Source organism: Ovis canadensis, chromosome 2, assembly GCF_042477335.2.
Source record: "Ovis canadensis isolate MfBH-ARS-UI-01 breed Bighorn chromosome 2, ARS-UI_OviCan_v2, whole genome shotgun sequence".
In the NCBI taxonomy this organism is placed as follows: domain Eukaryota; kingdom Metazoa; phylum Chordata; class Mammalia; order Artiodactyla; family Bovidae; genus Ovis; species Ovis canadensis.
In genome coordinates, this window is record NC_091246.1 from 254,949,519 (window position 1) to 255,228,466 (window position 278,948).

Consider the following 278,948-nt stretch of genomic DNA (forward strand, 5'->3'; position numbering starts at 1 on the left):
TTACATTTGGAAAAAAAGTAAATTCCCACAAAGAAGAGCAGCAGGCCTACAGCTGGCAGTCTGTTTCTCCACCGGCAAGAGGGGATGGATGGTGGTGGTGCTCAGTCATGTGCAGCTCTCTGCGACCCCGTGGACTGTAGCCCCAGGCTCCTCTGTCCATGGGATTTCCCAGGCAAGAACACTACAGTGGGTAGCCATTTCCTCCTCTAGGGGATTTTCCTGACCCAGGGATCAAACCCTCATCTCCTGCTCAGCAGGTGGATTCTTTACCACTGTGCTACCTGGGAAGCTCCCCGAACGGTAGTTTTGTCTTTGTCAGAGCCTGGGTTTTACACCTGAGAAACTACGCTAGGGGCTGCCAATGTGTCCTCTGGGCTCTGATACCTGGGGATGATGCAGGCAAGGCTGCGACCTGGGCCAGGCCTGAGAGCTGTGGTCCAAGATTTGGGTCAATTCCTGGGGTCTGGGATGAGGAGGGCTGTGAGGTTTGCAGAAGGGCACAGATTCCCTGTGGTGTCCCTGGCCCAGCCTGAGGAGGGCTGACCGACCTCTGCCAGAAAGCAGATGGGCCCCCAGCTTCCCCAGCGTGGCTCAGGTCTGTGTCAACCTGTCCAGAATCTCCAGATTTGCTGAATCCCTACCCAGGCCTGGCTCCTTCATGGATCACAGCCTTGTTGTGACAAACCTAGACAGCATACTAAAAAGCAGAGATACACTTTAATGACAAAGGTCCATATAGTCTATAGACTGTGGTTTTTCCAGTAGTCGTGTACAGATGTGAGAGCTGGACCATAAAGAAGGCTGGGTATTGAAGGATTGATGCTTTTGAACTGTGGTGTTGGAGAAGACTCTTGAGAGTCCTTTGGACTGCAAGGAGAACAAACCAGTCAACCCTAAAGGAAATCAACCCTGAATATTCATTGGAAGGTCTGATGCTGAAGCTGAATCTCCAATACTTTGGCTACCTGGTGTGAATAGCCGACTCACTGGAAAAGATTCTGATGATGGGAAGGATTGAAGGCAAAAGGAGAAGGGTGTAGCAGAGATTGAGATGGTTGGATGGCATCACTGACTCAATGGACAGGAATTTGAGCAAGCTCTTGGAGACAATGAAGGACAGGGGAGCCTGACGTGCTGCAGTCCATGGGGTCGCAAAGAGCCAGACATGACTGAGCGACTGAACCCAGGTGCTGACAGGCTCGTGGCCTTCCCAGCCCACTTCTGGTCCTGCCTGTCCCTACAGAGCCCTCACTTCCAGAATGTTGCTCACAGCATTGAGGTCTGCGCTCCGAGCCTGCTCTGAGCTCCAGGGTCTGTGCTCCCCACTTCTTGCCCGTCTCCTCAGTGGACCTGTCCAGGCCCATCTGCACCGGGTCTCCCTTAGGGCTGCCAGTGCCCACACCTCGCAGGCAGCCCACACTGGCGTCCTTCCACACTGCTGGCTGTTAACCTCTCATTTTCTCGTTCCATCCTCCATCCCCTTTGAATTTTTCTGTGAAGGGGAATTGTAGGCTACAGGTTCTAGGGTTATGTCAGCTTTACAGGTAAGGAGACCAAGACGTCGCAAAGGTGCAGTGGCTTGCCCGAGGGCACACAGCGTGAAGTCCAGTGGGTCTCACCCCATGTTCTTTCCTCTCCACCATGGCACTGCCTCCGGAGGTTTTGGGAGGGACAGCAAACACAGCTCCTCTGCTGGACCTTCTTACCCCGGGGCTCCCAGGAGCCCACTGCAGGGAAGCACACACTGGCATCAGCCCTCCCCCGCAGGCTGCACGCCCGCTGCCGTGCTGACCTGGGGCTCTGTTCAGCTCAGCCTGACCTGTGGGCATTTGAAAGCGTAGGGCTGCGAACTGGGTCACTGCCCCATAACCAGGTGGCACCCAGCCCTGCGCCCCAGGTCTGGCCACCAGAAGGGAGTTATGCCTGCTCCACTGTGGAGGGGTCTAAGTCTGCGGCTCCGGTAATGGAAACACGTGACTGGGACTTAGTACCCACATGCTGCTAGGGCCAAGTGCTTGCCAAACCCAGGTGCTAGGCTCGGTTGGACTCTGCACCCCATCGGCAAACCACATTAAGCAGGAGGCTTAGAGGACATGTGTTCTGGTTAACTGGACCTGCTGGATACCTTACGCTTAACTGACAGGGTCTTATAATGCCTGACTTTTTAAAAGACCCTTTTCAAGCCTTACTTATGGCTGTGCTGGCTCTATGCTTCTGTGCCCGCTCTCTCCGGCCGCTAGGGGCGGTAGCGTCTTTGTTCTGGTGCGCAGGCCTCCCACTGCAGCGGCTTCTGCTGTGGAGCACGGGCCTTGTTGCCCCGCAGCATGTGGACTCCTCCTGGACCAGACACCCAACCCGTGCCCTGCAGTGGCAGCATGGGCCTCACCGCTGGACTGCTGGGGCAGTTCCTGAGGCACATTTTACATTAAGGGCACAGACCAGTGCCTTGCAGACGTAAGCAATAGCTGTTGTCACAGAAAGGGAAAGTGAGGCCCCAAGGGGCAGGTTAAGTGACCTACCAAGGCCATCCTGCCCTCAAGTGTGTCCAGAGCCTTCTTTTCCTCTGACTCCCATTCGATGCCCTTCAGTCGCCTTTTGTATTAGTTATCTGTTGCTGCCTAATGACACCTCCGCAAACGTGGCAGCTTCAGACACATTTACTCACTGGGTTTCAGGCTTCAGGGGTCTGGGCACAGCTTGGCTGGGTCTCTGCAAGGCTGCTAAGGCTGGGGCTCATCTGAGGATCCACCGGGGAAGGGTCTGCTCCCCGGCTCAGGTGACTCTGGCAGCATCCAGGTCCTTGTAGACCGCTGACCTGAGCGCTTCAGCTTCTTGTTGGCTGTCGGAGAGGCTGATTTTCCCACCTCGACGCTGTGGCCCTGGGACTAGGGCAAGTCACGCGACGTGGCAGTCGGCTTCTTTAAAGCCAGTGAGACACAAGTTGCGATGTTATAGAATCATGAAGATATCTTGTAGTCTCAAAACCCTCAAACCCAATACCTACCTCCTATCCCCAACCCCAGCGTTTGGAAGCTCCAGGCAGGGATCTAAGTGAGGCAATGCATGGCTCAGCACTGGGGGCTGTCCTGGGGACCCCGGTCCCACAGCTGGGATTTGAGCTGCTGATGCACCAGACTGTCCCCTGCCCTACAGATCCCTCCAGGTGCTTTCCAGGTTGTTTTTCTGACTGTGGTTTCTTCAGCAGCACCATTGTGAGTAACAGTTCTGGATGCAGTACCTGAGTCACAGGATGGGCACCTGCTAGTGGTTTAGATGCCTCGTCCAAGTGACACCTGGCTTAAGGAGACCGTGGCACACATTTTTACCATGAAGACAGTCTAGATCAAAGCCCGGGTCTGTCTCCAAGACCCAAGGGCTCACCTTCAACGGCACATGGTTCCTGTCAAGGGCCTCCTCTAACGCTAAGCTGCTTCTTTCCTAGCCTCGCAGCAGCAGCAGCAGCAGCAGCAAGGCACTTAGAGAAGATGGGGAGTAACAGCAAACAGACAAAAAAGTTGACTCCTCCTGAGAATCCCTCGATGCAATTTCCTTTTCCTTACTTAAAGGGCAAGAGGACGCTCAATTCCAGTTTTCTTTGTTCTTTGCTGTTGTCCAGTTGCTCAGTTGTGTCAGCCTCTCTGTGACCCATGGACGGCAGCACACCTGGCTTCCCTGTCCTCCACCGTCTCCTGGAGTTCACTCAAACTCACGTTCACCATCCAACTAACTTCTCCTCTGTCATCCCTCACGCTGCTTACCAGTCAGAGGGGCCGTTTCTATAGGCAACGGTGGACGCACATCTGTTACAGAGCCCACAGGCATGTAAACGCCACGGCCTTCATCTTGCTTTTAGGTCTCTGCCTGGACACCCTTACTGTTTAGGGGCCTGCTTCCTTGCGGAGGTCTGGGCAGGAGGCAGGGCTTGCCCCCACACTAGAGGGCAAGAAGCCCAGAACGTCCCAGAAGGGCAGAAAGGCTGGACTCTGTAACCAGAGACATCACTGGCTGCCTTAGGGCAACAGGGCCAGATCCCCGCATTCCGGCCAGCCTGTCGCTGTGGCCCCAGTCTTAAGTCTGGACGTGGGTTCAGTGGTAAAAGGCGGCGTGTGTCCTGCAGAGGCATCCTGGAGGAGTCAGCGGCCATGGCGCCAAGAACACTCCCATCTCTGACACACACTGACAGAGTAGAAATATTTATTTTTATCTTAGAAATCTGGTCCCACCAAAAGGCCAACACTTTTTTTCAGTTCATCATCTAGACCTTTCAATTAAAGAGGTAATGGATGTCAACGAAAGCGATTTTAGAGGTGTGCTCAGATAAAATTATTTCCTATAAACCAGGAACACAGGCAAACCTAGACGTCCAGCTGCTTCAGACTCCTTCTGTCTGTCACGTACAGTCCCCGAAGGAGAGAAGGAAGGAAGGAACTGTCTGCAGACAAGGCACTTCAGGAAACACCCGGGAGAGAGCCCAAGTCCGCCAGGAACCACGCAGTGAGCCTGGGAGCCCACACGGCTGCCCGCGACGGCAGGGCCAAAGCCCTCACCTCCATGAGGACAGCAGCCACTCTGGCCCAGATGCAGGCCTAGCTGCCGCCAGCGCCTGCCTCAGCCCCGCCCTGCCCGCCGGGCCTTGCACACACGGAAACCAGGCCACGAGGTTGAGATGAAGCTCAGAGTACCGCTCCTGCAGCTGACAGTGAGGAATGCTTTCAGAGGCTCCTGTGGGGGCAGGCTGCCAGGGCACGCTTTTACAAAGACCGTGAGTTAGTGCAGATCAGCACGTCAGCAAAGCAAACACTAAAAGAATTTTAAAAGCTGGTTAATGCTCTTGGTTTCCCTCCTGATCGTCTGTTCAGGCTGCAGCCTAAAAACCTTTCAGAAATCAGGGAGGAATCCCTCCTCCTGACGGGAATGGCTACAGCCGGCGCATGCAGAAAGGCCCCCTCCAGACAGCGATCATGAGACACCTACAGCCTCCCCAGACAGCTGGTCTGAACCCAGGCAGCACACTCAAGCCCTTCTTTTGCTTTGGGGGCTTGTGTTTAATAAGAGTCATCACGATGGAAGAGTCTCAGAGTCTCTCTCATGTCAAGAGGACAGACGGGGATAGGCATCCAGGAACTCTTCTTCCAAGCTCTGGTTGCAAATTCGAATCCCAGGCAACAGTGTGACACGGGGCCAATGTACCACCCAACATGCCCAGTCTGTCTAGAGAGCCAGGTAAGGAGGAGGAGAGGAGACTCATGTTCCCAACAGAGGCTGGCCAGGGAGCACCGCATTCTCCTTCCTTCAGCCCCGACGAGGCGGCTCCTCTCCAGAAGTCGTATGAGGAAGAGAATCACATCCAGGTCAGAACTGGACCCAGCCTGCACCTGGCTGAGTCTGGCTGGAGGTCGACCTGGAAAGAGAGGGACGGGGTTAGATTTCAAATGTTTGGAAATACGGAGCACAGGAGATGTAACTTCTCCCTAGGCAGAAAGAACTCCGAGAAGCCAGTCCCTGAATGTTCTAGGGCAGGGGTCAGCAGACTACAACCCAGGACTAGACCAAATCTAGTTTTCTGCCTGTTTATGTAAATAAAGTTTCACTGGTACACAGGTACACTCACTCACTCACATACTGTGGCTGTTCTGGGCTGCAAGAGTGGTGACGAGGAGCTGGGATAGAGACCAGCTAGCCTGCAGTTTAAACTCTGGCTTCCTGGTCCTTGAGAAAGTGTGTGCTAACTCCCGGCCTACAGCCCGTCCACATAATGATGCTGTGTGGTTAGCATCTTTTCACCCTGACCCCTAGGAAAGGCTCGAAATTTTAAGGAGGCAGAAAAGGCAGAGGTCCCATGAGGATGGGCCAATGCCAGAACCTTGGTGAACTCGTGGCCCAGTGTCCTGGGGTAGCTAGTGGGGAGGAGGAGATTAGAGGTACTGCTGACAAGCCAGAGTACCTGGTGAGGTGGTTGAAAGGCCAGAAGGAGCTGCAGAGGGCGGCTCCAGGCCATTCAGCAGTGGAAGGCAGCAAAAAGCCTTCCCACAGAGAAGCGTGCCACCTGGAGTGGGCACACTGGGGCTCCATCCCCTCACTGGCCTCAAAGTGTCTGAACCGGTGCTCTTGCTCCCGACGTCAGAAGGCAGGTGCTGCGGCGACCCCAGGTTTGAAGAGTAACAGCCCTGGCCCCAGTCCCAGCACAGAGAACCTGATCCTCCTCACCCTGTGGATTTGGCAAAGTCTCCCCAGATGTCGGCGGTGGCAGTGGTGGCAGGCTTGGGCTGTGGCCAGGACACAGTGGCACCTCCTACAGACGTCCGCAAGTCCGACGGGAAGGAAGAAGAGAGAAGGAGATAGAGGTGTCAGAGACCTCCCCTCTGGCTGCCTCAGTAACCTGGAAATCAGACTCATGATTCCAAGGTGCTGAGAAAGATATGCAGAGATGTGCTTTTTGGCAACAAAACACCCACAGCCATTCACATTTCTGCTATCTTCTGACGAGCCCCTGAGGGGCTCCTGGAGACAGTGCAGAAGGCCACATACCAGGTGGAGGGGAGGGTACCAGTGGGGGCGGGTCACATGCCATCACTCTATCTGAAGGAGGCCTCGCTCCAACCATTTATGCTGGAAATCTGTTTAAAATGTGCTACCTCCTGACTTCTTGGATGAAGAATGCTCATCAAAACTGCAACACTGTCTTTATATAAAGTCCTCAGGCCAGTGTCTGGCTCAACCAGCTGAGAAAGTTATGTGCCAGACATGTACCAAGTCCTAGGAGCCAAACTGTTATGGGGCTGGGGAGTCTTCCAGAAGTACCAAGTGGGCGTCTGTGTGGGTGTGGTCACCGGGTGGAGGGCACGACGGGGCGGCAGGGCCTGCTTTTCCAGCCCCTCCCCCAGTGGTGCCAGCACTCCTTCCTAAGGCCCTGTGCCAGCCACCTGCCTTCCCACCAGCTACGTCTACTGTCTAATGGGCCAGAAAAGCACATAAAGCGAGGGCCCTTCACAGTTCAGCAGTTCAGCAAGTTAAACCCTCAGAGAGCCATAAAACTTGGGCTTCCCCGGTGGCTCAGATGGGAAAGAATCTGAGGTCAAGAATCTGCAGGTAAAATCCGCCTGCAATGTGGGAGACCTGGCTTCTACCCTGGGTGGGGAAGATCCCCTGAAGGAGGGCATGGCAACCCACTCCAGTATTCCTGCCTGGAGAATCCCATAGACAGAGGAGCCTGGTGGGCTACAGTCCATGGGGTCACAGAGTTGGACACGACTCAGCGAATAAGCACGTAAGTATTTAATAGGCATTATCTCGTCTGAACCTCACCACAGCCCCTGGGGGAGGACAGGCTAGTCTGTTTGACTTTATGCAGGTTACTTCAGCCTCAATCTCCGTATCTCTAAAATGGAGACGGCAGTGACGAATACTCTTCATAAGACTGACCGGTCTGAGGATCAAATATATTAAACAAGTGGAGGGCTTCCAACAGGCCCAGCCAACAGTGATGCCGACGGCAATGGTGCAGTGCCACTCAGGCGAGAGCCGCCGCACAGGGAGCGCGGACACTGCTCCAGGTGCCGCTCTGCGAGCGCGATGTGGGCCGGCGCATTTGATCCTCACAAGAAAGCGGTGCTGCAGGCATCATCACTACTCCCTTCCTACAGATAGAAACTGAGGCACGAAGGAGCAGGCAACCTTCTGAACGTCACACAGCGGTAGCTGGACTGTGACCTCACTCAGTCTGGCCTGGGAGCATTTGGCAAGTGATCATGAATGCTGGCCAGTCACAACCCGCAGCTGCCCGTCCGGCACATCACATCATGCGGCCCTGGAAGCAGAGGCCTAGGGCTGCGCCTGGAGTGCCCTCAGACACCACCTGGCGTGACGCAGGGACTCCACGTTCGCACTGGACGTGCATCGGCCACAGACAGAACGCCCGAGACTGTGGCCCTCAGACCTCAGTGAGCCCCCAGCAGTGTGAAGTGTGCAGGTTCCCGCCCCCGGCCCCAGGATGCCAAGCCCAGCGGTCCTGCGACCTCACTGAGAGTGACTCCAGGGGCTGGGCAGGCGCACTCCCTGACTGCTGTTCCTGCCGTTCTCTTGGGGTGAGGGATCCCCCACAGGGCTGAGGTTTGAAGCCTGACCTGCAGGTAGGCCCGACCCTGAAAAGGGAAAGAAAGCAGGCTTCCTGCTGGGACCCTCCCCCAGCCCGATATCCTGGTCAGAGAAAGGGGTCTGGCGACAGCCAGCCAGCCCAACGGAGACGAAGAGCGTCGCGCCGGCCGGGCAGGCGGGGCGGGGACACCGAGGGGCCAGGCTGGCCTCCCGGCACCTCCACGCCTGGCACAAGGCGCTCCTGTCCAGAACCCCGGGTCTCCAGAGGCGCTACTCACGGCCTGGAGCGAGTGCCAGCGCAGCCGCTGGGGGAGCTGCCTCACGGCGTCTAGTGCCCAACAGCCTCGCTGAGGAGCCCGCTTCAAACTCAGTCTCCAGGTATGCTTCCCACCACCTGCCGTGGAACACTCGTGTGGCCTCCATCTCCCTAACACACCAACGTTTAAAAGTCGAAGTCCTGTTCCTGCTCTTCTTCTGTCTGGAGCGCCGGCACCCCTGCCCGGGCCTCTGTCCCTCAAGGCCTGGTTCAGTGTCACCTCTTCCACGACGGCAGCTCTGCAGACCACGCGGCTGGTAGTGAGTCTGGTCCCTGAGCACTTGCTCTCTGCGCTCAGGATCCCTCTCTTCTGCTACAAGCAGACTGAGCGTCCTGTGACCACAGGCCACGTTGCCATCACTCACTCACTCAGCGAGCAGCCTCTGAGAGCCAGGAGCCCACGCGCTGATGGTTTCACAGCCACGAGTGAGCTATAGTCCCTGCCCATCAGGGCGGGACAGACACCCTGAAGCAGAAGTTGTGGGAAGAGAGAGGAAGCCCTTACCCAGTGTGGGCAGGACCAGCTTTGTGGCCCCCACCCTCCAGCTCCTCACAACGGGCACTAAGTGTGACCCATGTGGGCAAAGGAGGGAAAGCTGCAGGGCCTGCTGCCAGGGGAAAGAGGAGCCCAAGCTGTGGGGCCATCACCCTCGCACACTGACCTGAGCTGGGAGAAACTGCTGGCTGGACAACAGAGCCCCCCACAGACAAATGCTCCCCGGAGAGAGGGGCCAGGGCAGTGGTCTTTGCCCCCGGGGGTGGGGGAAGCAGGCTCAGCCCTCCCGTGCTGGTGGGCCGGGCGCGGGGCGTCCCGGCGGCGCCTTCCTTCTTCTTCATGCTCTAAAGAGAGGGGAGGAATGAGCATCGGTCAGCTCTGCTGGACCCCACTGCCATCAGAAAACCTCACAAGGTGACCCCGGGGCCCCAAAAGTCTGCATCACCAGGACGCTCAGCAGCCATCCACGCAGCACTTTCACCTTGAAAAGCTGTTTGTAAGAATCTTTAAAGCTGAACATATGGCCTGATGCTCCTGCCATTCCACTCCTACATGGACCCAACAGAAATACGTACACGTGGGCACCAAAGACACCATCTGCACACTGACAGCAGCACTCCTTTAACAGCCCCAAACTGGAGACCACCCCGACACCCACCACCAGGCCACTGGAGTCCCTCCCATTATGCAGCCCGCTGCCACAGCGAGGATAAACCGCCTACGCTCAGCAACGTGGATGCCCTCACACATGCCAGGCTGAGGAGACGGAAGGAGTCACACACAGAGGAGCCTGAAGGGCGCGAGTCAATCAACAAAACGTCAAAGCAACATCAGGATAGTGCTCCCTCTGTCCTGCAGAAGAGAGCAGCGGAGGGGCTTCCAGAGTGCTGAGAGCCATCCTTCATCTGGGGGCTAGCTTGTGGGAGCAAACTTGTCTTTTCAACATTTATTTCCTCATCTTCAGCTGCACTGGGTCCTCACGGCTGTGCGTGGGCTTTCTCTCAGTGCTACGGCTTCTCCTCTTGCAGAGCATGGGCTCTGCAGCACAGGCTCAGCTGCTCCACAGAATCCGGGATCTTCCCGGACCAGTGACAGAACCCATATCCCCTGCACTGGCAGGCAGATTCTGAACCACTAGACCACCAGGGAAGCCTGCATATTTGTTTTTTAAAAATCCACTGTGTTCTGCATTTATAATGTGTGTACTTTTCTGTATGTATATTAGACCTCAACAAAACATTTACTAAAGAAAAACAGAAACGTCAACACCGAGGTGAACCAGAAGCCAGAGCATCTCAAATATGAAAATGGCATGGTTCCCACCTTGCCAGGAGAGCAATCAAATGCTGAGATCACAGACCAGAGTCAAGTGAACTGAAGTGAAAGTCACTCAGCCGTGTCTGACTGTTTTCAACTATACAGTCCATGGAACTCTCTAGGCCAGAATACTGGAGTGGGTAGCCTTTCCCCTCTCCAGGGAATCTTCCCAACCCAGGGATCGAATCCACGTCTCCCACATTGCAGGTGGATCCTTTACCAGCTGAGCCACCAGGGACGCCGGAGAATACTGGGGTGGGTAGCCTAAGCCTTCCAAGTCCTGGGTATGCGTACAGCTGTGCTGATTATTTCTAGCTCGACGACCCTGCACAAGACCCTCCAGCTCTCTAAACCTCCATTTCCTCTCCTGTAAAAGGGGAGAATGTTTAATCCGCATGAGAAGTGCCCTAAAAACACTACCTGGCAAACAGGTGATGCTCATTAAATGTTAGTTTCCTCCCAGCAAGACAGAGATTCGCATCCCAACCAGTCCACTGGACATGACCTGGATTTTCTCTTAAGAGACAGTTGGCCAACTTCAAGGGTCCCAAATCATCACCAGCAGGAAGCAGAAGAGAGGAGAAAGAGATAGTAAGTGAAGCAGAAGACTGTTATTTCAGGGTTACAAACTGTCTTCAGAAACAAATCCATAGGTCCTCAGGTCCCCCAAATCATTCAGCTCCATCCCTACACCCAGGCAGAGGCCACATCTTGCAGTCCAGCCCAGCTCAACCTCTCCTGAGATGTAGGGCCCCTCAGGACCATGACAAGGGAGCCCGGACACCACCGCCAGCAGAGCTGCCCGTGACCCCCAGTGCCCACCCAACGCTTCCCTGCCAGCAGAGTGCTGTCGATCCTTTTTTCTTTTTTTAATTTGGCTGTGCCAGGTCTTAGCTGTGGTGCGAGGAATCTTTTAGTTGCAGCATGTGGGATCCAATTCCCTGACCGGGGACTGGACTCGTGTCCCCTACCTCGGGAACGTGGAGTCTTAACTAAAGGGCCACCAGGGACGTCCCCAAAACACAACTTGGGATGAGTACATGGTCCCCCCTGCCAACAGCCAACACAGAAACATCAGCTATGTCAGCAAGCGACTGACGTTTCTCAACTCAAGAGGCTTTGCACACGCCAAGCCCTCTGAACCGCCCTCTGACCTCTCTTCCCTTGCTCGTAGGTCGCTTCTTCCAGGAAGGCGTCTCTGGTTCCCCCTAACTCTAGGCTGCAGGACTCCCCACCCTAGGAGTTCACGGCACTGAAGACATCCCGAGGTCACAGAACCTTTCCGCCACATAATCACATCTTGATTCCCTCACCTCAGCTCCACTCTGAGCTCTGTGATAGCAGAACCCTCCTTCTCACCCCCAGCGCAGTACCTGGCATTGGGCTGCTGCTCAATACCCACATGTTGGACTGTGAGAAGAGCAGCGGCTCTGGGCTGGGCTTGGTGCGGTGGCCAAGGCTGCCGAGCAGGGGTAGCACTCACCGCAATGTTGAGCTTGATGGTCTGGCCCTCCTTGAAACTTAGGTCCAATCTGGGACCTTGATCTGGGTTCTGGGCTTGTTTTGCAAATTCACACTGCTGTTTCACCCACCTGAGGAGAGAAGAGGAAGGAAGAAGTGAGGAAGGGGCGAGCTGCCCTGTGTTCATGTCCTTGCTTCAGTCCCACCTGCCATCAGTCCAGCACGAGGCTCTGACTGCAGCCTTGCGGGAGGAACTGAGAGCAGCTTAAGAATTAGGCCTGAACTCAAGTCCTGGCTTTGACACGAAAGCAGCTGCATGTCTGTCAGTTTCCTCATCAGCAAAATGGGATGACGATTCCCTATGCCTTAAAGACTATGAAAATTTCACAAGGTCATTTATATAGAGGGTCCTAACACTGGTCTCCAGGAAATCTGAGAACCTGGTCCTTTCCTCCTCAGCATGTGGCGTGAAGACTAAAACACCGTCCAGGGGCTTAAAAAGTAGATGGTGAGAGGACAGACATCCAGCCGAGTGGAAAGCAACAAAAAGGTCCCCCACCCTCCAGAGAGCAGCGCTTCAGCAGCCACGCAGAGCAGAGGCGCTAGAAGCACTCACGTGAACAGCTGCACACTCCCCACAGCCAGAGGGAGAGGCCTCAGATGGCAGGGAAGCAGGCTTTCCTCCCCTTCTAGCTTCAAAAGGACCAGCAGGGTGTGTGCCGAGTGGCCTGGGAAACCGAGCACTGCTTATCACAGCATGGAGGAACAGGTCTGGAAAGGCCAAGGGAGCCGGGAAAAGACTCCGGCTGCTCAAGGGACTGACGGGGGCAGAGATGTGACACCTCCAAGGCTAGGGCAGCTGACTGGGGATCAGAGATGGGCCTCAGGAAAAGGAGACCTCAGGGTAGAGATGAGGACTTGCAGAGTGCAGAGGGGACCTGTCTTAAAGGAGAAGTGAGTTCCCCTGAGGCTCTGCCAACAGACAGATCACACACAGCCACCTGGGTATCCTAACCTGGCAGATCATGCTGTCCCAGGAAAGAGGGAGGAGGCATGAGTGTGTCTCCCAGAACCACTCACTTGAAATGGTCCTGCAAGGCAACATTGAAGTCAAAGGCATCACCTCGGTCCCCGAAGCCAATTCCAATAAACGCCCGTCGCCCTGGGGGACAACACACAATCAATTCTACTTTCCAAAGGCAGAGAAAACCCTTCTTGGAAGAGGGAGCCCCGAGTCCCGAGCTTACCGTTTCCATCTTCGATGCGGATAACGAAGTACCTGCTGGAATCCGTCACGCTCTCCACAGCTGTGCCAGGAAACTGATCCACTGGGGCCTGAGCAAAGAGCTCCCCTGAAAGCGGAAGTGAGGATGAGCCTTGAGTTCCTCACAGCCTATTTCTATCCCATGACTGGGGCCCTTGCCCTACGAGGAAGATCGGCAAACCTGACTCTGGAATTCAAGTCAAACGCCTTCTGGCTAAAGGAATGTAACAGGAATATAACCGGTGAAAGATTTAAGTCAGAGGTGGCTTACAGGTCAGATTCAGTTCTCAGTTTAGTATTTTCAATTTAACTACCGAACACTTCAAAATCAAATTACATGTAAAATAACCCAGATTTCTGGCTTCTCTTAACATCAAAAGCTCTAGCAACACTGGGCTTCCACTTCCACGTGAGAATGATGGGCTGGAGCTGGTCACCGTTCTGTGTCTCACCCATTCACACCCACTGCCTGTACTGAGGGCCCTGGTTCAGAGGTCACACCTTCCGCATCAGCTAGTACCTGAGGCAGGACTCGAGGGACAGGTGAACCCAGTGAAGAGGGGAGGCTTCTGCACTCTCAGAAGGACCTGAAGCAGGCTGATTTAATCTAATCGCAGGCCAAAAGAGTGACTGCTTTTAAAAACAGCTCTTCCTTGGAGGAGGAAATGGCAACCCACTCCAGTCTTCTTGCCTGGAAAATTCCACGGACAGAAGAACCTGCAAGCTACAGTCCATGGGGTGGCATGACGGAGGGGGTTAGAGGGAGATGGATTGGTAGCAATAAACAGGCAGAACTAAAAATACAACAAAAAACAGCTCTTGTAAAACGCATCCCCTTATCAACTATGGCTCTCTAGGGTGTAGTGCAACACACACCTTCTGTGCGCATTTACAACTGGTGGTGTTTTCGAGTGTGCCGATCTCTGTTGACGAGTCAGGTATTGACCAGTCTCTACTAAATCCTATGGTTCAGAGGTGACGGTGCGATCAAGGCTGAACTGAAGCCAAATCTGTGGACCAAGTTTGTAGCTTCTTGTTAACTCCTCTGCCCTCTCTAGTTTGGTACCTGGGGATCTGGGATTCACCTGGATGTCTTCAGCCTAGAGCAGTGGTTCTCCATCACAGGTGATTTGGACCTCCCTTCTGCCAAGGGACATCTGACAATGTCTGGTGACACTTGTGACTGTCACAACTCGGGGGTGCTACTGGCATCTAGTAGGTATAAGTCAGAGATGTTGCTAAGTATCTTAAATACGACTTAGACCACAAAACTCAGCTGGCCCCAAATGTCACTACTGCCGAAGCTGAGACACCCTGGCCTAGAGTGACTGGGAAGTGAGGGACAAACATGACCCAGAGCGCGGGACCCCAAGCTAAGGGTGTCCTGGGGTGGCTCCTGCAGGTGAGGCTCAGCTCTGAGCAGTGGCTGGTACACCAGGTGTCCCTTAAAGGTAGTTCCCAGGGTCCCCAGAGAGCAGGTGTTGCCATTCCCGTGTGCCGCCACCTGGGACGTCCCAGCTAATCTTGCAGCCAGCGTTCTCTGGGCAGCCCAGGCAGCCGTCCCTTCAAACTCCTCTGCCATCAATGCTCAGTCATGCTTGAAGCAAATCGGCGCTTTGGCTCACCTTGCAGTTCACAAAGCATTTGGATATCTATGTGCTCATTTTGTATTCCAACAACCCCATGAAGCAGGAGCTAATGTGATCCCCACTTCACCATAAAGGAGGCTAAGGTGTCAAAGGTCATGCGGCTTGTCTAAGGCCCCACAGCTCAGACACAAGTGGTGCAGATCTGAGAAGAGGCAGCCAGTTTTGCTCACGAATCCTTGCATTTTATTGCTCCACAAAGGAAAACCTCTATGGTAGAAAAAGAAGACATTACAGAATGCTGGGGCATCTGACTGAGAAGCCCTGCATCTGATTCCAGCTCCAGGGGGTGGCCTGGGACTACTCCAGGCCATGTTACCCTCCACAGCTCACCCAGAGGCGCTGGTGGCACAGGACTGCCAGAGATTCTGCCAAGGGTGACAACTGTCAGCTGACTCCAACACAGCCCAGCTTGGCTTGTCCTCTCACTACAGAAAGAGCTGAGAAGGACAATTTCCAGTTCTTTCAGTTACTGGGTGTGGTCAGTCTGGGAAGTTACCATTTAGCCGATAAGCAGAATTCCTGATTAAGAAACCAAGCTCACAGCAGAGGTCAACGTGTGGCTTATCTTCCAGACAAGCTCCAGGGCTTCCTACTTGGGACCAACCTGTAGGCCTTTTCTCTCTGGGCTCCCAAATTAGTATTTTCTTAAGGACGCCCAAAAGAACACGTGCTTGACAGGAAACACTTTCTTTTAAACTAAAGGCTGGGGAATGGAGTCAATGTACAAGTACACCCGGGCTCTGATCTCCAGGACAGAGCCCCTGATTCCGAGTGGCTTGGCCAGGCCGTGGCCGCCCCTCCATTCACAAAGCGGGAGGCGCAGTCCCTCAGCCCCACACAGGCCTCCCTGGCCTTTACCTGAGGTCCTGTCCTCCAGCTTGATGTAGGCCATCTGGCCTTTTGCAGTGATCCGCAGCCGGCCACTCCAGGATGGCTGGTCCAGCTGCCACTCCGCAGCCCTAAAGGGACAAAAACCGTTGTGTCGCTGCCAGAGGCTCCGCTCCCCTTTTCCAGTGTTGGGGGTGGGGACAGGGGTGGGAAGGGCACGTGGGCTGCTTGCTCTAGACCGGGGGCTGGCAGACGTCTCGGGAAAAGGACCACACGATCTCTGTCTGCACTCCTCACGCTGCAGCTGCAGGGGGAGAGCAGTCATACTGCATCACATGTTGGCGCTTCAGGCGTTCTAACTACATATTTTCTACTGAGCACGGCTGTATGTATTTCAGTGAAACTTTATGGACAATCTGATTTCCATATAATTTTCACATTCTGAAAAATTCTTCTTTAAAATGTTCCCCAACCATTTAAAAACGTAGAAACCATTCTTAGCTTATGAGCCAAACAAAAACACGTGGGTCATAGCTGGCCAACCCCAGTTCCAGATTATAGAGACCTTCTCTGAAGTAGAATTCTAGGTTTTTTTCTGTAGAGAAAGCCAACTACTAGGGCCCATGGTTTGCTGAAGACACTGCTAGGCTGTGGCCGTCACAGCAATCATTTGGGACCACTGAGACCATCTTGGAGGAAAAGGAGAAGGGAAGCAAGCGTTAGCAGATGAGCAAAGAAGAGTAACAGGACATGTGGGAAAAGTGAATGAGTATTCAAGAAAGCTATTCTCAAAGGTAGCCTGAGAAGAAATAAACCCAGGAAACCACAGACCTATCGCAACGGCCTCTTTCAGCTCTTTTAAAGCATTAACTTTACATTTTAGTTCCATCTCAGTAAACCCCCCAAAAGCAAAAACCTTGGGTATTTCCCAGAGGCTTTTCTTAGAAGTCCCTAAGCATATGCCAGGTCTTGGAGAGACATCATGACTGTGGACGCAGGTTGTTTTGAAGGCCACATAAATGCAGACTTTCAATTCACAAGTCAGCTGACTCTTCACAACTTTCAGTTCCTCTTATTGGGACAAGGGGCCTTTAACTCAAGTTAAGCAGAGCTCTGAGGCTGAAGTGCAGGGGCTGGCAGTTTCCTTTTTGCCAACCTAGTCAGCCTTAACGCTTGGTAACCTCGATCTCTGGGGGACCAGACTCATCCTACTGAAGGGATGGAGGCAGATGACCATCCCTGGTTTGGTGGCCCATCCCGTTTGACCGCAGAAAGCAAATGAGTTTTTGTTCTATTGTTGCTTTCATATTATTTTAAAACTATGTTATGGATGTACTAGGTATTCGATAAAGTATTTGTTCACTAGAAAATCAGCTACATGTTAACACAACTGAAAAGTAACAAGAGGCCAGAGACGTTGACACTCCATCATTCTTGTGGTGCAGGCCAACCCTGTATCTCCAAATAACTTGGACTTGAAATATTGCTTTCAAGATCTTGCCCACCCCCACCCCCAACCCCGTGTGGCACAAAATAGCCATACGCTAGGTTATCCATATGAGACATTATCTTCTTTTAATATTTTTCCTCGTTGACAATGACGACAAAATGCAATGGTGACAAAATGCAAACTGTACAAAGACATACGATGAAAAGGAAGCATCCTCCCAGCCCCCCCTTTCCTCTGGCAGGGCAGTTTCCTGTGTTCACTTCCACATAACCTACATTAACAAACACGCCTATTTGTTCGTCTCAGGTGAACATTTCACCAGACAAGTGCGGATGGATGCCTCTCAATAGCCAGAGGAGGTGATCAGGGCCCAGGTTCGTGCCAAGAAAGCTGGGCAAGGAAGGGCCCCTGGGCTTTCAACATCAGCTTAGAACTTCCCAGGACGGGTCCTTTGGACCGGTTCTGGGCTCCCCTTCCTTCCTTCGGGAATTTCTGCCAATGACAGGGCTCAAGTCTTTCCAAGGATCCCGTCAAGGCCGTCAGCTAGCGCTGAAAAAAAGGTCTGTGACAACACCACTCCCGACCATGTTTAGGTTCCCTAAATGCTATATACCGCCTTCAATCTTCCCCGCCGCCGGGACCCCATTCGTCGGACTGAGACAAGAGAAAGGCTGGGTACCCCTCGCGGCTCCGGCCTCGACCTGAGAGACCCGGCATGACCTGCGCCCGCCCCTCGCCCGTCAACTGGCCGCGCCGTCCTCTCCCACAGTGGGCGTGTGGGGAGGGCCGGGGAGGGCTGAGGTCGTGACTAGCCTAGCCTGGCGGCAGGTGGTCACCTGTAACCACGGTTGGTGGCCCGCGGCGGGATGCGGTAGACGTGGACATCTGGCTTCACACAGAGAACCGACTCGTACTCCGCTTCCTCCATCTCGACGCCCGGAGCCCGCCGGACTTCCGGCTCCTTCCCCGCCCGACGGAAGTCGCGACTCTATGACTCACGTCAGGCTAGAGCGGCAGATCGCGGGCGTCAGCCGCTCGTCGCCGCGCGCCGTTTATTGGAGACCCCGCCTTACGACCTGTGGCGGAAGGAACCAGGAGCCACCCAACAAACTGGGAAATTCTTAAAGAGATGGGAATCCCAGACCACCTGACCTGCCTCCTGAGAAATCTGTATCAGGTCAAGAAGTAACAGAACTGGACATGGAACAATGGACTGACTGCAAATCGGGAGAGGAATAGTCAAGACTGTGTGTATATTGTCACCCTGCTTATTTGACTTCTATGCAGAGTACCTCATGCGAAATGCCGGGCTGGAGGAAGCACAAGCTGGAATCAGGATTGCCGGGAGAAATATCAATAACCTCGGATATGTAGATGACACCACCCTTATGGCAGAAACCGAAGAAGAACTAAAGAGCCTCTTGATGAAAGTGAAAGAGGAAAGTGAAAAAGTTGACTTAAAACTCAACATTCAGAAAACAAAGGTCATGGCATCCGGTCCCATCATTTCATGGCAAATAGATGGGGAAACAATGGAAACAGTGAGCTTTATTTTCTTGGGCTCCGAAATCACTGCAGGTGGTGACCTCAGCCATGAAAGTAAAAGATGCTTGCTCCTTGGAAGAAAAGCTATGACAAACCTAGACAGCATATTAGAAAACAGAGACATTACTTTGCCAACAAAGGTCCGTCTAGTCAAAGCTATGTTTTTTCCAGTAGTCATGTATTGATGTGAGAGCTGGACCATAAAGAAAGCTGAGCACTGAAGAATTGATGCTTTTGAAATGTGGTGTTGGAGAAGATGTTTGAGGGTCCCTTGGACAGCACAGAGATCAAATCAATCAATCCTAAAGGAACTCAATCCTGAATATTCATAGAAAGGACTGATGCTGAAGCTGAAGCTCCAGTACTTTGGCCACCTGATTCGAAGAACTGACTCATTAGAAAAGACCTCGATTCTGGGAAAGATTGAAGGTGGGAGGAGAAGGGGACAGCAGAGGATGAGAGAGATAGTTGGATGGCATGACCAACTCAATGGACACGAGTTTGAGCAAGCTCCGGGAGTTGTAATGGACAAGGAAGCCTGGTGTGCTGCAGTCCATGGGGTCTCAAAGAGCTGGACACAACTCAGCAACTGGACTGACTGACTGAGGGTTGTCTGAAGGGCTTCTCAGGTGTCACTAGTGGTAAAGAACCTGCCGGCCAATTCAGGAGACATAAGAGACATGGGTTCTATCCCTATATGGGGAAGATCCCCTGGAGGAGGAAATGGCAACCCATTCTTGTTAGGAGAATCCCGTGGATAGAGGAGCCTGGTGGAGTACACTCCATTGGGTCGGAAAGCATTGGAGATGACTGAAGTGGCTTTAGCATACACTCAGGTTATCTGATGTCTGAAGCTCCAGTACTTTGGCCACCTGATGTGAAGAGCCCATTTATTGGAAAAAGACCCTGATGCTGGGAAAGATAGAAGGCAAAGGGAGAAGAGGGCAGCAGAGGATGAGTCGGTTAGTTAGCATCATTGATTCAATGGACCTGAATCTGAGCAAACTCCAGGAGATAGTGAAGGACAGGGAAGACTGGCGTGCTGCAGTCCATGTGGTCACAAAGAGTCAGACGTGACTTAGTGACAACAACAACAACAAGGGTTTCTGGGCACTTCCCCTTCCACAACATCTCAGGAGCCGCAGAGAAAACTTTAATACACATCACACTGCAATCCATTGTCTGGTTTGTCGTCATCCCTGTTGCGTCGACACTTACACCTGATGTCCAGTTGGCTGAGATTCAAAGCTGTTGCTACCTGGACAGCTCTCTCTGATGCCTCTGTCTCTTCCAGCTTTTGCTTCCTTCTGCTCTTCCTGAAGGTCCTGCCATCAGCCAACTCTAAGATGCAACCGAGCCTTTTCCTTCTAGAGAAAGCTTTACCTTTCCCACCAGCTAAATGAGATTTCCCTACTGTGCCACCCTTATCCTAACTCCACCGTGTGCCCGGGCCCCTGTAGTCTAGATTCAACAAAAGGGTGTATTAAAAGGAACCAAGTTCAATAATATAAGTACTTTTTAAAGTATCCCAGTCTTAACTTGGATTTCTCAGAATGCTATGGAAGTTACAGTGTTTGCATGAAGGCTCAGTTGTGTCCAACTCTTTGTGACCCCATGGACTGTAGCCAGGTTCCTCTGTCCATGGGATTTTCCAGGCAAGAATACTGGAGTGGGTTGCCATTTCCCCCTCCAGGGGATCTTCCTGACCGAGGGATCAAACTCAAGTCACCCAAGTCTCCTGCACTGCAGGCAGATTCTTTACCACTGTGCCACCCTGAGTCAAACTGTCAGAATCCCTTCTCCTTCTCTACCACTCTCTCTCTTTATTCCTTTTTAAAAAATATTAATTTATTTTTGACTGTTCTGAGTCTCCATTGCTGCATGGGCTTTTATCTAGTTGCAGTGAGCAGGGGCTACTGTCTAGTTGCCATGTGTACCTCCTCATTGCTGTGGCTTCTCTTGTTACAGAGCACAAGGAGCCAGTTCCAGAGCTTGGGCTCCACATCTCAGGCTCAACAGTGGTGGCCCGGGGGCTTAGAAGCCCCAAGGCATGAGGGATCTTCCCCGAACCCATGTCTCCTGCATTGGCAGGTGAATTCTTTACCACTGAGCCTCCAGGGAAGCCCTGCTGCTGCTGCTGCCGCCAAGTCGCGTCAGTCGTGTCCGACTCTGTGCGACCCCATAGACAGAAGCCCACCAGGCTCCCCCGTCCCTGGGATTCTCCAGGCAAGAACACTGAAGTGGGTTGCCATTTCCTTCTCCAATGCATGAAAGTGAAAAGTGAAAGTGAAGTCGCTCAGTCATGTCTGACTCTTAGTGACCTCATGGACTGCAGCCTACGAGGCTCCTCTGTCCATGGGATTTCCCAGGCAAGGGTACTGGAGTGGGGTGGCATTGCCTTCTCTGCCAGGGAAGCCCTACCATTCTCTCATTCATTATAGAAACATTTCAGTGCTTATGATGAGCCAGGTCCTCTGTGTGCCGCGGCTGATCCCAAACCTCCGGCTCACTGAACGCATCTAAACTTTCTCCTCCTCCTTCTTCCCTCTCATCTCTCTCCTTTTACTCACTCTGTATAAACTCTTTATTACAGGATTGATCTGCCTTCTTAAATTAAAATACATACAAGGTGGTAAAATATACATAACACAAACTTACCATTTTAACCATTTTAAGTGTACAGTTCAGTGAAATTAAGTACATTCACCAGTGTCTATTTCTAGACATTTTCATCATCCAAAATCCTATACTCATTAAGCAATAACACCCCATTCCCTGCTACCCCCAGCCCCTGGTAATCTTTGTTCTACTGTCTGTATATGAATTTGTCTCTTCCAGGTATCTCATATAAATGGAATCATACAGTACTTGTTTTTGTTTATTTCACTTATTTCATATTTTCAAGGTTCATTCATATCATAGCCTATATCAGAATTTCATTTATTTTAATGAATGAATGATATTTCACTGTATGGTATACAAAATTAATAAACAGAAAGTTTGGTTAAATAAGAGTCAGGAGCCCAAGGTGGGGAGCTCCCAGACCCTGCAATGCTAGCCCAAAAGGAGGAAGCAAGACTCTCTTCTTTCCTGGCAATGACTCAGCCAATGAAAAGTCACAGACTCGGTTTACTGTATCCCTCCTTTCCCCAGGTTCCTTTTCCCCTCAGTAAAAGAGTTCTGCTCCCCTTGCCCTGGGGGAACTTGCACATGGTTGGCCTTGGTTGCAGACCCTGAGTTGCAATTCTCTGCTGATCTCGTGCAAACCCATTTTTGCTGGAGCAGCTCTGGTAACCTCATTACTTCAGGTGAACATTGAATAGAGCACATTTTGTTTATCCATTCGTCTATTGATGGACATTTGGGTTGTTTCCACCTTTTGGCTATTGTGAATAATGCCACCTGAATTATTGGTGAATAATACCTGTTCAAGTCCTTGTTTTCAGTTCTTTTGGGCATACATCTAGAAGTGGGACTTGCTAGCCCATACAGTAATTCTATGTGTAGCTTTTTGAGCTCTAAACTTTTTCACAGAAGCTGCATTTTACATTTCTACCAGCAAAAGTTCCAAATTTCCACATCCTCGCCAATACTTATTTTCCATTTCCTTTGATATTCGCCATCCTGGTGGGTATGAAGCTAACCTCTCTTTATGTGAACTGATTTAGCATTTGATTTCAACTTTACCCTGTTTCTGCACAGCAAAGAGATTGAGAAATGAGATTTCTTTCTCCTAGTTCTATTTCATTTCCCTAAAGTCCAGGAGTGACAAAGACAGAAGTTCCCTTAGAAGCTAGAGGGGAGAGATGCTGAGAGGTGAGGGAGGGCACCTCTCACTCTGACAGTCTTATCCCTCACATTCTTGTCATTCTGTTTCCATGTCCACTCTCCCACTAGACTGCAAGCTTCTTGAACACAGGACCCTGTCCCTGCCTTTCTGGACCCCCATATTCAGCAACACAGGACCTGCTACAGACTAAGTTCTCAGCGAATGAAAGTACATGACTCTGTGTGTGTGTGTGTGTGTGTGTGTGTGTGTGTATTCAACTGGCTACATCCCAAAGCCAAGGAGTGATTTGGGGATGAGCCACTGTGTTTCCTTTTTCACACTCTGACTCTTTGCATCAGTATGTGCTGAACAACACCTGGGGAAAATAGAGTGTCCCAGGAATCTTACACCTGGGAGAGCATCTGGGACTAGCTCTTAAGAGCTAAACTTTGGGATAGCGTCCACCATCAGCACCAAGTTCCATCACTTCATCTCTGGAAGCCAAGCAGTGTGAAGGCGGCTGACAGTGGCCCCTTGTGGCTGCCCCATGTAGGACACCTTCCTCTCTCAATCTCATAGGGAATGCTCACTCTGTGTAGCTAGGTCTTACAACATGTTCAGAGCACTTGCCCTTCAGTTCAGCCTAACAGAGATGGGCACTGAGCTACTATAGGCCAGTTGCTGGGTGCTGGGGCCACAGAGATGAGGCCTAGCCAGCTCCTACCTTCATGGAGCTAACAGAGAGGAGAAGACAGAGAAAAAAATGAATCATTTGCATCGTGGAATGAAAAGTGTTACGACGGAAGAAACTCACAGAGGAGTGTGGGAGCTAAGAAAAGAGACCTCACCCAGCCTGGGGGCAGTCAGGGAAGGCTCCCTGGAAGAGGTTACCTTGACACAATAATCCTTGTGAGGTAGGCGGAGCGAGGATTGTTATCCTCATTGTGTAGTGGAGCCACTGAAGCAGTGACCAGCCCAGGGAAGCTACACTGTCCTCTGGCTGTGGGAGGTCAGACTGTCCTTTGCCTTATTCTCAAACCCCAGTCACATGGCCAGACACGCCTGAAAGGCATTTCTAAGCGTCTGTTGCCAAGAATAAGAGGGCCTACTGGCTACTCCCAGGTTAACTCCGCTATTTAACAAATTCAATTCAACCCAACAGGCAGAGTGCAGGCTCACGCAGAGCCCGTCTCGTATGGGAGGAGGTGACAGCAGTGCACAACCTCGCTGTGATTCATCCAGCAGCTTTCTGGTAGGTCCAGGGCCAAGGTGGTGGCTTGAGGGGAGCAGTGTTCTTATGTGGCTTCCAGAATTATGATAGGTCGCTTATCTTTACCTGCTGTGTTTTTCTGCCATCATAAACATTTCCAAGAGAAATTTCCCTGTTTCTCAGATGGGGAGTGTTAGTCGCTCAGTCGTGTCCAACTCTGCGACCCCATGGACAGACCCTGCCAAACTCCTCTGTCTGCGGGATTCTCCAGGCAAGAATAGTGGAGTCGGTTGCCGTTCCCTTCTCAAGGGGATCTTCCTGACCCAGAGATCAAAGCCGAGTCTCCTGCATTGCAGGCAGATTGTTTACCATCTTAGCCATGGGGAAACTACTTTAAAAGGGCACTTGGTAACAAAACAATTTTATAAAGGAATAAAGTTAGTGACCTCACACTTCCCAATTTCAATACTTAACATGACAGGAATCGAAAAGTATAGTACTGGTATAAGGATAGACCACAGAGCAATGAAATAGAATGGAAAAATCAAAATAAACCCTCACATTTATAGCCACTTGATTTTCCCAAAGGGTGCCAAGACAGTTTGATAAAGAATAATCTTTTCAACAAACAGTGCGGGAATGAGTTATCTACATTGCACACACAAAAGAATGAAGTTGGACCCATATCTCACACCATATACAAAAATTAATTCAAAATGGTGCATAGACCTAAATGTGTGAGTTAAACCATACAACTCTTAGAGGAAAACATAGACAAATCCTTATGATCTTGGATTTATGTTATAATAAAAAGAACCCAACAGATTCTTAGATATGACACCAAGAGCACAGGCAACAAAAGAGAGAAGTGGGTGAATGAGACGTAACAGAATTAAGAATGCTTGTTCTTCAAAGGACAGCAAAAGCGAAAGCACAGTTCACATGATTTGAGGAAACTTTTGCAAGTTACGTATCTGACAAAGGACTTGCACCTAGATTATATACAGAGTTCTTACCATTCAATAATAAAAAGACAAATAACTCAATTTATAAATGGACAACGAACCTGAATAGACATTTTCCCAAAGAATATACACAAATAACCAATAAGCACATGAAAAGGTGACCAACATCATTAGCCATCAGGGGAATGCAAATCAAAACCACAATAAGATACTGCTTTTTACCCGCACCCACTAGAGTGGCCAGAACAAAGCACACGCAGAGCAAGTGTTGACGAAGGTGTGGGAGACTGGAGCCCTCAGACATCTTACACTTTGGGTAATGTAAGATGATGCGACCACTTTGGAAAACAGCATGGCAATTACTCCAGGGGCTAAACAGAGTTACCACATGACCCAGCAATTCCTTTCCTAGGTACACACCCAAGAGAAATGAAAAAATATTTTCACACAAAAAAATTTGTACATAAATGTTCACGGCAGCATTATTCATAATAGCGAAAAAAGGGAAAGAACTCAAATGTCTGCCAACTGATAAATGGAGACATAAAAGGGGAAATTCCTTGGTGGCCTAGTGGTTAGGATTCCCAGCTTTCACTGCTGTGGCCCAGGTCCAATCCCTGGTTGGGGAACTAAGACCCTGCAAGCTGCATGACACGGCCAAAAAAAATGTAGAGTATTGGCCAAAAAAGAGAATGAAGGGCTGATACAACCCACAAATCAGATGAACCCTGGAAACATCTGTTAAGCCAAAGAAACCAGTCACTCAGGACCACATATTATATGTATGTTAGTCGCTCAGTCATGTCCAACTCCTTGCAACCCCATGGACTATAGCCTATCAGGCTTCTCTATCAATGGAAGCCTCCAGGTAAGAATACTGGAGTGGGTTGCCATTCCCTTCTCCATGGGACCCTCACCCAGGGATCAAACCCAGATCTCCTGCATTGCAGGCAGATTCTTTACCTTCTGAACCACCATGGAAATATGATTCCGTTTAAATGAATTGTCCAGAATAGCCAAGCCTATAGAGACAGAAAGTAGATTAGTGATTGTCCAGGGCTGGGGGTGGGTTGGGGGGATTGAGGTGATGACTAAGGGGTGTGGGCTTTCTTTTGGGGGTGATGAACAATGTTCTAAAATTGGAGTGAGGATTGTCCAATTCTGTGAATATACTAAAAGCCATTGAATTGTACACTTTAAGTGGCTGAGTGGTGTGATGTGTGAATTAAATCTCAATAAAAGCGAGCAAGAAAGTGCCCTGAAAGTGGAACAGAGTGTACTGGGCACCCCCCAATTCTATCCTCAGATCCGTGCTCTCCTGCTGGGGGTGGGGGCTTCCCCTTCTCGTCCAGATTCTCAGGGAAGTTGTAAGCCCCAGACAGGGACAAAGAGGGGGCTGGATTCCCTCTGGAGCTGCTGCCCCCTTGAAACCTAGCCTATGGAATATTGGGGCCTGAGGATTCTGAGGCTGAGCCTGTGCTTTCTGAGTGGAGACAGTGGACAATGGGGGGTGTGTGTGAGGGGTGTGGAGGGGGCCAGGTTTCTCCCAGATGGGTCATCTATGTCTGGGGCAGGAGGGCTCAGAGGAAAGGGGACGGCCTAGGGAGCCTAAGGGGAGAGAAGGGAGGGACCCCAGGGGAAGAGAGAGGGGCTCGCCATGGTGCTGACTCCTCTGTGCCCAGTGAGAGTCTAGGTCCTCGGGGAGACTGGAGCTGCTCCCATGGTGGGGTCTCCTGGTGCAGGGGTCTTGTTTGCATTGTGGGATTGGTGGGACTTGGAGGGGAGACGTGGTGGGGAGGGAAGAACAGAAGGGCATTTGGGTCAACTGCTGTGAGGGGCACGTCCCTGGAGCCCCTGGTGAGAGTCACCGGGACCCCCAGTGTGCTCCCAAAGCCTGATGATGCGCCAGGCTTGGGTACATCTGGCACACAATTGATGGCTGTGCGGGTGAGTAAGGGAATGAATTGAGCTTCTTTGGAGGCAAGTGATATGGTAGATAAGCAGTCTTAGAAGTCATATAGGCCTGGGTTTGAAAGCAGTTCCTCTGCAGATTTGCTGTGTAGTATTGGACAAAGGACTGGGCCACCCTGAACCTCAGTTTAAAACAGGGCCGAACCCGCTGACCTTGCGGACGGAGTGGTTAGAATATCGTTGACAAACATGCCCAGCAAACAGAAGGTTCCTCTGTGCGTGCTGGTGGTCTGTCAGGATTTAAAGTGGGAGAAGCACCGTCAAGATCCTCAAGGTGTCACTGGGCGGGTAGGATTTACCCCTAGAAATAAGTGAACAGTGAATAGAGGTTTCCATGACATTTCCATAGACATGGTACTGATGTTGCAGCAAAGGAATTCAAAGGCCAGAGACAGGGCTGAGGTGGTTGGAAGCTTGGAGAAGAGGCAGGAGCTTGAAGGATGGAGTTGGTGGGTCGGGGGTAGGCGGGGGGTTGTTGCAGAGACAGAGAAGTGGGAAATGGGCACAGAGGCTGGCTTGGCAAGGGTTGGGGGAGGGGGAGTCTGTGGGATTAGGAATGCAGGAGATTGCCCAGATCAAAAGAGAATGATTGTGTAGGGGATGGTGGTACAGCCAAACAGAAGGTTGGATGGGAAAGGCAGAAGGGGAGAGACTAAGGAAAGCTGTAGAAGAGGATATGCCCAGGGCAGGGAAGGGGAGATTTGGCATACCCTCTAGTGCCACTGGAGACTTTAGGGCCCCACACAGATGTTCCCCACTCCTTGTTCCTTAGCCCCGGGAAGAACAGATTTTTCCTCTACAGCAGCAGCAGCAGCAACCATGACACTCTCGGGCTCTCTTTAACGTGCACATTTAGTATATTAAAGACTCTGAGAAATCCTTCAAAAAGAGCCTATTTCATTAAAAAGTATCTTTACTTATTTGGCTGCCTGGGGTCTTAGTGGGATCCTCACTGTGGCCCGTGGACTCTCTAGTTGCGGCAAAAGCGGGATCAGTAGTCGTGGTTCGCAGACTTAGTTGCTCTGCGGCACGTGGGATCTTAGTTCATCAGTCAGGGGTCGAACCTGCGTCACTTGCACTGCAAGGTGGATTCTTAACCACTGGACCACCAGGGAAGTCCCAGTCTCTTTCATTTTAACTCAGAATTTTCCAGACACATTTGGCCTCAGAACCTTTTTGTGGTGCCCCTCATGGAGCCAGTATTCTGGAGAACACCTGTTAGGAGATGCTGCTCTAGAGAAAAAGAGTATGGGTTTGGGGACCCAGCAGGCCACGGTTCGATTCCTGCTCTGTGACCCATCTGGTGTTAGACCTCAGGGAAGTCACTTTGTTTCCCGGAGCCTCCTTTTCTCCTAGGGTCATTGTGAGAACTGGGGAAACTATGTGGGTAAAACATGCGGGGAGGTCCCTGGTTGGGCCGTGTGCCCATCCTGTGCCAGGCCTGGCCCTACTTCTTCCCCTAAGCCGTGCTCGCTCCACTACAGGCTCTGCCTTTGCTGAAGAGGCAGTTAGGTAATAGGCTTGGTGGAACTTTGACTGGATTTCTTTTCTGGGAACACAGGGTTTGATGCTCCTCACTTGGTACCCTCATTGGCCCTGGCATGACGGACAGCGGGAACACCCAGATATACTTGGAGGATAGGATCAAGGTGCCAGGGGCCCAGCCAAGCCCTGCCCTGAGGACTGCCGACGACAGGGCTGGCGAGGAGCCCACCACATCAGAAGTTGGCCAGGTAGGGCCTACCTCTCCACCCGCAGCAGGCGCCTTTCCCTTCCCATGCCCAGGCTTTCTCTCCGACTTCTTTAATCAAGCCTCTACAACAACTGGCACAAAACTCAGTTCAGATTAGACTAGGCAGGAACAAGAACACATCAGCTAGGTAACTGACAGACCTGCCTGTAGACGTCAGGTATGGCTGGATAAAGGTGCTAAATGAGTGTCTCAGTTCTGCCTGCCTCTGTGGCATTCCCAGGCCTGCTCTCCCTGCAAAACGGTAAGAATTGCCCTGGCTGCTCCAGGCTTACATCTTCCCATCATACTTCCTCTGGTTTAACATCCCAAACAAGAGGAGAACCCCTTTGCAATAGCTGAAGAAAGTCTCCGGTATCAGCGTCATTGGCCCAGGTTGTAGTCACATATTTGTCCCTGAATCAGTCACCATGGCCAGGCAGAGTGGCCTGGATCTCTTTGCATAATGAAGTCAGTGGGGGTACTCTCGAAAGAAGGCAGGAAGGTTCCCATAAAAGAATGTTGGCCTCTCGTACCAAAAGAGATGCTGGCTGGATGAGGAAAATAAGAATTGTTTACTTACTCTACTAAGTAGAAAGCCTTCCATGGCCCTTACCCTCCCCCTCCCCCATAACTTTTATTCCCCTGACAGCTACTCAGAGTTTCCATCCATGACCTTTGTGCCTTCTTTACTGTGTCCCTGAGCTAAAAATGTCACCATAAAAAAGGCAACATTTCTTTGGATTAAGTATAGCCCTCTAACTGTAGCCTCTGTTATAAATTGCTGCTTCTTGTGGGCCCAGGAAGAGGGCCTGAAACGAGGGGTCTTGGAAGGAGCCTGGGGCAAACGTTCAGGGCCTCTGTTACCTGCGCATTTGCTTTTCCAATGAGCGTAGTCACGGGGTCTCAGTGCCACCACTTAACCAGCTGTATGATCTTGGGGTTGGCACTGCAGCCCTTGAGCTTCGTGGGCTCGTGTGTGTCACGCTGAGGATTACCTGGGTTAAATCAGTGGGGGCACCTGGCCCTGGCCCTGGCCCTTGGTAGACGCCCTTAGTGTTGACTCCTAGAGGAATCTTGTATTATAACTACTATCAGTTGAATGAGCCAAGTTGCCTGGAGTTTGCTGACTAAGGTAAGGCTTGGAGCGCCCTCGGAGTCACTGGCGCAAGGTCACCCAACTAGGGAGTGATAGACATCAAAACCCAGCGGAAACTGAGGAAGCCTCCCTGGGAGGGAGAGACCCTTGCCAGGGTCTCTCTCTCTCTTTTTTTAAAATCTTGGTTGTCCCTTCTATTTTTCCTCTTGGGTGCCCCTTGCGGCTTTTGGGATCTTAGTTCCCTAAGCAGGGATTGAACTCTTGCTGCCGTGGAAGCTCAGAGTCTTAACCACTGGACCGCCGGGGAAGTCCCCCGAGGTGCTCTGTCGCGCTCTCCTTGTGAGGATAGCGGTGGCCAAGGTGCCGCTTGGGCTCCAGGTTCTTGTGGCGCCCTTAGTGCTGGGCCCTCCCCGCCTCTCCTCTCCTCCCCGCGTCTTCTCAGCGCCTCTCCCGTGAGGGACCGGGTCTCCCCTCCCTTGAGGCGCGGGGGTCTCCCCTCTCCTGTGAGGGACGCGGTCTCCCCCATCCTGTGAGGCGCGAGGGGGTCTCCTCCCTCCCGTTAGGCTCGGGATCTCCTCTCCCGTGAGGCGCCGGGTCTCCTCTCCCCTGAGGCGCGGGGGTCTCCCCTCCCCCGTGAGGGACGCGGTCTCCCCCGCTCCGGTGAGGCGCGGGGCGGGGATCTCCCCTCTCCCAGGAGGCGCGGGGTCTCCTCTCCCGTGAGGGACGTGAGGGACGGGGTCTTCCCTCTCCCGTGAGGCGCCGGGTCTCCTCCCTCCCCTAAGGCGCGGGGATCTCCCCTCTCCCCTGAGGCGCGGGGGTCTCTTCTCCCCTGAGGCGCCAGGGGTCTCCCGCATCCCGTGAGGCGCCGGGTCTCCCCTCTCCCCTGAGGCGTGGGGGTCTCCCCCCCTCCCGGGAGGCCTGAGGCGCGGCGTCTCCCCTCCTGTGAGGCGCCGGGTCTCCCCTCCCGTGAGGCGCGGGGTCTCCCCTCTCCCCTGAGGCGCCGGGTCTCCTCTCCCTTGAGGGACCGGGTCTCCCCGCTCCTGTGAGGCGCGGGGGTCTCCCCTCTCCCCTTAGGCGCGGGGGTCTCTTCTCCCCTGAGGCGCCAGGGGTCTCCCGCATCCCGTGAGGCGCCGGGTCTCCCCTCTCCCCTGAGGCGCAGGGTCTCCTCTCCCGGGAGGGACGGGGTCTCCCCTCTCCCGTCTGGCGTGGGGTCTCCTCTCCCCTGAGGCGCCGGGTCTCCCCTCCCGTGAGGCGCCGGCTCTCCTCTCCCGTCAGGCGCGGGGTCTCCTCTCCCGGGAGGGACGGGGTCTCCCCTCTCCCCTGAGGCGTGGGGGTCTCCCCCCCTCCCGGGAGGCCTGAGGCGCGGCGTCTCCCCTCCCCTGAGGCGCCGGGTCTCCTCTCCCTTGAGGGACCGGGTCTCCCCGCTCCTGTGAGGCGCGGGGGTCTCCCCTCTCCCCTTAGGCGCGGGATCTCTTCTCCCCTGAGGCGCGGGGTCTCCTCTCCCGTGAGGCGCGGGGTCTCCCCTCTCCCATGATGCGGGGTGGGGGGGGCGTGTCTCCTCTCCCGTGAGGCGCGGGGTCTCCCCTCCACAATGGCCCATTCCTTGAGCCGGGCCGTGGGCGTCTTTGTTCTAGGCTGTGTTTCCAGATGCTGAAGCGATGGACAGTGGCCCGCAGCCCTCACCAGCCCTGGGAGCCCTGGAGACCCGGCCCGGACGCAGAGACGCGTCAGAGGAGGGCTTTCCGCGGCTCGGTCCCCAGGAGCAGAAGCCTCCGGCAGGACCAGGGTGAGCTGGGGGCTTCCCAGAGAGCAGGTCCAGGAGAGAAGCCCGCTGTGGCCCACCCGGTGGGGAGGGAGAGGGGAGAGAGCCCCGGACCAGAGGTGGGTCTGCCCGCTCACCGCTCCTGGACTTCTTTCCATGGCACGACTCACACTGAATAATCATGTGTGCCGGTCTTTTGTCTTGAGCTCCCCCGCTAGGCCACAAGTTTCTGTGACATGCCGTGTTCAAGGGGCATTTTTGTGTCTTGTTTAACTTCAAAAAAATTCTCAAGGAATACGTATTGCCCCTCTACTACATGCCTCGGACTCTGTTTAAAAAACTGCTTTTAACCTCATGTATTTCTAGAAATATACCCTAAGAAAAGAAGTGAAGATTCAGGCAAAGTTTTATGTGCAAAGATTTCTCCTGGCACCTTATTTCAAAGGCTGAAAAAATTTAAAATGTCAGTGTGCGCTGTTGTTGTTTAGTCACTCATTCCTATCTGACCCTTTGTGACCCCATAGGCTGTAGTTTACCAGGCTCCTTTGTCCATGAAATTCTCCAGGCAAGAATACTGGAGTGGTTTGCCATTGCCTTCTCCAGGGAATCTTCCCAGTCCAGGGATAGAACCTGCACTGGCAGGTGGATTCTACCGCTGAGCCACCAGGGAAGCCCCTCGTGTGTGCTAAATGCCCACAATACGGGGATGGTTAAACAAATTTTGATTATCTGTAAAATAGAGAATTTTATGCTTTCATTAAAAAACATGTTTATGAAAGATTCTGGGCACGGGAAAAATTTAGATTACACTGTTAATTGAAAAAATATTGCAGAATTATATTAGGGTCTTCTCTGTAGCTCAAAAGGTAAAGAATCTGCCTGCAGTGCGGGAGACCTGGGTTCAATCCCTGGGTCAGGAAGATCCTCTGGAGAAGGGAATGGCAGTCCACTCCAGTATTCTTGCCTGGAGAATCCCATGGACAGAGGAGCCTGGCGGGCTATGGTCCGTGGGATCGCAGAGAGTCGGACACGACTGATTTATATATGCAATATAACTGAAAGTATGCAATTATTTGAAGATGATATTTAAACTAATCCCCATTGAAAATATGCATATATGTCCTTAGGAAGAAGCCTGGAGGAAATATTCCATAATATTAAAGTGAGATCAGATAGACCCAGATTCAAATCCAGACCTGTCAACTTTAGCTTAATGATCCAAGGCTCAAGTCTCCCCACCACTATGAATTCCAGTTCTCCTTGATTTTTCTTTTTTTCTAAAAAGCAATAAGTAATAATAAAAATATTAAATCCGAACTCTCTTAAATATTGACATCAAAGTGTTCGTGGTTGGAGGAATTCATGTTAGTCCTTCATTCTTTCTCCCAGGCATTAAGCATGCACCCATGGTGTGCCTAGCCCCGTGTGGGCACCAGAAAGACTCAGAAGAATATAGAACCCTGCCCCAGTTTGGGAGCTGAAGTGTCCCTTTGTCTGTTCTCTCCAGGATGAAGCCGTCATCTTGGGTCCCCCAGGAAAGGCCCAGGGAGCTGCAAGCAGACTGGGATCCGGCCACGCCAGGAAGTGAGCTGGGGGTGCCCCCCAACGGGGTCCCTACAACACAGGAAGGGCTGAAGCAGCAGGGCTCAGGGAAGGAGACTGAGGACCAACAGGAGAGCCAGCGGAACCCAGAGACAATGGAGGGTCAGGGCCCTGAGAGTCGCCAGGTAATGTCCACAGAATCCCAGGCAGGAAGGAATGGAATGGCCAACTCGCAGGGGAGGTGAGGGAGCAGGGAACTGTTAAAGGCAGGGAGGAGATCGGGCTTCTGGGTAAAATTGAAAACGGGACCTGCTGGGTTTAACAAAGCCCAATTTTTTTTTCTTATACTAGAATGTTCTAGCAGCTGTTTCTTAGCTGCTGATCTCTGTGGGACCCTTCAAGAGGTGGTTAGAGTATGGTACCTTCTCCAAACTTATTTGACTATAAAATATCTTTTTTTTTAAGGTTTAGGTGTTTTTTTTTTTTAAAAAGCTTCATAAGGTACAATTGATACACAGTTGTGCATACTTCAAGTGTACAATTTACTGTTTTGGATACATGTGCATACCCACAAAACCATCACTGCAATTAAGAAAATAAACACATCTGTCATCCCCCCCAAAAGTTTTCTGTGCCCCTTTGTCATCGGTTCTCCCATTCATTCCAAGCCCCAGGCAACCGCTGATCTGTGTTCTGCAGCTGTGAATTTGTATTTCCCAGAATTTTCCATAAATGGAAGCATAAGTATCCATTCTTTTTGTCTTGCTTCTTTCAATTAGCATGAATATTTTGAGACTCAGCTATGCTATTGTGTAGACCAATACTTTATTCTTTTTGCTGCTGAGTATTATTCCATTGTATGGATAGGCCACAATTTCTTGTCCTACTCGAAGCACAGGGAACTATGTTCAATACCTTGTGATAAATCGCAATGGAAAAGAATATGAAAAAGAGTGTATATATATATATATATATCATTGAATCACTTTGCTGTTCTGTGGAAATTAACAAACAAAACTTGATTTCTTCATTCTTTCACCTATTGATGGACCCTTGGTTTGTTTCAACTTTTTGACTATTTCAAATAAGACATAGAAACATTCATGTCTGTGTGTACAGATACTTTCTTTTGGGCAAATAAATGCCTAGGAGTAGAATGGATCATATGATATTTGTGTGTTTAATTTATTAAGAAACTGCCAAACTTTTCTCCAAAGTGGTTGTACCATTTTACATCCCCATCAGCAATGCATGATAATTCCACTTCTTCCATATCTTCCCCTAAACTTGGTATGGTCTGTTTTTAATTCTAAGCATTCTAATAAGTGTATAGTGGAATCTCATTATGGTCTTTATTTTCTTTTCCAAATGACTTAAACATGTCAAGCATCTTTTCATGTGTTTATAGGCACATATTATGTATCTTTGGAGAAATGTCTATTCAGATACTTTGCGCATCATTTTAATTGAATAGTCAACTGTCTTTTCCATTCTCTCAATGGTGACTTTCAAAGAACAGAAGTCTTAATTTTCATGAAGTCTGGTTGATCATTTTTTTCTTTATGGCTGTGCTTTTGGTGTTCTTAGAAATCTTTACTTAACCTGAAGTCACATATGATTTTATCCTATAAACATAGGATAAAACTTTTCCAAGAAGTTTTGTTATTTTAGGTTTAACACTTAGGTTCATGATCCAGCTTGAGTTAATTTTTGTATGTGGTCTGAGTGTTGGATTGAGGCTCATTTCTTGCATATGGCTGTCCAGTCATCCCAGTACCATTTGTTGGAGACTCCTTTCTCCGGAGCTTGCCTGGTGGCTCAGATGGTAAAGAATCTGCCTGCAATGCAGGAGACCTGGGTTTGATTCCTGGGTTGGGAAGATCCCCTGGAGAAGGGAAAGGCTATCCAGTATTCTGGCCTGGAGAATTCCACGGATCGTATAGTCCATGGGGATGCAAAAAGTTGGACACGACTGAGCGACTTTCACTTTGACTTCCCCCAACCAGGGATTGAGCCCATGCGCCTTGCAGTGGAAGCATGGAGTCTTAACCCCTGGACCACCAGGGAAGGCCCACACATTGTCTTGACTATAGCAACTTATTAAAGTCTTGAAATCAGTTAATGTAAAAATCTCTTTTGTAGGGAGTACCATGAAGGATTCTTGTTCTTTGAAACATCCCTTGAAAAATCCCATTTAAAGAGGATTGTGTCAGAGACTGCCCTGGTGGTCGGGTGGTTAAGACTCCGTGCTTCTATTGCAGGGGGTATGGGTTAGATTCCTGGTCTGGGAACTAAGATCTCACGTGCCATGCAGTGTGGCAAATAAATAAACAAATAAAATGGAAAGAGGATCGCCTCACTTTCCCCAGGCTCCCATTCTACCTGCACAGAGAAGCGTGGATTACGACTTTGGGTAAGCCATGCCTCTTTTGAACCTCAGTTTCCTCATCCCTCAAAATGGAGTAATTGACCCCTGCTTAGGGAATCTTCTAGGCATGCTGAGAGAGTTCAGTAAGGTAATGCTTGCAGTGCTTGGACCAGAGTAACTGTCAACACTCTCTGGGTGAGTGTTGAGGGTCACCTGAGAGCCAGGATGGGGCTCCCCATCTTGACGTCTTTGTTCTTGGCAGGACCCAGAGGGTCAGCCCATCCCAGGTCGCCTGGCAGCCAATGAGTCAGACACAGTGCAGCCAACAGAGCCTTACTGCACCTTGGACAGCTGTGAACAGCAACTGGAGGACAAGCCCCCCAAGGAGGTGGACACCCCACCCTTCGGGACACCGGGGGCTCTGCCAGAGCCTGGCCCAGGGGGATGTGAGGACAGTTTCCAGGAAGCAGTGTCCCTAATGCCTACAGCAACTCTGGAGGAAAAGACGGTTCACACTGACCCACCACCCATGCCAAGACCCAACACACCCAAAGCAAGGTAAGGCACCCCACCCCTCCCTGACCCCAACAAGACTGCTCTTCTGCTAGTTCCAGAGGAGGTGACTTCTAGTCCTGACAGCTGTTGATGCGATGTAAGACCTTGGTCAAGCCATGCCCCCAGAACCCCTGTTTCCCCATCTGTATAGTAGCTCTAGTACAGAATTCTTTGCCCCATGGGCCCATTCTTCACCGGCCAAGTCCCCACAAGGAATGTGGAAGAATGAGGAGCCCCTCTGAGAGCAGAAGCCCAGGGATGAAACTGCAGCGGTGGATCTGAGTGTCCTGGGGCTGAGAGAAGGCCTTGCAAAGGTGAACCTTGAGCTGCACCCCCCCTCACCTGGGGGTTCTCCCTTGTTTAGAGATGAGGCTGTGGAGATCCAGCCAGCACTGGGGCCTGCTCGTCCACCTGTAAGTAGAACCACAGTGGGGAAGGGAACGGGGCGGGGGGAGATCAGGACAAGGAGGAAAGAGGCAGAAATGGGGCAGTATTCACAGTCAAACTGGGGAAGGTGTGAGTCCGTGCCTGCGTGTTTCCATGGGTGTGCACACGTGTGTGTGTGTTCGCACATGTGCATGTGTGTGCCCACATGTGTGCATTTGGTTGTGAGTCAAGGCTGCTCTTACACTTTGGAGCCCCTGAATTCACCCCAGGCCATGGTGGTTTTTTCCACATTGGCATGGATCTCTGCCGGCCAGCTGCTCAGTCACAGCACACAACCCAAAGCTTCCCTGAATGGCTGGGAGACTCCCATCCCCTCCCAGTCATCCCCACATCCAACAGCTCTCTCACTTCCTAGTTCTCTGATTTGATTGGGCAACCTGTGAACAGTTATCATCTGCCTGGTGGAAAGGCAGGTTGGAGAAAGAGGAATCAAAAGAGCTTTTAGGAAATATAATTTACAAAAATATTGAACCACTATGTTGTACACTTGAAACTAATATCGTAAATCGACTTTGAAAGTGAAAGTGTTAGTCAGTTGTGTATGACTCTTTGCAACACCCTGGACTGTAGGCTACTAGGCTCTTCTGTCCATGGAGTTCCCCAGGGTAGAATCCTGGAATGGGTTGCCATTCCCTTCTTTGGGGGATATTTCTGACCCAGAGATCAAACCTGGGTCTCCTGCATTGCAGGCAGATTCTAAGCCCAGATTTGCTCTAAGCCCAGATAGTTGTTTTTTTTTTTTTAAGAGGCTTTCAGTCTGGGGCCCGAGTGACACTAGTGAAGGAGCAGACAGAAAGAACCTGAGGTTCTGCTTTGGTCATGTTCTGGACGAACAGAAGAAATACCAGGAGGATGTCTGGAGTTAGGAAGGAGAGAGAGGTCAGGATGGGAGATGTAAATACGAGGAAAACGGGGTAACATCTAGGAGACCGTACGGAGCAGGAAGGCATCTGAGGACAGACCACTGGTCTCCACCACATTCAGAAATGCAGGGACTTCTCTCGTGGGCCAGTGGTTAGGACTCTGTGCTTCCGACGCAGGGCACGTGGGTTCAGTCTCTGGCCAGGGAAGTGTTCCGCATGCCGTGTGGCACGGTCCCCAAAAGAAAACAAACAAACAAAACCCACAGACATGGATTGAGAGTGAGGAAGCCTCAGTGAAGGAGGCTGTGGAACACTCAAGGAGGGAGCCAGCCGGGGAGAGAGTGTGGGTCCAGAGAGGAAAGCCCTCCCGGAAGGGCAGAGTGGGCTCGGCTCTGAGGAGGGAGCAGATTGCCGCCCTGCAGGAGTCTGGCTGGGGAGCAGGGCTGGAAGCAAGACTGGAGATGGGAAGACAGGAGAGATGGGTGCAGCCAATCTTGCGAGGCATTCTGCTCATTCTGCTCGAGGCAGGGCGGAGAGCCGGGTGGCCCTGAACGGCTGTGTAGTGCGGGGTTGTCTCTTTCTGGCTGCGCTGGGTCTGTGTCTCTTCGCTGCAGCGCGTGGACTTTGTCTAGGTGCAGAGCACAGACCCGACGGACACAGAGCGCCCTGGGCTGTGCAGCTGTGTCCACGGGCTCAGCTGCCCCAGAGCATGTGGGGTCTCAGTTCCCTAGCCAGGAACTGAACCGTGTGCCCTGTATTGGAACGCAGATTCTTTCCTTATATATATATTTTTTAATGGAAAGCAGATTCCTAACCACTGGACCACCAAGGAAGCCCTGAGAGTTTTTCTTTTAAGGAAGGAAGATAAGAGACTCTCTGGTTCTGTGGTTAAGATGCCACGCTTCTAATGCGGGGGACACAGGTTCAATCCTTGGTTGGGAGCTCAGATCCCGCATGCCACATGGCGCAGCTTAAAAACCTTAAAGTAATAATAATTAAAAATATTTTAATTAAAGAAGGAAAATAATATAGCGTGTTTACATGCTGACAGGAGTAATCTGGCAGAGAGGGCAGTGCTGATACTTTTTTAGGTCGAGCAGGTGTGTGGTAACAGCTCCATCTTTGAACAGGAGAAGGGCCGGGATGGAGCCTGCATGGGGCGGCCTGGGTGGAGGCGGTCAGGGGACAGCTCACCCCTCTCTAGAAGAGACAGACGTAGGAGGTGCTGGATTTGCTGAACACGTAGATGGGAATCTACTGAGCGCCTGCCAAGTGGGAGTAGGCTGCTGTGTTGATAGGATCAAAGAGGCAGGTGCAGTTCTGCCCTCAGGGAGCCTACTTCCAGGGAGGGCAAGCAGCAAGGTGGACAGGCTGCGGTGACTGCAGAGGAGGAAAGAAACAAGGGTGAACTGGGGAGTTGCTCACTCAAGAGCACAGCTTGGAAGGCTGGGACGAGGCCCAGGTCAGGGGTCGAGGAGGACGTGGGGAAGGGGTATAGAGGATGCCGGAGAGATGTGGGCTCCCCGGGACCTGGAGGAGAAGGAGAGGCTGAGGGTGCCCTGGGGCGGGTGGCCGCGAGCAGCTCGTGGGACCGTCTGGCTGGCCGGAGGCCTCCCGCATCGCCTGCCCGTCCCGTCCCCAGGAGGTGGTGAACACGGGAGCGAGGGGGCTGGACCCCACTCAGAAGCAGCCTCAGGGGCCCGTGGCAGCCACGTGCACCCGGGACCCTGGCAGCGCCCGGCCTGGCTTCATGAGGCGCCTGCTGGAGGTGGAGGAGGAGGAGGCCGCGCTTCGGAGAGCTGCGAAGGCCCGCACCCTGCCAGGCCGGAGGTGCCCCCGGGCCCTGGGTCCCGTGCCCACCCCCACCCCCAGCCTGCCTCCGCCCCTGCCTGTGACCCAGGCCCCGGCCTCAGCCTCTGCCCCGGCCTGGGCGCGGCCGCCCGCCCCCGCGGGGACGCCTGGCCCCACTCCAGGGCCCGTTGCCGTCCTGCCGGTGCCCGCGTCGGATCTGGCCTGGAGAAGGACAGAACTTCTGAGCCACAGCGGGGAGAGGAGCCTGAAGGCACGGTAGGAGCCACCCCAGAAAGCGCTAGGATCCGAACGCGGCCCCACGGCACTGAATCCCCTCCAGACTCCCGTCTGCCCCTCCTGTGTGTCCCCTCCACGTCCCCTGCCTCTCCCGGCTCCCTGTCTCTCACACTGTGGTCTTTTCCTCATCACCAACCCTGCTTCTCTTTCTAACCCGTCTAGATGCCCCTCACCTCTGCATCGCTCCCCCAGGTCACTCAAAGACTCCTGTGACCTCTCAAAGCCTCCCCAGGGTCCCTCCTATGACCCTCCTGCCCCGGCTGCCCCCTCGCTCCCCCAGCTTTCGGGGTCCGGGGCGGGGGTGGGCGGCCGGATGTGCCCTGGGCCCGGCTCTGTCCTCTGCAGGCAGGAGCTGGAGGAGCGTTGCCTCCTGAAGGTGTGTCAGACCTGGGAGGAGAGGGCGGAGGAGCACCTCACCATGAAGCAGGAGGAAGGTGAGGGCAGGCCTTCCCAGGAGGTGGGGGGAGGGCCCTCTCAGTGCCGGGGGGCCCTCAGTCTTTGGGCTGGCGGGTCTGGGTAGGGGTACAGGCCGGCCAATCACTCCACAGCCCTGTGTCCATCCCAGCCTGCGCTGGGCTGGCGGCGTGGCGCAGGGCAGAAGGTTGACCCGACGCCTCTTCCCTCTTCTCTTCCCGAGTGGTCTCTGAACGAACGGAGCAAGCCCTGCAAAGCACTCTTGTTTTTGGAGGCGTTTCTGCCTCCTCCAGCACAAGCCCACTCTCTAGGTCCCCTGGAGAGGCCACCAGGGGTGGAGGCAAGACTCCAGCGCCCCCTCCTGTGCTAGACCACCCCTCACCCTTTAACAGGTCCACTTGCCCTGAACACGTTCCTGACCCCCATTAGGTCTGCTCGCCCATGCGCTGGACAGCCCAGCTGCTGATACTGGGCTGCTGTCAAGGAAAGAGCAGCGTTTACTGCAGGCGCCAAGCTAGGAGTCCAGGCAGCTTGAAAGGCCCAAATCCCCACAGCTTTCAGGAAAATTGTTTAAGAGTGAGGGAGTGTGTCACAGGTTCCTCATCAGTTCGTGGGCCTTCTTCTGATTGGCTGCTGGTGAGGTCACTGGGTGTCAACATCATCAACCTTCTCATTCCAACCAGCCTGCCAGTGCTCGCCGTTTGCTGTGCTTGTGGGCAGCTTATGGTTAACTTCTTCCACTTGGTGGGGGTGTCAGTTCAGTTCAGTTCAGTCCAGGCGCTCAGTCGTGTCCAACTCTTTGCGACCCCATGAATCACAGCACACCAGGCCTCCCTGTCCATCACCATCTCCCGGAGTTCACTCAAACTCAGGCCCATCGAGTTGGTGATGCCATCTAGCCATCTCATCCTCGGTCATCCCCTTCTCCTCCTGCCCCAATCCCTCCCAGCATCAGAGTCTTTTCCAATGAGTCAACTCTTCACATGAGGTGGCCAAAGTACTGGAGCTTCAGCTTTAGCATCATTCCTTCCAAAGAACACCCAGGGCTGGTCTCCTTCAGAATGGACTGGTTGGATCTCCTTGCAGCCCAAGGGAGTGGGGGTGTCAGTATCTGCAACATGGCTCAGAGGACAGGGCTCAGATTACCTATAGTCCTTGTAGTGTAGTAGTGTTGGTCACTCAGCCGTGTCTGACTCTTTGTGACCACACGGTCTGTAGCCCACCAGGCTCCTCTGTCCATGGATTCTCCAGGCAAGAATACTGGAGTGGGTTGCCATTCCCTTCTCCAGAAGATCATCTGACCCAGGGATCGAATCTGGGTCTCCTGCAGATTGCAGACAGACCTGCAGGCAGATTCTTTACCGTCTGAGCTACAGGGAAGACCCTTTAGTCCTTGAGGAGGAACTAAAGTTCCTTGACCTTATATGTCTAAACTAGTATTATTTAGTCTTGTTGGACTGTTTTCCCTTTCTGCCTTTTCTCACTTCTCTGACTGAACCCATTCTTTGGGACTCGGGAAGGCCTAAGAGGCTGAAAGTCTACAAACAAGAGGCAGACAAGGGGACACAGTGCAGAGGGGTCTGTCCCAGGAAGAGTCCCTGGAGTCCTGTTACACACAGCCCCCCACCCATCCACCACATCCCACCTCCACCTGGAAAATTAAAAGCCTGAACGCCCACCCGGGGCGAGGCACCCTTTGCTCCCCAGCGTCCTTAGTTCGGCCCGTGACTCCGCCTCCCTGTGCTGTGAGGAAGAGCAACTGCCGCTTCCTCTGGGCTCTGTGAGGGGCCTAAGCTGCTGTGCACACCGGTGACCCAGCAGGCCAGCCCTGGCCTTGGACGGCGGTGGGGGTGCACTCCCTCCTTCCACCCTGCACTCCTCCCCGCAGTCTGAGCCCCAGGCAGGGCCAGGGGGGCCCTTCTGCCTTCCTTGAATACACTCTTTGGCTCCCTAGGGCCGGATCCTTGAAGCTCACTCTTTTTAAAAAAATGTTATTCGTTTGGCTGAGTCGGGTCTTAGTTGCAGCGCACAGGGTTTCTTGAGCCAGGCGGGATCTTTCATTTCGGCACACGGACTCGAGCTGTGGGGCTAGGACTCCGGGATACATGGGCTTGAGTACTTCAGTGTGTGCACTTGGCTGTGCCCTGGCATTTGAAATCTTAGTTCCCTGACCAGGGATCAAACTCACACCTGCTGCATTGCCAGGTGGATTCTTAACCACTGGGCCGCCAGGGAAGTCCCTTGCTCCTTTCAGCTTTAAAGCTCTCTACCCTTTCTGGAGGGCTTTTCTAAGTCCAGCACCCATTGCCCCACCTCCTTGAGCCGAGTTCAGGGACAGCATGACACACTGGCATGCAGACCCAGCATCCTCCCAGGTGGGGAAAGAGACGGTCACCTGCTCTGATGGCCCAACCACCCTGCATTTGAGATGAGCTTAAATGAGGGCTGTTCTGTTTATCTCCTTTTTCAGCCTGCCTGCCTGCTGCAGCTCACCACTTACTCCAGCCCTAAGCCCAGCCCCACATTTCAGTTCTGTGTGTCAGAGAGTTACAAGGCCTGTGATGTCCCAAGTGCTGAGTGAATACAGCCGCTCTGGGAGCGTGTCTTGCTGTTCTCTCCCTCGTGGTGGTGTTCAGTTGCCAAGCCATGTCCAACTCTGCAACCCCATGGACTGCAGCACACCAGGCTTCCCTGTACGTCACTAATTCCTGGAGCTTGCTCAAACTCATGTCCATTGAGTCAGTGATGCAATCCAAATATCTCATCCTCTGTCGTCCCCTTCTCCTTCCGCCTTCAATCTTTCCCAGCATCAGGGTCTTTTCTAATGAGTCAGCTCTTTGCATCAGGTGGCCAAAGTACTGGAGCTTCAGCTTCAGCATCAGTCCTTCCAGTGAATATTCAGGGGTGATTTCCTTTAGGATGGACTGGCTTGATCTTCTTGCAGTCCAACGGACTCTCAAGAGTTTTCTCCACCACCATAGTTGAAAGCCTCAATTCTTTGGCACTCAGCCTTCTTTATGGTTCAGCTATCACATTCATACATGACTACTACAAAAACCATAGCTGTGACTATTACGGACCTTTATTGGCAAAATGACATTTCTGCTTTTTAATATGATGTCTAGGTTTGTAATAGCTTTTCTTCCAAGGAGCAAGCGTCTTTCAATTTCATGGCTGCAGTCACCATCTGCAGTGATTTTAGAGCCCAGAAAAGAAAATCTGCCACTGTTTCCACTTTTCTTCATCTATTTGCCATGAAGTGATGGGACCAGGTGCCACGATCTTAATTTTTTGAATGTTGAGTTTTAAGCCAGCTTTTTCACTCTCCTCTTTCACTCTCATCAAGAGCCTCTTTAGTTCCTCTTCAGTTTCTGCCATTAAAGTTGTATCATCTGCCTATCTGAGGTTGTTAATATTTCTCCCAGCAATCTTGATTCCAGCCCGTGATTCATCCAGCCCAGCATTTCGCGTGATGTACTCTGCCTACAAGTTTACTAAATAGGGTGACAATACACACCTTCACCTTGCACCAGGAATACCACCAATTCAGGGCACCCCTGCTGTGTGCCAGGCAGTATGCTGAGTCCTTCACAGCCAGGTTCTCATATAACTCTCACAGCGGCCTTGACATACTCCTTTCCCAATTTTGAACCAGTCTATTGTTCCATGTTCAACACTATCTACCCACCTTATAGATAAGAAAATTGGGGGTCACAGAAGTGCCGTGACTTGCCCACTGAAACTATATTAGTTTGCTTGGGCTGACATGAGGAAGTACCATCAACTGGGAGGCTTAAAGTCTGCGTTCCCGTAGTTTTGGAGTCCAGAAGTCCCAGATGGGGTGTCAGTACGTTTGGCTCTTCCTCTCCTGTTTTCGGTCGGTTTCTCCCGGAGCCTGCCTCCTGGGTTGCAGCTGGCTGCCTTCTCCTGCGTCCTGCCTTTCCTCTGTGTGTGTGCAGCCCTGATGTCGCTTGTGTGCCCAGATTTCCTCTTCTCTTAAGGACACCCCTTAGGTTGGATTAAGGGACTCATTTAAACATAATCACCTTTTTAAAGGCATTATTTCCAAATACAGTCACATTCTAAGACAAGTGGGGGTGGGCAGTGCCGGTGTCAAGGCTTCAGTATACGAGTGTAGGCAGCGAGCACGATGCAGCGTGTGTAACAGCAACCCTGAGTCTCAGCAATGGCGGAGCCAGTCTCATCAGCAGGCCTATTGATTCTAACCTGGACTGTGCTGTGAGCTGAGAAAGCAGCGCCACCCTTGTTAGGACCAGGATGTAACTTTTCTATCAATTGATGCCATTCTGGGACTTGAGAGAGTCCTGCGACTGAGAAACATCCTTCTGGGTCCTCTGCTCTGATCCTGACAAATGAAGTTATCTTAGAGGCTGCACTTAGTTGCTCAGTCCTGTCTGACTCTTTGTGACTCCATGGACTGTAGCCTGCCTGGCTCCTCTGTCCATGGGGATCCTCTAAGCAAGGATCCTGGAGTGGGTTGCCATGCCCTCCTCCAGGGGATCTTCCCAACCCCGGGATCAAACCCAGGTTTCCCACGTGGCAGAGGATTCTTTACCAGCTGAGCCACCAGGGAAGCCCATCCTAGAAGTTATGTCCATCCAGACAAGTAACGCTAAGCTGTGTCCAACTCTCTGTGACCTCGTGGACTGCAGCCCGCCAGTCTTCCCTGTCCTTCACTATCTCCCAAGGTTTGCTCAGATTCGTGCCCATTGAGTTGGTGATGCCATCTAACCGTCTCATCAGCTGCCACCCTCTTCTTTTGCCTTCAATGTTTCGCGCATCAGGGTCATTTCCAATGAGTCAGCTCTTTGCATCAGGTGGCCCAAGTATCGGAGCTTCAGCTTAGATACGTAACTGCAGAGCCCCAAAGCGAAGGCACAGACTCAGAGTCAAAAAGACCTGTCTGGTGCTCTAACCTCTGAGCCTCAGTTTCCCCATCCATACAAGGAAATATGCATTCTACTCTTAAGAGTCTGTTGTAAGAATTACATGAGAAGCTGGCTGTGAAGAACTTAGCATAGTCCCTGGCACACAGCAGCAGTGCTGAGTGGGCGTGCTCCTGGTGCCGGTGAAGGCGGCCCGCTGCGCCGGTGGCCTGACCTTGCACTAGAGAGCGAGTTGCGTCTACGGACCCTGTTCCTCTGCGTTTCGCGCTTGTGGTTCACTCGTCTCTTCACCCAGCCATGAGATAGAGGAGGCTCGCCAAGGGGTACGTGGAGCGGATGGGATGCATGTTAGAGACAGGAAGTGACCACGCCCCTCCCCACTCCGCCGCCCACCCCAGCCTTCCGCAGCTACTTTGAGATCTTCAACGGTCACGGTGAGGTGGACGCGCAGAGCCTGCGGAACACCCTGCTGCTTGTGGGCATCTCCCTGACAACGGCCCAGGTGGAGGGCGCCCTGAGGAGCGCGGACATCGACGGTGAGTCCGGGGCGGGGGCTTCATCCTGAGCCCTGGCGGGGTCAGGCTCGCCCGCAGCGTGAGGCCTGTGCAGTCACGCCGGCTCAGTGACAGGATCCTGACTTTGGTTCACCGCTTTGCTGTTGCGGTCTAGAAATTCTTGATAATTTTTGAACGAGGGGCCCTGTTCTGCATTTCTTTTTTTTTGGTTGCACTGGACCTTCATTGCAGCACTCAGACTTTCTCTAGTCGCAGAGCTTCTGGGCTTCTCTTGCTGTGGAGCGGTGGGCTTAGTCACCCTGCCACACGTGGGATCCTAGGTCCCTGACCAGGGATGGAACCTGAGGCTCCTGCATTAGAAGGCGGTTTCGTAACCGCTGGGCCACGAGGGAAGTGCTGCATTTTCATCTTGCTCCGGGCAAATGCAAATAATACAGCTGGTTCTGGCTCCCAAAGTAAGTGATTCCTGAGGACCTACGCAGTGCCAGGTTCTGGGGACCCAGAGATGACCAAGACCTAGTTCCTGACCCTAAGACGTAGGTTATCTCTGAGATCACTCCTCCCGGACATTATGTGTGCTCCATCGGACATTCCTCCGTGACCTGGCCACTCGTTTTACCGGCTGTATGGCCTGGGACAGGTCACTGAAGTTCATCACGTCTGTTTCCCCGCCTGTAAAATGGGGCTCACAGCAGTTACCCGTCTCACTGAACTGCAGAAAAGATCGAATGAGGTAACCCAGGCAAAGCACGGAGCACTGCACGCGGCACGCAGACTGCACCCAGGAGACGCTGACCACTGGTCTCGTCCATCCTCTCAATGTTCTTTAGCTGCCTGTGGTGTGCCCATTCCTGTGCTGGGCACTGGCATAAAGGGATGTGTAAGACCTGTGAGATCTGCCCTCGAGATCTTCGCACACTCATGACGCAGAAGGAAGAGTTGCCAAAGGCAGCAGTGCTCCCGGTGGCTTGGATAAGGGGTAAGGGAGGAAGGCTTCCTGGAGGAGGTGATGCCTGAGCCAAATGGCGAAAGAGCAAGCAGGAGTTAGGCAGGACGAGAAGAAGGGCATTCCTGCTGGCAGAAATAACTTGCACACAGGGCACAGGGCACAGAATGAGGAGCGTTGTCCCTTCGTGGTTTGGTTGACTAGATGCAGGGAACACAGCAGAGCGGTGGGGCCTGGGCTCCGGACCCCTGAGTGTGGGTCTGCTTCCTCCATCACTGTCTGAGGGTGAGTCCTCACTCAAGCTAGGCTAGGCATTGGCCTCAGCTTGGTCCTTGGGTGATCCCAGGCCACGGCCTGCTTTGTCTGTGCCTCAGGCCTCATCTGTGACAAGGGGATTAGAGTATCAGCGCCTGCTGCTCCCCACACCCCCCGCCCCAAGGAGGACTTTAAGGATTAGAGACCATTCATTAACTTGTCAAGCGGTTGAGAGGACTGGCATCTGGTCCCATAGCTCCATGGCAAATAGAAGAGGGAAAAGTGGAAGCAGTGACAGATTTTATTTTCTTGGGCTCCAAAATCACTGTGGACAGTGACTGCAGCCGTGAAATTAAAAGATGCTTGCTCCTTTAAAAGAAGGAAAGCTAGGACAAACCTAGGCCGCATATTAAAAAGCAGAGACATCACTTTGCCAACAAAGGTCCATCTAGTCAAAGCTATGGTTTTTCCAGTGGTCATGTACGGATGTCAGAGTTGGACTATAAAGAAGACTGAGTGCCAAAGAACTGACGCTTTCAAACTGTGGTGCTGGAAAAGACTCTTGAGAGTCCCTGGGACTACAGTGAGATCAAACTCGTCCATCCTAAAGGAAATCAACCCTGAATATTCATTGGAAGGACTGAAGCTGAAGCTCCAATACTTTGGCCACCTGATGTGAAGAGCTGGCTCATTGAGAAAGACCCCGATGCTGGGAAAGATCGAAGGGAGGAGAAGCGGACGACAGAGGATGGGATGGTTGGATGGCATCACTGACTCAATGGACCTAAATTTGAGTAAATTTCAGGATATAGTGAAGGACAAAGGAGACTCATGTGCTGCAGTCCATGGGGTTGCAAAGAGCTGGACACAACTTAGCGACTGAACAATAATAACAAAGCTTAGAGAGCATTTCCCAAGCACCTCTTTGTTTTAAGCCCTGAGGACCACAATACAGAATAAAACACCCAGTGCCTGTCTACCAGAGCTTCTGTGAAACCCCAGGTCTTATGAGTGTGAGGCTGAAGTACAAGTGTCTTATGAGAATGTTCAACTGGGACTCTGACCTACACTGGTCTGACTTCCCTCAGGAAGTGGTGGTCAAAGGAAGCATTAAGGGAAAGAGTTGGAGGGAATTCCCTAGTGGTCCAGTGGTGAGGGCTTGGCACTTTTACTTCCGGGGGCAGAGTTCAGTCTGTGGCTGCAGAACTAAGATCCTGCAAGCTGCATCGCATGGCCACAAGAAACAAAAACAAATCAACGAGGAGTTAGCGTGTGGTGGAGAGAATTCTGAGATGAGAGCGCAGCACGCACAAAGGCCCGGAGTGGGGGAGGAGGGCCCCCAGGTGGGAGCAGGTTAGTGCTGGGGGAGCTGGGTACCTGGTGAGGCTGCAGACAGCTGACAGGCAAGTCTAGCAGGACTTTGAAGGCCACAATGGGAACACTGTAGGTAAAGATACGTGCTCATGCAAGACTAACAGACTGTAATAAGAGTTGCTGGCATTTGTTGAGCATGTGCTTGTGAGCATGGTCCTATTCTAAGCACATTGCTTCCATTTCTCTCCCTTGAGAAAGGCGTTATGGTCGTCTTCACCCTATTAGACGAGAAAACTAAGGCTTAGTGGGGCTAAGAGACTTTGGCAGTGTCACAGAGATAGTGAGTGACATGAACTCAGATTGCTGCTTCTAGAACCTTCTGGGAGCCTCTAACCCAGGAGATTTTAATTTTTTTCCTTCTACTTCCCTATGTGTCCCGCACTTTCTACATTGACTATGTGTTACTTTTATAATCAACTCCAACAAGTAAATGCTAATAGCCTTGCCTGGGTTGCAGGGTCCAAGCCTGCTCTGGAAGGCCCCTGCCCACTCTGTATTCTTCTGGCCCCCACAGGAGATGGTCACGTGAACTTCAAAGACTTCCTGACTGTGATGACAGACACCAGGCGCTTCTTCTGCTCCGTAGGTGAGCAGGGGAGAGCCCAGGGCACTCAGAGCTGGGGTGGGGGGGCAGGTGGCTAGTAGGGGGCTTGGGCATCCCGGGGTGTCACATGGTAACGGCAGCCACCATCCCATGTCTCCAGAACAGAATGCCCTGGTGGACATGGCTCCTCCAAACCCCCACACTCTGTTCTTTGAGATCCTGTCCCTGCTGGTGGAGATGCTGGCCTTACCCGAAGGAGCTTTAGAAGAGATCACCAGGTGAGTAGGTCTGGTGGTTGTGGGTGGAGGATTGTAGGCACAGAAATAGCACCTAGCCTTTTGGCAGTGGAGGATTTTGGATAGTTAGGACTCTTAGTTGCAAGCAAAACACACATAAAACTGGCTTATGCAAAAGGGGAATGTATCGGCTCACGTCACTGCTCAGGGCTTCAGGAATGGCTGGATCCAGGAGACCAGCTGATACCATTCAGGCTTTATCTCTCCTGCTCATCTCTGCATTGGCTTCAAGCTCAGCTAGGCTCTTCCCACAGTGAGAAGGATGGCAACTGGCGGCCCTTACTCATTACTCTCCTCCTTTTGCAACCTCAGCAGCAAGAGGAATACCTTCTTGCAGTACACATATAGCAATCCCAGAAAGAAAATGTGACAGAGCCTGTTTGGGCTGGACAACAAGACATGGAAGCCTCCCCACATTTCCAGAGTGGGCTGCTGGATGGTCTTTCTCATCTAAGAAACAGATGGCTCTGTACCAAAAAATGACATGAACATTTGATGGGTAGAAGCAAAGGGTCGCTCTTGCAGCACACAGAGGCTTGGCTCTGTTGTTGAGAAAACTGGATAATTTTTTCCTACCACAGACCAGGCCTTTTCTGCAGGGGACAGAAGAGGGGGGATGATTACATGTGTTTCAGCAACACCAACTTAGCAAACCTGAGACAAGAGATCTGTCTTCTTTCCAGCATCTCTAAATCACTAAACATATACAGCCTGAAGATGGCAAATGTATAATTTGAAAAGCAATAAAACAAATTCCCATGTATCCATTTCTTCAGTTTAAAAATAGGTAATTTCCAATCATCTTGAAGCCCCTGAGTGCCCTACCCTAACCATAGAGTACTTTCTCTCGTAACGAGAACCAACCCTTATTCATTTGCTTTTTGTTTTAAAATCTCACTGCTTATTTTTCCCCATGTCATTCATTGAAAATTTCAAATGTATGGCAAAGTTAAAAGAATTTTACAGTTAACAGTTAGATACCCACAGCCTAGATTCTACTGTTGCCATTTTGCCCTTCTTTTACCTATCCATCCCTCTATTCTTCAATCTGTATTATTTTTATTTCATTTTATAGTAAATTATAGTCATTTCCCTCTAAATACGTCAGTATTTTGGGCTGGGGAAGTTTGCTGGGTTTTTCGTAACATCTTACAGAAAAACTTGAACATACTTTTTGGCCAACCCAATATATATCATCAGCTAATGATCAATATTTGCATAGAGCTTCCCCACCCCTATCTTTTGAGATTCATATAATGTACATTTGGTGAAATGCACAGATCTTAAGTGTATCATTTAGTGAATCTCAACAAATTCCCACACCCCAGCAACCTGAGCCCCTATCAAATTATACAAAATTTTACTATCATTCCAGAAACTGCCCTCATGAGCTTTCCCAGCTGGTCCCTGAAACTACACTTCTTTTAATTTTTTTTCCATCACAGATTGGTTTTGTCTGTCTTACAACTTCATATAAATGGAAACATACAGAGTACAGTCTTTAGTGTCCAGCTCCCTTCACTCAGCATAATGCCTTTCCCCCCAAACTTAAACATTAAAAAAAAAATCTTATTTATTTATTTGGCTGTGTCAGCTCTTAGTTGCAGCAAGTGGGATCTTTTGTTGCAGCGTGCCAGCTCCATAGTTGCAGCACAGCCTGACTGTGCGTGTGTGTGTGCTCAGTTGCTTCAGTCGTGTCCAACTCCCTGTGACCGTATGGACTGTAGCTGCCTGCTCCTCTGCCCCTGGGATTCTCCAGGCAAGAATACTGGAGTGGGGTGCCATGCCCTCCTCCAGGAGATTTCCCAACCCCGAGATCAAACCCATGTCTCCTGTACTGCAGGTGGATTCTTTATACCCACTGAGCAACCTGGGAAGCCCATGACTATATCACGATATAACCTATTTGATCAGCAAATGGACATTAGGTCTATGTTCAGTTTCCAGCCATGGTAGAAACAGTGTGACTGTTTTGTATCTGTCTCCTGGGACACCTGAGCAAGAGTGTCTTCAGAGCTGTAGTTCTGAAACTTTTTGATCTAGGAAATCTGCTGTTATTTTTTATATTTGAATTTAAGACTGAGAGATCTAAAAAATAAATATCTATTCAACAAAGATAAGCTATGTGATATTCTAGAGAAGACAGGGATCAAGACCATCCTTAAGAAAAAGAAATGCACAAAGGGAAACTGGCTGTTTGAGGAGTCCTTACAAATAGCTGTGAAAACAAGAGAAGTGAAAAGGAAAGGAGAAAGGGAAAGATACATCCATTTGAATGCAGAATTCCAAAGAATAGCAAGGAGAGATAAGAAAGCCTTCCTCAGCGATCAATGCAAAGAAATAGAGGAAAAGAACAGAATGGGAAAGTCTAGAGATCTCTTCAAGAAAATTAGAGATACCAAGGGAACATTTCATGCAAAGATGGGCTCGATAAAGGACAGAAATGGTATGGACCTAACAGAAGCAGAAGATATTAAGAAGAGGTGGCAAGAATACACAGAAGAACTATACAAAAAAGATCTTCACGACCCAGATAACCACAATGGTGTGATCACTCACCTAGAGCCAGACATTCTGGAATGTGAAGTCAAGTGGGCCTTAGGAAGCATCACTATGAACAAAGCTAGTGGAGGTGATGGAGTTCCAGTTGAGTTATTTCAATCCTAAAAGATGATGCTATGAAAGTGCTGCACTCAATATGTCAGCAAATTTGGAAAACTCAGCAGTGGCCACAGGACTGGAAAAGGTCAGTTTTCATTCCAATCCCAAAGGAAGGCAATGCCAAAGAATGCTCAAACTACCGCACAGTTGTACTCATCTCACATGCTAGTAAAGTAATGCTCACAATTCTCCAAGCCAGGCTTTAGCAATACGTGACCCGTGAACTTCCAGATGTTCAAGCTGGTTTTAGAAATGGCAGAGGAACCAGAGATCAAATTGTCAACATCTGCTGGATCATTGAAAAAGCAAGAGAGTTCCAGAAAAACATCTATTTCTGCTTTGTTGACTATGCCAAAGCCCTTGACTGTGAGGAATATAATAAACTGTGGAAAATTCTTAAAGAGATGGGACTACCAGACCACCTGACCTGCCTCTTGAGAAACCTGTATGCAGGTCAGAAAGCAACAGTTAGAACTGGACATGGAACAACAGACTGGTTCCAAATAGGACAAGGAGTACATCAAGGCTGTATATTGTCACCCTGCTTATTTAACTTATATGCAGAGTACATCATGAGAAGTGCCGGACTGGATGAAGCACAAGCTGGAATCAAGATTGCTGGGAGAAATATCAATAACCTCAGATATGCAGATGACACCACCCTTATGGCAGAAAGTGAAGAACTAAAAGGCCTCTTGATGAAAGAAGAGAGTGAAAAAGTTGGCTTAAAACTCAACATTCAGAAAACTAAGATCATGGCATCTGGTCCCATCACTTCATGGCAAATAGATGGAGAAACAGTGGCTGACTTTATTTTGGGGGGCTGCAAAATCACTGCAGATGGTGATTGCAGCCATGAAATTAAAAGACGCTTACTCCTTGGAAGAAAAGTTATGACCAACCTAGACAGCATATTAAAAAGCAGAGACATTACTTTGTCAACAAAGGTCCGTCTAGTCAAGGCTATGGTTTTTCCAGTGGTCATGTATGGATGTCAAAGTTGGACTGTGAAGAAAGCTGAGCACCGAAGAATTGATGCTTTTGAACTGTGGTGTTGGAGAAGTCTCTTAGTCCCTTGGACTGCAAGGAGATCCAACCAGTCCATCCTAAAGGAGATTAGTCCTGGGTGTTCATTGGAAGGACTGATGTTGATGCTGAAACTGCAATACTTTGGCCACCTGATGTGAAGAGCTGATTCATTGGAAAAGACCCTGATGCTGGGAAAGATTGAGGGCAGAAGGAGAAGGGGATGACAGAGGATGAGATGGTTGGATGCCATCACTGACACAATGGACATGAGTTTGAGTGAACTCCAGGAGTTGATGATGGACAGGGAGGCCTGGCCTGCTGCGGTTCATGGGGTCGCAAAGAGTCAGACATGACTGAGCGACTGAACTGAACTGAACTGAACCCCATTACATGTTAATCAAAAACATTTTAAATAAAAAATAACAGTACTTTCCAAAACAAACAAAAAAGTTAATGAGAAGAATGTCATTGCTTTACAGTATCGAGAATCTCTTCAGCATCTGGAATAAAAGAAGTTGGCTGGATTTTCTTATCTGCTTCTGCGTTCAATCTGTTGCAATCTGTTTTTTCAGTTGAAGAATATGAAGAAATAAGTCATCACACAAATATGTAATTGGAAAAAGCATTTAATAGTTCTTTCATTTAATAGCCACATATCATGGATTTTTTAACTTTTTGGAGCAAGCATTTAATGAGGAACATTTCTTTGAAAACAAAAGAGAAACAGAGGTTAATGGGAACAAATTGTGAACTCAGTTTTTGAGTCCAGAGGGCAGTTAGTTTCGAGGATTCTTGAGTGAGGGACTTCCCTGGCAGTCCAGTGGCTGAGACTCTGTACTCCACTGCAGCGGGCACGAGTTCAATCCCTGATTGTGGGAACTGGGATCCTGTGAGCCCTGAGGCTCAGCCAAAAAGAAAAGGAGGCTCTCTGGGGGCTCTTAGGAATTTTCTGGCTTGCAGTTCAAATGTCTTTGGTGATGGCACTGGGTGTTCCGGTGAACTAACAGCAGCAGGCATTCAGGTTTTTATACATAATTTGTTGTGAGTTTTTCCTTTTGAAGTTTAAGTTGCTTTATCTTGCAGGGCACTGGGGGAAAGGGCAGTCCTAGTTTTTAGTGATGCCAGCTCAGGAAGGTGGGAGGAAGAGAAGCTTACAGACACGATATGCCAAGTGGCAGGAGGCAGTTTATACAGAGGACAAAAGGCTCAAAGTGAGTGAACTGTCCTGCGACCGACAAGGGTGTGACAGCTTTTGTTGAAACATAGAATGTTTCTCTCCACAATAATGCCAATTTTTTCAAAGAAAATCAAAGTATGACCAATTTGTTTGGGAAAATAAGTCTAGTCTCATTAAGCATGGCTAAATTATTTTAAAATTGATTTATTGTTTTGTTATTTAAGTATAGTTGATTTATAATGTTGTGTTAGTTTCAGCAAAATGGTTCACACATATATATTTTATAATTTATATTATATATAATTATTGGGACTATATATCATCATATATAATACATATATATTAGGTGCTGGGATTGGGTTCTTTTACTGTGGAAGCCCAGGTTCAATCCATGGTCAGCAAAACATCCTGTATGCTGCACAGCACAGCCAAAATACAAAAGTATATATATATATATATATATATATATATTTAAAAAGAAATCACAGAAGCAAAGAACATTCAGTTCAGTTTAGTTGCTCAGTCGTGTCCAACTCTGCCACCCCAGGACTGCAGCACTCCAGGCTTCCCTGTCCATCACGAACTCCTGGAGCTCACTCAATTTCATGTCCATTGAGTCCGAAATGCCATCCAAACATCTTATCTTCTGTCCTTCCGCCTTCAATCTTTCCAAGCATCAGGGTCTTTTCTAGTGAGTCAGTTCTTCGCATCAGGTGGCCAAAGTATTGCAGTTTCAGCTTCAGCATCAGTCCTTCTAATGAATATTCAGGGTTGATTTACTTTAGGATTGACTGGTTGTATCTCCTTGCAGTCCAAGGGACTCTCAAGAGTCTTCTCCAACACCACAGTTCAAAAGCATCACTTCTTCGGTGCTTAGCTTTCTTTATAGTCCAACTCTCACATCCATACAAGACTATTGGAAAAACCATAGCTTTGACTAGATGGACCTTTGTTGGCAAAGTGATGTCTCTGCTTTTTAATATGCTGTCCAGGTTGGTCATAGCTTTTCTTCCAAGGAGCAAACGTCTTAATTTCATGGCTGTGGTCACCATCTGCAGTGATTTTGGAGCCCAAGAAAATAAAATCTCACTGTTTCCACTGTTTCCTCGTCTGTTTGCCATGAAGTGATAGGATCAGATGCCATGATCTTAGTTTTCTGAATATTGAGTTTTAAGCCAACTTTTTCACTTTCCTCTTTCACTTTTATCACGAGGCTCTTTAGTTCTTCACTTTCTGCCATAAGAGTGGTGTTAATCTGCATATCTGAGGTTATTGATATTTCTCCCAGCAATCTTGATTCCAGCTTGTGCTTCATCCAGCCCAGTGTTTCTCATGATGTACTCTACATATAAGTTAAATAAGCAGGGTGACAATATATAGCCTTGACACATTCCTTTCCTGATTTGGAACCAGTCTGTTGTTCCATGTCCAGTTCTAACTGTTGGTTCTTAACATGCATACAGATTTCTCAGGAGGCAGGTGAGGTGGTCTGGTAGTCCCATGTCTTTAAGAATTTTGCACAGTTCGTTGTGATCCATAGTCAAAGGCTTTGGCACAGTCTATAAAGCAGAAGCAGATGTTTTTCTGGAACTATTTTGCTTTTTTGATGATCCTGTGGATGTTGACAATTTGATCTCTGGTTCGTCTGCCTTTTCTAAAATCAGCTTGAACATCTGGAAGTTCACAGTTCATATACTGTTAAAGCCTGGACTGGAGAATTTTGAGCATTACTTTGCTAGCGTGTGAGATGAGTGCAATTGTGCGGTAGTTTGAACATTCTTTGGCATTGTCTTTCTTTGGGATTGGAAGGAAAACTGACTTTTCCAGTCCTGTGGCCACTGCTGAGTTTTCCAAATTTGCTGGCATATTGAGTGTAGCACTTCACAGCATCATCTTTTAGGATTTGAAACAGCTCAACTGGAATTCCATCACCTCCACTAACTAGCTTTGTTCATAGTGATGCTTCCTAAGGCCCACTTGACTTCGCATTCCATGATGTCTGGCTCTAGGTGAGTGATCACACCATCGTGATTATCTGGGTCATGAAGATCTTTTTTGTACAGTTCTGTGTATTCTTGCCACCTCTTAATATCTTCTGCTTCTGTTAGGTCCATACCATTTCTGTCCTTTATTGAGCCCATCTTTGCATGAAATGTTCCCTTGGTATCTCTAATTTTCTTGAAGAGATCTCTAGTCTTTCGCATTCTATTGTTTTCCTCTATTTCTTTGCATGGATCGCTGAGGAAGGCTTTCTTATGGTTCCTTGGTGTGATTCGGAACTCTGCGTTCAGATGGGTATTTCCTTTTCTCCTTTGTCTTTAGCTTCTCTTCTTTTTTCAGCTCTTTGTAAGGCCTGATCAGACAACCATTTTGCCTTTTTGCATTTCTTTTTCTTGGGGATCGTCTTGTTCAATGCCTCCTGTACAGTGTTACGAACCTCTGTCCATAGCTCTTCAGGCACTCCATCAGATCTAACCCCTTGAATCTATTTGTCACTTACACTGTATGATTGTAAGGGATTTGATTTAGGTCTCCCCTGCATGGTCTAGTGGCAAACGCTCTATGGCGAGGAGCATAGGAACTGCAGCGTGTCGCTCTCTTCTGTTTTTCTTTAGACTTACTGTCATGGCTGACATACATCGAGCAATGCACTTTAATTATACATTTTGTTCTTGGATTGAGTTCATACCATCATAATGGTAAACCTCTGGTAGAGGTAACGTGCTTGTTTGACTAATCTCAGCTTTATAGAAGTTTTTTTTTTTTTCTTTCCTTAAGCTAATTAAATACAGCTCTCTTACAAGCTAATTTTTAGCAATACCGTCTGGAGTAGAAAAACATTACATGCATATTATATATATATGTATATATACATGGGGTCGCAAAGAGTCAGACATGCCTGAGCGACCGAACGACGAGGATATATACATATGCATATGTGAACATACAGACAGGTGCCAAGACAGGTCTTAAGGCTTTCATTTAAAGCCTTAGTTATGAGGTAGGTACAGTAATATGAAGTTTACTAGTCTATAAAAAAAATAGTTGGATCCAAATTATATTTCTGGCAGATGGAACAAGTTAACGTCAGTTGCCCAGAAGGCTAAAGCTTGTTACTAATTTTTGTGGAGAAGTGCTTTAAGACTTTTGGTTCCACATGCCCCTCCTAAGTTTTGTTCTCTTTCCAATGTCCTGATCTTTCACAGTGTCTGAAAGTGCCTTGAGACAATAAGGAGATTTTGGGACTGGTAAGACTGGCTTGGAATTACTCCTAGAGGCACATTGGTGTTTTTTTAAAGAGTTACTTTACAAGACAAGGACAGTTTTTTTTAATTCTCAAAGAATTGGGTTGCCGCTTGCATGATATCAAGAAGGGTGACCTACCCATCCAGCACATTATCTTGGATTTGTTTCTTCGTATCAAGGAGGACACTTTTCCTGCCAGTCTCCAGATGGAAACTGCAGGCTCCTCTGTGTTCTAGACTGAGAGCTGTGTGGCTTTGGAATGTTTTAATAAATCATTCCACAAAGGCTTCAGAATTTTTTTTCCCCTCTGAGTACAATAGTTTTATTTTAGCTTAGGAAACAGTCTCTGAATATCAGGCCAACTTCTAACCATATAATCCCTTTAAAAAAATCACTTCAACATCTTATCAGGTTTCAGCTGGTACAAACAGTAAATTGTACTGGCAGTACCAAACTTTTTTGTATTTTTCTTGTAAAACCAAAGGCATACCTGTTTCAAGTGACTCAAAACCAAAACTAATGAGCTTTTTATGACTTAACCACAAATGCAAGAGGCATCTTCAAAGAGGGTGCAAAACATACAGCCCTCCCAAGATCCAGAGTCACCTCCAAGACAGCTAAAAGAAAGCCTGAAATAACCTCCTCATCTCGTGAACTGTCGATGGTCCCTAGGATACTGGCCATAAACGGAGTGTGACCCACATTCTGTGAGGACATCTGCGTATTCTCAGGGCTGCCAGGCTGACAACTGGCCACCTACAGACACAGACCGGCCCGACAACCTGCATGCCCGGGCATGCAGACGGCCAAGAACTCAGGACAGAAAATGAGAAAAAAGGGAAAGCAATAGCTGTCCCTGGGGAGTGTCACTCAGTCGTGACTGACTCTGGTGATCCTATGGACTAACTCCCACTTGACTCCTCTGTCCATGGAATTTCCCAGGGAAGAATACTGACGTGGGTTGTCATCTCCTTCTCCAGGAGCTCTTCCCAACCCAGGGATGGAACCCATGTCTCCTGCACTGCTGCCAGATTCTTTACTGTCTAAGCCACCAGAGAAGGCCATGCCTGGGACGGAAAGGATCAGTGACCGGGGGTACCCAAAACCAAACTCGCAAGAGTCTCATGCCAAATAACTAATTCTTAAATTTTTTCCCCTGCTGATCTGAATTTGGAAAGGAAGGAACAAGAGGGAATTATTACCTTCCTCTCTTGGCCAGCCTTCCCTGGTGGCTCAGTTGGTAAAGAGTCCCCCAGCAAGGAGGACCTCCCCCAAGAGGCCACCTGCAATTGCTGACCCCAGGGTCTGATCCCCGGGTCAGGAAGAAGGAAATGGCAACATGCTCCAGTATTGCCTGGGAAATCCCATGGATAGAGGAGCCTGGCAGGCTGTAGACCACGGGGTCGCAAGAGTTGGACACAACTTAGCGTCTAAGGCAAGCACTTGACCGGGCACTACAGACAGAGACCCAGGAGGCTGATGCGGTAGGAAATGCTAACATCAGCTGGTTTAGTCAGGACCCAGGATCTCTCAGGGGCAGCCCTCCTTTCCCCCCGCCCTGGAGGAGGGTGTCCCAGGCAGTGCTAACTCATCCTTGTTATAAACATATGGGAGCTGAAGTTTTCCCCTGTCCTGTTAGGATTTTCAGCTGGGACTGACATAAGACAGGAGAAAAGCATAAAATGTATTTACATGTACAAAAGAAGAAAAACGCTCACAAGAAAAATGGGGACTCAAAGAAGTGACTAGGCCTAAGTGCCTATATACTAGCTTGAACAAAGAGTAGTCACTGTAGGAAATGTAACTAAGTGACGTGGTGGCGATGGTCTAGTCGCTAAGCCGTGTCCAACTCTTGCGACCTGATGGATGTAGCCTACTAGGCTCCTGTGTGCACCGGACCTCATACGGGCAGGCTGAAGGAAAGCACCGCTTAACCGGACACAGTTCTCTTGGCCTCTGCGCCTCATCTCTTGTGATAAGAATGCTTCTTCCTCCTACCATAGAGAAGGTACCTCTCACATGGCACTTTTATCTCCTGCTTTTAGAAAGAAAAAGGAAGGTCAGTGTACCCCTCTTGCATCTACAGTTTATTGAGTGCCTTTAATTCAAAAGAAGCAGTATGGGAGTTCCCTGGGGGTCCAGTAGTTAGGACTTGGTGTTTTCACTGTAGTGGCCTGGGTTCGATCCCTTGTTAGGGAACTAAGATCCTTCAAGCCTTGTGACAGAGCCAACAAAAAACACCCACAAAACCAAAATAACCAATATCCCCAAGTGGCATATTGTGGGGGTGGCAGGTTCTGAACTTCAAAAGTAAAAACAAATGACCAGTGTAGCCCACACCTCAACGGCACACATGCTTTTCCTCAAGACAATCATAGTATGCAGCAGCGGGGCTTCTAAAGACGCTTACAGGCACCTCCCTGGTGGTCCAGTGGCTGAGATGCCTTGTTTCCAATGCAAGCGGCCTGGGTTCGATCCCTGGTCGATCCACATGCTGCAACTAAGACCTATTGCCCGAATAAATAAATATTTTTTAAAAAAGAATATTTATTTTAAAAAAAAGAATATTTATAGAGGGACTTCCTGGTGGTCCAGTGACTGAAACGCCACACTCCTAACGCAGGAGCCCAGGTTTGACCCCTGGTTGGGGAATTAGATCCCGCATGCAGAAACTAAGAGTCTGCGCGCTGCATTTGTCGCAACTGAAAAGATCCCAAATGCTGCAACTAAGCATCCTGCGTGCGTGTGTGCTGTTACTTCAGTCATCTCTGACTGTGTGGCCCGATGCACGGTAGCCCGCCAGGCTCCTCTGTCCATGGGGTTCTCCAGGAACTCTGGAGTGGGTTGCCATGCCCTCCTCCAGGGGGTCTTCTAGACCCAGGGATCAAACCCACGTCTCTTATGTCTCCTGCAGTGGCAGGCGGGTTCTTCACCACTGGTGTGCTGCAACTAAGACCACCAGTGCAGCCAAGAAAAAAGAATATTTAAGGAATAATAAAGCGTTAAGTACTCAAGAGTCAAGGTGTAATACAATTAATAATTTTCATTTTCACCAAGGGTTTCTCTTTTTTTACTCAATGTATTTTAAATCAGAAATCATTTTTATTTCTTTTTAAAAAATTATTTATTGATTTGGCTATGCCAGATTTTAGTTGCACCATGCAGAATTTTCTGGTTACAGCATGTGAGCTCTGGCCTGGCACCGAAGAATACAGTGACTCTGAGAGGAGTTTGGTGCCGTTTCCTTGATTTATGCTAAGGTGGTTTTACCCCCCATTGTTTTGTAGCGTCAGTGCACATGTCAACACAAAACACCAAATATCAAGAGAGTGAGAAGACAGGACACAGACTGAGAGAAGATATTTTCAAAACATATCTAATAAAAAGTTATCTAAAATTTACAAAGCAGTTTTTAAATGAAATAACAGGGAATCAAAAAACTTGGTTACGAAATAGGCAAAAGATTTGAACAGACACCTCACCAAAGAAGATGCATGGAAGATCAACAAGCGTATGAAACGGTGTTCGACATCATGTGTCATTAGGGAATTCCAAATTAAAACGACGAGATGCTCCTGTACACCTGTGAGAACGGTGGAAGTCCCAGGCACTGACAGTCTTCACGTGCGGGCAAGGATGTGGCGTCAAAGGAAGCCTTGTTTCATTTCCGGTGGGAATGCAGAATGGTACTGCCACTTTGGAAGACAGTTTGGTGGTTTCTTACAAAACTGAACAAACTCTTACATGATCCAGCAATCGTGCCCCTTGGTATTCACAATAAATTGAAAATTCAGTCCACACACAAACTCGCACACAGATGTGTATAGCAGTTGTATTCATAATTGCCAAAACTTGGAGGCAACCGAGGTGTCCTTCAGTAGGTGAATGGATGAATTAGCTGTGCTGCATCTATGCAGTAGAATTTGTTGTTTTTCAGTCACTAAGTTAAGAGGAGAGTGAAAACACTGGCTTAAAACTCAGCATTCAAAAAACTAAGATCATGGCAATCCGGTCCCATCACTTCATGGCAAATAGATGGGGAAACAATGGAAACAGTGACAGACTTTATTTTCTTGGGCTCCAAAATCACTGCAGATGGTGACTGCAGCCATGATATTAAAAGATGCTTGCTCCTTGGAAGAAAAGCTATGACCAACCTAGATAGCATATTGAAAAGCAGAGACATCACTTTGCCAACAGAGGTCTGTCTAGTCAAAGCTATTGTTTTTCCAGTAGTCTTGTATGGATGTGAGAGTTGGTCTATAAAGAAAGCTGAGCACCAAAGAATTAATGCTCTTGAACTGTGATGTTGGAGAAGACTCTTGAGAGTCTCTTGGACTGCAAGGGGATCCAACCAGTCAATTGTAAAGGAAATCAGTCCTGAGTGTTCATTGGAAGGACTGATGCTGAAGCTGAAACTGCAATACTTCGGCCACCTGATGCAAAGAACTGACTCATTAGAAAAGACCCTGATGCTGGGAAAGATTGAAGGCAGGAGGAGAGGTGGGCAACAGAGCATGAGATGGCTGGATGGCATCAGTGACTCGATGCACATGAATTTGAGCAAGCTCCGGGAGTTGGTGACAGACAGGGAAGCCTGGCAGTCCATGGGGTCGCAGAGTTGGACACGACTGAGCGACTGAACTGAAGTGAAAAAAACCGATCTGAAAAAGCTATATACTTTATAATTCCAACTACATGACATTCTGGAAAAGACAAAACAACAACAGTAAAAAGATGAGTGCTGACGGGTGAGGGGAGGTGGGCGAGGTGGAGCACAGACTCTTTAGAGCAGTCTCTCTCTGCTCTGTAAACAAGCTCACTTGTGTCATTCTTTTCTAGACCCCACATGTAAGTGATTCCCATATGGCGTCTGTCTTTCTCTGGCTATACCTCACTGTGACAATCTCTAGGGTCATCAATGTGGCTGCAAAAGGCGTTACTTCATTCTTTTATGATTAATGCTCCACTTTATATTTTATCTTCTGCATCCATTCATCTTTTGATGGACATTTAGGTTGCTTCCATGTCTTGGCCATTGCAAATCTTTTTCAGTTAGTTTTCATCTTTTCCAGATACATGCCCAGGAGTGGGATTGCTAGGTCATACGGCAACTCTGCTTTTCATTTTAAGAACATCCACACTGTTGTTCATGGTGGCTGTGCCAGTACACATCCCCACCAATGGCATAAGCGGACCCTTTTTCTCCACACCCTCTCCAGACTTCCTCTTTCTTCTTGAGTGTTTTTGGCATTTATGTCTATATGGTACAGATGCACTACAATGTATTGGTTATTGATTTTTGTCTACTGACTTCCTGTTATGGTGAGAATTTAGCAGTCTGATACAACTATCCCCTCAGCTCCTCCCTGTTCCAATATATTATCATTTTTTAACTAAATATTTGCAGTTTCTAATATTACGGCTATGCAATTATTCATAGCTGAGCATTTATACTACTGATTTAATTTTCTTTCTTGTTTTATTTTCCCGAAGTCAACAACTGCCTTTCTTAGAAATATTAATTTTGGGGCAGTGCTGGGTCTTCATTGCTGCATGCAGGCTTTCTCCAGTTGTGGCGAGCAGGGCTGAGTGGTGGGGGCAGGAGGCTGCTCTTCGCTGTGGCGCATGAGCCTCGTTCCGGCGGCCTCTCTGGTTGCGGAGCACAGGCTCTAGGCACGTGGGCTTCGGTAGTTGCGGTGCCTGGGCTTAGTTGCCCCGTAGCATGCGGGATCTTCCAGACCAGGGACTGAACTGGTCCTTCACATTGTAAGGCATCATTCCCTGGACAAGCAGGGAAGCCCTGACTTATATTTTTTCCTTTGTGTTCACTGATAATTCTTGCACCTTCCTAAAACTTCTGTTTCTTGGCAGCATTCTCTAAATAACTCCATTCTTCTGAGTTTTGGATTGATTTCCTTTTAGGCCTGTGACAGAGCTGTCGTCTTGGGAGTCTGTAGTCATCCTAGAAATTCTTCCTTCCTTCCTTCTGATGGGAATTCTGGCTACTGGATCATGTCTTACCTTTTCTTGGTTTGCTTACTCTTTCTTGGTTTGATTTGCTTAAAAAAAAATTATGGAAGCATGTTTCACCAGTAGGTTCTGGGGGTTAGAAAGCTACCAGCAGGTATGGGAATGCCAGCCCCTGGTGTTTCTGTAGTTTAAGCTGCAGTGGCCTCATCTAAGCCGGTTGTCCGCCACGGGAGTTGCACTGCCACCGTGGGGTCTGTTCACCATCTTTGTTAGCGTCTGCCTTTCTTCCGTGTTAGGTCTCTTGTCTCCTGTATGTGTATGTTTTCTTTTGTGGTTTCTGCCCTCATTTTGGAAGAACATGCCCTCTAGGAGCTTCCTGAGAAAGGATGCATGGGAGGCAAAAGCTTTAAGATTTTCTGTCTACCAAGTGCTTATTCTGTCACACGTACTGAATAGTTCAGCTGGGTACAGAATTCTAGATTAGTGTATTGGTTAAGGAACAGGCCTGTGCACTGTAAAGAACATGGCTTATTTCTCTCACACGGATGGTCTGGAGGGAGCAGGCAGGGAGGCAGTTGTTCAGGCGCCCGGTTTCTCCCCCACTGACCGCCCACCATTCCCTGGGTCGATCCTAAGCCAATTCACCAAAACACGTCCACCTTTACGCGCGGAAGGCGCGGAAGGGGAGAGCAGGCAGTTCCCTTTGAAGCCGAGACTGAGAAGCCTGCACACCCTCTGATCAGCTCCGTGGGCTCCTGGGGGAGAAGTCATTTTCTAGTCCATCTTTTTACGCAGGATGTTGCCTTCTCAGGTCCTAAGTTTACACAGGGATCTGGACCCAGTCTCCATGTGAGGGCTCTGGAGTTCATTTCCTGTGTGTGACCCTCATGAAACCCCCCAGCTCCAGGCTGTAGGGACAGGCAGAGGCCCAGCTTTGCCAACAGCTGAAGCCCTAAGGGCTGTCCATTGCTCTGAGCAGCCCGGACACCCTTCACCACTGCCTGGAGTCCCTGGCGGGCTGGACCTTCCAGCTTGCTGCCCATCTCCACCCCCTTCTCCCTCACACACCACCTCTCGCCCCCTCTGTTCCCAGAGCTCACCAACTCTTTCCCACCTCCTGGCCTTTCCCAAGCCGTCCTCTCCGCCTGACTCTTCCTGACATCCGTTTAGCTTGCCCCCTCCTCCTGCTCAGATGTCACCACCTTGGAGACTCTCCCTGACTCTGAACAACGGAGTTCATCACTATCCCTTACTCAGCTTCTACTTTCTCTCAAAGCACCCATCACTACTCAGATGAGGACCATGATTTTTACTTGTTCAGGATCTGACTCTTGACTAGATAAGGGCCTAGGAAGCTGATTCAGAAAGTGATACCAGGGAGCAGAATTGAGGGAAGGGGTGTGAACAGAGGAATTGTTGTGAATATGAGGAGGTGCTATTGAGTCAACTACCCAGGATCTTCTGAGGAGGACTATCAGTGGTGGCTCAGAATTCTTAGGGGAAGCACGAGAAGCCTGTATACCCCAGAGCTGGCTCCTCTGTCAGGGGTGCCCCTCACAGCCTTTTAATTCCCCTGCACTTCTGGGCTGCATACGTGTCAGAGAGGTCTGCAGCAAGAAGCAGGAGGTACGGTCTGAGGTGAGACCCCGTCAGGCTGTCCCTGTGCAAAGCTGGCTGAGGCCCACAGAGAAGTGGTTGCTGTGACAATGGCTGGTAAGAGGTGGGGCTGGGAGATGACACAAGGGCCTTAAATAAGCATCGCCTGTGTTGCCCTTCCCCAACCACTTAGATGAGTGACCAGCACACAGCCAACACTTAATACATATTTGAATGGATGAATGTACGTATGGCGCTGCAGTCTAGTGGGGAAAAGGGACGCAGTGATGAGCTAGGAATGTGAAGTGGGCTGTGATGGCGTAAGTACAGGTTGTCAGGGGGGCTATAAGCTGGAGCCCAGCCAGTCTACTGGGAGAGAGAGGGCTTCCTGGAAGAGATGGCCCTTAAGCTGAACTCTGGAAGATGGGCAGGAATTCACTGCATAGCTGGCTTACGAAGCATTTGCACATCTAAGTAAAAATACCAGGGACAGAACTCATGGGAACACTGACCAAGCTCTTTCCGTGGGCCAGTCTGCTGAATGCTTAGTGGGTCTTGTTAGTCTCTTGTTTTTAACCCTGTAAAAACCGTTGACCGACCCACCTGAGAAGTCAGGTGGCTTCCAGTGACTGGGAGAGAGAACCCTTCCCCCTACTTCACATGGGCGGACTGAAGCTCGGGGCAGGGCAGTAAGTTGCCTACAGTCACAGAAGTGAATGGCAGAGCCGGGATGAACACCCAGAGGTCCTGAGCCCCTGCTCCTGAGCTGGCCAGACAGAACAGGGGCTCAGGAAGAGGGAGTGAGGAGGAGGGGAAAGGAGGCGCCACCGTGCTGAGCTGGGTGGCACTGCCTCCCTAGCTATTACCAGCGGAAGCTGAAGGAAGGCGCCTGTAAGGCTCAGGAGACAGAATCGGCCGCAGTGCGGCTGCGGCCCCGGAAGAAGCTTCCCTACAGCCCCCCGCAGGCAGACACCCTGGAAATCCCTGAACGCAGAGTCCTCAGGGTCCTGAGCCGGCTGAAGCAGCAGAACTACGGTGAGGGCCCCGGGCTCCCCCAGTGGCTCCCCGCTTCACCCTGGGCTCCCGCAGCTGGGGCCAAGGCACGGCTCCTTGCTTTAGGCCTAGGTGTGTGCTGACGATCACCCCCCTCAGCTCAGCCGCCCCACTCTTCACTCTTGAGCCTGAGCCCAGGGAGCACAGCTGGTCCCGAGACCCTGGACTGGGAGGGCAGAGGGGCTGAGCAATGCCAGCTCATCATTTCCTGAGCACTCTCGGGGTCACTCACTGTGATAAACCCTTTGCAGATGTGCTAGAATCCAGACATATTAATCGTGTTTGTTAATACCCCACGCATTTACGATGAAAAAATTAAAAGTTTAAGCAACTTGCGTAAGGCCCCACAGCTCACGTGTCAGAGCGGGTAGTTTATACGCAAGCCAGACTCCTGCTGTGTGCCAAGTGGGTGGACAAGGAGCTTTCCGAGTGTCTAGGCATGTGCTCCTTTCTAAGCTGCTATCAGCCCTTACCCTGTGCTCCCTTAAATCCTCCTCATCAGCTCTGAGGTTGACCTCAGGGAGGTCAAGTGAGTGGCCCAAACCCACCCAGCTTGTTGTGGCAGAGCCGGGTTCTCCCAGGGGTCGGCCTGGCTCCCAAGGCTGAGCGTGCTCTGAAACACCCCCCTCCTGCCTCTTCCACCACTGCCAGCTGCCAACCTGCAGAGCCCGTACGCCCAGGTGCCTTGCATCCCGCTCTGCCCGCGGCTGGACAAGAAGGCGGTCCGCCGGAAGCAGGGCGGCCCCTGCGTGCTGGAGCAGCGCCCCTCCAGCGGCCTGGGCCCCGACCCGCACAGCACCCTCCTGCACACCGGCTCTCAGGGAGGCAGGTGGGTATCCCGAGGGCCCGGCAGGCCCCAGAGCAGGCCCGGCAGGCCCCAGCGCAGGCCCGGCCACTGCCGCGTGAGAGGGCCTGGGCCTAACCCGAGGGGCATCCAGCCTTCCGTGGGAGGATGCAGACACTGCTGTTCCAGGGACGAGAGAGGGGAAAGGGCAGAAGAGGGAAGAAACTAGTCTCTGAGAGCCTGTGGGCCGGGCAGATTGTTCCAGAGTCAGTGTATGTCTGCCTTTTGGTGCCCAGGACTCCCTGGCACCTCCTGCCCTTCTCCCGCACAGGTTTAACTCTCAAGTTCTTTGTCTGAGTCTGATTCTGCCTTTGGAGTAGGAAACCGGCTCAGCAGCCGGGTGGATGTGAGCTCTGCCTGCAGCGGCCCTCCCTAGGCCTGCTGGGATGAACTGGAGCAGAGGGTGCTCACCCCGCCCCCCGCCCCCCCCCGACCTTCTCTCCCGCCTCTCCCCCAGGGAACCCGGCCGTCTCAGTTCTGTGCCGGCTCGAACCCACTGACCCTGCCGAGTCCTGACTCTGCCTGCAGACAGACGGGTCATCGGGCAGGTACTGCTGCTGGATTTCCCTTTTGCAGCCTGGTAAGCCAATAAACAAGAACCTCAGCCTCTGTGCCTCTGTGCCACCGGCTCTCAGAGCACAGGGCCTCAGGCTCCCTCAGGCCTCAGAGCCCTGAAGGCAGACTCGCTCTGGAAGCCTGCTGAGGGCCAGGCTTCCTGCTAGAGGTGGCCTGGGTGCAAGCCTTGGCCTTCTGTGCACTCTCCAAGCACAGAACGGGAGTGTCCTCAGATGACTGTCTCCAGGCCTCGGACTAGGAGCCCCACAAGGGCAGGAACTCGTCCCCCTGCTTGAAGGGAATGGTGAACATAAGGGAACGTGCCTGGGAAAGACCGTGGCCTCTCACACAGGAAGACCCCATGGAAAGGCAGCTGGGGGGGTGGTGGTGCGGAGGCCCCTGGGGGCTGAGAGCCAGGGGTCTCCTTCCCTGGGAGTTGACGGGCGTGGGTGCTCGGCCACCCCAGTCCTGTCCCCAGAGCGCCCCCAGCAGTGAAATGCAGCCACAGCGAAAGGTGAGAAGGGCAGAGACCGAAATAAGGACACGGCTTTGACAAGTTTAAAACATGTATTTAAAATACAATTTATAAAATGCCTCATCTGCCGACTCAGGAGCCCGCGGTGCGGGTGGGGTGGGCATGCCCGCCGGACCAGCAGAGCAGGACGGCAGGGGACAGGCTCCCTCCTGGCGCCCCCCCCACCCCCTGTTCAGACGCCCGAGGGGCCCGCATGCATCCCGGGGGCCACATGGCCGAAAACAGGACCCCGGAGGCTTCCAGAGTCTCTGCCTACCGGGGAGGCTGGGGTAGCCCTGCCGGCCCGTCCCTGAGCAGAGCGTCCCCAGGCGGGGCGAGCAGGGGATGGGGGGGCTGGGCGGGGGCCCTGGAAGGGCTGAAGGGAGCAGATCGGGTGTTGCCTCCTGCCTGCAGGTGGGGAGCACCCTGACTGAGTGGGCGGAGAAGGGCGGGTCACCAGGCCCAGACCCCCAGCTCCTTTGGTTATAGGCTGACGTCAGAGTAGTGGCTCATGGGAAGCGGTTAGCTGGGAGGTCTGAGGCCTGGCTTGGGGGTCAGGGAGGAGCTGGGGAAGGGGACAGAACCACGGAGGCAGAAAGGGGCAGCAGCCTCAGGTTTCTGCCCCCCTCACCCTCCCTGGGGTTTTCCAAGCCAAAGCCTGCAGCTTACTTAAAAAAAAAAAAAAAAGCACTTAAGGAAAGTTACAGACAGCTACAAAAAAACCCCACAAACACACACAGAATCCAAACCGTTCTCTGACCTCCCTGCCCACCTCCCCCCAACACAAGAGTTTCCTCTTTCATTTCTTTTCACTTTCGCCTGTCACCTCTCCGTCTGGGGGGCCAAGGTAGACTGCTGGTGGGTGGGGGCAGGCACGCGGCGGGCAGAGCCCATCTTTGGCCGGAGGGAGGCGGGAGCGGCAGTCCCCACTACCTCCTCGATCCAGACACCCACCAGCCGGCCTCCTGGGCCCCCGCCAGGAGAGGGGATCAAGGGCAGCTGGTCCCAACGGCGGGGCCCTCAGCACCTCTGGCCTTCCCACCTGCCGACCCCTGTACCTTCTCCACCTGAAAAGGACAGTCTCATCTCGGGCCAGACACCACTGCCACGTGAGGGATGGACGCTGTCCGTCTCGGACGCGGAAACCTGGTCAGGGCCGCAGGGCCATGGAGACAGCAGCCTCCCCCTGCGCACCCCGGAGAGCCTGGGGCGGCACTCAGCACCCCACAGACTCTCACTGAAGCTGCGTCCAGCTCTGCGCACACACCGCTTCCGGGCTTCACTCAGAGGTAAGCCTGTGCTGTGCACTAGCTGCTGAGGCTGACAGCCAACCTCCGCTCCTAAGGGGCAACGAGCCAAGGCTTGCTGGGCCCCGCTGACATCCCCACGGGGTGAGGTGAGGGCAGACCAACCAAAGGCGGGAGCAAGCCTGTGAGACCTGGCCCACCACCGCGGCCAGCGCAAGCTGCCCCCACCACAGACGTCACAGCATGGCTCCAAAACTCGTCTGCCAAGCAGGCAGGCCGCCTGGCTGGCTGAGGGACGCAAGGCGCAGTGCAGCGGCAGAGACCAGAGAGCCTGAGAGGAGCCAGATGGTGCGCACACAGCTGCTCTGGGCGGAGCACTAAGCCTCTTCCACCTCAAAGAGCCAAAGCCAGTCTCCAGCCTGTAAGGGAACACTGCCTTCATTCCAGGCCCTTGCTCTGGAAAAGGGTGGAGGGTAGCCAAGGGGCAGGGGGAACCAGTCTGTCATCACCAACCTTTGCAATGCACAGCTTGTTTTTCCCCAAACGCACTCAGAATGGTTTGCTCCTAAGGTAGTGATTTCACAAGGGAAATGTCCTGGGTTACAGTTACCACGCCAATGCCATCAACAGTGATGGCAACCCACAGACTCGTGAGAGTTAGTTCTAAGTCTTGCCAGAGCGGGAAGGTCCACCTACGTTCTGCTCACACTCAGCAGGAGGCTCAGCGTCCTGGAGTCAGACTGTCTCTGCGCTTCCCTTGTGCTGAGAGCGAGACACTGAGCAAGTCTCGCAGCCCTTCTCCTAACACCGGGAGCGCGGCCTCACCCCCGCCGCCTTCCGGAAGCAGCCAGCCTGGCGGCAGGGAGCCACCCTGAGGGGTTTTGGAAGGGGAAGTCTGTTCACTTTCTCCATCTCCCAAAATACTAGAGGTGAGGGGCTGGCACCCTCCCCAGGCTCTCTGAGCCTACAGAGCCAGCCCAGTCTGCAGGCAGGGCGCAGAGGCCCTGGGCCGTAGCTGGGGGAGGGAGGTATAGGCATGGGTGCTCATCTGTCCGGGGGGCTGCAGAGCCCGGCCCCATCTGGGCGGCAGTAGGAACACAGAAGCTAAGCTCACCAAAGTCCTATTGGTTAATGTTTCTAGTGAATTTCCCAGAAACACTTTTAAGTAGACTACCAAACTACCCTTTCTCAATTAAAAATTCATTAAACTGCTAAAACCTCTCCCATGCACTTTTTTTTTTTTGCAAATCAAATATTTGTATAAACAAACAAAAATAGGAAGGAAAGAAAAAAAAAAGAAAGGATATTTTCCCATGGAACTTGCTTTTAAGTGATGAAGACACGCACTGGAGGGTGGTGGACGGGAGTTCTCTGCGCTTTGTTATCCCAAATTAACGAGCATGATAAACTGCTATTGCTGGCGCTGGCTTCGCCCCAAGTGGCCAAGGGGCACGGCCTGACTCTCTACTCTGAGTCCCTGGGGGGGCCCCAACCCTCCTCTAACCCCCACCCTTTCCCTTTCCATTGACTGCGGACAGCCCTTGCAGACACGCCAATGCCGTGGGAAGAAGGGGAAGGGAGGTCACAGTGCATGGGGGTCAAGGTCACAGTGGGCGGAGCAAAGGGGATCACAGTGCAAGTCAGTCGGTCGCTCCCTCTGCTCAAGTCCAGCGGTCTGCCCCGGCAGTGCGGCCCGGGGTGGGTGGCGGCATCCTCGGCAGCCCGCGTTTATCTGCGCTGTTTGAAGCCTTGGGACCCATCAGGACCCAGAGGCTGTCTGATCACATTGTTGGGCTGCCGGCTGTCTTCCGGCTGGGAGATCCGGGTTGGCCTGAAGGAAAAAGACCAGAGGGAGGCCTGAGAAAGGGCAAAGGAGAGGCCCCCAGATCTTAAAGTCAACTCCTGCATCTGGGGTGGAGGCCAGTGGCTCCCGGCCGACTCTGGCTCCCTGGGTCTGCTTCTCTCTCGGGCAGACTCGGCGCACCTCCAAGCTGGCACGCCTCCGAGAGCAGGTGGGGCGGAGGGTCCTTGAGCGCTATTGCCCGCAGCACTCTGGAGGCGAGGGGAGTGCCCCAGGGCCCCTGCTGTCCAGGGGCAGCGACAGTGACCACAGAGAGCACGGGTCCCGCAGACCTTCGGGGGCCAGGCTCCCCAGAGGCCGGGCTGAGGCTAAGACCTCTGACCAAGCGTCAGCAGTGACCCCGCCCCGCCGCTCCTCCGCTCCTCTCCAGATCACGGGGCTAATGGCTAACTCGTAGGACTGAAGAACTGGAAGAGAACGGACTTCTCCTGCTTTGCCAAATGAGGGCTTAGAGGAGAGAGAACGGGAGTCCATCAAAATCATGACGGCACGGTACAGATTACTACTCCAAGCCTCAGAATACCCCCTCCCTCCAAAAGAGGCTTCTCGTAAAGGATGTTTTAACAAATACTGCTTTACCGGGAGGTGACAAACTTACATAATGCAACCTCTAGAGCTGCAGAGGCAAAAATGCCATGAATAAAAAAAGAATTCAGGAAATTCGCAAAAGCATCAGAGCGGGCCATATGAGACCCAGAACATCCGCAACTACTTGCCATTTAATTGTACAATAAATGGATGAGGTAGGCGACCACCATCCCGTTTCTCGGATGAGGCGGTGAAGACAGAGGGTGAGGAAGGTCTAAGCTGAGCAGAAGGAAGCGGCAGAGGCGCACTCAAAGCCGGCCAACGTGATTCGAATCCGCGCCGTGCGGGCCCCGCCCCGCAGGCCGCGCTCCTCCCCCAGGGGCGCGGCGGCCACACTCACCGGTCGAGGATGGGCTTCTCCTGCTCCTCCTCGGGGCTGGCGCTGCCCAGGATCCGCTTCCGGGCCTCCGCGTACTCCGCCTCCCGCTGCGCCAGGGACTTGACCGGGAGGGCCGGCCTGCTGGCGGAGTTGGGGCCGCTGACCACACCGTTGCTGGTGGGCCTCTTGAGGATGCGGATCTGTGGAGGGGGCCCCGTGGGAAGGCTATCGTCCTGAATCACAATGGGCACTTTGGGAGGAGATTTGGATTTCCTGCTGACGAAGAGCAAACACAGCCTCAGAAGTCCTGTCCTTAATGAGGAGGCCCCAGCGTGCCCCGCCTCACCCTCCCAAGCCTATGCATCAGTCTCTGGCCTCTGACCAGACACTGAAATTCTCACTCAAGGGTTTCGCCAAAGAGCAAGCTTGCTTATTAAGCTCACACAGCCCCAGGTCTGCTCCCCACACCGAACCCCAGGCGAGGGGGTGGGAACCCCAGCTCACTCTGAGACTTCTCTCCTCGTGTTCATCAGTCACAACCACCACAGTCTGGCCCCTGTGGCAGAACATCTCTTGTCCAGAATCCACTGGCCTCAGTTAGAAACCCCAGCTTCCCTACGCAGACCAGAATGTAACAGGCTGGTAGGTGGGGGAGCCCCTGAGCCTGGGGGTCGGCAAAGCATTCCTTCCCAGTCAAGGTCCCGACATGCGCTCAAACCCGGGCTCCAGGGGGCCGGCCCCGCCGCCCTGACCGGCATCCAGGCAGGACTGGCCACACAGCCCGGCCTTCTGCTGAGGGGCCTGGGCCTCCCGGACGCTGGCCGCCCCTTCGGAAGAGCTCCCGAGCAGAGCCCCTCCCGCCGCCGCAGCAGGGCTCTCCGTCTGCTGGACGCGGCCGGGCTGCGGTCAGGACGATGCAGACGGCGCCTGGCAGCGCTCCAAGGAAAAGCACTGTCCACGGCTGGGGGTGCACGGCGGGCGTGTGCACACGAGGGCGGGGCGGGCAGCAGGGACAGCGGAGAGCGAGGGTCCAGGCGTGAAGGGCCACGAAGACCCTCCCCGAGCAGTCACCTAACTCCTCCTCAGAACCCAGCAGCCCCGGGGGCCTGGTTTCAGGGCCCTGGTCTCAGGAGGGGTCGGGACGGGGGCCTGGAGCGGGTCTGGGGGGACCAGGGCGGGTGGCCAGGGCGCTGCGACCAGGCGCGCAGACAGACGGGGAGCCAGGAAGCCGGTGGGTGGGCAGGGCCCCCGGGCCCCCACAGAGGCCCTCTCTTCCTCCCCGCGGGGCGCTGACAGGCCAGCAGGGCCAAGACCACGCCACTCAGCCTGCACCCGCTCTGCGCACCTACTTCCTGTGCTGCCCGAGCGGGGGAAAGCGACCCTTAGAGGTCCTGAAGACCCCCGAGAACCTCTCCTCCCCGGCCCCCTCGTGACGCCCCGAGCCACCAGTCGTGCAGGGCCCAGGGGACCGCCTGCCCGGCCCCCCTGTGTCACAGAGAGGGAAAGTGGCGCCCAGGAGACAGCGCGCCCACACCTCAGTCAGCCTCCGCGCCCAGCCCTGGCCCGGCACCACCCCCTCTCTGCAGACCGCCTCTCGGGGGCCCACTAACGCAGCACGCAGCGACCACTGCAGCCTCACTCCCACAGCCGCCGCGTCCGACCCTAGAGGAAGCGCTCGCTGCCCGCGAGCCTGACCTGCCACACCTAACGGCCGGCTGGAGACACCGCTGACTGCCCAGCGCTCCCGGCGGAGCCTGAGCCTCAGACCAGACAGCAGCCTTACCTCTCCTTTCGTGTGATCTTCAGTTTTTTTTCCAACCGTCTGTCTATTTCCTAGAGGAAAAAAATGTATATAAAAGGTGGAAAAAATCTCTCTCAAATAAAAACTTACGTCTTTATTTTCAGAGCTAAGGGCAGCGTCCTCTGTGACCAGGGACGACAGTGTGTCCTTAGAAGTTGGGGGTGCAGCCCTCCCTTCATGAGCCTCTGGGGTGTGGGGCCCTGACTCCTTGCAGGTTCGTCCCCCTCCATGCCTGAGGCTGCGTTGAGAGTTCTAGACCTCATCCTTCAGCTGGGGTCTCTGCATCCAGTCTCCTGGATGCCCACCTGCCCTTCAAAGAGCCACTCACATCAACTCTCCACACATGAGCCTGCCTGGGTCCTGTCCCCACTGAAGATGCTTCAACTGATCGCCGGTCCGGTCTAAGCCCTATGCAAGCCTCCCGCACACACACCTCCAGCTCCTGTTCCTGTCACACCAACCACAGCAAAACCAAGCTGGCCCGGCCCGCAGCCCAGTGTGGGGCGCGCCTGCCTCCAGTCTCGGCCCCCCGGAAACTCCCAGGTACCCTGCAAAACACAGCCTGAGCGGCTGCCTCTCCTCTCTCAAGTCTCGGCGCCCACACGGGACACACACTCTCCCTTCACGAGCCGTGGATCACACATTTTACAATCAATTTTCTTTCTTTTTTTTTTTACATGTATGGACTAGAACTCTGAGACTAGCACCTAGCAAGAGGCCTGGAACAGAAGAGAAGCCGAGCGCGTGCACAGCCGGCTGGGAGTCGGAGTCCTCCGAGCCTCAGCAGCAGCAGCTGCAGGCCGCTCCAGAGCCTGGGGTGCAAGCCTGCACGTGCGGGACAGGGCAGTGGCGCCCAGCACAGCCCAGGCTCCGGCTCCTCAGCTGTCTCCTGTGTGTTCTTAAAACATGTCCCATTCACCCATGCTCAGGGAGGGCGAGACCATCTAGCTACCGGAGAGGGGCGCAATCATACGCAAAATTACGTACTGGTTCTCAACCTGGGGTGACTTTGGTACATTTGGCCACGTCTGGAGACATTTTTCAGGTGTCATTACTGGATGGGAGGTGTGCTGGCATCCGGTGGGCTAAAATGCCCACCAGGATCCCACTAAAATCCTACAGTGCACAGAACAGCCTCGCAGCAAAGAATCATCTAGCCCCAAAGGTCAGCAGTGACAAGGCTGAGAAACCCTGGCCTAGTGAGATGGGTGGGTTTTCAAAGGACTCTGGTACGTGCAAAACGTTAAGAACGATGGCCTCAGCGAGAAGTTTCTGAAATATTTTTCTCAAAAACTTCAGAGCCCAGAGCTAGTTTTCACAAATTATATCCTGAAATATAGTTGATGGCTACAGTTCAAGCTGGTTAGCGGTACTGTTCAAGCCTTCTACAATCTTACTGATTTGTTTGATCTATAGACTAAAAGAATAATCATTCCTTTTAGTACATTAAAGCTTACCATTGTAAGTGACAACCTCTACCTTAAAATCTATCATTTCACATCCATAAAGCTATTCCAGTTTTCTTTTGGTTGATATCACCTGGAATATATTTCCCCCCCTTTCACTTCCTTTCATGTCCTTGTTTTTGTCTCCTGTGAACAATGTGAAGCTAGCCTAACGACATGAAGCTGAATCTAAGTTGAATCTGACACTGATATGACTGATGCTGAGTTGTGTTTAACATGCTTTATTTTCATGAAAGACTCGAACTATAAACATTTGCTGCTGCTGCTCAGTCGCCTCAGTCGTGTCCAACTGTGCGACCCCACAGACGGCAGCCCACTGGGCTCCCCGTCCCTGGGACTCTCCAGGCAAGAACGCTGGAGTGGGGTGCCATTTCCTTTTCCAGTGCGTGAAAGTGAAAAGTGAAAGTGAAGTCGCTCAGTCGTGTCCAACTCTTTGCAACCCCATGGACTGCAGCCCACCAGGCTCCTCTGTCCATGGGACTTTCCAGGCAAGAGCACTGGAGTGGGGTGCCACTGCCTGCTCCAAACTATATTTAGGCAAGCATAACAAACTGTATTCTGAGGGCACCTCCAACTCTCTGGAGGGGGTAGGAAGCCACAAAAATCAAACCTCTCACTCAAGCTTGGAACACAAGCTGGTGCCCGATGGCTGTCTAACGCTGAACAGAAATGGTGCATGGAGGGGTGAGAGAATGAGCTAGACGTTTTCTGTGAACACACAGACATGCACTCAAAGAACACCTATGCCCGCTGCACCCTCGGTGATGAAACTCTTCTGAACTTCAGGATTGATGACAGTGTTACTGCCTGAGTCAACAGTATGTTTCGTGTTAGACTAATACCCACCAACTTTTAAGGGCTTTTCACAAATAACTGGTAGTTTTGAAGTTTGCGTCAGTTTGCTACAATCTGAAACTGAGACTTCCTACTCAAGCTCCTCCATCATAAATGCAAGGTTTTACATCCACGGGATTTAGTCTTCAAACGGGTCAGATCCAACGCCTCCAGAGGTGGGCAAGCACCCAAACTCCCTCTGAAGGGAGCACAGTGGCGAGGGGAGGGGGCTCCAGGGGGCCAGGGAGCACGAGTCCCTCAGACAGGCAGCCACGCCCGGGGAACGGAAGCTGCTGCTCCAGCCTGATGCGAAAGCTCTGCATTTGTAAGCTTCATTCCAGGGACGCTCGCCTCTACATTGCTCTGAGGACCAAATACAAGGCAAATGGACCTAATAATGGGTTAGCAGGTTTTTAAAAGCACTATGGGAAATACACAAGACAGTGACTGAATCTGAGCGCGCCCATGCAGGCTTCCTCTCGGGAGGGCGCGGCTCCCTTCTTTCTCCAGGGCCCGAGGGAAGCCGGAGAACAGAGGCTGGTGGAGGAAAGCCCTTCAAGAGGGCGCGCGACGGCCAGTGCCTCGGGGCTGCCCGTGCACCTCCCCAAACCCCCTTTCCGGTCACACCAGCCCTGTGTGAGCCAGAGCGGCTTTTCTCTTTCTCCGTCAGATGAGGGGAAGGTGCTCAGAGAGGCTACAGAGCTCCCCCACGGTCGCAGCGCAGCCCCAGAACTAAGGCCCCTGGAGGCCCGCCGCATGCTGCCGCCCCCCACGCCACTCAAGCCGGCGGGCACTGAGATCCGTTTAGCGGGTTGAGGAGGAACTCGGCCGGCAGTGGGGAGGACGCGTTCTGACGCGGACAGCCCTGGTGGAAAGCGGGTCCCGGCCGCCTCGGCTGGCCGGCTGCAGCCTGGCGCGCCTCCTGCTGGCGTCTGTCCAGGGTCAGGAGTCCATTCTCTCCTCGGACAGGCCCTTGCAATCGACGCACGCTCCGACCCCGGCTCTGAGGAGCTGGGCCCAGCGGACACTCTCCTGCAGGGCACACTACAAGGAGAACGCCGGTCTCCTCAGAGGCAGCAGCAGAGGGACTCCAGCGGTCGCAGAAGGCCTGGGGAAGCGCCTGCTGTGGCCCCAACAAAGCATCCAGCCAGCTAAGGGCACCTGCCTCTTCCACAGGGGTGCACGCAGGCCCGGCCCAAGGTCAAGCCTCCCGTGGGAGAGGCCCAACCGCCATGGCTAGTGAAAGAAACCCAAAGGCTCAGCACTGGAGCTCGACCCTGAGAGAGGAAGGCCCACTGGGGCGCAACAGATCACGGGCGAGGGGAGTTCTAGTTCCCACGACTCCTCCTTCCGGAAAAGCTCTCTATTTCTTCTCGAGTAGCACTGAACAGACTCCAGAAGACGGTGCTGTGTCTCCTCTCTCTGGGTGAAAATCCTCAGCAACAGGTCTGCTGTCACCAAGCGCAGGTGGCGCTTCACCTCTGCAAGAGGAGGGCCACGCTGCCTGGTCTGCGAGAACAAGCGAACCAGAAAGGCAGCAGCCTAGGGCCGGGGAGCAACGAAGAGCCACCGGAGGCAGCAAGGTGCTCCCGGATAGGCTGGCCCTTAGGAGAGACAGAAGGGAGGCCACCGCCGCAAGACGGGCGCAGTGAGACGCCAGGGTCTGCAAGTTCAACGCACCCGAGAGAGACGCACAGCCCCACCGGCTGCTGGGGCCCTTAATCATGCGACGAAGGTGCTCGCGGGAGCCTCCAGCAGAAGCTGGGGGTGGATGCACAGGAGCGGGAGGAGACACTGTGAACAGTCTCAACTGAGACCCAGCCAGAACCTTCCGACGGAATGGAGGGCCAGCACGTGTGTGCACGGCAGGCAGACGACGGGGAGAGCCGCGCTCCGTAACACAGAGGCGCACGAGAGAGAAAAGAGCAACGCGAGGAGGGAAGAGGGGAGGACACAGGCAGACGAGAGAGCCAGCCTCCTCGGGCCGCGGTGCAGGGCGCAGGACAGCACCGGTACAGCCGCACTGGCAAGACGCAGACTTCACCGCTCCACCTAGGGACGGCGAAGCCAACCCAGGCCCTCCGGTCACCAGGCAGCCGACACAACTGCCGAGAATCTCGATACCGAGCGGAGGTCTGAGAGGTCCTGGCTCTGACCAGGAAGCACCGTCTTTCCATCAGCACAGTTACGCTCTAAGGGACTTTTTGAGCACAAACTGTCTCTCTGCCAGTTGCCATTTCAGAAGCTGGTATTTTCTGATTCTCCTCTCAAATTCAAGGTGAAATGACCGATCTTGGGCTCCCTTTGAACCGCTATGCCCCACAGGCTCACGTAGTCCAGCTCTCCCAAATTGGGAACCACATCCTGCAGGGAGACCCTGGGGGATCTGAAGAGACAGTGTTCCTCTGAGAAACAGAGCCTGACCTGTCGTGAGGAAAAGTCGGGAGAAAATGCCATCAAGGAGTGAATGGTGAGCCCACCTCCCAGGGCGCTCTGGCCCCTGGACGCGCAGGGCAGCGGCAGAGCCCACGCCGGGCCAGCCTCTCTAGGCGCCGGCAGGACGACAGCGCACGGCGCCTGGCGAGCAGGCCGCCTCTGCCAGAGCCTCCTGGGGGCAGTCTCCCCAGCAAGGCACCTGTGTCTCCACACCACACACCGGGGGAGTCTGGCTCCTCCCTCGAGGGCCTCAATTGCATTTAGGAATAAAACAAAATAACTCGCAGGTAGCTGCTGTTCAGCTGCTAAGTTGTATCTGACCCCGTGGACTGCAGCACACCAGCCTCTGTGTCTTTCACTGTCTCCCAGACTTTGCTCAAACTCATGTCCATCGAGTCGGTGATGCCAGCCAACCATCTCCTCCTCTGTCATCCCCTTCTCCTCCTGCCTTCAATCTTTCCCAGCACCAGGGTCTTTCCCAAAGAGTCAGCTCTTTGCATCAGGTGGCCAAAGGATTGGAGCTTCAGCATCAGTCCTTCCAATGAATATTCAGGGTTGATTTCCTTTAGGATGGACTGGTTTCATGGGTGGAACCAGCAAACTCTGGTCTAAAGCCAGATAAAAAGGTCTCCTTAACTCTTAAAGCACACCCCTGGCTATTTCAAGTCCAGATGTGCAATTTACAAAAGCTTTTCCCAACAACCTTCATATCAACTTTAGTAACGGCGCTTCATCCCTGCCTTTTCCCTCCACATCACTGGCATGGCGGTGATCCGGTCCTGCCACAGGGGGCTGGCCATCTCCAATGCCTCTGCCTGCCCCACCCCTCGGCTCACTCCAGGAAGGAGGGTACCCACAGTCGCCTCGCCCAGGTCTGATTTTACAGCCATGCTTCAGGATCCCCGTCAGGTTCAATAACTCCTGAGCAAACATGGTTGGGTAAATCAGAGCAAAAGGCAGAATTCAGAAGTTGAGAGACGAGCTGTGGGGCGCAGTGAAGCCGTCAGCTGCCTCTTTAACACAGACTCGGGTTGGTCTGTTTGAAGGTTCCATTTCCCACCACGCATTCCTCCTTCCTGTTACTCCCACAGCAAGGAAAGACACTGCACTTTAATTATGTGGGTCACTGTAGGGCACAGGATAAAGTCTAAAGCTCCCTCCCCAAGGAAATCTATGCTTTGTTGATGTAGCTCAAGGCTATTTTCCTTTTGCTTCACTGTGATTAAAAAAAAAAAAAAAAGCTGAAGACTCGAGTTTGGAAAGCCTAAAACCTGCCAAGCAGGAGACGCGCTAGCAGCGGGAGGCCGGGACTAGTGAGGCAGTCCCGCCGACTGGAGCCCCGCCAGGCAGAGGCAGAGCAGCCCCGCGGCTGCAGCGCGAGGCGTGCACGCACTGCCGGGAGAGAGAGACGAAGCCCGGGGAGAGCTGCGCAAACTCACGGCAGGGAGAGACAGAGCGGCAGGGAGAAGAGAAAGGACAAAAGGGGCCCCAGAGAGACGCTTCTTAAATAGAGACGCTCAAATCTAGAAGGGCATCTGACAATGGACCCATCTCTCTAACCTTAGATTAGGTTTAGAAAGTCATCTGAGATTACTTCAGCTGCACCCAGCCACGGTTCTTATTAGCTGGTATCCATACTCAAAAAGCTACCGCAGAAAATTAGTTATAACTCCTAGGGCCAGCAAGATATGAACTGGAAGAAGTCAGGGGCACCAGAAAGCACAAAGGGCTCTGGGGCGGCAGGCAGTAACCACCCAACGATTTCTACTTGGTTGGAAGGGACACCCACTTCCTGCTTTCTTTCCCCAGTTCAGCAGAGCTTTCCGGATCCCCGTGCGCCTGCCCAGAAGGAGGGAGCCCTTTGGGCATGCTCTCCTCTGCCTCAGATCCAGCTGGGCCACTGTGCGCAGGGGTGCTGCCCTATGCGGCTGGGACACGCTTGACACGTGGCTGGTCCAAGCTGAGAGGCGCTTTAAGTGCCAAAGACACAGCTGACTTCCCAGCCTCAGTTAAGAAAAAAAGTGTAACGTAGCTCATTAATGTATTTTCATATTGTTTATATGTTGATTGGATACTACTTTGTATATATTGAATTAAAAATATTAATTTCATGTGTTTCTTTATACTTTCAAACATGGCTTCCCAAAAATTTTACGTTACCTCCGTGGCCCGCAGGATACTTCTGCTGGGTAACACTGTAAGGTTAGGTTAGACCTAACCTTAGAACGAGAAGCATCCCTCCTGTCCATTTCATCTGCCAGCAACTAGTGACTGAATGCCCGAAGGGCCCCGAGGCAAGCGCGAAGCAGCTAGCACTCACTCAGGGCCCAGTGTCCGGCTCAGGCCCTGCTCTGGGCAACACTCCCCGCCTCGCCTCAATTCAGCTCTCTGCGCTTAACTGTCCCTCCCAAACCGCCCTGCACTGCCGCTGAGCTTACTGGTGAATCCCAAACCTTGCTCAGTGCTCCTTCCCTGCGGCATTTTTACAGCTTAAGTAAACTTTTATCAGTAGAATGGATAAACCATTTTCTTTACTCATCCTCCCAGACACTGCGATCCCGGTGGTTCCCTCTCACGCTTCGAATCTGATTTCTTCTATAAGATAGGTTCCTCTCCCTCTCCCGATCCCTTGAGGTTGGGGAGTTTGCCCCTTCTGTGTCCAGGCTGGCTTATTAAGTGACCTCATCTAGTTTCACAGCTTTAAAATCACTCACATACACAGTCCCACTTGGATTTGAAAAGGTACCTCGGCCTACTGGGTCCAAAACCAACTCTTGGTTTCACCCCGTCGCGCAAACCTGCTCCCCCCACCGCATTTCAGCAAGTGCAGTCTTCCAGGGCTCAGGCCAGACTCTGGACTCGCCTCTGAGGCCTCTTCACTCGCACATCAGCAGATCTCGCTGGTTCTATTTTCAAAGCGTGTGCTGAATTTTCTGAGCGCTTCTGCTGCAGAGACTGTCCTGGTCTCAGTTCCGAGCAGCATCCTGATTATTTTCTGTGCTTCCATTCTTGCCCCTACAGTGTGTCTGCAGAGCACCCAGAATGATCTTTTTACTCTGGGATAACTTTATTTAACTCTTATCACTAGGCAAGGTAGATTTTATTCATCTAGTTTTACACACAAGGAAAACAAAGCTGAAAGGGAGTGATGAAACAAAAATGTTAAGGCAAGATAAAAATGTAAGCAGAAGCGTCCCCTGCCCGTGGGTCTCCCCGCCCCCTCCAGCGTGCACTGCGCATCTGTGTAAGCACGAGCCAGACCCTCTCAGCAGCCGCACGCCTGCTCAGCCAGGGACAGCCCTGTCTCCCCCTGGCATCAGGCATGTGACTCCTCAGAAGACAGTGCTCCTTTCTCGATCGTGGAAGGGGTCAGAGTGACCCACCACTTGCCCCGTAGGTACAGACATCTCCGGGGAACTTTATGTATTACGCCAATATATCGACTCCCAAAGCACAGCGACCAGTGCAGAACAAACAGGTCAGACACCCTGGGGAGACCCTAGGCCACACCTAATGGAAGCTCTCAGCTTAAATACTTACTCACGGCCTTGTTACTTGCACTCTACCTGTTTTATAAGATTATCATTTTTTAAACTACCAAATGCGTGACTGACCCTTCAATACTCTTAGTGACGGTGAGGTCACTTGAACAGCCGACCAAAGGAACCGTTCCGTAAGGACACTGGCTGTGATGGCCGGACCCCGGCCGTACGGAGAAGCAGCTAGAGGGAGCCACTGCCTGGAGCAGAACAGACTAGAAAGCCGGGCAGTCCAGGGGTTCCGGTACTGTTAACCGGGCTGAGGCCAGGAGCACATTACACGACCTGTCCACAAAATCTTCACCTGACCTGGAGACGAGCATTCCAAGCACTCCGGGCAAACTCGTCATAAAATGCCTCCCACACCTTGGCTGAAACTAAGACCAAAAGCAAAAGGGGCTGTTCAGGGAGGAATGTCAGCCACCACCCTGTTCTACAGGAGCCACGCCGCCAGGCACCGTGATCACTGGCCTCCCACACCCTTGGGAAGGAGGCAGGCGGACATCAGGGCGAGGCCCTGTGCTCTGGGGAAACGGGCAGAACTGGTCCTCAGACAGCTACCTATTTTCAGGAGAAAAGTCTACCGAGCCGGCTTCTCACATCTTCCCATGCTTGAGAAAAGCACTAAACCCTAAGACGCCTGCCTGTCCCTCGAGAGTGGCAGGAGCTGATGGAGCCGCGAGCCCGGACCACACGCCCCTCACCACACACACGGCGCCTGGCCCCCCGCCTCTCTGAAACTGCTCTCAGAGTCCTCTGAGGCTCTCTGACCACGGCCTTCAGGTCGGCTAGAACAACACTTTCCATTAGATTATTGATGAATTGATCAATGACAGTAGGTAGTGACGAGCCCCCAAATCATACCTGGCACTTGAACCCTTAGCCTAGTCTCCTGATTTCTGTCCTGCCACAGATGGAGAAAGTGGGTCACTGACCGCCCAGGGCAACCTATCCTTTCTTGTTCCTTTTAATAATGAAGATGGCAAGGCTTCTCTCCCAAAGGAAATATCAGACCTACAGACTTTGGGGGATGGAGCAAAGTCTCTATTGCTCCCCGACACCAGGTTTTATTCAGACACCCAAAGACACCTTCACCACAAGTTAGTCAGAATCATGGGCAGCAGGGGCGGGAAGCACAGTGCTTGGGGGCAGCCAACAGAACAGGCAGGACAGCAGGGGCACGGGGGGGGGGTGGGGCGCGACAGTGGGGGGCCATGGGGAGCAAGCCAGCCCAGGAAAAGGCCTGCAGGTCCAACCTGCAGAGCGCAACGGGCACCCCCAGCAGTCCACAGGCTACAGGTTACCCGAGGCCATCAGCGTGAGCTACGGACAAAGGGGCCCGAGAGGGCAGAGCTGTTCCATTTACCCTCCACATTCTCTCTCTCCGCTTGGCCAGATGTTAAAAAGTTATTCCCCACTTATAATCAAGATTTCAAGGCACTCCCTGGCGGTCTGGTGGTTAGGACTTGATGCTTTCACTGCTGAGGGCCTGGGTTCAATCCCTGGTCGGGGAACTCACAAGCATCGAAGCACAGCTCAAAAAAAGAAAAAAAAAAAAGATTTCGACCAGCATCTCACAGTCACTGTTGTTAGCATTACAACTAACAGCAGCACTGTCTTTCTGGCTCCTGAGCACTGAGTTTCTCAGATACACAGAACGCATGGGCTCATCATCCAGGCTGCAGAAGCAGGCCAGCCCCAGGCGGGGGACACGCAACTGCCAGGACACAGGGACCGGCAACCGAGCACCGGCAAGCACTCCACTGGTCAGCTCTCTGCCAAGCAGCAACGGTGAACAGACCGTCCAGAAAGGCCCTGAAGCGCAGGCGCAGGGTGCCAGCAGCCTCAGCCCGGCCGCCTGCGGGCGCTCCTGTCCCGCACACGCCACTGGCTCACGGAGACAGAGGGGACGCGAGCTGCACTCCGCCTGCCCCGTGACGCGCCCTCAGGAGGCTGCCGAAGGAGCCCTGCCAGGAACGGCCGGTGGATGTGGGAGTCCCCAGGTTTACAGGCTCTGCTCACTCACCAGTGAGACATGCAACTCAGCAGCAGGAACAGAACGGGCGGCTGGAGGGTCACAGATGCGCTTATAGTCAAAGAAGGCCAGAGCACAGGGCTGGACATGCGGCTCTCAAGGTCTATGAAGAGCAGGGCCAGCCCCGACCTTTCCAGACACAGGTCCTGACGGTCCTGCAGAGCCTCGCCGAAGGACCACACCCTGAAGAATGCCATCTTAACTGCATTTTAACGAGACTTACCATTCCTTTTAGAAAGGAGAGACTGTTTCCCGTATTCATTTTGTAAGGGAAAGTTTTGGGTGTGGAGGAGAGGATGACTTACAGTGAGGGACCTTTTTAAATGCCTTACCCTCAGGGGTAAGATCCTTTATGTACATAGAGACCACTGTTAGGATCTGTTGCTAACTTCTGTGGCTGCTGGCTTTAACCTTTATCCTGCATAGAGCTTAGCTGGGTGGTAAGGAGAAGGATGCTTGGTGGAGGCGAGAAGAGTTTGGAAACCAGTTGGGAAGAGCAATCTCTATAGTAACCACTTAAGAAAAACCAATTTCATTCTGTATTTTGGCCACAGATAAAAAGTAGCTAAACTTGATCTCCTAGGAAACCAACAAGTCCGCAGCTATTGTGACAGGAAAACAATTTCTGTGTCCGTGGAAAGTGCGCAGGAAAGGACCCGCTCCGCTTGTGAAGGCGGCCACGGGACATGGCCTTAAACAGACAACGAACCGTGGGGCCGCTGCAGCACAGAGGGGACAGTGGGAGAGAGGGCTGGCTCCAAGCAGACCAGAGCCACCAGGTCCAGACGACAGTGCGTCTTCTCTGGAAGGACTTTACCAAAGCTTTAGAAAGACACACGGCTCTGACCTGTTGCAGAAGGAAAAGCAACTTTCCAAATTCCAACCCACAGCAACCATGGCAGCTCTCTTGTACACCCAGAGCAAGCTGGGAACAAGACCCCCATGCAGCCCCCAAGAGGAGCGCTGAGCGGTTACGAGTGAAAAGCTCACTATTCTTTCTCTGAAATCACAGTGAAACATCTTTTTTCCAGAGTCCCAGACACAGACTGCTCAGCACAATCACGTCTCAACTAGCCAACCGCTTTATAGAAAGCCCCTCTGAAGACGTCAGTCCCGCGAGCTCAGTCTTTCCGTAAGGAGCAGAGACAGCTCAGCAACGGCTCCTGCGGCCGCGCTACGCCTGGGTCTTGCTCTCTGACACCGCAAATCGTAAATGCCTCCTCTACTGTAACACAGACAGAAGGAAATCGGCACCAGGTAGCCCCCAAATAACTGCATTTGCCCCCATCCACACCCAGTGCACACCCTCTGCGATGGCAGCGACTGCAGGAGGCACTGAAGACCCCAAAGCGAGGCAGGCAGCCCTGCTTCCCGGAGAGCGGCCTCTCCTCTGAAGACAGCCAAGCAAATCAAAGCTCCCATCTTTTAAATTAAAATCTAACCTTGGGGACTTTCCTGGTGGCCCAGTGTTGAAGAAGACATCTTCCAGTGCAGGGGACGTGGGTTTGATCCCTGGTCAGGGAACTAAGATCCCACACGCCGCGGGGCAACTAAGCCCCCACGGCGTGACTAGCGAGGCCAGTGCGCAGCAGCCGCTGGGCCCGCACTCCAGGACAAGAGAGGCCCTTGCTCCACAACAGGAAAGAAGCCCCTGCACGCGCAGCTAGAGAAAGCACGCGCTCGGCCGAAACAAGCACAAAACTCTCTCCTCTCCTAAAAAAGAGAGCGCCTCCAACACTCTGCTTTGCTTTCGGACAAAGCCCAAGCTCTCCAGAGCCGTGTAGAGGAGGCTCTTCCAGACCGGCCCCTGCAGACCTCTTGGGCCTCAGCTCTTGCCAGTCTGCCCTGCCAAGGACGCCCCCTCCAGCCAGAGGAGATCCTCGCAGCTCTGCCAACGCTGGGCGTTCTTCTCTCACCACCTCCTGGCCCGAGTGCACTGGCCCCACTCTCTGTCCTCCCAGACTTGCCACTGCTTAACTCAACTGGGCCTTGGAATCTTACTTTGGGCGTCACCTTCCCTACAAGACTGTCTCTGATCCCAGCCCCGGGACCCCCGTCTATACTTCTTCCAAAGAAAGTGCTGCCTCCTCGCCTCCTCACTGGACTGTGCCTGGGACCTGGAGCACAGCAAGGACCCCATGCTCACTGACACTTTACCAAGACTCACAGACCACATGACGTCGCTGAAGGGCTAATGTTCAGATGACTGGCTCAATGAGAGCAGAAAGTAACCCCAAATTCTTAGTCCCGAAGACCACTATCCTTGAACTCAAGATTACACTTTCTTCCAACTAGCTACATGACTTCAGAAGGCAACTTCTGAGAGGCAACGAAATGAGAAAGGTTGCCAAAGCTCGATGTTAACTACCAGTTCAATCCCATTTATGCACCATCGTCCTTCCCCCAGGACTGGGCTAGCTCATTGCCAATAAGATGGAGTGGACTGTGTCTTTTTTGAGTGTCTAAACAAGTGAACATAAAGCTTCAGTCAAACAATCAGAAATCTGAACCTGCGACCATCAACTAGCTTTTAGAAATGTTTTGATTTTTAAACTTTTTCCCTTCTCCCTTTTCTTTCTCTAACTTCGATCCCATGCTTGCACAGTAATAATTAATCAGTACCAGATGTTTTAAGAATGTAATGTCTTAAAAATGCAACCTCTGATAATATCACTGATGCACAAGTCTAAGTTATTTTCAAAACAAGACGACCTCTGCAGGCTCCGCATCCGGACCACCAGGTCACAGACCACTGGGTATGCGGCACAGACGGCCTGGCTCCTGGAATGATGATTAAGAAATACCACAACAGAATGATTAACCACCAGCTTCCCCTCTCTTTCCCCTTTAGAAACTCCTCACTAGGGAATTCCCTGGCAGTCCAGGGGCTGGGACTCTGCCCTCTCACCATGGAGGGCTGGGGTTCAATCCCTGCTTGGGGAACCAAGACCCCACAGGCCATGAGGCGCTGCCAAAACAAAACAAAAAATCCTATCTAAAAAAACCAAGCTGGTGTGGATCTGAGGCTTGTCTCCGACTTCCGTGCAGCCAAGTCCTAATTCTGCTGCAAACACCTTGCTTTGCTACAGCCCGGGAACGCGAGCTCTTTTCACACTGAGCAAACTGTTAGCCTGATTTGGGGGGAAACATGAAGATTACAAAATGGGTATTTGCCCTCAAAATGTGCTTGAGATAAGGACACAACTTAGGGTCTGAATCAACATTAACTCAATTCTACATTTTCATTTCTCCCAAACGCAGTGTATTTTTAAAGTATCATTTCCCTGACGGAATATAAGTCATATTTTTTAACTTGTCTTTTCTCTTTTCTTAGGCTGTAACTCGTTGGGAGAGTAGGTAAAGGGACAGTTTTATACCAGGTAAGAGTTCACTATACTAACTAAAAGCAAAAAGCAGTCTCTTTACAGAACATTTGAGATGTTTCTCAGTCAGTCTTCCCCCAAAGGACACAACAGAACTTGATACTGAATGTTTTGAAAATAAACCGGAAACAGTGACCTCAGATGTCCTGACAAATAAGAAAGAAATTCCAGCAGGATGGCAAAATTCTCTCTGGTGTTGGAGAACAGGAAATCACCAAAAACCTCTACTTCCAAGGATTAGAACTCTAGATTACATAAAGTTCAAAGGCTCACGTTTAGAATGAGTCACACCCCATTCGCTAGCCTCGCCATCCCAGTTCTTTTATTTTGGCAAGGGGAGGTGTGTGTGTGTGTGTGATTCAACTCTCATTACCTATCGCAGTTGAGAGACAGGGTAACCTGAAGCTAAGACTTCTACATACTCAGCTGGCTACATCTGAGAAACACTGCATAGTCAGTTTCCCTATGATACAGACATCAGGTCTCATCCCCTCCTTCAAAAGTACACATTTACAAGACGGAATCAGATTCAAGGGAGCCTTCAAGTATAAACCCAAAGCAAACATATTAAAAGTAAAAGTCGACGCCCAACTCCCAAACTGTCCACAGATCTCCAGGTGGGAGGCAGCAGAGTGCGAGAGAAAGAGTCCAGATTTGGAGTCAGACAGGCCACATCCCAGCTTCCGGATTACCATCTGCGTGACCTTGCACCAGATAGGGTTCCCTACATCTCAGTTTCCTTCCTTATTATCCTACAGAGGACGATGCCTCCACAGGGTGTTCCAATTAAGTAAAAGCTACATAAAGGAACTTGCACCCGGGCCGCGCTGCTCACGGCCGTGTGGCAAGGCTGGGCTCCGCCTCTCTACCTGGCACTTATGAACGGTTTAGCACAAAGAACCCTGGATGAGCACCAGAAAGACCCAAGCTAGATCTAACATCTCTGGGGTCTGTTCAGCTACAGAACTGAGAGCGGGCTAGCTTATCTCCAAGCCCTCTACAGCTTCTCAAAGACTAAGGCAATCCTCAATTTCTGGACCCTACATTCATTTTTTGTTCATTTTCTTCTTTAACATGAGAAACTCATGTACCTTTGAAACAGGTGAGGAAAAAACAAAGAAAGGACAGGATTCTCAAGAAACTTATCATTTGAGTCACATTCAAATTGTAGGCCAAGCTCTTTCGCAGGGAGCAGCAGGAGGGGTTCTGAATGATTCACTCACATTCGTAGGCAGTAAACGCCTCTACCGGGAGACTGTGAATTCTCTGGCACAAACTCGCTGCTGAGCACGCTGTCTAGCACAGAGCAGACACTCCAAACCGCGTGTTGAACGAACAAAATACCCGGCCGGCTGACACCTGCTGCTCCTCACAAAGATCTTTTCATTGCTCTCCTTACTCAAGTCAAAATTCAAGAAAGATGGTCTAAGAATTGTACTCAGTACCTTCTGAACGAGTTGATTCTTCAAATCCTCAATCATGCTGAGAAACAAACAGCCTGAGAGATGCTGAGCCACCACTGGGAAAAACTTCAAGGCCAAAGGTCCAACAGTAAGGGAGTGCTACGGGAGAGGTCCGTTCTCGGCCTCCTCAAGCGCTGACAAGCGCCTTCAAAGCTTGGGGGGAGGGGGAACCCAGCTCCTGTCGTTCTACCCCGACTTCCCTCCTAGCTCAGTCGGTAAAGAATCTGCCTGCAACACAGGAGACCCGGGTTCGATCCCTGGGTCGGGAAGATCCCCTGGAGAGGAAATGGCAACCCACTCCAGTGTCCTTGCCTGGAGAATCCGATGGACAGAGGAGCCTGGGGTCGCAAGAGTCGGACAACTGAGCCACACTCGGCTCTCCACGCCCTACTCCCGATACACAGAGCTCCAGGGGGATGAACAGATACGAACACGCGAGCCCCCAAAGACCTCCACACCTTCAGCAGGGTCACCACGGACTCACACACTCTGAAAACGCCAAATTAAACACGAACCAAGTCGAACTGGCTGCTCCAGCTTGGGATAAACTATCTTCGCACAGCTTGTGGAGGCAAACAAAAGCCCCCAAAGCGAAGAGCCGAACGGTCCATCCCCGCTGCCCGCCGGGGCAGCGGCTGCCTCACGCAGCGCGCCCCTGCCCCCGGCGGCCACTCTTCGAGGTCCTCCCGGGGCTCGCGCCCGCGGGAGAGGGGCTGCCGCCGGGGCTTTCGGCGGTTCTGCCGGGGCCCTCCCAGTAAAACTGAAAGAGGAAAACAGCCCGGACTCGCCCACCGAGGCGGACGGCAGGAAGCAGCGGGCACTCCGGCGGAGCCGAGGGGCCAGAGGTGACTCCGTGTCCTCCCGCTCTCCTCCGGGCCCCGCCTGCCGCCCCGCAGCGCGCACTCCTCCCCACACGGTGCGTCGCTGCCCATCAGAGCGCAGGAACTTTAAAATGGAGCTCGGGGCCGGGGCGGGGGTGGGGGTCCGACAGGGCGAGGAAGGGCCGTAGGAGCCCGGGGCGGGCCGGCGGGCGCCCGGCAGGGAGGCCCCGGGCGGCGGGGGGGGGCGCCCCGGCGGCGCGCACGGCGGCCCGCGGGCAGCGGGGGAAGGAGGCGCACCGGGCCGAGGCGGAGAGAGAAATGGAACGCGGCCCCTTTAAGAGGCCTTCGCGGCGCCCGGGGGCCAGGGGCCTCTCCTCCATCCCTGGCCCGGCGTGTGGGGCACTTCCTCGGGGAGAACCATCCCCAGACCCGCTCCCCGGAGGCTTCCCTCACGCCAGGTCCCGCCCGGCCCAGCCCCGGGGCGGCGGCTCCTCCTTACCCCGCTGTCGGCCGCCTCCTCCCAGCTTTCAGCGACCTCCTCATCTTCCATCTTACTCGCCGCTTTCCCTCCTCCCCCACCCCTCCGTGCGCCTGCGCCCTGAAGCGCGTCTCCGTCGCGGGCGCCTGCACGCAGGGCTTTGCTCAATGAACCCCGCCCCCTGCCAAGGCCGGAAGAGGCTCCGGTCCAAGGCCCACGAGCCTCGGGGAAGCCATCTTGAAAGAGGGCAGAGAAATCAGAAGGTGGCCATTTTTCTTAAGGGCGACGTGTACCGAATGGGAGTCCCTGTGAAGTCATCGTCTTGAGTATGGGAAGTGTGTTCTTTGGAACCATCTTTTCTAAGGGCAAACAATTTACTTTTTTTAAGTTGTAGTTTTCATAACCTGCAGATTATGTTTTTTCAAAATTCTCAAAACACGTTTACACCTCAAAGAATGAAGCAGGAAGTAAAACACTGACCAGTTTAAACTGGTTTTGACTCTTTAAATAGGCTATTTATTAATCAAACCTTGGAGAAGGAAATGGCAATCCACTCCAGTATTCTTGCTTGGAAAATCCCATGGACGGAGGAGCCTGGTGGGCTACAGTCCATGGGATCGCAAAGAGTCGGACACGACTGAGCGACTTCACTTAAGCAAACCTTGAGGGCTTACAGAGACAGCACTGCGCATGTGCAAGACGGGAACCCGTGTTTCCAGGATGCCCACGGAGCCAAGCATCTTCAGTCTAGGGAACCGCAGCAGAAGTGGTTGCCATCGGATCCCCCAACCAGGTGAAGCAAGAAGTCCTTCAGTAAGGAAACTCCGGCTTCCGTCTGCCGTGGCACCTTGTTAACCATATATGGACTGCTTTGAAAACTAGCCAATCAGCTTGTGCCAAGTTTGAATTTTCCCTAACTCCTTCAATTTTGCCCCAAACCGCGGCGCGGGGAGACAGGTTTCAGCCCAGTTTCCTGTCTCCTTGCTGGTCGACCTCGCAACAAAGCTCTTTCTTTTCTCGAAAGACGACCGTGTGGTCGTCTGGCTGAGGCCCTGTGGCCCCGGGCTGGGTGTAGGTCCTCGGCACAGGCCCTGGGTGGACACCTAGACGCGGTTTGTCTGGGGGCTGCTGTCGGGTTCCTGCTTCCAGCCGCAGAGGCGCTCCAGGCTCCTCCGCGCTCCTTTCATTTTGGGGGAAAGAAACAGCTCCTGGATCTTTGGGGTGAGTAGCCTCGTAAAAACGCGCTTGTGTATAAATTGTCCATTGACTGCATCACGGTTATGGGTTAGAGTCCCACTCTAAGGGAGACTGTATAAAAGGTTACAGCGCCTGCGGAGAGCGGAGATTCAGTTCCTCGTCTTGGAACTAAGATCCCAGGAGCCGGCCAAAAAAATGAAAACGCTTACAGTCGCTGAGGTACTCAAAAACTCGGATTAGAGTCCCAGGCCCTTAACTTTCTTTGTCAGGGTCTGATTGTTTCATTTGTTAGGAATTGGTTAGTAGGGTTAAATTGGATGGTCACAGAAAAACTTTATTGAATCTGTATTCTGCCATTTTGCTGTGGTCATCCTGAAGAAAAAAACCCTTCTAAAATGGGGAATGGGAACAGCGTACCTGACAACACTCCCTTGAAACGTGTTCTTCAACGTTGGTCGAGGGTTAGCTCTAAGCCGATGAAAAAGAAGCAAATGCTTTACTTGTGTAACACTGTCTGGCCCACATATCAGCTGGAGTCAGGGGAAAAGTGGCCCCAGAATGGGTCTTTGAACTATAATACTATTTTACAACTAGACTTGTTTTGTAAGAGACAGAAAAAATGGGAAGAAATCCAGTATGTACAATCATTTATGACTTTATATCAGAGGAGAAATTGGTATAAGGAAATTAATGAGAACACGATCACGATGGGTCAGAGGGAAGACCGTCAGGAAAGGTCTCTTTTACCGGAGTCAAGGTCAGATGGTGATCTGGTCCCTTCATCGCCACCTGTTGCAGTAGCCCTATGGCCTGCCGCTGCTTCGGCGCCTCCTCCAGTAGCCTGTCCCCCAGCGCCTCGTCCCCCAGCGCCTCCTCCAGTAGCCCGACGGTCTGCCCCTGCCTCAGCGCCTTGTCCCTCAGCGCCTGCTTCAGTAGCCCCTCCCTCGGTACCCCCTCCCTCGCCAGCTCTTGTGTTAGCCCTCTCGTCCACACCTCTGGTGGCTCCCTCGACTTGTGAAGCGGGCCTTCCTGCAGGCAGTGCCAAGGGGCCTACCAGTCTTCCTCAGGCTGCTGGCCCGGCTCTGTGCTCACTCTTAGCAGATGGGCACGAAGGCACAGTCTCCCTTCTCTGTCCCCATCAGGGTACTCAGTTTGGCCCAGGGAACACTCTACCTCAGGCAAAGCGGTCTCTGTTCAGGCAGGTCCCAGCTGGCTTAGATGACCAAGGCCAATCCGGAGCACATGGAGTGATCCATTATGGTTTATCAGGAATAGATTTATTTAATTATAAAGCTAAAATGCCATCTTATCAGGATGATCCCAGGAAGATGGAGCGTCTCTTTAAAGGCATTTTTGCTGTTTATCATCCTAACTGGGCTGCGATACAGGTCCTCTTGAATAGTCTCCTCAGTCCAGGGGAGCGCAGCATGGTATTAGAGAAGGCCCGTGAGGAGGCTGAAAGGCTCCGTGAGATACACCCAGAGGGTCCAATCAGAACTTCAGCAGAGCAGGCTCTTCCTGGAGCTGAACCAGGATGGGATCCCAGTGATCCAGGAGATCAAGCAAGGCTGGATCATTATAAAGATTGTTTAATGATTGGACTACAAAAGGGGGCCAACAACTTCAAGAGGGTCCAGAATGTAAGGCAAGGGCAGGAGGAGGGCCCATATCCCTTTTTTGAAAGGCTTCATGAGGCTTTCCGAAAATATACTGATATTGATCCAGAACACCCAAATAACATGGGACTGGTCAATTTAACCTTTATCAGTCAGAGTGCCCCAGATATAAGAAGCAAACTACAGCAGCTAGAAGAGGGACCATGGTTGCCAACGGCTCAGTTGCTTGCGATTGCTCTTTTTTTTTTTTTTTTCAGAGTTGTAAGCAGCTTTGTTTATTTGAGTAAATAGCTTGTAAATAAATCATTGGTAAACATTACAAAATTAAATACATTTTCAAAGCTTGCCAGTGTACATAAAATTCACAAACATAGTTCTTTTAAAAAATAAAATATGTTCAGAGCACCCTTGATATAAAATGCCTGACCCCTGTCCTCTGACAGGGCCACCTAGAGACACCTTACAGTAGGGAGGGGGTTTCTATGGGAGGCAGTGGGGGCTTCCTGGAGGACGCCAAGAGTTTCTACTCTGACCTTTGACCCCACCCACATCCAACTGCATTTTGATCCTTCTCCAAGGAGCTGGTATAAAACTGAGAGGGGCTCAGCAGGTGCCCCAGGCTCAGCTCCAAGCAAAGGGATCAGATCAGGGTGCACAATTAGGGCCAGAGTCCTCACCATAAGCCACTGAGAGAAGCCAGAAAGGAAATCTCTACCACACTTCCAAACCAGCCAATGCTCCTGCATCGACTTTCTCCAGAAGAGCGGAGGTTTTCTCAGTTGTACACCCACTCATCGCTCAGCTCACCCACTCTGGTCTGATGCCCCCCAGGCACAGAAGTGCCCAGATCTACTTCTAAGGAGGAAGATATTGAATCTGCTCACTTCCTTATGACCTGCTTTCATGGAGAGAGAATAATATATGGTATTTGGTAGAAAGCACAGAATGAATTGCTACACGGCGCTTCCTGGTTCCACCGCCAAACACCCCTCAGATAGTGTGAACGTTTCTCGAGAAATTCGAATAGCCATTCAAAGAAAGGGTTCAGAAAACTTTAAAATACCACAAATGAGGCAATAAGTACATGACCTGGCGAAGCATCCCGATTAACAGAATAATACAAAGTCCATAAATTAAGCTCTTGACCAACTCCACATTGTCGTAGTGTAGCTCATTAAAATAACGGATACGCTGAGTTCTTTTCACTTTGGTGCAGAAAGTGAACATTGGCGGTCTCCAGCACTCACATGAGAAGACCTAGCGGCCTTTTGAAAACACACATGTCGTGACCTCCAATTAAAGGATGACCACAAGTTTATTCCATCCATGTGAAATAAAACTCACATCCACATTTTAACTTAGTTGCCTGTAGATATATACAAGTACAAGAAATTTGACCTTTGTGTCAAATGTACAACTCAAGAAAAAAGTATTACCAAACTAGCTGTAAGAAAACCATCATCCCTGTATCATTAGGTCCTTAATATCTGGTTTCTCCAAGAAGATGCTGCCTGGTCCAGCCCCTCCTTGCATGTCTGCCTGATTTGATGCTCTCTGGTTGGGCTGAAGCCAGAGTCTGTGATATCTTTACTATTAAAATATTACACCAACCAAACCTTTAAAAACCAAAAAAGGAACACTCTTGAATAAATGTCTAATAGATATCACCCCTCCCCACCCCCAAAAAAGTTGCTCATAAGGACAACAGTTCTTTAAGAAAAGTCTTCGTGAAGTCCAAATTCCTCCCTGCATCTCCAGCAGAGTTCCACCTGGGCTGGAATTATACAGCCTTCTTCTGTGGGGGGCTCAATTTCCTCATGCCTCTTATCCGAGAGAGCAGCTCCTTAATGAACTCCTCTGTTGGTTTGTAGCAGTCTACAAGAGCTTCTCGTAATTTTAAAGCCCTCTCTTCTTCACTGTCTGCATCAAGAAGATCATCAATGTCAATTTCCACATCGGGCATTTCTTCTTCCTCGCAGCCATACAGCTGTCCCAGCTGCTCCACGATCCACTCCTCCAGCACGAGCCGTTTCCGAAGCTCCTTGCGATCGTATTTTACCGTCACTTTTCCCTGCTGGTGGCGCCGCTGCTGCTGCTGCTGCTGCTGAACGTGCCCGGCGGGAGCCGCGGTGGCCACGGGCGCCGAGTCCTCCCGGGAGGAGCCCGAGCCGCTGCTCGAGCCCGGGCTGCCGCCGGCACCGCCCCGGGGACTCTGGAAGAAAACCCGCGCACCGCTGCCCGCGGCCCCGCCGGCCGCCTCGCTGCTGCCCGTCGCCACCGACATGTCCCCGCGCGCGTAGGAGCCGAAGTGCGTCCGGGAGGAGGGCAGGCGGAGCGCCGGGCGCCGCTACCACCTCGGGCCGGGCAGCGGCATGCGAAGGCTTCAACGGCACCTGCTCCTCGCCGCCGCCAGCTCCAGGGACTTGCGATTGCTCTTGAAGTGTTCAGAGACCGACTCAAGGTTCGAGAAAAGCAGGAGGAATGCATCTTGAGGAAGGCTGCTCTGCTCGGCCGTAACCAGTCAAGGCCCAGCAGGACATCTGCAAGAAAGAACAAACGGCCACTGCCAAGACCCCGGGGACCTCCAAAACGCAACCGAAAAGGTCATCCATTTGTTGGGCCACAACAATGCGCCTTTTGTAAACAGGAAGGACATTGGAAACGGGAGTGTCCCAAAAACAGATGGGGCCCCCTCTTCCCCAAGACAACATCCATCAATGGTGTATCTGGGGAAGTTGCTCAGAAACCTTTTCTACAGAGGCTCCAATGTCACATAGAGAAAACATCTATAAAGTACAGCTTTATGTATGAGCCTGAATGTCATAGTCCCTCATCAGGACAAGAGGTGCTAAAAAATTTAAATGACCAAGTGGGTTTCTCAGCAGAAAAAGTAGACGCCAGAGTACTCCCAGGTCAAGATTTCACCCTCCAAGCTGCACCATTACAATTGGGAAACAAGACTCCATCAGATGTCCCTGAAGAAATTTTACAAAAGATAAGAGCAGATGTTTGGGCTAATGGGACACCAGGAAGAGCCAAGACAGCTGACCCAGTAGTAGTAAAACTCCGTCCAGGTGCCCAGGTTCCAAAGTTAAAGCAGCCTCCTTTGAAAAGGGATGTAAAGGAAGGCATAAAGCCTCTGATAAACACCTTTCTTAAATACCAATTAATTCAACCATGTCAATCCCCATATAACACTCCTATTTTGCCAGTACAAAAACCTGGGACTGGAGAGTATCTTTTTGTGCAGAATTTGCGAGCTATCAACCAAATTGTAGAAGATATACCTTCAGTGATGCCAAATCCTTATACTTTGTTTACAGATTTATCTGGAGACTTTTGCTGGTTTACAGTTCTGAACTTAAAAGATGCCTTTTATTGCATACCCCTCAGTCCTGAATCCCAGAAACTGTTTGCATTCGAGTGGGATGATCCAGAGACAAACGTAAAGCAGCAGTATTGCTGGACAGTCCTTCCACTAGGGTTTAAAAATGCCACCACCATCTTTGTGGAGGCCTTTTTGAAGGACTTGAAGGATCTCCAATTAAATGAAGGAATCTTACTCCAGTATGTGGGTAATATACTAATTGCTAGTAAAACTAAGGAAGCTTCAGACCAAAATACAGTCCTCACTTTAAACTTTTTGGCAGACCGGGGATATAAAGTCTCCAAAGAAAAGGCACAAATTTCTCAACCAACTGTACAGTATCTAGGAGTCGAGTTGTCAAAAGGACAGAGAAATCTGTTGCCAGATCGAAGGGAGGCAATAGCTGGGGTGAACGTGCCCACCACCAGAAAGCAACTGAAAAGGTTCTTGGGAAAGGCTGGGTTTTGTCGTATTTGGATTCCTAACTTTGGACTCATAGTCAAACCTCTCTATGAGGCTCTCAAAAGAAGTGTCAATGAGCCGTTAAACTGGACTGCTGAATGCCTTGAGTCATTCCATACTATCAAGGAGAAAATTTCAACAGCCCCAGCCCTTGGTCTCCTGGACATTAGAAAGCCATTTGACCTTTTTGTGCATGAAAGACAGGGTGTGAGTCTTGGAGTGCTAACTCAAAATTTAGATACTGTCAGAAGGCCAGTAGCTTACTTTTCCAAACAATTGGATATTGTAAGTCAAGGATGGCCAGTTTGCTTCCGGGCTGTGGCTGCGACCTGTGACCTTTTACAGGAAGCTGAAAAGTTCACCAAGGGCGGTCCTACCAGTGTGCACACCCCGCACCGTGTGCAGCCTTTACTTGAGCGAAAGGGCGGATGTGTGCTTCCTGCAAAGAGGCTAGGAAAATGCCGAGCCATCCTGTGTAACAGCCCGAACGTGACATTAAAGGAGGTGTCTGCTTTAAACCCAGCCACTCTGCTCCCTGGGGCAACAGAAGGACCTGCTCACGACTGTATGCAAGTAACTGAAGAACAGTGTCCTCGGCCTGACCTGACCGATCAGTTTTCAGAAGTGGATCTAGAGAGAGATGATGAATGGGGATTTTATGTTGACTTTTGAGACTTGGATGATGATGAGTAACAAACGAAGAGGCTGGATATATAATGAACAGGAACTAGTGCTTAGATTGCAGCATTTAATGGGAAGAATTATACTCAACTACATCAAGGAACCCATTATAGGAAGGATACGACCTATCATTGTCTACAAAAGTTTATTGTTAGTCCATAAATGCAAAGGACCATTCAAAAGATAATACAAAACCGCCTGATTTGCACCAGAAACAACCCTAAAACTGGGCCACCTCCAGCAGAACCAGGAGGTGATTGGCAAATAGACTTTACTGTTGTGCCAAGAGCCATGGGACATTATAGGTATTTGCTGGTATTTGTGGACACCCTCACAGAATGGGTTGAAGATTTTCCACACCAGAGAGAGAGCTTCCTAGGTAAAAAGGCCTTACTGAAAGAAACTAGCCCTCGTTTGGGGTTGCCTCTTTCAATTCAAAGTGACAGCAGAGGAGATTTCATAGCTGGGGTAACTCAAGGGGTCTCCGGGGCCCTTGGGCTACAATAGAAGTTACATGCTTGATGGAGCCCTCAAAGTATGTCAGGAAGCCAACTTCACTTGAGATGCGGTCTTAACAGTTGCCCTTTTGGGGAGGGTAAGAATGGCCCCTAGAAGCAAAGGCCGCTTGAGCGCCTATGGACTGTTACATGGGAGACGCTGCCTTAAGGCTGAGTAGCACTGCAGTCTTGAAAGTGACCCCACTGTAACATGATTAGATAGTGTAGAATGTGCAGAGTCTCTCGGCGCTGTCTTATTCTGTAGCTGGCTAATGTTTCCCACAGACATTCCTTTCAATGCAGAAGCCCAGGGAAGTGGGTCCTCCTGAAACTCGGAAACAGTGCATCGCTGAAGAGCAGCTGCGGCCCAGGTGGATAGACCCTGTGAAGTTCTTCTGTTTACACAGAGTTAAACCCTGGGTATACCACTCCTGAGTAAAAATAGTACCCATTTCTAACCAGCAGCTCCCTGTCCCCTTTACAGTTCTCAAACAGGGCACACTCTTTATGGACAGGAGAAAGTAAGCATACCAGCCGCCTTAATACTGGTGGGGCCTGGAAACCCCTTACTGATTTCTTGACCCCTGATTACACTTGTGAACCCTTAACTGACCTTCAGTTACTTTTCATCTAGAAACAGGACAGCTAAGACTCCACCTGGCTGGGAAGAGATGAGGACATCTTCAAAGTAGACAGCTTCTGTCCAGAAGTCTGGTCCAGGCCTATATAAATAAATACTCAATCACTAAAAATGTTTGAAATAACATGGTTTCAGTTAAGTTCAGTTGCTCAGTCGTATCTGACTTTGCGACTCCGTGAACCGCAGCATGCCAGGCCTCCCTGTCCATCACCAACTCCCGGAGTCCACCCAAACCCATGTCCATTGAGTTGGTGATGCCATCCAACCATCTAATCCTCTGTTGTCCCCTTCTCCTCCTGCCCTCAATCTTTCCCAGCATCAGGGTCTTTTCAAATGAGTCAGCTCTTCACATCAGGTGGACAAAGGATTGGAGTTTCAGCTTCAGCATCAGTCCTTCTAGTGAACACTCAGGACTGCTCTCCTTTAGGATGGACTGGTTGGATCTCCTTGCAGTCCAAGGGACTCTCAAGAGTCTTCTCCACACCACAGTTCAAAAGCATCAATTCTTCGGCACTCAGCTTTCTTTATGGTCCAACTCTCACATCCATACATGACCACTGGAAAAACCATAACCTCGACTAGACAGACCTTTGTTGGCAAAGTAATGTCTCTGCTTTTTAATATGTTGTCTAGGTTGGTCATAACTTTTCTTCCAAGGAGTAAGCGTCTTTTAATTTCTTGGCTGCAATCACCATCTGCAGTGATTTTGGAGCCCCAGAAATAAAGTCTGCCATTGTTTCCACTGTCTCCCCATCTATTTCCCATGAAGTGATGGGACTGGATGCCATGATCTTCGTTTTCTGAATGTTGAGCTTTAAGCCAACTTTTTCACTCTCTTTCACGTTCATCAAGAGGTTTTTAGTTCCTCTTCACTTTCTGCCATAAGGGTGGTGTCATTGGCATATCTGAGGTTATTGATATTTTTCCTGGCAATCTTGATTCCAGCTTGTGCTTCCTCCAGCCCAGTGTTTCTCATGATATACTCTGCATATAAGTTAAATAAGCAGGTGACAATATACAGCCTTGATGTACTCCTTTTCCTATTTGGAACCAGTCTGTTGTTCCATGTCCAGTTCTAACTGTTGCTTCCTGACCTGCATACAGGGGAGCAGGTTTCTCAAGAAACCAGGTCTGGTGGTCTGGTATTCCCATCTCTCAGAATTTTCCACAGTTTACTGTGATCCACACAGTCAAAGGCTTTGGCATATTCAATAAAGCAGAAATAGATGTTTTTCTGGAGCTCTCTTGCTTTTTCAATGATCCAGCAGATATTGGCAATTTGATCTCTGGTTCCTCTGCCTTTTCTAAAACCAGCTTGAACATCTGGAAGTTCATAGGTCACGTATTGCTGAAGCCTGGGTTGGAGAATTTTGAGCATTACTTTACTAGCATGTGAGATGAGTGCAATTGTGCGGTAGTCTGAGCATTCTTTGGCATTGCCTTTCTTTGGGATTGGAATGAAAACTGATCTTTTCCAGTCCTGTGGTCACTGCTGAGTTTTCCAAATTTGCTGACATATTCAGTGCAGCACTTTGACAGCATCATCTTTCAGGATTTGAAATAGCTCTACTGGAATTCCATCACCTCCACTAGCTTTGTTCATAGCGATGCTTCCTAAGGCCCACTTGACTTCACATTCCAGGATGTCTGGCTCTTGGTGAGTGTGAGTGATCACACCATCATGATTATCTGGGTCGTGAAGATCTTTTTTGTCTAGTTCTGTGTATTCTTGCCACCTCTTCTTAATATTTTCTGCTTCTGTTAGGTCCATACCATTTCTGTTTTTTATTGTGCCCATCTTTGCATGAAATGTTCCCTTGTAATTTTCTTGAAGAGATCTCTAGTCTTTCCCATTCTATTGTTTTCCTCTATTTCTTTGCATTGATCGCTGAGGAAGGCTTTCTTATCTCTCCTTGCTGTTTGGAACTCTGCATTCAAATGGGTATATCTTTCTTTTTCTCCTTTGGTTTTCACTTCTCTTCTTTTCACAGCTATTTGTAAGGCCTCCTCAGACAGCCATTTTGCTTTCTTGCATTTCTGTTTCTTGGTTTCATGGACTCCTAAAGAATAAGGTATGTTTTTGGAGGACTGTTAAAATTAGGAGTCATAGTTCTGTGTGTCATAGGGTTAATCTTTTTACCCACCAATTTTTTTTCTTATTATCTGTCTCGTATATTTAAAAAGACCTCCCCCACTCTCATGATGATTGCCTGAGACTTTAGAATTCAAAGCAGGAACTTGTGAATGTTTACAATCGAGTGCAAAAACAATTTGATTCCTGTTATAATAATCTGCTATAATAATCTGTTATAATAATGCTGCTACTCAGCAAGAAGCAGCTATGTAAGAAAACTATGGTCTTTTTGAGTGAATAAACTTCAAAAAAATGTAAATGAGATATGAGCTTTTAGATAAACTATTAAGAATAATTATGCTTTAGGAATGTCTGTCTGAAATAGTCTGTCCAAATTGGGGTAACTTGAATTGGGTTGTGCTAAACTAAGTGATGGAAGTTCACTGAGTAGCTAGCTCATTTCCAAATAGAGTAAGATTTTGAAACATTTATTACTGAACATTAGTTTCCCCTTACAAAGAAGCTAAAGAAATTTGGGACTGTTAATGACTAAAAATAAGCTGGCGCAAAAACTTGAATTTGGCTTTTCTCTCTGTTAAAAGGACACACTTTCTTCAGATGTTGAACTGCATTTGACAGTAGATTTAAGTTTATTTGCCTCTTACATGGTCTGTTCTGTATTTGCCTCTGAAATGCCATGTTGTTACTTTGGCTGAGTGAATAGCTATTGTTTCACAGTGACCTATAGTCCCATCTGACTGAGTGCTCGAAACCGTTCTGATATTTGTTGACAAAACTTCCTAAATCATTCTATGAAGCACTTTTGGCTTCTAGCTAACTTTGGGAAGCTTCAGAGGGCCCCTGAAACATCCCAAAGGGAGATATTACATTAATTGGGTTCAACTTCCGTGTTGAATTACGTGGGAAGTATTGTCAGGTGAACAATAAGTCTCGGGTCTATTGTATGGTGAATGTTACTAATACAGATATCCTAGAAACAATTTATATGTAAATTCTGATATATTCAGGTAAAATGTTGCCATACTCTAATTACTATCTTAAAGTGTTGTCACAGCACTAACCGAGTTTCTTATGAAAATGCTTTCTCTTCAAGAAGATTTATAGAAAGGACTTTTGGATAAATACAAGTTTCTGAACTGGGTAAGAAATTAAAGGATTCTAGCTGGAAACCTGATGACTGTACAAAGATTAACAAAAGGCCTGAATGAATTGGCAAATATGCTTATCACTTTTATGGTTTCTGAAAAATTACTCGTTTGAATCTGTTTTCCAGATCTTAGGAAACCTTCCCCTCAAACTAATTATGACTTAACAGAAATTTGGTAAAATGATATTTAATAAACAAATTGAAACATTTACCTTTTTTCTCTATCTGAGCCCTTCAGAAATGGGAAACTCTTAGGGTTCCAGTAACTTTATCAGATAGATTAGGAAGGTTATCTCACTAATAGGTACAGAAATCTCAGTTTTGGAGACCTTGAGAAAGGGAGGAGTTCACTTAGATCTGTTAGTCAAAATGTGTGATAAGCCTTTGGGATGACTTTCCTACCCCTGAAAGGTTTTATTTTAAAGTTAAGTTTGAGACTCCATAAAAGTTTCAGCAAAGCAAAAAAAAAACACAAAAGTTTATGATCAATTATGGTTATATAAATAATCAGGTCAAGTTTATTGAGAACAGACCTACTTTGTAAACAAGTCTTAATTTGGTTATATTTGGTAAAAATGAGGGTGATTTTAGGGAGAAAAGGATGTTTCAATGAGTGTTAAATCCCAGTCTGTATCTACTAAGACTCATTTCCTGAATAGATCTCTGCTGTTAGGATATATTAATGTAAAATTTAATTGAATTATTAAAGGATACTCTCAGTTTGTTTCTGAAGCTTAGCTCAATAATCTGTCTTTGGATAAAGATCAGATGCCTCGCGACCTGCAACCAAGACTGGAAAAAGACATAATTTAAGGAACTGTCCCCAACCTGGCTGGAAGGACCTTTTATCAGCTACTCTTAACTGGCTCATGCCCACTGAAATTGAAGGAAAATTGACTCTTGGACTAACTCCCACTTCCAAAGGCCCCTCCACTGGACTGGTCTATAAAGAGGAGTGGCTGACCTCAAACTCACCTTAAAACGATGCTCAGACAGAGGAAACTGCAGGAGGATGGGAAGACGATGACGTCAGAAGTAGACTGCTTGCCCAAGATGCCCGACCTGATTCTAGGGTCATTTACAACGCTTTCTTGATTCCTTGGACCTTTGCACATCAATCGAACGTTTTCTGTCATAGACACGATTCTGTGCTAATTTAAAGCTCAATCCAGTTGTCGGGTTGCGGCCTAGTACTTCCGGGTTACCTTGGTGGATTTCTCCTCTCCAGGGCTCTGATTGGATAGACCCTAGAAAGTTTATTTTAAAAGAGAGTTCAGCCCTGTTCTCTCTATTCATGATATTACTAGATGGGATCCTCTCACTTGGTCAGCTAATTCCTGCTCTGACCCTGGCTCATAGATTTAAGTGTTTTCTTAGGGTCATTTAAACTCAGTAACAAGCTAAGTCTCAATCAAAGAAAATGTGACCTCTTGACTACTAAAAGGAAAATTCCCACAATTATGGGATGGGTCTATATATGCTTAACACCAGGCTATGGTTAAGTTTAAAAGCTCTTTATGTTGGGAACAATTAAATCATACTAAGAATGATCAACCTAGTATTATTATAAAACTAGGCTGAGTACTTTGTGAACTATGCCTATTATTACCGTTACAGAGAATGATTGATATGAAACTCAATGGATTTGTGGTAGTAACTTATAGCCCTGGCACCTACCAGGATGGATAGGAAGGTATAGCCTGGGATTACCATGAACTCAAGTCATACACATAATAAATTAGAGGTCAAAGATTTACAACAGACCGTAGAAATTGAGACAGGCTATGAGGAGACAAATGCCTGGCTGGAATGGATTGAATATTCTGTGCGCACTTGAAATAAGAGCAACTGTTACGCTTGCGCAACAGGTAGGCCGGAGTCTCAGTGGTGCCATTGCCGCTCGGATGGACCTCAGATGCTATGGGCATAGAACGCGTGATACTCCTCTTTCAGGACAATATGGCCCGGGGTAACAAATCCTGCAGGACCTTGTCACTAACGTTCGTGACTGTGAAGGGTCCGAGGCATAACCCCCAAAGACTGTCAAACCCTCATTCCGTAATGCAAACTATACCTCGCGCCTCTCTAGGTGGGGGGAACAGTTAGCATTCTTGGGGAATGTGTCTGGGTGCAGTGAAGGCCGGTCCTTTGAGGGGATGAACAATGATTCTGCATGAACTATGGCCTGGGAAGACATCTGGTGTTGTGGAGGACCATTGCTTGCGACTCTGCCGGCCAGCTGGAGTGGAATCTGCACTCTCGTTCAACTGGCTGTCCTTTCCACCCTGGCATTTCGACCCTCGGATCCACCTCTTAAGCAGACTAACCACAGAGCCAGAAGGAACACCCTTGCCCCAGGTGGGTCATCTGATCCCTATGTATTTATTCTGCTGGGGTCCCTAGAGGTATTCCTAATGACTCCAAGGCTAGAAACCAAATAGCAGCGAGGTTTGAGTCAGTATCATTCTGGTGGTCCACCATTAACAAAAATGTTGATTGGATAAACTATATTTACTACAACCAACAGAGGTTTGTTAACTATACCAGAGATGCTCTAAGGGGAATAGCAAAACAGATGCTGCCAGCAAAATGGCCTGGGGAAAATTGACTGGCCTTAGACACGCTTCTGGGCTTCCCTTGTGGCTCAGCTGGTAAAGAATCTGTCTGCAATGCAGGAGACCTGGGTTTGATCCTTGGGTTGGGAAGATGCCCTGGAGAAGGGAAAGGCTACCCACTTAGGCATACTGGCGTAGAGAATTCCACGGACTGTATAGTCCATGGGGTCGCAAAGAGTCGGACACGGCTGAATGAGTTTCACTTTCACTTTCAGACATGATTCTGGCAGAAAAGGGAGGAGTATGTGTTACGGTATGGTGTTAATGTCGTACTTTCATACCCAACAACACGGCCCCTGATGGCACAATAACAAGGGCCTTACAAGGTCTGACCCCCTTGGGTAATGAGTCGGCCGAAAACTCGGATAGATGACCCATTGTCCAGTTTGATGGGACAGTGGTTTGGGAGATGGAGAGGCATCATGTTGTCTATCTTGACTACCCTTATTATCACACTTGAAATACCCCGCTAGGGTGTTGCCTCATTCCTTGTGTCAGGAGCCTAATACAAAGATGAATAGAAACAGCTCTCACCAAGCAGTCGGCTGCAGCCTGTCATAGCAACCTTCTATTCCTGGAGGAGTCTGAACGTGAAAGTCATTCCATGCTGAGTTCGAAGAAAAGAATCACTGACCATCATAAACATGGGGTGGGACTTGTAAGAAACATATGGTCTTTTCTACCAAAGAAGAGAGACTGAAGAAATGGATTCATATTGATTTTTTTAGAATAGCTAAATAGGAAGGTATCTCTATCTGTGTGTTTATGTATGCATCTGGCTTGTGAATAAGAGTCCTGGGAGGGTGACTCGTCGGTCTTCTGTTTTCTTGCCTTCCTGGTTTCTCTTCCTCATAACAACAACTTGGCAGGCCGGTTTTGTGGGCTCTACCCTGGACACAGGCAAAGAACCAAAGGGCTGGAGAAAATGTTTAATATAAATCCTCGACTCAGCAGCTTACAAGTATCACGCATGACCCCCAGCGACCAATAAAATCTTAGGCGCCGTTCGGGGAAGATTGTGACCCTGTGGTCCTCAGCCTGTGAGGGACCAGGGGAGGGAACCTGCGTTTTAGGGATGAAAACCGGGAGCGCTTCCCACTCGCTGCGCCCGCTCCCGCAACTTTGTCTGCGGAAGTAGAGACTGCCTTGTGAGCCGCTTCCGTCTGCGTTATTCCTGTGACTCTGAGAGCATTTCCTACAGCTAGAGCGGACGTTGCTCTGTTTCCCTTAAGACTGAGGAATGTACCAAAAAAAGGGGGGAAATAGCACATAAAGCACTGACCTGTTTACCCTGGTTTGCCTCCTGCAATAGGCTGTTGATTAACCAAGCCTTGAGTTATTTTACAGACAGCGCTGCACATGTGGAAGACGGGAACCCATGTCTCCAGGATGACGCCGGGACCTAGAATCTTCAGTTTACAGAACTCATGAAACAGACTGTTGCCACTGCAGCCTTTTACCAGCAAGAAGTTCTTCAACAAGAAAAACCCAGCTTCCGGTTGTCCAAGTAGCTTGCTTCCAATCGGCTTTCTGACCTTCGAGACTAGCCAATAAGACTGCCAAGTTTGAAATTCCCCTAACCCCTTACATTTCACCCTGAACACTGGACGGGGAGACAGATCTGAGCCCTGCCTCCTGTTGACTGAACTCACAATAAAAGTTATTCTTTTTTTAAAAGCTGGTGCCATAGTGTTGGCTTCTGTGTGTTGCAGACAGTGAGCCCTTGCTTGGTAACAAAAGGATGAAAAATATCCACTGATGCATACGAATTTTGGTATTTCTATCTGATAGAGTGAAAATGGTGGCAGTATTTCCTCCTCGTAAAGCAGTATTCCAAGCATCAATTAACACTATATCCTCCACTGTGAGGTGAAAACATTAGTTGTTTTATCAACATGAGTTGATAGAATTGCACCTGAGCTGGATGGCCAGAATATTGACGTTCTCCTGAGTCTTTAATGACGGACATATACATTAACAACACCTTAGAAACTCACTTTATGTGTCTTCCTAAAGTGTTCTCTGTTTTGTTTTTGGACACTTGCAACTTTAACGTGCTGTGTGATCTTTGGAAGGTACTTAGGGTTTCTGGGCCTCAATTTCCCCCAGTTAAGAAAGGATAATAATAACAACTCCTTCAAAGGTAAACTGTAAGGATTAAATGAGTTACTGTGCTGAAAACCTTAGGAAAATGCTTAACCTACAGTACAAGTTCTAAGGATTAGCTGTTATCATTATGGCGGTGTCTGGCCAGCCTTAATTCAGTGGTGCTCACTTGTGTCTAACTCTGTGATCCATGGACTGTAGCCCACGAGGCTCTCTGTCCATGGGCTTCTCCAGGCAAGAATACTGTAGTGGCTTGCCATTTCCTTCTCCAGGGGATCTTCCTGACCCAGGGATCGAACCCGGGTCTGCTGCATTGCAGGCGGACTCTTTACCCATTGAGCCGCTGGGGAAGCCCCTGCCTGCCTTAAGAAGATTTATAATTCTCACTTCTCTAATCCTTTTTTTTTTTTTGCCAAAACATGAAAGCAGAAGAGGCAGACAACTTGTGTTTTATTCTCTCTGACGTGTTCCGGTAGGCCTCTCAGTATTGAAAACATATCATTTAGTGGTGTTGCTTTTGGCTGCTACAATCAAGTTATCTTAGAATGCCTTCTCAGAGTAGGTTTCTTCTCATATTTTTAGCATGCTATTTAATCTTTCTAAAGTGAGTTTCCTGTTGAGAAATGTTGCATTTGTATGCCTAATGATTATTATAAATTACAGTCATGAGTTAACTGTTACTAGTCTTTATTTAGAAGTTACAGTAACATGCTTACTAGCTTTCTGGGTTCATGACTTCCTGTGTCTGGAATTTCAATCCTCTCTTGGTCTGTCCTCAGTCCATTGTTTTTACCAAGATGCCTCTGGTGTAAGTCACCCGCAGTTGGTGACTCCAAAAGTTCATCTCCAACCCTGAACTGACCTAATGTTTCCAATTCATATAGCTAGGTTTCTTCCTGGCACTTCACATATACATTCCACTAGCAGTTCAAACGACTTCCCTGGTGGCTCAGACGGTAAAGTGTCTGCCTACAATGCAGGAGACCTGGGTTCGATCCCTGGGTTGGATCGATCCTCTGGAGAAGGAAATGGCAACCGACTGCAGTACCCTTGCCTGGAAAATCCCATGGACGGACGAGTATGGTAGACTACAGTCCATGGGGCCGCAAAGAGTTGGGCACGACTGAGCGACTTCACTTGCACTTTTCAGCAGTTCAAATACTCTGCTCTAAAATACTACTAATACCATTAAAGTCTGGACCAACTTGAAAGATCAAAGATTTTGTTTTGTTCACTCTCTGGAACTATACTTTAAATACATCCTCCTGTGAACTCAATTCTTAAAAAAAAGATTAATTTACTTATGGCTGCGGTGGGTCTTCATTGCTGCATGGGCTTTCAGTTCAGTTCAGTCGCTCAGTCGTGTCCAACTCTTTGCGACCCCGTGAATCGCAGCACGCCAGGCCTCACTGTCCATCACCAACTCCTGGAGTTCATTCAAACTCAGGTGCATCGAGTTGGTGATGCCATCCAGCCATCTCGTTCTCTGTCGTCCCCTTCTCCTGCCCCGAATCCCTCCCGGCATCAGGCCTTAGGGCTACTATATTGCTCGATGTGTGGACTTCCCCTTGCAGGGGCTTTTGTTGCGGAGTATAGGCTATAGGTATGTGGGCTCAGTAGTTTCAGTTCATGGGCTCTACAGCACAGATTTCAGTCAAGTTGTGGTGCACAGGCTTAGCTGCCCTGCAGCATGTGGAGCCTTTGCTGGCCAGGGATTGACCCATGTACCCTGCACTGGCGGGTGGATTCTTAACCACTTAGCCACCAGGGCAGCCCTGAGCTTATTCTTTTAAGTAAATTGTTCTAACCGCCTTGGCAGCAACATGGTCGATGAGACCATCAGTCAGGCATCACCTAAGCCTCACTTTTTGAGATGTGATTAGTTTTTCCTGCTGCTAAGTCACTTCAGTCGTGTCCGACTCTGTGCGGCCCCACAGACGGCAGCCCACCAGGCTCCCCCGTCCCTGGGATTCTCCAGGCAAGAACGCTGGAGTGGGTTGCCATTTCCTTCTCCAGTGTGTGAAAGTAAAAAGCGAAAGTGAAGTTGCTCAGTCGTATCCGACTCTTCGTGACCCCATGGACTGCAGCCCACCAGGCTCCTCCATCCATGGGATTTTCCAGGCAAGAGCACTGGAGTGGGGTGCCACTGCCTTCTCCATAGTTTTTCCTAGTTGCAGTTAAGGCTTTGTAAGTTTCTGCATGTTACCAGCAGAGGGCGATAGTTTCTCACAATTGTGTTACGTTTGGCAAGGAGCTTTAACAAAGGAGTTTGATGAGCATTCCTGACTGAATCTTCCAGGAGACCAGAAAGATATCTTGGAGATCATTTGAGGATGCCGCAAAGGAAACAGCTTTTGTTCCACCAAATAGGTAATCAACAGCCCAGCCCTAATTAATCATGTAGGCCTGTGATCTTGGGCAAGTCCCTTCCTCATCTCTAAAATGAAGGGATGGAACCAAGTGAAGTCTAAAGTTGAGGAAGTGGGGGACTTCCTTGGTGGTCCATTGGTTAAAACTCCGTGCTTCTGATGCAGGGGGTATTGGTTCAGTCCTTGGTGGGGGAACCAAGATCCCACATGCTGTGGCATGGCCAAAAATGACTAAATTGAGGAAGTGGTGGCAGTTTCTTCCTCCAGGGGGAAAGCCCCCAAAGTTGGTGCAGTGGCATAAGCAAGCACGGGCAGAGACCCTAGAGGACAAGCTTCTCTTTCTTATGAGATATGTTCGTTATACCATGGTCGGGGCTTAGTGATTTGCACTCAGAACTTAGGTACGTTTGAGCTACGACATGGAACAGTCTGGCATGTGATAGAAATAGGAGGAAAGCCCATAGTGAGAGCATTCTCCATCTGACTTCCAAGCTGAGGGCATGTAGGCAGTTAAGAAATAAATGGCCACTTCTTGTTCAGTTGCTCAGTCCTGTCCGACTCTTTGGGACTCCGTGGACTGTAGCATGCCAGGCTTCCCTGTCCTTCACTATCTCCAGTTTGCTCGAAACTCACGTTCATTGAGTCAATGATCCCACCCAACCAATGCATCCTCTGTTGCTCCCTTCTCTTGCCTTCAATCTTTCCCAGCTTCAGCTTTAGCATCTGTCTTTCCAATGAATATTCAGGGTTGATTTCCTTTAGGATGGACTGCTTTGATCTCCTTGCTGTCCAAGGGACTCTCAAGAGTCCTCTCCCAACACCACAGTTCAAAAGCATCAAGTTTTCAGTGCTCAGCTTTCTTTATAGTCCAACTCTGACATCCATACATGACCACTGGAAAAACTATAGCTTTGACTAGATGGGCCTTTGTTGGCAAGGGAATGTCTCTGCTTTTTAATATGCTGTCTAGGTTTGTCATAACTTTTCTTCCAAGGAGCAAACATCTTTTAATTTCATGGCTTGTAGTCACCATCCGCAGGGACTTTGGGGCCCAAGAAAATAAACTATTACTGTTTCCATTGTTTCCCCATCTATTTGCCATGAAGTGATGGGATTCAATGCCATGATCTTAGTTTTTTGAACGTTGAGTTTTAAGCCACCTTTTTCACTCTGCTCTTTCACTTTCCTCAAGAGACTCTTTAGTTCCTCTCCACTTTCTGCTATTAGGGTGGTGTCATCTGCATAGCTGAGGTTATTTCTTCCAGCAATCTTGATTCTGGTTTGAGCTTCATCTAGCCCGGCATGTCTCATGATGTACTCTGTATATAAGTTAAATAAACAGGGTGACAAGATACAGCCTTGACATATTCCTTTTCCAGTTTCCCTACAGTTCCGACTGTTGCTTCTTGACCTGCATACAGGTTTCTCAGGAGGCAGGTAAGGTGGTCTGGTATTCCCATCTCTTTCAGAATTTTCCAGTTTGTTGTACTCCATACACGACAAAGGCTTTAGCATAGTCAATGGAGCAGAAGTTGATGTTTTTTGGAATTCCCTTGATTTTTCTATGAACCCCCTGTGCTGCGCTTTGTCTCTCAGTCATATCTGTTTGTGACCCCATGCAGCCCGCCAGGCTCCTCTGTCCCTGGGGATTCTCCAGGCAAGAATACTGGAGTGGGTTGCCATGCCCTCCTCTAGGGGATGGTCCCAACCCAGGGATTGAACTCAGGTCTCCCACATTGCAGGTAAATTATTTTTAATTTCTGAGCCACCAGGGAAGACCAAGAATACTGGAGTGGGTAGCCTATCCCTTCACCAGGGGATCTTCCCAGCTCAGGGATCGAACTGGAGTCTCCTGCATTGCAGGTGGATTCTTTACCAGCTGAGCTGCCTGGAAAGCCCATGAACCCCCTCCCAGTATTTAAAATGTGCATGTCTGTTAACCCAGCAATTCCATTTTTTAAAATATTTTCTTTATGTGGACGATTTTATAAATTCTACTGCATATGTTACAATATTATTTCTGTTTTATGTTTTGGTTTTTTGGTCAGGAGGCATGTAGGCGCCTACTTACCAGGGGCGGAACCCACACCCTCTGCGTTGGAAGGTGAAGTTGTAACCACTGGACTGCCTCAGTCCTTGCCCAGGGAAGTCCCCCAGCAACTGCATTTCTAGGAAATTTCCCTACAGATGCATTTACTCATATGCAAATAAATGTATAAGGATATTCATTGCTGTTTATTTATAATCACAGAAGACTGGAAACAAATTCCTATCACTAGAGGATTTGTTTTAAAAATATATGGACCAGCCATGCAAAGGAATAGAATGAACTAGTAACAAAACGTAGGAGGTTCTAAATAAACTGACTTCAAAAGGTCTCAAAGAATCATAGTTATTAGAAAAACAAGGTACAGAGCAGTGTATATAGTTTGCTTTTTGCAGGTTTTTAAATTTATATGTGTATTTGTGTATGCATCCCTAGAAAGATAAAAGGAACTCGTGACGGTGGTCACCTTGGTGGAGAGGCGAAGCCTACCAGGAAGCTGGGAGACGGCAGGATGGACCTCATTTTTATTATATGCCCTTTGGTACCCTTTGAAATTTGTTTTATGTGCGTATATTATTTATTCTAAGTAAGTAAATACATAGGAAATTCATTTCAGTAATTGTTGTGATGGCCTCTGGATGACACTGGAGGGATGGGGTCACGGCCACTCCTCTCATCCTGGCTTTCTTTTGTCCCCTCATCTCCAGTCACGTCCCAGTCTGTCTTCACCGTGCAGAGAGACTGTTCTATCTAAAACACGATTTCATCATCTATCCTCCCTGCCCCCAAACCTCCATGACCTAGGAGGTAATATCCAGTTTTTCTCCTGATATTCCAGGCCATAGATTAACTGCCCTTAACCTTATGTTCCTTTTGTTTGTCAGAAGCTACACTGTACCGAGTTCAGTAGCAAAGTCTTTGAAGAGAGACCACCTGGGTTCAAACCCACTGTGACTTTAGGTTAAGCCCCTTAATCCCAGCGTGCTTCAGGGTCATCATCTGCAAAATAAGCTCAACAAAGGCACGCACTTAGCGGTGTTTAGAAGTTGTACAACATAGAAGAGTTAGTCGCTTGTCCAACTCTTTGCAACCCATGGACTGGAGTTCACCAGGCTCTTCTGTCCATGGGATTCTCCAGGCAAGAATACTGAAGCAGGTTGCCAATTCCTTCTCCAGGACATCTTCCCAACCCAGGGACAGCACCCAGGTCTCCTGCATTTCAGGCAGACTCTGCCTACTGTCTGAGCTGCGGGGAAGCTGAAGTAGCAGTGTTTGGTGCATAAGAAAAGTAGACACTATACATTGACTGTCATCGCTCTAAGAATACGACTGCTTTGGGGCTTATCATCAATGATAATTTTTATTGGCCTTTTTACACAGTATTTTCTGTCTCTCCCAGTAAACTGTGGGGCCTCCATGAGGTCAAGGACTTTGTTGTTTTATTTAAAAGTATATTACTAGACTTCTTAAAAAGTACATTACTATGGCTTGGCACATTGTTCTTGTTTAGTCACAAAGCCATGCCCAACTTTTTTGTGACCCATGGACTGTAGCCTGCCAGGCTCCTCTGGCAGTGAAATTTTCCAGGCGAGAACAGTGGAGTGGGCTGCCGTGGGTACTCACTAATATTTGACTGGATGCCTTGCTTTCAGATTCCCAGTTCATTTAGTCGTTCAACACTTAGTGAGTCTCTAATGTGTGCCAGTCTCTATTTGGTGATAAAGCAGTGTGCAAAAAGTCCCTGCTATCTTTGAGCTAGGAGATTCACGGTGGAGTGGTTCTGTATTTGAACCTGTTCTATCATGATCTAGGAGTTCCAAACCCAACTGGCCATCAGAATCCCTGGGGAGCTTTAGAAGAAGTCTGAGGCAGTGTCTACACTGGGCCCTGGAACCTACAGTTTTTTACACAAGATTTTTATCATCGTTAAAAGTCTGGATTTTAATAAGATTCTTGGACACATGGCCCACATCTGTTGGCTCATTCAACTTTAGTACCTGTCTCATCCCCAGTAGCTTTTCCAGAATCACCACCTCACTATACAACTCCAAGTGTTTTCCCAACTCAAACTTGAACTTCTTCAGCATTTTATTATTTATTCATTTATATTAAAAAGTTTAAGTGAAATGCAGTTGATTCACAATGTTGTGTTAGTTTCAGGTGTACCGCAAAGGGATTCAATTATGTGACCCGGGGATCAAACCCTGATGTCCTGCACTGGCAGGCGGATGCTTTACCATTGAGCCGCCATGGATGCCCCAGCTGTGTGTGTGTGTGTGTGTGTGTGTTTTCTAACAGACGGCATGGAGTGGGTAACTAGACTGATAAACTGTCTGGGTCTTTTCCAGTGCTGTCTGAAGTCAGCTTCTTGGCTACTTCTGTCTAGTCATCTGTCTGCATCTCTCGGGTCACGATGTCCATCATCTTTTGGGTTTGGTGGGCCTGTTGGTGCTGAGCATAAGAGTGCTTCTGAATCTGATTGTTTCATTTTCTTTTTTTTAGTAAAGTCAAGAGAAAACAGACAAGCAAATAACCGTCAGTAATCTTGACATCAACATGAGCTTCATTCACAGTCTGCCATCTTTGGCCATGGAGCATGTTTTGTCAGAGGTATCATGGCCACGGAAACTAGGCAGTTTTTGCTCTGAACATCCTCAGTAATTAGCTTGAAGTTTTAAAATGCCACTTCATCTTTCTGCACATCAGCAAAGCTCACTTCAAAAACAACAACCCCAGAGGCCATCAGATGGGATTTTGGTTCCCAGAGATTTTATGACTAGTGTTTTTCCAATATTTCTTATATTGAACATAGCTGATGCTTTCACATTATACCAATCTTTCTTAGAAAACAGACCAACCACTTCCTTCTTGGTTCCCTTTTTGCTGCCTTTCATGAGGTGCTTGTTGTTGCTGACCTCCAGAGAGCCAAAAGGTAGAACCTGCATTTTTAAAAGGAAGCACTTACAAGCTGGCCCAGTGTTTCTAACACTGAGCTCCACCGAGTATTTGGGGGTGGGGAATTGTTCACACGTTCCATGACAGTTTTTAAGCTTGAGATTTAAAAAGTTTACTATTTGACGCCGGGGTCTTCCCTGCTGCAAGCGCTTTTCTCCCGCGGTGGGCGGGGCTCCTCTGGGTGCCGCGCGTGGGCCTCTCGTCGCAGCCTCGTCGCAGCCTGAGTCTTGTAAGCACTCAGGCTTCAGCAGCTGTGGCACGTGGGCTCGGTATTTGGGCTCTCCAGCCCTAGAGCACAAGCTCAGTAGTTGGGGGACACAGGCTTAGTCGTCTCGAGGCATGTACAGTCTTTCTGGACTAGGGACCAAACCTGTGTCTCCTGCATTGGCAGACAGTCTTTGCCACTGAGCCAGCCAGGAAGCCAAGCTTGGGATTTTTAATGATATGATTTTAATATTCATTTTTAGATATAACTGCCGTTTCTCTTTTGCAGCGACATTTCCTAACTGAAAGGCTTTTTTTTCCCCCCTAAGATTTATTTACTTATTGGCTGTGGAGGGTCTTCGGTGGTTTTGAGCAGGCTTTCTCTGCTTGCGGTGGGCAGGGGCTACTCTTCCTTGGTGTACGGGCTGCTCTTGGTGTGGAGCACCTGCTCCAGGACCCACTGGTTCAGTAACTGCCATGCAGAGGCGTAGTTGCGCCCCCGCCCCCCCCCCCCGGGAAAGTGGGATCTTCCAGCATGAGCGATTGAATTGGTGTCCCCTTCATTGCAAGGCAGATTTCTAACGACAGGACCACCAGAAAACTCCCTCCATGAGTGTTTAACTAGGGGTCTTTGCATTATTCAAGTGTGTAGCATAGATCTAGTGCTTTTCAGAGTGAGGTTGACCCAGATCTGTTCAATAGCGTCTTGCCTTCCCAACTTGAGAGCAAACTTGGTTCTGACCCAGCCCCATATCCTATGAGATGTCCCAGTGTCCACTTTATCCCAGGGTGGTGGGCTGGCAGTTCAAGGGTGCTTCATTGTTAGGTGCCTGGGGTGAAGACTGAAGTCCTTGGGCTCTGTATCTCTGGCATTTCCTTAGACCACATGCTGTGCAGATACTTAAGGAAGGTTCGCATCTACACACCAGATTGCTCCCTTGGAAGGGCGACTTTGCTGGAACCCATCCCATCGCAATAATGATGGAAAGCACAAAGCTTGCGAGCCAGTTACGCCTAAATTCAAATCCTACCTCCGCACCCCAACTACCCTGCAATGTGGCTTTGGGAAAATGATACATCCTGTGCGTTAGTTTCCTCACCTGAAAAATGGAGTCAGTAACAAGTCACACAGTGGTTGTTACAGTTACGGGAGGCTTCGCTTGCATAACCAAGGCACTGAGCTGCTCTCCATCAGTTGGCATCAAGCGCGCTTGAGCTCATCGAACCCTGAGAAGTACAGGTGAACTAACTGACATCTATTACAGGCTCAAGCCGTTGGTAAACCTGCTCGGTCGTCCCAAGCAGTGCGGGTGAGAGGTTCGGAGGCCGGCCGTGTGTCGGCACCGGAGCAAGGGCGGGCGCAGAAGCGCGGCGCTTCCCCCCTCGCTCCAGCCCGGCTGCCCAGGCGGCGTTCCGACCTTGGAGAGCCTCCCGGGGCCTGCAGGGGGTGCGGGGCAGGGGCGGCGCGCGACGGCGGGCTGAGGCTGCAGGCTGAGGCGGCGGCGGGCTGAGGCTGCAGGCTGGGGCGGCGGGCTGAGGCGGCGGCGGCGGGCGAGGCGGCCTGAGGCGGCGGCACGCACCTTCCCACCTGGCCCCGCCCACAGGCCGCGCCGCGCTGACAAGTGCGCGCGCGCGTCCTCCGCGCCGGCCCGTGGCGCATGCGCGCTCCGCGCTGTCTTCTCAGCCAGAGCGGCGGCGGCGGCGGCGGCGTTTGAGTGGAGGAAGATGGCGGCTCCGGGCGGCTCGGTGTCCCGCCAGCTGTGAGGAGTCCCGAGCGCGGCGGGCGCGGCCTGGGGCGCAGCGCCTCTGCTCGCGTCCTGTCCCGGGTTCCCTCGCCGCCTTCGCCAGCGGAGCGTACCCGAGAGCGTGGCGCGGGCTAGGCCAGGTGAGGCCTCTTCCTCTCCCGGGGCCGCGGCTGGGAGCCGGCGCCTTCTGCCCTTTATGTGCTGCGTCCGGCCCAGGCCGTGGACCCCGCGCGGGGGGCGCTGCTGGCTGGCCTGGGGGCCTCGCCGTGGTCTTCCTCGGCCTCCCCGGGGGGGGGGGGGGGCAGGGAGGAGAGCCCTTTGCCAGGCAGCCTCTGGGATAGGCGGACCCGGCCTCTGCCCTCTAGCAGGGCGGTTTTCGTCCCCCTTCCGGGGCCACGAAGGGTGTGTGACCTGGGTAAGGACGGCGTTGAGGTGTCAGATCACCTTCCACCCCGCCCCCAAATCTTTAACGCCTTTCGGGAGGCGCCGGAGTCCGGTGCTCTCCAGAATTAGGGCTGCGGCGAGGACCAGCATCTCTGAAGCTGCAGCTGCAAAAGGAAGATTTTGGGATTGGCTTTAAAAAATGAAACACAAGCAACCTTTCCTACCCTTTTAGCTTTTTGAGTGTTCCCCCAGCGAAGTAGGAACTGCGGATCTCCTTGATTAAGACAGCAGCCCACGTTGTGACAGTGGAAGGCTTCTGGCGAGAATTGTTTGTGCAAAGGGAACCTTGGAGGGTGGGAACCAATTTGCAAACGAAGAAAAAGCAGTTGTAAGATCTTGATAGTCTACGCAGAGTAACTTCGGTGCTAATGAAGCCCTCGTTCCTTTGAAACCTTTGGATTGTTAAGATTTCGATACCCAATTGCTTTTGTCTACTGATCTCTGAATTATGTTAGGAGAATAAAAGCTTTATTTCTTAATTGCCATAGTCTTTGGACTTTTCTGTGGTGGGATTCCAGTTGCTCAGAACACATTACCCGTTCTCAGTTGCTGGCAGGGACATTGTACTATAGTTAGCCTTTTTGAGAACAGCTTTTGTCGCTGTTGTTCAGATGCTAATCTGGAGGCTTGGGTTCTGTTTCTCTAGTAGAGAAGCCAGTTTGAAGCCTCGCGGTCTCTTCCTTGCGGAATGATGGCTTCAGTTGCAGCTGTGCTATGGGAAATTGTTGAGGCCATAGCCTTGGCTTGGACACACCAGATACCTTTTGTGACTTATATTTGTTCAACTGGTGCTTAAGAAGGATGACATCATGGGTTTAAAGGGACAAGAAAATCTGAGAGGAAATAGCATCGTTTAGAGTTGAGCATTTAAGATTTAGTCTGTAGCTTTTACTGGGAATAGTGATGCTCTGTTTCAGATCCCTCATTTTGAGCATATGTGTGTATATAAACTGGTTTCCTTTCTGTTGTATGATGTCATTTTATATCCTATGACTGTTAGCTTTTGACAAGCCTGGTATAAGTATTACTGTTATCTATATTGATCCACGGGTTTTCAGTCTGTTTCAGAAGCTTTTAATCGTTAGAGGAACAACTGTTTAGTGTTAGCTAACTTGGGGGCCTTTTTTTTTTTCTCTCTCTCTCTCTGTTAAAGCCTCTTCCATAGGGATTTGTAGATTTTCTCAATGCCTTTGCTAAGGACATAAACCTAAACCAGCAACTTCTCTGTTTAGAAAGTTGGAGAGCCAGCCACTCTGCGTATCAGTTTGCTAATAAAGAGTCATGAGATTAATGCAGAGAACATCCTGGTGGTTTGACATCACACTCCTTGGCAGGCTGTGTTGCGTTGTTGTGCTAAATCATCATCAAGTGTTGAAGCAACTTGGTGACATCCATGACGTCAGTCACTGTCCAGCATTTAGCCTTTTGCAGTTTCTTCTCAGAGTCACAGAACAACAGGATCAGGAAAAATCGCTGAGGATGCTTCTCAAGTGTCTGATTTCTGGAAGAGCCTTCTCTAAAACCGCTTCAAATAGTTACAACCCTCCTGTGAGACTCAGAGCTGTGTGGCTGCTGCACATCGTAAAAATGCTAGCAGAACCTCTAGGTTTTACAAGAATGCTGAAGTCCCAAGAAGTTACTCCAAAGATGAACAAAAACACAGGATTGTTTTTGTGATTTCAGGTTTGTTTTAGTCAGTCTATAAAACCAGAAGCCATTTGTTTAAATTACGCCCTTCCCGCTTCACAAGATTGTTATGTGAAATAACAGTGTTTGTGAAAATGCTTTGTAAAATAGACGATGAATGTAAAATTGATTATTCAGTGATCAGTTTTGTGAAGATGCCTATTGAGGGCCTTCTCAGTGCTGGACAATCTCGGAAGTAGGTCCTGATGATTCTAAGACAAGACAGCTTTAGGTCTGAAGTTGCTCGCAATATGGTCTGGGAGCCAGTCTAAGAAATTAGTTAAATACATTGCAGTGTAAAAAATGCACTGACTCCAACCAAGGGAGTGAGAAAGTCTTCTTAGAGCCAGGGTGGGTTTCCCCAGCCTTTCCTATTATTCTGCAGAAAAATACCCCTTTTGTGAGCAACTGCTTTTTATAAAAACTTAGAAAAAAATTCTGTCATGAGTTCTTTTCCTCTCTTATTCATTCACTGTTAATGACACTTCCCACACAGTGTGCCCCAGTTGCGGTTTCTGCGTTCTCAAAACCCACCAGTCTTGGGAGAGCCTTTCTGAGAGTGGACATGTGCACACGAAATACACACAAACATTGCAGCTGCAATCAAAGTATCTCAGATTACTAAGCGGCGACAGCTTTAGAGTGGTGACACTTTTGTTTTTGCTTTGTAAACGGGCACAAGCAGTACTGTATGATTTCAATTTGATCACACTTAATCAATGTTGAGTTGTCTGTCCCTTAGCATGTTGACTATTCGTGATTATTAATACTGTCTCTTTTCCCAGTAATAAATAAAGCAAGAACGTCCTTCTTTGGAGGTGAAGCTGACAGCTTAAGCCAGAACTATGCTAAACTGTTTTGTAAAATCTATTTATATAGATTGAGGCTGCGTAGCATCTCTGATCTTGAACTTCTGTCCAATACAGTTTTCTCATCTTCATGCTGTGGCGCTTTATAACCGGTGCAGCATGCTGGTACCCACACTGCAGAAGTTTCGCGGGAGTCTGACTTGAGCGGCATCCGTGAGTGGCGCAGTACTGGCCATGCGCCGTCTGCATCTTCACTGAGAACGGGGGCTTTCAGGTAGCGGCTGGCAGAAGAGTGAGGGTGGTGCGTCCCTGTTTCTGGCTTATGTGTGGAGAGGTAGAACCTACAGACAGGCCGTCTTAGAACTGCCCAGTGTTAGGCTCATGACACTGTGGCTTATTTTAAAGTAGTTTCTTGTGACATTCTTCCAAATGTCTTGTGAAATTATGACTTAGTGGTACTCTTGTAAAGCTTAATTCCGTGTTTCCTTACTCATGTATGTATCAGAAGGCAAATTTGCTTTGAGTTCTGATTCTTCCTGTATTGTTTCTACTTTTTAATTTCTAAAGTTTTCTCCTAGGCATTTAATTTTTTCCCAATGCTTCTGTTGTGTTTTGCTTCAAAAGTGGAAGTATCTTATACTTTAATGCTTGTTTATATTCATAAATCTGATAAGTGTACAGATATTATATAAAACAATAGTTATTTGTAAAATTTTACTACTCTGGACAGTATCTTGGCTTAGACAGTAACGTGTTTTCTCTTATCTCCTAGTAATACTGAATACATAGATTTCAGGTAGTTCATACAATTTCTTTAAAGGCAAACAAGCTTTAGTTTTCGCGACAGATATTCTCTTAGAATATTTAATATTTAGGATAATTTTATTTCAGCTGTTTTAAGGAATTCCCTAGTATGGCATACTCTCCCAAATCTGTTTCCTTTATTATTCTCATCTTAAATGTTTGCTTCATGTTACTATATAGAGAACAAGAAATTTTTTTTTTTTCCAGAATGAACCTCTTGGTGCATTGTTTGGAGAAAGGTTGATGTTAATTATAAGTTGATCAGTACAGTTTTACTAAGTGTCTGCTCTCCCATCTGCTGGCTAGATCAAGGGGAAATGGGAGTTGACCCTTCTATTTCAGTGTTTATTTTGAAGCTTTTCACTAGTGTTCTTGCTTTCTCTTGCCAAAAAGCAACAGTGTCTTGTCTTCCCTTGGTTGATCCAGCAGTGTTGTTTGCGGTCTGTTCTAAGGACTGCTTTCTTACCTTTTGCTTTGAGACGTCTTTCCAAGTAGACCCTTTGTTCTAGTCAGAATCAAGCGCACTGCCCTCTTCCTTACTTTCCTGTGGGTCCTTCACATTTTGACTTGTCTGTCTTCCTTACCTCTCCCCACCTTTTTTCTTCCCCAGTAAATGTAGTTCTCTTCCAAGCGTGTTTCATAAACCATAATGGAATTTTGGAATATAATTCCCTGTAGAGATACATAATAGTGTCTGGGTTAGAATTTCACATTTTATTTAACTTAAAAGTAACTTAATGGTAATGAATCTTGGATGTTGCATTAGGTGAAATAAGCCACAAAAGAACAAATGCTGCATGATTACACTTGTGTGAGTTCCCCGGAATAGTCTCAATTCATCGCGAGAGAAGGTAGAATGGCAGTTGCTGGGGCAGAGGAGAGGGAAAGGAGAATTGCTATTTAATTTTAGTTTGGGATCAAAGTTCTGGAGGTAGAACAGCGTACTTGATGCCGCTGAACTACATATTTGAAGATTAAAATGAGAGTTTTTATGTGATGTATAAACACACAGAGGACGCTTCCTGGTGTGCCTGTGCCCTGTGGGCTGGACTGATAGCTACTCATTTCAGTACAGTGATCAGGATCGTAGGCTTTGGCCCCGGGGAGACCCAGGCTCGAGTCCTGCTGAGTTCTGCCACTTTCCTTGGGTATGGGCCTTAGGTTCTTTAACCCTCAGTTTTTTCATCTATAAAATGAGGGTAATGCCCGTGTTTGGGGACAATTAAGTTTCAGAGCGCAAATGAACTTCCAACGTATTGCCTAGCACATAGTAAACACTCAGGTCTTAGACATTATTACTACACTGTCTTACGAGACGTCAAAACTGGAACAAGGGAGCTTGGCTGCTGGCCTCCTGCTGGCGCCGTCCCAGGCCATGCCTGTCCGTGTGCGGACGTCCCCGCAGCAGGAGTGCACGTTCTCCCGCTTGCCCTGTGCTCCTCTTTCTGTCTTTGGAGAACTGGGCTCATTCGTGTCTTCATTTGACACCACTCCCCGGATGTTTCTCAAATCCATCTAGTTGTGGTCTGTCTTTTGTGCCTCTTAATTTTCCAGGGACTTTATACAGCATATTCTCTAAATCAGCTGCCCATGTGTTCACAACTAAGTCCGTTATTTCACCTCGCACCTCTCTGAAGATAAAAAAAACCTTTACTAACCGGGTTCCCATCTCAATATTCCCATTTCTCTAGATAGAATAATTTTATTCTAATCTGGTAAAACTGGGAGTCATTTGTTAGTACTACTAAAAAATCTGTGTGTGCGTCCTGTGCAGATCTGTGTTATCCTCCTCAGTATTCCTCGGGTTCCCCTGCTTCTCGCTGCATTTGCTGACGTGACTCTAGGCCAGGCTTCCGTGAGCTGAAGGCAGGCTGAGGTACTGATAGAGTGGTTGAATGAACTAGTCTTGTTGCCGGGGCTGTGCTGTTTATTAGTTGTGTGATCTCAGGCTCCCTCATCTTCAGGAAGGGAGTTACAGTTCCTGCCTCATAAAATATTTAATGCCTAACACATGATAAATACCCCATGAAAAGTCATTGCTGTTGATGGAGTTTTTCTTCTTGGCAGTTTCTGGGAATGATTAAGACTGAAGTGACAGTATTATGACAGGCCAGTCTTAAAGAACTGCTCTCTGAATGCTCCTCCTCTGATTGGGGCCCTGGGTGGCTCATTATTGCCTGGGCCTCTTATCTGTAAGGTAAGCAGATAACACTTCCTCAGGTCTCAGTGGTGCTTTATTGCGACTGTGCTGCTAAGTACGGTTGTCATCTTGATTCTACACACTTTCATCAGCCTTTTTGGAGAAGGAAATGGCAACCCACTCCAGTATTCTTCCCTGGAGAATCCCATGGACAAAGGAGCCTGGTGGGCTCCTGTCCATGGGGTTGCAAAGAGTCGGACACTCGGACTGTGTGACTAACACACACATGCTTATCTGTGAAGCTCTCCGTTTGGCCTTCTTTGTACCTTTCCAGCCTTATTTTCCACCCCACCTGTCATGCAGTCTGTTAAAGCCAGACTTGTCTCACTGCCTCTCATGTAAATCATGTTCATTTTTATAACTGAAAGATTCAGTTTCCTAAGTAGAAACCGTTTTTTTTTCCCATGTAACTACTCTGTCCAGCTCTACAGAGTAACTCCTGTGTGCTCCACCTGCCTGTCCTCGCACGAATAGGTTCTGAAAGGAAATGGCTGTGCTGACTCCTGCCAGGTCTCTTAAGGGGCCGTATGCGGTACAGTCCGCGTGGAATGTGCTTAGTGTCACAGGCACATTCAGGCCTCCCGTGTCGCACATACTCCCTCAGTGTGCGCATCTGGTCTTGTGGCTGATGTTCTTCACGATCTTTCTGAAGCATCGCGTAATCGCAGGTGTCTGTTGAGTCTTTCTTGCCTTTTTGTTTGTTGGTCCATCCACTGAACAAACATTTATTGAATGCTGCTATGTGCTAGGCATGGTTCAAGATATTAGGGTCACAGTGGACAGAATAGGCAAGGGCTCTGCTTTCCAGGACCTTGTATTTGAGAATGAAGAAAGGAATTAATGAATGGACAAAATTTCACCCAAGTGCTTCAAAGAAAATGAAAGAGAGCTAGCTGGGAGGGGAAGCTGACTGAAACTGGTTTAGAGAAGGCCTCAGTGAGAAGGTGGTGTTCCGGCTGAGAGATACGAGGCGGGACGTTTAACGGTAAGTTTCGGGGCATAAGGAACAGCTGTGTAAAGGTCTGGGATAGGAACCAGGATCCAGGCAGCGTGACCTGAGTGCATTTGGCTGCTACTTAGTTTTTGCTTCATAACCTAAAAATGGCCTCCCCCGTTTTCTTTCCCTCAGTGGCATTAACTGTTTTTTTTCTTACTGCATGTGGCGTGTGGAACTTCCCTGACCAGGGATCGAACCCATGCTCCCTGCGTGGGACGTGAGTCTCAACCACTGGACCGCCAAGGAAGCCCAGACGCTGACCTTTGAAGAGGCCGGTCTGGTTCTTCGCTAGACTCTTCCACAGTCGCGATTTGTCCTGCTGTTTACTTGTGTCACCTAGGCCCTTCCTCTGTCCCCTTTTAAGACAAGTCTGCAGGCTTGACAGTGTTCCTGTTTGCAGTCCTGTGTGACACTGTGTATTCATATTGTATCACACTTGATGCCAGCTTTTGCCGTTTTGATACTGAGTTTGATCACTTGCTTAGCCTGAGAGTCCTCGATCTTTCCTGTGTAAAGGTTTCCCTTTACGTGGATCCGGTAATCTGTTGGGTAGCCATTTAACACAGTGACTCTATTCTCTTTCACCTATTGGTTTTAATGTCCTTCAGTGATCCTTGCCTGAGTCAGTTTCATTGGAGGTTGTGAAAGGGTGATTGTTTTCACAATTATCAGCTGGCAAGATACCATCAACCAGGAATTGTAAGTGTGGCTCCTAGTTAGGCGAGTGTTCTGGTTGATCCTTGGCTTTTCGTTACAAGTTTTGTTGGTGAAGACTTGGGGCTCTCCAGGTGGCCCATTGGTGAGGAGCCCGCCGGGCAAACGAGGAGACGCAGTTTCGATCCCTGAGTTGGGGAGACCCCCCGCAGAGGGACATGGCACCCCACTCCAGTATTCTTGCCTGGAGAATCGTATGAACAGAGGAGCCTGGTGGGCTACAGTCTGTGGGGTCACAAAAAGTCAGATGAGACTTAGCAACTGAGCATACACAAGCACTGGGCACCTCAGTGGTAGCAGATGCGTTTCTCTGCCACTTTCTGTATCACTGTGGGCCCAGAATTCGTGTTGATTCATCATTCCACGCTGTGGCCATGAGCTCTGTGCTGCTGGCCTGTGGCCGGGGTAAGCGTTGCGTCCTTTCCATGTGCCATCAGCTTTGGGTGCTTTTCTGCCACAAGATACCCCAGGTGCGCCTTGCGCTCTCTCTGTTCTTGACCCCAAATCAGTCATTTTTCCAGGAAGACCTGGCTTCCTTTACAGAGAATGCCATTAGAAACCAGGTTCTGAGTGCTAGGAATGCTCACTGCCACTGGGTCTTCATTATTTCCAGGCTCTTTCACTGCGCAGAGACAGAAAATATGGTTTTTAGAAATCAAAACTTTGTGTTGACATTCCAGTTTGATTTGAACATATTACAGGGCTCTTTAGGTTTTTATTGTCTCTCTTAAACTGACAGTCTTACTTTCTAGAATTGTTCATGTCTGTTTGCTTTATCCTACTGTGCACGTCACTTTTAAAAGCATAGTATTCATATTGTTACTGACCAAATTACTAAGGTAAATTTAAATTTTGTTTGTGATTCTTCCTATCTTTAGAATATTCTGTCCAGATCCAGTCAAGAAAATGAAAAACATACTAGATATTTCAAATAGAGGATATTTAATATAGGTGGCAAGACTCAGCAAAATAGAGTAGGGCAGGGTTACAGAGGTTAAGAACTAGGGTGACACTGTTGCCTCAACTGTTGGGAGCAAAAGGGAGAGATGGTAGTGGCAGCGGTTTTGAAGAATATCGAGGGGAGGGGCACCCACCACCTCAAGCACTGCTGCCACTCTCAGACCTGCGACCAAGAGGGGAAATTGCCAAGGTACGCCACACGGCTGGTGCTTGGATCATGTCTTCCTCGGTCAGTTCAGTTTAGTCCCTCAGTCGTGTCTAACTCTTTGCGACCCCATGGACTGCAACACACCAGGCCTCCTTGTCCATCACCAACTCCCGGAGTTCAGTCAAACTCATGTCCATTGAGTCGGTGATGCCATCCAGCCATCTCATCCTCTGTTGTCCCCTTCTCCTCCTGCCCCCAATCCCTCCCAGCATCAGAGTCTTTTCCAGTGAGTCAACTCTTCGCATGAGGTGGCCAAAGTACTGGAGCTTCAGCTTTAGCATCATTCCTTCCAAAGAAATCCCAGGGTTGATCTCCTTCAGAATGGACTGGTTGGATCTCCTTGCAGTCCAAGGGACTCTCAAGAGTCTTCCCCAACACCACAGTTCAAAAGCATCAGTTCTTCAGTGCTCAGCTTTATAGTCCAACTCTCACATCCATACATGACCACTGGAAAAACCATAGCCTTGACTAGATGGAACTTTGTTGACAAAGTAATGTCCCTGCTTTCTAATATGCTGTCCAGGTTGGTCATAGCTTTCCTTCCAAGGAGCAGGCGTCTTTTAGTTTCACGGCGGCGTCACCATCTGCAGGGGTTGGAGCCCGAGAAGAGAGTCTGCCATGGTTTGCATTGTCTCCCCATCTATTTGCCAGGAAGTGATGGGACCGGGTGCCATGATGTTCACTGTCTGAATGTTGAGCTTTAAGCCAGCTTTTTCACTCTCCTCTTTCACTTTCATCAAGAGGCCCTTTTGTTCTTCTTCACTTTCTGCCATAAGGGTGGTGCCATCTGCATACCTGAGGTTATTAATATTTCTCCCGGCAGTCTTGATTCCAGCTTGTGCTTCACTCAGCCCAGCGTTTCTCATGACGTACTCTGCATAGAAGTTAAATAAGCAGGGTGGCAATATACAGCCTTGACGTGCTCCTTTCCCAGTCGAACCAGTCCGTTGTTCCATGTCCTGTTCTGTTGCTTCCTGACCTGCAAACAGGTTTCTCAGGAGGCGGGTGAGGTGGTCTGGTATTCCCATCTGTTTCAGAATTTTCCAGTTTGTTGTGATCCACACAGTCATGGCTTTAGCATAGTCCATGGAGCAGAAGTAGATGTTTTTCTGGAATTCTCTTGCTTTTTCTGTGATCTCATGGATGTTGGCAATTTGATCTCTGGTTCCTCTGCCTTTTCTAAATCCAGCTTGAACATCTGGAAGTTCTTGGCTCATGTATTGTTGAAGCCTGGCTTGGAGAATTTTGAGCATTACTTTGCTAGCGTGTGAGATGAGTGCAATTGTGCAGCAGTTGGAACATTCTTTGGCATTGCCTTTCTTTGGGATTGGATGAAAACTGGCCTTTACCAGCTCTGTGGCCACTGCTGAGTTTTCCAAATTTGCTGGCATATTGAGTGTAGCACTTTGCCAGCCTCATCTTTCAGGATTTGAAATAGCTCAACTGGAATTCCATCACCTCCACTAGCTTTGTTCATAGTGATGCTTCCTAAGGCCCACTTGACCTTGCATTCCAGATGTCTGGCTCTAGGTGAGTGATCACACCATCGTGCTTATCTGGGTCGTGAAGATCTTTTTTGTATAGTTCTCTGTGTATTCTTGCCACCTCTTAATATCTTCTGCTGGGTCCCTACCATTTCTGTCCTTTATTGTGCCAATCTGCATGAAATGTTCCCTTGTATCTCTGATTTTCTTGAAGAGATCTCTAGGCTTTCCCATTCTACTATTTTCGTCTATTTCTTTGCTTTGATCACTGAGGAAGGCTTTCTTATCTCTCCTTGCTATTCTTTGAAACTCTGCATTCAGATGGATATGTTTTTCCTTTTCTCCTTTGTTTTTAGCTTATCTTCTTTTTTCAGCTATTTGTAAGGCCTCCTCAGACAACCATTTTGCCTTTTTGTATTTCTTCTTGGGGATGGTTTTGGTCACCGCCTCCTGTACAATGTCACGAACCTCCGTCCATAGTTCTTCAGGCGCTCTGTCTGTCAGGCACTCTATCTACCTTGAATCCATTTCTCACTTCCACTGTATAGTTGTAAGGGATTTGATGTAGGTCATACCTGAATGGTCTAGTGGTTTTCCCTACTTTCTTCAATTTAAGTATGAATTTGGCGATAAGGAGTTGATCTGAGCCACAGTCAGCTCCTGGTCTTGTTTTTGCTGACTGTATAGAGCTTCTCCATCATTGGCTGCAAAGAATATAATCAGTCTGATTTCGGTGTTGCCCATCTGGTGATGTCCATGCGTAGAGTCTCCTCTTGTGTTGCTGGAAGAGGGTGTTCGCCATGACCAGTGTGTTGTCTTGGCAAAACTCTGTTAGCCTTTGCCCTGCTTCATTTTGTACTCCAAGGCCAAATTTGCCCGTTACTCCAGGTGTCTCTTGAGTGCTTACTTTTGCATGTCTTCCTAATTTTTGTTAATTTCCAGTTTATTCTTCCAGTATTTCTTTTTGCAAAAATAAATACGTGTAGTCTTTTTCTGTCCTTTCTCACATAGAAGGTCGCCGTATTATGTGCACTGTTCAGTTCTTTTCACTTAACATATCTTGGAGATCACGCTTGGAACAGAGGTAATGCCTAATTATTTCCACAGCTTCTTTTTGCGAATGTGCCAGATTTGTTCAACTGGTTACTTAAAAATATATATATTTATTTGTTTTGGTTGTGCTGGATCTTAGTTGTGGCTTCCAGAATCTTTAGTTTCTGCCTGCAGAATGGTTCGTTGCGGTGTGCAACCTCTTAGTTGGGGCATGTTGAATCTAGTTCCCTAGCCAGGGATCGAACCCAGGCCCCCTAAACTGGGAGTGCAGAGTCTTAACCATTGGACCACCGGGGAGGTCCCAACTAGTCACTTTCTGATGGTCGTCAGTAAGTAATGCTTTACTGCTGATCTTTTAAAAATAAATTTTGGTGGGAATTCACTGGTGGTCCAGTGGTTAGAACTCAGTGCTTTCACTGCTGAGGGCCTAGATTCAGTCCCTGGTCGAGGTAAAGATCCCACTGGCCACGTGGCATGGGGAAAAAAAAAAGACCACCTCACTACTTAAAATTGATGTTGGTATGTGCGTATGTGTGTTAGAAGGAGCTTTCAGCCGATACAGGTTCTGTTTTGCCACTATATGTATGACTTGGTTTCAGACTTCAAGTTTCCTCATATGTAAAATAAAGGTTAAGTTGCTCCATAATCTGTAAGGTTGCCTGCTGTAGTTACATTTTTCTGAAAGTTTTATTAGCCATATTTTTAAACCTGTTACTCAGTCAGGTATATAAGGCACAGGAAAAGTGTGAATGAGAGCACCAGGTTAAGTTTTAGAAGTACTGCTGAGGGTTTTCTGGACTTGAATCTGCTCGGGTGCTTGTTAAATTAAGATTCCTGGACCCATCCCTGTCTTCTGAAACCGTCTCTAGGACATGTGCCTGCTAGGTGATTTTTTTTTATGGTCAAGCAAGCTTGTGAAGCGAGAGTTTCTGCATGTACAGATGCTGTTGTCCTTTAGTTTCCTGAGGACAGGGAGTAGTCGGGACACTATTTGCCCTTCAGGAATTCCTTTGCTCTGACCACCACCAGAAAAAATATAAGTGGAAATGAAAATTTCCTTCTCTCACAGCATCTTGTCAAAATGCATTATGTTCTCTGCAGAATATTTTTGTGTCAGTGAGGAAGCCGGCTCTGTATGCAAACTGAGAGACTTGATAGGAATACCGTGGATTGTGTGGTGCTTTGAATTCTGCTTCCTGAAACACTTTTCACCATGCTTCTCCTTTACTCACATTTAGTAAATTCTTTCCTAGAGACTTCAGAACATACTGGGTTCCAATTCTGGTTCCTTTATTTTTCTTTTTGAACAGAGCTGGCTAATTGTGGGCAGATTAATTTATCTGGGCCTCATTATCCTCATCTATAAAACATAACTGATAATATGCCCCTTACAGAATTGAGGTAGGGTTAAATGAGATAGCTTCCCTAATAGCTCAGTTGGTAAAGAATCTGCCTGCAGTGCAGGAGACCCTGGCACGATCCCTGGGTTGGGAAGATCCCCTGGAAAAGGGAAAGGCTACCCACTCCAGGATTGTGGCCTGCAGAATTCCGTGGACTGTGCAGTCCATGGGGTCACAAAGAGTTGGACACGACTGAGCGACTGACTTTAAATGAGACATGATGCTTGGCACATACTCCCAGTACCTTCTGATTCCCTTTCCTCTTAGCCGATCTTCACATCAGCTACATTGTAATGATTTCGTGAGTGCTGGCACTCAGTGTCCATGGACTGGCAACACTGGCGTCACCAGCGTTAGTGTGCGGAACGCCAGGCCCCACTCCAGGCCTGCTGAGCCTCTATCTGTAGCTTGAGATTCACGTTAAAATTTGAAAGGCATTGGAACCGTAAGAGACTTCCAGAGAGGTTTCTTCTTTCTTTCTGTCTGAGTTCCCACTGACTCCATTCTTCGTATCTTTGGCAGTTTGGTTTTGCTGTACACTATTAACTGAGACTGGTTTAGATCAGTATGTGAGCACACACTCAGAATAAAACTCTACCTGCAGAATTAGTCACATTATTATTGTTCAATAGTTTTTTTTTATAGTGTGAGAAATTCAGTAGACTGCATAAAGTAAGTGCAGTTTAAAGAATAATTATAAGCAGACGTGTGTAACCACCGTCCCGGTCAAGTGATAGAATATTGTCAGTGCTTCAGGGTTCTTCAGGGCGCCCTTCTTGATTACAGCCATTTCCTCTCTTAGGAGTGACTGCTGCTTTGTCTTGTGACAATTTCCCTGCTTTTCCTGATAGCTTTACCACCTGGGTGTGCGTCTCTAAACAGTAGTTCACTTTTGCCTGTGTGTCAGCTTTGCATAAATGGAGCCCTGCTCTGTGTATTCTTTTGTTGCATTTGCTCCGTGTTAGAGATGTATCCATTTATTGTGTAGATTCTCTTTTAAAGTAGTAAAGCCCTCCAAAATTCTAGCAGGTTTTGAATAATTTTATCTGTAGTGTAGTCTTGATTTTTTTAAAAAAGAAAATGAAACCATTAATTTAAAAAGACATAGGTCTCTTAATGTTCAGCAAGATATGGAAGCAACCTGTGTCCATCAACGGATGAATGGATAAAGAAAATGCAGTTTCCGTACATACACGCACAATGGAATACTACTCAGACATAAAAAAGGACATTTTGCCATTTGCAACAGCATCAATGGAATTGGAGAGTTTTATGTTAGTAAAATAAGTTAGAGAAGGACAGACACTGTATGATATCATATGTGGAATCTGAAAATATAACAATCTAGTGAATTTAATAAAAAAGAAACAGACTCATAGAGAAGAAGCTAGTGGTTACCTGTGAGGGGAGGGACAAGATTGAGGTAGGAAAGTAAGAAGTACGGATATACAATATACAGATTATGTACACTATTGTATACAATATACAGATATACAATATACCTTGTATAAAATAAATCAGTTGCAAGGATATATTTCCATTTTGTGACTCACAGAAGAGTTGGACCCGACTTAGTGACTAAACAACAACAAGGATCTGTTCTAAAACACAGATAACATAGCCAATATTTTATAATAACCATAGATGGAGCGTCAAAGTGTGAATCCCTGTGCTGCACACCTGACACTTAGATACAATTGGAGACACCCAGGGGGTGTTTCATGCAAAGAGGGGCCCTAAGGACAGAAACGGTAGGGACCTGACTAACAGGAAGACACACAGACGAGGTGGCGAGAGGACACAGAAGAGCTGGACGAAGAAGGGCTTCATGATCTGGATAACCACGGTGGTGTGGTCACTCACCAAGAGCCAGACATCCTGGGGTGTGAAGTCACGTGGGCCTTGGGAAGCATCACTGTGAGCAAAGCTAGTGGAGGAGGCAGAATTCCAGCTGAGCTGTTTACAAATCCTAAAAGATGATGCTGTTAAAGTGCTGCGCACTCAGTATGTCAGCAAATGTTGAACATTCAGCGGAGGCCGCAGGGTTGGGAAAGGTCAGTTTTCGTTCCAGTCTCAAAGAGGGGTGGTGTCGCTGAATGTTCAGGCGACTGCTCAGTTGCACTCATTTCACATGCTAGCAAGGTTATGCTCAAAATCCTTCAAGCCAGGCTTCAGCAGTACATGAACTGGGAACTTCGAGATGTACACGTTGGGTTTCAAGGAGGCAGAGGAACCAGAGGTCAAATTGCCAACTTTGGTTGGATCATGGAGAAAAAAGCAAGAGAAAAACATCTGCTTCATTGACTACGCCAAAGCCTTTGACTGTGTGGATCACAGCAAACTGTGGAAAATTCTTAGACAGATGGGGATACCAGACCACCTTCCCTGTCTTCTGAGAAACTTGTATGCAGGTCAAGTAGCAACAGTTAGAACCAGACAGGGAACAACAGACTGATTCAAAATTGGGAAAGAAGTACTCAAGGCTGTATATTGTCATCCTGCTTATTTAACGTATGCAGAGTACATCGAGAGAGAGGCTGGCCTGGATGGGTCACAAGCTGGAATCAAGATTGCAGGGAGAAACATCAACAACCTCAGGTGTGAAGATGATACCACTCTAATGGAAGAGCCTCTTGATGTGGGTGAAAGAGGAGAGTGAAAAAACTGGCTTAAAACTCAATGTTCAAAAAACTAAGATCATGACACCCAGTCCCATCACTTCATGGCAAATAGAAGGGGGAAAAGTGGAAGCAGTGACAGATTTTATTTTCTTGGGCTCCAGAATTGCTGTGGGCAGTGACTGCAGCCATGACATTAAAAGACACTTGCTCCTTGGAAGAAAAGCTATGACCAACCTAGGCAGCAGATTAAAAAGCAAAAACATCACTTTGCCAAGAGAGGTCTGTATACTGAAAGCTGTGATTTTTCCAGTAGTCATGTATGGATGTGAGAGTTGGACTGTAAAGAAAGCTGAGCGCTAAAGAATTGATGCTTTTGAACGGTGTGTTGGAGAAGACTCTTGAGAGTCCCTTGGACTGCAAGGAGATCCAGCCAGTCCATCCTAAAGGAGACCAGTCCTGGGTGTTCATTGGAAGGACTGATAGTGAAGCTGAAGCTCCAATACTTTGGCCACCTGCTGCGAAGGGCCGGCTCACTGGAAGAGACCCTGATGCTGGGAAAGATTGAAGCTGAAAGGAGGAGGGGACAACAGAGGATGAGTTGGTGAGATAGCATCACCAACTCAGTGGTCATGAATTTGAGGAAACTCTGGGAGTTAGTGGAGGACAGAGGAGCCTGGCATGCTGCAATTCATGGGGTCGCAAAGAGTCAGACGTGACTTAATGCCTGAACTACAACAGCTGTGTGCTGGAGTTAGTATTGTTAGCACATGTGAGCCCACCTTTTACCAGGTGCTGCTTGAGAATATGTTCTGTGATTTGTGTGCTTCCTATGAATGGACATTTTATTTTTAACATTTGCTGTTGAAACAGTGCTGCACAGAACATCTTTTTTGCAGCTGTGCCAGGGTTTACTTCAGACATATTTCTGGAATTAGAATGTCTGGGTCATCTGGCATATGCTTTTAAAATGTTGACAGATGATACTCTAAAAAAGATTTTAACAAGTATGGTTAGTTTTCCGTGACAGTCTTCAACTTGATTGGAAACTTTAAATTATTCTTATCTTAAAATTTATCTTTATTCCTCTGTCATTGATGCATTCTATTCATTTACCCATTGTTTCCTACTTGCTAGTTACTGAGGGCAGTGTATGCATAGATTAGACATAGTTGCTGAGAAAGATGTGTACCTGATCATTCTATATGGTAGAAAGTGAGCAAGAAATATAAAGAGAATTAAAAAAAGAGATTCCTTCTAATGGCAGAGATTAGGGAATGTTTTCCGAAGTAGGTGGTGCTTGAGCTACCCTCACAGGATGGGTAGGTTTGCATGTAGAAAATTATGTCCCAAACAAAGACCAGCAGGGACAAAGGCCTTTAGAGGCAGGAAGGCAGAGGCTCTGTTGCGGTTCCGCGTGGCTGAGTGATGGAGGACTAGGCTCACTGGAGACGGGCGCACAGAGAAGGCGGGTAGGCGCAGCTCGTGGCGACGCCAGTCGTCGGGGGTCTTTGCTGTACACTGGCTCCGGCTGCCGCCGGCGGTCTAGGGCAGCGGGGCCCCAGGTGCCCCAGCTTGGCAGTGCCGACGCAGAGGCTCAGTTGCTCCGCGGCATCCCGTCTGCTGCGTTAACAGGCGCATTCTTCACCTTTGCACACCAGGAAAGTCCTCTGGTGACTTTAAAATGATAACGCTAGCTATGAAGACAGTGCTTCAAAAAGTAAAGAGTTACCACATGATCTGCCGCTCCACCTCCAGATGTCTGTACAGAAGAATTAAGAGCAAGAATTCAGGCATTTACCTATCAGTGTTCATAGCAGCATATTCACAGCAGCCAAACGGTGACAACAGCAAACGTCCATCAACAGGTGGATGGATTAACCAAGGTTTGGTGTACACATACGCCGGCGAGTTATTCAGCCTTCAGAAGGAATGGAATTCTGAGCTTCCCTGTTGGCTCAGTGAATAGGAATCCATTCGCCAGTGCAGGGGACACAGGTTTGATCCGTGGTCTGCGAAGGTTCCATGTGCCATAGAGCAGCTAACCTGTGCGCCACAACCGCTGAAACCCACACGCTCTAGGGCCCACGAGCCGCAGCTGCTGAGCCTGTGAGCTGCCACCGCTGAAGCCTGAAAGCCTGGAACCTGCGCTCTGCAACAGGAGAGTCTCCTTAATGAGAAGCCCGCGCAGCGCCGCTGGAGGAGGCAGGAGCACGGCCACAGAGACCCGCACAGCCAGGAAGGAAAGACTTCATAAAAACGAGGAAGGACGTTCTGGCCTCATGCAGCGCGGATGAAGCTAGAAAATGTTGCGTTAACTAGTAAAATAAACCGGCGCAGAAGGACAAGTGTTACGATTTCACTTCTGTGAGATACCTAGAGAGCAGTTCATAGAGAAAGTAGAACAGCGGGAGTACGGTGGAGTAGGGAGTTAGTATTCACTGGGTGTGGAGCTCACCTAGGGTGATGAGAAGTTCTGGGCGTGGACGGCGGTGGTGGTGGCGCAGAGTGAATGCACGTAATGCCGTGAAATGTGCGCTGTAAATCCGTCGGCATGTTTTATGTGTGTTTCACTACAGTAAAAGTGCACACAGAAAACGCCATGCTGAATGTAAACACTAAAGGATTGGTGCTGAGGAATCAATGAGGGTTTTTGATCTACATTTGCGTTGTGAAGATTAATCCTGAAGTGAAATGAAAGTAGATGGGAGAAGGAAGGAGCAAGCAGTGGGAGAATCAGCTAATTCTCTTCATTGCGGTCCTTTAGTTAAGAGAGGGTTTTGCCGTTAGGGCAACAGCAAGGTAATTGGAAGGAAGGGGTAATATGAGGGAAATCTGTTAATTAGATGTGAGAGGAAAGAGGAAAGGAAAAATAAAAGGTGACTCCTAAGTTTGAGTCAGGTAAACGGAAGGAAAGGAAGATAAGTGGATGCCTAGGAAAAGGAGCTTGGTGCCAGTTGTCTAGAAGGCAGTTGGGAATAACCAGAATGTGGAGAGGACGTTCAGGAAGATTAGGCCTAGCGCTGGAGGGGTTAATTAGCCTATCCCTCTGTCCACCTCCCCGCCCACCTGCGCATCTTCTCCAGCAGATACTTTATGGCGTCTGCCTGTGCCAGGCGTAGAAGGTGAACGCGTTTAGTCTAACCTCAGGGATCTCACAGTCCAGCGAGTCGCCCTTAGCGGTCATGTGTGAGACCATGTCAGCCCCTAAGGAGAAGATGCAGCAAGGGCAAGGAAGGCAAAAATGGGATTTTCTGGGTTACCTCAAAATTTAGAGTATGAGAGGAGAAAGGAACTTCAAATTGAGGGCTGAGAGAGGTAGCAGAGACCAGTGCAGTCCGGTTCAGGCGTGCAGTCATGGCCGACTCTTTGCGACCCCGTGGACTGCAGCACACCAGGCCTCCCTGTCCATCACCAGCTCCCGGAGCCTGCTCAAACTCATGTCCATCGGTGATGCCATCCAGCCATCTCATCCTCTGTCGTCCCCTTCTCCTCCGGCCTTCTGTCTTTCCCAGCTTCAGGGTCTTTTCCAATGAGTTAGTTCTTCACATCAGGTGGCCAAAGTATTGGAGCTTCAGCTTCAGCATCAGTCCTTCCAACGAATATTCAGGACTGATTTCCTTTAGGATGGACTGGCTGGAACTCCTTGCAGTCCAAGGGACTCTCAAGAGTCTTCTCCAACACACAGTTCAAAAGCATTAATTCTTTGGCGCTCAGCTTTCTTTATAGTCCAACTCTCACATCCGTGCGTGACCATTGGGAAAACCATGCTGCTGCTGCTGCTAAGTTGCTTCAGTCATGACCGATTCTGTGCGACCCCATAGACGGCAGCCCACCAGGCTCCCCCTTCCCTGAGATTCTCCAGGCAAGAACACTGGAGTGGGTTGCCATTTCCTTCTCCAGTGCATGAAAGTGAAAAGTGAAAGTGAAGTCGCTCAGTCGTGTCCGACTCTTAGCGACCCCGTGGACTGCAGCCTATCAGGCTCCTCTGTCCGTGGGATTTTCCAGGCAAGAGTACTGGAGTGGGTGCCATTGCCTTCTCCGGGAAAACCATAGCTTTCACTATATAGCTGCTTTCCTCAGTAGAGACCAAGGGGAATATACAGCTATCCGGAAGTAGATTGGGTCGGAGCATGAGCGAGACTGTGGTCGCTCGACGTGTCTGGCTCTCTGCCGCCGCATGGGCATGGCTTGATACGCTCCTCAGTTCACTGGGTTCTCCAGGCAAGAGTGCTGCAGCACGTTGCTGTTTCCTTCTCCAGGGCATCTTCCCAACCCAGGGATCGAACTTGAGTCTCCTGCATTGCAGGCAGACTGTTTACTCTGAGCCACGAGGGAAGCCCAATTTGAAAATCAAAATAGTGCTAAGATGAAGTTGGAAAATTTCAGAAATTTCTCTGAAATGAATTTGAAGTTTTGCTGTTTACTTTCTGTCCACAGCAGTGATGACAGTGCAATCTTGTTTCCTTTTTCTTTGCGATTCTTCGTATTTTTCGAGCTATAACTGATTGAGATAGTTACGTTAGTGTGCCCGTGAACTGTGCTTCCAACTTTGGATTTCTGCTGTTACCAACAGAAGTTCCTCCTTGGACCTTTAGTCCTTAGTTTTTAACCTTTAAAATATTATCTTCCTTTAATCTAAACTGGCCTAGCTCACAATGCACATCTTTACTGTGGTAAAATATACAGAACATGAAATTAACCATTTTAGCCGTTTTTACAGGCATAGCGGCATTACGTGTGTTCACATTTTTAGTGTAAGAATCGCCTCCCTTTATTCTTACTGCTTTCACAGCCTTATTTTCGGCCGTGCTGGGTCTTCCTTGCCGCGTGCAGACTTGCGGTCGCTGTGGCGCTCAGGCGTCTCGTGGCGGCGGCTTCTGGTTGCCGTGCTCGCTCTCGCCTCCCGGGCGTCGGCAGTTGCGCGTGCGGGCTCGCCAGCTCGGGCTCACGGGCTCTGGAGCTCGGGCTCGCGGGCTCTGGAGCTCGGGCTCGCGGGCTCTGGAGCTCGGGCTCGCGGGCTCTGGAGCTCGGGCTCGCGGGCTCTGGAGCTCGGGCTCGCGGGCTCGCCAGCTCGGGCTCGCGGGCTCTGGAGCTCGGGCTCGCGGGCTCTGGAGCTCGGGCTCGCGGGCTCTGGAGCTCGGGCTCGCGGGCTCGCCAGCTCGGGCTCGCGGGCTCTGGAGCTCGGGCTCGCGGGCTCTGGAGCTCGGGCTCGCGGGCTCTGGAGCTCGGGCTCGCGGGCTCTGGAGCTCGGACTCGCGGGCTCTGGAGCTCGGGCTCGCGGGCTCTGGAGCTCGGGCTCGCGGGCTCTGGAGCTCAGGCGCAGGGGCTGTGGCGCACGGGCTTAGTTGCTCTGAGGTGCATGGACTCTTCCCAGACCAGGCGTCAAACCCGCGTGCCCTGCACTGGCAGGTGGGTTCTTATCCACTGCACCACCAGGGAAATTGCTTAGTGCTTTTAAAATCAAACCTTCTGCCCAATAATTTTTCAGCTTTCCCACATAGAAAATTGATTCTCTTTACTTAATTTCACTATAATGTTTAACCCTTTAAATTTGAAGTGCCTGGTAGATTGGTTCAGGAATGATATGTGGTATATGTACACACACTGGACTCCTACTCAGTCCTAAAAAAAAAAGAATGGAATGTTGCCACTGGTGCCAACATGGATGGCCTTGGAGGGTATTATGCTTAGGGAAATAAGTAAGTGAAAGGCAGATACTCAGTGATATCACTTATATGTAGAACCTAAAAACTAAAGTAAACTAATGAATCTAACAAAAGACCAAGCTCATGGGTATTGGGAACACGCGGCGCTGGCCAGGGGGTGGAGCGGGAGGGGCCGTGACACAGGGAGGCGGTAAGCAGTGCAGACGGCTGGGCGTAAAATAGAAGACGGAAGATACGCTAAAGGGGCATATTGTGCAGCACATGAAATATTGCCAGCATTTTATAGTTGTAAATGGAGTGTAGCCTTCAAATTGGATTGTACATCTGAAACTTACATATTATACATCTATATACCTCAATAAAATTTTTTGAAGTACTTTTTTCCTTGTTGATTTTTTTAAAAAGAAAGAGAATGTTTTATATTTTATACAACATTGTACAGAAAAATAGTTTTGGGGCAGTAATTATTTAGTTATTTAGCTTTATCAAGTTTCCTTTCTCCATGTTTGCCTGAGAAATTTCTTTTAAAAGAAAATATAAGACACAGATAATAGCTGACACCCTGTGTGTTCCCCTTCCAATCCCAATTGTCTTTATCTCTCTCTAAAATAACCATAGAAAAGGCAAGAGAGTTCCAGAAAATCATCTATTTCTGCTTTATTGACTGTGCCAAAGCCTTTGACTGTGTGGATCACAATAAACTGGAAAATTCTGAAAGAGATGGGAATACCAGACCACCTAACCTGCCTCTTGAGAAATCTGTATGAAGGTCAGGAAGCAACAGTTAGAACTGGGCATGGAAAAACAGACTGGTTCCAAATAGGAAAAGCAGTACGTCAAGGCTGTATATTGTCACCCTGCTTATTTAACTAATATGCAGAGTACATCATGAGAAACGCTGGACTGGAGGAAGCACAAGCTGGAATCAAGATTGCCGGGAGAGAATATCAATCACCTCAGATATGCAGATGACACCACCCTTATGGCAGAGAGTGAAGAGGAACTAAAAAGCCTCTTGATGAAAGTGAACGAGGAGAGTGAAAAAGTTGGCTTAAAGCTCAACATTCAGAAAACTAAGATCGTGACATCTGGTCCCATCACTTCATGGGAAATAGATGGGGAAACAGTGGAAACAGTGTCATAGTTCATTGATTTTGGCTCCAAAATCACTGCAGATGGTGACTGCAGCCATGAAATTAAAAGACGCTTACTCCTTGGAAGGAAAGTTATGACCAACCTAGATAGCATATTGAAAAGCAGAGACATTACTTTGCTGACAAAGGTCCGTCTAGTCAAGGCTATGGTTTTTCCAGTGGTCATGTATGGATGTGAGAGTTGGCCTGTGAAGAAAGCTGAGCGCCGAAGAACTGATGCTTTTGAACTGTGGTGTTGGAGAAGACTCTTGAGAGTCCCTTGGACTGCAAGGAGATCCAACCAGTCCATCCTAAAGGAGATCAGTCCTGGGTGTTCGTTGGAAGAACTGATGTTGAAGCTGAAACTCCAATAGTTTGGCCACCTCATGTGAAGAGTTGACTCATTGGAAAAGACTCTGATGCTGGGAGGGATTGGGGGCAGGAGGAGAAGGGGACGACCGAGGATGAGATGGCTGGATGGCATCACCGACTCATTGGACATGAGTTTGGGTAAGCTCTGTGAGTGGGTGATGGACAGGGAGGCCTGGTGTGCTGCGATTCTTGGGGTCACAAAGAGCTGGATGCGACTGAACTGAACTGAACTGAAAATAACCATAATGAATTGAGTGTTTATCATTCCTATGCAGGGCTGATTACATTATTATATATTCATGTATAGTGAGTTTATTTTATGTAGGTATTAATATAAATGACCGTTTTAATTTCAGATTTTCAAATTTATTAATTTTTGGCCATGCAGTGTGGGTATGCAGGATTTTAATTCCCTGAGCAGGGATCGAACCTGCACCCCCGGCAGTGAAATTGTAGAATCCCAACCACTGGACCTCCAAGGGAGCCCAGTTTTAACTTCAAGATGAGCAATCTTGCACAAAATCTGTGCTGTTTGATTAAGTATTATAATTTTTGTGAGTGTGAAAAATGAATTGGTGAAGCATGTCTTTCTTTACTAACATATATAACTTTTTTTTATTAATGATTTCCCTCACATTTGAGGTGTAAGGTTAATGTAACTTGCATTAACCTGACAGTATGTGTTTTATGAAATGTACATTTAGTGAATATTGGCCACCTGATGAGAAGAGCATACTCATTGGGAAAGACCTGGATGCTGGGAAAGATAGGAGGCAAGGGAGAAGGAGCAGCAGAAGATGAAGTGGTTAGACGGCATCCATGACTTCCGTGGTCACGAATTTGAGCAAATTCCGGGAGATGCTGGAGGATGGAGGAGCCTGGCACGCTGTAGTCCGTGAGGTCACAAAGAGTCGGACGCGACTCAGTGGCTGAACAGCAGCAACGAATATTTAATGACTATATGTATTTCAGTGTATTAACTTAACTAGTTTAATGAAAAAGTGTATTCATTATTACTTCAGCTAATTTTTGGATAACCACTGCTGCCAAATCAATAGAGGGGTCTCGGCAGTGTACAGACTGCTGGTGTCTACTCTGATGGGGAAGGTTCTGAAGATGTATAGGAGCAGGATAAACAGAAGAGTCTTGCTGATCCCATGTCTGCGAATAAATGACCACACCTCAGTTATTGCAAATTGGATATCAGTGTCACTGCAAGTGAATGTTACTAAAATTCTTTCGCACCATCTAAATCTTCAGTGTTCTTTCTCTTCCATCCACACCCCCTCACCTGTGTATATGTGTGTGATTTTTGCAATTCTCTCTGAACTAGATTCTAACAGGCAGCAAACGTTTGCGGAATTGGTGCAGTTGTGTTATTCAAATTTTGAAAATCAATTTTTCCTTCCGTTCTTTTCCGTTCTCAGATAACTTCTTGTTCTGGCCATAACACTATGTAAATAGAAAGAGATAAAGAAGGTAACTAATTATAGTGATCTGCTGTTTTAGTTAAGGCTTTTCTTTGTAAAATTAAAATGAACAGCTAGAAATACAACCCTGGGCTTCCCTTAAGTAATGCTACATTTTTAAAAACTGGTATAAACAGCTTTTGGTTAAGCTGATTTTAAAAGAAAGTTCAAGAGAAAAATAAATTGTATAGGTTAGTTACTTTATCAGTAAATATAGTTTCTATACTAATTCTTTGTAGAAGATCATTATTAGAAAATTGAAATGTGAAAGATAATATATTTTTTAATTTATATACAAAGTATTCTATTCCGCTCAGAAGGCAGAACTAGTGATATTATTTGTACGGTTTGGTTCAGTTCAGTCGCTCAGTCGTCTCCGACTCTTTTTGACCCCATGACTGCAGCACTCCAGCCTCCCTGTCCATCACCAACTCCCGGAGTTCACTCAGACTCATGCCCATTGAGTCAGTGATGCCATCCAACCATCTCATCATCTGTCGCCCCCTTCTCCTCCCGCCTGCAATCTTTCCCAGCATCAGGGTCTTTTTCTAGTGAGTCAGTTCCTCGCATCAGGTGGCCAAAGTATTGAAGCTTCAGCTTCAGCATCAGTCCTTCCCATGAACACCCAGGACTGATCTCCTTTAGGATGGACTGGTTTGCAGTCCAAGGGACTCTCAAGAGTCTTCAACACCACGGTTCAAAAGCATCAGTTCTTCGGCATGCAGCTTTCTTTATGGTCCAATTCTCACATCCATACATGACCACTGGAAAAACCATATCTTTGACTAGACGGACCTTTGTTGACAAAGTAATGTCTCTGCTTTTTAACGTGCTGCCTAGGTTGGTCATAGCTTTTCTTCCAAGGAGCAAGTGTCTTAATTTCATGGCTGCAGTCACCATCTGCAGTGATTTTGGAGCCCAAGAAAAGAAGGCCTGTCACTGCTTCCACCGTCTCCCCATCTGTTTCCCATGTGGTGATGGGACCAGATGGCATGATCTTCGTTTTCTGAATGTTGAGCTTTAAGTCAACCTTTTCACTCTCCTCTTCCACATTCATCAAGAGGCTCTTTAGTTCTTTGCTTTCTGCCAAAAGGGTGGTGTCATCGTATCTGAGGTTACTGATGTTTCTCCCGGCAGTCTTGACTCCAGCTTGTGCTTCATCCAGCCCAGCATTTCTCGTGACATACTCTGCATAGAAGTTCAATAAGCAGGGTGACAATATACAGCCTTGACGTACTCCTTTCCTGGAGTACATCAGCAACAACCAGTCTGCTGCTCCTTGTCCGGTTCTAATTGTTGCTTCTTGACCTGCATACAGATTTCTCAGGAGGCAGGAGGGGTGGTCTGGTATTCCCATCTCTTTCAGAATTTTCCACAGTTTGTTGTGATCCACACAGTCAAGGGCTTTGGCATAGTCAGTAAAGCAGTAGGGGTTTTTCTTGAACTCTGTTGTTTTTTTGATGATCCAGTGGAGGTTGGCAATTTGATCTCTGGTCCCTCTGCCTTTTCTAAATGCAGCTTGAGCATATGGAATTTCATGCTTTACATATGGCTGGAGCCTGGCTTGGGGAATTTTGAGCATTGCTTTGCTAGCGTGTGAGATGAGGGCAATTGTGCGATAGTTTGAACTCTCTTTAGCGTTACCTTTTCCAGTCCTGTGGGCACTGCTGAGTTTTCCAGATTTGCTGTGATTGAAGCTGATCAAACTAATCAAACTGATCACATGGACCACATCCTTGTCTAACTCAATGAAACTAAGGCATGATGTGTGGGGCCACCCAAGACAGACGGGTCACGGTGGAGATTTCAGACAAAATGTGGTCCACCGGAGAAGGGAATGGCAAACCAGTACTCTTGCCTTGAGAACCCCATGAACAGTATGAAAAGGCAAAAAGATATGGCACTGAAAACTCCCCAGGCTAGTAGGTGCCCAGTATGCTCCTGGAGATCAGTGGAGAAATAACTCCAGAAAGAATGAAGGGATGGAGACAAAGTGAAAACAGCACCCAGCTGTGGGTGTGACTGGTGATAGAAGCAAGGTCCGATGCTGTAAAGAGCAATATGCATACGAACCTGGAATGTCAGGTCCATGGATCAAGGCAAATTGGAAGTGGTCAAACGAGATGGCGAGAGTGAATGTCGACATTCTAGGAATTAGTGAACTGAAATGGACTGGAATGAGTGAATTTAACTCAGATGACCATTATATCCACTAGTGCTGGCAGAAATCCCTTAGAAGAAATGGAGTAGCCATCATAGTCAACAAGAGTCCGAAATGCAGCAGTTGGGCGCAGCCTCAAAAATGACGGACGACCTCTCCGTTTCCAAGGCAGGCCGCTCACTATCACGGTAACCCAAGCCTGTGCCGCGCCCAGGAGTGACGGAGAAGCTGAAGTCGAAGGGCTCTGTGAGCACGTGCAAGGCCTTCCAGAACTAACGCCCCCAACAGCTGTCCTTCTCATTTATCTTCTTGGAATTAGAATGTGAGAGTAGGAAATCAGCAGACACCTGGAGTGACAGGCCTTGGAGTACAGAATGAAGCAGGGCAAAGGAGTCTTGCCAAGAGAACGCACTGGTCATCGCAAACACCCTCTTCCAGCAACACAAGAGAAGACTCTACACATGGACATCACCAGATGGTCAACACCGAAATCAGACTGATTATATTCTTTGCAGCCAAAGGTGTAACAGCCCTATACAGTCAGCAAAAACAAGACCGGGAGCTGACTGTGGCTCAGATCATGAACTCCTTATTGCCAAATTTAGGCTTCAATTGAAGAAAGCAAGGAAAACCACTAGACCATTCAGGTAAGACCTAAATCAAATCTCTTACAATTATACAGTGGAAGTGACTAATAGATTCAAGGGATTAGATCTGATAGACAGAGTGCCTGAAGAACTATGGAAGGAGGTTTGTGACATTGTACAGGAGGCAGGGATCAAGACCATCCCCAACAGAAAGAAATGCAAAAAAGCAAAATGGTTGAGGAGGCTTACAAACAGCTGAGTAAAGAAGAGAAGCTAAAGGCAGAGGAGAGAAGGAGAGATATACCCATCTGAATGCAGAGCTCCAAAGAATAGCAAGGAAAGATAAGAAAGCCTTCCTCAGTGATCAATGCAAAGAAATAGAAGAAAACAGTAGAATGGGAAAGACTAGAGATCTCTTCAAGAAAATTACAGATACCAAGGGAACATTTCATGCAAAGATGGGCTCGATAAAGGACAGAAATGGTCTGGACCTAACAGAAGCAGAAGATAATAAGAAGTGGCAAGAATACACAGAAGAACTATACAAAAAAGGTCTTCACGACCCAGATAAGCACGATGGTGTGATCACTCACCTAGAGCCAGACATCTGGAATGCAAGGTCAAGTGGGCCTTAGGAAGCCTCATTACAAACAAAGCTAGTGGAGGTGATGGAATTCCAGTTGAGCTATTTCAGATCCTAAAGAAGGTACGTTTTCAGTTCAGTTCAGTTCAGTCGCTCAGTCGTGTCCCGACTGTTTGCGACCCCATGAATTGCAGCACACCAGGCCTCCCTGACCATCACCAACTCCCGGAGTTCACTCAAACTCAAATCCATCAAGTCGGTGATGCCATCCAGCCATCTCATCCTCTGTAATCCCCTTTTCCACCTGTCCCCAATCCCTCCCAGCATCAGAGTCTTTTCCAATGAGTCAACTCTTCACATGAGGTGGCTAAAGTGCTGGAGTTTCAGCTTTAGCATCAGTCCTTCCAAAGAAATCCCAGGGCTGATCTCCTTTAGGATGGACTGGTTGGATCGCCTTGAAGTCCAAGGGACTCTCAAGAGTCTTCTCCAACACCACAGTTCAAAAGCATCAATTCTTCGGCGCTCAGCTTTCTTCACAGGCCAACTCTCACATCCATACATGACCACTGGAAAAACCATAGCCTTGACTAGACGGACCTTTGTCAGCAAAGCAATGTCTCTGCTTTTCAACATGCTATCTAGGTTTGTCATAACTTTCCTTCCAAGGAGTAAGCGTCTTTTAATTTCATGGCTGCAGTCACCATCTGCAGTGATTTTGGAGCCCAAAAAAATGAACTCTGAGAGTTTCCACTGTTTCCCCATCTATTTCTCATGAAGTGATGGGACCAGATGCCATGATCTTCGTTTTCTGAACATTGAGCTTTAAGCCAACTTTTTCACTCTCCACTTTCACTTTCATCAAGAGGCTCTTTAGTTCCTCTTCACTTTCTGCCATAAGGGTGGTGTCATCTGCATATCTGAGGTGATTGATATTTCTCCTGGCAATCTTGATTCCAGCTTGTGTTTCTTCCAGTCCAGCGTTTCTCATGATGTACTCTGCATATAAGTTAAATAAGCAGGATGACAATATACAGTCTTGACGTACTCTTTTCCTATTTGGAACCAGTCTGTTGTTCCATGTCCAGTTCTAACTGTTGCTTCCTGACCTGCATACAGATTTCTCAAGAGGCAGGTCAGGTGGTCTGGTATTTCCATCTCTTTCAGAATTTTCCACAGTTTATTGTGATCCACACAATCAAAGGCTTTGGCATAGTCAAGAAAGCAGAGATAGATGTTTTTCTGGAACTCTCTTGCTTTTTCAATGATCCAGCGGATATTGGCAATTTGATCTGTTTCCTCTGCCTTTTGTAAAACCGGCTTGAACATCTGGAAGTTCATGGTTCATGTATTGCTGAAGCCTGGGTTGGAGAATTTTGAGCATTACTTTACTAGTGTGTGGTTTTACATGATGAAAAATAGTTTCAGGAAATTCTAATTATAACAGCATGAGATTCGTAATTATGGGATGATTACTTGACATTAGAAAGATGCATATACCTATATATCATTATTTCTCTGTGGATGCCTCGTGTTTATAAGACATCTCCAGTGTTCTCTGGCTAAAGGATTTTACTCACTGGAAGCCCAAATCAAGTGAAACCGACCCCATAAGACTGTTCTATCTCCCTTTGGACCTCTTAATGTGGTGCTGCTTTTTATGGAAATTTCTTTCCTAGGCTTCTATTATAAAGTAGTTGTAAAATGCATATTTTTATTTTAGTAATTTTTGCCTCATTGTGTGACAGAATTTACAGTTTGAAATAAAACTAAATATGTTTACATTTTTGTGCTTGTTAAAAGCATTGATTCATCTCATTTATTGTTTCAGAGTATACAACTGCTTTTCCTGAAGGTAGCTTCATTAAGCATGTCTTCTGGTATAAAATTCGTATATATGGTAAAGCAAATTTATTTTCACTACTAACTTGTTTAAAATGTTCTACTTTAACCATTATCTTTGGCAAATAGAATGTAAAGCAAAATACAAGGAATATTTGAGTATTTACTATATGCCTTGTATTTTTCCAAGAGTTTACATATACTAAAGCATTTAATTTTCACAAAGGCTTATGAGATAGGTACTATTGGTACCCACAATTTAGAGATGGGAAAACTAACTAAGGCATTTTAAAGAACCTTGAAAATACCACTGTTTTTTTTTTCTTGGTCACACCTCGAAGCATGGAAAACGTCCCTGACTAGAGATGGAACTTGTGCCGTCTGCAGCGGAAGCACAGAGTCCTAGCCACTGGGCCGCTGGGGAAGCCCAAAGAACCTCTGAAGTGTGGTTTAACTGTAATTTCTTCAGGCAGTTGTGATTCTAGTCTGTTTTTACTCATATTTATACAAAAGTACTGCTTACTGGAATGGTCCCGTTGAGGGTTCTCGTGGTAGACTCAGCTTTGCCACGGTTTTCAGCAGCTGCACATCATTCTGTTACAACCTCGTAGTATTCCGGGTTTTTTTCAAATTTTTGGTCCCACTGTGTGGCTTGTCGGATCTTAGTTCCCTGCCCAGAGATAAACCCGTGCCCCCTGCAGTGGAAGCGCAGAGCCCAAACCCTTAGACTGCCAGCGAATTCCCAGGAGCATCTTTGGTTTTGTCTCTGGGATCAGCAGACTTGGGGTTGAACTCAGTTCTGCCTCCTTTTTATTCGTTTATTTCTGTTGGTGTATAATTGCTTTACAATGTTGGGTTCGTTTCTGCTCTATAATAAAGTGAGTCAGCTATATGTATACCTATAACCAGCTTGAAGCAAAGGGCCAGCTCATTGGAAAAGACCCTGATGCTGGGAAAGACTGAAGGTGGGAGGAGAAGGGGACGACAGAGGATGAGATGGGTGGGTGGCACCACCGACTCGATGGACATGGGTTTGAGCAAGCTCGGGGAGACAGTGAAGGACGGGGAGGCCTGGCGTGCTGCCTCCACGGGGTTGCGAAGAGTCAGACACGACTGAGCACCTGAACAATGAACACATCTATCCCCTCCCTGCTGGGCCTCCCTCCCTCTCCCCGCAGCCACGCTCTGCCCCTCTCGGCCCTTACGGAGCGCAGGCAGAGCCCCTGTTCCGCGCAGCAGCGCCCCGCCGGCCGGCTGCTTCACCCTGGGTCCATGTGGTTTGCAGTTTGCCCCGCCCGCCGCCGCCTGCTCTCTGCAAGCCCATCCTCTGCGCCCGCGGCTCTGTGCCTGCCCTGCCGCCGGGCTCATCTGCACTCCTGCTGCTGCGCCTGTAATTAGTGCTTGGTGGTTCCGTAAGCTCTTTTTTCTTTCTTCATTTAACTATATAATGGAAAATTTCAAATACTTGCGTAAATAGAGAAGATGATACGGGGAATCTCCGTGTACTTATCCCTTAGCTTCAGAAATTACGAACGTTTTAACTGTCTTATCTATCTCCCCACTTTTGGACAGAGGAGTGGTGGAGTATTTTAAAGCAAAGTCAAGATATCCTGCTGTGTCACTAATGTCCATATGCTGTCTTTAAGTTTTGTATCTTGAAGGTATTTCGTTCTTGAGTTTTGCAGTTCTTATCCAGGAAGTACACATTTAGGATTGCTGTTTCTTCTTGATAAGTTGACTCCTTAATTGTTATGAAATGTCCTATTTTTTTTTTCCTAGTAATGTTCCATGTTTTGAAGTCTGTAGTGTTGTGTTCGGAGAGGGCAATGGCACCCCACTCCAGTGCTCTTGCCTGGAAAATCCCATGGACGGAGGAGCCTGGTGGGCTGCAGTCCATGGGGTTTCAAAGAGTCAGACACGACTGAGCGACTTGAGTTTCCCTTCCCACTTCCATGCACTGGAGAAGGAAATGGCACCCCACTCCAGTGTTCTTGCCTGGAGAATCTCAGGGACAGGGGAGCCTGGTGGGCTGCCGTCTACGGGGTCGCATAGAGTCGGACACGACTGAAGCGACTTAGCAGCAGCAGCAGCAGTGTTGTGTTAACACAGACATTGCAGCTTTCGAATGCTTCAGTTTCCCTTATGTCTTTCCCATCCTTTGACATTTAGCCTCTCTGCACCTTTATGTTTAAAGTGTATTTTCTCTCTCTTGTTGGCTTATTAGCTGTACTTTTGGGTGTGTTTGTGGTTCTAGGGTTCACAATATAGATGGCAACCGCGTCATAGTCTAGAGGACGCACTCTCAGTTTATCAGCTGTTTGTTAGTCAAGGTATGAGGCCATACCTCTTCACAGGTAAGAGCCAGTACTCTTCTTGTTCCCCATTCTTTGTGCCATTGTTGTCTTGCATTTTATTTGTATGTGTTGTAAACCTCACAATATATTATGTGCTCTCTAAACAGGTAACTTTCAGGGAAATTTCTAAAGCGAGGAAGCAGAAGTCTCATGCTTACCCATGTGTCTGTTGTTCCCTGTGTCCTCGGCTATTAGCGTCTGTGTACTCAGATTTCTAACGGGTGTCTCACTTCCTCTAGCAGTTCTTGTCCTGCAGGCGTGCTAGCGTTACACTGTTCCCGCCTTGCCTGTTGGGACGTGTCTCTGTTTCACATCCAGGGTATCGCCATGCGTATAGAATCCCACCTTGGTTCTCTCTCTCAGCGCTTAGAAGATGCCACTCCGTTGACCCCCGGCTTTTGTAGTTGCTGATGGTCATTCCCAGCCACTGGTTTTCAGCACTCTGATTATGATGTGCTTTTTAGTCTGGTTCTATCATTGTGTGTGTGTTTTATTCTACCTGGTTTGTTTAGATTCTTGGAACCCTGGGTTTATAGTTTTCATCAAATTTGGAAAAATTCTCACCATTTAAAAAGGATCTCCACCTGGCTCAGTCTCCATTTTCCACCAGGACTCCAATCACAACCGTGTTAGGCGGCCTGATATTGTTGCAAATGTCAGTGAGGCTGTTAGCTGTTTTCTGTTTCATTTTGGATCGCTTGTGTTGCCCATGTCTTAAGTTTCACCTGTGCTTTGCTATAAAGTTTCACCTATCCTGTCCTTCCGCCTTCTCCGATCTGCTGTTAATTATCTGCCCTGACATTTTCTTGTTATATATTTTCATTTCTGAAAGTTTTTGTTTTCACTTTAAATATCTCTTCTCTCTATTACGGTCACGCTTCCCTTTAGCTGCGCGAGCGTAACAGCGTATTCTCTCTCTCTCTGGCTGTGCGGGGCCCCTCCTCTAGCTGCGGAGCGCGGCTCCGGCGCGCCGGCGTCAGTGCCGGCAGCGTGCAGTCTCACTGGTTGTCGCGCTCGAGCTCAGTCGCTCCCTCGCACGTGGGCTCCTCCCAGGCCAGGGGTCAAACCCTTGTGCCCCGAATTGGCAGGGGGATTCTTATCCACTGCGCCACCAAGGAAGTCTGACTTCTTTGTTAAAAAAGTATTCATCAGTTTTAACTTTGGCTGCACTGGGTCTTCGTTGCTGCGTGCTGGCTTTCTCTAGTTGCATGAATGGAGTGTAAGCTTCTCACTGCGGCGGCTTCTCTTGTTGCAGGACACGGGCTCTGAGGCCCGTGGGCTTCAGTAGTTGTGGCTCGTGGGCTTAGTTGATCCCACAGCACGTGGCATCTTCCTGAACTGGGGATGGAACCGGTGCTCCTTGCATTACGTGACAGATTCTTAACCAGTGGGACACCGGGGAAGCCCTAGATTTTTTTTTTTAAATGTGGACCATTTTTAAAGCCTTTATTGAATTTGTTACAATACTGCTTGTCTTTTTTTTCGCGGGGTTGAGGGTGTCTGCGAGGCATGTGGGCTGTTAGCTTCCCAGTTAGGGACAGAGCCTGCACCTCCTGCGTTGGAAGCCCCTATACTGCTTATCGCTGTTTTAAGGTCCTTGTCGTCGTCTTCCATGAGCCATTTCAGGGTTTTTCCTATCGACTGGATTTTCTCTTAGTGTGGGTCTTTTCGGTGGGTGGGGGAGTTCTCTTGGCACATCTAGTCATTTTTGGTTGGGTGTTGGATAAGTGTTTGGCTTTGCTGTCTTTCTTTAAAGAGTGTTTTGGTAGGCAGTTAAGTTGCCAACTGATCAGTTTCATCTTTTTGAGGCCTGTTTTTAGGTCTTGGAAAGGAAAATTATGACCAACCTAGATAGCATATTGAAAAGCAGAGACATTACTTTGTCAACAAACGTCCGTCTAGTCAAGGCTATGGTTTTGCCAGTAGTCATGTACAGATGTGAGAGTTGGACTGTGATGAAAGCTGAGCGCCGAAGAATTGATGCTTTTGAACTGTGGTGTTGGAGAAGACTCTTGAGAGTCCCTTGGACTGCAAGGAGATCCAACCAGTCCATTCTAAAGATCAGTCCTGGGTGTTCTTTGGAAGGACTGATGCTGAAGCTGAAACTCCAGTACTTTGGCCACCTCATGCGAAGAATTGACTCATTGGAAAAGACTCTGATGCTGGGAGGGGTTGGGGGCAGGAGGAGAAGGGGACGACAGAGGATGAGATGGCTGGATGGCATCACTGACTCGATGGACGTGAATGTGAGTGAACTCCAGGAGTTGGTGATGGACAGGGAGGCCTGGCGTGCTGCGATTCATGGGGTCACAAAGAGTCGGACATGACTGAGCGACTGAACTGAACTGAAGGTGGATATAGTCCTCAATTCAGGGACAGTTTAGCCCTGTCCCTGGGGTGAGCTCTCTGGGGTCTCCACTGCGTATTCCAGATGGTCACCAAGGACTATGCAGTCTGACTTGGTGGAACTTGAGTGTCTTCTGCTTCTGAGCTGTGGGAACTGGTCAGATTACAACTTCCTTGTAATTCTTTTCCTGATTTTGTGGAGTTTCACCATGTATGTGAAAGATTTAGGAGGACATGAGACATTTCTGGAATTCTTTTTTTGTGTGACTTCTTTCCTTTCTGGAATTCTGCCCCACGTGGTCCAGCCTCTTCAGCATCCTTGAACTCTGCTGTCTGTCTCAACTCAGAAACCGCTGGCTCTTTCCGCTTTCCCTCATTTTTACTGAGGTCCAAAAATTGCCTTCAGGCAGAAGGCTGCAGCAGTTAGTCTTTTTAGTGTGATTTAGAGCCATGATTCAATTAAAATTTTAGAACAAGCACGCTTCACAGTCAGTTCTGCGTACTTCCCATATCACTCATGAGGCGTGATTTCGGGTGGGCTCACAGATGGAGCTCTAGGTTCAGATGGCATTTATTGCCTGATCTCTCTCATTAGAATGTTTTCCATCAGTCTTTCATATAATAGCTTATGTAACAATCACCCTTCATTGATTACAAATTATCAGAGTTTACAGAATGGTGACTTTCTGTCATCCCTTCTCCATCTAGGTAGAATTTCTCCCAAAGTTCGTTCTTGTATTAACTATTTGGTTATGGTTAGTACAGGAAAGACAGGAAAAGAACTTGGTTCTTTCCCTTTGTTAAGCTTAAGTAATCATGAGTTAATCCATTAGCAGCCTCTCCTGATGACCAGTGAGTTTTCTTTGCTGTCATTTTAACTGACAAATGTTAATATATTTGATACATTTAAATGCATAATAGTTTCCTTAGGGTTTGTGTTTTTATGCTCAGGTTGTTTCTCTTAGGGGTGTGGGGTGCCTTCAGGTTGGGCCCTGTGCCTTCTGGTATGACTGCTTCTGTCCTCAATAGCCGCTTTGCTCTGGGGCTGAAGATGATTTCCCAGGCTCTTCTTGTGCGTTTCCTACCCCGCTTGGCGAAACAGCCATTCTTGAAGGAGACCTTCTTCATTCTAGTGGAAAGATGCTATATAGAGACCACAGTCCAGGTGGCCGGGTGCTCATTGCTCCTGAGACGCCATTGTTTGTGTTCTGAATCTTTTTCAATGAACCAGGCTAGGAAATACTTTCTTTTAAGAGAGGAAAAAGTGAGTTCCTACTGATACTTTTGACTTGTGTTCATCACTGTAGGAGTCGTATTTTATCTCTTTAATTCTATACTTGGATCTGTTTTTGTCTTTTGTTTTGGTTTCAGCTTTTAATGGAGTGAACATTATTATTTATTTGCTTTTCACTGAACCTGTAGAATTAAAAAAAAAGGATAATGGCAGTATTTTTACTATAAGTAAGACTACTGAATGCAGCTTTTTTATGGATTTTTTTGTGCTTAAAATATAACACACAAATGATGGGTAGTAAGAAATACCGCTTTTTAAAGCTGCTTGAACTAATTTCCATCTCTGTGGTGTTATGCCACCTGTTTGCTGTACAGCTACGTATGACAGTGTTTTTCCAATATTTTTTCCTTGATAATTTCTCAAGATCACTGTTTCCCACCCTGAAACTCTCTGTAATATATTTACTTTCTTCCGGAGAAGTTTAATGTTAATGCATGCCTGTTTGTCTATTTAGCTCATCTTTATGTGCTCTCCATTTAACATACCTCCTTTTTGAAGTATTGATTATGGTTTGCAGTTTAAAAGAAGTAACAGAAGTATATAACTCCTAACAAACTAGGTTTTATCTTTCTTTTGTATGATACTTTTATTGTGTGGCTGGGAACTCTGTTAGTGTATGTCAGTTTGATTTTAAAATGAGTAAACTGATCTGAAGTAGTAATGTGAAGCAATTAAATTGCGGGTATTCAGTTTTATAGTATGTTCTTACTTATGGATTTCTTTGAAGGAGTATTTAGAAACGAATACAGCATTGGAAATAAACTATATTTGAATAAAATTTTTTTAAAAAGAGTATTTCAAAGTCAGCTGTTGTTCCTAGTGGCTCAGTGGTAAAGAATCCCCCTGCCAATGCAGGAGACATAGGTTAGGTACATGGTCCAGGAAGATCCCACATCCCTCAGAGCAGCTAAGCCCGTGCACCACAGCTCTCGAGCCTGAAGCCTGCAAGGCCTCGAGCCTCTGCGCCCCGAGAAGAGGAGCCCCCCCCTGCAGGGAGGAGCCCGCCGCCTGGAGCTGAGGCACCTGCTCGCGGCGCCTGGAGAGAAGCTCGTGCAGAAACAGCCAGACACGCGTGCGGATAAGTGGACGAGATTCTGCCTAGAACGCCATCCGTTCAGAACAGGCCATGCAGTTGACCTTTGGCTCCAAGTACAGAATCTCACCGTCGCATATTTCTTTCTGCCTGGAATTTAATATTACAGTCTTTTTTTGAATACATTTTTATTTTGCACAGTCTGCTTATTTTTATAAAAGTGGTACAAAGTACCATGTTTTGACATTTCTTGTTTTTTTTTTTTTTAAACCAGATAATTGATAGAGTATGCAGAATCAGTTTCCCTGAGATTATAGCAAATTTAAAGAAAGTCAGAGATAGAAATTAATTTCCTTCACTCCATCCTTTTAAATGTGGACTCTTAAATCAGGGTGTTAAAGAATTTTAGCCGTCACGCTCTCCATCTGGACACGGTATGACAGGACACATAGAGAAGGCGGTTGGCGTTGGCAGCTCTCACTCACTCCCGGACGCTCTGCCTCAAGGCGTGTCTCCCACCTAAGCCAGCCCTGGTCGGCTCTCGTGCTCTTGCCTCTGTCTGCGCTCTTCTGGAAGTCCTGGAAATAAGACGTGAGATACGAGTTTTAATTTAGAATTAAGACGTGAGATACAAGTTTTAATTAGGCGAGTTATTAATGAGGAGAGTTGTGACTTGTGAAGTGGTGGAAAGTAGTAGCTATCTGTGCTATTTATCTAATGTTGGCTTGGGTCTTGGTGGCCACCTAACTCAACAAATATTTATAAACTCTCAGATAATCAAGATACTGTGCAAAATGAATAGAAGGCCAGATGCATACTTGATTTTTTTTCTTAAATGAAGCCGCAGTTGCCGCTGTTTATTTTTGTGGTTTTCGCTTGTTCTTGGCTTCGCTGGGGCTCTCTTGCTGCCCACAAGCTCTCCTCAGTTGGGGCGGGCAGGGCTGCGCCCGCTCGCCGTGCGGGGGCTCCTCACTGCGGTGGCATCTCTGGTTGCCGAGCGCGGACCGGGGGCCCTGGCTCGGGAGGTGCGGGGCACAGGCTCAGCTGCCCTGAGGCCTGTGGGGTCTTGTGGACCAGGGATCGGACTGTGCCCCCTGCATTGGCAGGCAGATTCTCAACCACTGGACCACCTGGGAAGCCCCTGATAAGCTTTTAAAGCCCATTTTATGATTTTAAAATCAAATTAAAATTAACAGCTGTATACACGGCAGGTGGGAGTGTAAATTGGAACACTCACTTTAAAAGACAGTTTGGCATCATCTAGTAAATATGTATAACCCACACCCAGCAACTTCACACCCGAATATGTACTCTAGAGAACTGGTTTTCACCCTGGGCTTGTAGCCCATTAGAATGAAGACAGGTCAGTGGCATTTGACCAACAGTCTTCTTAAACGATAAATGCTATAGAAAATACCAGTGTGCTTTACTGTGACGGTATTATTCTGTGAAACCTTTTCCTCGTTATGTATCTGTATATATGTGGGTGGGCTGTGAGGTAAAATATATGTTCTTATTGTGGTTGCTGTCAAGAAAATTTGAAAGCCACTATTCTAGAGAAGCTATAAGTGCTTGTTATTTCATAAGAAGTAACTGATTTCATTCAACAAAGATAAATTATGACTGATTCATACAAGATTTTACACTGCAGTGAGCTGCAGCTTGTCCAACACCTAAGCAGTGTATTTTTCGTGTGCCATCCTTACGGGGTGAAGCTGTAAAGAAAAGCAAGAGATTGATAAACACGACAGCATGGTGACTACTTCTGGTTGGAAGTGAGAGTGTCAGTCGCTCAGCCGTGTCTGACTCTTTGCGACCCTGTGGGCCACAGCCTGCCGGGCCCCTCTGTCCATGGGCTTCTCCAGGCAGGAGCACTGGCGTGGGTTGCGGTCTCCTTCTCCAGGGGCCCTTCCTGGCCCGGGCATCAGGACCCCGTCTCCCGCACTGCAGGCGGATTCTTCACCATCTGAGCCGCCAGGGAAGTGGCGCTTCTGGATGCGTCAGGGCGAAGGTTGAGAGGAGGCAAAGCTAAAGAGGCGAGTGAGAAGCTGGCTCAAAACTCAGCCTTCAGAAAACTAAGATCACGGTGTCCAGTCCCGTCACCGGTGGCAAATAGACGGGGAAACAGTGGAGACAGTGACAGACTGTTTTCCTGGGCTCCAGAATCACTGTGGATGGTGACTGCAGCCATGAAATTAAAAGATGCTTGCTTCTTGGAAAAAAAGCTACGCCAAACCTAGACAGCATATTAAAAAGCAAAGACATCGCCAACAAAGGTCTGTATACTCAAAGCTATGGTTTTTCTAGTCGTCATGTATGGATGTGGGAGTTGGACCATAAAGAAGACTCAGTGTCAAAGAATTGATGCTTGTGAACATTGGAGAAGACTCTTGAGAGTCCCTTGGACTGCTCGGAGATCCGACCAGTCCATCCTAAAGGAGATTAGCCCTGAATATTCCCTGGAAGGACTGATGGTGAGAAGCTGAAACTCCAGTACTTTGGCCACCTGATGTGAAGAGCTGACTCATTAGCAAAGACCCTGATGCTGGGAGGGACTGGGGGCAGAGGAGAAGGGGACGACAGAGGGCGAGATGGTTGGATGGCATCACCGACTCGATGGACATGAGTTTGCGTGAGCTCCGGGAGATGGTGAAGGACAGAGAAGCCTGGCGTGCTGCAGTCCATGGCGTTGCAAAGAGTCGGACACGACTGAGCAGCTGAACCACAGCAACACAAGGCTGAGCAGGGCCTCAGAGGCTCTTAAAGGCCCTGGTGGTGGTCTGTTTTCTGACTTAGATGTGGCTACACAGTGATTAACTTTTAAAAAAACTGTGCATCTGTGTTCTGTGCAGTTTTTTAATTGTAAATGTATGTAACAAAGCTTAACATTTAATAATCTTTACCTATAGTCAAGTGACATTGAGCAATCTACATTGTTGGGTTATTCATCCCAGCATGTTTTGTCCTCCTCTGAAACTCCGTGCGCGTTGAGCAGTAGCTCCCTGTCTCCACGGCCCCTGTCTCTCCGGCCTCTGTCTGTCTCCCCGGCCTATGTCTGTCTCCCCTGCCTCTGTCTGTCTCCCCGGCCCTTGTCTGTCTTTCTCCCCGGCCCCTGTCTGTCTGCCCGGCCCCTGTCTGTCTGCCCGGCCCCTGTCTGTCTGCCCGGCCCCTGTCTGTCTGCCCGGCCTGTCTGTCTCCCCGGCCCCTGTCTGTCTGCCCGGCCCCTGTCTGTCTGTCTGCCCGGCCCCTGTCTGTCTCCCCGGCCTCTGCCTCCCCTGGCGGCTGCCGCTCTCTAGCTGTATGACCTGAGTGCTCTGGGTGCCGCGTGGAGTCAGTGGTGTGCCTGGCTTGCTTCGCTTGGCGTGGTGTCTTCCGGCGTCTCCTTGTGGCGCGTGTCAGCATCCCTTCCTGTGCCAGGTGGCTCGTATTCCTTTGTTGCGTGTCTGCTGCCTTTTATTTGTCCATGAGCCACTGACAGGCACTTGTGTTGCTTCCACCTTTTTGCTGTTGTGAACGGTGCTGCTCTGAACATGAGTATACAGATATCATTCAGTTCTTCTGTGAAACAGTTATTCCTTCTGGAAATTTCCTACTGGTCCAGGGGTTAGGACTCAGCGCTTCCACTGCAGGGGCCAGGTCAGGGGACTAAGATCTTGTAAGCTGTATGGCACAGCCAAAAATGATAATAAATCTTTAAAAATGTGTTTCTTCCAATGAAATAGCTGTGTAGTGGATGAGTGAACTAGAAAGGTGTTAGCCCTTCTTAAAACTGAAGCTGTGAAGTGGTGATTGCTCTAGCCATCCTTACCCCGGGGGAGAGTTTTGTTTTCTTTATTATTTTGTAGACTTTCCTCTGGATCCTGAAGAGTTTTCCAACTTCAGTCATTTTGGAATGAGGTTTGGACTTGTTCCTTTTTATTCTTTTCTTTCTTTTTCTTTTTTTTAAATGTAGCATAAAATAGCATCTTATGTTTTAAGGTTTGGCTTCTGTGGAAAGTTTGAAATTGTAAGTTTCACTGCAACACCCCTACATAACAGTAATAAGAATTGATATGTTTCATTGTAGTTTAAAGAAGAAAAGTGCTACAGTTATGTCTTGCTAAAAATATAGACCTTAAGAATTTAGTAGGGGAAATACATGAGTAAAAAGCGTTATAACTTTACCAGCCAATGAAACAAAAGATCAGCTAAGCTATTTCTAGAAGGAATTAGGTCACGTTCATCTTGCATGCATTCTTCCCAGTAGCCGTCATTGTCTCTTTTTCTAGCGTTAGGAAATGGTTTCCCAGCATGCTGGGAGTTTTAATTTAAATTAGCCTTTTAATAAGTTCAGACTATATAACTTGTTTAAATTGTGGACTTTTTTCACAAACGAAATAAGTAGTGAACTGAAATGTTAAGATCGTGGCGAGTAGTGAGACCGCAGTTCCGAGAGTACGGGTCCAGGCTCGCGCTGCCCTGAGGGTCTCGGCGTGCGTGCGTGCGTTTGTGAGGCCTCTCCTCTCTGACTGCGCTGGGTCTGCGTTGCTGCGCGCAGGCTTTCTCTGGCTGCGGCCGGCGGAAGGCTGCTCTCTGGCCACGTGCGAGGGCGTCTCTCTCACTTTTGAGAGGTCCTGTGGCTCACAGGCCCTGGGGCGCGTGTGCACTGCGTGGGCTCAGCTGTGGTGTGTGAGCTTAGTTGCCCTGTGGCATCTGGACTCTTCCCAGAGGGGGGATCAAACCTGTGTCCCCTGCATCGGCGGCTGGGTTTTTAACCACTGTACCACCAGGGAAATCCAGGTTTCCTTTCTTGAAAGTAAAAGCTGTTATTCAGAGATTATGATTTTCCAGCTTGAATCTTTAAACACCTTTCTATGAAACTGATGATCAGGTGGTAGGACGTGTGTGTGTGTGAAGTTTTTTTTGTTTTTGCGTTTTGCAGGGTTGTTTTTTGTTTGTTTTTTTTTTTTGCCGTATTCAGGAAAATAAAAATTCGTTGGCCCTATATGAGTCCAAAACGCTTGCTGATCTGTGAGATTCAGAGGTCTGAGAACTGCTGCAGTAGAGCCTTTCCCCAAAAGGCTAAGAGAGCCCAGGCAGCGGGCTTCCCTTGCTCCTCCCTTGCTGCCAGAGTGAGGGCGTAGGACGGCAGGAAAAATCAGAGCCTTTTAACTATAGCAATGACTTTTAGGAACTGTACATTCTATCTTTTATTTATTTATTTATTTTTTAAATTTCCTTGGCAGCACCAAGCAACTTATAAGATTTTAGTTCCCCAGCCAGGGATGGAACCCACGCCTTCTGCAGGGAAAGTGCAGAGTCTTCAGCACTGGGCCACCGGGGAAGTCCTTAGGCCCCATTTTTACTCTCTAGTTGCTTTTAGCTGTCTGAAGTCTCTGATTTTATTAGTTTTACTTAAGTTTTTGATAGGAAGTTTCTGTTTTTTATCACAGTATCTAGAAGTGAACATTTAGGTTTTGTTGTTGACTCTGAAATGAATTCCTGAGACTTGTCTGCTTATTCATTCGGCAGTCTTTTGCTGAGTGTGTATATGGATACAAGAAATGAATTGTTTCCTGTTGTGCCCCAGGAAGGAGGAGGCGGCGGCAGGCAGTGGTACAGTAAGCGCTGGTGTGAAGGCAGGTCTTCAGTGCTGCGGAAGGCAGAAGGAGAGGTGCCTGCGTGAGCTTCGCTGCAGCCTGGTGTGGTCCGCTCCGGGCTGATGCAGTTCACTGCTGTTGCAGTGTGGCTATCTGCCTCTTCTGCATTGTCTTTCATAAATGATTATTTTCGAGAGGAAAATAATTTCTAAGCCTAGAGGACCACACCTTTTAATGCACCTACTCTCTCACCTCTGATTCATACTGAACTTCCGATGAAAGCCTTTTGTCTCACATCAGTGCTATAGTTAAATTATACAATTAGATTGTTCTGTCCTTTGTATGTTACTACTTAAAATCTAAAAATTCAAGCTCTCACAAAATACAAATTTGGGTATTAAAGTTCTGTTACACTTATTCAGTTTATACCACATGAAACATTTTGCTGAACCTAGAATATATGGAATTTTCAGAACCTAGAATATCTTCATTGATTGAAACCAGTACATTCTCCTCAGCTATTTGTACGCAGTGAAATCTGCTGGCTGCATATGAATACGGGGCGTGGGCCTGAGAACTGGCGCATCTCTGCTCTCTGATAGTCATGAACCGCTTTCATTTAACATCAGCCATTGCAAAGAGTGATAAGAAAGTATCCTGATGGGTACTTGGGGGAAACACTTCATTTTTCTATTTCATTAAAAGGACTCTTAGATAACACAGAGAGATGAGTTAACCATTAGAAAAGAACCTCACTGTAGCTGATATCTGTTATTAAACTTGGAATGCTTTTTAGAAACAGCTCTCTGAATTTCCTTGTCAAAATAGCTTACAGTTTGCTAATAGCAACAGTAGTTATGCCAAATTTCTCTATTTCTAGACTTTTTTGGTGAAAATATCGACTGTCAGGAGTTAAGGAGTCTGCAGATTATGAACCTCTGTTAATGTATGTAAGATATTAAGTCATTTGCACTTGTGATAAAGTGCCCATCACATAAAAAATAGCTTTTGCGCTTTTGTCCTGAAAGTAATTCTGTAAGTGACAAAGAATGTTGGTACAGGAGACAGTAACTCAAAACTCTTTCATCTTCCCACCTTCCCCCATTTCACGCTCTGGGATGACTAACTCTAAGCCTATTCTTCAAGCCCAAAGGCTTCCTTCTGTGTAACTCCCTTCTCAAGCCATCCTTTCCTTCCCTGAGCTGCTGGAACTTCTTGTTTGGTGCCACAGTCTGTCTCGTGTTGGCGTTCTCCATGTGTCTCTGGCTCTTACTGGGTTAATCTCTCTGAGAGGAATTGGCATATCTTCTTTTTGTGACTCCCATGGGATCTAGTCAAGGCTATGGTTTTTCCAATGGTCATGTATGGATGTGAGTTGGACTATAAAGAAAGCTGAGCACTGAAGAATCAATGCTTTTGAACTGTGGTGTTGGAGAGGACACTTGAGAGTCCTTTGAACTGCAAGGAGATCCAACCAGTCCATCCTAAAGGAAATCAGTCCTGGGTGTTCATTGGAAGGACTGATGTTGAAGCTGAGACTCCAGTACTTTGGCCACCTGATGCGAAGAGCTGACTCATTCGAAAAGACCCTGATGCTGGGAAAGATCGAGGGCAGATGGAGAAGGGGACAACAGAGGATGAGAAGGTTGGATGGCATCACCAACTCAATGGACTTGAGTTTGAGTAAGCTCGGGGAGTTGGTGATGGGCAGGGAGGCCTGGCGTGCTGCAGTCTTTGGGGTTGCAAAGAGTCGGACATGACTGAGCGACTGAACTGAATGTTCCATTGGTATTTTCTGAGTGCGTGAAGTAAGATACATTTTATCTTTTGCCAGTTTTTCTTTTGTAACTTTTTCATTTGATCTAGTACAGTGATGATAATAATGGTGGAAAATAGGAAGACATTATCATCTTAGATTGGATCGTATTGTGGTCTGCAAATCTTCATTCAGCAGTATTTTATATTTGCAAGAATAGTATTTAACCCTTAGCTCACCTTAGTGTGACAGTGGTGGGTAACTTCGCAGGTTTCCTGATGCTGTCTGTTGGGGTTGCTTCTTCGTCCTCGCAGCTTCGTCCTCATGCTGACCGATGATCGTCCTCATGCTGACCGATGACTGTCCTCATGCTGACCGATGACTGTGGGTGTTTTCCGTTCAGTCCGGAATGCCTCAGTGCTTAAAGCCTTGGTGCTTGATTTTACCATCATCATCAAGTTTCTTCCTTAATTGCATTGGTTTCACCTTTTGAAATGGTAAAGAATAAACTTGATTACATTTTAAATGTTCAGCTTTCTTTTAGGTAAGTGAAGTATATTCTGATTTTCCTAAGAAAAGAAAGTGTGTTAACTCCAAGAGGATTGTCACATGTCTAGTTCTGTAGAAACCAAAAGTACAATTGGTCACATACTGTTTTGGGCAGTGATTGTTACATGGATGACCAAGTAATCTCATTCCCATCTTGAATTTCTTTGAATCGATTTTAACTCTTCACAAGTTAATCTGTTTCCTCCAATAAGTTCAGATTAGTTTGTTGTCATCTGCTGTCTTTATAGAATCTTTATGAAGTAGGTGGAAAACTTTCATTTTTTAGAGGTAGAGAGATTTTTCCTGTCTTAACTCTGTGTGACTTACCTTGGGTCACACAGCATTATAGCTAGAAACAGCAACCACATCTCCCAGACTCAGAGACTTCAGTGCAGTTCAGTCGCTCAGTCGTGAACCGCAGCACGCCAGGCCTCCCTGTCCATCACCAACTCCTGGAGCTTGCTCAAACTCATGTCCATCGAGTCAGTGATGCCATCCAACCATCTCATCCTCCTTTCTCATCGTCCCTTTCTTCTCCTGCCTTCAATCTTTCCCAGCATCAGTAGGGTCTTTTCCAATGAGTCAGCTCTTCGCATCAGGTGGCCAAAGTATTGGAACTTCAGCATCAGTCCTTCCAATGAGTATTCAGGGTTGATTTCCTTTAGGATTAACTGGTTGGATCTCCTTGCAGTCCAGGGGACTCTCAAGAGTCTTCTCCAATACCACTGTTGAAAAGCATCAATTCTTTGCCACTCACCCTTCTTTATGGTCCAACTCTCACATCCATACATGACTATTCGAAAAACCGTAGCTTTGACTATGTAGACCTTTGTTGACAGTGATGTCTTTGCTTTTTAAAGGGCAAAATTCCTGGAACCAGAGGGGTATATTCTCTCTGACCAGTAAGCTATCTTGACAGCATCCAGTGGCATATAATAAGGGTAGGATCTGCTGTTTCCTGAATGTGTTGATATTTTTCATGTAATTTCTATTATAAAATGATGCAAAGCATGTTGTGAGTAGAAATGTCAATGAGCTTCACCCTTATTTGAATGTCTAGTGCGGGGAAGACAAGATGCCTCGGCAATGATCTCTGCTCTCAAGGAGCTCAGATTTTAGTGAGTTAGCTTCAGTTTGTGGTTTCTCCCAAAGACTTGGTCACTTTGGGAAAACTAAGAAGGCCTAACACAAATGTGAAGAGCGAGGAAGATTTCTTTTAAAGACTTCCGTGAAAACTGCAGTCATTGAGTTAATACAGTTCATGTGGCGTGTTTTGCGGGGCATCCTTTGGCATGGAAAATGAAGCACCGTCTCAGAATGGCTCTGCTTCCTCTGGGAGTATGAGTGGCGGGCCCAGCACCTAGCAGGGGCTGTGGCCGGCTGCAGGCTGGTGCTGGGCCCGCGCCTGTGTGCTCTCCTCAGCACCTGTGCTGAAGACCCAGCTGGCAGGCTCGCCCTCGGGGGCGTCGGGTTTGATACTGTGATGGACAGTGGAATGGTTGGATGATGAGAAATTTCAGTTGAACTGAAAATTCAGTTGAGAAAATTCAATTCATTCAGGTTGAATGCTTAAAACTGGGGATTAAACAAAAATGTGAGTCCGTTTATTTAGGCTTGCTGATTGTACTTTGAGAAGATTTGGAAAGAGAGTCAGAAGTTTTTTTATTGAGCCAAACAGATTTATTTTGCTTGGGGAACAAATAGTAATAGAAAGAACCTTTTGCAGCCTTCATTGATTGGGTTTGTTCAGAAGCAGACCCTCAGCACACAGTCTGTCAAGATGCGTTAGGGGGCAGTTGTGTTTCAGATGCTGTGTTTAATTCAAACGTGAGAGATGCGGCCAAACTCAAGGGGTCTGTTTCTCTGGACTCTTTTCCTTGGTGAATTTCAGAGCTGACTGAGGGTTAAAAATATGAGACAGTCCATAAATGAGGGAATATAGTTAATGGGAGATAAAAAATGACAACTTGCAAGGAAAAGAGTAAGAGGGATTATGAAAAGTGATTTTTTTCTTTCCCAGTAGAAAAAAAGGCACTTTTTGAGGGGAGAAAAGTTTGGGGGCCAGGAAATTCTGAGTTCTTTTTTCTGCAGCTGTACTGGTTTTAAATCAGTTGATTAACGGGGGGCTGCACTGGACTTTTGTTGCTGAACACGGGCTTTGTCTGGTTGCGGCAAGTGGGGGATATTCTTTCTTGTGGTTCGTGGGCTTCTCATTGCAGCGGCTTCTCCTGTGGAGGAGTGTGGGCTCAGCACTCGTGGTGCAGGGACTTAGCTGCCCCAGGGCGTGTGGGATCGGCCCCAGCCAGGGGTCCAACCCACGTCGCCTGCATGGGCAGCTGGGTTCCTGTCCGCTGTGCCACCAAGGCGCAGTCCCCGCGCTCTTGTTAAACTTTTCTGGAGTTCACATTGGAGTGTGTTTGATTAACGGTGTTGTGTCGGTTTCCTGTACACAGCAAAGTGGCTCATTAATAAATATTTGTCTTCTTTTTCACATTCTTTCCCCAGTTCGGTTAGCGCAGAACGTTGAGCAGTTTCCCGTGCTGCCCAGGAGGGCCTTGTTGGCTATCTCGCTTAAATGCAGCAGTTTGTGCAGGTCAGATCCAGGGCCCCAGTGCACCCTTCCTCCCCACCGTCTCCTCCCTGGCACCCGTGCGTTTGCTCTCTAGATCACCGTCTCCTCCCTGGCACCCGTGCGCTTGTTCTCTAGATCACCGTCTCCTCCCTGGCACCCGTGCGCTTGTTCTCTAGATCACCGTCTCCTCCCTGGCACCCGTGCGCTTGTTCTCTAGATCACCGTCTCCTCCCTGGCACCCGTGCGCTTGTTCTCTAGATCACCGTCTCCTCCCTGGCACCCGTGCGCTTGTTCTCTAGATCACCGTCTCCTCCCTGGCACCCGTGCGCTTGTTCTCTAGATCACCGTCTCCTCCCTGGCACCCGTGCGCTTGTTCTCTAGATCACCGTCTCCTCCCTGGCACCCGTGCGCTTGTTCTCTAGATCACCGTCTCCTCCCTGGCACCCGTGCGCTTGTTCTCTAGATCACCCTCTCCTCCCTGGCACCCGTGCGCTTGCTCTCTAGATCACCGTCTCCTCCCTGGCACCCGTGCGCTTGCTCTCTAGATCACCGTCTCCTCCCTGGCACCCGTGCGCTTGCTCTCTAGATCACCGTCTCCTCCCTGGCACCCGTGCGCTTGATCTCTAGATCACCGTCTCCTCCCTGGCACCCGTGCGCTTGCTCTCTAGATCACCGTCTCCTCCCTGGCACCCGTGCGCTTGCTCTCTAGATCACCGTCTCCTCCCTGGCACCCGTGCGCTTGCTCTCTAGATCACCGTCTCCTCCCTGGCACCCGTGCGCTTGCTCTCTAGATCACCGTCTCCTCCCTGGCACCCGTGCGCTTGCTCTCTAGATCACCGTCTCCTCCCTGGCACCCGTGCGCTTGCTCTCTAGATCACCGTCTCCTCCCTGGCACCCGTGCGCTTGCTCTCTAGATCACCGTCTCCTCCCTGGCACCCGTGCGCTTGATCTCTAGATCACCGTCTCCTCCCTGGCACCCGTGCGCTTGCTCTCTAGATCACCGTCTCCTCCCTGGCACCCGTGCGCTTGCTCTCTAGATCACCGTCTCCTCCCTGGCACCCGTGCGCTTGCTCTCTAGATCACCGTCTCCTCCCTGGCACCCGTGCGCTTGCTCTCTAGATCACCGTCTCCTCCCTGGCACCCGTGCGCTTGCTCTCTAGATCACCGTCTCCTCCCTGGCACCCGTGCGCTTGCTCTCTAGATCACCGTCTCCTCCCTGGCACCCGTGCGCTTGCTCTCTAGATCACCGTCTCCTCCCTGGCACCCGTGCGCTTGCTCTCTAGATCTGTGACTGTTTTGTGCATGCGTCCATTTGTATCATTTTTCTTGGAGATCCTGCATGTTAGCAGCATCATGTGGCGTTTGTCTTTCCCTGGCTGGCTTGGGAAGGCCCGTCAGGTTGCTATGAATGGATTGTTTCATTCTTTTTCATGGCTGAGTAGCAGTCCACGGCAGGTGTGTGCCCCGTCTTTTCATGCATCCGTCTGTTGAGTGACACTTAGCTTGCGTCCGTGTTTTGGCTGTTGAGAACAGTGCTGCCGGGAACACTGGAGTGAACACTGTGTTTTCTGCGGGTGCATGCCCGGGAGCGGGATTGCTGGAGCGCGCGGTAGCTCTGTTTTTAGTTTGTAACGAGCCTCCCTGCTGTTGTGCTTCGTGGCTGCACCAGTGACGCTGCCACCAGCAGTGTAGGCGGGCTTCCTCGTCTCCAGCCCTCGCCACCGTTCACCGTCTGTAGATGTCTTTGTTTGTCTGACCGTGCCGCAGGAACTTAGTTTCCTGGCCGGGGACTGAGCCCAGGGCCACAGCAGCGAAAGCACAGAGCTCTGACCATGGGGCCACCAGGGAGTTCCCTGCGGATTCTTTCCCTTGATGACGGCTGTTCTGAGTGGTGTGAGATCATGTCTTGTTGTAGTTTTGATTTGCTTTTCTTTAATAATTAGCAGTGCTGAGCATCTTTTCATGTGCCTTTTGACTGTCTCTATGTGTTCTTTGGAGAAATGTCTGTTTAGCTCTTTTGCCCTTTGTTCACTTGGGTTTTTGTTTTTTTTTTTTTGAGCCACATGAGCTGTGAATTTTAGAGACCAATCCTTTGTCAGGCTTCAGCAGTACGTGAACTGTGAAGTTCCAGATGTTCAAGCTGGCTTTACAAAAGGTAGAGGAACCAGAGATCAAATTGCCAGCATCCATTGGATTATCGAAAAAGCAAGAGAGTTCCAGAAAAACATCTATTTCTGCTTTATTGACTATGCCAAAGCCTTTGACTGTGTTGTTGTTAAGTCGCTCAATCGTGTCTGACTCTTTGCGACCCCATGGATGGGGGCACGACAGGCTTCCCCGTCCTTCACTATCTCCTAGAGTTCGTTCAGATTTGTGTCCACTGAATCGGTGATGTTGTCTAACCATCTCATTCCCTGCTGCCCCCTTCTCCTTTTGCCTTCAATCTTTCCCAGCATCAGGGTCTTTTCTAATGAGTCAGCTCTTCACATCACGTGGCCAAAGTATTAAAGCTTTCAGCCTCAGCATCAGTCCTTCCAGTGAATATTCAGGGTTGATTTTCTCGAGGGTTGACTGGTTTGATCTCCTTGCAGTCCAACGGCTTCTCAAGAGTCTTCTCCAGCATCACAGTTTGACTGTATGGATCACCACAAATTGTGGAAAATTCTGAAAGAGATGGGAATACCAGACCACCTGACCTGCCTCTTGAGAAACCTATATGCAGGTCAGGAAGCAACAGTTAGAACTGGATATGGAACAACAGACTGGTTCCAAATAGGAAAAGGAGTATGTCAAGGCTCTATATTGTCACCCTGCTTATTTAACTTATATGCAGAGTACATCATGAGAAACGCTGGGCTGGAGGAAGGACAAGCTGGAATCAAGATTGCCAGGAGAAATATCAATCACCTCAGATATGCAGATGACACCACCCTTATGGCAGAAAGTGAAGAGGAGCTAAAAAGCCTCTTGATGAAAGTGAAAGTGGAGAGTGAAAAAGTTGGCTTAAAGCTCAACATTCAGAAAACGAAGATCATGGCATCCAGTCCCATCACTTCATGGGAAATAGATGGGGAAACAGTGGAAACAGTGTCAGACTTTATTTTTGTGGGCTCCAAAATCACTGCAGATGGTGACTGCAGCCATGAAATTAAAAGACGCTTACTCCTTGGAAGGAAAGTGATGACCTACCTAGACAGCATATTCAAAAGCAGAGACTTTACTTTGTCAACAAAGGTCCGTCTAGTCAAGGCTATGGTTTTTCCAGTGGTCATGTATGGATGTGAGAGTTGGACTGTGAAGAAAGCTGAGCGCTGAAGAATTGATGCTTTTGAACTGTGGTGTTGGAGAAGACTCTTGAGAGTTCCTTGGACTGCAAGGAGATCCAACCCGTCCATCATAGAGGAAATCAATCCTGAATATTCATTGGAAAGACTGATGTTGAAGCTGAAACTCCAATACTTTGTCCACCTGATGTAAGAACTGACTCATTTGAAAAGACCCTGATGCTGGGAGGGTTTGAATGAGGGAGAAGAAGGGGACGACAGAGGATGAGATGGCTGGATGGCATCACCAATTCAATGCCCATGAGTTTCAGTAAACTCCTGGAATTGGTGATGGACAGGGAAGCCTGGCGTGGTGCAGTCTCTGGGGTCGCAAAGTTGGACGTGACTGAGTGACTGAACTGAACTGAACCCTTTGTCAGTCACATCATTTGCAAACATTTCCTTCTGTTCTCTGGGTTGTCTTTTCATTTTGTTTATGATTTCCTTTGCTGTGCAAAAGTTACTGAATTTAATTAAATCCCATTTGTTTACTTTTGTTTTTATTTTCCTTACTCTGGGAGATGGCTTGAAAAATATATTGCTATGATTCATGTCAAAAGGTGGTCTGACCGTGTTTTCCTTCTGGTCTTCCATTTATCTTTGATCCATTTTGAGTCTGTTTTTCTGCGTGGTGGTGAAGAGTTTTCTCGTCTGATCTCTTTACATATAGCTGTCCAGTTTTCCCAGCGCCACTCTGCCCTAGATGCAGTGGCCGGAGGGGCGTGGGTTTGCTTCTGAGCTTCCTGTCCCCTCCATTGACCTGCGTGTTTCTGGGTTGTGCCAGCTCTGCACTGTTTTGATTGCTGTAGCTTCGTAGCGTGGAGAGTAGTCAGGAGCCTGTTTCTTCCAGCTCCGTTTTCCTTTCTCAAGATTGCTTTGGCTGTTCATTTATGTCTTTTAGGATCTTTTATGTCGCTATACAAAGTTTAAGAAATTCTGTTCTAGTTCTGTGAAAATGCCATTGGTGACTTGATAGGGATTCCATCGAGTGTGTAGATTGCCTTGGGTAGCACAGTCACTTTGATATGTGACTGTACTCTTCAGCCTAGGAGTTAGGGCTGAAAATGGAAAGGCCTTCCTCTAGCAAGTTAAGCACGTGGAACGGAGTTCACTCACAGTAGAGCAGAGGTGGCTGTCTAAGGTCTTTTATTTAACACAGTTTATTGTAAACCCGTCCCAGTTCCTGCCTGCTTCCGAGGAATGGCGGGGATTGCTGCTGCCCGTCCTCTGCCACCGCTCCCCTCTCCCGACCGTGAGCATTTAGGCCGCTCCCCTGCTTGTCAGTAGCCCCCAGTTGTCCATCACCATCGGTTCGCCAGCAGCCACTCGGTTAGGACGCGTTGCAGTATCGTAGCTAATTTGGCAGATGCATTGTGTCAGGAGCAACTTCGTGAGTTTTGACTCGTGTTCTTCTTGCTGCGGTCACTCTTCCCAGTTTTTAAGACATTGTACGTCAGTGGCTTTTGCCTCATGTTCAGGTTGGACATGTAGTATGTGCTACTCTGCCTCTCGCTCCGCGTCAGGATTTGCCCCCGAGTGTCTGTGGCCCCTCCCCCACAGGGCTCTCTCGCATGGACGTAGCACGGTCTATCTGTTCTCTTGTTGACGGGTATTTAGAGTGTTTTCAGCTTTTAGCTCCTCAGATCTGTTTCGATGTTTCCTATTTTAAATATTGCCTTGTATTTGGTATTACACTAGTTAAGCTTGTTATTAGAACATTTATTATCCTCTTAAGTGAACTGTCTTGTATCAAAGCTAAAAGAAACACCCTATCATTTCTTATCCGCACATCCTCAGTGTTCCTTTACTCTCCTAGGGTGCACCGTTAGTTTCTTCTCCTAAGTTTGGGTCCTGAATCATATTTCGGGCTAAGGGAACTAGCTGCTGCGCCCTTTGCTATTGCGGACCGTGCCCTTGAGTTAGAGGAGTTGTTGAGAACAAGTCTTTTGGTTTTATGGTTGTACCGGAACTTGGCTGACACTCTAGGTTTTCAGTGAAGAGGGAAAAAAGCACTATCAGAAGCCTCTAGAGATTTATTAGATATTTGGGATGGGCTTGGCATTTGAGGTGTGCCTGACAAATTAAGGTCGCTCGCGGCTAGTGTGGGGAAGTGCTAAAGGACAGGTTTCATTCTGAGCATCTGAAAGAGGTCGTGCCCAGCGTGGCTGCAAGCGCTGAGCTAGTTCAGAACTTGAGAAAGTGTGCCCTGGCATGTGCTTCTCTCCCGCTGCAGCTGTCACGTGGGATGTCATGGCCAGCTCCTCGGACAGCGAAGACGACAGCTTCATGGCTGTGGACCAAGAGGAGAGCGTGCTGGAAGGGGCCATGGAGCAAGATGCGGAGCTCCGCGCGGCGCTGGAGGCCGAGGAGACTCGGCATAACAGGTCCATGTCTGAGCTGCCAGAAGAGGTTTTGGAGTATATCCTGTCCTTCCTCTCCCCATACCAGGAGCACAAAACTGCAGCCCTCGTCTGCAAGCAGTGGTATCGACTGATTAAAGGTACTTTGGAAAGGGCACAGGTTTATTTACCCATTTAAGATTTCTTTGAATGATTTTTAATCTCTGTTTGATTGTTTCCTCCCTTCCGTTCACCGTGGTTCTGAAACAGCGGTAGACAGTTCGCCCTGGACATTTTCCTTTCTCTTTATCCTGCCTAGTTTTATGAACAACTTGAATGCTGTAGTTTTTAATCCAGCTTGAAGTTTTAAAATGAGGATTCTTTCCTGCATATTCCTGGAGTTGATCCGGTAAACTGCATTATTCTGGAATAGGCAGAGTAGGGATGAGCGTGGATTGACGGTAAGAGCTAACCTCCATACAACTCTCACATTGCCAAGACTGTCGTGACCGCTTTGCAGTTGACCTAGCAACCTGTGAATAGCTTAAAGTAGCTGTTTATGGTAGATGTGGAGTTATGAAAGCATTTGATGCTTGATTTTATGTCTAAACAGCCCAGGTCCTATGTGTGTATTTTACTTTTTAAAATGTATTTCTCCCTTTTTCCCCCTCCATTTTCTAATCAAGATTTCAGCTTTAACTAAATGTTGAAGTTACTAATTATATATATTTTTTCAAAAACTTTTTTGTGTGGACCATTTTTAAAGTCTTTATTGAATCTGTTACAATATTGCTTCTGTTTTTGGTTTTTTGACCGTGAGGCATGTGGGGTCTTCGCTCCCTGACCGGGGATCAGACCTGCACCCCTGTGCTAGAGAGTGGTCTTAACCACTGAACCATCAGTGCAGTCCCCTGTATTTTGAATTAATAACAGTCATTTTTGTTTTAGGTAGAAAGGGCCTTTTTTTTTTTTTTTAATGAAGATGGCCAAGCCAGTTGAATAGTCTTTGATCAAAGCAAGGGTTGTATTGACTTTTTCTTTGCTGATGTGAGCAAGGCAGCCAGAGAGAAGAGAGAGGGAAAAGGTTTAGATCAGCATCAGTCTTAAAATCTTTCCTAGAACCAGAGAGGTTCTCTGAGGAGTAGGGTCTTTATCAGTTGTCCGGAGTGCAGCCTCAATGGCTAATAAGGGCCGGCTGAGTTGAAGCTGCCCCGGGCCCTCCGGCTGTGCGGAAGCTGCCCCGGGCCTGCGCGCATCTGCTCACACCTGGTGTCGTCGGCGTGCGCAGCCTGCTTCTGCTGCAGAGCTAGTGGACTCTGCAGGAGAGGCTGGCTCCCTGCACTACGGAGGTGGATGGTGTCACCTCGAAAATAGAGGAGGAAGAGTCATACATGGGGGTGGCGATCTAATCAAAGATGCTTATTTATTCTTGGCATTCTTATCGTTTCTCTTTTCTTTTTCAAGAGAAAAGAACCTTGACGTAGTGTTCAGTCTTGGATCTTCTGGGGGAGTCACTGCCAGCACAGGGTTTTCTCCCCTCGATCATTATGTCTCTGTCTTTTATTCACTACGGCCTCACCTCAATCCAGGACTTGAAAATTTGTGTTACTTCACCAGTGTATAGTCGGCAGTATGGTCACCCATTGAAAATGGTCATGTCTTTTTAATATTCCAGTTCTTATCTGTGAGTTCAGCCAAGGGAGAATGGTCATCACCGGAAAACATGTTCTGTGATCCTACTTAAGGATCCACAAGGTGGCATAAATTCGAGAATGACATTCTCTCAAAGTGTAAATAATTGATTGTACACTTCATTCAAAACGCTTCTCTTTGAAATAAGATAGTAATTTCATGTGTTGGAAAAACAGATTGTTCCAGAAGTATGAAGCTCTCACTTTTTAAAAATATGAACTTTATTTTTTTTTAAGTGGTTTTTGGGTTCACGGCAAAATTGCGCGGGTCATAGATTTCCCGTATACCCTCTGCCCCGAGACGCGCACAGCCTCTCCCGCTTTCAGCATCCTCACCAGAGTGGTACGTTTTACAATTGATGATCCTGCATTGATAACACTGATGTATCATTGTCACTCAAAATCTGCAGTTTACCTTAGGGGGTACATCCTGTGACTTTGGACATGTATATAATGACATGTATCCAGCATTATAGTAAAAACTCTGATTTTTTTTTTAAACAGCTTTCCTCAGTTATAAATTCATCATTTCATAATCCACTGTCAGCTAGTTATTATCTCCTTGTTTTACAGAGAATCCGTGGTCTAACCATAGGTATTTACTAAACAGCAGTTATATTTCAGAGATTGTTTTACTGTATTTTTTCTCACAAAACTAAATTATCTCCCAAGTCTCTTTGTTTTGGAGTAAGTGGCACCAATTATTTTGATATGTTTCCTTAAGATGTGGCATAAGTGGAGCAGAGTTAAAGTGTGAGCTGATTTTGTCACCTTGAGGGAGTCATTTAACCTTGGTAAAATCTAAAGATTAGATCTTCCAGTTTTGAGCTTATGTGATTTTGTTTTCTGTCTTTGAATGAAAGAAAATCAAAGAAATCTGGAGTTCCCCAAAGAAACTTACATCTTAAAAAAGTGATAAGACAATAGATTCAGTTTTAATAGTTTGGTTTATAAGTGAAGAGTCCAGGCTGAGGCATTGGTTATTTTTGTCTTTAGGTGTAGCTCACCAGTGTTACCATGGTTTCATAAAGGCTGTTCAGGAAGGAAACATCCAGTGGGAGAGTCGGACATACCCTTATCCCGGGACCCCCATCACCCAGCGGTTCTCACACAGTAAGTATTTATCCTGAAAGCAGGTCCCGTCTTGCCAGCGGTCATGTTTGCAAAAACTATTTTTGAGGCTTGTGTTTTGTCTGACGTTTTTAATGAAGGGAATATAAATGAGGATTCATATTAATTTTACAGCCAGAGTAGGGAAGAGCGTGAGCCTAACAGTACTGTAGGCTCTGTGGTGCAATTTTATGCTCTGCTTTTCCGCTGGGTTTTCCCAGTGTCTGTACTCCAGAGGTCGAGGGCCTGGGCTTCCAAACACTTGACATCGGGTGAGAGAGGGTGGAGGGAAGGTGCGCGTGAGGGCGCTTCTGTGACCCTGCTTCGGGAGCAGCCTCAGTTTAGCAAGAGCTCTCTATTTTAACATGGTGTGTGTTCGGCAAACACGGAATTTGACTGGGGTCACACACAAATTCTGAACATGAAGGATATTGATTATAAAATACAAATTTAAGTAATAAAATTATAAATAAAATGTTCTGGCAAATAGACATAATTTAGAGCTCCGACTTATTCTGGAATTAACTCTCCATTGTAGCTGATTTTTATAGATGCCACTTTACGTATGTTTTCCTTTGACTCGGGCCCCACACCTTGTGGGGTCTTAGTTCCCTGACCAGCGATGAAACCCAGGCCCCAGCAACGAGAGCACTGGGTCCTAACCACGACCGCCAGGGACTTCCCAGTATCATTTCATTCCGGAGGCGACTGCTTTGCCATGAGGCACCAGGGGAAGCCCATTGTTGGTTCCTGTCCACCGTGGAAGTGAGCCTGAGCTGTGTTGCGCTGGAGGCCAGTAAAGGTGTTCACATATTCGGTTTTACAAAAGTTCATTGAGAAGAGAGGGAAGCCTTTCAGAAAGTTCTCGGAATTACTGCTTTAGTTATATTACTTGCCTATTCAGAAACCTTGAGTGTCTGTCCAGTGGTAAAAGCTAAACTTAGTCATATTTAAAACCGTCTTTAAGCCGACTTATTTCTACATTTACTTCTTCATCTCGTGACTTTTCCCAAGAGCTCACCTCATTTTAAGGTGTCCTTTTGCTGTGCTCATTTCTTCCTCCCTGGAGTATTCTCGTCCGCTTAGCTGAAGCCTGCTTCTTCTTGAAAGCTCAGTTTAAGCTCTAGCTCTTTGGGGAAAGCTTTTCTCAACTCTCTGGGCCACAGAAAAAATTTTCCTGATCTGAACTTCTGTCTGGAATACTGATTTGGCACCTAACTCATATTGTCTTTCACTGTTAACTTTTATATTTGTGTCTCTTTTTTTAAGCCATATTTTGAAATTTGAGGGGAAGGAGAGTTATTGGTTATCAGTGTTACGTAAGAATTACTCGCAAAGTTACCAACTTAAAACAAGGTTTATTATCTCACAGTTCCTCAGGGTCAAGAATTTGGGAGTAGCTCAGCTTGGAAGCTCTGAGTCAGGGTCTCTCATGAGGTTACAGCCAGTCTGTTAGCCAGGGCTCCCGGCCCCTGAGCGCTCCAGCGACGCCTGGGGCGTCTGTCTCCAGGCTCACTTAGTAACTGTTGAGAGAAGACTCGGCTCCTTACCGCGTGGACTTCTGCACAGAGCTGCTCACGACTTGGCAGCGGGCTTCCTGCGAAATGACTGATCCGAGCGAGACACAGAGACGCTGAGCTGGCAGCCGTGCTGTTTCCTACAACCTGACCTCTGAAGCGAGCCCCGTCCTTTCTGCTCTGTCCTGTGGGTCACACCGGGGCTCACCGAGGGTGCAGTGCCAGGCGGTGGGGACCCGTGGCAGTCTCTTGGAGGTTGGCTGCCGCAGACCATACGCCGCGCCCTCACGTCCAGAGGTGTTCAGTGAAACGTGAGGGCTCGTTGCCGTCTGTGAACTGAGTCTGAGCAGATCAGAGGAATGAGTCGAGGTGTTGGCTGCTGTCAGTTCTCTTGGGGAGCTGTTTCTACTCTTGCTGTTGTAAACCCCCTGAGCAGTAGATCTCAAAAGTACGCTGCTCGGACTTCGGGGGAGGGAGGTGTCTGTGAGACGCGTTGGGGGGTCTGTGCGGTCAGGACTGGCTTCCGCTGGTCTCCGCCTGTGAGCGTGGCCGTGCCGTGCATGCCCTTGCCCTGAGCGTCAGCTGTAGCAGTCCCCCGGTGCCACTTGGGCACCGTGTGCACAGCTGGCAGCGCAGCGAAAAGACAAGGACTGCTTCTTCAGCTGCTGCTACTTGTTATGATGCTAAAAATAGTTTTGAAAGAGTCTCAAATGTTTTCAGGAGTTCATAGATGTATACTTTGCAGTAAAATTTAGATGAATCCTTGCTGAAAACAATGAAATGATGGGAGGATCCATATTAGGTCCAGTATTTATTGTTGGAGGAGGGGTGGCTTCAGTTATCTGCAGGTGCTTGGAGTGAGGAGCGGAGACGAGGTTCATTTGTTCCTGCCTGTGGTGGCCTTTGTTGCCGCAGGAAGAGGGCTCGCTCTGGAGGTGGTGCCCGGGCTCCATTGCTTGGAGCAGCTCTAAGTGCCGTGGCATAGTAGGTGGGGCTCGAGTGGTCCAGAATGCAGGCTGAGTGGTGGTGTGCACGGGCTTAGGAGCTCTGAGGCACGTGGGATCTTCCTGAACCAGGGGTCGAACTGGTGTCCCTTGCATTGCCAGGTGGCTTCTTAAATATTAACTACCAACGGAAGCCTGAGGATGGTGTTTTGAAACAAGTAGTGTTGGAACCCTTTGTTGTTTAATTGCTCAGTTGTATCCAGCTCTTTGCCTCCCCGTGGAATGCAGCACGCCAGGCCTCTCTGTCCTTTACCATCTCCCAGAACTTGCTCAAACCCATGGCCATTGAGTTGCTGGTGCCATCCAACCATCTTGTCCTCTGTCTTCCCCTTCTCCTCCTGCCTTCACTCTTTCCCAGCATCGGAGTCTTTTCTAGTGAGTCAGGTTTTTGCATCAGTGGCCAAAGTATTCAGCTTCAGCATCAGTCCTTCCAGGACTAATTTCCTTTAGGATTGACTGGTTTGATCTTGCAGTCCAAGGGACCTTCAAGAGGCTTCTCCAACACCACAGTTCAAAAGCATCAATTCTTCGGCACTCAGCTTTCTTCACAGGCCAACTCTTACATCCATTCATGACCACTGGAAAAACCATAGCCTTGACTAGACGGACCTTTGTTGACAAAGCAATGTCTCTGCCTTTCAATATGCTATCTAGGTTGGTCATAACTTTCCTTCCAAGGAGTAAGCGTCTTTTAATTTCATGGCTGCAGTCACCATCTGCAGTGATTTTGAAGTCCCCCGAAATAAAGTCTGCCACTGTTTCCACTGTTTCACCATCTATTTCCCATGAAGTGATGGGACCAGATGCCATGATCTTCGTTTTCTGAATGTTGAGTTTCAAGCCAGCTTTTTCACTCTCTACTTTCACCATTATCAAGAAACTCTAGTTTCTCTTCACTCTCTGCCATTTGAGCCGTACCATCGTGTATCTGAGGTTGTTGATGTTTCTCCCGGCAGTCTTGATTCTACCTTGTGCTTCCTCCAGCCCAGCGTGTCACGTGATGCACTCTGCATGTAAGTTAATAAGCAGGGTGACAATATAGAGCCTTGTTGAACTCCTTTCCCAATTGTGAACCTGTCATCTGTTCCATGTCTGATTCTAACTGTTGCTTCTTGACTCACACGGAGGTTTCTCAAGAGACATGTAAGGTAGTCTGTCTCTTAATGTTTATTACCATCTGCCTTTTACCATAATTATCTGTGTAGGAGAGGCTGCATGCTAAAGAAAAACTTTTGATTTGGGAATTAAGTTCCTTGGCTGCTCTGATCGACACTTTCCTCATCCGTAAAATGTATATACGCCCATATGTTTAGGAGTTTTCCACAGTTTGTTGTGATCCACAGAGTCAAAGGCTTGTGTAGTCAATGAAGCAGAAGTAGTTGTTTTTCTGGAATTCCCTTGCTTTCTCCATGATCCAGTGAATGTTGGCAATTTGATCTCTGGATCGTCTGCTTTTTCTAAACCCAGCTTGTACACCTGGAAGTTCTCAGTTCACATACTGCCGAAGCCTAGCTTGAAGGATTTTGAGCAGAACCTAGAATTCAGTTCAGTTCAGTCGCTCAGTTGTGTCCGACTGTTTGCAAACCTGTGGAGTGCAGCATGCCAGGCTTCCCTGCCCATCACCAAATTGCATAGTTTCCCCCCAAATTCTCTTCTCTCCTTAAGTTATGAACGGCACTATCATTCTCTCTGTTGTACAAACTTGAAAGCTTGGTTTCACGCTCAGTTCCTCTCCTTCCCTCAGCAACAGAAGTCGAACCTTGCTGACCCTGTTCTGTCTCTGCAGTCTGTCTCAGATCTTTCATTACTCACGCTTATGACTTAATCATCCCATCTTTGCTAAGTCTTTTCTTCCTCCTTTCCTCCCTCACCTCTCTCCCTCCCGCATTGCAGCATCTTACTTCCCCGGCCAGAGATCACGCCTGTATCTCCTGCAGAAGCGTGGAGTCTTAACCACAGGATCGAGAGGGCTGCTGCTGCTGCTAAGTCACTTCAGTCCTGTCCGACTCTGTGCAACCCCATAGATGGCAGCCCACCAGGCTCCTCCATCCCTGGGATTCTCCAGGCAAGAACACTGGAGTGGGTTGCCATTGCCTTCTCCAGTGCAGGAAAGTGAAAAGTAAAAGTGAAGTCGCTCAGTCGTGTCTGACCCTCAGCGACACCATGGACTGCAGCCCACCAGGCTCCTCCGCCCATGGGATTCTCCAGGCAGGAGCACTGGAGTGGGTGCCACTGCCTGCTCCGAGGATCGAGAGGGAAGTCCCCCTAAGTCTTTTCTAAACAGTCTTCTTACCTTGTCTCTTCATCTGAACCTGGTCTAGACACTGTTGGCAGCCGTCCCTGAAACCTGGGACAGTGCCACCTCCTAGGGCATTTGGAAATATGCAAGGTCATTGCTTACTGTCTTGACTGGACAGTACCACAGGCAGTAGGCAAGGACCAGGGTTGCTGAATGTCCTGTAGTGAATGGGATGATCCCGCACTCAAAGAACTGACCTGTTCAGAGTGACAGGCACCCCGTGCTGGGAAGCACTGCAAATCTAAGACGTAAAGCCAGCCGTATAACTCCTCTACCAAAAGGCCTCAGCCTTTCTGCACTGCATGTGGAAGCTTCCCCTCCGGTGGCCTTCGAGGCCCCAGCCTGCCTTTTCAGCCTGACTCACTGCGGCATCCTTACGCAGTTAGGCTCCACCCACACAAGATTCTGTGTTTGTCTGAAATTCCCTACTTGGTGGCTTTGCTTAGATGCTCTGATTTCATTTCCCTTCCCCTCCCTTTCCTTTTTAGCCCCTAGATATGTTCCCCCTTTCTTAATTGACAGAAAATGCCCTGACCTCTAAAACCCATCTAGGAGACAAAGCCGAAAGCCACCTTCTTTCACGCTATTTTCAAGTTGCCCCGTGTGGAGATTAAGCTCTTCCCTTTCTCTGCTTGTGCTGCCTGAGTACGCTCTCCATACCTTCCTCTTAATGCTTATGACCGTCTGCCTTTTACAGTAATTCTTTGTGCAAGGAGACCACATGGCAAAGAAGAGCTTTAGACTTGGGAAGCGGGTTCCTCGGCTTCTCTGATCCACATTTCCAGAAAATGCGTATAACGGATTCTGTTTGTGCACAGGTTACGAGGAGATTTAATTGAGGAAACATTGTAGAAATATTTAACCTGCAGAGCGATAACGACAATGATGGTGTTTCCTCCACAAGGTACTTGTCTCCTTGGGGACACTCTGGTCCCATGTCTTAGACATCTTGTGCCCCTTTCAGAACACCCGGTTCATAGTTGACATCTGTCAATTCTGTGGAATTGTGTAACAAAGATATGAGCAATAGAGCTTCTTTCTTATGTAAAAGTCAAGACAGAAAATGCAGGGGAAGTAAATGGAGCCAGCTCCCCTAGTCACTCGATGAGTGTTTGTGTGGCCAGAGCTGCAGCTCTTGGCTAAGGTAGAATGTCCCTTCAGACGGACATAGGGGTCTGTTGAGTCCCCAGCACTATGTTTTGAAAAGCCTTTTGGTGTTCAGGCTGCATATATGGTCGAGTCATTCCATACACATGCTAATCTCGCTCCTGCAACACCAGCAGGCCCAGACTGGGTAACCAACCCGTCTTACTCCATAGCTATGCAATTACAGGCCTTACCCGTATGTCCTGGCGTGTAGATGCTAGACATGGGACAGCCTAAGCGTGGGATAAATGCCTCAGGACCTTTCCCTGGAGACGAGAGAGGATACAAGGGAACTTCACCTCTGAAAGTGCAAAAGTCGGAGTTCCGTGCGCATTCAGTGACTACCAGGCGCCATGGAAAGTATGAAACAACTGGGCGACCTTGAACTTCAGGGAATGAGAGTGTAGCAGGAAACTACTCAGAACACTGAAAACTGTGCTTACTGTGTGTGTGATTGTGAGTGCTGGATTTGTCTTCAAATAGGAATTCCTAGATTTTAACTTGAGGCGTGTGACTTTAGGAGTTGTTCATGGAGCAGTCAAGCACATTTCAGAAAATCTGAAGAGATTTAGCAGTTGGAATGATCACATTCTCAATGTTACTAATATTTTTTTAGCAGGGAAATCATACCGTACAGTGGACAGTAACTTCTGTATAGCACATTCCAATGGTCTGCGTGTTCTGAAAGGAAAATGTTCTGTTTGGGTGGAGAACTTTGGTGAAAGGAAATATCTGCTTGAGCGCTGGTATTTGCTTAAATCCTTAGTTTTTTCTAAAAGGCCCATTGAATTTGTTGGGTCCCCAACCCCCACTCAGGCCAACACGTCAGCGTCTTAAATAAAAATAGACAAACATGGTTCAATAGGATGCTTAAAATATTTGAGTGTATTATTGATGGCTGTTTTCTCATTCTCATTATGTCTGAGTTCTAAACATAGCTGCCTAAATTGACTCTCTTCCTCTCCAAGCTTTGTTGATAACGCCTGCTGGATGTTGAAAATACAGTGTGTGAAACTTGTCGTTTCAGTCCCATCAGCTTAGCATAGAGTTTGGGCTGTGTCTTCCTCTTCCAGGAGCCTTTGTTTGCTCAAAGAGACCAGGAAAATGCCATTTGCCTTAGTTTAGTATAGGGTTGGAATACACGTGGCGAAGGCCTCACGGGGCCAGCTGCTGGCTAGGTTTTCAATCCAAACAGAGCAGAAGAATGTTTGCTGCCTCTGAAAAATAAAGGCGCCGTGTTCTTTAAGCAGCTGCCAAGAGCTGGTCTTTGAGAAATAGTGGGACATAAATGAGCCCCTGACTGGTTTAGTTATGAAATCATGGATCTGTCTTATCAAATGTTGTTATAATGGACCTCAGTTAGAGTTTCAGAAGACAAGGGGCGTGGCTAATTTCTGTTCTGGGGTTCTGGATTATCCAGAGGAATAGAATGTTCTCTTATGCTGGGCACCAGTCAGGTCAGTTTAAAATTGCCCTGATTTGTTGGAGTAGCTAGTTCAAAAAAGGTATAAAAAGACCAAGATACTGGAAGCTTAATGGCTCTAGTGGAGATTAAAGCGTGGCTTCAGTGATTATCCTTTTTGTTTGTTGAATGTCATCTAACTCGATCCATTGTTATTTGCAGTGGTTAACAACTCTGAAACATGAGCAATGGAATTACATAGAATTTTCCCTTTTGGGGGGCCACACAGTTTAGGGGGCAGTGGAAGCATGAGGTCCTAACCACTGAACTGCCAAGGAATTCCCAGGATTACACTCTTCAGTAGCCTTTCTTATTGGGGTGTTAATGTAAAAGCTGGTTTAGTTATGGATTGCAAGTTGTTTTCAAGGCAAAGAAAGTCAGAGGGGAAATTCCCTGGTGGGGGGCCTAGGTTCAGTCCCTAGTCAAGGAACTGAGATCCCTCAAGCTGCATGAAACCATCAGAAAATAAAAAAGAAAGAGAGTAGTGGGAAGCGTGCAATCATGTCATCCTTCGTATTCCATCGCAGCATGTTTGAGTTCTGGGAGTAATTAAGTGTTCTGCAGATGTGAGCCTGTTGACGATTAAACGGCATTTCATTTCCTAATATCTCTAGTTTCTTTAATTTCTTTGTTAATTTGAAAAGTCTGTAGCTCTGTTATTGTGCATTGTTAGAGGTCAGATCGGAGAAGGCAATGGTACCCACTCCAGCACTCTTGCCTGGAAAATCCCACGGACGGAGGAGCCTGGTGGGCTGTAGTCCGTGGGGTCGCTGAAGGTCGGACACGACTGAGCGACTTCACTTTCACTTTTCACTTTCTTGCATTGGAGAAGGCAATGGCAACCCACTCCAGTGTTCTTGCCTGGAGAATCCCAGGGACGGGGGTGCCTGGTGGGCTGCCATCTATGGGGTCGCACAGAGTCGGACACAACTGAAGTGACTTAGCAGCAGCAGCAGCAGAGGTCAGATGTTTCGGATTCACTCCTTCCACTGGCTGAGGCTACAGGGTATAAGTGACCGAACACATTGCTTTTATTATCTCTTAACTCATCCAATTTTCAGATGTGGCTTTCCTAGTGTGGAGAGTCCTTAAAGGCCTATCAAGTGGGCTGAGTTTAGAAAAAATAGGAAAGGAGGGTTATTCCCAGAACGTTTGTGTATCACAAGAGGTAATTATGGCAGCAGCACTTCCCTTTTTCTGAGCTTGAGTAATGGTGCCAGAGTTCAGAAGAGATCTTAAGAACAGTGGTGGACGGAACTGAGCTGGACCTACCGATGGGCTGGGTGATCACCAAAGCCATGCCGCCCTAGTGGGCCGAACCTCTGAGTTTCTTTTCCCTTTCCTCTTCCTTTTCCGTGATGCTTAATGCTTTAGCCTAGTTTCCCTTGGGGAGGTCTGGTTTTCCCACTGATGTGCATGGAATGGATGAATAGTTTTGCTCCGCTCTTTTCCCTAAAACCCAGGATGGTGAATGCAGAGCTGTGAGGAGCATGGCCATCTCTCCCACAGGATAGAGGCTGCGTGCGCCCTCTGGGAAGCGTGGTGGAGCTGAGCTTCCATGTGTCTTGTCCAGGCCCTGGCTCTGGTCTTCCTGGTGTTAGGGGAACAGCCCCTCTCACAGCCCGCCTTTTGCCTTCAGAATAGTGTCTGCTGGTGAGGTGTATATGATCACCTGGTTAAAAAGGCGTTTCTTAGAGACCTCGGTGCTCTTTGTTGACTTATTTACAGTGTGTGTGTGCTTCTGGCGTGCTGGGTCTCTGCTGCTGTGCGCCGGCTTCTCTTGTGGAGCGGGGCTCCGAGCGCGTGGGCTCAGCAGCTGGGGCTCCAGCACTCGTGGTGCGGGACTGTCGTCGCCCAAGGCATGTGGAGTCTTCCCGGGCCAGGGGTGACCCCGTGTCCCCTGTACTGGCAAGCGGTTCCTATCCGCTGCACCACCAGGCAAGGCCGACGCTGGTGCTTTTCACGTGGTACTTACTTATGCGTTGGTTTTCTGTTCAGCACCGAACAGTCAGCTTTGGTGGCTTCTGGACACACCTAGGAGCTTAATGACTTTCACGCTTTTCCCTCTTGGTGGTTTCGGGACCACACGACCTCCGAGATCCCCAAGCTACTCTGGCTCCGTATGTGTGGTTACCTTGTGGCATTGATTAAAATTATTTTCTGTGATTCTCTTTCATAGAAAGTCGTGTTTATTGTTTTGTTTCTTCACATCTCATTTGAAAGCAACAGCAGTGAGAGGAGTGGCGGGGAGCGGTGGGAGGACCCAGAGCCCGCCGTTGGCAGTGCCACTCCCCTCTGGCCCGCGAGGATGGCGGTATAGGCTCAGGCTGGTCATGGAGCTGTGCTGGCCCTCCACTCATTGAGCAGTCTGAATCCACGTTCTCGTGTGCTCTTGCTAGAATAATGCTCTTATGTAATATCATCGGCAGCCTGCTTAGTGTGCTCAGAAATAACATTTCCATAGCTTCTCTCTGGTCCTTAAAGGTTAATGTAGTGTTGATGAAGCTGAAGACACGAGGCTGGTTATAGGAAGGTTGGCACCTGGTAACAGCTACGACATGCGTGAAATGATTGGTCTTTGAAAGATACAGACTGCAGTTACCGTGTTAGAGCACCTTCCAAATCCGACACCAGTTGCTCATTGCCTGTTTTCTTTCTAGGTGCGTGCTATTATGATGCTAATCAGTCTATGTATGTGTTTGGAGGCTGTACCCAGAGCAGTTGCAATGCTGCCTTCAATGACCTCTGGCGACTTGACCTAAATAGCAAAGAGTGGATCCGACCTTTGGCTTCAGGTGAGAGAGAACATGCTGCTCTTTGCCCCCTCACCAGGTAACTCGCTTTGCACGGACACTCATGATCGTTTTGGTGTTGGTCTCAAGAACAGATTGCTGGGGCCCCAGGTCCTCTGCCAGATCTGCTTGTAAACACTAAAGAGTGACATGCTTGTGTACGGCCTTTGTACTCGTTCTGAGTTTTACTGTTTCGCTAGTGTTGGCGCCCGGCCGGAACTGCTGCACTGCTGTGTGAGTTCATTTGTGCGGCTTTCGCGAGTCCTTGCACAGGTGTGATCTGCTCTTTGGTATGCAGCTGAAGTAAGACAGCAGCCCGTGGTGAGAACTGTGGCTGGCTGACAGAAGCGACTGTCCCAGGGCTGAGGTCTCTGAACGTCGCCTGTTGTTGCCAGCTCAGGTGTCTGGGGAGTGTGTGGACACGCCTCTGCTGGCCCCTCCTAACTGCGCAGGAGTGTGGGGAGATTCCACAGCTGGTGCAGCCCCACATTGCCCCACTGTGCCAGAGTCCGTGCAGGGAGCTGCCGGGACACTTTCTCTTTTGACCTCGCCTTTCTTGGGGAAGAAAGACGCGCGCGCACACACAGTTGTTTCTGCACGCGAAGCGGAGTGGCTGGAAAATGCAGTTACAGGCTTGGAGGGCTCGGGTGACGGGCGAATGGCGTCCACTGAGTGTGAAGCGCCCTGCTCAGCTTGTTGGCAAGCTTTTCCCAAACAGTCTTCTTTTGGCCTTGCAGGGTTGCGATTCATCGTACTTATTTAGGTCTTGTTTGCTTTGATTACTAAATGGAAGGCAACATGGTATATTAGAAAGGGCACTGGACTAAGAGTGAGGCGACGTCAGTTTCATTTCCTGGCAAAAATCACCAATTCTGCATGTAACGATGACCAAGTGACCGTATCTCTCTGGGCGAAGTGTGCAGCGGATCAGAAGATCCTGATTTTAAGCGAGCTGAGCGAGCTGCTCTGTGTTTCCCCGTGTTCCTGTGATGACTGCTCTGAATGTCTCAGCCAGGCGCGTAGAATCTTTTTATGAGAGGACGCTGCGCGCTGCTTCCCCAGCGCGGTAGCCCCTGCTGCTTCCTCTGCGGCAGGCGGCGGGGAGGGGAGCACAGAGTGGCAGCAGGCGCGCAGAGCGGGGGCTGGGCGTGAGCACGTGGGACCCTGGGAAGTTATCGGAAAGATGAGAGGGTGCTAAGCTTTAAAATGCTTTGAATGTTAAGACGGTTTTAGAGCCTTCAGAACTTTGTACTTTGGAGCATTTCTCTTTCTTTCTAGCACTTTGTAACCCCTGTTGCACTTAACACAGCGTTGATGAATACTTAGAATCATGGATTCTAAAATGCAGAGGGTCTTTTTAGCTTAAGCATCTTATTGCCATTGTACTTATTGTCCAGGCCCCATTTCACAGCTTTGATGTCCCAGTAACAAAATGCCAATACCGCCTTTCTCTGTTTCGTGACCAAGCTCATGCCTTTGGGGCTTCCCTGGTGCCTGTGGTGCAGGAGACCTGGGTCAGGAAGAGTCCCTGGAGAAGGGACTGGCTTACCCAATCTAGTAGTCTTGCCTGGAGAACCCCGTGGACAGAGGAGCCTGGCGGGCCCCAGTCCATGGGGTCGCAAAGAGTCGAATGCCACTTGAGCAATGAACACTTTTATGCCTTCGACAATTTGGTGTGGGTCTTGCTCTTTCTTGTACATGTGGACTTGTGGACCTTCATAGCCTGTTGGCATCTACTTTGCTTATTTTTCCTTATTTTTCTTTACAAGATAAACATGGCATTTTTGTTGTTGTTAACTACTAAGTTTAAAGACTATACTTTGAATCCCCTAGGTAGAAGTATCAGAGAAATAACTGTCTTTGTAATGCAGATTTTATAACTGATCTGAATTTTAAAAAGAAACACAGTGTTGGACTGTTCCCTTTTCTAAAACATATTGGCTCCTAGAAGTTTAAAAGTAATTTTCTAACAGAATATCTCAAAGAATCTAGTTTCTGGATCACTCTGATCTACAGTTAGAGGCTAGTTTTTTGTGGGGTGGTGGGGGGAGTGGGGACTGAGCTCTTTGAAATGTCTAGTTTAAGTTTAAGAAAGAAGCCAGCAGCTTAATTAGGAGTCCTGTGAGACTGCTGGCTTCCCAGGTGGCACACTGCCAGTGCAGGAGGCGCAAGAGGTGTGGGTTCAGTCCCTGGACTGGGAAGAGCCCTCAAGGAGGAAATCACACCCCACTCCAGCAGTCTTGTCTGGAGAACCCCACGGACAGAGGAGCCTGGCGGGCTACCGTCCACAGGGTCACAGAGAGTCAGACACGACTGAGCACGTTCACACAGAAACACATGGGAGCCTCACTGAGGCGGAGAGCCCGTGGGAAGGTTGCCTGGGATGCTCCTCTATGCTGTCACGAGTCCCAGTCAAACGTCAGTGATTCTTTCTGAATAAAACACAGTTGCTGGTACGTCTTGGTGTGCCTGACTCGCCCATTTGAGCGCTTGGAGGTGGGTGAGTTGGATGGTGCCCGAGGGGAGGGTGCTGCCTACTGCCCTTTGGTACCAGATGCGACGTCTTCCAGCATTTGAGTGTCTGCAGATGAAGCGCGTCCAGAGTGACAGCTGTCCCCGTGCTCAGTCTTCAGGTGTAGCTCTTTGGAAGAGAGCATCACACAGACAGCGGAGCAGTTCGCACTGGGAGCCGAGTCTCGGTGCAGAGCGCTGCTGTGTCAGGCGCCTTTCACCTGTGTGCTTGGCTGTATTGCGCAGGAGCCTGGAGCATCTCATTCGGCTTGGTGTCTTAGCACAGGCTGCCATAACACAGTACGGCAGTCTGGGGGCCTTCAGCCCCAGAAACTTACTTCTCACAGTTCTGGAGGCCAGGAGTCTGAGGTCCGGGGGCTGGGGAAAGCTCTTTTCCTGGCTCTCAGAGAACCAGGCAGCTTGTTCTGTGTCCACGTAGCCGAGAGTGAGTTCTGATGTCTCCTCCTCTTTTTGTAAACCAGATTATCTCCCTGAGATTCAGACTCAGCATGTGGGTTTGGGAAGGATGCAGCCCGGTCCATAGCAGTTGGAAATAATGTGTTTTGTCAACAAAAGCTTGTCCTGCGTTTCTTTGGAAATGAGAGGAGGAGGAGCCTCTGCAGGGAGGCGGGTGGTGATGAGTGTTGCGATGACGGCTCTTCCGGTGGACCTGTGGCGCTTCTCCGACACTTCCGCTGAGGCACCGCCTCCTCCCTTATACACGAGGGTAGGTGAGTCCTGCCTTCGTGGAGCTTATACTGTAATGGGGAAGAAACGGTAAACACATAAAGGAAGCGAGGAGTGAGACGTAAAATGAGCAAGGGAGACAGCCTCTTCTGCCGCGACATGACGGGTGCAGGGTGCAGGGTGCAGGGCGGGGAAGGTGGCGCCTGCGGAGGGCAGGACGTGTTGCAGGAGCGGGAAGCGGTCCTGTGGGCGCAGCGTAACGAGCAGGGTGGCGGCAGAGGCGGGGCTGGGGTGCAGATGGGCGCCAAGGGCGCTGCGGCCCTGCAGACAGTGTAAGTAAGGAACGCTGCTGCTGCTATTTAAGAGGTGGATTAAAGGAGGGCAAGAAGATGGAGCAGAGAGAACAGACAGGCGGCTGTTGGAATAGCGGCGGTGGGAGCATGGGATGCCTTGGACCAGGGTCGCAGCAGTGGAGATAGAAGAGAGTGAATCTGCGCTGAGTTTTTCTGTTAAAATTGATGGGACTTCTTGATGGATTAGATATGGGAGGGTGAGAAGGGCAATCAAGGCTGACTTAGGTACACTTAGGTAGATAGTGGGGCCATTTGCTAAAACAGGAGATATATTTGGAAGAGTTTTGTTTTTTTGATCTCTTTAAACATTGAAGTGGTGGCATCAAATAATTGGTTGCTCTGGGGAGGCTGGTGTGTGAGGTGGAAGCTTGGCTCCCCGCGGTGGCGGGGGGGAGGCGGCGCAGCCCTTCTGCTCAGGTAGTTCTGCGGTCACTCTTCATTTTGTTTTTTTTTGGTTTGTTTGTTTTGAATAGATTTTTGAGTTTTATTGAAATCTTACATGAACAAGAAATTGGAAATACAATCACATCAAAGAACAAATTGTCACGGCTTTGACGTTTAAGCCAAACAAATTTTGTAGGGCAGGTTTCAAAAAGGTGTGAAGTTATAACAGTTTAAAAACACAGTTGACCTACTTCTACGAATGCAAAACATACAATCATAGGTTATTTTTAATACAAGAAAACTTAAATTTGTTTGCTTTTAATTTCTTCCAACTACTAAGACAAAGCACTAGCTTGTATTTTTATTTACAGCATACTCCATACCTCTGTGTAAGCTGTCCCAAATCCAAAAAATGAAACTGTCCAAAACCAAAGGTTCTGCAAAATCATGATTTTAACAGTGTGCTCAGCTTGTTTTGAAGCTAAAATGAAGCCTGAAACGATAAAAGCATTGTAACTCCCAGAATAAGGGAACTCTGCAAGCCCAATAATGTCCAAGAGCATTTATGAAAAGAGGAAAAAATAAAAAGACTTGCGTATATACACAATAGTGATTTCTTCAGCCAAATACAAATGGCAGCAAACTGCTACTTAGAGATGAACCAGATGAGCCAGTTTCTTGAAGGGTGTAGATCTAGGGCCAGCCGTATCTTGTCAGTATCACTTTCAAGCCCTCACTTGTCTGTTTCCACTGTGGCCCATAAGTGTCCTGAAAAAACCCCTGGTTGTCATCATTGTAACCATAGTTACCAGAATAGTCACCACCTTGCTGAAGCGGCTGTTGAGCGATGGGTTGGGAACCCCAGTTCTGTTGGTTGCTGGTCTGACGGCGCTTGGAGTCAGCTTGGTTGCACCTGTCTGCCTTTCTCTCGCCTCCTTCATTGCCCCCACGGTTGCCCCGAGATCCACGGGAACCACGGCCTCTCTGCTGTTGTGCAGGACCCCCTCTGCCACCCCTAGAGCCTCTTGGTGGTCCCAAAGGTGCCCCCCTCTGTGAGTAGCCAGCTCTCCCTCTTGGAGGTGGTGCTCCCCACCCCCTTGGTGGTGGTGGAGCACCTCGCCCTCCCCTTCCTCCTCCTCTTCCTCTTACTGCATAGCCATCATCATAGCCGTAGTCGGGATCTTCATCGCCTCCACGATAGTCGTGAAATCATAACCATAGTAATCATCATAGTGATCTTCATACCATAGTAATCTGGAGGGTAGCCGTATCCACCTCTCCCCCGACCACGACCCCGACCTCTGATTGGAGGTGGCGTGCGCAGGGAGGGCGACAGTGCTCGCCTCCATGCGCAGCGCTCCTGGGGGCCTGCCTCGCAGCTGGGCGCGCTTCCCTTTTCTTGTCTGGTGGCTTGGCTGAGACTGTCTCCGTCTCTTCTCCTTCTGTTTCTTTCTTTGCCATTCATTTCACCCGTGGCCTTAACAGCTGCTCCTCTGTCTTCGGAATGAACAAATGCATAATCTTTCAACTTCGTCGCTCTTTCAAGGTTTCCAAATTCAGAAAATGACTTTTCCGGTATTTCTCCTGTCGCTGCAGTAGCCGAGTTTCTCACAGATGAAACTCTCACCTTAGCCGTGACTTCTGGATCTGGCTCCTGCGCAGGGTCAGCCCATCCAGCCGAGACTGCATTTCCCCACACTTCCACTTTCCACTCATCAGCCGGCGTCTGGCTGGTGCTGCTGACTCGTGGTCCTCATACTCAAGGAAGCGGAGCCCCCGACTCTCCTTTTTGTCATCGGGTTGATGATGGAGAATAACATCCACCAAACCCTCTGTGACTTTACTGAGTTCTTCCAGAATGTTTTCTTTAGTTTTATTCTTTGGAATTGATCCAACAAAAAGCCTGTTGTTTGCCGCAGAAATGCACACTCCGAGGTGTTCGCCAGGCGAATTCCATAGCTGCCGCACGGCTCACCGGCTTCCTGTGCGGCTTCCTTTCCGCAGAAGGTGATGAATGCAGACCCTCTGCTCTGACCAGACAGTGGATCTGTCATAAACGCAGAGCCCAAATGGGACCAGCCTTTTCAGAAAGGGGCACCAGTTCATCCTCGTATAAATCTCTTGGTATTTTACCTACAAAGACTTCTGTTCCAAGTCCAGGTTGCACACCAGAGCACACACTGTCTGGGGGAGCACCACCATACTTCCTCTGTCCTGTGGTTACAGCCAAGGCATAACCGGTCCTTTCAAGCAACGCCGTGACCTTTGCTTCGTCAGGTCCCTTCGTGGACTCTTGCGCCTTGCTCCCCTGTTTCTCCCTTTGCCTGTGGGTCTTCAGAAGCCCACATAAAGGTGCCCTTTTGTTCTGAACATGTGATAAGTCACTTTCCTTGAACTGCTGTAGTACAGACAGAGCTCCTTCCCCATTAAATCCCTGAGAGCATCAATTGCCCTTCATCAAGATCGACGTAAACTGCCAACCCTGTCTGAAATATTCCATCAGGCCTTTCTGCCGCCTTCTGAGGGAGGCCTGCCTCTACCAGTGTCTTGGAGTGTTCTGTGTGGTTTACACTGGGAGTATCCATTGGTTCCTCCTCTGCTTTTAACTGTACCGCACTACCGTTCACCCGGTTAGCCATTTTATTATGCTGCGGGGCAGAGCTGCGGCCGGTGGCCGGCCCGTGAGAGCCAGCGCGAGGCGCTTTGAAAACGACTAGAAATGGCGTGCGCACCACCCCCTCCCTCGTTCTTCATTTTGTTCATGCAGCAGATAATCAGGGATTGCTTACTCTCTGCCCAGTATTCCTTCAGATGCTGGAGATTCCTGAGTGAATAAAAAGACAAAAATCGTGCCCCTAACGGAGATTAAACTCAAATGGAGGAAAGTGACAGTCGCCCGGTCTTCTCCGACTCTTTGCAACCCCCTGAACTGTGCGTGGAGTTCTCTAGGCCAGGACACTGAAGTGGGCAGCTGTTCCCTTCTCCAGGGGATCTTCCCAACCCAGGGATCAAGCCCAGGTCTCCCGCATTGCAGGCGGGTTCTTTACCGGCTGAGCCACAAATAAGGGAAGGCAATTTAAAATGACAAGTACATAACATAAGAGAAGATGAGTAATGCTCTTGAAACAACGCTCGAGCATAGCAGGGGGATGAGGAACAGGGAAGACCACAACTAGGGGTCGGGGCAGACTCGCAGAGACGGCGGCAGCACAGCACAGACAGGAGGGCACGGGGCGAGCCGCGTGGGCATCTGGAACCTTCCAGAGAGCGAGCAGCATGGGGCTTCTGGGGCGGACGTGTGCCTGGGACAGTCCGGGGATAATGAGGGGTCCTCTGTGGCTGGAGTGGAGTGCACAAAGGAGGCTGCGCTCGGAGAGCTTGATGCAGGAGAGGCTGCCGCACACCAAGGCTTCTGGCTGTTTCAGGGCTCTGTGGGCTTCGTCACAGTCTTTGAGTGAAATGGCTAGTCTCTTAGGCTGCTGAGAAGACTGTAAGACGGCAGGTGTGGAGATGAGGTCAGTTAAGAAATGGTAGCAGTAATCTCGGAGGAGGCGATGGCACCCCACCCCAGTGCTCTCACCTGGACAGTCCCAGGGATGGAGGAGCCTGGTGCGCTGCCCTCCATGGGGTCACGCAGAGTCAGACACAACTGGCTTCACTTTCACTTTTCACTTTCATGCATTGGAGAAGGAAATGGCAACCCACTCCAGTGCTCTTGACTGGAGAATCCCAGGGACAGAGGAGCCTGGTGGGCTGCCGTCCATGGGGTCACGCAGAGTCAGACACGACTGGCTTCACTTTCACTTTTCACTTTCATGCATTGGAGAAGGAAATGGCAACCCACTACAGTGTTCTTGCCTGGAGATTCCCAGTGACGGGGGAGCCTGGTGGGCTGCCGTCCATGGGGTTGCACAGAGTCGGACACGACTGAAGCGACTTAGCAGCAGCAGCAATAATCTAGGCAAGAAATGATGGTGATTTGGGTGAGGATATTAACAGAAAGATACAAGTTGGCTGCAGTGGATCGAGTCCACAGTTTGGATGTGGAGTGTGACAGAGAAGGAGCCAGGACGAGAAAATCAGGGGAGTGCGGCGTCTTGGCAGCTACCCTACGGGCACGTGCTTCCTCTCCACGGGAGGGGGACGTCACCGACCGCGTCCTCTGCAGCTAAGCGGTCAAGTCTACAGTGACTGAGACTTGGCTTTGAATGTAGCCAAGAGTCTTCAGTGGGAGGTAGGGATGAAGGCCTGCTCGGAATGGTTTTATGAGAAGGGGAAGGGAGGAGCTGAAGGCAATGTGAACAGCCCATTAGTTTCTTTAAGAATGTTGCTATAAAAGAGAGCAGGAGAGTGCGATGCTGAGTGGAGATTAATGTGGAATCGAGAGGATTTTTCTTTAAGATGGCAGTTTACAGCACGTTTATGCGCTGATGGGAATCTAGAGAGAGGAGCTGATTTGGACAGACAGGAAGAAGTAATTGCTGGGACAGTGTCTTTGAATAGTGACAAGACAGAATCTGCTTTGCGGGTGGAAGGGTTGACTGGACAGGAGCGTTGACCCTTTATCCGTGGGGCAGGGAGTCTGTGATAACAGATGCTGGCGGGTGGATAGTTCTCTCCTGACCGCTTTATCACTCAGGTAACATAATGAAGGTGGAAGAGAACAGAGCCGTTGGGCCTCCTGGCCAGCGATTCTCAGTGTACAGTGGTATTCACTGTAGTCTTTGCCGGGTGGCTCTGGGAAGCTGAATGCCTTGCCTTCTAGTATTATGTTAAGGTAACACCTTCCTTCTTAATCGGTTTTGTTTGACTCGGCCTGTGTTCACTTCCCAAAGCAAACAAGCAGTTCTTAGGACAGGTACTTCAAAAGACTAATGTCTAAACCACTCTTTCTGAAATACCCTTTATTCATACTGAGGCTAATTTTGGCATCTGTTTAATATATGATATGATATAGAAAGTGAAAGTATTAGTTGCTCAGTTGTGTCTACTTTTTGCAACCCCATGGACTGTAAACTTGCCCGGCTCCTCTGTCCATGGGGTTCTCCAGGCAAGAATACTGGAGTGGGCTGCCATTCCCTCCTCCAGGGGTCTTCCTCACCCAGGGATCGAACCTGGGCAAGGTTCCACATTGCAAGCGGATTCTCTACCATCTGAGCCAGAGGGAAGCCCTATGATGTCGTAAACCACAGCCTGTCAACTCCAGGCCTGGGCACAGTTGATTTTCCTATTGCCTTCTCCCCACGCTCCCCCTCCAGCTCCTTCCCTTTCAGCCACACATGAAATCCCAAATGATGGCCTGTGGTTCAGACCTTTGTTTTAGAGAAAGGCATCGTGGTCTGCTCCTCCATCGGTGTGCACAGACCCGAGGCCTGCTCTGGTCTTGTGCTTGCTGCTCTGGAGCTGCAAGCCTTTGACGTTAGTCCCATCTGCATTCTCTGGGCCTCAATTTCCTTTCCTGTGTAAAGAGGAAAAGATAAGACCACTGTTTGTAAAACCACACAGCAGATCACCTAGGAAATTTACTAAAATTCTAGATTCCTCAGCCTCATAACAGTCACCTAAACTCAAGGGACTGGGGATAGAGTGGTAGATTTGCATTAAAAAAAAAAAAATGTCCCACTTGATTCCAGACCTAGCTGAATTTGGAAATCCTGGATCGCTGTGAAGTCTCTTGGTTTCTTACTGGGCAAACTGTGATCTCACTTTGTTACCACAGTCTGTTGGGTGGGTGTGTGCCAAACTGGGCTCCCTAACTGTTCTTAAGAGTGGCCACTCCCTGCTGTCCGAGCCATTGCTTTCTAGAAACAGCTGCCTGTGAGCCTGGTCAAGGGGAGGAGGGATGGCTGCCACTCCAGTTCTCTTCCCTGGAGAATCTCATGGACAGAGGAGCCTGGCAGGCTGTATATAGTTCACAGGGTCGCAGGGTCGGACATGACTGAAGCGACTTAGCACGCACACAAGCGCCCTAGTCAAGAGTCGCTGACCTTCCAAGGAAATGACTATGGAGAAGGGTGTGGAGGCAGAGTACGTGTTGCCAGACTCTTCGTATGTACTATCTAACTCTCAAACCAGCCCAGCTAGGTTGGCTCTACTGTCATCCCCATCTTGCAGATGAGAAAACAGGAGCTCAGAGACTCAGCTGGCAATCTGCCTCAGATGACACCGTCAGCAAGTGGCGGAGCCGCGATTGGAACACAAGGCTCTGTCTTTAAAGGCTGTGCTTTCTCATGCTGTGACAGGCTGTGAGTGTTGGTTTTTCCTGCCGTTTCTAGTTCCACATTATCAAGTTTGCTTTTGTTTTTATTTACTTTAATTGAGGGATATTCGATTTATGGTATTGAGTTGGTGTCTGCCATACATCAGCGTGAGTCACAGGTATACACACCCCCCCTTCCCCTTGAGCATCCCTCCCACCTCCCACCCCATTCAGTTTTGCTTCTTAAATGGACTTTGCGTTTCAGGTTAGAACAGAGTTCTCACACCCGGTTTTCCTGTTGACATCTAGTACATTCATGACAGCTAATGAACCAGTGCTGACATTTTATTAGCTGAAATCTGTGCTTTACTCAGATTTCCTTAGTGGTTTTATTCTAATGTCCTTTTTCTGTTCCAGGATACTTTACGTGCAGGATACATCACATTCAGTCTCCATGTCTCCTTAGGCTCCTCTCGGCTGTGACAGGTTCCCCAGACTTCCTTCTGTGTTGATCCTGACAGTGTTGGAGATGCTGCCAGATACCCTGAGGCCTGTCACTCAGCCATGGCCTACCTGGTGTTTGTCCTGCGGGTGGGCTGGAGCTGCGGGCTGCGGAGAGCAGGGCTGCGGTGCCTCGTCTCCCAGCACGGGCACACACGGGCAACACGATCTAGCACTGCCGGTGCTGAGCCGGTCGCTCGGCTTGAGGGAGTGTTTATTAGAGGCTGCTGCTGCTGCTGCTGAGTCACTTCAGCCGTGTCCAACTCTGGGCGATCCCACAGACGGCAGCCCACCAGGCTCCCCCGCCCCTGGGATTCTCCAGGAAAGAGCACTGGAGTGGGTTGCCATTTCCTTCTCCAATGCATGAAAGTGAAGTCACTGAGTCATGTCCAACTCTCAGCGACCCCATGGACGGCAGCCCACCAGGCTCCCCCGTCCCTGGGAGTCTCCAGGCAAGAGCACTGGAGTGGGTGCCATCGCCTTCTCCTGTTTGTTAGAGCTACTGCCATGGTAATAATAACTTTCTGGCCATTATGTCTCTCATCAGAGTCAGGGAAGGATGAGGAGCAGAGGGCGTGTCAGTGCAGACACCGTTTCATAGCATAGAGAAGTTTAAAATCTCAACATGATTTGCCTTTTTAAGTTTTTTGGTGGCAGGCTGGAGTTTGCTGAAGACGGAATCTCTGCTTTATATTATGACCTTATAAAATGACCTTATATTATGATCGTATAAAATCAAGATCCTTCCAACTATCCAGAATCAGAAGCTCTGCAGGGAATAATTTTGTTTCTTTAGGACCATTCCCCAAGAGGAAAAAATCACATCTTACAAAATCACCGAGTAGTCTCACAGAACAGCCAGTTTACTTTTGGAGTCAGGGGCAGGAAAAAGAGAAAGAAACGGTCATATCAGACGTCTTTAGGAAGGCCAGAACCCCCTCAGAAGCTGGAGAGTGCTGGAGCTGCCCAGAGACAAGTGCCCACACTGCCACGGCTTCTCTTCTGTGTGATGCCTTAGAAGGGAGGCACGCAGGGCTCTTGCGCCCTGTGAGGAAGCTTTCTGCTCTGTGTCTGGTGTTTACTGCCCTTCGCTGAGCCTGTGGTAATGTCACCAAGACAGAAAGGCCTCTGGGGTGCCCAGCACCAGGCAACCGAAACAGCTGACAGAGCGCCTGCTCTGGCAAAGACCGCCCCGCGCCTCCCCGCCTCAGGCCCAGATGTCAGTGCTGACACTGGCACAGTGAGGTGTGGAATGTTGTTAGAATAGAGCGCGTGCGTGTGCCCACAGGCGTGTGCCCACAGGCGTGTGCCCACAGGCGTGTGCCCACAGGCGTTGGGCCCACAGGCGTGTGCCCACAGGCGTTGGGCCCACAGGCGTTGGCTTCTGCTTTTCAGCAGTATTTTGCATCTGAACACTTGATACATTTTTCTAAAATCAACATGATGTGCAGATGCGTCCTAAGAATGCCCGTCTGTGGAGATAGGGGAGGAGAGGATGCTTACCAACTGGCACATATCGTAGCAAGAGGATGCTGCTTCATGCCTTTCAAACACACCTCAAGCCTCTATTTTCTGTCTTAAAAACAAATCACTGACTTCACTGCTTAAATATTTCTTTTGTGAAGAATCCCAATTAGTACTTCCCTGCAAATCTTTTCTTGATTATCAAAATATATTAAAATCTGTCCCTAGTTTACATCTTCCACGTTGGAAATTCTACATCCTTCAGCGTTACTCATTTGGCCCAATCCATGAGCCTTTTCTGTTCTTTCTTAAAACCGTCTAGTTTTTTTCCCCCTTATTTTAGATAGAAGTTCACAGTGTCATTAAGAATAAGCAGGGACTTCCCTTAGACTCCTGAGCTCCCGTGGATCGTGGGGGCTATCTTGACGAGCAGGTTTTGGTTGCTCTTGGATTCCTTGTGCAGTAAGCCTTTCAGACCTTCCGGTGTTTCTGTTACTGTCAGATGTCCACATAACCCCCTGCCCCGCCCCCTTCACCTCCCACGACAGCATTTCATGCTTTAGGACTGCAGTAAACTTCATTTTGTATGACTTATTAACGTTATGTCCTGAATGGAATCTTAGAGAGCTAGTCCGATATGGGGGAACACAGAAGGTGTTAACTTCTCACTGCTTCCCCGTGAACGACGCTGTGGCTCTCCAGGGCGCTCGGCGGTGCTGTGCAGCAGCTTGTGGCCCATGCACGCTGGCTTGGCTGTTTGCTCTCTGTGCAGTCCAGGATCAGGCCAGTTTCTCAATTTTTCCAAGTGTTACTACCTCGAGATTTTGTAAAGAATCTACAGGGTGCTCTTCCGAGGCAGGTGAGAGCAGTATTTGGTCATTTATCAACTTAAAAATATCAGCCTGATTTCTGGGAAACTGTCCTTTCAAAGCTGAGAAGCTACCTCTCGTCTTTTCTTTGGGAGATGCACTCTTGAGCTGTAATTGATTCTGCTCATTAAAGAAGCAGTGAGACAGGCCGGGACCTGGTTCGCTTTGCTGTGGTGCTTGCACCGAGACAGACCTCTCCTCCAGCAACGAAGAACGAAGGAACTGTGTGGGACTAACTGAAAATAACTGCATGCTCAGCTGGGGCAAACTGGACAAAAGCTGCAGAAAAACTAAAATAAAAAGCCAACCAAGCGCCACTTCTGAAGAGCCAGGAGCACGATAGGGTGTGGGAGCGCTGGCAGGGCGCTGAGTATGCCACCTGCCAGGGGGCGCGCCGCCAGGGGGCGCGCCGCCAGAGGGAGCAGTGCCAGGGGGCGCGCCGCCAGGGGGCGGGCAGAGCGCCGGGGCCAGCCCCCGGCCGGAGCCCAGACGCCCCCTGCAGCACCCCGCGCCAGGAGCAGGCCCCCTGACGCCCCAGCCCACCTGCCGCGTCAGGGCCCAGCAAAGGCTGTCCTGAATTTCTCGGCTGGTCTCCAGTCACTTCCTGTTGATTGGGGAAGGCCAAGAACCCTGGTTGGCAGCAGTATCCCTGCCGACTCTCTTCCGTAGCTCTCGTGAAAGTGGCTATGGGCTATAGATTCTGTATGTGGTTTGTTGACTTTTACGCTGTGTTCCTGTTTTGCTTCCTCTTCCAGTTTTAGTGAGCTTTCTGAAACCCCGTTGCCCAGTCCTAAAACGTGTCTTGCTGTTTTATACATAGATATATAAATATCTAATCGCTCTGTGTGTTACAGAGCGGTTAGACATAGAGTGTGGAGTGTGCTGTCAGGCGCCTCACGTAATGAGTTCTGGCTCTGGCAGTGGGTGGCTGGCGTGTCTGTTGGTGGCAGTAGTGGGTGACGCCAGGGGCAGTAGTGTGGCAGTAGCTCCGACGTCAGCCGTTCCCTCCTCCCTAACGTGTTGAGACAGGTACATGAAGGAGAAGGAGCGGATCGTAAGTGCCCAGCACGTGTGCAGCCGTGAGATGGTCGCCGGGGGCAGATGCAAAGTGTCTCTGTCACCTCATGAGACTCCACTGTGTCCCTTTACCTGTCGGTGCTGCTCCCCACAGAGGCGACCACCATTCTGACCTCTGAGAGAGCTTGCTTGAGCTTCACCTTGATTTTTTTTAGATTCATGCGTAGGCTGGATCTGTCCATGGTTTGTTCCTTTTCGTGGCTCTGAGTGCTCCATAACATGAATATAGCACCTTTTTCTGAACCCGTTCTCCTATTGATGGCTACTTGGGTTATTTCCACTTTGAATGTACCTGGAGTCAACATTCTTGTAAGTTTGTGGACACATGCGCTCATTGCTTACGTAAGATCTCCTTGTCAGCCTGTAGGAATATCATCGATGCAGTCAGTACCCAGAGAGTTCTCTATTCACTTAGTCCTGCCCTAAGTAGGAAGATATGATGAGCTCTGAGGAGGGAAGACCATTCAGCTGGTGTAAAGGTATATGAGTTATTAGGGCCTCACGATGTGAGAGCTGGGCCATAGAGAAGGCTGAGTGCCAAAGAGTGGATGCTTCTGAACTGTGTGCTGGAGAAGACTCTTGAGAGCCCCTTAGACTGCAGGGAGATCCAACCAGTCCATTGTAAAGGAAATCAGTCTTGAAAATTCACTGGAAGGACTGATGCTGAAGCTGAAGCTCCAATACTTTGGCCACCTGATGCGAAGAGCTGAGTCATTAGAAAAGACCCTGATGCTGGGAAAGATTGAAGGCAGGAGGAGAAGGGGACAACAGAGGATGAGATGTTTGGATGGCATCCCCAACTCAGTGGACATGGGTTTGGGTGGACTCTGGGAGTCGGTGATGGACAAAGAGGCCTGGCGTGCTGCGGTTCATGGGGTCGCAAAGAGTCGGACACGCCTGAGCGCCTGAACTGAGCATGGCCTAAAGTAACGGAAGGAGCGTGTTGCTGAGGGAGGGAGGTTTGTTGGCAGTCCTGTTAAGAGTACGGCTTTTGTGCCAAGCAAACAGGTTTGCATCCGATCTCCTCACACTAAGGTTGGTTAGTAGCTGGGTGACCTTAGGCTGCTTAACATTCCGCGTGCCTCACCTTTAAGGCAGACATGGCACTGCGCCTCTCAGAGTTTTGTTCAGATTCTGTACAACACAACACACAGGTGCAGCGGGGATGTGCACGCTGGTTGAGCAGACACCTTTATGCATGCTTACAGAAGTACTAAGTAAGAAGTAGAGTGGTCGGTCATGAGTTATCCTTGAGTTCCCAAAGCTTGAAAACCGACTGCATTCGTGTCTTTGTTTGTTCATTTTCGTGCCTTTATTAATTGAGTGAAAGCAAAAGTGAAGTCGCTCAGTCGTGTCCGACTCTTTGCAACCCTATGGACTATAGCCTACCAGGCTCCTCTGTCCATGGAATTTTCTAGGCAAGAGTACTGGAGTGGGTTGCCATTTCCTTCTCCAGGGGATCTTCCTGACCCAGGGATTGAAGCTGGGTCTCCCGCATTGCAGGCAGGCAGACGCTTTACCGTCTGAGCCGCCAGGGAAGCCCATTAGGTGAGTCTCTATGCCCAGCTCTGTTCTGAGCACTGCAGCTGTAGGTGTGAGCAGCAGCAAGGTCTAGAAGACAACAAACAAATCAATACAAAGAGACTGTAAAGAACTACAGGAAAGTAGGTGGAGGTGTTTAAGGCATGAACTGGCTGCAGGGCCAGGACTTCTGTGGATGGATGGGTTTTTAAAGGAAATATGGTTTATGAGGAGAAGAGTAGTAAACTAATGGGATTCTGGTCGCAGTTTTGTTTGTCCACACTGTGTGGCTTGCAGAATCTTAGTTCCCCGACCAGGAATCGAACCCCGGCCCTGGCAGTGAAAGCACCGACCCCTAACCACCTGACCGAGGCAGAATTCCCTATTATGATTTTTTTTAAGACCAGTTGTTTTTATTAAGGTTATATGCTTTTGCTTAAGATGACTCTGAAATATTTGAATCTCCAGCTCCAGTTTTTTGTTTTCATAGGAGGAAGGCATCCAGGGCCCAGATATCGCTTAGACGTGCCAGTTGTTATGAAGAAGGCGTAGGGTGTTACCCAAGTGACTACCTTAAATTCTTTGTTATATTAGCTCCTTCCCGACTCATGGGCCCGTTACTGGTTAATCTTCTTTGAGCCGGTGATTTCTCCTTGTCTCCTCTAGCCCTACGCAGTCCTGAGCAGCCTGGATCTGTGGTGGTCCCGGGAGATGTGAACGCGAACAGAGCCAGTGGGTTCCCCTAGGAAAGGAAGGCATCCTTTCTGTTTATTTATAAAGTTCAGATCCTGGGATTTTTCCAGAACAAAGAGAAGAGTGGAGACATTTATGTAGCACAGACCTGGGTAGGCTCTGGTCCTCCAAGGGAGAGAAGAAACACGTCCAGACCATATCTTAGTTTAGCTCTCTCCTGCCTGACTTAAGATTTTCCTGTTTTGATACCAGGCCAGAAACTTTATGACTAGCCGCATTGTTTTCATTTCTAAACAAAGCCACTTAAAAGGGCACACACTCCCACCATCAGAACTGCAGTTAACAAGTTATCAGATTAAATTCAGATTCTGGACCTTGTCTCCTTCCCCAGAAATTGAATCGAAAGACTACTTGAAATAGAAACAAGGGACTGTTACTGGTTTGCATGCTAGTTTTTAGCTGAGAAGTGCTGCCCTTTTATCAAGTGGTCTTTCACGTGGGTTTGTTTAGAAGTGAAAACAGTGCCAACTGGGAATGTCTTTTTATTCATGCCTGTGGCATATATAGTTATGAGCGAGTGAGGGAAAGTCACTCAGTCATGTCCGACCCTGCGACCCCGTGGACTACACGGTCCATGGACTTCTCCAGGCCAGAATCCTGGAGCGGGTGGCCTCTCCCTTTGCAGGGGCTCTTCCCAACGCAGGGACTGAAGCCGGGTCCCCCGCATTGCGGGCGGACTCTTCCGCAGCTGAGCCCCCGGGGAAGCCACAGCGTGTACAGGTGCACGGCGTCTAAGGTCTTCTCGTGCTCGTTACGAAAGTCCCTCTTGCTTTGGACGTTCTCTGGATGACCAGCAGGTGATGTTGTTAAAGATGTGGGTATAATTGCAGTAATGAAAATGTGTGCCCTGAAGCTTGAGATCCAGACAAGGTTTAGCTTTGTCTAATATTAGTGAGTTATTTTGATATCAATTAGTAACTTTCTGACCATGCTACAATTGAAGAATAAAATAGTAAAAGCAAACAAACAAAAAGAAAGAGTGAGAGGGGAACACCCGAAGAAGCGTTTGGCCTTTCCCCTAGTGAAAGGCCTCCCGGGAGGCTGTGACTGACTGGAGCTAGGTCTCATCCCAGCCCCTGAGGGGTCCACAGCCATTCGGCTTCCGTGAGTGGGTTTAGCTCCACAAGCATTTTCATAAGAAATAGTTCCTGTCTTCTAGGCTAAGTGTAATAACACTTAGTTACTGGGGGGCTCTAAATGGATCATTTCCAGAGAAGGTGCTGGCACCCCACTCCAGTACTCCTGCCTGGAAAATCCCACGGACAGAGGAGCCTGGTGGGCTACGGTCCATGGGGTCGCTGAGTCGGACACGGCTGAGCAACTTCACTTTCACTTTTCACTTTCATGCATTGGAGAAGGAAATGGCAACCCACTCCAGTGTTCTTGCCTGGAGAATCCCAGAGACGGGAGCCTGGTGGGCTGCTGTCTGTGGGGTCGCACAGAGTCGGACACGACTGAAGTGACTTAGCAGCAGCAGCAGCAAATGGATCATTTCAGCACTAAACTAAATGTAGCAAATACTGAGATTGAGGCTGTGGATGTAGGACATCCCTTCCCATCCACCCCTTCCTCCTCTAGGAGGGTCTCTAGCCCAGCATGGGAAGGGGTGTGCTGGCAGAGGTCCTGAAGAAAGCCACGTCTAGAAGAGTTCAGTTCCTTTGTATCCAGTACCATGTCCTTGGTGACCAGTTTAAATCCCTACTTTAGACTGAATTAAGGAGCACAATTGGCTGGAACCAAGTCTTGGAAAGCAGGAGGTCAGGGGTTTTGTAGTGACTTTGCCAAAGAGTAAATTTATATTTAAAGTTTTGTTCTTTAAAATGAGCATTATAGTTTTGTATCTTCCCTGGACATCTAAATATTAAGTAATTTCAGCATTATTATTATTGGCCGCGTTGAAGTTTAATTGGAAACATTTTCATCAGCTGAAGAGAAACTGATCTGTCTGTTCCAAACAGAACTTCTGTAGTCCTGGCTTTATACTGGAGACCATTCTGAATAGTTGTTTGTCTTCAAGGTGTTCATACCCTACAGCAGACTTTATATTCATAAATTGTGTTCTTCTCAATTTTCTTTTTTCCTCCCTTTTCCTCAAACCGTAAAACCATGAAACATACGTTTCTTGTTCTACTCACAAAGTTTTACCTATAAAATCAAACCAGTTTAGAGATACACACAGTTAAATCATAACTCCAGTAGTTTTCCTTTACAGAGATTCCTGCCTCCTAAGCTATAAATGCCAGCTTAGCTTCTTGTGCCCTGTAGGTTTTCTGGTTCAGATGCTAATATGACGTTCTGGGAAGCGGCTCTCCAAATTACTCTCCTGACCTCTGACTCTTGCTATCAAGGTCAGCCACGTCACATACTACCATAGTCACAGCTCTGTTCACCAAACTCTTGGTCTGATTCCCAAGACCCAGCGTGGGTCTTATCAGCAAAATCCATTTCTCCCACCCCCACACGCAGCAACTCAGGCTTCTCGCTACCAAGAGAAGCGCCCACACGAGAAGCCATGAGGCAGCGTTGTTGGTTAGTCTGGCCTGTCTGGTCTCGTTTTGCCCTCGAGGCCAGTTTTGGGTGGGAAGGACGAGTGAACCTCATTGGGAGTTGCGGGCGAGTGCCTTTCGTTGGCCCCACCCTGAGAGAGTGAGTGCGAGTGAAGAGTTGTTAGTGTGAGATGGAGGGGTGACCTCTGACCTGAGCCCCGTCAGTCATTCTGTGGATGTCCCCTTTGGCCTCATTACTGAGAAACAGAATTGTTTGAAAGCATCTGGGGAAAAGGTTTTGACTGCCAATTAGAAACTGATGATGCGGGTTAGACCATGTCCCCCTTTTTAAAAAAGCAAGCCATACCCCGAAGCACCCCACGAGCAGGTTCTTTGGTCCAGTTCTTTTCTCCTGGACTCACTGGCATGCCAGTGGGTCTCTCACAGTGAAACTTTGCACACTCACAGTTTTCTTGTTTTCAAACTTTACCTCTTATAAGTACGCAACTCTTAGTACTGGATCTATAGTCGTGGAGAGCTATTAGCAAGTCATTTATTCCTGTAGATGAGTCTGACAGTGATTTGTCTGAAAGCAGCAAGTGGAATAATTGTTTCCATTTTTTGCAGTGTAGGTTCAGTAGCATGCAGATGAGAATGACCAGGGAAATGCTTATATATTGAAAATGCCAAAGTAGTTCCTTTCAGCCCCTTTAATCAGAGCGCTTGTCAGGGAAAACCTACTTTGGACCCTTGTTCGTGTAGTCACACACAGAGCACGTAGACAGAACAAAGCCTGGCTACATTCAGTGTTAGAGCAAGTCATCTAAACTGGGGAAAAGGGCAAAAGGAGGACCAGGTGGCCTTTCAGTGTCACATTGGAGCATCGTGCGACTACAGGAGTGCCCGGGTCCCGAGGGCTGGCGCCTGACGGCCTGAGGTGGAGCTGGTGTGATGATAACAGAAATGAAGTGCACAGTAAGTGGCGACGTTTGAATCACCCCACACCCCAGTCCTTGAGGAAACTGTCTTTTTCTTTTCCCCACGAAACCAGTCCCTGGTGCCGAGAAAGGTGGGCACCACTGGTCTAACAGGCTCACATGAAGGCTATTTAACTCTCTGCAAAGTGGTTCTCAAAGTCTAGTCATCAAACAGCAGTGTCGCCGGGGAGCTTGTTAGAAATGCAGCCTCACGGCCGTGCCCCTGCCTACTGGACAGGAAACTCAGAAGTGGGTCCCAGCGAGCCCTTCAGCTGCTCTGACACAACTGAAATTTGAAGGCTGCAGCTGTAGGGGAATGGTAACTTTAGCATTTGGAATCAAACCCCTTACCCGCCAGAAACACTCAGAGGGCTCAAACATACCTTGTGCGCACCAGGACTCAGAGGCCCCACAGAGACTGAGCCAGAGCTGAGTGTGAGTGTCTCCTGAGGAGGTGCGGGTCGGCAGTGGCCTGCCGCAGGGGCAGGGGCCCTGGGCGCAGCAGACCTGGGCGTGGCATAAGGCCTCTTGGAGGAGGTCTCCAGTAACCCCACCATAGAGCCGCCAGAACATACCCAGGACTGGGACACAGACTCTTGGAGGGCACAAACAGAACCCTGTGTGCACCAGGACCCAGGAGAAAGGAGCAGTGACCCCGCAAGGGACTGACCCAGGCTTGCCCAGGAGTGCGTGGGTGACGGTGGCTGCTGCAGGGTTGGGGCACTGAGCGCAGCAGTGCATCATGGGACCTTTTGAAGGAGTCACCAGTGTCTTCATTATCTCCACCATAGTTTGGCCTTGGATCAAACAACAGGGAGGAGAAACAGCCCCGCCCATCAACAGAAAATTGGATTAAAGATTTACTAAGCATGGCCCCTTGAGAGTTCCTTGGACTGCAAGGAGATCCAACCAGTCCATCCTGAAGAAAATCAGTCCTGAATATTCATCGGAAGGAATGATGTTGAAGCTGAGACTCCAATACTTTGGCCACCTGATGCGAAGAGCTGACTCATTGGAAAAGACCCTGATGCTGGGAAAGACTGAAGACAGAAGGAGAAGGGGACGACAGAGGATGAGACGGTTGGACGGCATCACCGACTCAGTGTACAGGAGTTTGAGTAAACTCCAGGAGTTGGTGGTGAACAGGGGAGGCCTGGCGTGCTGCAGTCCATGGGGTCACAAAGAGTTGGACACGACTGAGTCACTGAACTGAGCTGAAGCACGGCCCCGCCCAGCAGAACAAGACCCAGTTTCCCCCTCAGTCAGTCTCTCCCATCAGGAAGCTTCCATAAGGTTCTTGTCCTGCTCCATCAGAGGGTAGACAGACTGAAAATCCAATCACAGAAAGCTAACCAGTCTGATCACTTGGACCACAGCCCTGTCTAACTCAGTGGAACTATGAGCCATGCTGTACAGGGCCACCCAAGACAGGCGGGTCATGGTGGAGAGGTCTGACAGAATGTGGTCCACTGGAGGAGGGAATGGCAAACCACTCCAGTATTCTTGCCTTGAGAACCCCATGAACAGTATGAAAAGGCAAAATGATAGGACACTGAAAGAGGAACTCCCCAGGTCGGTAGGTGCCCAATATGCTACTGGAGATCACTGGAGAAATAACTCCAGAAAGAATGAAGGGATGAAGCCAAAGCAAAAACAATACCCAGCTGTGGACGTGACTGGTGATAGAAGCAAGGTCTGATGCTGTAAAGAGCAATATTCCACAGGAACCTGGAATGTTGTGTCTGTGAATCAAAGCAAATTGGAAGTGGTCAAACAGGAGATGGTAAGAGTGAACATCGACATTTTAGGAATCAGTGAACTAAAATGGACTGGAATGGGTGAATTTAACTCAGATGACCGTTATATCTACTACTGTGGGCAAGAAGCCCTTAGAAGAAATGGAGTAGCCATCATGGTCAACAAAAGAGTCCGAAATGCAGTACTTGGACGCAATCTCAAGAACGATGGAATGATCTCTGTTCGTTTCCAAGGCAAACCATTCAGTATCACAGTAATCCAAGTCTATGCCCTAACCAGTCACGCTGAAGAAGCTGAAGTTGAATGGTTCTATGAAGACCTACAGGACCTAGAACTATCACCCAAAAAAGATGTCCTTTTCATCATAGGGGACTGGAATGCAAAAGTAGGAAGTCAAGAGCTACCTGGAGTAATGGGCAAATTTGGCCTTGGAGTACAGAATGAAGCAGGGCAGAGGCTAATAGAGTTCTGCCAAGAGAACCCACTGGTCATAACAATGTAGGTATGACCTACATCACATCCCTTATGATTATACAGTGGTAGTGAGAAATAGATTTAAGGGTCTAGATCTGATAGACAGAGTGCCTGAAGAACTATGGATGGAGATTCACAGGAGGCAGTGATCAAGACCATCCCCAAGAAAAAGAAATGCAAAAAGGCAAAATGGTTGTCTGAGGAGGCCTTATAAATAGCTGTGAAAAGAAGAGAGGCAAAAAGGAAAGATACATCCATCTGAATGCAGGAGCTGCAAAGAATAGCAAGGAGAGATAAGAAAGCCTTCTCAGTGATCAGTGCAAAGAAATAGAGGAAAACAGTAGAATGGGAAAGACTAGAGATCTCCTCAAGAAAATTAGAGATGCCAAGGGAACATTTTATGCAAAGATGGGCTCAATAAAGGACAGAAATGGTATGGACCTAACAGAAGCAGAAGATATTAAGAAGAGGTGGCAAGAATACACAGAAGAACTATATAAAAATGATCTTCACGACCCAGGTAACCTTGACAGCATGATCACTCATCTAGAGCCAGACATCCTGGAATGTGAAGTCAAGTGGGCCTTAGGAAGCATCACTATGAACAAAGCTAGTGGAGGTGATGGAATTCCAGTGGAGCTATTTCAGATCCTAAAAGATGATGCTGTGAAAGTGCTGCACTCAATATGCCAGCAAATTTGGAAAACTCAGCAGTGACCACAGGACTGGAAAAGGTCAATTTTTATTCCAGTCCCAAAGAAAGACAATGCCAAAGAAGGCTCAAATTACTGCACAATTGCATTCATCTCACATGCTAGCAAAGTGATGCTCAAAATTCTGCAAGCCAAGCTTCAACAGTATGTGAACCATGAACTTCCAGATGTTCAAGCTGGTTTTAGAAAAGACAGAGGAACCAGATATCAAATTGCCAACATCCACTAAATCATCAAAAAAGCACGAGAGTTCCAGAAAAACCTCTACTTCTGCTTTATTGACTATGCCAAATTCTTCAACTGTGTGGATCACAACAAACTGTGGAAAATTCTTAAAGAGATGGGAATACCAGACCACTTCATCTGCCTCCTGAGAAATCTGTACACAGGTCAAGAAACAAGAGTTAGAACTGAACATGGAACAACAGACTGGCTCCAAATCGGGAAACGAGTACGTCAAGGCTATATATTGTCACCCTGCTTATTTAACTTACCTGCAGAGTACATCATGCAAAATGCCAGGCGGGATGAAGCACAAGCTGGAATCAAGATTGCCAGGAGAAATATCAATAACCTTAGATAGGCAGATGATACCACCCGTATGGCAGAGGGCAAAGAAGAACCAAAGAACCTCTTGATAAAAGTGAAAGAGGAGAGTGAAAAAGTTGGTTTAAAGCTCAACATTCAGAAAACGAAGATCATGGCATCTGGTCCCATCACTTCATGGCCAATAGATGGGAAACAGTGGCTGACTTTATTTTTGGGGGCTCCAAAATCACTGCAGATGGTGGCTGCAGCCATGAAATTAAAAGTCACTTGCTCCTTGGAAGGAAAGTTATGACCAACCTAGATAGCATATTAAAAAGCAGAGATATTACTTTGGAAACAAAGGTCCAACTAGTCAAAGCTATGGTTTTTCCAGTAATCACATATGGATGTGAGAGTTGGACTATAACGAAAGCTGAGCACCAAAGAATTGATGCTTTTGAACTGTGGTGTTGGAGAAGACTCTTTTGAGAGTCCTTTGGAGTACAGTGAGATCAATCCAGTCCATCCTGAAGCAAATCAGTCCTGAATATTCATTGGAAGGACTGATGCTGAAGCTGAGACTCCAATACTTTGTCCACCTGATGTGAAGTACTGACTCATTTGAAAGGATCCTGATGCTGTGAAAGATTGAAGGTGGGAGAAAGAGACTACAGAGGATGAGATGGTTGGATGGCATCACCAACTCAATGGACATGAGTTTGAATAAACCCCAGGAGTTGGTGATGGACAGGGAGGCCTGGTGTGCTGCAGTCCATGGGGTCTCAAAGAGTCGGAGATGACTGAGCGACTGAACTGAACTTTAACGTCTTAATAATAAACTGGTAATATCAAGAAATAATGGTCTTAGTGTGGAGGGGTAAAATAACTGTTCAGTCACACACGAAATGCAGACACCCCAGTTAAACCAAGTGCTTGCTCTGTGTTGTATCAAACAGCTGAGCTTCTCGTCTGGTGCTGGGTTCTACATGAGTGGAAGCTACAGCTGTGGGAAAATGGCGTAGAAACCAAACCAGAATTTGGCGTTGTTTCACTGCTTTCCCATCCTCTTTGCAAAAGTAAATGAGAGGGCCTTGTAATTCTACCACTGTCTCTCATATGTGAAGATTTCTTCTGATTTCATGGGAGCCTTGGGAAACGTCTGAGCCAGTTAGTGATTTTAGGGAATGTCAGCTCTGTGTGTAGGGTGCCTATCTGATTATCCGGTTTCCCACAAATGCGTTTTTGGCTTGTTTTGAAATGTGCTCCATCGATCGTATCTGCTGTGTGATTAGAGGCTTTTGGTATTTGGGAAAAGAAGTCTATGAGGATAACCATCGCCTCTGGGAGGAATAGGCTTAAGTACTGTTTTCTCTAAGTTTGATGTGGGCATATTTGGTCCTGTGGTGGTGCTCCAGGAAAACCTACTTGGAGTGACACCCTTTTTTCCTCCACTTTTGTGATACAGTAATATTTGGACTATCTAGAGGCCCAGTGGCCTCATGTTTTAAAGACAGGCCGAGGAGTGTCCTAAAGAGTGGAAGCCCTTCATTTATGAGTTTGGTGAGGAGCCTTTCACCCATGGGAGGCCTCCTGCTGTCAGACACCCTGTCCTGTGCAGGTTTGCCGCGACGCATTCCATCTCGTGTCCCGAGTGTGTTTTCATGGAAACACGTTAAGCACCGTGACGCCATTCTAGCTGCTGTATGGAATGGATTGCTTGCTCGTAGGTGCAGTTCTGGAAAGTTCGGGACCTGATGTCTTACTGAGGGCTGGTCTACGTGAACGTTCCTTTCCTTGTCTAATGATGTGCGGTCGTGTGTTGTCTTGTTGTTGTTGTCGTTTTTTAGTTAAGTTTGTAAATACTCCTCTTTAAATTGCTTGCTTTTCTTGGGACTTTAAAGCAACAAATAAAGGTATGTAATTTGAAAATAAGTTTTGTTGTTTTTCTAAGAATTTTGGTAAAGATATTATTTGCTTCTCAGAAGTCAGTTAAAGCGTGTTTATTCTTTAAGATAAAGAAATTGCTAAAATTCGTTAACCTCTGCAGTCTCTGATCTCACCATAAATTTGATTCGTTTCATTTGTGGACCTTGCATGAAGATAATTGGCAGGGGAGTTGAAGACCGTTTGCTTTAAACAAATTCAAAACAGGAAATAAATAAATTTCGAACGTGATAAAATTAGGGGCTCTTGGCAAAGTCACAACACTGAACTCTTCAAGTAATAAGGATCTTAAAGTGCCCCGTTGGCACAGATCGTGTGACCGTCACAGGCACGGCTGGCTCACAGAGAACGCGGCGCAGCGCTGTCTGGCCGCGTGCTGCTGAGCTGACTGTGTGGAGGTTGTGTCGCTGAACTCTGTGCCCTCCCGTCTCCCCTTCGTTTGCTCTTGTAGGGTAACCCACCCCCCCCCCCCTTTATAAACTGAGGTGGAGAAGCGCAGTTCAACTTCTTAGTGTGACCCTGTACAGATGCTGACATTAAAGCTTCCGTTTGTGACAGAAGGCAGACCTTGGACTTTCTTAAAGGTCATATTTGAGAAGTCATTTCAGGGTTTGATTTTACTTATCATTGTTTTACAAACACTCTTTTCAGCTCTATGACTAGTTTGTCCCTCAAAGAGGTCTGTTCTTACACTACACTTGTAAGGTCTTTGAAGCCAGCCTTGGTGAACGTCGGTCTGCCTCGCCTCATAAAGTATTGGTGCTTTATTTCAAAAAGTATTAGAGGAAATGCATAGCGCATGTGAGGGCGCAGACCCCGACTAGTGTAATCGTGTGACCTGTTGTTTCCAAACCGTAATTCAGTGTGTTCACTCCCTGGGCCTTGGGGTGAGCTCCCGGTCCTGCCACTGAAGCGTCAGTTGCTCCTGTTGTGCTCTCTCGAGCTCCGCCGTTCCTCGGCCAGGAATACTCCACCTGTTCTGTGATGGTGAAGCGTGTGTGTGGCTCAGCTCCGTGCTCATGAGCTTTGTGCCGCGTGGAAAGCGGTCCTGTTGGATGTCTCTGGCCAGTTGGCCTGGTGTGAACTCCGTATTGATTTGCTCTAGCAGTGATGACAGCAGGCACTGCTCGACCGCCTAACTCTCACACGCGCTCTCTCTGTGGCTACCCCCGCTCTGTGTAAACACTGCAAACACGCACTCTCTCTGTGGCTGCCCCCGCTCTGTGTAAACACTGCAAACGCGCATCCTTGTCTGTTTCCTGGTTTCATTGGCCTGGCTTTCTCATGAGGTTCATCCCTAGAAATGGAATTTAGGATTCAAAGCATATGTACTTAAGCATCTTTAATACCAACTGCTTAAAAATACCTTAAGAATTCTGTTTCTGTGTGTTTCCATGTTTTGCTCTTTGAGGGAACTTTGGTTTGCTGCCTGACTTTTTGACCTGGGCGTGAACCTGGGCCCTCGGCAGTGGAAGCGCATGGTCCTAACCACTAGACCACCAGGGACTTCCTTCAGTTAAGTTGCTACTCTGAAGTTGGGTCCCAGGGAAGACAGTCCCCATCTCCAGCTTCTCAACCCGAGAGCTGTGTAATCGCGAGCAGTCAAGCAGTCTGAGCAGGGCTTTCCCAACCTCGCTCCCATGAGCCCACGCTGCAGGGACAGGCCAAGCTGACCGTGTGGATCGGGGCACCTCACCTGCTGTCAGCGCGACATGCTGCTGGGACTCTTTCTGCCTAAGATTCCCTTTGAAAAATAGATCCTTTAGCTTTAACAACAACCAAAGTACTTTTTAATATCCCAGTCTTAGCTGATAGCTGGGTGGGACAGATCGCTTTGTCGTAAGGAAACTGCAGGTGGCAGAGAGTAAGGGGTTGGGGAAGTTAGCAGTTGTTTCAAGGACAGAACGCTCAGAAAAGTGGTGCTTCCATGGGACATGTGTTATCCCTAAAGTTTTCCAGTATAAGCCGGATTTCTGTTGCTTTGAAATTCTGTCAGAATAGCTCAGAGGTGCAGCCTGGAGGCCTTAGGAGCCACGCTTGGCTGCAGTGTCCTTGGAACACTTTCACATCGAGCCTTGAAAATCCGCTTCCGTTGGTGCTGGTGAGGCCCGTAGCTAGGGGCCCAGAGGTCACTTGTTACCGTTTGACTCACAGGACAAAGAAGAGCTGCATTCTGCCTTCTCTCGTACTGTGGTTGGCAGCGGCAGTTCTGTGTGAGTGGGCACTCCTGCGTGGGTGTGCACTCCTGCGTGAGCGTGCTCTCCTGCGTGGGCGTGCACTCCTGCGTGAGTGTGCACTCCTGCGTGAGCGTGCTCTCCTGCGTGGGCGTGCTCTCCTGCGTGAGTGTGCACTCCTGCGTGAGCGTGCTCTCCTGCGTGGGTGTGCACTCCTGTGTGAGTGTGCACTCCTGCGTGGGTGTGCGTGCTCTCCTGCGTGAGCGTGCTCTCCTGCGTGGGCGTGCACTCCTGCGTGGGTGAGCGTGCACTCCTGCGTGGCTCCTGTGCCGCTCTCCTCTGTGCTCTCTGTTAAGGTGACAGGGGAGTCGGCATTCACTGAGTGCCAGCTGTGTGCCCAGCACTGCGCTCGGTGCTTTGCGTACACTGTTTAGTGACCCAGAGCGCCCTTATGAGATAGACACTCTGGTCCTGATTTCAGGTGAGCACACGAAGTGACTGAGTCTGAGAGCGGCTAGGCAGCTTTTCGCTCTCTCAGGTTCCCCAGCTTCGCTTATGACGGAAGTGTGCATTGGTGGTGGCTTTCTCTCAGTCCTGCAGACCCAGCTCTGGGGCCCCGCTCCCCGCTGCCTTGTAGTATTGGTTCCTCTTCTGTCCTGTTAGGAAACGGGGATCTGGAGACCGCCTGCGGGCGGCTTGTCGCGAGGCGCTGATGCTAACCATGCTGCTCTGGCTTCTCCCAGGGTCCTATCCTTCCCCCAAAGCTGGAGCGACCCTGGTCGTGTACAAGGATCTGCTGGTGCTGTTTGGCGGCTGGACACGGCCGAGCCCTTACCCCCTACACCAACCAGAGAGGTTCTTTGATGAGATACACACTTACTCACCCTCTAAAAACTGGTAAGCTACAAAGACAAGATCCTTTTAATCTAGAATAGGAAGGTTTAACATGACTGGATTCCTTATCTTTTTGTGTGTGTCCAGAAATCTCTTTGAGAGTCTGTTGAAAGTTTTGGACTCTTCCCAGAAAAATAAAACTTTTATGCACAAATTTTGCCTACAGTTTCAGAGGGTTTACAGGACCCTCTCTAGAACTTGAAGTTAAGCATGCGTATTCCAAAGAGAAAAGGTAGAAGACACGTATTCCTCTCCCAAGAAAAATGAAGGAGCCAGTTGAAGAACAGAGAGCTCTTCAGCTCTGGCTGCCAGCCCCAGGAGTGCTTGGATCCAGAGGACACTGCCTGCTCTCTCCCCAGGCTGACTCCCAGCTGTTGTACAGACTTGTCTTTTAAAAATGACAGCCACCTCTGTTTCCTTGTGACGGACTGCACAGCTACTCAGTACAGGGCTCTTGGCAGCTGCTGATGATCAATAAATCAGGCCTGTGGAAAGAAACAGCAGGCGGTGCTCCTTCAGCGAACTCGGCTGAAGCGGCTCAGGGACGGGGTGGAGTCCCTGCCCTTCTCTCCTCGTCTCTCCACTCCATGTCTGAGCCTTGCCCATTGGGGTGCTGAGTGAGTAGAACTTCAGCAGATCCGTAGAAAAGGCATAAGGACCTTGTGCCATCCTGCATTTATCGTCTAACAGTTTCTCTACTGAAGGTGATAGGATTGTCATGTTAGATGGGTGCCTGCTTCCTGTCTTCCGTCTTAAACACAGAAGGCCAGAAGCAGAGGCGCTGACCTCCTGACTTCCCCCGTCTCTCTGCATTAGGTGGAACTGCATTGTGACCACCCACGGCCCACCCCCCATGGCCGGGCACTCCTCTTGTGTGATAGACGATAAAATGATCGTCTTCGGTGGCTCCCTAGGATCGCGGCAGATGTGAGTACGTTTGGTTAGCTCGCTGTCACCCTGAAGATAAATACTCCTGGAAAGGTCAGCTAGGGCAGAAAAGTAAACTAGTCAGGGTCAAGATTCCTGAGCATGGTTCTGATTAGTCCAGTTAGTTATCTCACCCTGGTGTTCTGTTTTTTGGTTCTAGTCACAGACCAATAAATTGAGAAACGTGCTGCATAAAATCTGGTCTACGGGCATCTTATATTCAATTAAATGTTTTTGTGTGTGTGTGTGCTTTCTGAGGTGAGGTGCACCTCTATATAGACAGCCTTTTAATCAAGCCCCTCAGCATAATTCATATGTATTTTAATAACTGCCTTGCTGGTATAAACGTCTGTATTTGAAAAAGTTGTATGAGAGTATTCCTGAAAGACTCGCTTGACCTTATAAAGCTGGATCATAGTCACTGAATTTTAGCAAGGATTGATGGTTAAGCTGATAGGACATATTAGATTTGTCAACCCCGTATTGGCTGGCACCAAGATGTATTCTATGAATGTCATTACTTTGAATTAAGAATTAATGCTCAGCACTCCTAAATTATGTCTTAAGTGTTTGATATAAATTGTAAAAAGTATTTGTTTTCAGTGTGTCTTTAATTTTAAAATAAAGCTCATTTTTCAAATGTCAAAAAAAATCAGGGCTACATAGAGTCTCTGTGTGGTTCGGTATGTGGTTTAGTTCAGCGGGATCAGGTTCTGACGGGCCTCCACCTTGCCTGTTTCTGCCTGTGCCCTCAGAAGGCCACCTTCCAAGAAGCAGAGAACTTCTCCTTGCTCTCCTTAGGGCCCAGCTCGTGCCCCTTGGAGCTTCAGAGGAGGAGAGAGGTAGATTGGCATGAGCTGGGAGAATGGGTAGGAGCGGGAAGGCTGCCCGACCTGACCCTCCGTGAGGCTGTCTCCTCCCTGCGGCCCTGCAGCTCTGCCCAGAGCAGTCTGCCTGAAGGACTTCGTCTGCTTGGCGTCAGCAGCAGGAGTGGTCCTGCCGTCAGCAGTAAAACCATCCCAGACCCGACCCTCTTCTCCCGCAGGGTCCTCTGCATCTCCTTAGTTTAGAACACTCGTGGAGCGCGGTGTGTGTGAGGGTGAGGGCTTAAGGTGCTGGGCTTTCACTCCTGTGCCCCCGTGGGTGAATAAATGGCCTTAGAGAGGCCCATAGAGCAGAGACTGCCGTGGAGGAGTCTGTCCTTGCCATACCGGTCCCCTGAGCACTGGAGATGCCGACTTGTCCTTGACACAAAAGCGGCAGCTCCCATTAACCAGGGTGAAATTACCTTTTGTAGCCAAAGTCGATAAATCTTCATCTCCTAGACAGTAATAGAACTGCCTTTTGAATAATTTTGCTCTCTTCCTGTGGGTTTTGCCTTTGAAAGACTGTATCACAGCTGGTAGCTATCTCCTGCTATCACCAATTAAGTAACTCTTACTTTAGTTGCTGTTCGGCTACAGACATGACTCCGATGCGGCCTTGTGGGTTAGTGGAAAGAGCCAGGTGTGAAAGTCTCCCTTCCTGTGGCGCAGTGCTGAATGCGGGCGTGGCGTTGCGGGAGAACCCTGAAGAGCGTCCCGTCCGCCGGGCCGGCGCCTGTGCCCCCGGGCGCGCCCGGCTCCCTCACCCTCGTGTCCTTGTCTTACAGGAGCAGCGACGTCTGGGTCCTGGACCTCGAGCAGTGGGCGTGGTCCAAGCCCAGCATCTCCGGGCCCAGCCCTCATCCTCGTGGCGGCCAGTCTCAGGTGCTCAGGAGTTAAGATAGCTATTCAGCAAGCCCTGTAGCGTCTGTCAGTTAGGACAGGAGAGGGAGGAGGGGGTCAGGTAAGGGCCAGCACACGCAGGCCACGGAGAGTTCACCACTCTCTTCTGCTGGCATTTATTCTTCAACTTCTAGTGGGTTATAATTATTTTTGTTGGCTTTATATTGTGCCTCTCCCCAAAGCATTTTATTTTTTTAGAGAACCCTGCATTTTCTGTGGTTGGCACTCTTGTGTTAATAGTATTTAATCAACAAAGAATTCATTCCAGTGAATCATCAGTAGTTTGTTTACAAGGATCAGAACTGACGTGGTTTGGGGGACCAGGGAGCCTGTGGTGAACAGAATGCTGTCATTTGGGAGCCGAGTGGACTATTTCCATTCGCCACTGAGGTAGCGGAGGTCGGACGCCTGTGTCTTTGTGGGTTTATTTTAAATTTCTTCCTCTCCCAGATCGTCATAGATGATGCGACCATTCTAATCCTTGGAGGCTGTGGCGGCCCCAACGCTGTGAGTACGGCCGGTGTGGCGTCCCCACGCACACGCCACTGAGCTTCAGAACCTGCTTCCCGTGTCTCACCTTGCGAAACTGCAAGGCCGTTTCTGTAGCGTTTTCATTTAGAAAATACCTTTCCCACATAGCCTCTGTATTTTCTGGCCCTTTTCTCCACTCTTTTGGGGAGAAGGGGGGAAGCTTTTCATTACAGACATTTATCTCTTAAATATTCATGTCTATGGTCTTCCTTCTCCCACGGAGCCTTTAGGGTACAAGGTTTGCTGCTATCTTTTTTCACAAAGAGGAGTGAGAGAGAGAAGTGAGTTGACTGTGGCCAGAATTCGCATGAAGCTTGCTTAGGAATGCAGGTTCAGACACTGTGGGTTTGTCTTGTCTACGACCCTCCCTGTCAGTGCTCACACACACAGAACCGCAGGCAAATTTAAAACCACGCCAAGTTGACTCCTGGGGTCCTGGGTGCGGTCTCGTGTGCCCGGCCAGCGGCCGCACACGGATCACTGCACGGCCAGAGAGCTTGCCCTGCCTCCTGAAGTGCACGCACACTCTGTGGCTGACTGCAGCTTGGCGGTCGCGGCCCTGCGCGCGCGCCTGTGGTTTGTAACCTGCACCGCCCCTGAGCCCTGCTGTGGGTGCCTCTCTTGCAGCTGTTCAAGGATGCCTGGTTGCTGCACATGCACTCGGGTCCCTGGGCCTGGCAGCCGCTCAAGGTGGAGAATGAAGACCATGGAGCCCCAGAACTGTGGTGCCATCCAGCTTGCCGGGTGAGTGGGAAGCCGGCGGGCCAGCAGAGGGGGAGGCCCTGAACCTCGAGCCCGATTAACTCGTCAGATTGCTAAGCAGCTTTGTGTGGAAACTGAAAACACCCTGATGTCCCCAAAGAGGTGGACCCTGAGCGCAGCTCTCAGGCGTTTCTCACACACGTGAGCCACTGGACAGAGAAGCTCTGTGGGGCCCACCCGCCTTTAAGCACCGCTGTCTAGGAAACTTGCCCCAGGCCCCCACACATACACTCTGTTCTTCCCTTTACCCCGACTCTGTAGACATAATTCAAATGATAGCACGTCTCCCTATACCAACTTTATATATAGAATCCCTTTATATATGTGAAGTATCCCATCTGTCTTGGAGGGAAGGCTGTATTATTCTCATCTTGGTAGGGATCTCAGATACCTGCAGAATGCCTGGCCCGCCCCCAATGCCCCTGGTGAGATGTTGCAGGGTCGAATAAATGACCAGAGCTGAGCGCAGGTCTTCTGTCTTCCAGGTCGGGCAGTGTGTGGTGGTCTTCAGCCAGGCGCCTAGTGGGCGAGCACCGCTTAGCCCCAGCTTGAACTCCCGCCCATCACCTATCAGTGCCACCCCTCCAGCCCTGGTTCCCGAAACCCGAGAATACCGCTCGCAGTCTCCCGTAAGGAGTATGGATGAAGCGCCCTGTGTTAACGGCCGCTGGGGAACACTGAGGCCCAGAGCGCAAAGGCAGACCCCCTCAAGTTCCCGAGAAGGAAGCCTTTCCCCAGCCAGGGGCGATGGCTCGCCCGTCCTGAATGGTGGGAGTTTATCTCCGGGATCGGCAACTGTAAGCGGCTCCTCCTTGGACAGCCCCGTGCAGGCTGTGTCTCCGAGCACCCCGTCCACCACTGAAGGGTGTGACCTGAAAATGGGGCTCTCCCTGGCCCCTCGACGAGGATCACTCCCCGATCAGAAAGATCTGAGGCTAGGATCAGTAGATCTGAGTTGGGACCTGAAAACTGCTTCCAGTGGCAATCACATGGATGGCGTGGGCAGCAGGACAGCGGGGGGCGGCTTGCGACACCCGCCCGAGCAGACGAACGGTGTGCACACCCCGCCACACGTGGCCAGCGCCCTCGCGGGAGCCGTTTCCCCCAGCGCCCTGCGCCGCAGCCTGGAAGCCATCAAAGCGATGTCATCCAAAGGTCCCCCCGCCTCCGCAGCACTGAGCCCTCCCCTGGGGTCTTCTCCAGGCTCCCCCGGGAGCCAGAACCTGGGCAGCGGAGAGGCAGTGCCCGTCCCCCGCCCCGGGCCCGCGCAGGGAGACGGACACGCGCTGCCCCCCATCGCCCGCCGCCTGGGCCACCACCCTCCGCAGTCCCTGAACGTGGGCAAGCCCTTGTACCAGAGCATGAACTGCAAGCCCATGCAGATGTACGTGCTGGACGTCAAGGACACCAAGGAGAAGGGGCGCGTCAAGTGGAAAGTGTTCAGCAGCAGCTCTGTGGTCGGGCCTCCCGAGACCAGCCTGCACACGGTGGTGCAGGGCAGGGGCGAGCTCATCATATTCGGAGGGCTCATGGACAAGAAGCAGAATGTGAAGTACTATCCAAAGACAAACGCCTTGTACTTTGTGCGGGCAAAGAGATAATGTGTTCCAAACCCTTTCCCCTTTCTGTGGCTTTTAATTTGGAATTTTCCAGCGTGCAAGCATTTGGACTGAGAATCGAGAAAACAACGGACAAAATTACTCTCATAAACCAAACCCCAATTCCCAGCCTCACTCACGCCAGGCTGGGATCAAATCTCCATTAAGAAAAAAAGTTATATGAATCTATAGAGAAATATTATATAGCCAACTCTGTTCACAAAGAGGGAGAGCGCTCCATCCTGGTTCAGATAAAATTGTTGCTGTGTTTTAGCAGAGGCTCTGCCGCCTTTTTCTACTTCATTGGTAACTAGACCAAGAATTTAGGGAACAGATACCTACCAGAACCTTCCTACAGAAACTGAAGAGCCACCTGTAAATCTTATTTGGCCTCTCAGAGTTAGATAAAGAAAGGGCAGGCGTAAAATGCACGAGCAGAGGCTTCCGATTCACAGGCTGTCGGTGCTGGCAGGTACAGTGACGTGTAGCGATCTGCTCTCCGCCCGCAGAGGGCCTGTGACCGCTGCTCTCTGCAGTGATGCCCTCTGCCCGGTCCTCTTCTGCCCGTTGGGAATGAGGAAAGTTACCCAGCAGGGACCTGCTCCACGTGTGTGCCAGGGTCAACGTGAAACAACGTTCACGCAGAAGCACCTGTTTGCGTGCTCCCTCCATGTCTTAGGAAACACTCTGGGGTCTGATTCTGGAATTTTCTAATAATCGTATTTCATCGCAGTTTCCAAAGTCTGTGTTTGTTCTCTTTTTCTTTCCCCTGAAACCTGGCGCCCGGAGGCCGCCTCTCCTGTTTATGGCTGCTGTTCTCCCCTCCTCCCTCCCCCGCCCTCTTTTTCTTTGATATGTGAAATTTTTTTAAGCTCTAAAACCTTTCTCACTTTCTTTTACTAAGTTTGGGTGTCCAGAGAAATCTCTTAGAAATATTTCTGGAACCCTTTTTCTCGAGTCACCAGGGGACCAGCAGGGAGTTCTGAGATGCCAGTATCGTGAGAAATCCTTGACGCGTCAGAAAGTACTGTGGGCGTCTTTTTATTTCCAAAGCACGTTGGACACACCCATCCATGTTTACAGAGCTGATCTTGGAAGAGCAGTTCCTTCTAGAACGGTTTTCGCCCTTGTTGTGGCATGCATTCCTCTGCCTGGCTGTGGACTGGCGCTTGGGTTCCCTGAAGCATGGCTGACCTCGGGGGCAGCTCTTTCTTTGTCTTGTTCACCTGTCGCCCAAACAAGGCTTGGGTTTTCACTTTCATGTCATTTCTGAGATAACATTTCCAGCCAGAGCAGTGTTGGTGGGGTGGGAGCCGGCCGGGGGGGGGGGGGGGGGCAGACACAGGAAATTGTAAGTTGCCAGTCTCTAAACCATGACGCGGACAGACCTGCCTCGGCACCACTTAAGTGCGGGTCATTTTGGAGATTTCTCATCAGGAGAAGAGGGTGTTTTTCCTGCGGGTTTGCATTCGTTTCTCAGCCCCGCTCTCCCCGATGTCTTGGCATTTCCCAAGCCGAAGCGTGCTGCAGCTGGCCCTGGGTCCTGGCGCCCAGCCAGCTCTCCGGCAGCCTGTCTGATAAGTGTGCTTTCTGCTGTTACGTCATGTTCAATCCTTTCCCCTAGCCGTTAGCTTCTACAGTGTGGTCTTGGTGGGAAAGTGCCCTTGGTGCCAAGCCCGGGAAAGGGCCAGCTCACAGGGAGGGGCGTGTGCTCCCTCGGGCGAGGAAACTGCCCTGCGCCTGCTGGCCGTGGTGTCCAGCTGCTCACCGCTCAGCCCTTAGTTTCCCAGACTCTCTACCCTGGGCCCGTTGCCAGGCCTTCTTTGGCAGAGACCGTTAGATGGTGCGGGGTCCTCATTCACAAGAGAAGGCTAGCCTAGAAGGTTAGCAATTTCGGCCTTGCTGCTGTTGCTGAACCTTGTTTATTACATTGCACCTGTGCATGGACAGTGCCTCCAAACTTACTCAGTTCCTACTTAAATATAAAGTATTTGGAAGCCTGAAAGTTCTGAGTCTCAACTTGGTGATCTTTCCCTTTGTCCCGTGGCCTTCCTAAGCCGCTGTTAACCTGTCGATTCCTTCCAGTGTCCCCAAGTAGGCAGGCGGCAGAGCTGATGATCCTTGTAGAAAGGAGCCTGGCTCCTTGGAACTCCGTGGCTTCCCAGGATCACCCACACCGCTTGGAACCAGACTGTTGACAGCTCCTTTAAGAAAGCGCTGCGTCTGCCGCCCCGCGGCGTTGCTCCCACTGGCTCTTGGGCACTGTGGGGGTGCGTCCAGGGAGAGTGAGGCGGCACGTCCCAGGTGGCCGCCGCCGCAGGTGCAGCGGGGCTCCGGGGGTCCCGGCCGAGGGGGCCGTTTCCGCGCCGCCGCGGACGCTTCAGTCAGATCCGGCTGATCACCGCCCTGCTTTTGACGTGATGCCAATTTTGTCTTAAGATTCACTGAGGAAACTGAGACGAAATATTTTTTTTTAAGCCTCAGGAGCACCTAAAGTAAATATTTATCAGTATTTAAGTATTTAAGATACATTTGTCTCTACTTGAAGCTTTAACCCCTTCCGTTCCTGCAAGTGTGCCTTGATAGCCCCCACCGTCACGCTGACGTCACCGGCCGCCACGTCGACTTCGTGAGAAGTTCAGTCTCTTCCTTTTCTTCTGAACAGAGCTTCCTGTTTCCTCATTTTGCAGGCTGCGCAGCAGGGCTCGGTATTTTTGCTCATATTTCTGCCCTACTATGCTTCGGTGGTGGGTTCCAAAAACCACCCCCTCCACACTGCACCCACCCCACTCTTTGGGGAGCACAAATTTGATGTCAGAACAAGCTTAACTTTCAGTTGCAAAGCAGTCCTGGGTTTACTTTCCTCCCAGCCCTCTACAGATTGATTTGGTTTTAACACTTGAGTTTAATATCAAGAGCTGAACCATGCACCACGCTAGGAGCCATGCTGACCCGCTTTAAGAGAAGCAGCGGAGGAAGGAAGGGAAGCAGCTCAAGTCTGGACTTCCGGGGACAGAAAGCCGCCAGCTGCGGAGGACGCGGGGACGCCTCCCTCCCGCTTCGCTTGGTCTTTCTGGGTTTCCTCCTGTTTCGCTTCTTTCCTTCCCCTTCAGAGTGGCTTCCCTGGCTGGCTGGTGGCTTGTCTGCCCTTGTCCTTGTGGTGGTCCTGGCGTGGTGACATGCTCTGCTTTGCATTATCTGTGATCTCTTAGCAGCGCACAGGTCAGTGGGGGGGGGGGATCTGAACACACCCAAGGGCAAGGCAGCCGGACTTGCAGGCCTGCACCCCAGGCGGCCTCCCCGTGAACTGCAGAAGGCGTGTTCCGCACGGCCACCAGTAAGCGGTGGCACCCTCCACCGTGTTGGTTGCCAGAGCAAAGCGCCCCTTAGGCGCTGGCGCTGCTGTGCTCTCTGCTCGCTCTCTCCCCTCCCACAGCCAGGGTTCTCGTCACCGCACGGCGTGCTGTGCCCTGACGAAGCTGGTGCTGTGGGGGACGTTTCCCACGCGACTCGGGTCCTGGGTGGCTTACGCTGAGATGATCACTGCAGGCACATCACAGTGTAGGAATGAAAAGTGGATTTGATTTCATTGATATTTAAATCTCTTGTCGATTTTTTTTTGTTAATGTTTTCCCCCGATAACTTTTTAGCGATTTAACAAATAAAACAAAATGGACCGACTGTCTAACTGTTTCATTAGTATAAAAGAAAGAAAGCAAGCCGCGATGAAAACCAGTTGCAGACTGGAGGTGGAAGCAAAGTAGTGGGAAGGATGCTCTTCCTCCAGGAGGGTGGCCCGCCCCCGGGGACGTCATGCAATGATGCAGCAGCTCTGTCCAGCGTGCTTGAAGGACACAGTTTCACACGCGCAGTGCCACCCTGCAGTGGGGCCCCAGAGAGGTGACGAGCCTGGAGCGCACACCCAGGGACCTGGGCAACATTGGGCTCTTGAAACAGCAGATCGGGTTTGGAGGCACGGGCCTGAAGCCCTGTGGTCCATCCTGCCGTCCCCTATTCACTGCTCAACCTTGGATACCAGTTTCCTCATTCATAAATCTAGCTGTTTCTCTTTTTATAGGATCATGAGGATTAACTGGAAGTTGCATAAGAGAAGCGCTAGCCCAGTGCTGGACTGGCACGTAATGATTGGTGGCTATTGTTTATGATCAGCCCTTGAAGAAAAGATGTGATCTTGAAGGAAAGTGCTGACCACAGTGTGTGAATTGTTAGGATCATGCCCCTGACTAAGGGGCATGCACGCCGCAGCTGTCTCAGTCGTCTCCTAACCTGTCCCCATGAGAACCTCTGAGGCGTTTTGCCTTGAGCAGAGCGTGGCAGCTGCTGCCATCAGACAGGTCAGAATGGCCTCGGCAGTCGCGTCTCCCTCTGGACCTTATTCTTCGGGCTGCCGGTTGCTTCTTACACTCCTGGGTCTCTGCGCCCAGCGCCATCGTCCTTTCATGCAGCTCAGACTGAGGATCAGCCTTGTCTCAGATTAAGGTGCTGTGAGCCTGCAGCTCCCATCCTGCCTGCCCACGTTTCCCAAGCTGCAGGATGAAACTTTTCCACGTCTAACAACGTGGTCTGATGCTGTCTGCTCTGTTTTCCGTTCCTCGAGGCATCTGGCGGACGAGACCGTGGTGTACAGAAGGGTCTCAGGTCACTGATTTGCTGGTGGTAGCAGTAGAGTGGCTGTTCTGGATGCTTCCACACTTGCCCTTATGGAAGGGCAGACTTGCTCCTTGTGGCTGTGGCTCCTTATAGCTCCTTGTTGGGCTCCACAGGGTCAGTAGGTAGAAGCTCTAGAGAGGGGTCACTGGGAAGAACTTTATGCAGCGAGGGCTCCGTGTAAGGCCTGGAACCAGTGTGGCATCACTGGAGGGATTCTAGCATTGCTGGATACTCAGACTGGGGGATGTAGAGGAGATGATGTTTGGCGGGTAGGGTGCCCGTGGTGATTGGTGGTCCTGGGGAAGACCTGGCTTTCAGGGCAGGCCAGTCCCATAAGGCCTCCCGCCAGCTTCCTAACGCCGTCCACCCAGGCCAAGGGCCGCAGTAATGGCGGGGGGGAGCAGGCCCCAGCTCAGGAGGGTCAGAGCCTGCAGACGGCAGCGTGAGCGACCCCAGATCAGAGGCTGTGGGGCAGAGGAGGGCACGCGCCAGTCTGGGGAGAAATCCTCAGTGAGAGCTCAGCTCAGTGCAGAGCGCGGCTCCCCCAGGCCTGTGGGGGTCCCAGCACAACCCCCGCCCCGCCCCTGGGTGCTCAAGGGCCGGAGGCCTGTGCCCGTCTGGGTCTGAAGCGCAGCACCCAGTCCGCAGAAGGGTGATACCAGATGTCCTTCCTGCTCCCTGGGCTCCACAGGCCGTCCCGCGGGAGGGAGGGTGTGCCCGAATGCCCGACTCGAGACCACGGCCTTGCACGTGTTGTCTGCACCCTGCGCTCACGCCCCAGGTTGCCGTCACCTGGGGAACCTGGGAAAGGCCCCGAGATCCTGAGGCCGGCCAGCTGGGGGCGGTGCCAGAGGGGCTGTGGCTTGTCCCCTCCCCTCCCTACAGGGAGAAGGGCAGTCCAGCAGGCCTGGGGGTTCTTTGTGATGTGATTTCAGTATCTTTAAAATTTATTTGATATCGAAGATAATTGCTTTTCAGAATTTTTCCGTCCTCTGTTGATTTCACTGCTGATGCAAGTATTCAGCCAGAGATTGATAAAGCCCATGGGAGGAGACGATGGAGCTGCTTTACGGGTCAAATCAAGAGTGAGCCCACAGGACCTCTGTTGGACCTTTTAGCCCTTGAGATGTGGTCCTGTGGGCTCAGAAGGGAGTTCCCCGAGAGACTACAGATGAGAGACAGGCACGGACTTCGGACTGGGGGAGCATCGGCTCAAAAGCTGTCCTGCCTCCCCGAGCCTCAGCTGAAAGGGCAGAAATGGCCGTCCAGCGTCTGGTCTCAGGGGTTACCGGTTTGGCCGGAACCACGGGTGTGATTCCTCAAGAGACCCCCGGGGGGCGCCCTGGGAAAGGCTTTGGGTCCCAGACGCCGTCCGACGCCTCCGAAGACGGAAGCGGGACCGCGGAGAAAAGGCCCGCCTCTCCCGCCGAGCGCCGCCCCCGCCGGCCCGCAGGCCCGCCTGCTGTCTGCCCCCGCCCGGCTGTGGGGAAGCCGGTGCTTCTCCCCGTGGGCTGGGCTCCGGCCCGACCCTGTCAGACGCCTGAGAGGCCTGCGGGTGCCAGGGAGCCCGTCTGCCCACCCACTGCAGGGACGGAAGGAGGGCGGGGGCAGGCCCTAACCAGGCAGAAGCCTCGGGGAAAAGAAAGTCCTGCGCGGGGGCCTGGGCTGCTGCCTTGGCCTGCGACGAGGCCAGGGAGGCCGGGCGCTGCCCTGGGGGTCACTCTCAGTGCGTGTCCCCTGAGTGTGGACTCACGCCTAAGGCTCTGCGCTCAGACCCTGCGGGCAGCTCAGAGGCTCATCACTCACCAGGGAGTGTCACTCGGCGGAACAAAGAGGACGAGTCCTGCGCTTCCAGGGCCAAAAGTGTCCAATCATGTCACTAAATCGCAAGAAGAGGGTGGATGGGGAGCCAGAGGGCTGGGAAGGCGCTCTCCTTGTCCTCACCTCACCCTGCTACACTGAGGCAGGGGCAGACAGCCTTCCCTGGGAGACCCCAGGTCGGTGGGGTCCAGGCCTGGCCTCTGGCAGTCAGGAGCACAGAACGTACAGGCCTCTGGGCCTCAGACGGGGAAGACAGACCCCTGTGTCCCAGGAAGGGTGCAGAAGAGCTGTGAGGGGTCTGCCCTGTCCAGAAGAGCCGGCGTTCAGGGCCGAGGACCATGCAGAGTGAGCAGAGGCCATCCTCTTGGATGCAGCAGGGACAGAAGCTCGTGACCAGGACCCACGGTGGAGGAGAGCACACCCCTGACAGGGCCAGCATGGGTGGGGCCATGCAGACGGCCACAAAGGCCCAGAGAGGACGCCCCACCGCGCTTCCTTGCTGTCGGGTAAACGCCTCCCGCCACCCCGCTGAACGTGAACCCCAGCGCCAGAGGAGGCGGAGATGACAGCTTTGAGGAGACTTGAGTGTTTAAGCTGTAGGAATGAAGATCACTGAATTTAACTTTACCAGGAAATTGCTGAACTATGGCATCTGCAGAGCAGAGACAGATTATATTGAGTCAGAGGAAACAAAGCCCTGCTTCTGAAATGGGTGAATCAGCGGAGGCAAAAACTCAAACTTGCTCCACCTGCAGAGGAGCAGATGAGTGCCTGGGGTCCACGAGAACCAGGACGAGAGGGGGCCTGGCGAGCGCTGCAGAGCGGGAAGGAGGGGGCTTCCCTCCATGGAGGGAGGAGCCTGTGGGGAGGCACAGAGGCCTGGTGTGACCGGAGGGGATGAGGCGGAACCCGAGGATGAGCCCCAGAAACGGGGCCTCAACCCAGGCGGGCAGCGAAGAGAGGCCATGGGAAACGCAGAAAAACGGGCCTCGCGGTTGACACCTGTAGGGCGGGGGCCTGGCCAGCACAGATCCCCGCATTAGGCACATCTGTAGCCCCGTCTTGGGCTTCCCAGGCGGCGCTAGTGGTAAAGAACCCGCTGGGCAACGCAGGAGACGTCAGAGACCTGGGCTTGACCCCTGGGTCAGGAAGACCCCCAGGAGGAGGGCATGGCAACCCACTCAAGTCTTCTTGCCCAGAGAACCCCACGGACAGAGGAGCCTGGCGGGCTGCAGTCCATGGGGTCGCAGAGTCGTCACTGAAGCGACTTGGCACTCACGCCCGCGTAGTTCCCACTATCAGGGGCACTGCCAGGCCCTGTCCTGCCCTGGGGGATTCATGTTTCGGTGGAGGGCGGGAGGAAGAGACAGACAAATACGTAAACAACTAAGCAGGATGACTCCAGTGAATAATCCGATGAAGAAAGTTAAGATGGGTTGTGACAAAGTGTGATGGTGTTGGGCTCATCCGCATGGCCTTTCTGAGGAGGCGACATTTCAGCTGAGACCTGAAAGTAAAAAAACAACAGCCACGGGGAGATGGGCGGAGAGCGTTCCACGCAGAGAGGAGAGCAGGCAGACAGACCTGAGGTGGGTGTGACGTTGACGAGTCCAAGGAGCAGCAGGAAGGCCTGTGTGGCTGGTGTGCCGAGCCAGGGCAGGGTGCGCAGGCGGCCTTGCCAATCGGGCGCAGTGTGGACGGCAGGCCCGCGGGAGGCCGGCAGAGGGTTTGCAGCCGGGGAGCGGCAGGTTTTCCAGGGGAAGGACACAAGCCTTGGCTCCCAGCCCATCATGTCTCAGCCGATAAAGAAGTTCTGGGGAGCGTTTCCTGGTGGTCCATGGTTAGGACTGTCTGCTGTCACTGCCGAGGCCCGGGTAGGATCCCCGATCAGGGAACTAAGATCGCGCGGTGGGGAAAAAAGATCCCAACTCTTGGGGATGATTCGGCCAAATTCAGTGTTTAAAGGGGATCTGGGGACTTCCTGGTCACCCAGTGGTTAGGGATCTGCTTGCCAATACAGGGGACACAGTGTCGATCCCTGGTCCGGAGACTAAGATCCCACAGCCTGCCAGGCAACTCAGCCCACTCGCCACGTCTACCGAGCCAACAAGCCACGGCCACTGACGCCCTCGTGCCTAGAACCCCCGCTGCAGTGAAGGAAGCCCCCGCAGTGAGAAGCCTGCACCGCAGCAGACGGCAGCCCCCGCGCGCCGAAACCAGAGAGAGCCCAGGTGTGCAGCGGCGACGCCCCAGCTCAGCCAAAATGGGAGCGTTAGGGGAATCTGGACACTAGACCTACCAAGCAGAGCTCTGTCCGGCCTGCCGCCCTGCTCACCAGGCTCCAGCAGAGCGTGGCCCCGCAAGGGCAGGGGTCGCACCGCTCTGTCTCTCGTCCCCCGCTCTTGGCTCATAAATATTTGACAAACGCGCATCCTCTACTCGACCCTAGAATGTTCGCCTGCTTCCTAACGGTCCTTCTAGGCTTGCCCTCCGCAGGCCGTTCTCCATGCTGTAGCTGTAGGCAGGCAGTCAGCACATTTTCATTAAGTTTTTACTCCATTGCAGACATGTTGTAGGTTCTAGGGACGATGATGCACTGAGTTATGTCTCCCCTACCCTGGAAAAACTTCACGCATTGCTGCTAACTCGCTTCAGTTGTGTCCAACTCTGTGCGACCCCATAGACGGGAGCCCACCAGGCTCCCCTGTCCCTGGGATTCTCCAGGCAAGAGAATCTCCAGTGGTTACGAATCCATCTGGTCTGGGAGGATCCCACGTGCGGCGGGGCAACGAAGCCTGTGCCCCGAGAGCCGGCGCTCAGACAAGCAAAGCCTCGTAAACGCATGTGGAGAGTAGCCCCCACTCGCTGCAACTAGGGGAAGTCTGTGCACAGCAGCAAAGAGCCAGCACAGCCAAAAATAAGTGAGTAACTAAGGAAAATGTCAGGGTCGAGAATGATGTGAGAGTGAGCTGGGATGTGCGGGCAAGTCCCTGAGTGGCAGAGGGGGCTTCTGTGCAGGTGGCGTCCACCCGAGACCTGGGCAGGGGCTCCCCTGAGTCAGCCTCATGAGGCCCTGGGCTGGTGGAGGGAGTTCCGGGGGGTGGGAAATGCGGCCCAGAGCCCCTCAGTGGGAGCAGAAAAAGGCCAGGGTCGCTGAGTGCAGCAAGCTGGGGAAGAAGGTGGTGGCTGGAGGGAAAGGAAGAGGTGGTCAGGTCAGTCACAGAAGGCCTCAAAAACACGGAGGTTGGAGTTTACTCTGAGAGCAGTGAAAACCTCTGGAGACTGCAGTCATTGGTGGGACAGTAGTGATTTATGCGCAAAAAGGTCACTCAGGGGCCCGGGTCCCAGCAGGGAAGCCCCAAAGGAAGCAACGGCCTCGGCCAGCGCGACCGGCCCTCCCGCCCTCCCGCCCTGCAGGTGCTCTGGTCTGGGTGCTGCCCACGTGGGCCCCCCCGAGTCCCTGCCGTGACAAGCTTTCCTCGTGAGCTCTTCGGGAGCCTTGTCCAGGAGGTGCTCAGTCTGGGGAGAAGTCCAAACCAGGAAGAAACGAGTGGATTAATCAGAAGGCTCTACACTGGAAGGGCCTTTAAGTGGGTAGTGTCTCCCTGTTTCACCTGAGACTCAAAGAGGAGACCCTCATGGGACACGTAGTTTAGGGGTCAGAGGAGCACAGGAAAGAGGAACCCCCAGACCGTGCGCACAGCGTCCTTCTGAAAGGCCAGGCGCCAACCGTGACTGGTTCCCGTCTGGAGCTGAGCTGAGTGGCGATTGTGTAAGTGAGGTCCTCGGCCTTGTTTCAGGCTGAAACGTGTCACCCCCATCATAGGTCAAAGCCTTAACCCCTCAAGCAGACTTATTTGGAGATTGGGCCTTTGGGGAGGCAATTAAGGTTAAATGGGGTCATAAGGGTGGGGCCTTAATCCGATATTACTAACGTCCTTACTAAAAGGAGGAGACACCAAGGGTGTGTGTGAACACGAAAGAGGGCTCGTGAGGACGCAGGAAGGAGGCAGCTGCCTGCAAACCAGGAGGAACGTCCTCACCAGACAGCCCTGCTGGCGCCTTGGTTCTGGACTGCGAGCTGCTAGAGCCTGGAGACAGTTTGTGCTGTGCGTGCCCCCCAGCCTGCAGTGCCCAAGCAGACTGATGCAGAGCCTGGCTTCTAACCGCCCAGCGCTCTTGTTAAAGGTGCGGGCTCACAGACCCGCCCAACCCCCCGAAGCAGACTCTCTGGGGGTCAGGGCCCGAAAATCTGCATTTTGAACAGGCTCCTGATTCAGCTTGCTGCAGTGTCCTCTCCACAAGCTCCTGAGGCCGTGAAGACTGATCCCCCCAACCCTCTGGCCACGAGCCCCGCCGACCTCCAGCCTCCCTGTCTGAGCCCAGGATGACTGCACATCTTATCTGGCCTCCAGGTTAACTAGCCAGCTCACACGGCTAAGATGTTACCTCACTCTCCCTGAGCCCTCCACAAGCCAAGCCAGGGCAGGGCTGGCTGCGAAGTCTGGAAACCTAGACATACATCAGGTCTGAGTCTCGTGACTGAGGCTATCCTGGTCCACTGTGAAGACGCCACACAGACGCGCTAGGACCTGCGGGATGGGGAACTGAGCGACCCGGGGGCACAGACAGTGGTTTCCAGCTGCAGAGCCCTGCAGGGGTGGTTACGAGCACGTATTTCTAATGCGCTGTAAGCAAGTTGAAGGCAAGTGCCCCGGCTTACACATCCTGACCCCACTACCCCCGGGGGCCTGAGAACTGGCCTCAATGATTTGTGGGCTCACGGCCCTCTGGCTGTGTTCAGCTTTGCTAGAAATGTCCCTCCTAGGGACTGGGGTCAAAGTTTTAAACACACAAGACCCAGGGCCTTCCCTGGTGGCCCAGTGGCTAAGACTCTGTCCCAGTGCAGGGGCCCTGGGTTCGATCCCTGGTCAGGGAACTAGGTCCACATGTTTCAACGAAGACCTGGTGCAGCCGAATAAATAAGTAAATGATGAAACACACACACACACAAGACCCAGTGCGGCAGACCAGAGACGTCCTTCAGAGTCCAGCCACCCTGGATTCTGAGTCTAGTTTTCCCACTGACCACCTATGTGGTGTAACTTCAGATAATCCCATTGCCTCTGAGTTTCCTCACCTGTAAAATAAAAGAAGGGTAACAGTATTTCCTACACAAGTTCGTTTATGGAGTAACTAACCTCTCTAAAGCACCCACCGTCTGGCACTTAGTCGGCCTTCAATGAAGGTTAATCATAGCGCGAGTGCTCTTTGCGGCCCCAAGGAACGTGGTCCACCAGACTCCTCTGTGCACGGGATTTTCCAGGCAAGAACACTGGAGTGGGTTGCCATTTCCTTCTCCGGGGATCTTCCTGACCCAGGGATTGAAACGGATTCTCTTGCATTGCAGGCAGGTGGAGTCTTTACTGCTGAGCCACCTGGGGAGGCTAATTCATAGACTTTACACACCAGTGATCTGCCCTCCTTGAAGGCATGGCAAGAAGGTACTGGTAAAAAGTGTAGTGGACAACTTTTCAGTAATGAGCTATTTTGCATACTGTCCAGCTAAGGGGCGTTTACTGAGCACCCCTCTCGGTGACAGGCCTGGTGCCCCGTGTGGGGTCGCTGGGGAGGGGCTCACAGCCCATGAATGGAATGGAATGTCACCTCCAGGAGGGCAGGGACTTCTTGTGGCCATTGCATTCCCAGCAGCTAGAACAAACCGGGCATATAACAGGCGCTCAGTAATTATTTGCTGAATAAGTGGCATCAGTCAATCAATCAAGAAATGAGTGACTGGAAAGCCTCAGACTCATTGTCAAGGCCTTGAGCACTCTCGGCAGCTGTTTCCCCGTCGGCGTAGCCACAGGGGTTCAGTTCATGTCTAGTTCCTGCCGAGCAAGATCAATAATAATGATACTATTATTACAACAATAATAAGTAAACGTACTGAACACTGCTAAGGACTTGTCACTGTTGTAAAGAATCCTAGGAGGTAAAAGCATTTTACCTCCACTTTATAGAAGAGGACACTGAGGCGCAAAGAGGCAGAAGCGGGATTTGGTCAAATTTTGGAAGGAAGACCAGGGCTGGAACAGAGCAATGGAGAAGGCCAGACCCGGCCCGGGAGCTCGCGCGGCCGCAGAGACAGACGGACAGACAGACCTGCGCGGCCCCGCGGCCCACCCCGCCCCGCGTCTCCATGACGACAGCCTCCGCGCATGCGCCTCGAGTCCCGGCCCTGGGCGGCAGGACGCGGGGCGGGCCTCCAAAGCGGGTTACACCGGGTCCCCTTGTGCGCTGGGGCCGCCGATGTGAGCGCTAGTGGCCCCCGGAGTTGAGATCGAGGAGGCGGAGAAGAAGCAAGGCCGCATGACCTCCCCGGAGGTGACAAGCGGCTCGGAGGCCGTGCGAACACCGCCTGGGGCGGCGATGGGGTGACCGTCTTGCGCGATCGGCGCGATGAGAGGGAGCCGGGGTATTGCAAGGGGGCTTGGAGGCCAGAAGCCTCAATCGGAACAGTAAGAAGCTGGGGCTCGACGATCGGCCCATCCTCCGAGGGGCGGGGCGCTCCAGGGAGGAACCCGGGTGCAGGCGAAGGCCACAGACCCAGCTTCCCTCTCCGTCCCCCGTGCCCAGCCATGGCCAGGCCGGCCGCCCCGGGCTCGGTGATTGTCCCAGACTGGCACGAGAGCGCCCAGGGCAAGGAGTACCTGGCCTGCGTCCTGCGCAAGAGCCGCCGGCGGGTGTTTGGTGAGCGCCCCCTCCGCTGCCTGTCCCGGGTCGGTGGGGCTCACCTGGGGGAGGGGGCGGAGGAGGGGAGGGGGCGAGGGGACCCTCCCCTGCCTGTTCCGGGTCGGGGGGGTCACCTGGGGGAGGGGCGGGGGGCATAGACAGGGCACTGAGGGACGGCTCCACTGCTCTCCCCATCCTCAGGAACCTTAGAAGCCCCATCCTGGGGCCCCCACCCCCAAATCTCCCTAGATCTAATTCCATCATCAGAGCCAGGAACATGGAAACAGACAAAACACTGCCAGGAGCACAGCAGAGAGGCTGTTGAGTGAGCCCTCAGCCCGAGCCAGGCCCTCTGCTGGCCACTGTGTACCCTGGACCCAATTCAACCTTCTCAATAGGACTGCAGACTTGTCCAAGCTCCCCTAGTGAGTAAACACAAGCCTCTTCCATATCCTGCTGTCTCCAGGATAAGATACCCCTGTTCCCCAGGAAGAGGCTAATTCATCCAGCTGACAGGCCCGCTGAGGGCCCTGGCGCGGACTGCACTAACCCTAACCCTGAGTCCAGGTTTGGCCAGGAAACACAAACCGCCAGCACGCTTGAGACGGGAGAGTGTGAGGGCAGCCCACACTTTAAGGCTTCCAGGTCCTACACTATGATGTCTCATAGTTTATACTTTTTTTGTTGTTGCAAGTTTTAGATTAAAAACACTGAGGGCTGCCAGTGGTTAGAGCTCAGTGCTTTCACTGCTGTAGGCACAGGTTCAATCCCTGGTGAGGGAACTAAGATCTTGCAAATTACACGGCTTGGCAAAAAGAAAGAAACACTAAATTCATTAAATTAATTAGCTAATTTAAAACATTCATAAAGTTCTGAGAGTATTGATTCTAAGGAGCTTATTTGTAATACTTAAGAATACTTTTGCTATTTCTCCATTGAGGAAAGAATTAGGAAAAACCTTGCTTTCACCTGTATGTGATATGTGCGATTTGTGATACTATTAATGAAAACCATCTCAGGGAATTCCCTGGTGGTCCAGTGCTTAGGACTCAGTTCTTTCACTGCGGGGGCCCGCTTTTAACCCCTGGTAAGGGAATTAATGGAGAAGGCAATGGCACCCCACTCCAGTACTCTTGCCTGGAAAATCCCGTGGACGAAGGAGCCTGGTAGGCTGCAGTCCATGGGGTCGCTAAGAGTCGGGCACGACTGAGCGACTTCACTTTCACTTTTCACTTTCACGCATTGGAGAAGGAAATGGCAACACACTCCAGTGTGCTTGCCTGGAGAATCCCAGGGACGGCAGAGCCTGGTGGGCTGCCGTGTATGGGGTTGCACAGAGTCAGACACGACTGAAGCGACTTAGCAGCAGCAGCAGGGGAATTAAGATCCCACAAGCCTTGTGGTGTAGCAAAAAATAACAAAAAGCACCTCATGCATCAAACTTAAAAAAAAAATAAAAGTGTTATTTGGAGTAGGCACTGGCCTGGTTCAGGGAGCACTGGGGTTCCAGCAGAGCTTCTCCTCCGGGGATGCTGCTTGTATGGTAGGCCTCTGTCACGGGTACTGTATAGAGAAGGGCTGGTTGGCCCCCTGACCCCACCCGGCTCTCGCCTTGCCTCAGGGCTGCTCGAGCGGCCGGTGTTTCCCCCGCCTGTGGCCATCGACACTGCCAGCTACAAGATCTTCGTGTCTGGGAAGAGTGGCGTGGGCAAGACAGCACTGGTGGCCAAGCTGGCTGGCCTGGAGGTGCCCGTGGTGCACCACGAGACCACTGGTGAGTTCCTCCTAGGAGGCCATCCCTGGGGAAGAGAAAAGACTCACCCTGGACCACATGAGCCGGAACCTGTAACCAGCCCCACCCGTTACTCTGCAACCCCGGAAAGCCTCTGCACCTCTCTGAGCCTACACGAGCGCCTCTGTCTGACCCCTTGGGACTGTAGTGGGGTCAGTACTAGAGCGGGCTTCCCCTGTAGCTCAGACGGTAAAGAGTCTGCCTGCAATGCGGGAGACCTGGTTCGATCCCTAGGGTGGGAAGATCCCCTGGAGGAGGGCATGCCAGCCCACTCCACTATTCTTGCCTGGAGAATCCCATAGACAGAGGAGCTTGGCAGGCTACAGTTCGTAGGGTTGTAGAGTCCGGCATGACCGCAGCGACTTAGCATGCTCGTGCATAAGAGGGGAACTATTGGGTTGGCCACAAAGTTCATTTGAATTTTTCTGCACCTCCTTATGGCAAATGAAAGTTGCTCAGTCATGTCCTACTCTTTACGACCCCATGGACTATACAGTCCATGGATTCTCCAGGCCAGAATACTGGAGTGGGTACTCATTCCCTTCTCCAGGGGATCTTCCCAAACCAGGGATCGAACCCAGCTCTCCCACATTGCATGCAGATTCTTCACTAGCCACAAGGGAAGCCCAAGAATATAGGAGTGGGCAGCCTATCCCTTCTCCAGGGGATCTTCCCAACCGAGGAATCGAACCAGGGTCTCCTGCATTGCAGGCGGATTTTTTTTTTACCAGCTGAGCTACCCGGGAAGCCCCGAAACGAACTTTTTGGCCGATGCAGTGCTTCGTCATGGTTATGGCTAGGGCTGCATCTCCCTGGTAGCCTGGAGGCTCCTGGGGCAGGAATTCTCCCGTCAGGGACTGTGCCTTCCCCATCAGACTGAGGACTTTCTTCTCGGCCCCCTCCTCCCCTCCACCGCCGCCTCTCCCGTGCCGCTGTACCCACCCGGCTCCCCAGGCATCCAGACCACCGTGGTGTTTTGGCCCGCCAAGCTGCAGGCCAGCGACCGCGTCGTCATGTTCCGCTTCGAGTTCTGGGACTGCGGGGAGTCTGCGCTCAAAAAGTTCGAGCACATGCTGCCGGTGAGCGGGCCGGGGGGGGCCTGGGGGCCTGGGGGCCGGGGCATCTGAGCCGGGCCTGCGTGGTCTGCAGGCGCCAGGGGCGGGCGCGAGGGCCTGAGGACGCTGGCCCAGCCCGGGGAGCAGCAGCTGCCGCGCCGGGCCTCATTCTCCCCGGCTGTGAACGGACGGGCGGTGGGAAGACTTCCTGGGGCCGACAGCTTCTGGTCCCAAGGTGACGACCTCGCAGCAGCCTCTCACCGGCCTCCCTCTCCCCAGGCTTGCAAGGAGAACGCAGACGCGTTCCTCTTCCTCTTCTCCTTCACTGACCGGGCCTCCTTTGAAGACCTCCCTGGACAGCTGGCGCGAGTAGCCGGCGAGGCCCCTGGAGTGGTCAAGATGGTCATCGGCTCCAAGTATCCTCTGGGGGCCCCAGGACTTTTGAGAGGCCACGTTTGGCGAGGCGCGGAGCGGGGTTCCGGCAGCCTGCCCGTGCCACGCGGTGGGGTCGGGCCCCGCCGGCTCCCTAGAGGCCGCACCAGGGCCTCCCGCAGACCGGGGTGCGGGGCACGAGGGACGGGGAGGAGGCTGGCTTTGACGGGGAGGCCGAGGCGCGCAGACAGGCTCCTTGACCCGCCTCCAGATTCGACCAGTACGTGCACACGGACGTGCCCGAGCGGGACCTCGCGGCCTTCCGGCAGGCCTGGCCGCTGCCCCTGCTGCGGGTGAAGAGTGTGCCGGGGCGGCGGCTGGCGGACGGACGCACGCTGGACGGCCGGGCCGGGCTGGCCGACGTCGCCCACGTGCTCAACGGCCTGGCGGAGCAGCTGTGGCACCAGGACCAGGTGGCAGCTGGCCTGCTCCCCGCCCCAGAGGCCTGCCCCAGCCCAGGGGTGGTGGGCTCGTGAGCGGGCACTCCCTACCCGCGGGGGACCCGGAGCAGGACCGGGGCCCCGGGCTGGGGCAGAAATGCGGACCTTCCCCCAGGACGGGCCAGGGGGCTGCCAGGGAGGGTGGAGGCCCGGGACTGCCCTTTCTTCGTGGAGCTCAGCGCAGGGAGGCGGGCACACGGCCCTTCAGGGCAGCGGTCTGAGGGCCCCTGGGCGCCCCCCGGCCTCCTCTCTCGCCCCGGGCGCCGGACTTCTGGAAACTGAGGCCCTGTACGCGCAGGGCCCGAGGGCGCAAGTGTCTCCGCCCGCCCCGCCGGCAGCGTCTCCGGGTGACGGCAGCGGGTGCCTCAGCTGGGCCCCGGATCTCCAGCGCCTCCAGCCAGGAGCCGGGCTTGGGTGAGGTGACGCCGTCTGCGGCCCCAGATAAGCCCTGCGCTCTCGGTGGCTTCGCTTCACAGATGTTTCTCCTTCCCGTGTCTCACCTCCCGTGGAGGTGGAGGTGCGTGTGGGGCCCGCTCCGAACACGCGTTCAGAGACCCGGGCCTGAGATCCTCGCTGAGCTTCCTCCCGGTTTGTCCCGCGCCATCGACACCTCGTCAGCAGAAGGCGCACGCGCAGTGGCAGGCGGCCCGCAGGCCTCTGTGCCCGGCCGAGGGCTGGCGCAGCCGCGGGCCTCATTCCTGCCCGCCGTTCATTGGCTGAGGCCTAGTCACATGGCCTCGGGGAGACGCGGGGGCGGCTGGGAAATGGAGTCCACCCGTGCGTCCTCGCTCTGCACTCGCCTTTTCGTTCTGGCTGCCCTGGGCCTTCGCTGTGGCTTGCGGACTTCCTGGCTGCGGGGTGCGGGTTGGCTGCCCTGCGGCACGTGGGGTCTCGGTTCCCTGACCCGAGATCAAACCTGAGTCCCCTGCGCTAGCCAGAGACGAGAATGCAGGCTCAAGTTCGCGGTAGGGGGGTAGGGAGCAGGTGCCTACAAGCGGCCTTTAGAATTTCTCTCCCTAATTGGTCCATAGATGGGCCCCTGGGCACAGGGCTGGCCTGAGTCTGACCCAGCTGGAAGGGTGCTGGATGGCCAGGCAGCCCGCGGCCCCTCCGAGGTCCCTCTCAAGAGGGCCGCTCGGCACACTGCACACTCACAGGCGTGGCCACCCGGACCACGTGGACTCTCAGGCCCACACACACCTCACTAGATGCTGCCCGCTCCGCCCTGGCGCACAGCAGGCCCCTAAGCACTGCTTGCCAGTCTGTCCACCCTGGGCACTGCCTGCAGGCTTGTCAACACTTCCCAGGCCCTAACGCGTTGATTTTAGCACCTTCTTACCCCTGACTCAGCTTCAGAGCTGAGACTGGAGCTTATCCCGCGCCCCAGGGAGGGATGTCCCTGGGCGGACCCAAGCCTTGCAGCCTGCACAGCCCACAGGCCAGCACCGGCTCCTGGGTCATAGCGTGTCCCACTGTGGCCTTCAGCCCTGCTATGGCCCATTTCTCTATGTTCTTGGTTCCAGTAGACTTTACCCACCAAGCAGTATAAGGTAGGACCCCGCGAAGGTGGCCTCTGGAGATGAATGTGACCTTGCAGCCACAGATACCCATGGTGGGGGCAGCAGCTACCCTGCATCCCAGCCGGTTATCTCTTCAGCATCCTTCTTGGGCGCCAGCTCAGCCAAGAGCAGAGGCTGCTCTGGAGAAGTAACACTTATCCTCCCCACCGCGGGGCAGGGCGCTGGCTAGCACTGGTCCAGTCAGGGAGTTGACAGTTCCCATCTCTCTGGGTAAGAACAAAGCGGAGACCACAGCAGGGCTGGGACTTGAGCAGGCCACCTGCCGTCCCAGCTGCTCTCTCAGCTCCTCCAAGCCCAGGCCCCGAGCCGCTGTCGCATCTGTGAATCCGCCTGCCAGTGCAGGAGATGCAAGAGACGCAGGTTTGATCCCTGGGTCGGGAAGATTCCCCTGGACTAGGAAATGGCAACCCACCTCAGGTGACTTCCCCATTTTGGTGCCAGAAATTCCAACATTAGGTTAAACCTCACAACAGCGCAAAGCCAGATATCCTGTTGCTCCTTCTGTGGGCCCTGCGGCAGCCTGAGGGAAGGGTGGCGCCCCAGGCTAGCTCAGGGCTGAGCCCTGACTGCAGGGCACCTCGGGAAGAGCGTGGCCGTGTCTGCCCCTCGGGGCCCTGAGCCCAGACACACGAGGGCGCTGGCGGGCAGCTGGCGGGAGGAGGCACTGCTCTCTCCAGGGCTGGGGTGGGGGCGTCTGTGTGCTGCGGCCCACCCTGGCGCTGTTTGTCAAGACCCCCAGGTGGCTCCTCCTCCCTCCCCAGCCCCCTTCCCTGGAGATGGGGAATGCTCTGAACTGAACGGTTTGTTGTTCAGTTACTCAGGCGTGTCCAACTCTGTGCGACCTCAAAGCGTCGCCAGGCTCCCCTGTCCTTCACCATCTCCCGCAGTTGCTCAAGCTCATGCCCATTGACTCGAGGATGCCATCACGACTGGCATGAGTGGTTATGTCCCCCCAAATTTATACACTTAAGTCCTAATCCACAGTGTGATGGCGTTAGGGGCTTTGGGGAGGGGATTTGGTCATGAGAGGTCTTTCCTGGTGGGCAGGCGGTAAAGAATCCGCCTGCAATGCAGGAGACCCAGGTTCGATCCCCTGGTCGGGAAGATCCCCTGGAGAAGGGTGGCTACCCACTCCAGTGTTCAAGCCTGGAGAATCCCGTGGACAGAGGACACGTGTGTCCATGGGGTCACAAAGAGGCAGACACAACTGACTCACTTCACTTTCACTTTCTCATTGTAAGGACGGAGCCTCACGAATGGGATTAGTGCTCTTATGAAAGAGACCGCAGAGAGCCCCTGGACTCTTCCAGCATCTAAGGACGCAGGGAAAGAGTGCTGACTGGACGAGGCTCAGGGCCCTCTTCAGAGCTGGATGGTGGTGATGCCGTGCTCTTGGACTCCCAGCCTCCAGTGCGAAATACATGTCTGTTGTTTATAAGCCACCTAGTTTGTGGGTTTGTTACAGAAGTCCAATGGACTAAGGCGGGATGCTGAGTCCGGCGTTCCTCCGAGGCTGCGGAGCCGCCCTGATGCTCTTAGCTGTGCCCCTTCCCCCCGGACTGTCCCCCCACCCTCCAGTGGTGTCTACTGGGTCCTGCCCCTCAGGATCCCACCTGGTCCTGCCCTTCCAGCCAGAAGCCTGGGGCTGCCTGCAGGAGGGAGGATGCAACACTGCCTCCCTGGCTGCCAGCCAAGCCTGGCCTTGTAGACAACGTGGAGCCCCCGGCAAGGTGCCTGGTCCTGCGGTGAGGAAGGGGAGGAGGGGGCCAGACCTGCAGAGAGTCACGGGTGAGTCCACACGGGCGGCTTCTGGGTCCTGCCTGGGTCTCCTTACCCCCTAGGCACCCTGGTGGCAGCTGTGACCCCACCCCACCCCATCCTCCTCCCCTTGCCATGGAACAGACTGGGGGACGCAGTGCCCAGAGGGAGGCATGGCGTTCAAAGCCCAGGACAAGTTAGAGTTGTACCCGGAGGCAAATCACCAGAGTCCACACTGGGCGTAGGGGGGTGCTAGTGGTGCCTGCCTGCCAACGCAGGAGACCCAGGAGATGCGGGCTCGATCCCTGGGCGGGGAAGAGTCCCTGGAGGAGGGCACGGCACCCCCTGCAGTACTCTTGCCTGGAGAATCCCATGGACAGAGGAGCCTGGCGGGCTGCAGTCTGCGGGATCACAAAGAGTCAGATACGACTGAAGGGACTTGGCAGGCGTGCATGCAAGGGGGTGTTAGGGGGACCCCCCGCTCCCTGTGACCTCGCACCCAGAGGCTGGGACAGTGGGGGCCAAGTGAAGGCGAGAGCTGGTGTTCAGTTCTCTTCTAGATGGAAGCAAAGAAGGCTGACAGAGGCTCGGGATGGTGACCCAGAAGGAAGGTGAAATCGGTGACTTTGAATCCTTCACTTCTGTGTTCATGTGTAAAATGGAGACAACAATAGCGCCCCCTCACTTAACCTCTGAGTTGCAACAAGTAAATGTGGGTGAAACGCGGGGCCCGGCCCTGAACAAAGGGCCCAGCAGATGCTTGCTGCCCTTCGTCAGCGTGTTCCTTATGTAGTGGTGACGTTTCTGGGGAGGGACAGCAAGTGCAGGAGACGCAGAAGGGGCCCCGAAGGCGCTTCGCCTTCAGCTGGGAGCAGGGGCGGAGGGGGCCCAGCTGGGCTGTGGGGGAGCTTCCAGCCCTGCTCCTGTCCCGGGGTCCTCTCCCCCCAGTCCTGTTGCACCGGGGACGGTGACACAGCAGAGGACGAGAACCCGGGGAACCCGGAGTGCTGAGCCTCCCCGGCACCATTTGCGCCGGACTCCAGCGGCAGCTTTTTATCCAGGACTGGACGATCAAACTCCGTGAGGCTGGGGCCAGGCAGGACTCTTAGCTGCTTCCCCCGAGCGGCGGGAGTAGCCAAGAGGTAAGAGAGGTCTTACCTCCTCCAGGAATCCTGCCCTTTTCTTGCAATGAGTTCCTCCTTCTAACTAGCCCCCGTCACTGTGGTGGGTGCAAACCGTGTCCTTTAATTTGGGCCCTGATCGTGCTTAGTCGTGTGGTCGTGTCTGACTCTTCGCAGCCCTATGGATTGTAGCCTACCAGGCTCCTCTGTCCATGGAATTTTCCAGGCAAAAGTACTGGAGTTGGTCGCCATTTCCTTCTCCAGAAGATCTTCCTGACATAGGAATCAAACTCGTGTCTCCTGCGTCTCCTGCCCTGCAGGCGGATTCTTTACCTGCTGACCCATCGTCATGCTTAATTTGGGCCTTCAGTTCAGTTCAGTCACTCAGTCGTGTCCGACTCTTTGTGACCCCATGAATCACAGCACGCCAGGCCTCCCTGTCCATCACCAACTCCCGGAGTTCACTCAGACTCACGTCCATTGAGTCAGTGGCGCCATCCAGCCATCTCATCCTCTATCATCCCCTTCTCCTCCTGCCCCCAATCCCTCCCAGCATCAAAGTCCTTTCCAGTGAGTCAATTCTTCCCATGAGGTGGCCAAAGTATTGGAGTTTCAGCTTTCGCATCATTCCTTCCAAAGAAATTCCAGGGCTGATCTCCTTCAGAATGGACTGGTTGGATCTCCTTGCAGTCCAAGGGACTCTCAAGAGTCTTCTCCAACACCACAGTTCAAACGCATCAATTCTTCGGTGCTCAGCCTTCTTCACAGTCCAACTCCTACATCCATACATGACTACTGGAAAAACCATAGCCTTGACTAGACGGACCTTGCCGGGGTCCAGCCCCGGTGGATCCAGGGTGATTTGAAGGTGGGGACGGAATCGGCGTCTTTGGAAAAATACATATTTAATCACAGACATAGAGAGATTAGAAATGGATAGTGTAGTAGGAAGATTAGTGGAGAAAAGAGGCTGAATAGCTTGGATTACATGGAATAGCATCCATGCTCCAGACAGGAATTCAGCCAGAAAAATGAGGGCAAGAAAGAAGCGACATGGGGGAATCAGTCTTTCCGGAAACTGATCCGATTTCTTTATTTTGGGGTTTGCTTATATACCTTTTGTTACACATAGGGATGAGTACAGAGTCACGCAGGGGTCAGCAGTCCTGACCTTTATCAAAATCAGGTGCTTCACATAAATGTATAAAAAAGGTACATCATCTTCTGGCCATGAGTGAGACCTGCTGACATTTTACGACCCTTTCTTTCTGATAACCAAAAAACTTATTTCTTCCAAGGGTGTTTTTTCTTAAACCAGGCACCATCCTCCAAATAAAGTTACATTCCTATAGGGTGAGGGTGTAGTGAGTTACAATCAAGAAAGGAATTTATTTAACCCAAGGTTCACATGATTAGTCTTAAAGGTTAGTACTTATTTCTCCTATATGCTTAAAGGTTAATACTTATGTCTCCTATATGTTAGTTATATTCATTATAAGGGCAGGGAATATGGAGATTTAGCAGCAAACATCAGCCCAACAAATGAAAATCCTTTCACCAATGCTCCCCTTAAGATCTATTTAGTCTTAAGATAGTGATAAAGTTACATTTTTACATAGCAAGGACACAGTGATTTATAACAAAGTACAGTGATCTATTACAAAAGAGAAAATCCATTAACTCAAAAAGTCTAGTATTGCTAACCTTAAAAACTACTATATTTCCTTTGCTATATTCCAAATACATTGATTAATATATTCCCAGGTGCCTAAGGATATGGAGGCCTGGTGGCAATCATTGACTCCACAAGAAGAAAAAGCCCTATGCTAATTAAGACTCTCAAAATACTCCAAAACTCTCTGTGCTGTTTATGGTTGAGAGGTAGTAAACAATCATGTGGCAGGAGTATGGATAATTCTGTCACACAAGCTATTCTGTCAGCAGAGAGGTTTGACCTGAGACATCCTTGTCCCACCCAGAGCAGGGAATTAGCAGCAATTATTGATACAACAAATGAAAAACCCTTCACCAATATAATTCCTAACCAACCCATTATACTAATAATTTCTAACTCCCCAAAAGAATTTGCCTTTAGTAAGTCTAAAACATCTCGTGCCTCTCAGGTTGGGAGGCTGCAAACAATCACACGTGGCCGGACAAACCTATACAGGTGGGCTAGATAACCTTCAGAGGAGTCCGTAAGCTGAAACACTCTTGTCACGCCCAGGAATTTTTATTGCCTTGGAGCTGCACGTTTACTCCTTCTCCGAGAGAAACGGTTATGGGGGAGAGCCCCCCGTAAAGTCAGAGGTGTAGGTGAGAGCATAAAACAGACTCTGGTTTGGGGGTTAGATGCTCGGGAACAGGGGGTTTCCTGAGGCTTGATCACACCTTTGCGTATGCCAAGCCTCCTTCCTCATGACCTTTGCCATGGGCGGAGTTCCTCACGCTGGCCCCCAGCAGGACCTTAGTCGGCAAAGTAATGTCTCTGCTTTTGAATATACTATCTAGGTTGGTCATAACTTTTCTTCCAAGGAGTAAGCATCTTTTAATTTCATGGCTGCAATCACCATGTGCAGTGATTTTGGAACCCCCAAAATAAAGTCTGACACTGTTTCCACTGTTTCCCCATCTATTTCCCATGAAGTGATAGGACCGGATGCCATGATCTTCGTTTTCTGAATGGTGAGCTTTAAGCCAACTTCTTCACTCTCCTCGTCCACTTTCATAAAGAAGCTCTTTAGTTCCTCTTCACTCTCTGCCATAAGGGTGGTGTCATCTGCATATCTGAGGTGATTGATATTTCTCCCGGCAATCTTGATTCCAGCTTGTGTTTCTTCCAGTCCAGTGTTTCTCATGATGTACTCTGCATATAAGTCAAATAAGCAGGGTGACAATGTACAGCCTTGACGTACTGCTTTTCCTACTTGGAACCAGTCTGTTGTTCCATGTTCAGTTCTGACTGTTGCTTCCTGACCTGCATACAGATTTCTCAAGAGGCAGGTCAGGTGGTCTGGTAGTCCCATCTCTTTCAGAATTTTCCACAGTTTCTTGTGATCCACACAGTCAAAGGGTTTGGCATAGTCAATAAAGCAGAAATAGATGTTTTTCTGGAACTCTTTTGCTTTTTCCATGATCCAGCGGATGTTGGCAATTTGATCTCTGGTTCCTCTGCCTTTTCTAAAACCAGCTTGAACATCAGGGAGTTCACGGTTCACGTATTGCTGAAGCCTGGCTTGGAGAATTTTGAGCATTACTTTACTAGCGTGTGAGATGAGTGCAATTGTGCGGTAGTTTGAGCATTCTTTGGCATTGCCTTTCTTTGGGTTGGAATGAAAACTGACCTTTTCCAGTCCTGTGGCCACTGCTGAGTTTTCCAAATTTGCTGGCATATTGAGTGCAGCACTTTGACAGCATCATCTTTCAGGATTTGAAATAGCTCCACTGGAATTCCATCACCTCCACTAGCTTTGTTCATAGTGATGCTTTCTAAGGCCCACTTGACTTCACATTCCAGGATGTCTGGCTCTAGGTGAGTGATCACACCATCGTGAATATCCAGGTCGTGAAGATCTTTTTTGTACAGTTCTTCTGTGTATTCTTGCCACCTCTTCTTAATATCTTCTGCTTCTGTTAGGTCCAGACCGTTTCTGTCCTTTATCGAGCCCATCTTTGCATGAAATGTTCCCTTGATATCTCTAATTTTCTTGAAGAGATCTCTAGACTTTCCCATTCTGTTCTTTTCCTCTATTTCTTTGCATTGATCGCTGAGGAAGGCTTTCTTATCTCTCCTTGCTATTCTTTGGAACTCTGCATTCAGATGCTTATATCTTTCCTTTTCTCCTTGGCTTTTCGCCTCTCTTCTTTCACAGCTATTTGTAAGGCTTCCCCAGACAGCCATTTTGCTGTTTTGCATTTCTTTTCCATGGGGATGGTCTTATCCCTGTCTCCTGCACAATGTCATGAGCCTCCGCCCATAGTTCATCAGGCACTCTTATCTATCAGATCTAGGCCCTTAAATCTATTTCTCACTTCTACTGTATAACCATAAGGGATTTGATTTAGGTCATACCTGAATGGTCTAGCAGTTTTCCCTACTTTCTTCAATTTGAGTCTGAATTTGGCAATAAGGAGTTCATGATCTGAGCCACAGTCAGCTCCCGGTCTTGTTTTTGTTGACTGTATATAGCTTCTCCATCTTTGGCTGCAAAGAATATAATCAATCTGATTTCGGTGTTGACCATCTGGTGATGTCCATGTGTAGAGTCTTGTCTTGTGTTGTTGGAAGAGGGTGTTTGGTATGACCAGTGCATTTTCTTGGCAGAATTCTATTAACCTTTGCCCTGCTTCATTCCGCATTCCAAGGCCAAATTTGCCTGTGACTCCAGGTGTTTCTTGACTTCCTACTTTTGCATTCCAGTCCCCTATAATGGAAAGGACATCTTTTTTGTTGCAAGAGGTTGCAAGAGGGCATCAGAGGGCAGACACACTGAAACCATACTCACAGAAAACTAGCCATTCTAATCACACTAGGACCACAGCCTTGTCTAACTCAATGAAACTAAGCCAGGCCCGAAGAGGCCACCCAAGACGGGCGGGTCATAGTGGAGAGGTCTGACAAAATGTGGTCCACTGGAGAAGGGAATGGCAAACCACTTCAGTGTTCTTGCCTTGAGAACCCCATGAACAGTATGAAAAGGCAAAATGATAGCATACTGAAAGAGGAACTCCCCAGGTCGGTAGGTGCCCAATATGCTACTGGAGATCAGTGGAGAAATAACTCCAGAAAGAATGAAGGGATGGAGCCAAAGCAAAAACAATACCCAGCTGTGGATGTGACTGGTGATAGAAGCAAGGTCTGATGCTGTAAAGAGCAATATTGCATAGGAACCTGGAATGTCAGGTCCATGGATCAAGGCAAATTGGTAGTGGTCAAACAGGAGATGGCAAGAGTGAATGTCGACATTATAGGAATCAGCGAACTAAAATGGACTGGAATGGGTGAATTTAACTCAGATGACCATTATATCTACTACTGCGGGCAGGAATCCCTCAGAAGAAATGGAGTAGCCATCGTGATCAACAAAAGAGTCTGAAATGCAGTACTTGGATGCAATCTCAAAAACGACAGAATGATCTCTGTTCGTCTCCAAAGCAAACCATTCAATATCACAGTTATCCAAGTCTATGCCCCAACCAGTAATGCTGAAGAAGCTGAAGTTGAACGGTTCTATGAAGACCTACAAGACCTTTTAGAACTAACACCCAAAAAAGATATCCTTTTCATTATAGGGGACTGGAATTTGGGCCTTAGGAGGACTGATAAACGCAGCCCCCAGCTCTCCGCCCAGGGTGGAGTGAGGATAGGGTGGGGCACCACGTCCCTAACCGCCCTCCTGCCGCCGTGATGGGAGGGACTGCGCACTCGTGTGGTAGAAGCCGCGATACCGGCGGCCCGCCGAGTGGCAGCGACTCCTGCAGTGGCGCTGGTAAGTTCCAGCACAAACTGCACGCGGCCAGGCTCCTGGAGGAGGTGGGCGCCGCAGGGACGGGTGCGTGGACTCACCTAACCAGCCCTCTGACATGTGCAAGGGAGTTAAGCACCTCATCTATAAAATGGGCTTTACTGTAGTGTCAGCCCCATAGAGAGGCTGTGGTGGTTAAACGGGTGTGTGTGTAAAGCGTTCCGGCCTGGCGGGCACACCGGAGGAGCCCAAAGAACGGAACAGGCAGTCACTGCTGCATGACGGCGGCCTGCTCAGCGGTCATATCCACGTTCGTGAGGGTGCTAGTTCCCCCTTGTTTGAATTTCAAACGAGGATATGCAAGTCAAAGCGATTTTTGAAGGCGCCTTGGGCTCCAAAATCACTGCGGACGGTGACCACAGCCATGAAATTAGATGATGCTTGCTCCTTGGAAGAAAAGCTTTGACCAATCTAGACAGCATATTAAATAGCAGAGACATTGCTTTGCCAACAAAGGTCCGTCTAGTCAAAGCTATGGTTTTCCCAGTAGTCATGTATGGATGTGAGAGTTGGACCTTAAAGAAAGTTGAGCACGGAAGAATGGATGCTTCTGAACTGTGTTGCAGAAGATTCTTGAGAGTCCCTTGGACTGCAAGGAGATTAAACCAGTCAATCCTAAAGGAAATCAGTTCTGAATATTCATTGGAAGGACTGATGCTGAAGCTGAAGCTCCAATACTTTGGCCACCTGATGCAAAGAGCTGACTCATTAGAAAAGACCCTGATGCTGGGAAAGATTGAAGGCTGGAGGAGAAGAGGACGACAGAGGATGAGATGGTTGGATGGCGTCGCTGACTCAGTGGACATGAGTCTGAGTGAACTCAGGGAGACAGTGACGGACCGGGAGGACTGGCATGCTGCATGCAGTCCTTGGGTCGCAAAGAGCCGGACACGAGTGAGCAACTGAACAAGGGGCCTCGGGCAGGAGGCGATCTGTCCACCCCAGGAGGGATTGTGACAGGTGGGGCTCCGGGCCCTGGGCCATCCGGAGATGCTGGCCCCTCAAGGAGCGCAGTCCAGTGGAGCACAGCGCGCGCCGAGCGAGCAGCTGGCGGTCTATGCAGTGGAACGGAGCCTGCGCGAGTGGTGGAGTTGGGAGCGGTGGGCCAGGGCGGGGTCCCCTCTGGTAGTGGAGTCCCTGCCGGCGCCCCTCAGGACCCCCAGCCGGACCCAGACGAGTCTGCAGAGCGACAGCGGTGCCTGCGCCCGAGCCACCTCAGCAGCAGCGCGTGCCCGTCAGCCCCGCCGGCGCGTGCCCATCCTGTTCCGCGCTCTCTGGGTGCGCAGGCGGGCGGCCCTGGGTTGGCGGGAGGCAGCGGCACCAAGTAGTGAGTCAACTGCCTGGGGAGGGTCCACCTGGGACCATGAGGGGGCGGAGTTGATGGCAGAATTGTTTCTGGCAGGTGGCAGAGATCCTGGCAGAGGTGGGCACTGCCTGTCTGCGGGCCCAGGCAGTTTGTACTGCTGCCCACCCACTGCGCAATGTGGCACAAACTCAGCTTTCTTCCGCTGCAGGGGCATCAGGAGAGAATTCTGGAACTTCCCTGCAGGCTGGAACTTTCTGGAACTTTCCTCCCTCTGGGCCTCAGCGATTTGCTGGGTACCAGGTGCCTGGTACAGAGCTCAACCCTCGACAGTTGCTGTACTCATCCTGGGTCGCTGGGGATGGTGGCGCAGATGGGGAGAAGGTGACTGTCTGCTCTGCCTGGCCAGGGGCATCTGTGTGGGGGCAGCAGCTGGGGCTGGGACTGCACACAGAGACAGAGGCTCACCCGCTGACTGTCACCCCCGCAGCTTCCTGCACAGCTGCGCTGCTGCCCGCTGTCCTGCTGGGCACCCTGGTCTTCAGCTCTCGCCTAGTCGCCACGGTACCAATGTACTAGGTGACTGGGAGTGCTCAGGGGTGGGGTGGGGATGGGCTTTGTGGGCTGGGAGCGCTGGCTGGTTGAGGACAGACCCCCCCAGGGTGGGTGTCCTTTGCTCACAGGGAGGACACCCGTGCTGCCGGGGTCCCTTCCCCATATGCCCACTCTGTGAGATTGTGCCACATGGAATATTTCCAAGGTCTGCCCCATGGCCAAGGTGAGTCAGGGAAGAGAGGAAGGGAAGGGGTTTGGGGCCCAGCACCGGGCTCGGCCGCGCCCTGCAGCATGCCCTCTCTCCCTTCTTTGCAGTGGGGCTCTTTGTCCATCTGGAACTGTGTTCTTAGCACTTCCTGCCTTTCTGGGCCATGGCTTTCCTGGTGCACTGGAAGCGCAAAAGCACCACACTGCCCGCCCTGCCCCGGGAGACTGCAGTGACTTCCAGGGAGACGAGATGACGCCCAGCTCCGCCCTGCAGGCCCGGAAGTCTGCTCCCTGCTGCACTCAGAGGCCACAAGCCATGCTGGGAACAGCTCCGACTTTGGAGTCAAAGGATACAAAGCTGGCTCTTCCCGACAGTTTGCCTGGGTCACTTTTCTGCCCTCCCCTGACATCAGGAGGATGTAAGGGTTGGTAAGGTTAGGCACTGGAGGCCAGCCAATGCAGAAGGACACGGGTTTGACCCCTGGCCCAGGAAGACCCCACGTGCCACGGAGAAGCGAAGCCCACGCGCCCCAGCTGTTGAGCCTGCGCTCTAGAGCCCGGGAGGCGCGACTGCCGATTCCAGCGCCACAGCCGCAGCCGGGTGCCCGGAGCCGCGCTCCACAACAGGAGGAGCCGCCGCGACGAGCCGCCCGCCCGCTGCGGCGGAGCGCAGCCCCCAGCCGCAGCAGCCGGAGAGGCTCACGCATAGCCGTGAAGGACAGTGGGGCCAAAAGCAAAGCACGTGAATGAAGCCCGTCTTTCAGAGACAGTTATCGGAGAAGCAGACATGTTATCTACCCACCCACCCGGCTGCTCATCTACCCACACCCTGCACACCCACTCACAGAGGTGTGCCAGCCGCTTGCCTGTCTAGGTTGCCTGCCCGCCTGTCCACCTGCTGCCCACCCACCTTCAGACTAGCCAGCGTCTCCCACACGCGAGGCCATTTGTTGCTTACTTCCTGTCTCCATGGGATCGCAAAGAGTCGGACACGACTGAGCGACTTCACTTTCACTTTCTCTGTCTTCTCACCCATCTATCCATCCAGGCTCCTAACCAGACCCTAGGGGGAAAAGGCCCTGCAGAAACAAAAAGGAGTGAGACATCTTTCCCACACTCCCAGAGACTCCTGTGCAAACGGGAAGTGGCAGGAAGCATGGGCGTGACACCCGGACGCTTGGGCCATGGAATGCACATTTCTGCTGCCCCGTTTGGCGGGAGAGCCTGCACCCGGAGTTTGCCAGCTTTCCCCGCAGATGGCCCAGAACCCCACGACGGGCCTGAAGGGGCCCTGCTCCCCATCCTGCACCCATCTTCCCGGCCAGCTCACCGGCTCCGCATCCATCGTCCTCATGATGAGGGGAGATTGGGTCCTTGCTCTGGAAGGATCGTCCTCTCCAGGGTGGGCTGGGGCCCTGGTGGACCTGCCTTCCAGCTCTGACGGTGCTCCCTGCTGGCCCTAGTTCTGTGTGGTGATGATTTTCCTAGTGTCTGTCACCGTGTACCGTGAGATCATCGGTACAGAAATGTTCCACATGGGCAACGCTCTGCTCATGGCCCAAGTGAGTGCCTCTTGGAGAAATGGGGTGTGGGCCACTGTCCCAGACTCCAGGCACAAGGTGGGCATCTTCAGATTCTTTCTGCCCCTCCACATGGCCTGGCTCAGGGTGATGGCCATCACTCTGCCTGGGCCGGCAGCATTGCCAACATCAGCAGCTGAGCTCAGCCTGGTCCTTCTCCTCCTCCTGGGCCAGGTCTACCTCTCTGGCTAAGCAGCTCACCAGGCGGGGTGAGTAAGGGCCGGGTGTCACAGGGGTGTCCTGGCATCAGTTGGGATGCAGGAGTCCCCGCGTCTCAGACCCTGCAGCCTGCTCAGTCATCCTCAAACGAAGTGGCCAAGGGGCATGGCTGGCCTTAGGGGAAGGTGGATTGTGGACAGAAGCAAATGAGCTGACCCAATGGGCTGGGCCTGCCCCCTTACACAATAGAACTCTGACCAGCTCTGCCCTTTGCCCAGAGATGCATAGAACCCAGACCCATCATGAAGAGTCCTCACTTCCAAAGTCTTCATCTTCCAGCTCGTCAGTTTCTTCTCCGCTCCCTTCTCTGTAGCATTCTTCAAAGCAGGTGAGGACCCCTGACCGAGGCTGTGGACCCCCGGTGAAGTCCCAGCGGGCGGCAGTGTCCGTGAGGCTCTAGATTTGTCTCTACTAACATCTTGCTGTTGACTTTGACGTTGGCCCTTGACTTCCCTGGACTTCAGCTTTCTCAGCTGCAATATACCAACACATCACTGGGTACATGAGTAACTAACACCTGCGTCCACTCACTCACTCAACGGCCGCCGAGTGGCGCAGGCCTGGCACCCCACCTCCCATTCCTGACACTTGGGTTCATCACCATCTTTGTGGGGGCCTTTCCACTGAGCAGCCTGGACTGGATGCTGAGGGCGCAGAAATAAACCAGACCTGGGCCTTCTCTCTAGGAGCTTCAAGTTTTAATAAAGACAGGTCAAGAGTTTTCAAGGGCTAGATGCCCAGGAGGAGGTGTTCCCGTGTAACTGCCATTGTCGTTTGGCAGGAGTGGGAGAGAGAGTCACTAAAAGAACCCACACCTCCCCCCTCAGGAGCATGACTCCCTCTTCCTGGCCCAGAAATACTCAATTGGCTTCTCATGGGTTGAGCAGTAGGTGGGGCCATGGTCCCAACCGGTCTTGGGAACATGGCCTAACTGGGGGCAGTGGGACAAGATGTCCCAGCAGCCCCGTCACCAGAGTTATCTCTCAGTGGGTGGGAGGCCAAAAGCCCAGGAGCACAGCAGGGAGACGGGTCCGCCTTAGCATGGAGTTTAGCTGTGGCCTGGATCCAGAGGGGGAGGGCACTTTGCCAACTGATCCAGTGGGCCCGAGGGTTTGTGGGATGCCCTGGTGAGTACAGCGGGCTGCTCAGCATATGGATTGGGGACGCAAGTATCCTCACCCAGAGAGCCGGCTCTTGAGGGGTGGGGGCATCGCCCTTCAGGTATGGCAGGGCAGGATCTGCCTCTGAGGCCAGCCCCCAAGCTCTGAGTAAGGTGCCACATGTCTGCCCATTGCAGTGTGGCTCGGAGGCTGCCTTCCTAAGCTCAGTGGCTCTTCATCACTGTGGCGGGCAGACAGCTGGCCAGCAAAGTGGGGTAGTTCATTAGGCTGTGGATGCAGGGGGCGACCTGGGGGTTGGGCCTAGTCAGGCTGGGGCAGGGGGCCTTTATGAGAGCCAAGCAGAAAAACCCCTAGTTGGGGTCGGGACACGGGAACACAAGTCCTAGCTCTGCATTCTGTGAGCTCTGACCTTGCTTACAGGACACCTCTCCAAGAGAGCTGAGTGGATTAATGATATGATGAACGGGAAAGAAGGGCACTCTCTTTTCGTGTTTTAGAGAGGGGAAGGGCTTCCAGAGACCAAGAATGGCCATATAGGAAGTGCAGATTTTAAGAGCCCTGGACTCTGGAGTCCAGCAAACAAGGACTTGAGCCCTGGCTCCACCATTCACAACTGGGGCAGCCCTGGGCAAGGTCTCTGAGTCTCCATGTCTTCATCTGTAAAGTGGGCATGACCGTGGTGCCTGTCTCCAAGGGACTGGGAGCATAGAAGTGGCTTTGTCTGTCCCAGGAAGCTGAAGGCCTGGCAGCAGAAGAGATAGGTGGCGGGGCCTGGGGACATCCAGATGGACCAGGCAGGAGCAGGGGTGTTGGAAGGACTCAGCTCGTCCACTGCAGGGCCTCTTTGAGGAATACCTGGAGATGGACAAGCAGTGGTGCGGCAGGGCCCCTTGCGGGGGCGGGGTGGGTGGGCGGGCTGACCCGGCAGGAGAGGTGACCCAGACCTGGCACGCCCCAACCCTCAGTGCTGCAGCTTGGATTCGTCACCATATTCATGGAGGACTTACCACTTGCTCCCCTGTTTGCTCTGCTGAGCAGCTGAGTGAAGATCTGATTGTATGCCCACAAATTCCTACTGGTGGCTAGTGACTGAATGGACTCAGTTCATTTCAGTCGCTCAGTCGTGTCCGACTCTTTGCGACCCCATGAATTGCAGCACGCCAGGCCTCCCTGTCCATCACGATCTCCCGGAGTTCACCCACACTCAGGCCCATCGAGTTGGTGATGCCATCCAGCCATCTCATCCTCTGTCGTCCCCTTCTCCCCCTGCCCCCAATCCCTCCCAGCATCAGAGTCTTGTCCAATGAGTCAACTCTTTGCATGAGGTGGCCAAAGTACTGGAGCTTCAGCTTTAGCGTCATTGCTTCCAAAGAAATCCCAGGGTTGATCTCCTTCAGAATGGACTGACTGGATCTCCTTGCAGTCCAAGGGACTCTCAAGAGTCTTCTCCAACACCGCAGTTCAAAAGCATCAATTCTTCAGCCCTCAGGTTTCTTCACAGTCCAACTCTCACATCCATACATGACCACAGGAAAAACCATAGCCTTGACTAGATGGACCTTAGTTGGCAAAGTAATGTCTCTGCTTTTGAATATACTATCTAGGTTGGTCATAACTTTTCTTCCAAGGAGTAAGTGTCTTTTAATTTCATGGCTGCAGTCACCATGTGCAGTGATTTTGGAGCCCCCAAAAAAAGTCTGACACTGTTTCCACTGTTTCCCCATCTATTTCCCATGAAGTGATGGGACCGGATGCCATGATCTTTGTTTTCTGAATGGTGAGCTTTAAGCCAACTTTTTCACTCTCCTCGTTCACTTTCCTCAAGAGGCTTTTTAGCTCCTCTTCACTCTCTGCCATAAGGGTGGTGTCATCTGCATATCTGAGGTTATTGATATTTCTCCCGGCAATCTTGATTCCAGCTTGTGTTTCTTCCAGTCCAGTGTTTCTCATGATGTACTCTGCATATAAGTTAAATAAGCAGGGTGACAATATACAGCCTTGACGTACTGCTTTTCCTATTTGGAATCAGTCTGTTGTTCCATGTTCAGTTCTGACTGTTGCTTCCTGACCTGCATACAGATTTCTCAAGAGGCAGGTTAGGTGGTCTGGTATTCCCATCTCTTTCAGAATTTTCCACAGTTTCTTGTGATCCACACAGTCAAAGGGTTTGGCATAGTCAATAAAGCAGAAATAGATGTTTTTCTGGAACTCTCTTGCTTTTTCCATGATCCAGCGGATGTTGGCAATTTGATCTCTGGTTCCTCTGCCTTTTCTAAAACCAGCTTGAACATCAGGGAGTTCACGGTTCACGTATTGCTGAAGCCTGGCTTGGAGAATTTTGAGCATTACTTTACTAGCATGTGAGATGAGTGCAATTGTGCGGTAGTTTGAGCATTCTTTGGCATTGCCTTTCTTTGGGATTGGAATGAAAACTGACCTTTTCCAGTCCTGTGGCCACTGCTGAGTTTTCCAAATTTGCTGCCATATTGAGTGCAGCACTTCGACAGCATCATCTTCCAGGATTTGAAACAGCTCCACTGGAATTCCATCACCTCCACTAGCTTTGTTCATAGTGATGCTTTCTAAGGCCCACTTGACTTCACATTCCAAAATGTCTGGCTCTAGATTAGTGATCACATCATCATGATTATCTGGGTGGTGAAGATCTTTTTTGTACAGTTCTTCTGTGTATTCTTGCCACCTCTTCTTAATATCTTCTGCTTCTGTTAGGTCCATACCATTTCTGTCCTTTATTGGGCCCATCTTTGCATGAAATGTTCCCTTGGTATCTCTAATTTTCTTGAAGAGATCTCTAGTCTTTCCCATTCTGTTGTTTTCCTCGATTTCTTTGCATTGATCGCTGAAGAAGGCTTCCTTATCTCTTCTTGCTATTCTTTGGAACTCTGCATTCAGATGCTTATATCTTTCCTTTTCTCCTTGGCTTTTCGCCTCTCTTCTTTCACAGCTATTTGTAAGGCTTCCCCAGACAGCCATTTTGCTTTTTTGCATTTCTTTTCCATGGGGATGGTCTTGATTCTTGTCTCCTGTACAATGTCATGAGCCTCCGCCCATAGTTCATCAGGCACTCTTATCTATCAGATCTAGGCCCTTAAATCTATTTCTCACTTCTACTGTATAATCATAAGGGATTTGATTTAGGTCATACCTGAATGGTCTAGCGGTTTTCCCTGCTTTCTTAAATTTGAGTCTGAATCTGGCAATAATGAGTTCATGATCTGAGCCACAGTCAGCTCCTGGGCTTGTTTTGTTGACCGTATAGAGCTTCTCCATCTTTGGCTGCAAAGAATATAATCAATCTGATTTCGGTGTTGACCATCTGGTGATGTCCATGTGTAGAGTCTTGTGTTGTTGGAAGAGGGTGTTTGCTATGACCAGTGCATTTTCTTGGCAAAACCCTATTAGTCTTTGCCTGCTTCATTCCGCATTCCAAGGCCAAATTTGCCTGTGACTCCAGGTGTTTCTTGACTTCCTACTTTTGCATTCCAGTCCCCTATAATGAAAAGGACATCTTTTTTGAGTGTTAGTTCTAAAAGGTCTTGTAGGTCTTCATAAAACCGTTCAACTTCAGTTTCTTCAGCGTTACTGGTTGGGGCATAGACTTGGATAACTGTGATATTGAATGGTTTGCCTTGGAGAGGAACAGAGATCATTCTGTCGTTTTTGACACTGCGTCCAAGTACTGCATTTCGGACTCTTGTTGACCATGATGGCTACTCATGAACGGACTCAGGGCACCGGGATCTGAATGCTCCTACTTGAAACCATGGCCCTTTCATCATCGTGAACGTGAGGGGAGGAAGGGAGGGGGGTGAAGATCAGACTGGGAGCAGGCTCGAGAACCGAGAAATGGGGGCAGAGGCTAGAGATCAGGGCGAGAGATTGGGAAATCGGGGCAGAGGGCTAGCGCCCTTGGGCACAGGCTCATCCTGCCCCTGAGAGTGGAACCAGACCCGTTTGGGCCCGGAAAAAGGCGGGAGGGCCTTCCCGCCTGGAGCCCCTGCAGTTTTCGTCACCGCCTTCCCCTCGGACTTCCTGCCACGTCTCCCGTATCGGTAGGAACACCGCAGCCGGCTGCGCGGCCCTGGCAGCTTCACGCGGGAGTCCGCGCCTGAGGCTTACCTCACCCGGGGCGGGGCCCGGAGGGGCGGAGCGCCGAGGGGGCGGGGCCCGCTGGGAGGGGCGGAGCGCGGAGGGGCGGGGCGGAGGGGAAGGGGCCCACGGGGAGGGGCGGGGCCGTGATTCTGTGGCCCCTCCGGCTTGGCCTGGGGGCGGGGCAGTGAGCGCGTGGGCGGGGAGGGGCGGGGCCTAACTGGGAGCTCAAGAAGCTGAGTCCGGGGGGCGGGCTAGAGGGCAGAGCCGGCTGAGGGTACGGCTAAGCTGGCAGGGCCAGGCTCTAGGGTGGCGAAGGGTGAAAGTGCCTATCGTGGGGCCGACGGCCTCGCGGGACCGCGTGCCCTCCGCCACCCAGGTACAAGGGCTTTCGCGACGCGAAGAGGAATCTCACCTTCGTCTGTGGGAAGCCGCTGGCTGGGCGTTTGGGCTTCATCATCGCCTTCGAGGTAGGCTAAGCCCTCTGGGCGCCAGACAGCCCAGAGTCCAAGTTAAGGCTGTGCCGCCGACTGGCTGTAAATGAGATATATTTCAGAACAGGATCTACTCCACGGGGTCGCTATGAAGACTGAGTGGCCCACGTGCGCAGCATAGTCGGTGCTCAGGGAATTAATTAATGTCACGACTAATACTAATGCCTCTTGGCCACAGTCCTGGAACTCCTGCTAGCTTTGCTCAAGAGCCTCTTTCCCTAGCTCTGATTCTAACAGGTTCTTCGTGTAGCAGTTGGGATTGTACCTCTCTGTCTTTGGGCAAATGACAACCTCTTTACGTTTTGGCTTCCTTACAGGTGAAACAGAAGTTATTTACTCCCTAGAGTTGTTGTGAGGATTAATTGAATGAATCCCGGAACCCCTCAGAATATTGCCTGGCACCACCGACTCAATGGACAGGAGTCTGAGTAAACTCCGGGAGCTGGTGACGGACAGGGAAGCCTGGCGTGCTGCAGTCCATGAGGTCGCAAAGAGTGGGACAGGACTGAGCGACGGAACAACGAAGTGCCTTGCACTTAGTAAGCGCTTGGCAGAGTAAGATTGCTAAAGCCATCGTTCTTTTTCACCGCTCCCTTCTCCCCAGCCTCTCATCGTCTGGCTCGTGCTCGACCTGCCAGCCGCCCTGGCTACCTAGGTAAGGCGCGGCCTGGCAGAGCAGGCTCTGGCGAACAACGCGGAGGCGCTGCTTGGGTCAGTGCGGTCGGCGGGCCCCGGCCCCGCCCCTGACCACGCCCTTCTGCCCACCCCGGTCCCAAGGTCTGCGTTCTGGCCCCGCCCCCTAGTTTGGCCTAGAGGGAGGATTGGCCGCTGGCTCGCTCATCTCCTCCGGGCCCCGCCCATCACCCAGTCCCGCCCCTCTTTTTATGTTCACCCGAGAGGGTCCTCCGCTTCGGCCTGACCCATCCTTGCTTTCCGTACGCTGCAGCAGGAGGCGCTGTCCCTGGAGCCCAGGACGCAGGGTCCAGATACGTGAGACTTCCTTTCCAGGACCCTGATTCCCCCGGGATCCTCCCTCCTTTGGGGGCCTCTGCTTCCAGCTAGGAGTCAAGGCTATGGTACCTTGGCCAGCGGCCCCAAGGTCGGCCCAGGAGTTGGGGTGAGAGGGCTGGGGTTCTCTGAAAACATTAGCCCTGCATAGCTTCCCTCTGCGCGTTCCCAGTCTCCTGCCCCTTGAGCAACGCTGACAATAAATCTCTCTACGCCCCACAGTGCCGCCGCCCCACGGACACCTCGTCCCCACCCACTCTGCGCAGTGTCTCCTCATTACGTGCCGATGTTTTGGGGGCCAAGGTGGCTATGAAGGAGTGAAGGGACCTATCCTCTCCAGCTGAATGGTTACCAGTTGGCGAGGGAAAATTCACAGGATCTAGGAGCGGACTGAAAAAGGCCCTGCGTTCATCAGGGCTTTCAGTACACCAACGATAATAAAAAGGGGTTGAGTTGGGTCAGCTGAGACACCTCCCAGTGGATTTCTACACACTCTTCACCAGACCCTCCCCAAAGCCTGGTAAGGCAGTACCAGGCAGTTGCTGAGGGCACGGGCTGGTCGTGGAGCCACAGACCTGGGTTTGAACATTAATTCTGACTTTTATTTGCTGCGCGACCGTTGGCAGGTTTCATTTCATCATCTGTAAGGCAGGGACTTTATAAAGCTGATGAGAGACTTAAGCAGGATAATGTGCTTAACCAGCACGCGTCTCATGCCCTCAGCTTGTAAGTGGGAGCAGTGACCGCGTCTATCTCACAGGGTTGTGGTGGCGATTAAGTGGATATTTAGCGTGTGAAGTGCTCAGAACGGTGCCTGGCACATTAGTGTATAATGAGAGTTCCTAGCAACAGGAGCCCTAGTACCTGTATACACTCATTAGATGAAGTGAAGTGAAAGTTACCCAGTCATGTCAGACCCTTTGCGACCCCATGGACTATACAGTCCATGGAATTCTCCAGGCCAGAATACTGGAGTGGGTAGCTGTTCCCTTCTCCAGGGGATCTGCCCAAATCAGAGATCAAACCCAGGTCTCCCGCATTGCAGGCAGATTCTTTACCAGCTGAGCCACAGGGAAGCCCAAGAATACTGGAGTGGGCAGCCTGTCCCTTCTCTAGGGGATCTTCCCAACCCAGGAATCAGGTGAATTCTTTACCACCTGAGCTGCCAGAAAACCCCGTTATAGATGCTGTGGCCTGGCTCAGCAGTGAGGACCAGCACCCTGCAGAGTCTTCAGGGTCCCTGACCCAAGGCTCATCATTCTCTGGGATGCTCCCCAGCCCCACGAAGTCCCCTGAGCACGTCTCACACTTTGGAAGCTGCAGCAGAAGGGTGACCTGCCCCCTGGGAGGGAAAGCAGTGCCTTCTTCATCTCTAGGATGTCGGTCTGGGGTCCTTTCAGAGCCTCTCCTGGGCATAGGACTCCCATTGTTCCAGCCCCCCTCTTGTACTCTAGACTGGCCAAACCGGTTCTGGGGAAGGGGGGCGGGGAGCAGGCACGTTGAGACAGCCGCCTGCCTGCTTGCGAGGTTCCCTCCGCCCTCGCCTCCCCTCTCCCTGCCCCACACAATACCCAGGAGCTTCCATTGCCTGGCTCAGGGGCCATGCTGGCATCGCCCCCTGAGGACCTGGCTGCAACCCCAGAGCCCCCAGGGTAGCCTGGAGCCCGGGACCGCGCTGGAGGCTGGACGGAGCTCCCTGGTTGAGGTAGGGCCCCCGGCTGCCAGCAGCCCCATCCTCCTCCCACCAGTCTTCCCGAGCAAGCCCTTTGTGCCGCCTCCCAGGCCCCTGATCCTGGCCCCCACATGCTTGTGGCCTCTTGGGCTTCCACAGCGTGCGTGGCCTGAGTCTCCTTTCCAGCCATGAACTCCCACTTGGCTCCCTCCATTGAGAAGAAGAGGGACCCTGCAGGGCCCTGCTCCTCGGGCAGCAGGGCAAGGGGCACCGTGGAGGGGGCAGGGAAAAGCTGGGCATAGGAGGTCAGAGATGCTTTCTCTAGACCAGACCAGCATCTAGGGCCCCTCCCTGCCAGCCTTGAGGAGTGGGTCCATTGTCCATGTGATGAGTGCCCCGTGGATGGGACCCTCTGTTGACTTAAAAGATAAACAGCACAACCTGAGAGTTGTGGGGCAATATAAGGACTGCAGCTCTGGGAGCAGTTTCTCAGAGCCACCCTACAGACGGGGGCACTGGGGCCCAGGCCCAGGCTATGATTCGTCTAAAGTCACACAGGGCTTGGAATGTTGGCAGGGGCTTTCCCCTGTGGGTTCCCTTGCCTAGTGGGCACCAGAGTATCCTGTGATCAGGTCTTGAGCAGGGTTACCTGGGGCCAGTCTCTTTCTGGGAGTTTTTTTTGGGGGGTCTAGGAGAAGGAAATGGCAACCCTCTCCAGTGTTCTTGCCTGGAGAATCCCAGGGATGGGGGAGGCTGGTGGGCTGCTGTCTATGGGGTCGCACAGAGTCGGACACGACTGAAGTGACTTAGCAGCAGCAGCAGAGATAAGCTATAAACACTCTAGCAGTGAGGTTGAGTGGACCACATCCACAGAAGGCCACAGGGCTGGCATCCTGGCTGGATGGTCACTCTCATTGTCCCTTGGCCTGGGCAGAGATGGAGGCTAACCCACCCCTGACCTCCTCCCCGGGGACCTGCCTCCAGCCTTGTCTCCTCCAAGGAAGCCTTGCCCGTCCCCCTCCATTTGCCTAGCCTTCTCCTCTGAGGCTTTAGTAGGGTGCTCCTTGGAATTCCCTGGCGGCCCAGTGGGTGGGGCTCAGCGCTTCACTGCACAGGACACCGGTTGGATCCCTGGTTGGCGAACTAAGATCCCACATGCTGTGCAGTGTGGCCAAAACAATTTTTTTAAAGAATATGAGACGCTCCTGCCCCCACGGTTCCATGTTTTGCTCATTTATCCCTGCAGCTGACATGGGAAGGGGGCTTCCTTTCAGCCCTCGAGAGGCTTCCAGAACCCAAGTGGAGAGACTCTCCCAGAATATGAGGGAGCAGAAGCACACGCGTGTTCCTGCACAGGCGTGCCGACAGAAGCGAGCGGGGCTCCTGTGGGAAGGGCTTCTGATCCCAGCAGGAGAAGAGGTCTGTCTGGTGGGCAGCGGTCCCCGTGTCTCCTGCCACGTGCTCCTAATGTGTCGCCATCGCTGCCTCAGTTTCCCTACCTGTGGAACGGCCCAAGCCGTCCTCGTGACTAGAGAAAGACTGAGAGCAGTCAGGAGCGCGACGACCGACTGCAGAGCTCCCGCTCTGTGCGAGGCGCGCTGCGTGCACGAGTCTTTTCTTCGGCCACACCATGCAGCGCGCAGGGTCTTAGTTCCCAGGGAAGCCCCCTGCGTTGTTCTCATTTTTCACTCTTTATTTATCTTTGGCTGTGTTGGGTCTTAGTTGCGGCCCATGGAGTCTTCCTCCGCCGCCTGCGGGCTTGTCTCTGGCTGTTGCTAGAGAGGAGCAGGTGGGCGCTCTAGGCGAGGCGCATGGGCTTTAGTCCCCCTGCCCCAGGCACATGGGATCTTAGTTCCCCGACCAGGGGTCAAAGTCGCATCTCCTGCTTTGGGAGGCAGATTCTTAACCCCTGCGCCACCAGAGAAATACTCTTAATTCGCCTATCAGCATTTTGAAGCATGACTATCCTGTTCACCAGATGAGGAAACAGAAAGACTTGCTCCTGGCGGGGAGGGCCCAGAGGAGTCCATGGTGCTGAGGAGCAGCGCCAGCCTGCGCTCCAGGCAGGGGGTGGAGACAGAAGGGGAAGCCGGCCAAGGGGGGCTGCGCTCAGGGGGTCCGGGCACAGAGCCGCGCCCGCTGGCTCCTCCGCTCCCTCCTCCCCCTAGGCTCACGGACACTCCCGCTGTTGCTCTCTCGGCCTTCTCCCTCTCTCTGTGTACTGGGCCCCTGGGTACTTCAATCAGGACAGTTTGCTACCACTCCTTCAGGAAGCCTTCCGGGAATGCCTGGCTCGAGATGAGCCCAGCCCTCTGCTCTGACACTTCCTCTGGGCTGGTTCTTTCCAACCTGGATTGTAACTGTTTTTGTTTTGACTTCCCCACGAGACTGGCAGTCCTGCAGGGCATGAAACGTTTGCCCGTCTGTCTCCTCCGGTTTTCCCGGGCTTCACATCTGTCTTTGAGTATCTGGTCTGTCTGAAATGCTCGGTGTCTCTGTCTCTCTGCCCCCATCTCTGGGCTCCTGAGCGTCTCAGCATCTGCGGTTTTCCGGTTTGGAGTGCTCTGGGGTCCCGGTCTCCGGGTCGCTCTCTAAAGCATCCCTGTCCTCCAGCCTCAGCCCCTTGGTCTCTCCGGCTCTGTCTCCTGAGTCTCCTGGCCCTGCCAGGCGGCCGCTGCTCCTTTGGCCTGAGCAGGCCTCTGGGGAGGGGGGCGTCCTTGCTGCCCAGTCTGCCCACAGGGAGGCCAGGCCCCGGGAGGCCCCCGCCCAGCCTGCTGCCTGCTCCCTCCCTCCCTACCCGCCTGCCTCACCACAGGGCTTGATGAATCAAACTCTTTGTCTGGGTGGGATCTCCCCAAGCCAGCTGGGCAGAGAGAGGGCTTCCCCTGCCGGAGCAGCCAAACACCATCCGCGGCGGGCCTTGGTGGAGAGGTGAGGGGCTGCAGCGAGGGGCCGGGGGCCAGGGCTGGGGGACTCAGACCCCGCTGACTGGTAGGCCTGTCTTGAGGCTCCGGCAGCCTCGCTGGGGATGACTTCCTGCCCGAGAGGACCCACTCAGCTTGTCTTGTTCCTGAGGCTGGGAGATGGGGTCCCCTCTCCCACCCCCAGCTGGGGGGCTGGGGCTCTTTCCTGCCCTTCTCCTGGAAGGGCCCAGCCTGTCCTGGGTGGTGGCCTGCCTGCCAATCTGTGACCCTCCCAGCCAGCTTGGCATGGGTGTGGGCACCACTCACCACTGAAGCCTACAGCTCTGGGCACAGGAGGGGAGGCTGGGTGACGCCGGCAAGGGTCTCCTGGGCCTGTGTGTTTGTGCCTGCAGCACGGTGTTGCGAGTGTGAGTGGAACAGGAGTGTGAGGAAGCTTGAGCAGATACGTAAATATCTGACGGCTCAGCGTGTGTTTGTGAAAGTGAGCGAATATATGTGCTTGTACTAAAAAAAGGGTGTGTGTGAATTGTGAGCCTGTGATCTGAAATGTCTGGGTGTATCTGTGAAAGCACGTATGTCAGTGTCTGCAGCTGGAAGAACATGCATGTGGACGTACATGGGACAGACGTGGGTCTGTGTGGCACTGTATGCATCTGTGTGTCTGATCACATGTCAGGGAGTTGGGAACGTACAAGGTGCTTAAAGGCACAGACTCAGAGCTAGACTGTCTGGGTTTGAATCCTGGCCCCACTGTTTACCAGATAACCTCTCTGTCTCACTTTCCTCACCTATAAAATGGGGCTAATGACAGTGTCGGATCAGGGGACTTCCCTGGTGGTACCATGGTCAAGAATCTGGCTTCCAATGCAGGGAACTTGGGTTCGATCTCTGGTCAGGGAACTAAGATCCCTCATACTGCGCGCCAACTTGAACCTGCGAACCACAACTAAAAGAAAAAAAAAAGCATCAGCTCCGGGTTGTTGGGGCTTCAGAGGATTAAATGAGCTTCTACGTGTAAAGTACTTGGCCTGTTGTTAAGTAAGTGCCAAGTAAGCATTAGCTATCACCATAGAATCAAGTGTGTGAGTGTGCTTGCCCAGAAGTGTGTGCAGGAGGCTGCGTCCAGGCCTCCAGGACGCGGCACTCACTGACCACTGTTGTCCTGTGTCTTGCTCTGATGCCTTCTCCCCTGCAGGCCCCGGTGGGTGGTGGAGCAGAGGAGGAATGGACTGTGGGCCACCTGCCACCCTCCAGCCCCGTCTGGCTGGGCCGCCTGGCACTGCCCACCGCCCAGTGGCCGTGTGCCAGCAGGAGAGCCTGTCCTTCGCGGAGCTGCCCGTCCTGCAGCCTCCAGGCCCCATGTGCCTGGATCTCTTCCCCGTGGCTCCAGAGGAGCTGCAGGCGCCCGGCAGCCGCTGGTCTCTGGGGACCCCTGCTGCCCTCCAGGGGCCACCGTGGCCACCGCCTCCTGGAGGCGCAGACCCCGAGCTCTCCTCCAGGGGGGGGATGCGGCCTAGCCGGGCTGGCAGCTGGCCACACTGTCCTGGTGCCCAGCCCCCAGCCCTGGAGGGACCCTGGAGTCCCCAGCACCCACAGCCACAGCGCCGGGCCAGCCACGGATCGGAGAAGAAGTCGGCCTGTGAGTCACTCTGGGGGAGGGTGTGGTGGCGGGGGGAGGATAGGGGAGGGTGGGGTGGCTCTTTTAGGACCAGTAAGCCCCCAGATTCCCCAGACAGGCAGGACAAGTGATCTTAGATCTTAGGGATAAGGGATCTGGGGCTCAGAGGAAGCAAGTAACTTGTCTGAGGACACCTGGTGAGTGGGTGTCCTGGGCTTCCTGGTCCTCTGCCCCCTGCAGCCAGCTACTTTGCTTTCTCCCCACCCCCTGGCTGACCGCATTACTCTGGGAAAAGATCCTGGCAAAAACACTGGCCTTTCTCTCGGGCACATCCCTCTGATGCCCAGGGTCACAGGGCAGTGGCAGGGAGGAGAGACCCCACTGGATGCCAGCCTGCGCTCTCTCACCCCACCCTCCGTCAGGGCGCAAGATGCGGGTGTACCAGCGAGAAGAGGCCCTTGGTGGCCCCGAGGCCCACGTTGTCTTCCTGGAGCCAAGCCAGGCCGCGGAGCAGGGGCTGAGCACAGAGGAGCCCCGGCCCGCGGGGCTGCCTGGGCCTGCTCGCGGGGGCCTCGCAGGGCCTGAGCGGAGGCGCTTCTCGGCCTCTGAGCTGGTGACCCGCCTGCACTCTTCCCTGCGCTTGGGGCGGAATTCAGCAGCAAGGGCACGGAGCCCAGGGTCAGGGTCAGGCCCCGGAGCTGCCCGAGAAGGTACCAGCTCGCCCCGGGGCCCCAAGAAGAGCTCAAGAGGCAGATGCGGGGAGGGGCGGGGTCGCTGCACACCTGAGGCGCGTGCGGTGCCCAGCACTGCTCTTGGGGCCTCCCTCAGCTCTGCCCCTCTGCAGGGAAAGTGTCTGGGAGAGACTCGCGCAGTGTAGAGATGAGGGTGGACGCCACGGCGACGCCAGCTCCTGTTGACCTGAGCGAGGTCCCCGGCAGCTGGCCGGAGCCCAGGTATCACCTCCCACCCCAGGCTCGGTCCGAGGCGGGGAGGGACCGTGACGGGCCCTGACGCTCAGTTTCCCAGGCTGGATGCGCGGGAAGAGCCGGCGCCAGGGCCCCGGAGCGCCAGCGAGCGGCGCCAGTCCCGGTTCCTGCTTAACTGTACGTGGGGGTTGGGGGGGGTGGCCGAGGGAGGGGCCGGGAGCTTGGGTACCGGGAAACCGGGATCGGGGGGCTGAGAGGTCGGGCCTTTGTGGGAGGGAGAGACCGGGACCATGAGTGTCCAGTACAGGGGGCAGCATGCAGGAGGTGCCCAAGGTTGGCGGGAGGAGTGGGCGAGTGACCCGAGTCACCAGTCCCGCTCCTCGAACCGTCGGAAAGCCTGGTTAGGCGAGGCGGGCCGCGGGGACAGGGCAGGGGGCCGGCGGGCGCCCCACGGCCTCCGCTCTCCGCCCAGCCGTCCTCTACCAGGAATACAGCGACGTGGCCAGCGCCCGCGAGCTGCGGCGGCAGCAGCGCGAGGAGGAGGGCGCGGCGGACGAGGCTGAGGGCGCGGAGGAGGGCCCGGGGCCGCCGCGCGCCGACCTCTCCCCGAGCAGCTCGTTCCGGGCGCAGCGCGCCGCACGGGGCTCCACTTTCTCGCTGTGGCAGGACATCCCCGACGTGCGCGGCAGCGGCGTCCTGGCCACGCTGAGCCTGCAAGACTGCAAACTGCAGGAGGTGCGCCGGGGCCGAGGAAGGGGGCGGGGAGGGGCGGAGGTGGTCCCGGGGGCCGGCGAGACTGCAGGAGGTGCGCCCGGGCCGGGTGGGGGAGTGCGGGCGCAGGAGGTGGGCCCGGGGGCGGGGTCAGCGGGAAAAGGCCTAGGGTGCGGCGGGACGAGGACAAGGACCCTAGACCGAGACCCCGAGAGCGGGGCCTGGGAGGGAGGAGGGGCGCAGAGGATGAAACACAGGGTGCACGCGGGCCCAGCAGGTCCTAGAACAGGAACCGGGTCGGCGGGAGGGCGCACGGGGACTGGCAGGGCCGGTTGACCCGGGCCCGGCCGGATGCGCGCGGCCTGCAAACTTGGGCCCAGCTGGGCTGGAGCCCGAGTAGCAGCAGGAGGCTGTCTCTGAACCCCACCTGGCGCTAGATCCGGAGGGGGCTGGAGAAGGAAAAGGGACGGGGGCTGCGCTGAATCTAGGGAGGCGGGCTCTGGGCGCGCTTGGTGGGCGAAGCAGCGCATTCAGGGTTCAGCCCTGCATCCGCCCTCACTCAGGCCAAGTTTGAGCTGATCACATCCGAGGCCTCCTACATCCACAGTCTGTCGGTGGCCGTGGGCCACTTCTTAGGCTCCGCCGAGCTGAGTGAGTGCCTGGGGACACAGGACAAGCAGTGGCTGTTCTCCAAACTGCCCGAGGTCAAGGGCACCAGCGAGAGGTGAGGCAGTGGCCCGGGCTCGCGGGCAGTCAGGCGGAGGCTGCAGCTGGCTGGGCTCCCGCCTCTGGGGTCTCCTCCTGGCCCCGGCCCTGACCCCTGGCTGCCCTTTCAGGTTCCTGCAGGACCTGGAGCAGCGGCTGGAGGCGGACGTCCTCCGCTTCAGCGTGTGCGACGTGGTCCTGCAGCACTGTCCCGCCTTCCGGCGTGTCTACCTGCCCTACGTCACCAACCAGGCCTACCAGGAGCGCACCTACCAGCGCCTGCTGTAGGCGGGGCTCTGCCGGGGAGCGGCGAGGGGGGGGGGGGAGTTCCGGCGGCGGTAGGTACAGAGGCCGGGCTGAGGAGGGCTGACCTGGGAGCGGCGGGGCGCCTGCCCTGGGCTCTGACCACGAGGAGGCCAGACCTGCCGGCCCCGAAGCACCAGAGGGGCGACTGGAGGCGGGGATCCTGCGTTCGGGGCCCCCTGTCATCACAGACCCTCTCCCGCCCCCACTGTCCAGCCTGGAGAACCCCAAGTTCCCTGGCATCCTGGCTCGCCTGGAGGAGTCTCCTGTGTGCCAGCGGCTGCCCCTCACCTCCTTCCTCATCCTGCCGTTTCAGAGGATCACCCGCCTCAAGATGCTGGTGGAGGTACCTGAGGGCTGGGTAGGGGAGAGACCCCTTTATCTCCACAGCCCCTCGGGGTGCCCAGGGCAGGGCAGGGTGCCTGGGAGAGGCCACACTGCCTTGCTGCACAGGCTCCACCTTCCAGAACATCCTGAAGCGGACAGTGCAGGGCTCTGAAGATGAAAACATGGCCACTGAGGCCTTCAATGCCCTCAAGGAGGTGAGCTCGGCATGGAGGAGGTGTCTGGCTCCCAGGGGCCTCCCCGGAACCCCTGTGTGTCTCCAAGGGAGCCTCAGTCTTCAGACTCCCTCGTCTCCAAGTGGGAGCCTGAGGCTGGGCTGGGGGAGCCTCGGGGCACTGCGGGTGACCCCCCCATGGTCTCCGTAGCTGGTGCAAGAGTGCAATGCCAGTGTGCAGTCCATGAAGAGGACAGAGGAGCTCATCCATCTGAGCAAGAAGATCCACTTTGAGGGCAAGGTATCCGCCTTCAGCCAGGGAGCTGGGACACTCGGGGGGGGGGGGGGGCAGCCCTGTCGCCTCCTCCCTGGGGCTGCAGGCCAGTCCGTCGCTGTCCAGCCCTCCACCCCCTGCCCTCTGCCCCCGGCCTTACCCCGGCCTCCTCCACCCTCCCAGATCTTCCCGCTGATCTCCCAGGCCCGCTGGCTGGTTCGGCACGGGGAGCTGGTGGAGCTGGCACCCCTGCCCGCAGTGCCCCCGGCCAAGCTGAAGCTGTCCAGCAAGGCGGTGTACCTGCACCTCTTCAACGACTGCCTGCTGCTCTCCCGGCGGAAGGAGTGAGTCTGCGCAGGACGGGGGTGCTGGTGGGTGAGGCTGGAGCTCTCTTCTTCCGCACCAGCGGGCTCACAACGAGACCACCTGCCAGGCTCTGCTGCCAGGGCACCCTAAAGCTGAGAGGCTCCCCCAGAAAAGGCAGAGCCGGGGCAAGTCCATCTTCTGGAGAATCAAGGGCTGGGCTGTGTCCCAAGAACTGTGAAGCTGCTCTGAGCTTAAGCCAATTGGAGCAGAGACTAAACGCACAGCCGCCCCTGAGCCACAGTGGTAACAACGAACATTTGAGCGCCTTTTCTGTGCCAGGCATGCTATGTGGGCTTTCCCCTTTAATCCTGAGTGTCTTCCTGGAAAGTAGCCTCTCTGGTTATTCGCAAGGTCATGGAGCGCAGGAACCAGGGGGAGGTCAGGTCTGTCTGATGCTAGGTCCCAGGCTCCTAACTGTTGCGCTCTCCTGCCTTCCATCTGCCAAGCAGGCTACCATGTAGGGAGACGCACTGTGATAATCACTCATGGAGAGGTTAGCACACAGCCTGGCGTGTACTGAACGCTCACTCAGCATTAGCTGTGACTATTATAAGTCTGGGAGACTCCCTGAATGAAGTAAGCCTTAAGGATGGAGGGGAGGAAGGATGGATGTCTTATGCCATGGAAAGAGTTCAGCTCTGATTGATTTATTTATTCAGTGAAGCATCAGTGAATCCCTGTTCTGTTTTGGGTCCTCCAAAGAGGTTGGGAACTTAGAGATGAATGAGATTTGTTCTCTGCTTACCGGCGCTCTCACACCAGTGAAAATAAATCCTGATAGCCACCTGTTCAGGGTTTTGATGGAAGGGTTAACTGTACTGTAGTATTCCCTAGTGTGGGATGAGACTCAGTAAAGCTTCATAGAGGAAGGAACGTTTGAATTGGGTTCTGAAGAATACGTAGGAGTTTTCCAGGTAGAGGTGATTGGAGAAATATAGCCAAGTCACAGAAGGATGGAAGAGCAGAGTATATCTGGGAAGTGATGAAGCCTAGTGTGGCCAAGTTTGTAGAAAGAAAGGGCGAGAGAGGGAAGCTGGCGTGTTGAAAGCCGTGGCAGAAAGGTTGGACTTTCTGAGAGCATGGAGAGTTAAGCAGAGAAGGCCAGTTTGGAGAACGGGCTGGAAGGGAGAGCCCAGAAGCTGCTGTAACTGCCCAGATGAGCGCAGAGGCTCCATAAGTAGCAGTGGGCCTGGGGGGATCGGTGAGCTCCGGGGACAATAAGGACACAGCTGCTGGCCGGTGAGGGGGGCGGGCAGGAAAGAGGCGAGTGGAAGGCCCGAGTGGCCTCGGGGGATTCGCTGGCGTCTTTCGGTGGAAGGAAGAACTGCGGAGGGACCCGGTCTGGAGGGGAAGATACTGGTTTTGTCTAGCCTGGCCGACATGAAGGAACTGTGGAACACCCTCCATCTACCCACCCGCCCACCTTTCTTAGAAGAGTTTATCAGACCCCAACACTGGGCCTGGCAGAGTCAGGTGCTGTGATACGGCAGCACGGGAGACAGTTTCCTCCTGTACCGGTCACAGAGGCAGACACGAAGCAGTCTGCCCATCTCAGCGGGGGAGCTGCCCAGGCAGCTCTATGGAACAGAGGCTTCAGGAAGAGGCTCAGAGAGAGCGCAAAGTGTGCCTGGGGCAGGGACCGGCTCCATCACCTCCCACCAGGTCAGTGAGCCAGGGAGATCAGGGGCAGGGACCGGCTCCATCACCTCCCACCAGGTCAGTGAGCCAGGAGATCAGGGGCAGGGACTGTCTCCATCACCTCCCACCAGGTCAGTGAGCCAGGAGATCAGGGGCAGGGACTGTCTGCATCACCTCCCGCCTCTGCCAGTGAGCCAGGAGATTGCAGCCCTCGTTTTGCTGACTGCCCTGTGCAGCCTCGCTTTCTTGAGGAGGGTCCTAGGGACAGACGACGCCTTCTCTTCTCGTCCCATCAGCAGTCGCCTCGTCCCGAGGGTGGGTCCAGGCTGACCTCACCCCCCCGTTCTAGGCTGGGGAAGTTTGCCGTCTTCGTTCACGCCAAGATGGCTGAGCTGCAGGTGAAGGACCTGAGCCTCAAGCTGCAGGGCATCCCCGGCCACGTGTTCCTCCTTCAGCTCCTCCACGGGCAGCGCACGAAGCACCAGTTCCTGCTGAGGGCCCAGACGGAGTGAGTGGGTCTGGGTTTGGGGAGTGGACCCCCCAGGCAGGGGCACGGCCTTTCGTCTTTCTCTCAGAATGGTGGCCTAAGGCTGGGGCTGGCAGAGCTAGCATCTGGGGGGGCCTGGACCTGTTCTGTGCCCATCCTCAGAGCTGGGTGGGCGCTGGCTTGGGTGGGCCTTGGGGTGGAGACGGCTGACCCGGGTCCCATGTCCGCACGCCATTCCCTGTCCTCCCAGCCCTGGTTTCCCCACTGTGGCCCTGGGAGACTGCAGTTCTCATGTTGGGACAATTCAGCCTTCCTCTCCCTAGGAGTGAGAAACAGCGATGGATCTCCGCCATGTGCCCCTCCAGCCCCCAGGAGGACAAGGAGGTCATCAGCGAGGGGGAAGGTAGCAGCCTGCCCCCCACCACGAGGGCCGTGTTCCCGGGGCTGTGTACAGCATCGAGCTCCCCTTCCCCGCCCCGGTGCTGGGCTCCGTGTTGCCTGCGGGGCCTGCAGGGAGAGGGGCCAGCCTGGGGCAGGCTGGGTCTGCGAGACCCTGGAGGACGGGCCGGCTGCACGTGCAGTCAGCACCCTGGAGTGGACGCAGCCTTGCTCGTCCTCCCGTGCCGGCCCCCCAGGAGCCCCTTTCGCGAGTTAGAAAACAGATGCGCAGAGGTCAAGTGGCTTGTCTGGGCTCAGCGGTCAGCGGCCCAGCTGGGACTGAACCGCCTCTGTCTGTCGCTCTGCGTCAGCTGCAGAGAGGACAGCAGCAGAGCGGCCGGGAGTGGGCGCGGGTCGCGGCAGGCCGAGGGCTCTGCTCTGCTGATCCGGAGGCTTCTCTGGGCCTAAGGCCGGTGAGCCAGGGTACAGCCGATCAGAGGACATGTTGGTGTGGTGGGAGCCAGGTAGTTATGCAGGGTTTTCGAGCAGGGGTGTTAGGGCTGAGCCAGCGAAAAGGAAGGTAAGAAGCTCGTTTCCTCCCAGTACTGCCCATGTGCTGGGGTGCCGAGGGCTTTGCACATGCCTTTATTTTCTGCCTGCAGTGAGGGAGCCCCAGTTTGATCGCTGGCTCGGGGAGGTCACCTGGAAGAGGGAACGGGTACTGCTAACGACAAGTCCCTTAGGTAGATTCATTCTTCATATCTGGGAACGCTGAGGCCCAGGACTTTAGGCAACTTGCCCAAGGTCAGTGAGCTGGGATTCAAGCTTGGTCTGGCTCTGAGGCCTGTGGTTTTCCCGACACTGCTAGTCCACCTGGGAGTGTGGTCGCAGGGGCTGAGGCCTGGACCAGAGTCGGTTCTCTGACTGGCGCTAGAGGTATTTCAGCCAGAGGGTGAACTTACCCCTCCAAGGAGGTGGTCAGGGAAGGCCCCTGAAGGACGGGGAGGGGCAGCCACGGTGGTGTCTGGCGAGAGCACTCTTGGAAGGGGAAGCAGCCGTGCAAAGGCCCTGAGGCAGGAGGGGGCCTAGAGTGTTTGGGGAACAGCAGGGTGACAAGTGTGCGGCTGAGCCTTTCCGAGGAGCAAGGGGGGGATGAGGGAGGTGAGGAGGTGAGCAGGGGCAACGCCAGACTGTGCAAGGCTTTGGAGGCTATGGGAGGACTTTTACTCTCAGAGGAGCGGGAAGCCCTGGACGGTCATAACTGGCGGCGGTGTGGTTTGAGTCTCTGCTGAGAAGGATGCGTGGGGGGAGCGTCAGAGCAGCATGGCACTCATACAGAGGGGGCGTGTGCGCGCTCAGTCGCGTCTGGCTCTCTGTGACCCCACTGGCTGCAGCCCGCCAGGCTCCTCTGTCCAAGGGGTTCTCCAGGCAAGAGTACTGGAGTGGGTTGCGATTTCCTCTTCCAGGGGATCTTCCCAACCCAGGGATCAAACCCATGTCTCCTTCATCTCCTGCCTTGGCAGGTGGGTTCTTTACCACTGCGCCCTACAAAGGGGCCATTACTGTTGTGCAGAGACAGACCAGGAGGTCAGGAGCAAAACACTGAAGTGAGCTGGGAAGCTGAGAGCCCGGGGCACAGAACCAGTAATCGAAGCTCGGAGGGGCTGGACTCACTTAGCACTTGTGTTTAGGGTCAGAGAGGAGAGTGGCTGGGGTGGACAGACGAGGAGCTGCAGCAGCCACTCTTTCTTTCTTCCCTCCCTCCCGCCATTTCCTCCCCCGCCCCGCCCCATCCTACCCTGGGGACCCCCTCACTCGCCCTTGGGTTCCCAGACCACCCCCAGGTTCAGTGTGTCAGAACATATAAGGCACTGCAGCCAGATGAACTGACTTTGGAGAAGACGGACATCCTGGCCGTGAGGATGCAGACCAGTGACGGTGAGAGGGCCCTCCTGGAGAGGCCTCCTGACGGGGGCTTTGGGGGCAGGAGGCAGCTAGATGGCTAAGCCTTCACAGGAAAAAGTTACACCAGTGTTCACCCACCATAGCATGCAAGAATCGAGCTAGACAAGAAGATGAACTTCCTGCTTGCACAGATGTAGGGTTGAGAGTAACCGATGGGGGAGAAGCGGGGAAATCCCTCAGAGAGCATTAGGAACAACAGATCACAAGTCCACCTACCAGTCTGTAGAGGTGTGCCCCTTCCTGCCCCCAGGAGATGCTGAGATGGTGTCCTCTCAGCCCCAGCACACGGATGAGGCTTACGTTAGGGCCCAGGTGTTCCTTGAATGTCACTGACGCTGCCCCGGCCCGTGTGCCCTTAGGCTGGCTGGAGGGGGTGCGCCTGGCAGATGGCGAGAAGGGCTGGGTTCCCCAGGCCTACGTGGAGGAGATCAGCAGCCTCAGTGCCCGCCTCCGGAACCTCCGGGAAAATAAGCGGGTCACAAGTGCCACCAGCAAGCTGGGGGCGCCCCCCGTGTGATGGCGACTGTGGCCCGGGACAGCAGCCCCACGCCGGCGCCTGGACAGGTCTGCAGGGGGCCTGCGGTGTCCCCATGAACCCCCCGCTGCCGCTGGGGCTTCTGTCCTCACGCCTGGCTTCAAGGGTGCAGGCTGGACGCAGGCAGAGGTGCCTCCGAAGAGTCTCCCTCTCCTCCTGCTCCTCCGAGCCCACAGTTCAGGGACGAGGGCCATTTATCGCTCTGGCTCGTGCCCTCTGGAACCTGGCCTGTCCCTTTCCTTCCCTCCACCCTGCCCGAGTCTTGGTCCCTCTGGCAGGGACCTGACTGGCAGTGGCTCTGGGCGCTGGGACCTATCTGTGTAGACAGATCTGGAGTCTTCTGGTGTGAGCCTGTGTGGGCCCTGGTTGCTGTGACTTTCCTGTAAATAAACTCCCCTAATGCCTTTGCTTGGAGTCTGTGAGCCTCATGGTACTGCTTGCACCCCAGCCCCGCTTCCCAGATAGAGATGGAGGGTTGGGCCTCTCCCATCGTCCAGGGTTAAGGATCCACCTTCCAATGCAGGGGATGCGGGTTCGATCCCTGGTCGTGGAACTAAGATCCCACGTGCCCCAGGGGGCAACTAAACCCTGGTGCTGCGACTGGGGAGAAGCTCACACGCCGTCAACTGCTGAGCCGGGCTCTCGAGAGCCTGAGCACCACGGCTGGGAAGAGCAAGGCCTGCAGCAGCCGCGGAGAAAGGTCGGGAGGCTCTCTGACTGCTCGCCTCCCCCTAGGACCTGCCCTTCTGCAGAGCTCACCCCCTGACCAGAGCGTGATGTGAGAGGAGCTGCGTGTCAGTTAGACCGCTCTGGGCTGCAGTTAGCAAGAGATTCAGATAGGCTTAAATATTAAAGAGAATTTATTTGCTCTTGGATTTGTTTCTTATAGCTTCTTTAACAAATGATTACAAACTAAGCAATTTAAAACCAATAGGAATATCTTCTATCCGTTCTGGAGATCGGCATCCTGAAGTCAGTGTCTTTGAGCCAGAATCCAGGTGTGGGCAGGGCTGTGCTCTGGTGGGGGCGGGGTGCTCTGGGGGAGCTGTCCCCGGCGCCTCCAGTGGCTGCCAGCACCCTGCGGCTCGTGGCCGCATCACGCCAGGCTCTGCTTCTGTGGTTACATTGCCTTTGTGTGTGTCTGTCTGATCTCCCTCTTATAAGGATGCGTGTGGTTGCATTTGGGGCCCATGCAGATAACCTCCCCACCCCACATCTTCCATTTAAATCCTATCTGCCAAGAACCCTCCGTCCCTGCCTTTGCTGATAAGACAGCATCCCCAGGTTCTAAGAACTGGGACGTGGGTGCCTTCTGGGAGGGCATTTCTCAGCCAGTGGAGCGGCCGGGTGTGCTTCAGGCCAGGCCTGACCCAGTGGCTCAGTGAGGTCAGTGGCAGCCCAGCTCTTTCCCTTCCTCCGCTCTGCTGTGCTCAGGCTTCCTCCTGAGACTTTCAGGGGCTTCTTCATTTACATCCCACATTGAAGAAGAGAACTGCCTTCATCCGACCATTCCCTGTCAAACTCCCAGGATATTTTAGACCTGGTTGGGTCATAAGGCTTCCTCTGGGCTGATCACCGTGGCCAGGGTTGGTGTGTGCTAATAGACCTCCCCTAAGCCGTATGCTTTTCTCTGGAACCAGGTTAGTTTCTCTGGAGCCCTACGGATCCCCACGTAGTCACATGGCTGCTGCAAAGGAGGGGTGGCTGCTAGGGAGGCCAACGTTCACTGGAACCCAAGCCGGCCAGGGAGTGGAAGGACCTTGGAGGTGTGAGCACACCTGAGCAGCTAGGAGCATCCTTCGTCTCTCAGGAGGAGGGCGTGGGGAGAGAAAGCAGGTGGGGTCTGTCTGAGAGGGCGAAGGTGGGCAGAGGGCTGAGGCTCAGACCCATGGAGTGGGCTTCAGGAACAACTTCCTAACATGAGATGGTGTGGGGAGCGCAGAGCGTACGGGCTAAGGAGACAGACACGAGTTCTGGTTCATACGTTCAGAGCTAGGGTGGTTTTTTAAGGTGCTGTGTGGCATCTTAGCTCCCCAACCAGGGAAAGAACCCGTGCCCTCTGCACTGGGGGAGCGGAGTCTTAACCCCTGGACCACCGGGGAAGTCCCCTGTGTGATTCTTAAACATAGAGCTTTTACTCTGGAGTAACTTTTAAGCTTACAGATAATTTGCAGGCCTGTACAAGGACTGATGCTGAAGCTGAAACTCCAGTACTTTGGCCACCTCATGCGAAGAGTTGACTCATTGGAAAAGACCCTGATGCTGGGAGGGACTGGGGGCAGGAGGAGGAGGGGACGACCGAGGATGAGATGGCTGGATGGCATCACCAACTCAATGGACATGAGTTTGGGCGAACTCTGGGTGTTGATGATGGACAGGGAGGCCTGGCATGCTGCGATTCATGGGGTCGCAAAGAGTCGGACACGACTGAGCGACTGAACAGAACTGAACAGTGAGTTCTGGACACTCCTTGGCCAGTTTGCCTAATGGTAACATCTTACATGACCAGGGAACAGTTGTTAAAACTAAGAAACCAACATTGGTACGTGACTGTTAACTGAACGCGAGATTTTATTTCGATCTCAGCAATTTCTCCACTGGCGTCCGTTTTTTTTTCTCGGCTCCTTTAACCAATCCAGGGTCCCACACCACATGCGGTCATCGCGCCTCCTTAGACTCCTCTGATCTACGGCAGCTTCTTAATGTTCCCTTATTTTTCATGGCCTTGCCAGTGTTGAGGAGTTCAGTGTTTTGTTAGACTGTCCCTCCGTTGGGGCTTGTACGGTGCTTTGCTCATGGCCTGGCAGGGCCGCGGGTTCAGGGAGCAGGCCGCAGGGCGAAGCGCCCTTGCCGTGTCCGGGAGCGCGTGACGACCTCGGGACTTCTCGCTGGCTCTGGTCACTGTGACTGCACAGCTGAGCTGGCATCTGCCGGGCTCTTCCACTGTGGAGCCGCTATTTTCTCCTCCTCATACTCTGTTATTTGAAGCAAGTGGAGCCCACGCTCGAATGGGGAGAAGACATGCCCCACCCTCTGGAAGCTGCATCTACAGATATCATTTTGAATTCTTCCCTAAGGAAGACTTTTCCTCCCCTCTCCCATTTATTTCTATCAGCATGGACCCATGCCTTTATCTGTTTTATCTTTTGGGTTATAATTCAGTACTAAGTTATTTATTTCGCTGCTCAAGTTGTTCCAGTTTGGGCCATTGGGAACTCTTTCAGACGAGCTTCTGTGTCTGGCCCCTCATCCTTTTGGTTTTGTTTGTTTGTTTGAGCATTTCCATACTTTCTGGTACAGCACGATGCTCCAGGCTCATCTTCTACCTTCCCTTTCAGAAGAGAATCAGCCATTTCTCTGAGGCCCGTGATCCCTTTTTACTAGAGTGTGGTATTCAGAAACTAAGGCCTATGTACTCATGGCTATTGTGGCGTCACTGTTTCTAGGCCCTCTCTTTAGACAGAGGTAGGGAAAATTATTTTCATATATGCAGATATTATATACATTATGTCATGTATGTTATATGTGTATGGAATATATATGCATGTATATCATGTATGTATACACGCATAGAAATAGAATGTGATTTTAGGCAGACGCATAAGGGCTCTAAATCTCAGCTCCTGCCTCTGCAAAATGGGTTTGATAATGATAACACCTACTTCATGGAGACACTGTGAAATAAAGTATGTACAGTTGACAGTGTCTGGTCCCTAATGAAGCTGCAAAAAAAGGCGGCTTCTATGGTATCAGAACTGCACAGCTAAACAATGGGAGCCCTTGCGAGGTGGTGAAATCTGTTTCTCGAGGATTTGAGGAGCGCAGAAAGTCCAGAAGTGAGATTCCCGGCTCAGCGAAGACCACGTGGCCCCTCTGCTTCTCCCAGAGCTGAGTCTGCATGGAAAGAGCCGCGTCGCCCGTGGAGAGGCGCAGGCTGGGAAGCAGAGGGAGCAAGCCCACGTCACTCCGCCCGCCCTGGCACACCTGGATTCTGGCTGACACCCGATACTGGGCCAGGCTGCGGGGGGCTGGGGTGGGGGCAGCCCTCCAGGGGGGTCTGTGCCGCCAGGCAGGGAGACGGGCTCACCCATGGGGTGGCTTCGGGGGCTGCATCTGGCATCCTGGGGGCACCACTCTCTCTGTCCAGCAGGCTCTGCCCTGGAATCTGGCCTTGGCCGAGGACCCAGAGCCCTGCCTGTACTTGCTGCAGGGGCAGAGGGCGGTGGCAGGCGCGTCTTGGGCCGTCTGCTGGCCAGTCCCCAAGCCAGGGGCCTCCAGGGGCTCCTCTCCAAGGCTTCCCACCCAGGGCCCTGCTGTCCTCTCCCCTCCCGGTAATTCCCGGAAAACAGCCCATTGTTTGGAAGACTTGAACCTGAAGTGAGTGGAGAAAGACACTTACTCAGTTGTTCGTTGTTAGGGCACAGTGAGGTTTCAGGGTGAACCAGGAGTCGCAGTTTCAGCCCAGCAAGCCCTTGCCCTCAGCGCAGTCAGCGTGCAGCCCCCGCCGGCGGGGGGACGGTCTCCTTCATTCCCTCCCTACCTCCCCCCCTTCCCTCTCTTCTCTCTCTCTCTGCTTTTTTTAAAAGTGGATTTTAACTTGTTGAAGTCTGTTTAGAATAATTTTATCACACTTTATTTACTTCCAGCCACACCACGTGGTTCGGTGGGCCTTGGGTCCAGACACCCAGCGGTGAGCGTGCAGAGTCCGGACCGCTGGACCGCGGGGGACGCCCTCCCTGCGCTTCTCCCTGACCCCTTCTCTCTCCCACGCGAGGCTCCTGCGGGCCAGGGCAGTGGGAGTGGGGGTTGGACGCATCCTTGGATGGCATCCTATCCCTAACGGGGTAGACAGACAAGTGAATAGTCGAGATGCAAGGGCTCCGGGGCAGTTCTGCGCCTAGGCAAGCTTGTCTCTGTTGGCAGCGTGTAAACTGGCACAACTGCTTTGGAAAAGAGTTTGACTGCATCTTCTAAAGCCAAGTACATGCCCACCCTCTGACCCAGCGACTTCACTTCTTTCTTTGCATATACACCCAACAGAAAGGTGTACACATGTGCCCCAAAAGACAGGAACTATTCCTAGCAGTACCGGTCATTAACTGACAAAAATACCAGAAATTACCCAAATGCTCATCAAGGGTGAAATAAATTATGGTCTGTTCACAGGCGGGGAAGGCTGTCCAGTAATGCGCATGAACCACCTGCAATTCTGCATAGGGAGAGAGGGAAGCCGGACACAAGGGAGGACTTCTCGGGTGGTTGCATTTGCATGAAGTGCAGAAGCAGGGAAACTAACTGAGGGGTAGAGGTCAGGGCGGAGATGCCCTGGGGTGAGGCTAGTATCGCGCCCGGGAGGAGTCTGATGATGCTGTTTACCCAGGCCATGCATCTGGGGACGATCCACTGAGATCTGCGTACTTTGTGCCTGTGAGTGAAACTTCAACAGAACCTTTACCCTGGTGGGAGGAGCCCTGCGACGTGGGTGGACAAATAAGGGAGCAGCCAGCTATTACAAGAGATCAAGGCAGGCTTCCTGGAGGTGGTGTCCCACAAGCTACATCTTGAAAGGTGAAACAGAGGGGGCGGGACAAGGACACAGCCAAGCAGAGACCCAGGATCTGGCCCCCTCTGGGAGTGAAGCTCTTTACTGTCACAAAGCGGAGTCAGTGACTTGAGTCCGTGACCTGACCTTGACTGTGGCCTGCTCCTGCTTTGCCTCCATGTGAGGAGGCCCGAGGGTCTGTCTTGCTCCAGTATTTTTCCTGGGTTTACGTGGAGGCTCGGCTTCTGATTCCAACAGAGCTTAGCTGTGAGCCAGGACCTCCCTTGGGGGAGGGATCTGTGTGGTTGGAAAGTGACCCTTTCTTTTCTGTTAAGATTAATTAATTTATTTGCCTGCACCGGGTCTTTGCTGAGGCATGTGGGATCTTGTTCCCCATCCAGGGATTGAGCACAGGCCTAGCTGCCGGGCCCCCGAGAAGTTCCCAATCCTTTCTTCAAATGAAGGGAGTCTGGTAGGAAAGGCGTTGGGAAGTTTAGAGCCCATCATGGAGGCAGGAATAGCAGGGCCTGGACCTGACCTTTTTTGAGCGCTTGCTTTGGGCCAGAGACGCCGGGGCACGCTGCCATCCAGCGACCGTGAGTATTTCCACAGCCACCTGACTCTGTGGGGTGATCGAAGAAGGGGAGGAGATGCTTTACAAACTGTGAAGCGCTGTGCCCTTGAACAACACCTAGAACACTCCAACACCTCTCTGAATGGCTGGGTGTCTCATGCGCCTGCTCGGGATAGTTTTGGGCTGGGGCATAGGATGGGGCTTCCCTGGTGGTCTAGTGGCTCAGACTCTGTGCTCTCAAGGCAGGGGGCCTGGGTATCCCTGGTCAGGGAACTAGATCCCACATGTCACAGCCAAGACCTGGCATAGCCAAATAAGTAAATATATGAAGTGAAGTGAAGTTGCTCAGTCGTGTCCGACTCTTTGCGACCGCCTGGGCTGTAGCCTACCAGGCTCCTCTGTCCATGGGATTTTCCAGGTAATAGTCCTGGAGTGGATTGCCATTTCCTTCTCCAGGGGATCTTCCCAACCCAGGGATCGAACCCGGGTCTCCTGCATTGTAGACAGACGCTTTACCGCCTGCGCCACCAGGGAAGTCCAAGTAAATACATACATATATATAACCCTGACCCTACAGGATGGCATGGATGGATGTGTCGCTAGAGGAGCGATGGGGTGCCACTCTTACCGACCACTCACCAGGCCCTGGGTTAAGGCCTGTGTCCGTCTTCATGTTGAGTGGGTATTCTTGATCCCACTCTACACAGAAGAAGACTGACACTCAAAAAGAGGGGCAGCAGGTGAGTCCACACACGAGAGCCCCGTGCAGGCTCGCTGCCCTGGGCCCCTTTCTAGTCGGTCTTTAGATTACAAGCGCCTTCCCATCTGGGCCTCCGCCCTGGCTGCTCGCTCCTGCTGGCACGCTCTCCCCTCGGATATTCAGGTCTGGCCCCTTCTTATTCCTCGGCTGCTGCTCTTCAGTTAAGTCTTGACCCCATGGACTGCAGCACACCAGGCCTCTCTGTCCATCACCAACTCCTGGAATTTGCTCAAACCCATGTCCATTGAGTCGGCGATGCCATCCAACCCCCTCATCCTCTGTCGTCCCCTTCTCCTCCTCCCGCCTTCAACCTTTCCCAGCATCAGGGTCTTTTCCAATGAGTCAGTTCCTTCAGGTGGCCAAAGGATTGGAGCTTCAGCTTCAGCATCAGTCCTTCCAAAGAATATTCAGGACTGATTTCCTTTAGAATGGACTGGTTGGATCTCCTTGCAGTCCAAGGGACTCTCAAGAGTCTTCTCCAACACCACAGCTCAAAAGCATGAATTCTTTGGTGCTCAGCCTTCTTTATGGTCCAACTCTCAAAATGCCGCCACCTCAGGAGACCTTCCGTGATCACCGTCACATATGCGGTCTCCCCACCTCCCCACTTGCCTGTTGGACTGTGAGGTCTACAGCGCCTGCACAGAGGAGACGCCCAGCAGAGCTGTGTCGAGGGGACTTGAACCCAGCTCCGTGCGACTTCCAAGTCTGTACCCCGCGCGTCCCCTCAGACCTGCTCTGCCCCTCAGTCCCCACGCCAGCCCCACTAGGGGCCACACGCTGGGAGCCTGGGTGAGGCTGCCCCACCCCAGCCTGGGTGAGGCTGCCCTGGGCACCGGAGACCAGCTCAGCCACTCCTGCTGCTCTGACCTGGATTTCAACCTAGGCTCAGCTGTCACTTCCTGTCCTGGAGTGACCCTTTCCCACTCCAGGGTCCTTCTCTCCGGGTTTCCGATGTCCTGCTAAGAGTATATTTCTGATACTCCTGGGAGAAAGAACAAGAGGAAAGGGGCTGAAACTGCAGCTGGAGGGACTCTGGTTAGACATAAGGTAGAACTTCCCAACTGTGGGAACTGTAACAAACACCTGGGCGGGTGGAGGAAGTGAAGTTATGGAATCTCCTCCCTTGAGCAGCGTGAAGAACAGGATGAGCAGTCACCAGCCTGGGTGGGGTGCAGGAGTACAGGCAGGGTGACCTCTGGGAGCCATGCTTAGGGCCGGGGATCTGGTCAGGAAGGAGCGGAGGGGATCAGCTGTTAGCTCTGGCCTTCTAGATGCTGGTGCGGGTGTGGGAGAAGGTGCAGAAAGAGGCTGAAGGGGGCAGAGGCTGTGCCTGTTTATTTAAATATGGTGATAAGGGGAATTTTAAGGTGTTTTCGAGTTTCCAAAGCAGGGTGTGGGGAGGTGAGCCCTGTAGCTGGAGTCAGCAGACCGACTTGGGTCCTGTTGCACCACTTAGAAGCCGTGATGCTCTAGGCAGGTTTCTTCCCCTTTCTGAGCGCTAGTTCCCTCCTCTGTTAAACTGGAACGATAATGCAGATTAAAGGCGGTGGCACTCTGAAAAGGGGCTTTACAGAAAGTATTATGATATATCAGGATATGTGGCAGACTGGGCAAGGGTTATTATGACAACAATTATGGTGCTTTTGTTTTCAATGCAAACTATGCCCCAGGCCTAAGGTCTTTTAATCCTTACAACAACTCTATTATTATTATTATTATCTTTTTGACCGTGTCCTGAGAACCCGGGCCCTCGACCATGAGAGCACGCAGCCCTAACCACTAGCCTGCCAGGAAATTCCCACAACCACCCTATTTTGTCGCCCATTTTACAGATGAGGAGCCTGAGGCTCATAGAGGTGACGCAAATTGTCTGAAGTCACATAACCAGCTGGAACCTGACTCAAGGCTTAAATCCCATATGATTTCAGTCCGGTATCCTGCACTTCCCCCTGCAGCCTATAACTGGCTGAGAAGGCATTTTACAGACTGTGAAGGATGAATATCGTCATCATATTATTTTTTAAAGTAATTGCGGTTCATTCGTTTCCTCCGGTGGGAGCAGCAGCTTCTGGTCCTGCCACTAGAGGGCAGCAGAGCCCGGGGGTCCTGAGGGTGGCGCTCCTTCCAGCTCGGGTCCCGGCTTGAGCCCCCGACGCCTGGCTGTGTGTTGGGGGGGCGGGCCCAGGGCAGCGGCCGGCAGGGGCACCGGCGGGCACAGCCTTTGGGAAGTCGGAGCGCCCGCCCAGTCCTGACTCGGCTCGGAGAGGAGAAATCTGGCAGCGGGACGGCGGCTGGCCGCGGCACCTCCTCCGGGTGCTGACCCTCCCGCACCCTCCACCTGCCGACCAGGGCCGGGGCGGGAGCCCTGGCCCTCCCCAGAAGCCCCGGAACCCAGGGCATCGGCCTCGCAGGGCTCCCTTTGGACCGTCAGCTCCTGAAGACTTCAGGGGTCCCAGCGCGGGCCGAGCTCTCAGGAGTGCTTAAGGCTTACTGAATACACCTACGTGGGGGGTGTCCAAGCTGGGCCCAGAGCCCCTTCCTTCTGAGACTGCCCGAAGGTGGACTGAAGGGGAAGGGAGTGTTCCTAAGACTGAAAGATGCTTATCCCCAGAGGACCTGGAGAGCGGGCCTTGGCCCTGGGATGTCCAAGTCTCTACACCAAGGTCTCGGCTGCACAATGGCACGTTAAAGTCTCCACCACGCACGCATGCCGCTAGGTTGCTTCTTTGCGTCCGACTCTTTGTGACCCCACGGACTGTAGCCCAGCAGGCTCCTCGGCCCACGAGAGTCTCCAGGCAAGAATACTGGAGAAGATTCCCACGCTCTCCTCCAGGGGATCTTCCCGACCCAGGGGTTGAACCCACGTCTCCAGCATTCACAGTCGGGTTCCGCCAGCACCACCCAGGGAGCCCAGATCACACCACTTCATCAGCATCGATTACCTCCTGAACAACCTCCTTAATTACCCCCTGGAACAACCTTCTGGGCAGGTTCTGTATATACCTTTCACATTTTTCAAAGGAGGCGACAGAGGCTCGGAGAGAAGAAGCAACTTGCCTGAGGTCACACAGCAAATAAGAGGCAGAGCCTCTTTGAACACAGGCCCACCTGACCTCGGGCCTGCTCCCTGAAGCCTTCCGCTGTGACAGCCACCTCCTACCGGCTCTGCAGCGATGCCCCGCTCAGGGGGCCCATGCTCATCCACCAGCCGCCGTGGTCCTCACAGCGGCTCTGTGAGGGGCAGACTGGGATGGGAGCCAGCACCCACGGGGGGCCGGGGCCCGCGTGGCCTGGCGCTCCGCCTCCTCCCGGCTCCGCGTTCAGCGACGTGAAGCAGGCACCGCGAGCCACGCGGGTGCCTTCCAGAAACCGCCTGCCCGCTCCCGGTCAGCGCCCCGCACGGAGCCGGCGGTCATCGGCCACCAGCAGGCCCCTTCTGAACGGGAGCGCCCCCTCTTAGAGAGGAGACGGACGTACCGAGGCGCCCGCGGGCCCTCTCTGCCCTGCGGCCAGGCGTCAGCCCCGCTGCCTGGCTGCGCCCCGCTCTCCCCCCGGGCTCACGCTCTGCCCGCTGTGGGGACGCTGCCCTCTGCAGCAGCGTGCCCCGATCCTCTTCCCCTCCTGGCGGTGACAAGTGCCAGGACTGCCTGCTGGGCCCCAGCTCTCCTCCTTTGGCCTGGGGGCTGGGGTGCTCTCGACCTCGCTTCTTTTATTGAAATGTGTATTTATTTGTTTGGCCGTCTCAGGTCTGAGTTGGCAGCGGGATCCTTCACTGGCATGTGGGCTCAGCTGCGCCAGGCCAGGTGGGACTCAGTTCCCCGACCAGGGATGGAACCCGAGTCTTCTGCATTGGAAGGTGGCTTCTCAACCCCTGGACCACCCCGCAAGTCCCTCCTGGCCCCTCTTCGTGACCGCGGGTGAAGCCTTGTGCCCAGTGGGTGGTGGGATGCCTCAAACCTGACTTTGATGCCCCTCCAGCTGTGACCCCAGCAGCACGGCATCAGTGGCCAACAAACAGGACTGGCAGCCGCCTGCAGGGTGGGGCAGCGCGAGGCTTCGCGGAAGGCTGGGGCAGAGGCGCCCTGGAGGCCGTGTTGCTTGGCAGACCAGTGCTGGGTGGCACTGGTCACCAACGGCCCCTAGACTCAGTCCTGCAGCCACTCTGGCTGCTGGGTCCGGAGGGTTTGGGGTCCCAGCTGGTAGGCAGAGCTCCCGGAAGTGCGGACAACGGCGGGCTGGGAGGAGCACAGGGCAGGGCAATGGCGCGCACACCCTTTCCCCAAACAGGTGCGTCCTCCCAGACATCCCGCCACAGCTGCTGGTTTCCAGGAAAAGGCCGATGCGATCACTGAGTCGGCAGCTCGAGGCTGGTGTCACCCTGCAGCTCCGCAGGATGAGTCTGCTGCTTCGAGGGCCCAGCAGGGCCTGCCCAGGAGCCCCGGACCTGGCCAGCTTCCCGTTACCCGCCCCGTGCCATTGTTCCCGCCTGGTTGCCAGCCCTGTGCTCTCCTGCCTGGCCTCTGGCCCAAAGGGCACCTCAAGCCCCACAGCAGCCTGGCTCCGATTTCCCAGATGCCAGACTTGCTCACACTGGAGCAGAAGCAGGGTTCAGGAGACTTGTGGTTTGAATTTCCGGACCACCCAGACCTGCTCCGTGGCCTTGGGCAAGCCCCTTTCCCTCTCTGAGCCTGTTTCCTCATTGTTGACAGGCAAGTTGTCACCCTACTGGGCCTTGCTGTTCAAAGGAAAGGCAGGGGCCTGAGGTGCCGGCGGGTGGGAGGTGCTCAGGAAATGGTTCTTACATGCTCTCCCCCCGCGTGACCTGTTCTCCCAGGGCCTGTGGGGAAGAAGGAAGCAGTGGGCCCTTTGCAGAGGGCCCACCTGATCAGCACATAGTCGTAATACTCATCACACAGCGCCATGGTTCACTAGGGAAATGGGTCCGAGCTTCCGTCTCCTACACTGGCCGGCTCCGGGCTCCCGGCATTAGGGGAGCCGGGTGTGGTAGGAAGTGGGCACTGCCAGGGGCCACCGTCTGGGTGAGGTCAGGACTTGAAAGAATCCGGCCTGTCCAAGAGGGGGACTGGCAAGGCTGCCTGAGGTGGGCGTCGGGGGAGGCCTGGCCCTCCCCTCTCCGGGGCAGCTCTGGGTGGCGGCCCCTGGCCAAGGAGCCCCGCTGCAGCTCAGTGCCCACATCCTGCTCCACGCGGTAGCTCGTCACCCCTGCTCCAGACAGCGGCTTCTTGTGTGTTTGGGGCTTCAGAGGAATTAATGAAATTGTCATGTAATTAGCAACGTGGTGGGCACCGTCTGGGACTGGCAAGGGGAGCTGGGAAGCGGGGGAGGGGGCCTGGGAGCTGGGATTGCTCAACCAGTGACCAGTGAAGAGGGCGGAGTGGGAAGTAAGTGGTGGGTTGAGTAAAGCGTGAATCAGTGAATGGATAAGTGAGTGAGTGAACTGATGGGTAAGCTAGTGCCCAAGCGACATTAGCAAACACTCACACCGCTCTCACTGCAGGCCTAATATGGTGCTAAGCCCTTCCCTTGTCTGAACTCACTCAGGCTTCCCCAGAGGTAAGCTGAATTATTGCCTCCACTTCACCAAGGCACAGAGAAATTAAGTAACTTACCCC

At 51.0% G+C, this 278,948-nt stretch overlaps 8 protein-coding genes, 2 long non-coding RNA genes and 2 pseudogenes across 31 annotated transcripts; 6 read left to right on the forward strand and 6 right to left on the reverse strand.

The window, feature by feature from the left end:
• Positions 1-4,177: 4,177 nt before the first annotated feature.
• NECAP2 (NECAP endocytosis associated 2) lies at positions 4,178-17,918 on the reverse strand. 5 transcript variants are annotated; one of them, XM_069579310.1, is made up of 8 exons: positions 17,712-17,918; positions 15,456-15,556; positions 12,932-13,036; positions 12,765-12,846; positions 11,707-11,815; positions 9,073-9,250; positions 6,208-6,292; positions 4,178-5,401 (listed from the first exon to the last, which is right to left on the reverse strand). In XM_069579310.1, exons 1-8 carry the CDS (start codon positions 17,801-17,803, stop codon positions 5,353-5,355), a joined length of 801 nt encoding a protein of 266 aa, XP_069435411.1. In that variant the 5' UTR covers positions 17,804-17,918; the 3' UTR covers positions 4,178-5,352. The 5 variants fall into 5 exon arrangements, with proteins under 5 accessions (XP_069435411.1, XP_069435414.1, XP_069435410.1 ...); XM_069579313.1 differs by lacking the exon at positions 9,073-9,250 and adding an exon at positions 10,644-10,759; XM_069579309.1 differs by lacking the exon at positions 9,073-9,250.
• Positions 17,919-30,803: 12,885 nt separating this feature from the next.
• On the forward strand, positions 30,804-66,202 carry SPATA21 (spermatogenesis associated 21). The gene is made up of 12 exons (XM_069579332.1): positions 30,804-30,949; positions 32,433-32,652; positions 35,098-35,393; positions 35,755-35,803; positions 38,343-38,767; positions 39,134-39,222; positions 44,508-44,645; positions 47,714-47,785; positions 47,904-48,021; positions 64,581-64,756; positions 65,426-65,603; positions 66,076-66,202. The coding sequence occupies exons 1-12, from the start codon at positions 30,822-30,824 to the stop codon at positions 66,116-66,118; spliced, it is 1,932 nt and encodes a 643-aa protein (XP_069435433.1). The 5' UTR covers positions 30,804-30,821; the 3' UTR covers positions 66,119-66,202.
• Positions 66,203-66,721: 519 nt separating this feature from the next.
• SZRD1 (SUZ RNA binding domain containing 1) lies at positions 66,722-89,030 on the reverse strand. The gene is made up of 5 exons (XM_069573793.1): positions 88,951-89,030; positions 88,452-88,812; positions 72,486-72,535; positions 70,724-70,975; positions 66,722-69,765 (listed from the first exon to the last, which is right to left on the reverse strand). Exons 1-5 carry the CDS (start codon positions 89,028-89,030, stop codon positions 69,663-69,665), a joined length of 846 nt encoding a protein of 281 aa, XP_069429894.1. The 3' UTR covers positions 66,722-69,662.
• A 616-nt stretch (positions 89,031-89,646) lies between these two features.
• FBXO42 (F-box protein 42) lies at positions 89,647-217,589 on the forward strand. Of its 3 annotated transcripts, none has more exons than XM_069579298.1 (10): positions 89,647-90,179; positions 166,931-167,197; positions 169,724-169,840; positions 179,926-180,060; positions 208,174-208,327; positions 209,141-209,251; positions 210,903-210,999; positions 211,468-211,524; positions 212,176-212,292; positions 212,796-217,589. In XM_069579298.1, exons 2-10 carry the CDS (start codon positions 166,948-166,950, stop codon positions 213,909-213,911), a joined length of 2,154 nt encoding a protein of 717 aa, XP_069435399.1. In that variant the 5' UTR covers positions 89,647-90,179; positions 166,931-166,947; the 3' UTR covers positions 213,912-217,589. The 3 variants fall into 3 exon arrangements, with proteins under 3 accessions (XP_069435399.1, XP_069435398.1, XP_069435400.1); XM_069579297.1 differs by lacking the exon at positions 89,647-90,179 and adding an exon at positions 114,598-114,841; XM_069579299.1 differs by lacking the exons at positions 89,647-90,179; positions 179,926-180,060 and adding an exon at positions 114,608-114,841.
• Positions 92,031-97,500, reverse strand: LOC138434472 (protein phosphatase 1 regulatory subunit 14C). Its single transcript, XM_069579329.1, has 2 exons — positions 97,392-97,500; positions 92,031-94,311 (listed from the first exon to the last, which is right to left on the reverse strand). Exon 2 carries the CDS (start codon positions 94,053-94,055, stop codon positions 93,552-93,554), a length of 504 nt encoding a protein of 167 aa, XP_069435430.1. The 5' UTR covers positions 94,056-94,311; positions 97,392-97,500; the 3' UTR covers positions 92,031-93,551.
• On the reverse strand, positions 111,665-112,826 carry LOC138434467 (small ribosomal subunit protein eS1-like; annotated as a pseudogene).
• On the reverse strand, positions 184,631-186,698 carry LOC138434461 (heterogeneous nuclear ribonucleoprotein R pseudogene; annotated as a pseudogene).
• A 9,034-nt stretch (positions 217,590-226,623) lies between the features above and the next one.
• CPLANE2 (ciliogenesis and planar polarity effector complex subunit 2) lies at positions 226,624-233,872 on the forward strand. 3 transcript variants are annotated; one of them, XR_011254801.1, is made up of 8 exons: positions 226,624-226,921; positions 227,040-227,153; positions 228,757-228,909; positions 229,882-230,006; positions 230,262-230,398; positions 230,626-230,827; positions 231,153-232,851; positions 233,676-233,872. XR_011254801.1 is itself a non-coding variant. In XM_069579315.1 (8 exons), exons 2-8 carry the CDS (start codon positions 227,042-227,044, stop codon positions 233,698-233,700), a joined length of 870 nt encoding a protein of 289 aa, XP_069435416.1. In that variant the 5' UTR covers positions 226,624-226,921; positions 227,040-227,041; the 3' UTR covers positions 233,701-233,872. The 3 variants fall into 3 exon arrangements, 2 of the variants coding, with proteins under 2 accessions (XP_069435416.1, XP_069435417.1); XM_069579315.1 differs by having other exon boundaries at positions 231,153-231,268; XM_069579316.1 differs by lacking the exon at positions 231,153-232,851.
• On the reverse strand, positions 228,578-231,541 carry LOC138434476 (uncharacterized). Its single transcript, XR_011254803.1, has 2 exons — positions 229,870-231,541; positions 228,578-228,934 (listed from the first exon to the last, which is right to left on the reverse strand). It is a non-coding gene; the product is annotated as an uncharacterized lncRNA (long non-coding RNA).
• Positions 233,873-234,139: 267 nt separating the features above from the next.
• Positions 234,140-234,881, forward strand: LOC138434477 (uncharacterized). The gene is made up of 2 exons (XR_011254804.1): positions 234,140-234,222; positions 234,753-234,881. It is a non-coding gene; the product is annotated as an uncharacterized lncRNA (long non-coding RNA).
• Positions 234,882-235,018: 137 nt separating this feature from the next.
• On the forward strand, positions 235,019-245,385 carry LOC138434462 (uncharacterized). Of its 5 annotated transcripts, none has more exons than XR_011254800.1 (5): positions 235,019-235,334; positions 242,353-242,525; positions 242,632-242,705; positions 242,825-242,919; positions 243,012-245,385. XR_011254800.1 is itself a non-coding variant. In XM_069579301.1 (5 exons), the coding sequence occupies exons 1-5, from the start codon at positions 241,829-241,831 to the stop codon at positions 243,334-243,336; spliced, it is 963 nt and encodes a 320-aa protein (XP_069435402.1). In that variant the 5' UTR covers positions 241,741-241,828; the 3' UTR covers positions 243,337-245,385. The 5 variants fall into 5 exon arrangements, 4 of the variants coding, with proteins under 4 accessions (XP_069435403.1, XP_069435402.1, XP_069435405.1 ...); XM_069579301.1 differs by lacking the exon at positions 235,019-235,334 and adding an exon at positions 241,741-242,116 and having other exon boundaries at positions 242,632-242,713; XM_069579304.1 differs by lacking the exon at positions 235,019-235,334 and adding an exon at positions 241,741-242,116 and having other exon boundaries at positions 243,012-243,100.
• Positions 245,386-250,146: 4,761 nt separating this feature from the next.
• On the forward strand, positions 250,147-267,311 carry ARHGEF19 (Rho guanine nucleotide exchange factor 19). 10 transcript variants are annotated; one of them, XM_069579278.1, is made up of 18 exons: positions 250,181-250,403; positions 250,745-251,082; positions 257,227-257,670; positions 258,072-258,359; positions 258,494-258,602; positions 258,676-258,752; positions 259,048-259,310; positions 259,850-260,010; positions 260,123-260,275; positions 260,511-260,640; positions 260,762-260,836; positions 261,005-261,094; positions 261,251-261,411; positions 263,421-263,579; positions 263,882-263,961; positions 265,770-265,874; positions 266,261-266,465; positions 266,960-267,311. In XM_069579278.1, the coding sequence occupies exons 3-17, from the start codon at positions 257,256-257,258 to the stop codon at positions 266,416-266,418; spliced, it is 2,424 nt and encodes an 807-aa protein (XP_069435379.1). In that variant the 5' UTR covers positions 250,181-250,403; positions 250,745-251,082; positions 257,227-257,255; the 3' UTR covers positions 266,419-266,465; positions 266,960-267,311. The 10 variants fall into 10 exon arrangements, with proteins under 10 accessions (XP_069435374.1, XP_069435379.1, XP_069435376.1 ...); XM_069579275.1 differs by lacking the exon at positions 266,960-267,311 and adding an exon at positions 251,658-251,955 and having other exon boundaries at positions 266,261-266,850; XM_069579273.1 differs by lacking the exon at positions 266,960-267,311 and having other exon boundaries at positions 250,147-250,403; positions 266,261-266,850.
• Positions 267,312-278,948: the final 11,637 nt, after the last annotated feature.

Bases quoted from the DNA above. Each gene is read 5' to 3' on its own strand.
- NECAP2 (XM_069579309.1), bottom strand. From the start codon at position 17,803: ATGGAGGAAGCGGAGTACGAGTCGGTTCTCTGTGTGAAGCCAGATGTC. The intron at 11,816-12,764 runs GTGAGTGGTTCT...TTCTCTCCTCAG, and splicing joins GCCTTGCAGGACCATTTCAA to GTGGGTGAAACAGCAGTGTG. The intron at 6,293-11,706 runs GTGAGTGCTACC...GGACGTCTGTAG, and splicing joins CCATCAAGCTCAACATTGCG to GAGGTGCCACTGTGTCCTGG.
- SPATA21 (XM_069579332.1), top strand. From the start codon at position 30,822: ATGGACAGTGGCCCGCAGCCCTCACCAGCCCTGGGAGCCCTGGAGACC. The intron at 30,950-32,432 runs GTGAGCTGGGGG...TGTTCTCTCCAG, and splicing joins AAGCCTCCGGCAGGACCAGG to GATGAAGCCGTCATCTTGGG. The intron at 48,022-64,580 runs GTGAGTAGGTCT...CTGCCTCCCTAG, and splicing joins GCTTTAGAAGAGATCACCAG to CTATTACCAGCGGAAGCTGA.
- SZRD1 (XM_069573793.1), bottom strand. From the start codon at position 89,030: ATGGAAGATGAGGAGGTCGCTGAAAGCTGGGAGGAGGCGGCCGACAGC. The intron at 88,813-88,950 runs GCCGGGCGGGAC...GGCCTCTTAAAG, and splicing joins AGCCGCCGCCCCGGGGCTGG to GGGCCGCGTTCCATTTCTCT. The intron at 70,976-72,485 runs GTAAGGCTGCTG...CTTCGTCAGCAG, and splicing joins AAGATCACACGAAAGGAGAG to GAAATCCAAATCTCCTCCCA.
- LOC138434472 (XM_069579329.1), bottom strand. From the start codon at position 94,055: ATGTCGGTGGCGACGGGCAGCAGCGAGGCGGCCGGCGGGGCCGCGGGC.
- FBXO42 (XM_069579298.1), top strand. From the start codon at position 166,948: ATGGCCAGCTCCTCGGACAGCGAAGACGACAGCTTCATGGCTGTGGAC. The intron at 209,252-210,902 runs GTGAGTACGTTT...CTTGTCTTACAG, and splicing joins TCCCTAGGATCGCGGCAGAT to GAGCAGCGACGTCTGGGTCC. The intron at 212,293-212,795 runs GTGAGTGGGAAG...TCTGTCTTCCAG, and splicing joins GGTGCCATCCAGCTTGCCGG to GTCGGGCAGTGTGTGGTGGT.
- CPLANE2 (XM_069579315.1), top strand. From the start codon at position 227,042: ATGGCCAGGCCGGCCGCCCCGGGCTCGGTGATTGTCCCAGACTGGCAC. The intron at 230,007-230,261 runs GTGAGCGGGCCG...CCCTCTCCCCAG, and splicing joins AGTTCGAGCACATGCTGCCG to GCTTGCAAGGAGAACGCAGA. The intron at 230,828-231,152 runs GTGGCAGCTGGC...CTGTACGCGCAG, and splicing joins AGCTGTGGCACCAGGACCAG to GGCCCGAGGGCGCAAGTGTC.
- LOC138434462 (XM_069579300.1), top strand. From the start codon at position 241,829: ATGCTGGCCCCTCAAGGAGCGCAGTCCAGTGGAGCACAGCGCGCGCCG. The intron at 242,526-242,631 runs GTGACTGTCTGC...TCACCCCCGCAG, and splicing joins GTGGCGCAGATGGGGAGAAG to CTTCCTGCACAGCTGCGCTG. The intron at 242,706-242,824 runs GTACCAATGTAC...CTTTGCTCACAG, and splicing joins GCTCTCGCCTAGTCGCCACG to GGAGGACACCCGTGCTGCCG.
- ARHGEF19 (XM_069579269.1), top strand. From the start codon at position 257,256: ATGGACTGTGGGCCACCTGCCACCCTCCAGCCCCGTCTGGCTGGGCCG. The intron at 258,360-258,493 runs GTACCAGCTCGC...GCCCCTCTGCAG, and splicing joins CCCCGGAGCTGCCCGAGAAG to GGAAAGTGTCTGGGAGAGAC. The intron at 261,412-263,420 runs GTGAGTCTGCGC...CCCCCGTTCTAG, and splicing joins CTGCTCTCCCGGCGGAAGGA to GCTGGGGAAGTTTGCCGTCT.